The sequence below is a fragment of the Panthera pardus genome, unplaced genomic scaffold, assembly GCF_024362965.1.
Source record: "Panthera pardus isolate Hobbes unplaced genomic scaffold, ASM2436296v1 HiC_scaffold_15, whole genome shotgun sequence".
NCBI classification, from domain to species: Eukaryota; Metazoa; Chordata; class Mammalia; order Carnivora; family Felidae; genus Panthera; species Panthera pardus.
In genome coordinates this window covers 29,811,623-30,099,980 of record NW_026526710.1, presented here as the reverse complement: position 1 = coordinate 30,099,980, position 288,358 = coordinate 29,811,623, and the positions used below count along the sequence as shown (strand labels likewise).

At 38.9% G+C, this 288,358-nt stretch overlaps 2 protein-coding genes, 1 long non-coding RNA gene, 1 other non-coding gene and 1 pseudogene across 17 annotated transcripts in view; 2 read left to right on the top strand and 3 right to left on the bottom strand.

Annotated features, from left to right (window-relative positions):
- The window catches only part of LOC109248633 (uncharacterized), a 130,892-nt gene extending 13,768 nt beyond the window's left edge, over positions 1 to 117,124 (bottom strand). Inside the window, exons 1-7 of one of the 10 annotated variants that reach the window (XR_008422208.1) lie at positions 117,014 to 117,124; positions 90,264 to 90,937; positions 89,285 to 89,346; positions 28,131 to 28,288; positions 27,784 to 28,018; positions 21,077 to 21,171; positions 19,176 to 19,756 (exon numbers count right to left, since the gene is read on the bottom strand). This is a non-coding gene — a long non-coding RNA (uncharacterized LOC109248633). Of the gene's footprint in view, positions 1 to 19,175; positions 19,912 to 21,076; positions 21,172 to 27,783; positions 28,019 to 28,130; positions 28,289 to 86,776; positions 87,457 to 89,284; positions 89,646 to 89,875; positions 90,938 to 117,013 lie in introns of those variants that run through there. The other 9 variants (XR_008422210.1, XR_008422211.1, XR_008422207.1 and 6 more) reach the window with 9 other exon arrangements.
- On the bottom strand, positions 76,494 to 79,208 carry LOC109248629 (adenosylhomocysteinase-like; annotated as a pseudogene).
- Positions 117,086 to 149,549, top strand: NDUFV2 (NADH:ubiquinone oxidoreductase core subunit V2). Its single transcript, XM_019418459.2, has 8 exons — positions 117,086 to 117,402; positions 132,443 to 132,508; positions 134,341 to 134,403; positions 134,491 to 134,607; positions 137,594 to 137,762; positions 139,765 to 139,874; positions 143,643 to 143,719; positions 148,100 to 149,549. Exons 1-8 carry the CDS (start codon positions 117,349 to 117,351, stop codon positions 148,191 to 148,193), a joined length of 750 nt encoding a protein of 249 aa, XP_019274004.1. The 5' UTR covers positions 117,086 to 117,348; the 3' UTR covers positions 148,194 to 149,549.
- Positions 149,550 to 152,946: 3,397 nt separating this feature from the next.
- On the top strand, positions 152,947 to 278,828 carry ANKRD12 (ankyrin repeat domain 12). 5 transcript variants are annotated; one of them, XM_019418461.2, is made up of 13 exons: positions 152,947 to 153,231; positions 187,505 to 187,642; positions 199,420 to 199,567; positions 206,105 to 206,173; positions 210,136 to 210,282; positions 214,112 to 214,312; positions 217,254 to 217,396; positions 229,063 to 229,210; positions 254,800 to 259,514; positions 267,031 to 267,129; positions 270,530 to 270,673; positions 273,578 to 273,673; positions 274,279 to 278,828. In XM_019418461.2, the coding sequence occupies exons 2-13, from the start codon at positions 187,556 to 187,558 to the stop codon at positions 274,462 to 274,464; spliced, it is 6,183 nt and encodes a 2,060-aa protein (XP_019274006.2). In that variant the 5' UTR covers positions 152,947 to 153,231; positions 187,505 to 187,555; the 3' UTR covers positions 274,465 to 278,828. The 5 variants fall into 5 exon arrangements, with proteins under 5 accessions (XP_019274006.2, XP_019274008.2, XP_019274007.2 ...); XM_019418462.2 differs by lacking the exon at positions 152,947 to 153,231 and adding an exon at positions 153,613 to 153,724; XM_053902394.1 differs by lacking the exon at positions 152,947 to 153,231 and adding an exon at positions 162,725 to 162,831.
- A 5,154-nt stretch (positions 278,829 to 283,982) lies between these two features.
- On the bottom strand, positions 283,983 to 284,098 carry LOC128777174 (U5 spliceosomal RNA). The gene has a single exon (XR_008422360.1). It is a non-coding gene; the product is annotated as a U5 spliceosomal RNA (small nuclear RNA).
- Between the last annotated feature and the right edge of the window lie 4,260 nt (positions 284,099 to 288,358).

Sequence of the window (288,358 nt, the reverse complement as noted above, 5' to 3'; positions counted from 1 at the left end):
AAGTTCTGAAATAGTTGCCAAGGCTATAATGTGTGCACTGGAGATATGAAGAACAGTATCTAGTACACGTAGGCTATTTGGGCCTTTAGAGGAAAGATCAACTTTTGATAGGAATGGCCCTTTTAATGGATTCAGACTTTGGCCTCTTAAAAGGGGCCTTCATTGTCCAAGTTGGTCATCTGAGGACCACTGTGATTACTCCAGCAAATAAAGGAGGTAAACCTATCAGAAGATTTATGTGTTTGTGGTTGCTATTCATGATCATATTTTTAACATTTTTATGGGTTTAAAAATGTATTCATAATATAATGGGTGTTAAAAGAAACACACGTAACTTTTCACACAGATTGCTTATGGGTCAAATACAAGTTCTGCACAAACTCTATTCCCTGAGCAACAGATCCTCCCTTAAGGTTGAGTACAAATCAAGAGTTCACGAATGTGGTTCTTTTCCCATTGGTTTCCATTATAATTTCCTGTCTCATCATCGTTTCTAATAAGAAATATGTCCTGAGCAGTAACTGTGCACTATTCACTGATGCTTCCAGTGAATTTGTGATCTAGTTACCTGGTCATAGCTCAGCACACAAGGAATGGTAATTACAGTTCCAAACAGTAGGTGATCAATGCCAAATGAGAGGTCCATCGTAAGGTCGTAGCGGTGATTGCTAACCCTCTAGTTTTGAATATCTGCCTCATCCCTGCCGAGCCAAGATTTTCTGCCAAGTTGATCTGCAAATAAATTCCTAAATATAATCAGGGTTTTCCTACTCTTAAAGCATTATTTTGATTGTATCACTCCCCTGATCGAAACGTTTCGCTGCCTACTGATAAAAGTGCAGAGTCCTCAGGCTGAAGTTTCAGGTTTTCTAAAATCAGATCCCTTTTAATTCTTCCGGCTTTATGTTCTACTATCCTCTTCCACCACCCAGAATCCTCAGTCAAACTGACCTAGTCACCATTCCCTGCATATCCAACATTTTTCTGCCCTCAGGCCTTTGCTCATTTCTTTCACCATTTCAGGAGCCCAGAAGTTCAGCCAAGGGACAATGTTTAGGAGGAACCAACCGGAAGTGAGGTCATCTTAGGGAAGGGGTGGGATAACTAACATAAAAAGGCATCACACTTGAGACCTCTTTGTCTGTTTGTCTCACCCTTCTACTTTCTTACTCTTTCTGTAAACATCTTTTTTTAACTTTTACTTATTTTATTTTATTTTATTTTATTTATTTCCTTTTGAAGGAGAGAAAGAGACAGAGCATGAGTGGGGGAGGAGCAGACAGAGAGGGAGACACAGAATTCAAAGCAGGCTCCAGGCTCTAAGCTGTCAGCACAGTGCCCGATGCGGGGCTCGAACTCACAAACTTTGAGATCATGACCTGAGCCGAAGTCGAATGGTTAACCAACTGAGCCACCCAGGCGCCCCTACTTTTTTTATTTTAGAGAGAGAGTACGCACACGCACACGAATGGAGGAGAGGAGTAGAGGGAGAGAGAGAGAAAATCTCTTTTTTTTAAGTGCAGTTTGAAAGAGAGAGAGAGAGAGTGTGTGTACGAATGCACACACGTGAGAGAGGGGCAGAGAGAGAGAATCCCAAGCAGGCTCAGTGCTGTCAGCACAGAGCCTGACTTGGGGCTCAAAGTCACGAATATTTATATGATGATTTTAACAGTAATCATTTCTTTCTTTTTTTAAAATTTTTATTTTAATGTTTATTCACTTATTGAGAGAGACAGAGTGAGAGATAGAGAACAAATGGGGGGAGGGGCAGAGAGAGAGGGAGACACAGAATCTGAAACAGGCTCCAGGCTCCGAGCTGTCAGCATAGAGCCCGACGCGGGGCTCGAACTCACAAACCGCGAGATCATGACCTGAGCCGAAGTCGGATACTTAACTGACTGAGCCACCCAGGTGCCCCAACAGTGATCATTTAAACATGCCTTAAAAGCTGTTTAAATGTGCTCAGGGAGAATTGACTGATCCTCACGTTTCCCAACTCCAAACACCGCGTGGTTATGTTTAGTCTGCTCTATCTCTGTCCATCACTAGCTTCCCTCCTTCAGTCCCAGCTCCTCCCCTCTCACCACTGGATTCCGGTGGGCTTTCTTTGTAACCAGTAATAGGGTAATATAGTCCTTCACACACACACACACACACACACACACACACACACACACAGATTCAATAGGTATTCAGGTTCCTTCCTCATCCACTGTTTGAGCGCTGGAATTCTGCCTCCTAGGACTCTGTGCCCACACCTGCTGACAGAGAGCTTTGCCTATAGTCCATCGCATCGTGAATCAGTCAAAGAAAACTGACAAAAGAGCAAACTCCTTTTGCCATTCGAAGGGCACATTTGTAATGAGAAGCGTCATTCACAGTTGTCTCAGTCTCTGTTGAAGCAGAGCCACACGTGTGCCTCATCACCGTGCACTCCTGTCTGCTCACACCCTCCGTTAATTCTTGCCTGAAGTTGGAAGAAGGCAAGCACCCCCTTTGGTCCCATCTCGTCCGGGTTGTCCCATGACAACATTAAATGGTTTATTTGTTTCCTGCACCCGTTTTCGTTACTTTCCAAGTCCCCGGAGAACCAAAGGCAACCTGTCTGCTGCTCTGAAAAATTATTCTGTCTAGAATATTTGATCACATACCGGAACAGGTGCCAAATGGAAAATAATATGCCAGATGTCCACCCAGGCAGCAGGAAGTTAGCCAGAACAGGGCATCTCCTAATTTAAAAGACCCAAAAGTTCACATTAATCCTGAACTGGTCTTCTCAGCACTCCCAGTGTTCACAGATCCTAGAATCCCAAGGGGGCCGAGCCAACTTAGAAACCCTACAGTTCATGACACTCATTTTTCAGGCTGAGATTCAGACTGCCTGAGACTCAGACAGGTTAAATGATACCCACATCAATTAATCGCTAACTAGTGGCAGATCCAGTTCTAGAAGGAACCCAGGTGACCCAGGGTCACCTGCAAATTAACAAGCAAAAGCGATCCTTATTCATTTTAATCCTCTGATCATTTCAGAACCTAGGATGAAGACATTTCATCCCGGAAACCGTGACCCACTCCCAACTGATTTCAACAGATAACATGCCGAAGACTTGGACTAGTGAAATCAATCATACAGAAGGAAAAACACATGAAAGGTGAGGGTTGGAACACTCATCGAGTCAGACTCCAAATTTTTCACCCCAAGAAGTCGGTTAAGGATAGTCATATTTTGACAGTCCTCCATCCCAGAACTATTAAAGTAACACTTTAAGCCTCCTTGGCTGTTTTTAAGGGGATTAATTATATGAGCAGGTCTCCACGATCCGTTGTTTCTTTGTTTTTTCCCTAGTGCATTTGTAAGCAAGCAACTCGGAGCTCGGTGTGCCTTTTGCCAGAGGAGAAGTATCGACTGCAGAAGGGAGATCTCTGAGCTGGTCATCAAGGCCTATTTGACTACAAGATCAGAGAACTCTGGTCCTTCCAGGCCTGACCTGAGCCCTGCCAGACACCAGAAGGTCACCACTGCAGGAGTGAGGGAGAGGTCAGTGACCGGAAGGAAAGTGGCATCAGGGAAAGAGCACGGAGCTTTCAATTCCTCCTCTGGCCCTTTGAACAAATTCCTTCCCATCTTTGAACCTTAGTTGCTTTCCATTAAAGTGGTGATAACAACTAACCCACAGGGCTGTTGGGAGGATAAAATGAGCTGAATGTATGAGAAGCTTCCAGATGTGTGGCCCTGAACAGGTACTCAACAAACTATTCTCCCTAACCTCCCCACCGTCTGACGTACCGTCACCCCCAAAGGTCTGAACACCACGTCTTTCCCTGGATTAGTGTGTTTCTTCCCCCAAGCCCCCATTTTACTGGTGGTGCCCCAAGCCCTTCACCCCAATTAGCCCTGCTACCCCTGACCCTCAGTAAAATCCGTCTCCCCGGGTTCAGCTAGATCTTAGAAAGGAAAAATTATCTGATCGAATGGGTTCACAATCAAAAGCCATCAGCTTCACAATCCTCTGGGCAGTAGGTGTAGTTTTGAAAGCAGCTGCTCAGTAACCAAAGTGAATCTCAAATCCACTGAGTATCAGGCATGATATCAAAATCAAAAGAAGTTCCGAGACAATATTCAGAGGAGCCATCAGGACTGGCAGATACAGCCCTGCCTCAGAGCCTACTATAAATTATCGGTGAGGATATTCATGCTTTTCACATCTTTTTTTTCCCTTTTTTTAAATGTTCATTTATTATTGAGAGACACAGAGCATGAGCGGGGGTAAGTGGGGGGGGGGGGGCGGGGCAGAGGGAGAGGGAGACACAGAATCCAAAGCAGGCTCCAAGCTCTGAGCTGTCAGCACAGAGCCCAACGCGGGACTCGAACTCACAAACGCGAGGTCATGACCTGAGCTGAAGTCGCACGCTTAACCGACTGAGCCACCCAGGTGCCCCCTTTTCACATCTTCTACCGTTCTTGTGAACACGACGTCTTGCTCCCAGTTTTGGTTGCCAGGGCCCAGGAGTACGCTCTGGAAGAGATAGCGAGAAGGTGGTTGGCTACTAAGACCTTATGGTCGGGGTCATTTGTAACTCCTGCATTTGTATGTCAGGTGCTGCCAGAACTGCCCTTCCTCTAGGCGATCCTTCTCCATCTTTTAGGAAAGAGATATTCCAAATGATGCCACCGTTTAAGTGTGGGTGGCCAAAGTCTCAAACCTCACCTTTCCCAGCCTGAGACAAGACGTCTCCTCATTTTGAAGGCAAGCGTACTTAATATGTGCCTACATCCCCCACCAGGGCCTAGCATTGCATTTAGTACAGCCTCATTAGATGAATGAATGAGTGAGTGAATGAGTGAAGGAAATTCTAAAATCTGATAGATATTACTAGTACTCATTTCCAAGTCTCCTCTCCCTCAGGCACATGACAGATCAAACCTCCCTGCTGTCAAATGGGACCGTGTGACTACAAGTACAAGGGATGTATGTCACTTCTGATCTGAACCACACATGTGTGCTCTCCAGGCAGGATCTCTCTCCTATGCCACCAGCCACATTATAGATGGCAAAGGCTCTGTGAGACTGGGTTCCTGGGTCGCCATGTGAAGCAGATCACCCCTCTGCCCCTGCTGACCTGTGTTGGATATATTACACGAACAAGAGATATACCTTTGTTGAAGGATTTTTGTTCTGCAGCATAACCTAGCCTATCCTGACTAATACAGTCAATGACCACTTAAAGGTGAAGGCAAAGAGGCTGCATATGTTGTCAAGTTCATAAATGCTCCTAAGGAGATTTTCTTACCCCAAGTTTGGCTGCTGTTATGACATCAGTCTTATTTGTCAGGCAGGACCTAAAGGTTAAATGCCACTGGAGGAAAGCTACTCAATCTGCAGTTTCACTGGTTTGAGAGCAGAAAGGCGTGATGCCCTTCAGTTACAGTGAATTGGTTCCCCTGCTGCACTGCAGGTCAGAACAAGGCACATTACCAGGGGGATACGCAAGACACAGCGTGAAAACAATTTCACGCGTCAAACTCACATCCTTGGAACCATATTCTCGATTGATCTGTGCATAAATGTTTAAAATGCACTTTTTCATTTTTAGGTTTTGAGATGAGGAGGTGACATTTGTAAGAATGAGCACCATATGTGCCTTGTCAAGCCTGCGGTATGCTCAGTGGGGCAAACCCAGCCCTGCCGCATGGCATCATCTACTTAGCAACCTCCTGGGATACCTTGTTTTTCATCCACGGACAGCATTTGGCCAGAGACGACAGACAGTAGGGACAGGGACAGGACACTTTTTGGCAGTGTCTTCAAATTTACCTCACCAAAAATTCCTATTGTTTCTGGTTCCTGTGCTGGCAGTGAATTTCTCTAGGATGGGTACCATATGTTCTAGCATTTCTAAAACCATCTCTCTTCTGAATATTCTCCTTGTCTTCACAATCCATCAAAATGCCCCAGAAATCCCAATATTTTAGTATACAAACTACATGCATCAGACAACTTCCTGGACTAGGACACAATACAAAAATTAATTTCAAGAGCCTGTGCCTCAGTTTGGGGTTGAAACTAATTCACTTACTTCACCTTCATACACCAACAAACTGTAGGAGGATGAGGTTTATTTCCGCCCGGGGGCAGAAATTTGATATATCTCAAATTGCCTTAATCTGGAATGTTCATTTCAGAACGTGACCTCACTGAGAGAATGGGGATGGGCCAAGGCAGACGGTGTTCTAAGAAGAGTGTAACAGGGGCGCCTGGGTGGCGCAGTCGGTTAAGCGTCCGACTTCAGCCAGGTCACAATCTCGCGGTCCGTGAGTTCGAGCCCCGCGTCAGGCTCTGGGCTGATGGCTCGGAGCCTGGAGCCTGTTTCCGATTCTGTGTCTCCCTCTCTCTCTGCCTCTCCCCCGTTCATGCTCTGTCTCTCTCTGTCCCAAAAATAAATTAAAAAAAAAAAAAAAAAGTTGAGAAAAAAAAAATTAAAAAAAAAAAAGAAGAGTGTAACAGAAGGACAGACTTTGCCTGGTGCAGAGGAAGAACCCAACTGAAGAAGGTGTGGCCATGAAATGCAAAGGATTAATGGGGTTGATTTTTGCTGAGCCTTTGTTCTATGCCAGGCACTATACAAAACGTTCTCTGTGTGTTTGATTCCCTCATTGATCCTGAGCAGTAAAGCATATGCTCAGTTCACAGATGGGGAAAACACCAGTCAAGGTGGTTGATGATTTCCCCAGGATCACACAGCTGGGTTGTGACAAAGCCATGACATGAACCTCAGTCTCCTTCTAAAGGACTTACTGTCCCACTCTCTAAATTGGCCCGGGCCTCAAAACCAATTATTTTAAAATAATAGACATTCGTTTTTTATAGTTCCAGAGGCTAAGAAATCCAGGATTAAAGTGCCAGCTGAGTCAGTGTCTGGTGAGGACCCTCTTCCTCGATGAGAGACAAAAGTCAATTCTTTTCTTTTCTTTAAAAAAATTTTTTTTATTTATTTTTGAGAGAGAGAGACTGAGTGCAAGTGCGGGAGGGTCAGAGAGAGAGAGAGAGAGAGGGAGAGAGACAGAATCCGAAGCAGGCTCCAGGCTCTGAGCTGCCAGCACAGAGCCCGATGCAGTCGAACCCACGAACTGTGAGATCATGACCTGAGCTGAAGTCAAATGCTTAACCTACTGAGTCACCCAGGCGCCCCCCAGAATCAATTCTAAGAGCAACCTAAGAACCCGATGACCAAACCTTGTTGGTCCAGGCTCTGAAATGGTAGACTTCAAAATTAGGAGACAGGAAAACAGTCTGGCAATTTCTCAAAAAAGTAAACATAGCATATCTTATGATCCAGTAAGTCTATTTCTAGATATATACCTAAAAGAATTGAAAGCAAAGACTCAGACAGATGTTTGAGTACACCAATGTTCATATCAGGATTATTCACAATGGCCAAAAGTACAAACAAACCCAAGTGCCCTTTAAAGGATGAACGGAAGGGCGCCTGTGTGGCTTGGTCAGTTGAGCGTCCGGCTCTTGATTTCGGTTCAGGTTGTGATCCTAGGGTCGTGGGATCAAGTCCTGTGTCAAGCTCCTCACTGAGCACGGAGCCTGCTTAAGATTCTCTCTCTCTTTCTCTCTCTCTATCTCTCTCTCTCTCTCTCTCTCCGAAAGAAAGAAAGAAGGAAAGAAAGAAAGAAAGAAAGAAAGAAAGAAAGAAAGAACAAAGAAAATTGCTACATCTGTACAATGGAATATCATTCAGCCTTTAAAAAAGGAAATTCTGACACATGGGTGAACCTCAAGGCTGTTATGCTAAGTGAAATAGCCCAGTCAAAAAAGGACAAAAAGGACAAATACCGTATGATTCCACTTACTTGAGGTACTTTGAGTAGTTAAATGCATAGAGGCAGGAAGTAAAATGGTGGCCACCAGGGGCTGTGGGGAGGAGAGAATGGGGAGTTATTTAACGGTTACCAAGTTTCAGTTTGGGATGGTGACAAAGTTCCGTGGATGGAAGGTGGTGATGGTTGCATGGCATTGTGAATATGCTTAATGCCACTGTGCTTTGCGCTTAAAGATGGTTAAAACGGAACCTTCTATGGTATATATATTCTGCCACAATTTTCGAAAACCTCACAAGGACGGCAACGTAGACTTGTACCTTAAATATCCTCTTTAATTCATGAGCTCAAAGCACTTGCCCTACATTCTGCTATGTGGTCACGAATTCACAATGTCAGCTGGTAAAAGAAGCCAGTCCGAAGAAGTAAATATAGTTTCTGATGGTGGAACCAGGCAGTTTTAGCCATTAGGGAAATCAACTGGTCTTACCAACTAGTTTCGCAGAAGGGGAAACTGAATGCTGAAACAACTTGCCTGAGGCCGCACAACAAGGGAAGTCAGCCTTCGGGTGGCCCAGGGCACCTGAAGCCTTAGCTGTCCCACCGGGCTCTATCCTCTAGAGCAAACTGAAGAAACGGAGAGAAAGAAACAGATGGAATGGCGTGCCCATGTGCACATTCACTGGTCCGAAGGTAAAAGCATGGAAACGGCTGAGACGTGAGATTCTAGTACAACTAAATGCTTTAAACCAGTTTATTTTTCTGAAAGATTCTAGAACCAGACATTTATTTCTTCCCACAATTACTACACATTGACCTTTTTCATCCCTGTGTGTGCACAAGAAATGAGCCCATGTCCTAGCTGTAAAGCGTCAAAACAAATTCCTGCTAAACAAGGGAAACAAAAATTCAATGGAAATAAAACTCACTCTGTTTTTCATGCAGCAAATATTTGCTGGGCACCTAGTTGATGCCAGAGACTATGTTATCCCAGGGAATACAGCTGAGGACAAGCCATGCTGAGTCCCCACCCTCGTGAAGTGCTGCTCTCAAACAAATACATGGGATGTCACACTAAGGAAAGCTTGAATAGTTAAGTGATTGCTTGGGAAATTACACAAAATTACTGCCAAGCGTCGTAAAGGCTATGATCAGAAGTCTGGATAGCTGAGGAGCTGTTAGGATGGTCTGTCAGGGTTCAGAGAGGCAGAGCCGCTAAGAAACAAAGACACGGGTGGTGTTATGGGCTGAATATCCGTGTCCCCTCTAAATTCATACACTGAAACCTAACCCCCGTGTGATGATATCAGGAGATGGGAGCTTTGCGGTCATGAGATGGAGCCTTCATGAACGGGACTAGTGCCCTTATACAAGAGACCCGAGATCACTCCCTCTCCTGTCCGCCCGGTGAGGACACCGTGAGAAGATGGTCATCACTGAGGAACAGGGCTCTCAGCAGACACCAAATCTGCCAGAGCCTTGGTCTTGGACTTCCCAGTCTCCAGAACCATGAGAATAAGTTTCTCTGTCCTCATGCAGCTGGAGAGGGACCTGAAGCGGGGGAGATAAAGAAGGCTCGTTGGTGCCCCTGTCCTCGGTGTAGGAGTCAGGCACAAGCCAACCCCCTTTATCATGGACAAAAACATGCATCTGGCCCAGGAGTGGGAGAAGCTGAGAGGGACTCAGGCCAGCCCCTGCCTCCGGTCGAAGAGGTGGAGCTGGCAGGCGTGAGACCATGTGTGTCGGCCCCAGAAGGGCTGTGGTTTCGTCTCCACCCTCCTCACCTCCTACAAGAGCCTCTTCTGTGGCTCATCATGACTGGACACTTACAGGGAAGGGAGTTCCGGGAGACGCAGTGCCTCTTGTCAAGCTGACAGGTTTGAAAGCCACGACAGATGGCGACCTCCCTCGGACTGGGGGCTGGGGGAGGCTTCCAGGAGGAAATGACATTGAACAATGAGGCCCCGGGGATGGTGCACGGTGGCCACACGGAGTGAGGAGAAAGTTCCACGAAGTGTCAGAACCACAGGAAGAAACAGACACTGTCTGAGAAAGCTTGCATTTTTAAAAGGAAATGGGAACCAAAGGGCACAAGATGTGTTCCCAAAGGATGAACTTGTTCTAAACCAAGAATGTAGCACCTTATCAAGCGTCTGTAATAGTGAATCGAAGTCAATAAAATGGTGGACAAGCGACTTTCCCAACCTGTGGGGTGATTCACAACTTCCTCCTCGTCCCTCCCGGCCATCCTTCCTACTCCCAGTCCTCCTCACTGCCTGGGAAATCGCAGGGTGGGGTCCCAATCACACAGATACCTTCACTTGTCTTTGCAGACCTTACCCAGGAGTGAGGGCAGTCATGGGGTAGAAATCCCACAGACTGGAGTCACAGGTTCCCACATCATGTTGGTACGGGTGACCAAAATGCCAGTGGTGTATAAGAGCCTCTGAATCCTCTCTGTATGCAGTCAGAGCCCAGTGTCCCATCCCAGCAAGGCTACACCATGTGGGAGACCCTGGGTCAGCATCTAACTAACTAACTAACTTTCAAACTATGTGTCCTCCAGATTAGTCCATTTCCTTAAGGGAAACCCAATGTCCTGGGGAAAAAAGCAGGCTTCCTGTCTTTCCAGCCCAGTACAGCATCTTTCGCAAAGATGATCATTCTTAGGAAAACCACCCTAACAGGGCTGATCTCAAGACTTGCTGCTTCCAGCCTGACCTGGGGACGCTGGTGGTGACCTGGGCCTGGGGTGGGGGATGAGGGGGAGGCTGCAAAAAGGATGCACACGGTTCCAAGCAGAAAGGCAGCATCCCAGGTGCCAGGTCTTCCCCCCCCCCCGCCCCGCCCATCATGAGATAGCAGGTCCTTGGTTCCCTACTATGTCAGGGGTCCCCAAGACCACCCCTGAGGGTGATTCAATGGAAGGATTCAAAGAAATCAGAAAAGTTCGTCTACTCATGGTTATGTCTTATTATAGTGAAAGGATACAGGTGACAGTCAGCAAAGGAAAAAGCCTCAGTGGCCCAGGAGAGTTCCAGGAGTAAGGTTCTCACTGTCTGTCCCCAGTAGAGCCCTACAGACAGGATTTTATTCTTCCAGGAACAAGATGTAATAATATATACCAAATACTGTCAATCAGGGACATTTACATGAGCCTTGGGGTCCAGGGATTTTGTTGGGGTTGGTCATATAGGCATGGGGTACCCTCATGACTGACCTTAGCTATTCAGATTCCAGCCTTTCCAAGCTGATGCAGCATGGCCAAGGCCCCCACCATAAATCACACTGTGGGCACAGACAACCCAGGGGAATAAACCCTGACGCTCGTCAGGCAGGATAGTCCATGGGCTTAAAGTTATCCCTCAGGAACCAGTCAAGGGCTAGACCTTTCTCTGGAACATGCAGAGTTTAGACAACCCAAGGCTGCTGGGTCAACCTCGTACTGTTCATCCACGCATTTTGTTCTGAGAGGAAAGTACCATGGTCTGGCGTGGGCAACACTAGTCAGGAGGCTTCATGTCGCTAACTCGTTGGCGACCTCAGGTTAAGACCTATGGAGTCTCAATGCCTTTGTTTCCCCACCTGTGAGGTGATAGTAATGCCCACTCTGAATTTCCTGAAAGGTGCTACCAGCATCAAATGACACAGTGGCTAAGATCGTTACTGAGCCTCAGGTACTTGTTAATGTCAGGGTTAACAAGGTGTAGGAGTCAATTAGTACTCTAGGGATTTCCGCCTATTTAACAGCCATTTTATCTTCCCCTAACAATTACAAAATGCTTACCATGTGCCAGGTACAATATCAAGCGCTTATGTGGATTATCAGATTTAATCCTCAAATAATTCTCTGAGGATCGCACTATTATGGTCCTCATCTGGGAGGACTGAGGTTCAGTAAGGTTACCTAAGGTCGCCTCTCTTCTTAAATAGCAGAGACAGCTTTTAAACTGAACAAAGATAACCAGAGCCAGAAAAACAAAGCTAAGCGCGTTGCCTGCCAGACAGGGGAAAGCTGCTTGGCTCACCCAAAGGTGTGTTCAGTGACTCCCTCTAAGTTAAAAGGGAAAGCCTGGACGAGGGTACAAAGAAAAGGCTTTGGCACTGAGGAGGTGGGATTCTGAAGGGTGTCATTTGATTGTCAGAGGAGAAAATCGTGAAACATTTGGAACTGTTTATCGCTCTGGTTTTGAGAACAAAAGTGCTGTTGTCCAACAGGTCCAAATGGGTTGTGCAATTAAGACTGAGCAGGCTCAGGTCGCGGCCGGTGAGTTTGTAGGCACCTGAGAATTGGGGACATCCTTCTCTACAGAATTGAGGTGTCTGTCTCCAGACATCCCCATATCTGACCACCTTTGTTCAGTATCAGCTGCCTTCCCGTCAGCTCCCAGCCACTCCCAGCTAAACATGTCAGAGAATTTGGACTGCGATTAGAATGCACAATTTGGGGGCGCCCGGGTGGCTCTGTCGGTTGAATGTCCAACTTCGGCTCAGGTTATGATCTCGCGGTCCGTGAGTTCGAGCCCCGTGTCGGGCTCTGTGCTGACAGCTCGGAGCCTGGAGCCTGTTTCGGATTCTGTGTCTCCCTCTCTCTCTGACCCTCCCCCATTCATGCTCTGTCTCTCTCTGTCTCAAAAATAAATAAATGTTAAAAAAAAATTTAAAAAAAAAGAATGCACAATTTGTCAGTTTTTAACAGTATCATTGTTTTTTGTGGGTTCTTTTTTAATGTTTATTTATTTATTTTGAGAGGAGAGACAGAGCGCACGTGAGCAGGGAGGACCAGAGAGGGAGGAGAAAGAGAGAGAATCCCAAGCAGGCTCCAAGCTGTCAGCACAGAGCCTGACGCGGGGCTCGATCGTGACCTGAGCGGAAATAGTCAGACGCTCAATCGACTCAGCCACCCAGGCTCCCTAACAGTATCATCGTTTTTAAGGAAAACCTCATTTTTATTAAAAAAAAAAAACCACATACACACAGAAGTAAGTACACTTGATCTCTTCTTCTACTCATCTGCTGTTTCCTGTCCTCCAAGATAAATCTAGAAGAGGAGACAACTGTTCGGTTGCTACAAATCATAGGAACACCGTGGTGCAAAATAGCTCCATAAAAGACTTCAGACATGATCTATGTCTTAAGGCAGAATTTAGAGGAAAGGAAAAAAACAATCTTGGCAAGAAGCAGCAGAAGGCTTTTACACAGAGGCACATCTGAAACTCTGAAAAGAAAGAGTGAGAGGAAAGGATACCCACCATGGGGAGCAAGGCAGGCATCCAGTGTCGCCCTGTGCTGACACAGACAGGGTCCTGCAGACTGGAAGGTCAGGAGCCAGGCCTCTAAAAGGAGCCACGACCACAGAATCCACACACCCAGGATTATTTGGAAGGCGTCCAGGAGGTGGAGATCGCTATCAGGAAAAGAATCTGCTTTTGAGATGAGAGGGCTTAGAATGGCCCCAAATGTCCAGGGAAAATAAGGATGGTTCAAAACAGTCCATTTGCAATAAGCCACTTTGGGGATTACCTGGAATGTTTAATAGTTGTAGTAGTAGTTTAATTCCAGAAAGAATTAATGTGTCCTCAGAATAAGTAAGGATTGCTTACAAAAAATTGGGATAGGATTCTTTTTTTTTTTTCTTAAGTTTATTTATCTATTTTTGAGAGAGAGAGAGCACAAGCAGGGGAGGGGCAAAGACAAAGGGAGACACAGAATCGAAAGCAGTTTTCAGGTTCTGAGCTGTCAGCACAGAGCCTGACCCGGGGCTCAAACTCATGAACCATGAGATGAACCTGAGCCGAAGTTGGATGCTCTACTGACCGAGACACCCAGGCGCCCCTGGTATAGGATTCTAAATCTATTGTTCCTCACCCCTTCTCTGCCCCCATAGCCCCGCCTCCATTCATGGAAATGTTCACAAAGAGACCCTCTTTCATAGTCCAAAGAAGACGTACGTGCTGAGGAATTTGATTTCTGACTGAACGTAGCCTATTTTTCTTGCCGCCGTGACCTAGAACCTGGCCTTCTGGGAGGCGTTTCATCTTCTGTGACAGACGATGCCTGATCCAAGGGTAACAGCGCGCAGCCCTGCAATTCATTCCTGCCACTAACTGTCCCGAGTTAGCACAGACCCCAAAGGTAAAGGGCACAGTCTCCATCAACGTTGCCCTCACTTCAGACACCAGCTGCTAGTTTGGGGGTCCCAGGCCACTTGCACTTCTGACCAAGTGGCTATGAATTTGGGGTTCCCATGACCTCTAATAATTCACTAGAATGATTCTAGAGCTCAGAAAGTGCTATATTTATGATTATAGTTCTACTGTAAAAGATACAAATCAGGAATGGCCCCATGAAGAGACCCATAGGGGGAGGTTTGGAAGGGTCCTGAACCAGGAGTTCCATGCCCTCTCCCTGGGGAATCAAGACTCATCACCCTCCTAGTATATCACTAATGCTCATCAACCTTGGGACAGCTTTGGGTATCCGGCGTTTGGGGGGGTGGGGGAGGGCGGATTTTATTACATAGGCAGGATTGAATCATTGCCCACGTGAGTGAACTCAAACTTTAGTCCCCCACCCCAGAGGTGGGAAGGTCAGGCTGATACCACAACAGGCCCCATCCTGAGTAAGCTCATTAGCATTAACTCAGGTGTGGTCCTTGGGTCCCACCATGAATAACAAAGATGCTCCTAGCATTCAGAAAATTCCAAGTTCAGAACCTGAGACAAAGAGCAGAAAAATGCTTTATTATACAGCACAATGACAACAACTGACATTAAATGAGGGTTTTCTAGGTGCTAGGCTCTGCGCTGAGTACTTTCTATACATCTCCTTTGATCCTTAAAACAATCGTATGTGCTCGATTTATTACTATCCCCATTTTACAGATGACAAACTAAGGCACGGAGATGGGAAGTAACTTGCTTAACTTTGCATAGCTAGTAAGCGGCAGAGCAGGGGTTTGGACTCATACTTGTCATCTGGGCTACTATGTCCCTCGAGAGCTGATTATAAAAAGGGAGAAGCCAAGAGAGTGGCCATCATCACCAGAGAAGAATTTGGATATAATGCAAAGACCCAAACTGACTTTGGATTCTTGGAGGAAAAATAATCTAGGCTTCGCACTTGAAAGAATTCAGTCTTGGGGTACCTGGGTGGCTCGGTTGAGTGTCCGACTCTTAATTTTGGCTCAGGTCATGCTCTCACAGTTTTCAAGATCAAGGTGATGGCACGGAGCCTGCTTGGGATTCTCTTTCCCTCTCTCTCTGCCCCTCCCCCACTGGCGCGTGTGCACTCTCGCTGTCTCTCAAAATAAATAAATAAACTTAAAAAAAAAAAAGAATGAATTCAGTCTTCAGAGTCAGAAAAGCTGCTTTAAATTCCAGCTCCACCAACTACCAGTTGAGAAAGAAGCATTAAAATCTGATCTGAAACCTTCATCAATTAAATGGAGAGTCTAATAACGTTTACCTTACAAGTTTGGTCCGAGGAATAAAGGAGGCCATTTATTTGAAAGTGAAGACCCGTGGAAGGCTTTCTTTTTTCTTTTCCACTCAGTCTGTTCCTGGTCATTCACCCACAGAATTTATCTTCTCTCCACCCGATCTATTTATTCCTTGTGCCTCACATGATACCCTCCAGCCTCTCTGATTGCCTTGGATTACATTTTTGTTCCCTTAGCTCAATTATTTTTATACTGTTCACATGGACTATTACTTCAGCTGCAGAGAACAGCAGCTTTAAAAACATTTATTAAGCACATAATCATACATGGCGTCGCCCTTGAAACAGTCCAGGCCCGGGTGGCACGGTGGGAAAAGTCAGGGGCACGTAATCAGAAGACTTGGGTCTGGTCCCACTTGCTTCCGAGTAGCTTGTCACCTTAGAAAAAACACTTAGCCTCTCTGAGTGTCAAACTACTCATTTATAAAGTATCACCAATAGTTGTGCCCTTCTTGCCAACCTCACTGGTGGTGGGGGTAGGGGCTTGTATGAGAAAAGGTATGTGGAGTGTTTTGTTTTTGTTTTGTTTTTTTAATTTTTTTAATGTTTATTTATTTTTGACAGAGAGAGAGAGACAGAGCATGAGTGGGGGAGGGGCAGAGAGAGAGGGAGACACAGAATATGAAGCAGGCTCTAGGCTCTGAGCTGTCAGCACAGGGCCCGACGCGGGGCTCGAACCCACAGACTGCGAGATCATGACCTGAGCCAAAGTCTGACGCTCAACCGACTGAGCCACCCAGGCTCCCCAGTGTGGAGTCTTTTGAAACCAACAAACCTTTGTATGAATCAAGAGAATAATTATGTAAGACAGCAACTGGAGCAGACATTGAATCCCACATAAAAGGATGTACAAAAATCCTAGGACAATCCCATATAAGGAGCATACAGAAAAACGGCACAAGACATGCACGCAAATAAACACATGTTCAAACCAAAGTCGGGTTCGTTTTTGGAAGGCAGTTGGCAGGGAGGGCTGGAGAAGAGGTAGATGAAAGCCACATACATGGCTTACTTCACCTCCTTAAAATTTCCAAACACCGTTTCCTCACAGGACATAAAAGAGATGAATTGAGTATCTATACATATATGTATATGTATATGTATATGTATATGTATATGTATATGTATATGTATATGTATTTAGAGATTTTATTTATATTTTTATTTTTTAGAGAGAGAGAGTATAAGTAGAGGAGAGGGGCAGAGGGAGGGAGAGAGAGAATCTTAAGCAATCTTGCTTGCTCAGTCCGGAGCCCGACTCAGGGCTCAATCCCACGATCCAGGGATCATAACCTGCGCTGAAATCAAGAGTCAGATGCTCAACTAACTGAGCCACCGAGGGGTCCCAAGAGTCTATATTAAAAAAAAAAAAAAAAAAAAAAAAAAAAAAAGAGCTTTTGGTGACTCCTAAGTTGGTGCTAAAGTTGGGGTCAAATACCTCATAAGAAACCTTGCTTCGGGGCGCCTGGGTGGCTCAGTCGGTTGAGCGTCCGACTTCGGCTCAGGTCATGATCTCGCAGTTCGTGGGTTCGAGCCCCACGTCGGGCTCTGTGCTGACAGCTCGGAGCCTGGAGCCTGCTTCGGATTCTGTGTCTCCCCCTCTCTGACCCTTCCCCGCTCATGCTCTGTCTCTCAAAGATGAATAAACGTTAAAAAAATTTTTTTTTTAAAGGAAATCTTGCCTTGACTACTTTTGCTCATTCATTTAAACAATGTTTATTCAGTGTCCTTGGGTGGCAGGCACTTTTCTATACCATTAGGATATGCCAGCAAATGTAACTGACAAAACTCCCTGCGTTCGTAGGGCAGGTGCACTTTCACTGGGGGCTGGGGAGAGGCAGGGAGACAGACCATATGCAGTAGACCCAGTGGACAAAGAAGCTGTGGAAAAAATGAGGACTTGGTCAATGCCACAGAGAAAAGGAAAGCACAACTTGAAGGGGATTAGAAGGGCAGGGTGGGGCAGCTGCCACGTCCAATCCTAGGGCCATCTAGAGCATGTGACTTAACCTCAACGGGTCCCCCCTGCCTTTTCCGTGACTTAGAACGAACACCTGCCCCACAAGGTCACAGCCATGGTGGAATGCGGTCGTGCTGTTCACATACTCAGGACACAGGAACACCCACAGAGTTGTCATGGGCACCATTTTTTACTTAAGGTTTGCACACATGGTAAGGAGAAACCCATCTGCACAGGAAGAGAAAGTTAGTAATCAGGTGATTTATGGAGTTTCTGTTGTCTCTCCCACTGGTACCACTGAGCCTAATCTACTTTAAGTGGGAGCAAAGGACATTTTGATCCACGGTAATAGAAAAGGGTTTGAAAGAAGATCCCCTTGAGATGGAAAACATAGAGACTGACTCCCGTTCTTGGACTCCTATGCTATGGAGGAGAGGAAATGAGGAGGGGAAGAGAGCACAGGAGCCCAGAGGGCAAGAGGCAGAGGAGAATACCCATAGCAGATGGAAGGGTGGAAGGCATTGGCCCAGAGTATTAGCTGGCTTCCCGAATTTCTTTCAAATGCTCTGACCAAAGAGATGCTCAGCAATGGTTTGTTCAATGAAATGCCTCACACAGACCAAGTTTACGCCGCAAAATTGAGACTTCCAGTCACAGGGAAGGACTGAGAGAGCCTCGGTGAAGATCGAGGGCCCTGTTCAGTCTCGTGGACATTATGGGGAGGAGGAGAACCCGCTTACGTTGGAGAAATGAGAGGGGGCTACAGCCTGGGAGAAATAACGCAGAATTAATCATTCGTGTTTGGTCTGCGATGATCGAAAACAGAAACAACCTACCGGGCAGGCCAGTGTATACGTCACAACACCCCATCTGCCGTAGGCTACGTTGGTTTTCATTCCACAGCCTTTTAGGCTTAATGCTAACATGCTGGGTTTCTTTTTTTCAATTCTCTGTTTACTTCTCACAGATATCATGGGGAACTCATCAATTGAACATTGGCACAGAAATACATTTCTATTTATTTGTATAACAAATTTTATACGTGCACTTCAATTGCGTCTCTAAAAACTAGGCTTTTATGGCTTCCCTTGGTAACTTCCAGGCCTGCGAGGGGGATCAGATGTATCAGACGCCCTGGGAGGCACCGATTCCGTGGGTCTGCAGCTGCTAAGGAACTACTGGGTGTAAATGCAAGCTCGTCCTAACTGCAGGTTACTGGTGGCGGTGTGGTGGCTTCCCAGACGGCAATCCACTGGCTCAGGGGAGCCTCTCCAACTCGATCTGTAAGGCAACGGCTCCCCATCTTTTCAAGCATGGGACCCAACCCCGCCAGGCCTTCCTGCCTTTTCCAGAAAATGCAAAAGACTTGTCATCACATCAAAAAAACTTTGTGGGTCTCACGAATAGTACTTGCATCATTTATTTTCAAATACCTATGGGCAAGAAGCTATGAGAAATTTGGTAATAGTTTAAAGTTAATACGTGTTTTGTAGATTACAGCAGGAGCCTCTTACACTGTGTATAGTTCAGCCTACAGACAGTGCTTGGTGGGCCTAGTGACCACGTGATAAACTGTACAGATGTTTCAGACACAAGCTTTGTGGAAAACAACATGGGGATTATTTTAAAAGAACTAATGGCGGGGGGAGGTGGGGGTGCCTGGGTGGCTCAGTCAGTTAAGCATCCGACTTCAGCTCAGGTCATGATCTCCCGGTTCGTGGGTTCGAGCCCCGCGTCGGACTCTGTGCTGACAGCTCAGAGCCTGAAGCCTGCTTCGGATTCTGTATCTCTCTCTCTGCCCCTCCCCCGCTTGCTCTCTTGCGCGCTCTCTCTCTCTCTCAAAAATAGATAAACATTAAAAAAAAATTTAAAGAACTAACAGATTTCTGGTTGGGCTCTTTCCTTTGTGCCCCCAACCTGACCTGTCTCTCTACTTGGCCTGCAGAGACATTCATGCTGATGTGTTCACTGCAGAGGACACTCAGTTGCCTTGCATTTCTCAGTGTGCAGTTCTGAAAGTGTAGGTTTGCCATCCAACTTAGCAGAACAAGATGATCTCAACCGTCCTCACTCTGGCTTCCTCTCTGTTCCTGCACATCCAGATCCACAAACCCAGGACTCGCAGGCAACGCCCACGGGGACAGGCCCTGGCGGCAAGAGGGAGAGGTTTATAAACCGCAGGGCTTTAGACTTTGCGCTGCCTGGAAGATTCTCCTCCATCTTCAGTGGCCTCAGGGCTCATTTCCTGTTCTCACTACGAATATGGGCAGCGCGTCGAAGCACCTGTCCCTGCTCATGAGCTTAACCCAGCCACGGAGTCAGAGTTTGGTCACCTCCTGCAGGCCGCCCTCCTTATAGGTAGGTGGCTGGCTCAGCCCTGGGGAGAGAGGGTCATTCTTGAGAAATGCGGCTACCATCATCAGGATCCGGGCCGCTGGCCACGTCTGACCGAGTTTCTGAGACGTCTACCGAGGAAAAAAGGAGAATTCCACTGAGAAGGGACCTACAAAGTCAGGGGAAACCTTTCAGGGCCTAATTGGGAAAGCAGCTGGGTGGCAGCAGCGTGGCCACGAGGACCCTTCCACAGGCTTCGGCATCACACGCTGGACGAAGGAAGGGGCTGCCGGTAGAAGGGAAAGAGGAATATATCAAGGGGTCTCAGGAGCAAGAAGACCGCTTTCCTCCTCCCTCACTTTCTGTGCTGTCAGTCCTGGGATCCACGCCCGAGCATCATCCCAGATCCAGGGATGGGGATGAAGTGGGGGAGCGTTCTTGACTTCTCCGACTAAGTTCATTATTATTATTTGGCCAAACCAGCTTCTGGGAAGTGGTCTAATTAAAAGCAGAAAGAAGTTCAAAGCGGCAGCCAGTACAAATCCCAGCTCCATCACCTACTAGCTGTTTGGCCCCGCAAGCCCCTGGACCTTTTCTCTCTTTTCTCACGAATTTAAGACATAGAGTTTTATGAAGCTATCTCTGTTTTTGTTTTGAAGTATAATTAATATACCATGTTATGTCAGTTTCAGGTTTACAACACAGTGATGCAACAGTTCTATTCAACACTCAGTGCTGCCCGTTGATACGTGTTGCCACCACCGACAGAATGGGACAACCATCCAACGTTATTATAATATTATTGACTGCATTCCTTACGCTGTACTTTTCCTCTCCGTGACTTATTTATTGCATAACTGGAAGTCTGTACCTCTTAACCCCCTGTGTCCGTTTTACCCCTCCCCCCACCCCCCTTCTCTCTGGCAACCACCCCCCCGACCTCTTCATTTCCCAATATCTTCACCTATAAAATGATAATCACAGCAGCACCTCCTTATAGGGTCTTGACGGCAAATAGGTTTACAAGGAACTTGAGGTATAATTTTAGTGTAACTTGGGGCTATGGGTTAATAAATTTGATTCCAAATATAGCACATATTAGGCCCCTCAGTAAATATTATTTCAATGAATTAAGATCAATACCAAATTCTTCAGGAGAGAGAGCTGGAAATGAATGTTCACGACTGATAAATTACGTGCGGGGTGAGGTTTTACAACGGAATGCTGAGTTGAAATGGCACCGTGTCTTAAATAGAGGGAGATCTTCAGAAAAGAAAAAAATACATGATTCTGTGGGAATGACCTTGGCATCAACATACCTGAATTCTATTCCTGATTCTATTAATTGACTCTATTAAGGGTCAATTCTATTAATTGTCAATTCTATTAATTAATTATAAATCAATTAATTCTATTAATTGACTCTGTGGCATTGAAAAAAAAAAACCTACTTCATACGCACGGTGTTTTTGTAAACCGAAGAAGCTGGACCAGATCATGTCTAAGGTTCATGTCTACTCAGCAGATGATTCAGTCTCTGGTACTTCTGCAAGAAAAGAAATTTGCAAAAATAAATAAATAAATAAGTAAATTAATTAATTGAAAAATTAAAAATTTAGAAAGAAAGAAAGAAAGAAAGAGAAAGAAAGAAAGAAAGAAAGAAAGAAAGAAAAGAAAAAAGAAAAGCTAATTTGCTGAAGTGAAGCAAGTCAAACGTGGTTTTAAGGAGCGGGGGGATAGCTGTGTTTTTATGGAGAAATATGCCAAGTTCTCACCAGGATAAAAGTCATCATCATTGTGGGTCATGATTATCATTATCATCATCATTATCGCTATCACGTAATTTACTGCTGGCCAGATGCTGCACTAGGTACAGGTTATACACATCATTTATTCAACCCTCTCAGTATTTCTTAGCATCTCACCAGATCCATTCAAGAAAGAGAAATTTATGTTCCCTAAAAAAAAGAATGGGATAATCTCCAATTATGTGACTAAAACCTATCATTCATTAGTGGTCTCCCACACGCCAGATGCTTCGCATACCTCTTCTCTAATCCCCACAACAACTCTGTAAAGTAGGTGATGCAAGTTCTGGGTTATTGTTCCGCTCCCGGTAACAAGTCACCACAAACTTAGAGGCTTCAATAGACACATTTCCGCAGATAAAGAGTCCAGCGTGGCTTAGCGCGTCCTCTGCCCGGGGCCTCACAAGGCTGCAGTCACGATGTCAGCTGGGCTGTGATCTCATCTCCTCTAAAGTTCCCTCTGGTGGTTACACTAGGTCCCTACCGTTTTGCTGACCTTCCATGAGGGCCGCTCTCTGGTATGCGGTCTGCTCCACAACAAGGCAGTCTGCTTCTTCAAGGCCATGAGGAAAATTCTCCTGACTTCTGTCTCTGACCTCTAGACCCTCTTTTCAAGAGTGTGCCTGATTAAGTCAGGCCCACCCAGGATAATCTCCCTTTTATTAACTCAACATTGACTGACTTGGTACCTTGATTGCTTCAGCAAAATCCCCTCACCTTTGCCATACAATATAAGCTAATCAGGAGCCGGTATCCCACCATACTGAAAGACCCCACCACACTTGGGGGAGGGGATTATCCGGGATGTGCATCCCAGGGACAGGAATTTGGGGGGCCATCCTGGAACCCTGCAGCAAGTTCTGTCTTAGAAGTCATCAGGTGCATATCTAATGATGCATGAGTAATAAGATGCAAAATTGGTCTCATAGTCAAGTGTAAGAGTCCTGAACCCGAGCCCCTTCTTACACATCACACCCCTGTTCTAACAGCAAACTTCACATCCCCAGAATAAACATGTTATTGAGGTCATCCGGGGTAGCTGCAGTTCATAAAAATACTTTATGACATGTAAAATTCACCATGATCAAATCAAGTTCATGATTCTCGCGGGAGCCCCTCTCAGCACACATGTCAATCAATTCCAGGCTAAGCCATCAAACTCAATTACCCGGAAACCAGCTGACACAAACTATTAGGAAAGCCATGTGAAGCAAGAGAACAGACAGCCTCACTTTGAGGCTCTTCTCCCTCTCTGTCTCTTCTCCTCACCGCCTTTGCTCAGGTGTCACATCATTGCTCATGAAGCTTCTGCACTTGGCCAGACTCCCACCTCGTCTTGTCCTGATCTTCCCTTTTTTGACCCCCTGCCCCACACAGATGGAGCCCTCAAGACACGTCCGTTGGACTAAACTCTTCTTCTCGTCTCCTAATAAACATACTTCAGACTCTCTCGATTTTCTCCCCTACAATTTCAAGTGTTTCGGGGCATTGGAATTAACTGATGTTACCTGGGTGTGTCCGTATAGACAAGTGCCTTTCGTGCAATGGCCTTGTCCGCAGCCAAGCACGTGGAATTTGTGGCTCCACGTTGGCTCCACGCTTCCCTCCTTTCCCTTCCTCCTAGAGAGCAGAGGCTGAGGAGCTAACACCTATTGAACACCTACTGAATACCGCATACAGCATTCGTGCAGTTATTTATTACCTTTTAGAGCTGTCGATGCCCAGGCTCAGAGAGGTTGAATAACTTGTCTGAGGTCATGCCGCTGACCATGGTGCAGCTCAGAGCTGAACCCAGGCCGTGTGATGGTGAAGCCATACTCTTTCCATACTTCACTGCTGAGCTGGGGCTTGCCTCCTCAAGCTGAGCATAGTCTCCCAAACTTTGAACGGTGTTTAGACAGGTCTGAATTTTAAAGGGGCCTCCAAGTGTTCAAATAAAACCTCATCTAGGGGCGCCTGGGTGGCTCAGTCGGTTAAGCGTCCGACTTCGGCTCAGGTCATGATCTCACAGTTCGTGGGTTCAAGCCCCACATCGGGCTCTGTGCTGACAGCTCGGAGCCCGGAGCCCGCTTCAGATTCTGTGTCTCCCTCTCTCTTTGCCTCTCCCCTGCTCGCCCTCCGTCTCTCTGTCTCTCAAAAATGAATAAACATGCTTAAAAAATTAAAAACAAAAAACCTCATCTTAACAGATACGCGTTTCTCAAACGCATAGGTGGCAACCTAACCGATTGATGCCGTGTGTGAAGACTCAGTATTTCTATAGAGTTTACCGTACGTTTCTGCTCCTTAGCACCTACGCAGGCCTGAGACCTATTAGTCCATCAGGAAATGTTTGGAGACAAAAGGCAGGAAGGGACGAGGAGATGGGCACTTGGGGTGTTTGGTGGGTGGTGGATGCATGCTGCAGGCGAGCAGAGCTCGGCCCAGGACCAGCCTGTCAGCGGCCCGGCTAACGCGGGACACGAACGTTCTCACTGCTTTTGCGTGCTTCTACCGCCCCCTAGCCGCCGTGGGGAGAAAGACCCGTCAAAGGGGAAACTCCGTCATTCCTCCAGCGCAGCCCTGGTGAATTACTCCCAGTCCCCTGAGTTGACGGTCTTCGCTGCAGTGTACTTCTGTGTGTTTTGCTTTTTCATTAGCAGCTTCCTGTAGTAGCTAATATTTAAAAACGGTATCACCAAGGATTGGCATCGCTTGTCTTCTCCGCCCCGAAGAATGCGATTTGTCAGTTCTTTCAAAGCCCTTTGCACTGTGCCTTGTTTGTCTCTGAGTCCCCAACTCCACCATGAAGGCTCCTGGGCGTATGTCCGTACACGCCTTGGCTTTAGGGCCAGGTCAGATGCTGTCTCCCCCACGAAGCTCACACAGCAACAGCTTCTGCTAATTCCCCATTCACTATGTGCCCGAGGCCTTATGAGCATTATTTCGTGTATTCTCGTGATGGCCCTATGAGGTAGTAGGATTACCCTTGTCTCACAGTCGGGGAAACGGAGGTAGGATGAGGGCACCCAGTTAGTCCTCAGCAGAGCTGAGATTCAAACCCAGGTGGCCTCCTCCCCAGGCCTAGGACGTCCTCTCAACACGTGCCCTTGGAGTCCCCCAGCCAAAGTGGTATCTCCATCCTCTGTCACCACCCCTGCCTGTCTCCTACGTGTCATTTTTACCTCCCCTCCCTGTACGTTGTATTTCTTCTTTCTCTAAACCAGAAACTCAAACCCCACGAGGGACACTGTCCCCCCACCCCATGTCATCGTCATGCACACAGACTCTCATGTGTGATACTCAGGAAAGGCGTGTGTTCATCCACATAACTTATGAAAGTGCAGCTCCTTCAGTTACTACAAGGTTGTTAGTTCTAAACTTTATTTATTTATTTTGAGAGAGAGATAGCACAAGCAGAGGAAGGGGCAGAGAGAGAGAGAGACAGAGAGAGAGAGAATCCCAAGAAGGCCCTGTACTGTCAGCATGGAGCTCGAACCCCTGAACCACAAAATCATGACCTGAGCCAAAACCAAGAGTTGGACGCTTAACCGACAGCCTCTCAGGTGCCCCACAGTTGTTAGTTCTGAGTTCAGGTTTCCCAAGGAGAGACCTGAGAATGTGTGGCTTCAGAATAACTCACAGACCTTTAGTCGGTTATCCGAATGCACATAGGCTCTTGGGAGGGAGTGTGACGAATAAGGTGTTGCAAAGCGGGATTTATAATTGAGAGGCAACAGAGGGGAAGGGAGAGCTGCAGACGGTCAGAAAGCAGGTCCATCTGGGAACAGTGAGGCTTGGTTTACATTTTTTAGTAAACTAATCAGCAGAGGGGAGAACAAAGAGGTCAGGCTGGGAGCCCTATTCTTCTAGAAGCATCCAAGAAAGCAATTCTCAAAACTCTTGGGAGTTGGACTGCAGTAAGTGACAGGCTGGCTGTATGACATGTCCAGAGTCCTCCCCCACCTCCCCCCCTGCTTGCTTCCCTGATCAGATTCCTCTACAGGGAGGTGAGCACTGTCCAATCATCACTTGCCAGGACTGAACCAGATGGAAGGCGGGCCATTCTTCAGCACAGGAAAGCAGCACAGGGTTCTGGAAGAAAGGAGCCTGACCCATAGGTTATTTGAGGGAGTGTAGAATAAGGGGGTTTGGGGGCGCCTGCGTGGCTCAATCAGTTAAGTGTCTGACTTTGGCTCAGGTCATGATCTCACAGTCTGTGGGTTCGAGCCCCTCATCGGACTCTGTGCTGACAGCTCAGAGCCTGGAGCCTGCTTCGGATTCTGTGTCTCCCTCATTCGCTGCCCCTCACCCCCTTCTTTCTCTCTCTCTCTCTCTTTCTCTCTCTCAGAAATAAATAAAACATAAAAAAAAGAGTAAGAGGGTTGGTCAAAAGCAGAATTTGGAGTAATGGGTAGCAAATTAAAAGTCGATGGGAGAAAGAAAAAAAAAACAGGTGCACACAGAGGTTGAGTTCACATTGAACAACCATGTGGGGGTGGATACGGGCCAATCTGCAGATGATGCTGCAGTCTCGAAGGCCATGCCATGCCAGGCACGAGCCCTTCACCCCTCGGACTCTGAGGAGGACCAGGGAGCCCTGGAGAGGTACCCGATGGGAAGTGGGCACTTTGGGGCTCGGGCATTGGCTGCTGACCAGTACAAGGAAATGTAGTCTTTTATCAACCACTGCTCTCATCATCTCATTGAATACCTGCACTGAGAATAGGGAAGAGGAAGAGAATTTGAATATCTGGGATCGTTAACGGACCCAGAAGCCAATGAAAAGGGAAATTGGCAGGTGCCTGGTGGAGCTGCCCTTCAGGTCAGATCAGGCTCCCTGTGGCCCCATCATGGTGGGTCTGGCAGCCCCTGTGGTCTTAGCTGTTGACCCTCCCCACCCCAGGGAGGTGGCCCTGGCAGGAGCCCCGGCCAGCTGGCTGAGTGACAGCCCCATTCGCCAAGGCAGGGAAACCAGCTGGTCAGTTGGGCCAAAGCCCAGAGTGATGCTGATCTTGGCAGTCTCTCGTGCCCTCTCACCGCTGCCCACGGCCCACAGGTGGCTCTTCTCCACGTGCCAGAGTCAAAAACAAAATCCCTGCCAGCTGAGAAGCAACAACAGAGCCATTTGCCTCTGGGCTTCTCAAAATGTGCAATTCATATCATACCCCCCCTCCCTAGAATTTTTGTTTAGAAGATCCGGAATTTCTGACTTTCCAAGAAGGAGCCCAGCACCCACGTCTTTGTGGAAAATAACAGGAATAAACGTCCTCAGAGCCAGTCCCTCAATGTCTACAGGTTCCAAGAAGTTGCAAGACCATCATCACCGCCCTCCACGTTTGGCAACTGTTCCCACAGCATCCTGAGTACATTTTCGTGGCTGTTTCTAATTACTCCCTGCACTTGGGGAGTTCATTTGCATCACAGTTTTGCTTTGGGCCATCGAAAGCTATTTCCGTCTTCCCATATGTGTTTGGCTACCACTAATTGGGGAAAGTTATTTTTAGTATTTCCTTGTCTTTCCATCTTTGCAGATCTGCCCTATTTAGGGGGAAAAAAATCTAGAAAAGAGTAATTTTCCCCCCTAAGGAATACCAGAGATGCTTTTAAAGTTCTACAAGTAACCTTTTCATGTTCAGTGTAGAAGTCAGTAAAGGGGAACAAGAATCCAAAATCCTGGATTTTATCCTCTACTATCTGTGCTGCCATAGAAAGAAAACGAAGGATTCTTTTCCTCCTTCAAGACCCAGGTTGGTGTCACCACCTCTGGTAGGTCCTATAGCTCCCCCATCCCACTCCTGCTTCAGGTCGACCCATGGTCCCCAGAATTCCACAAACCCACTAGAACTATACCTTGCTAGGCTTTTGTGCATTTCAGATACTACTTTGCACCCCCGAAGACTTCTGTCAAATTAACATATCTTTTAAAAAACTAAACATGAAGGATTTAAAACTACTTCTACCTAATCTATACCAAAAGCACCTTCTTTTTACTAACTAGCAATTTGAAAAGCAGCTTCAGAATGATTTTAGCACTTGAATTTAAAACAATCTCAGCACACAAATATTTGTTTATCGATACCAAAATTAAATGGTATTTTCTTATCCTTCGGTTTGGTATTTTGTTTCTAACTGTCATTTATCAAAAATAATAAAAAAAGCAGCTCTTGAAGCAATAGAAACATAAATCTTTGACTTATTTTGGTCAAGGTAGACCTGGTAGTGTTACTCAGAAACCGATTATATTGAAACAGTTTAATTTTTTCTGTTCTTCGTTACTCAGAGACTCATAATTAGGACTTCTTTCAAATTTGTGAGCAGAGAGCTTCATTAAAAAAAAAAAAAAACGAATTTGAAAGTAATTAACTTACCACACACCTATTAGAATGGCTCAAGATCCAGGACACTGACAACGCCAGATGCTGGCAGAGATGTGGAGCAACAGGAACTCTCATTCATTGCTGGTGGGAATGCAAAATGGCACGGCCGCTTTGGAAAACGGTTTGGGATTTCTTACAAAACTAAACAGACTCTTACCATAGGATTCAGCAATAGCACTCCTTGGTGTTTACTCGAGGAGTTGAAAACGTATGTCCACACACAAACCTGCAGATGGATGTTTATAGCAACAGCATTCATAATTATCAAACTTAGTCACTTTTTGCCCATTATCATGTTGCAAATACCTCTCCCAGTTTGCCTGCAAGTATATAGATACCTTTGTGTGGTGGGCATAGAGATGCAGTGCCTGTAACCCTTTCAAGGGAGGGCTTGTACCAGCTGTCAGAAGAGAATCCCCAGCCTCTTCTTGCCTCAGTTGCCAAGAGCTGACTTGCCCAAGAACATGCTCTTCCTGGCGGACCCATATCTGTTGACCTGTTGTGGTAGGAGACAAAGGTCCAGCTATTTCAGCCCGACATGGGACCACTCTGACAGGCCATTTCTGTTCCAGAGCCCTCCAGAGGATTCCCATTGTTGGCCTGCATTGTAAATTGATCTTTCCCTTGAAGAAACCCCTCTTCCTTCACCGCCTTCCTGCAGATCTTAATCTCCGAAAAATACCATGCACGTCAAACTCCATCTTGGCATCTGTTTCTAGAAAACCCAACCTATGACATCTTGGAAGTTAACTGTGTAATTAACAGCTGACAAGGTCACCTGGGTGGCTCATCAGTTAAGCATCTGACTCTTGATCTCAGCTCAGGTCTTAGTTCTCAGGGTCGTGAATTCAAGCCCCATGTTGGGCTCCACGCTGGATGTGAAGCCTACTTTTTAAAATGTTTTAAAAATTAAAAAAATTAAGAGTTGATATAATATACACCTTTACATATAAATACACTATCCTGGAAAATAGTGTGTTTTTTTAATCATAGAAGAAACTGGTTCTTTTATAGAATGATTGTTGGAATGAAAGATTCAAAAGTTGAGCACCATACCTGAAACGAATATAACACAGTATGTTAACTATACTGGAATTTTTTTTTAAAGATCTTAATTAGCTGACATGAGAAAAATAGAGTGATACAGTTAGGACAGTGATTATATTGCTTTTCAAACATTGGTCCTTGTCAAGAAATCAGAATAGCATTTCATTTTTTAGTTTTAATGATCTCAAATAGGATAATAATACATTATAACTTGATTTGTAAGCCTATTTTTGGAAGGATATATAAAGTATCTTTGTGGACTTGTGTAGGACCAAAATGTAATAAATGATGTAAGTCAATCTGGAAAACAAAATAGGTTGAGTACCAAAAACAAAACCAAAAAACACTTGAGTATCAAAAAACACAGCATTTTTCTAACAGACATTATGCAAATCTATTATCAACATTACGTTCCTCCAAATAAAAGCTATCCCTTTATTTGGGGTTATAGTCCTTATTATTCGCTGCCCCCTTTATCTTGCTTTTTTTTTCATTATAGCATTTTATTTGAATATCATTAATATCTATATCTACCTCCCCAGCACCTGGAATGGAACATGACATTCAATAAATATTGGCTGGAAAGGTAATTGGACAGATGAATAAATGAATTAGTGACTTAGGGCCAAAAGCAGATGAAACATATCTAGACCAATAATATATTTGGCCTCCCTCTTTAGGAAAATGAAGCATACAGGGTATTATCTTCCTTTACATAAAATTGCCCCAAATATTCATTGCACATGCGCAGATGTTTCCACTCTGGAAACCATTTTTCTTTGCTCCCTTCTTTCTCCCAGCCTCACCCCTTTGATGCAGGCTGCCCGATTGTATAGCTTCAGGGGAGCTCACAAGAAGATTGTATTCAGGGGATCAGGAATGGTAACAGATGGCTGGATGCCCTCATTTTGCAGATGCCTCTGTATCTGTGCTGCTTAAAAGCATTTTAACTAGCATAGGGTGAGACATGTATTATCTTTGGTTGCAGCCCAAGTTTCTAGAATCCCAGATTAGTGCCCAGTGCCCTAAACCTCATAGCTGCTAATCCTCTGTGACAGCTCTTGTGCACCTGTTGACATCAAGGGCTTTCAGACTTCAGTGAATTCTGCTTCATTATATCTTTTTTTTTTAATTTTTTAATGTTTATTTATTATTGAGACAGAGAGACACAGAGCATGAGCAGGGAAGGGTCAGGGAAAGAGGGAGACACAGAATCCAAAGCAGGCTCCAGGCTCTGAGCTGTCAGCAGAGAGCCCGATGCAGGGCTCAAACTCACAAACCGTGAGATCATGACCTGAGCCAAAGTCGGACGCTTAACCGACTGAGCCACCCAGGCACCCCCCCCAACCATCTGTTTCATTATATCTTGTATGGGATTGGCTTTTCCCCAACATTAGCTCTTTGGCTAATGAGTTGGCTCGTATTTTTGTTAGACTATTTAAAGACAAGTGAATAAACTTGGAGAGGGTAAGGAAAGATGATACAGAAGACCTGAGATTGAGCTAGGACTTTTGCCATCCACCCTAGTCATCAAAAACACTCATTAACCTTCTTATTGTTCTGTGACAGGATGATGGAGACACACAGGTGGATTTAGAGATTCGGTCCAGGGGGAACAGTGGACTCTCCAATTCTTTTGTGGAAAGAACTGACTGAAGAATATAAGAGAAGTGCACAGAACCTTATAAAAGCACAGTCTGTATTCATATTCAAGTTCACCTACAGCATTTTTCTGACTTCTGGCTATGATTAGAAGGACTTTAAGGCCATAATTTTCCGACAGCTTTCCATGAAAGGAATGGATGTTTGTTATGCTAAGTCTGTAAGCAGTAGAATCTTTCTTAGTTTCTGAAAGAACCTTTTCCAGTTTAAGTAATTTTCACAGGAGGAAATGTTGTCTTTTCCTTTTTTTTTTTTCCTCCGAAGGAACTGATCAGAACAAACTGAGGAGACCCCAGATGTTGAAATCAACAGAACATTAGGTTACGTGGAATCAGATTTCTTAAAACATAGTCCTACCTGGGTTGCTAAACATGGGAGCTGGGAAATCCATTAGCTCTTGGCCTTTTTCCTATTTTTGTAATTATTGTTATCTCTTCCTCTATTGTGAAGTGTCTATTATGTAAATCCCATTGGGAGTGGCTTTTCCATCATGATCAGCTCCTGGCTGCTGTCAGTACTGAGTCCCCTGGAGACTTCACTGAGAGTCTACCCAGAAAAGAAAGGAAATGTGAGTTGGAGGTTTGTTAGCATGTGCAGTCTCATTGTAGCTATGCTTTGCCAAAACATTTCGGGATGCTTTTGACCTATGAAATCACCTCAGAGAAAATATGCAAGGTTTGGTGTATATTCCTTCCTTTTTTATGGAAACATGGCGGTCACGTTTTTATGGCCACAGAGGGAAGAAAGACTTTCTTCTGGTGGCAATTATTTTTGTTGGGTTTGTAATTTTAAGGTCATTGATGGGGGCGTGGGGGGGAAATCCATTTGCCCAAAGAAGGCGAGTAGAGCGAAGAACCTGATAGATCTTCTCAAAAAGAAGAATTAGAATGTAAAATTATAATCATGAAAAATGTGACCATTCATCCACTGATAATCTTTTATAAGCTCAGATTTAAAATGTGTCAATTAGGAAACAGGGAAGTAGTACGGTATAAAATAGCGTAAGCTTTGAAATTAAAGGATTGTTACTGGCCATTAAAGGGAACTAGTGAAGAAGGGCCTTCCAGAATTACGATTTTGGTCAATATAATGGACTAAGTGAATGTGGAAGAGATTCACTGACCTCTCCCACCATCTTTCTCTAAAAATATGTAATCTCCTGGAGAATAGACTTAAATGGGTAGCCCACCCTACATGATTTAGGGAACTGGTCCAAAACTGGTCCAATATATAAAGGAAACCAAAGCCAGAGTGGTAATTAAGAGCAGAAGCAGCATGGCCTGGGGGTATCAGACCCACATGAATGTCTTATCAACTGGAAGTTGAGGTTTTAACACATTTACTGGGACAGGAGAGTTTGTTCCAGGACCATGGGGAAAGAACAGTCTTGGATAATGTCAGGAATCTCAAATTTTCATTTCTTTCATGAACTTATGAGTAGAAAAACTCCTCCTACTTGCTTTAAGAAGAAACAAGATTGCCACCTACTCTGGTCCTTGGGCCAAAAGAGCCGCCCACAATGTATGAAAATAGACGTGTGAGGTCTGAATTTATAATCTGGATATGGTAAGACAACCCTCATGCTAAGAAATTAATCTAAAAATTCTGAAGTGGGTGAAACCACTAGAAACACATAGAAGGGCCCTGTAAATCTGTTCTATAGAGACATTTCTTTACCCCTTGTGATGAACTGAAATATGCCCCCCACAATTCACATGCAGAAGCTCTAGCCCCTGGTGCGGTTGAAACTAAAGCCAGGGCCTTTAAAGAGTAATTAAGGTTCATGGGGCGCCTGGGTGGCTCAGTTGGTTAAGCATCTGACTGTTGGCCTTGGCTTAGGTCATGATCTCATGGTTCATGAGTTCGAGCCGTGCATCGGGCTCCATGCCGATGGCACAGACCTTGCTTGGGATTCGCTCTCTCCCTCTCTCTCTGCCCCTCCCCTACTTGCATTCTCTCTCTCTCTCAAAATAAATAAATAAACATTTTTTTAAAAATCTGTAACATTGGATGAAAATAGAAAAGAGAGGCTAAAATACATAAAGGACAAAATGAAAAATCCCAAAATATCTCTGGTAAAAACTACAAAAGAAATCAACAGAAAAAAATAGAGGGGTTGGAGGTATTTGAAAAGTTAAAGGCTGAAAACTCCCTGAATTAAAAAAGGAATCTGTCTTTGGATTAGAGGAACATATCAGGGGTTGCCTATGTGGCTCATTTGGTTGAGCTGCTGACTCTTGATGTCGGCTCAGGTCATGATTGCAGGGTTGTGGAATCAAGCTGCATCGTGGAGCTCCGCACTCAGCATGGAGCCTCCTTAAGATTCTCTCCCTCCCTCTGCCCCTTCCCCTGCTCACACTTTCTCTCTCTCTTTCAAAAAAAAAAATAGTAATAACAATAATAAAAAATAAATAAAAGAACATATCAGGACACAAACAGGAAAAATAAAAACATAATCCCAACTAAACATATTGTAACGAAATAGCAAATCATCAAAAACAAAGAAAAAAAAGTCTTGGGAACCACCAGATTATTCATCAAAGAATGACAATCATACTGGAGAAGACATAACAACAGAAGTCAAATGACGATAGATCAATATTTCAAAGTTCTGAGGGGGGGAAAAAAACCGTCTCCCTAGAATTCTATCCCAGTGACGCCATCACTCGAGATGGAGAGCAAAATAAAAATGTTTTCCGACAAGCAGGTTTACTACTTACAGACTTCCCTGAAATAACTGGTTAAAATGCACTATAGGAAGAATGGATTTTAGTGGTGTGCAAGAAGCATATGGCAAATACATTGGTAATTTTAATCAGCATTTACTGTAAATAATAATGAGGCAATAAGACTGACTAATGAGGTAGAGGTCAAGGGGAGGGGAGAGAGCACAGTAAATGGAAAATACAGACAAAGATGATAGAAAAAAATCCAATGTATCAGTACACTACATAAATGTAAATAGATCACATTCGTCTATTAGACTCTGACTCCATTTACAAAATCCAGCTGGATGTTGCTCTGCTCTTTGTGGCTTGCATTTTTACTAATGAGTAGTTATCCTGCTGTCATTCTCGTCTTTGTCACTGTGTAATGTATCCTTTTTCTATGCCTGCTTATAAGATTTTTTTAATTGTTGGTTTTAAGCAATTTGATTACTAAATTATAGGGCACTGATCCCCAAATTGACCTATAGATTCAACACATCATAACAAACTTTCTTTAGGAATTTTTTTGGGTACAGATTGATAAGCTTATTATAAAATGTATATGAATATGAAAAGGACCTAAAACAGCCAAAATAACTTTTTAAAAAAGGTTGGAAGATTTATAGTACCTGATCTACACTGCTTGATTTCAAAGCTTGTTATAAATCGGTAATAATCAAGACAGTATAATCAAGAGAAATGGATCAGTGGAACAGAACAGAATCCAGAGAGAAAGCCACATATATACAACAGGAGATTGATTTTTTTAATATAATTTATTGTCAAATTGGCTTACATACAACACCAGTGTTCATCCCAACAAGGAAATTGATTTTTGACCAAAGCGCAAAGGCAATTCAGTAGAGAAAAACAAGTCTTTTCAACAAATGGTGCTGAAACACCACAGACATGAATTAAATGGATCAGAGACCCAAATGAAAGAACTAAAACTATAAAACCTCTAGGAGGAAATATAGGAAAAAATCATAGTGGCCTTTAGTTTGGCAAAGATTTCTTAAATAAGACACAGCAGCACAAACCATAAAAGCAACCCCTCCCCCCCCACCCCCCCACTCTACATCCCTCTACCTGTTTCAGACAACCACTGAGCTGCTTTCTGTCTATGGGAGAGTTTGATTGTTTTAGAAATTTCATGTAAGGAGCACCTGGGTGGCTCAGTTAAGCGTCCAACTCTTGGTTTCAGCTTAGGTCATGATCTCACCGTTTGTGAGTACGAGCCCTGCTTCAGGCCCTGTGCTGGCAGCGTGGAGCCCACTTGGGATCCTCTCTCTCCCTCTCTCTCTGACCCTCCCCTGCTTGAGCTCTCTCTCTTTCTCTCAAAATAAATAAACTTAAAAAAAACCCAGAAATTTCATTTAATGGAAACATACACAGTCTTTTGTGTCTAGCGTCTTTCACTTAGTAGAATGTTTCTGAGCTTCATCCTTGTTGCATGTATAGCGATTTTTGTTTAATTGCTAAGGACTAGTCCATTGTCTAGATGTATCCCACATTCTGTTTAACCATTCCTGAGCTGAGGGGCTTCCGGTTTACTTCCACTGTGGGGCCATTATGAATAATGCTACGATGAAGAGTCCCAAAAGGAGTACAAGTCTTTGTAGGGACATAGGTTTGCATTATTCTTGGAGTTTTTCATTTTCCTAGGAGTGGAATCGCCAGATCGTATGGTAAGCGTATCTGTAATCAATTTCCAAAATGATTTCCAGAGTGACTCCTATTAATTTACATTTGACCCGAATATAATAGGGTCTCAGTTCCTCCATGTCCTCATTACACTTGTTATTGTTTGTTTAAGTGATACTATGTACCCATTTCAGTGGGTACATAGTAGTATCTTACTTTTTTCGTAATTTCATTTCCCTAAGGATGTTGAGTATCTTTTCATGTATTTATTAATCATTCATATATCATTTTTGTTGACTAGTCAAATATTTCATTCTTTTTAAAAAATTTGGTTTCTTGTAGTAGTGTTGACATAAAAGTTCTTTATATATTCTGGACACACTTTCTGCCAGACATATAATCCACAAAAACTATCTCCTAGTCTTTGGCTTGTCTTTGTCATTTTGAAGGTGTCTTTTTTATCTTGGTGAATTTTTGTGTACCAATTTTTTTCTTTAATATATCGTATTTTCGGTATCATACGTAATACCTCTCTATCTTTTCTAAGAAGACTCTGCATAATTTCCCCTATATTTCTTTCTAGAAGTTTCCTAGCTTTAGTTCTTTCATTTAGATCTGGGATACATTTTGAAATATTTTTTGTATTTTATAAAGAGAAAGAGAGGAGAGACTCTTTTTATATACAAGGCAGATTGAATAGTCATATATAAACATAATTATCATCTGGAAGATTTTATACTATCTCAGGACCTTTTGTAAGAAAGGAGAACCTTTTTTTTTTTTTTTTTTTTTTTTTTTTTGTTCCCAGCTCACGTTGGTCAAAGGTATGCCCTTCAGGCACTGAATCCTCATGCTGTCAGGTTGCAGCATGACACTGAACATTTCTGAGTTCTACACCAAAGGGTCAACAGGGAAGCCCCAGGACAGTAAGCAAGAGACTATACAGCCTGCGTCTGAGACAAGATGCTTGCAGGCGGCACCCACATGAAACTAGTTGGAGCCATGAGAACTGGTCACAGTGGCTGGAACGAGGGTCAGGTAAACCAAGGGACCTTGCAGTGACGCACAAGAAGTGTCCAGTACAATGTCTTATCTCCGTCTCCAAAAAGAGGATCTGTGGTTGCAGGAATATTTTTCTGGACCACAAAGTGACAACACAAAGACAGTATCATTGAAATCCGATTACACAACAACACTAGCGTGAAGCAAATTCTCTGTGTCACAGCAAGGGAGACAGCTGCGTTAGCTGTGGGAAGTAGGAGATTAACCTCAGCAAGGGAGACTAGGGGGGGATTAGGGGCAAGACCAAAGGGCAGTAGCAGCAGCAGTGACGCTTCTGAGCTCCCTGGCATAATCAATGTCTGACCAAGGCTCCCTGGGGAGTGCTGTGGGAACCAACAACAGTTGTACTGAGTACAGAGCAGGAAGGTCACCGGGAAAGAAGGTGTCAAGATCGCCACTCTCAAGGCCACTGTGGACTAAGGAATGTCTGGGAGCTTCACTACTTAAACACATCAGGCAGGCAGTATCTCTCATCTAAAGTGCTGCAGGGATGAGAATGACCCCCATTTGTAGAAAAGTGCCTTGGGTAGGAGATCACAGTGGAAGCAGGAACAGTGCTTCCTGGCACTGGGAAACTGGGCAGTGTTTCTCTATCAGACCTGGATGAATCAGAGAGATCTGAATTCTCGAAGGGAAGAACCTGAGGTTGTGGGATGATAATGTGTGGGACAATGATCGTCTGATCCAAGCATTATACTCAAAATACTTAACCACAGGGGTGGCATGGGCATTCATTAGTAAGAACTGATGCTAGCTGTAAATAATCAGTGGGTCATACCAGGCACACTGATGAACACTGGCCCTGACCCAGGTCTTGTCTTGCGTCAGCTAATGCGGCTTACAGCAAGGGTAACATTAGGTGACGGATTTCCTGTTGCATGCCAACCTTGATCTATTCATAGCTACCGCCTACAGTGCCCTGTCGAAACAAAGACTAGAGGTTATGTCCCAGGGTAGTGGGAAAGATCATTGTGATCAGTGATCAACTAGTGATGTCTGTTATGGTCACAGAGCTGAGAATGTCAGCTGTGTTACAGACTAACTGACCCTGGGTTAAATGTTTACATTCAATTCGTTTTACAAACATTTATTGGTCTTGTGCTGCGTGTTGGCTCCTTGTTAAATACTAAGTTGATACAAGCATGAAAAGGCACAATTCCTATGCTAAGGAGGATCTCCTTAGTTAGGAAGATAGATATGTAAATAGCTAATTTTAGCACAAATGATAATTACATCAATAGACATATACACAAGGTATAATTATAAAAACATAAAGGAACACAGGGTTAATAGAATTTTCCAGGTATATTAATTTAGACAGGGTCATAAATGATTAAAATCATAGAGTTCATAAAAAGAAAAGAGAAGAATCAGGGCAGAATATAACCACTTTATAAACTTCCCTGCATCAAATACAGAAGGCATGGGCAAATAAGCATCTTTGCGGCACCTGGGTGGCTCAGTCGGTTAAGTGTCCAACTTCAGCTCAGGTCATGATCTCACAGTTCGTAAGTTTGAGCCCCACATTGGGCTCTGTGCCGACAGCCCAGCAGAGCTTGGAGCTTGCTTCGGATTCTGTGTCTCCCTCTCTCTCAGCCCCTCCCCCACTCGCACTCTATCTCTCTCTCAAAAATAAATAAACATTAAAAAAAATTTTTTAAAAAGAAAAGAAACATCTTCTGTCTCTCTTTTTTTTAAGCTTATTTATTTATTTTTTAAGTAGGCTCCATGCCTGATGGGGGGCTTGAACTCATGATCCAGAGATCAAGAGTCACATACTTTACTGGCTGAGCCAGCCAGGCGCCCCTATCACCATCTTCATCATCCAAGCCTGTCTACATTTTTGGGGTATTTGTAAGCTTGGGTCTAGGGCAAACTGGTGGCCAGTTAGTAGGCTTCCAGTTCTCACACAAGTCCATTTTCTGTAAATTGGTGCATACATTTCAAAGGTTTTGTGGATTCTGGGGCAGGTGGTGCTGGCGTCACATTGGTGTGCACACCTCCAGCGTGGGCTGCTTGTCAGGTGGGCAGTGGAGGAGAGAGAGCTGGGGAGCAGAGGAATGGGCTTAAGAGAACTTCTTTAATTCTCGACTCCCTTACAAACAGAAATACAGAGATGGAAAGAAATCGCTAAATCTACTTACGTCTTAAGCGAATGCCTTGAAAAGTGGCACTTTTTTTTTTGTTTAAGCACATGAGCTTAGACCCAAGCACAGTAAATCGCACCACGTGGATGGAGAAACAATGCATGTTCTTCTCTTCAGTAAGACCAAATGTGACTACGTTCAGTTATCCCTGTTTTCCCACTCTGGGTATGGAGAGGAGCCAGGGGTTCTGACTCTGCTTTCCCTGGTACATCCCAGCTGAACAATGGGCCCCATGAACCAACTACACCAACCTTCACCTTGAGCTGAAGGCAGAAGCGCGAAGAAACTGAAGCCCAGAGAGGTCAAATGACTCGCCCCAAACCATTGATTCATTCATTTCACAGACATTTGTTGAGCACCACTCTGTGCTAGGTTCTGTACAAATCCCTGCAGGACCACACTACAGAGGCAAACTCCAGAGAGGAGTCTACAATCTTAGCTGCCAGATTAGGGTTTTTTCTACCACCCTACTCTACCCTGGCAGTCCTCTCTGTGGGCATTGAAGGCACAGGAGGATTTGATTCCAGGAGACCTGGGCTTCCAGGGTGGCAGGGCAGAGATAAGCAGCAGAGTCTAGGTCCCAGATGAGGGAGAGGCTCTGACATCGCTTGGATACTGAAGAGGACAGAAGTGAGCATAGCTTGGAAGAAGATTCTCCTAGTTTTTGGAAGAAGTGAAGAGTGAGCCCAGGAGGAGAGGGATCTCCTGTATTTCAGAATCCCACATGGGGGCAGAACCTGAGGGGAATGGCTTACCTGACATCAGGAGGGGGTGTGTGCCAGGGGTCCCAGGGTCCCAGCGCCAGCAAGGCTGTCCCGGGCTGGCTGGTCACAGAAGTCATGGCTTCACCCAGCCTTTAAGGGCTGTAAGAGCCTAGACCTAAGAACAGCAGGTCCTCCCCAATGCTAGTCTGCGTGAGACTGCAGGACCTTTGAAGGACCCTGACAGGGTCGGGGGAAAGAACCACAATGATGACCAAGATTAAATTTTTAACAGTCTCTAGAGAATGGGAGCTTGGGAGTTTACTTTTAAAAAATGAAATAATCCTGGGCACCTGAGTAGCTCAGTAGGTTAAGCATCTGACTTTTGCTCAGGTCATGATCTCACAGTTCGTGGGTTCGAGCCCTACATCGGGCTCTGTGCTGACAGCTAGGAGCCTGGAGCCTGCTTCCGATTCTGTGTCTCCCTCTCTCTCTGCCCCCCCCCCCCGTTCGCACTCTCTCTCTGTCTCTCAGAAATGAATAAACGTTGAAAAAAAAAAAACCTCCAAAAATGAAATAATCCATTGTCTCTTGTTCCAAGGGCTAAAAACCCACACACACTGTACATTTTTATAGAACCAAGCTATTCGTTTAGATCAGTATTTTTCAAGCTGTATGGTGAGGCCCACTAATAGATCATGAAATCAATTTAGTGAGTCTTGACCAGCCATTTCTCATTAAGTGTAATAGAAAGGAAAAGAAAATATCCAAGTGCTGGGTCAGGACTTTTTTTTCAGTTACAGGTCAGTATACGCATAGAGGGTAGCAGTGTAAATGTATTTTATATTCTGGGTCATGGTTGAAAGGATTGAGAGGCATTAAATTAGACCACATCACTATAAATGATGTCAACCAGCCACTAATATTCTCTCTCCTGTTTCTACAGGAGGAAATATATAGGCTAACACTTCTCAGATCCTTATATACTGGAGACATTACGAGCTATTTGCAGTAATCATAAGCACCACTTATTAAGCATATCCAGGATAAGGAGCATCCACAAAACATCATCTCCATTTTCTAATTAAGGTCACTCATACGTATCTATTAAGTTCAAGAGCTGGATTTTAAATCCACATCCTTCTGACTCCAAAACAATGAATGCCTTTTCCAATATACTACTCTGCACTCCCCACCCTTTGAACATTCATAAAGTTTATTGAAAATAATAGCAGAGCTTACAATAAGGCTGCCCAGCCCAAACAGAACAGGTTTGAGAAAATTTTCTAATGTTGGCTGGTTCGTGTAAAAAGTCAAGTAATAAAGGACATGTGTGAAATACTCTATAAATCATATAGCAAAATAAAAAGAGCAGGTGGTATGGAGGTCAGGCAAGACTGTTCTGGTGTCTTTTCCTGAGATCTCTCAGTCATTCCACCACCACAAAAGGCCGCTTAGGATTGGCCTAATCGTGCCTGATCATGGTGGCTTCTTTCTGGAAATTTCCATGGGCACGGGAGCCTCTGTTTTGCCATTTCCTGCTTCTTCCTGTCCTTGCTGCGGCTCCCTCCACTGGCTTTCTCCTCCTGCATCAAAGCCCCTTCTTTTTCCCCTCTTACTCTAGACCCAGGCTTGTCGATTCATCAGGTTTCTTTCTTCTGGCAGGAAAAGAAGAACCAAGAGTCAAATGTATGGCCCATCAGGGTGCATTTTTAAATTAACCTCAGGCTCTGTTTCACATTTTGCCCTTGTTTTTATTTTTATTTTTGCTCTCCTACTTTAGTGTTACGTCTTCTGGCTGTAGTCTTTGTATCTCTGCAAATCACCTTAAGTCCTTTTGGGAACAAGAGAGGGATAGAAATGAAATTTTAAAACCTACAAGCAGGGGTAGTTTCATGTGCCAGTTTTTCCAAGTCAGTACTGACTTTCTTCCTGTGTTTCATATAGGCTCAGTGAAGCAGGTCTCCAGCATGGAAAATTACTGAGTCACCTCGTCTGTCTACAGATCTGCATAGATCCATTAGGAGTCTGTTCTATTTCAACAGCTTTGCATCTTTTTTCCTCTGGACCCAGAACAGTTATGCCCAGAATTGTCCAAAAATTGACCAGACACTCTCAGCTTGAGAGCTAACGTTCTCACCTGGTTGATTTCAAGAACAATCTCATCCTCAGGTTTGGTTCTTGTTTATTTTTTTAGTAATGTACCTTTGAAAGTATACCAGCGAGATTCACCATAGTATTTTTGTCCTCAGCTTCAAGCCAGAGGATGTTTTTTAAAGGAAGAAGGAAATTTACAGCATGATTAAAAAGGAGGAGGCCCCCAGAGTACATACAGCTCCTTAGAGTCTAGGGACTACAGACTCACACTACACTCAGTGGGGGGTGGGGGGTGGGGGGATGGGGGGGGGGAATCTAGCCTCCTGTACCTGTGTCTTCCACGCAAACTACTCAGAGATACCCCACTGTGTTGCTGTTTTGCTCACACAGCCCTGAGCCATCTAGTAAGAAGCCAATGTTTACTGAGTTCCTGCTACATGCTAGAAAAATGGTATTTACATTTATATTTCTAAGCAGGGGAGTCTTTTTTAAAAATGAAACATTACACTTAATTTCAATATACAAAGTAGAGCTTGTTGGAGTGAAGTGAAGGAGATGATGGGGGTAGATGGTGGGAAAGAGAAAGCATTTCTGGGGGTTATTCCATTCATTCACTCACTCATTCATTCATTGACATTTATTCTCCCACTTGGAGAGTCTCCTTCCAGAATCCTTCAGCAAACCTGTCTTCAGTGTCAACAAATCAATGTTCCCGTGTAATGTGAAAGGACTTTATAAAGCTCTTCCCGTGCCAAACAGCTCTTGACCTGGGCCCATGAGGCCAACTCAAGGCCATGAACAATTACACATGTTGTATACTGCACAAGCACTTTTCATGGTTTTATTTATCATGACAGTCTTCTGGCAGGTGGAAACACAGATCCTTCACTAACAAAATTAAACATATCATGACAATTTTCCCAACAAATAGAAACACAATTGCTTGAGGAAGATGTACATTTTCCCATTAGCATAAAGGTACTGCACCAGTCCCAGCTGGTACACCTCCCCAGATTTGCTTGTCCTGACCCCTGGGTCTCGGCTACTTGCTCTAGGAACAGCCACAGTTGCCTCGCCGTTGCCCAGCATTGCTGTTTGCCTTGCCTCTCCTGGCCAGCGGAGGCTGGGCCCCAGCATGGTCACCATAACATCCACTGTGGGGGAGGCCACAACCCCAGCACTCCAGTGTGAGCCAAACAGACCTCAGAGGCTCTAACTGCCCTGGTGGCTATCCAGAGGGGCTAGGTAACACATACACAAACACAGGGAATCACTGCCCCAGGGGATGCACTTCGGCAATGAGAGTTGGGAGACAGAAGGAACTGACAGATAAATTCCTTGCTCATGTTCCCACCCCAATGGCTGTCCCAAGAGCACTGATTCCATACAGCCTCTACAGAATGTCCTGGGTGCAGCTGCTCTCTTCCTTGTGAGGCTGGGGCTGACTCTGAATTACACCACCTTTTATTTGTCTTCCCTCCTTCCCCGCCTCGGGGTCCTTTCCCTGCACACCCAAGCCCTGGGATTGCCCGCCTGCCACCCATACAGTATGGCGACACTGTTGTCTGGGGAAGCCGGGCGGAGGCTGGCACCACTGGTCTAGTAGCTTCCCTGGGCCAGTCTGCTCTCAAAAATATACATAGGGGGTCTCCTGGGTGGCTCAGTCGGTTAAGCGTCCGACTCTTGATTTCAGCTCAGGTCACGATCTCATGGGTTGTGAGATGGAACCCCACACTGGGCTCTGTGCTGACAACACAGAGAACGCTTGGGATTCTCTAACCCCAACCACCACCCCCACCCCCCCACCCATCTCTGTCCCTCCCCCATTCTCTCTTTCTCAAAAATAAATAAGCAAGTCAAGTCCTGATACAGAACCTTATAAAGGAAGGCTTCTCCTTAGGAGGGTAACAGCAGGCTTTGATTGATAAGAATTATAATCCAGATTTAAATCACTATTACCGCTTTTGTTGTTATTATCCATCCACCCCTTCTTACCCCATTCGACCTTGAGACCAGTGGCATGTGTTGGAAAGAGGGCGGTAAGGTCTAAGGGAGCAGCAGGTGGTGGTGACACAGCGCACACCCAGCTGGCGCGCACAAGGAGCGAATCAAGGCAGACCTAGTGCTCCCGGCCGTCCAGCCCCTGAGCCCAAGGGGACCTGTTCCCTGGATTTAATGTGGATTTAAAATCCTTCTCAGCCCAGGGCTCATCACCTGCACACAGGGATGTCTGGTCTGCCCCACCCCCACCTCCACGGGTCCCCCAAAGCACAGAGAGGAAGGAAGTGACTGGAGCAACACGTGGATGCGACGCCGTGTCCCCGCCCGGATGACACACGCGGCCAGGAAGCGGCCAGCTCCAGTCACGCTGAGCTGGCTGTGACTCAGCCGGAGGCAGCGCGCCCCTTGCTGAAACTCTTTAAGTCGGCACCTTGGCTGATTTGTGACCCAGCAGAGGATGTGCCCTGCTTGTTATCTGCGGAAAACAGGGCAGTCTCCTGCTAGACTGCCCCTTTTAAACAATAAGCAGTCTTCCTCCTCCAAGCGCAGCTTCCTTCTGATGCGAGCAAAGATAGAAGCAAAACAGGCTCTGCTGCCCAGAGGAGGGGGCGCCCAGCTCGGCTCCGTTAAAGGACGAGCCGGGAAGGGAGAAAAAATCTTCCAGCCCACATGCTGCCAGCACAGCAGCGCGGGCCACAAAATGGGCACTCTTGTGTTTTTTCCCAACTGCCTTCTCTCGCAGGTTCCCTCAGAAATGAAACTGAGCCCCTGAGCGGGGCTCACTCCAGCATAGTTTGGACCACGTTGCCTTGGCAGGTGGTCCTCAGTGGAAGTTTCCTCTTCTTGGGTTGATGAGTCAGGGCTGGCTCACGCACAGGCACCAAGCAGTGGCCCCAGGACAGGGGGAGCCACCCCTACTCCTTCCCAGCTCTGTGGGGCCCACAATTCCCGAAACCTGGGCCAGTGCACTTGGTTTCCTAGTGAGAGAGAAGGCTTTAAATGCAAACTGTCTAGAAGAGGTGAGCGCACAAGAAAAGACCAAGAGCTGGCTGCCACTTGTCCTAAAACCCATGAGACAAGAGACAGCCATGCCCACGCAGAATAGGGCCCCAGGCTGGGCCAGAACTATCTCTGTCATCACACTGCCTCTGCCGTATCACTAGAAAGACTTAACCAGAGACACACTTCACCTCTTGCTGTATGTGGAATGTATGGCTCACTGCACGTAAGCAGTGAACTCATACCATGCTGACCTGACAGAGTCCATTCAGCCACTTTAGAAGAATTATGCCGTTATCTCCATAAAGTCCCAGAATTTGCAAACACCTAGGTACCTAGCAGGGGATACCTGAAAATCGGCAGGCCCTACCTTTTAAAGAGTTAATTATTGGGGGGGCTTGGGGGGCTCAGTTGGATAAGCGTCTGATTCTTGATTATGGCTCAGGTCATGATCTCACAGTTCTGCTGTCAACACAGAGCCTGCTTGGGATTCTCTCTCCCTCTTTCTGTCTGACCCTCCCCGACTCGTGCTCGCGCTCTCTCTCTCTCCCCCCCCCCCCAATAAATAAATAATAAACATTTTAAAGAATAGTTATTATTAATTTTATTTTGGACAGATAATACATTCATGTATTCCAATATCAAATTCACACGAAACAATGCACGTTAAGGTTTCTTCCACGCTGTCTGCATTCCTCACTGCGTCCAGGAGTAACCATGTTTATGACTTTCTTATATATCCGTTCAGTGTTTGTTTATGTGAATACAAACAAAAATAAATATATTCACATGGTGGTCGGATTAATGGCTCCCAAAGATGTCTTGGAACCTCTGGAACCTGTTGACCCTGCACTTTTCATGGCAAAAGGGGCTTTGCAGGTGTGATTAAGTGAAGGATCTTCAGACTCAGGATTATCCAGATGGGCCCAATGTCATCTTGCAGGATTGGAGGCAGAAGGGCCAGAGAGGAGAAAAGGCAGCAGAGAGATTGGAAGGTTGGGAAGTCCTGCACTGAGCTGGCTATGGACCTGGGAACCCAGGATGCCAGCAGCCTCCAGAAGCTAGAAGAGGCAAGGAAATGGATTCTTCCCTGGAGCCTCCAGAAAGAATGCAGCCCTGCCGATCCATCTTAGACTTCCGACCTTCAGAACCAACAGAAAATAGATCTGTGTCGTTTTACAACACTAAGTTTGTGGTGATCTGCTACAGAAACAACAGGAAATGGACACACTTATCTTCACCCTTTTTCTTTTTTTTTTTATGTTTATTTATTATTTTTGAGAGAGAGACAGAGTGTGAGCAGGGGAGGGGCAGAGAGAGAGAGGGAGACCAAATCTGAAGCAGGCTCCAGGCTCTGAGCTGTCAGCACAAAGCCCGATGCGGGGCTTGAACTCACAAACTGTGAGATCATGACCTGAGTCAAAGTCAGACGCTTAACTGACTGAGCCAACCAGGCACCCCATCTTCACCCTTTTTCTAAATTTATTTTTGATATAGAGCGAGCACAGCAGGGGAGGGACAGAGAAAGAGGGAGAGAGAATCCCAAGCAGACTCCACACTGACGCAAGGCTTAGGCTCGTGAAACATGAGTTCATGACCTGAGCCAAAATCAAGAGTCAGACGTTCAACTGACAGAGCCACCAGGCACCCCTTCACCCTCTTCTTAAATTTTTTTTAATGTTTATTGATTTTTGAGAGAGAGCACAAACAGGGGAGGGGCAGAGAGAGGGAGACACGGAATCCGAAGCAAGCTCCAGGCTCTGAGCTGTCAGCACAGAGCCCAACGTGGGACTCGAACTCACGGACTGGGAGATCATGACCTGAGGTGAAGTCAGACGCTCAACCAACTGAGCCACCCAGGCGCCCTTCATCCTCTTCATAAACAAAAGTTAGCATACCCTGGATGGGCCATTCCAAAGTCTGAGTAGTTTTAGGCTTTCGTAACCTCAGAAGTACAAATGCTATAAATTTACAAACAACATCATTTGAAAGTTTTTTTATTTGACTCTCTTTTACACTTGTTTAGCTATGTGAATTTTATATAATACATACCATTTAAATTTTGTTTCAGTACCTCTGAAGAAACAAACACTGACTGAAACAAAAGCATTCACGTTAACATTTATTATTCCAAGTTCACAAGACTAAGTGAATTAGAAATGTATACAATTAAGTTTTCAGGTCATATTTTTTTTTTAAGTTTACAGCATTTATACTTCTGACACTATTAAGGTTTAAAACTGCACTAGGATTTTTTGGGACACAGTGTACATTCTTAAGCATTTTGTTTTTGTCACTCAGCAATATATCCTACAGGTCTTTCTGGGTCAAACATAAGAGTTTTCCAATTCCGGGGCACCCGGGGGGCTCCAGTGGTTAAGCGTCCGTCTTTGGCTCAGGTCATGATCTCACGGTTCATGCCCCATGTTGCACTCTGTGCTGATAGTTCAGAGCCTGGAGTCTGCTTTGGATTCTGTGTCTCCCTGTCTCTCTACTGCTCCCCTGCTCACACTCTGTCTCTCTCTATCTCTCAAAAATAAATAAACATTAAAAAATTTTAAAAAAATGAGTTTCCTAATTCCTCTTAGAGCTGCACAGTGTCTTGTCATGTGGTGTACCAGTCCCTTGTTAACAGATAGTTGGGTTGTTTCCAACCACAAAGGGTGCTAGTGTAAATAATCTTGTACATATATCATGTATATGGGTGGCAGATCTGTAGGGCACATTATCAGAAGTGGGAATATGGGGTAAAACCCTACTTTCTCATAAGAGGAAGGGTTGGCAGACTGTTGGCAAAGATGTTTACAGTAATCCCGCCCATCTCTATGTACACACCCTTTTGCAATGTAACTTTGCTGCTCCTGTCATCAAAAAGTAGAGTTTATTTCCCCACCCCTGAAATCTAAGCTGGCTTGGGACTTGCTTTGGCCAACAGAATGTGGAAAAAGTGATATTGTAAGACTTCCAAGCCTAAGCCTGCAGCTACTTCTCTCTCACTCTCTCTCAGAACTGTGAGTCCTGCATGTGAAGAAACCTGGGCTACCCTCCATGAAGCAGAGATATCAGTGGGAAGAGGCACAGCCAACTTCCAGCAAGTGTGAGAAGAGCCCCCAGTGGTGCCAATGGATTATTGCAGACACATGAAGTGACTCCAGGAGAGAAGGAATGCCAAGCTAAGCCAGCCCAATCACCAGCCCAAAGACCTGCTGTTGTATAAAGCTACTCATTTTTAAGGTGATTGGTTATGCAACAAAGGACAACTGATGCCTCAGGAAAGTAGTTTTTCTTAACAAGGCTTATTTTGAAAGGATGTACAATATGTTAGCCACAGAAGCCAATAACCAAATTTTTAGAGCAATCTGCAGACTCTCAGAAGTTTTCTAAGCAAATCTTATTCAGCTAGTCTTGTATTTAGTTGCAGACATTGTAACTATTCAAATACACTCCAACCCTGAGCATGCCAAAAAAAACTGGCTGGCCCACCAAACCATCTCACTTCCAGAGATAATAAAAGGTTTAGTGTATGTCAGAGCAGAGGCTAGATTAAGGGAGCCATTACATTTCACAGTTGGGCAATTTCTATTGTTAAAGGAAAACAACTCTACACCAACATCATCCCTTCTGGCACACACTAAGTCTTTTCTCAGTTCGAGAAAGGAAAATGAAGAGCCTGAGAGTTCCCTAGTTAGCTTAATCTGGCGTGAGGGAAATAGTACATTTGATTTCAGTTTATGAACTAGCATACCGGTGTTTTCCAAGGTCAAGAAAATCAATTTAATGTGTTACAACCAGCATTTTTAAAAATTATATCTGAATACCCATGTTCATAGTAGCGTTATTCATAATAACCAAAATGTTGAAGCAACTCAAATGTCCATCAACAGGTGAATAGATATGAACAGATAAACAAGATTCTATGCATACAATGGAATATTGTTGAGTCTTGAAAAGGAAAGAAATGCTACACATGCCACAATATGGATGAATTTTTAGGACATTCTGCCAAGTGACATAAACCAATCACAAAAGAACAAAAGCTGTATGATTCCATTTATATGAAGTACCTAGAGAAATCAAATTCATAGATACAAAGAAGTAGATATGAAAAGTACTTGCCAAAGGCTGGTGGGAGACAGGGAATGGGAGATTATTGTTTAATGGGCACCAAGTTTCATTTTGGTATAGTGAAAAATGTCTAAAGATGGACGGTGGTGATGGGTATACAACAGTGTGAATGGACTTAATGCCACAGAACTGTATGCTTAAAAATTGTGAAAATGGTAAATTGCATATTATGCATATTTTATTATGATAAAAAATGATTATGTGGCGCCTGGGTAGCTCAGTCTGTTAAGTGACCAACTCTCGATTTCAACTTAAGTCATGATCTCACAGTCATGAGACCGAGCCTCACATGTGGCTCCACTCTGGGCAGGGAGCCTGCTTGGGATTCTCTCTCTCCCTCTCCCTCTGCCCCTCCCCTGCTCACATGTGTGTGCTCTCTATCTCTCTCTAAAAAAAAATTATTATTATTATTATAATAAAATGAAATAGAATAAAAATATAGGTTACTTAGATGTGTTCACCGTGTAAAAATTCATCAAGCTCCTCACTTACCATTATGTACATTTCTATGTATTTGTATTTGTATTGGCTATACAATGAAGGAATTATTAAAAACTAGAATAGAATCAAAAATTCAGAGTACATTGCCCATAATAAGGGTAAGTGTTGTTTTGTGCAACTTTTGTTATAGCTGGGTGTGTGTGTTTACTGAATCATGATGTAAAACGTATTTCTGATTGTGGTTTTTAAAATTTTGGAAAAGCATTGTGCTGGGGGCTATTCTCCATTTCCCATTGTTGAGGTTCCTTCCTTTTTGAACTTGATGTGCTTTTCCCAATAGAAGTGATTTAATTTTATTTACTCAAGCAGAAAAATCCTTTCCCGGGGGTGTTCTCTTCATCATAATCATTTTTCTCCATCTGACTGCTCATGGTAACTAGATTTCATATGCTCGATTAGACCGCAAAGTCATGTAAAGACATTCTATCATCTTGCTCCATGAACTGTTCACAAAAGCATTAGCATACATTGCAGTGGGGGATTTCGACATGGGCTTTATGCTTCAATTCAGAAAAACAAAAGTTTCCTCAAGTCATAGGGTGTTTGAACTTAAAAAGTCATTGGTGGTTATGGCTTCTAAACCCCTTCCACTCATAGGCATCCTTTCTGTAACATCCAAAACAATGAGTTGTTCATCTTATGTCTGAACACTTCCAATTATAGCAAGGCACCTCAGTTCACTGCAGAGTAGCTTCCATTGTAAAAAGTGTGTAAGAGCAGTTTCCAGGCAGAATAGGGTGGCAAATCACTCTGGTGTCTATAGAGACATCTCCAATCGTCTAACAAACAGGTTCTTGGATATATTTAGTACCTACATTTCAAAGGCATCTTTCATGAGGAGGTGTACTGGCTTATGAGTGCACTTTATTACTTTGCTATGGCTGTACAGTTACCCCAATGTCATTTATTGAAGAGACCATCTTTTTCCCCTTATATATTCTTGCCTATCTTTTTATAAGTCAATTTACCACACATGCATGGGTTTGTTTCTGGGCTCTCTATTCTGTTTCATTGATCTCTGTGTCTGTTTTTATGCCAGTTCCAAATTATTTTGATTCACTATAGCTTTGTAATATAATTTGAAATCAGGAAATAGAATGCCTCCAGCCTTGCTCTTCCTTCTCAAGATTCTGCTTCATGCTCCCACTCCTGCCCAAAAATTATGTACAAAGAGCACTAATAATACCCCAACTCTCAAATCTACTGATCATGGTCCAGATATGTAATATCTGACTGCCCAAAATTCTTCTCCTTGAACATTTTTAATCTCTTGATGGGGACCATGTTTTAAGCATATTTCCATATAATTGCCTAGAATAGAGCCCATTATGGTGAATGGATACTACATTGCCAGTTTTGGATGTCTGGGTTAAAATGCCAACTCTAGGGGCGCCTGGGTGGCTCAGTAGGTTAAGTGTCTGACTTTGGCTCAGGTCATGATCTCACAGTCTATGGGTTCGAGCCCCACGTTGGGCTTTGTGCTGACAGCTCAGAGCCTGGAGTCTGCTTCAGATTCTGCGTCTCCCTCTCTCTCTGCCTCTCCCACGTTTGCGCTGTCTCTGTCTCTCAATAATAAACATTAAAAATTAAAAACAAACAAACAACAACAACAACAAAAACGCCAGCTCTCAACAAAAAAGTGATGACTGCTGAACCAGTACCAGATTGCTGTTTTTACGAAGTCAACAAACTTAGGAAATTCTGGGAAATTTTCATTTATTTTTCTAATTCTTCAGGAACCAAGGACTGTTCCTTAAGTACTTAGAACTCTGCTAAAGGAGAACTGTGCTAGATCATGGCCATTTCCCATTCTTTAAAAATTAGTACTTTCTGTTTCCTGGTAACATATTAATTTTTAATGAAGTGATTAATGAAATTATTTCTCATGTGGGGCACATAGTAGTCACAGCTATATTAGGTATAATTAAAGGATGAATTTGTCTTGCATAAATGAAAATCCCCATAACTCCCTGTTATAGACACTAGATTTTTTTGTAAGTAGGCTCCATGCCCAACATGGGGCTTGAACTCACAGTCCTGAGATTAAGAATCACATGCTCTATTGGCTGAGCCAGCCAGGTTCCCCTAAACACTAGATTTTAAAACATATGTCTGCTAATCATTCAGCTGTGTGAGTCCTAAGTGCTCTAAGTACACTGAAATACCTTGGAAAAGTGGAGACTTTGGAGCAGTGGACCTACTGTCTTTGTCCCCCATTTTCAGGATAGCAAAAGAGAGCGTCAACCTATGAAACAGGACACAAAGCAAGAGTAGGTATGGATCCTTTAAAAGAGTGTGAAAAGACAATAGTGGAAGCTTTCCTTTGGCCTTCACAAGGGATCACAGGAAATTAGAACTGAAGGAAGCTGGTCTGGCCAGGAGGAGCAGTAGGGAATGATGGGGACCACTTGGCACTTTGGCAGTTGATTCTAATGTACAGGCTGAGAGGCTGATGGTGAGGCTGGACCTGAGAAATGGGTGGAAACAGAAGATGAAAGTGTCATGTTGTACTCCCCATCACTAGAAGAGTCTCGACAAAGATCGGATTACCCAATATGGGCCCCCAGGTGGCCTGGACATTATTTTGGTGCCCCTTGCCCCTATTTCAGTCATAGACAGTTTTCACTGAATTGGAAACCACGTTGCTTGAGCCTGGAGGTGAGTTTCAATAGTAAAATTGGAGACTTTACAACTTGACACAAACATGGACATCTTTGACTTATCTCTGTAGTTGTATCATGAACTCTGAGGGAGATGAGTCTTCATCAAAAAAAAGGCATGATAGAGAGGCATAAGGAATATTTATGTAATCATAATACAGAAAATGAATAAAGAAACCATGAGACAAAATATTGACCTCCAACATATAAAGACAAAATTGATTTTTAGCGATGCTCTATAATATACTTTAACAAGATTTGTTAGAAGACAATGCACACCAACCATAGATACTGCCATTGGCCAGTATTTCACTAGAGTTTAGGTTTACCAAATTCTGAGAAATTGAAACACTTGAATGTGGATGTACTGAAAGAAATTCAAGACCATTATAAGACAGAAGTTAGGTCAAATTTGGGATTATTCGCCTATCACTGGGAATGTAAAATGTGGACAGGAAGAAAACGTAATGACTGCCATACATCTCAAATGTTCATCCCTATAAGTGAATCCATGGGACTGCTACCACCTGAAATTCCTGTTAGGGAGACAATGTTTAGCATTACTCTTACAGCCCAAATTTCAGTTTGCTGCTCCTACAATTTGCGCAGATAACACACATTTGTTATACATCCAACTTGATGTGCTATTAAGCTGACCTTTGGCAATGTTAATGGCAGAGATACCCTGGCATGGTGTTATCCACCAGAAAGATGACAGCTTCTGCTACAATACTGTGTGTGGTAGCTTTAATTCCATCCTTGTTCTCTACTTCATTGTTTCATAAAGGAAGGAAAATTGAATTGTGAAAAACTTGTTATAGGAAAGATATATGGCCGGGAACAGTCTTTATAGATACAAAGGATTTTACCTCTTCTAACTTAGGCTTCACATCTATGTATCTCAGACACCTGGGGTTAGGAAGTAGACCAAATATTAAAAGTAGAAGAGACAGGTGAAGAGACACAAAGTAGGAAAACACATAGGTCCTAGTGCCTGTTGAAAAAATTTGTCTTCAAATGTACAACATCATTTTAGTTCATCGGTTTACTCACCTCAATTTTGGTCACTGGAATTCTGGGAGTGAACTCTTGTCTTCATGAAGTGCCACAACCATGTACTATACTTTCTACTTTTCAGTAAAAGGATAAGTCACTGGGCAGCTTTGGTGGATGACTTGAATCTCCAGCTAAACTATCACTTTATCACTTCAGAACAAGACTTTTAAGTTCATGAGCTTCCAAGTGAAAATAATTGCTCAGCACATCTGCCCTATTGGCAAAGTTCAGACTCAAGCTCTCATGCTCCTTCTGTTAGATACACAATTTTCTTTCCATCTTATCGACTTTTTTTTCAAGGAATGTGAAGCTGATCCTAAAAGTCTACATGTTATTTATTTTCCATTTTGGAAAATATTATTTCCCTGCATTTTCCTGGGGAAAGCCCTGGGAGACACAAGCCCACCATTATTAGACAGAGGACAAAGCACTTCGCATGGGTCCATTCTTCTGATCTCTGTAACCCAACAGAGACAAACCCCAGAATTCTGCTTTTATGTCTCTGGATTTCTTTTTCTATTTTGTAGTCAGTCTGAAAAGATCCCTAGGTTGGGATACAGGTTTTATTTTACTGAACAAATTTATAAAAATTTACGTTTGTCTTTGGAACACAGAGATTATGATGGTGGTTTGAAGCATAAGCTGCTCTGCCTTGAAAATGTGAGGAAATAATAGTGAAAAACTGAAACGTTTTCCTCCATAAGATTAGGAACAAGGTAGGGATACCTGCTTTTACTACTTCTTTTCAACATTCAACATATATTGGAAATGACAGTCAGTGTAATAAGACAAGAAACAGAGATAAAAGGTGTCCAGATTGGTAAGGAAGAAGCAAGCCTATCATACAACCAAGCCTCTTTGCTCTACACAAATATTTGCTGCCATAGATTATAACACATCTTAGCATATTCTATTCTGCTTCAGGTTGTACTGAGTTATAACTTACTCAACTTTATTTTTTAAAATACAATTGTCTTTTTTTTTTAATGTTTATTTTTGAGAGAGACAGCATAAGTGGGGAGGAGTAGAGAGACTGGGGAACAGAGAATCCAAAGCAGGTCTGTGTTGACAGCAGAGAGCTTGACACGGACTCAAACTTATGAACAGTGAGATCATGACCTGAGCTGAAGTCGGACGCTCCACCAACTGAGCCACCAGGTGCCCCAGAAATTTCTCAGCTTTAAAAACATTATTGCTATAGACATTTAATGCAGAATATTCGAGAGCTAATTCTTCAGTCACCTTACTGTTTTTTTTTTTTTAATTTTTTAATTTTTTAAAAAAAAATTTAAGTAGGCTCTATGCCAAACATGGGGCTCAAACTCATAACTCAAGAGTAAGTGTCATCTAACTGAGCCAGCCAGGCACCCCGTTACAGTCAATTTAAAATTGACCTTACCTTCTCAAACAAGCAACAGAAACTGAACATTTTCAGTCCCATCTGTCATCAAGGAAAACCACTTGGAATCATTTTCCTTTTTTAAAAAATTGATGTTGCTGTCAATATCCTCTGCTCTTTAAGCAAGTGTTCTCACAAAAGTATTATAATCCTAAACAAGTTTCTTTTTTCTGTTCTCATTTTGGCTGCTACAATCAAACATGATTTAATTAACTCACCATCAGTCAATGGCTTTCCTTGCTTGGTTAACAAATGAGTCATTCAGAAACTTACTTCGGTTACAGCCTCATTTCCATTTTTATTTTTGTGAAGAAATACATCTGTGACGAGGTGTCCCATTTAAAGTTTTCTCATTCTTCTGACTGTTGTTTTCCTGTCAGTTGGGACTGTTGTGATGAGTGCTTATTTTGGTGATGTTGCTGCATATTGTATTTTTTGAGCAGAGGCTACAGTCTCATTGTATAATAAACGTGAACCTACCTATCATCAGTTCCATAAATTTTTTAGATTAATATCCTGACTTGCACTACTATAAGCAGTTTGATGACTTAGATGTGGTAAGATTTTATTGCAATTTTTCGAGCTCGGGACTTATACTGATATTTTTCTGAACCAGAAGAACTACTTTCAGCCACTATTATCAAGCAATGAATGGTTTTAGAGATTAGCTTTTGCTGCAGATTTTTCCACATTATGGAAATGTGTCCTCCGTCTTGTTATGTAAGTATCATACAATATACTCAGTTTTTCCTCTTGGCCTGCAACACCTAAAATACTTACTACCTGGCCCTTTACAAAAAATCTCTTGATCCCTGATTTAAGACATTAGAATAAAAAAATTCTGCGCATTTTTACTGAGCATTTATTTCACATTTCACATTTAATTAACAATGTTTTAATGATTTTTTTTTAAAGAGTGCTTCATCTTAAGTAGGAAATCAGTGGAGTTAGTTTATAATCTTGAATTTCACATTTTTTTGGACCAGATCATTTATTTACTGTGGTGATTTGTAAAAATAAATACATCAACTGAAAACCTTAAAGAAGGCATGTGGGCAGCGAGATTATGTATAGTAAAAATGGTAACAAATAGGTACTTTAAAATGTTCAATGTATCACTTTATAGTGTTTTACTTACCCTATTAGAGTTCCAGGAATTTTTCATATTTCTTTTTAGAAATTTTGCAGTATTTTATATGATAGACTGCCCAAAGTAAATGAGAAGATACAGTTGTCATTAAATTGTAATTATAGACAGTTAAGGGATATAATTATCCCTTTAAAAAAATTGCTTATTTATTTATGTTGAGAGAGAGAGAGAGAGCAAAGGAGGGCCAGAGAGAGAGAATCCCAGGCAGGCTCCGCACTGTCAGCACAGAGCCCATTGTGGGGCTGGAACTCACAAACACCCAACCAACTGAGCCACCCAAGCACCCTTCCCTTTTTAATGTTAGGAAGTGACAAAAATTCATTGCTTTGTAATGTGTGGAAGGATTAGCAAATAACTTCATAAATATATTACTGCTTAAAAAGCTAGTCTCCCTGGGGCGCCTGGGTGGCTCAGTCGGTTGAGCGTCCGACTTCAGCTCAGGTCACGATCTCACGGTCCGTGAGTTCGAGCCCCGCGTCGGGCTCTGGGCTGATGGCTCAGAGCCTGGAGCCTGCTTCTGATTCTGTGTCTCCCTCTCTCTCTGACCCTCCCCCGTTCATGCTCTGTCTCTCTCTGTCTCAAAAATAAATAAACGTTAAAAAAAAAAAAAAAAAAAAAAAAAAGCTAGTCTCCCTGAAAACCTGTATAAAAATTTAATTTTATATAAGCCCGGGTGGCTCAGTCGGTTGGGTGTCTGACTCTTGGTTTCAGCTCAGGTCATGATCTTGAGGGTTGTGGGTTCGAGCCCCACATCGGGCTCCGCGCTGTCAGCAAGGAGCCTGCTTGGGATTCGTTCTCTCACCTTCTCTCTCTGCCCCTCCTCCGCTAGCTCTCTCTCAAAATAAATCAACAAACTTAAAAAGATTAATTTGGGGGAGCACCCGGGTGGCTCAGTACGTTAAGCGTCCAGCTTCAGCTCCGGTCATGGTTTCAGGGTTCATGCATTGGGCTGCACTACCAATGCAGAGTCTGTTTTGGATCCTCTGTCTCCTTCTCTCTGCCCCTCCCCCCCCCCCGCCCCCGTCTCTCTCTAGCACACACAGGCACACTCTCTCTCCAAAATAAATAAATATTTTTTAAAAATTTAATTTCTGCACCCCCCCCCCCAAAATACTTTGGGTTTAGGTCTTGCCCATGTGCTTCATTTTGGGTTAATGTATAAAATCACACTCCACTTTAGCTTCTTTATCTTACAGAATGGTCTGTTATTTTGTGCTTTAGAGGCCTAGGGACCAAAGTAACACTTCTCACAGATTCTTTAAAAAAATTTTTTTAATGTTTATTTATTTTTGAGAGAGACAGAGACAGAATGGGAGTGGGGTAGGGGCAGAGAGAGAGGGAGACACAGAATCCAAAATAGGCTTCTGGCTCCGAGCTGTCAGCACAGAGCCCAACATGGGGCTCAAACTCATGAGCTGTGAGATCACGATGGGAGCTGAAGTTGGATGCTCAACCCACTGAGCCACCCAGGCGCCCCCTCACAGATTCTTAAAACTGCAATAGAAAGACTTAATTGTCTTTAACTTAACTCTTTTGATAAGAAGTGTCTCTAACAGTCCTGACCTTTATCTGACAAAAGCAATAAGATCTGTTTAATAACTTTAAAATATTGAAAGAGACATTAGAGATTGTGTAGTTCAAATCTATCATTTCACAAATGAGGACATTTCTTCCTTATCCCATAAGTAAATATCATTTTAAATATTTTTTAAATATTTAAAAAATCCCACCTTTTTAATTTTAAGATTGAAGCCCACTTTCCAGAACAAATAGAATGTAGAAACTTCCAGTACATAGTATATAGTCTAACATATATTGCCATGTTCATGGAACAGATTAGTCACTATTATTAAGATGCCAATTCTCCCCTCAATTAGTCTACATATTCAATATAAGTTCAATCAAAATCCCAGTAGTTATGAAATTGATAAGCTGACTCTAGAATTTGTGAGCTGGGCACCTGGGTGGCTCAGTCGGTTAACCATCCAACTTCAGCTCAGGTCATGATCTCATGGTTTATGAGTTTGAGCCCACATCGGGCTCTGTGCTGACAGCAGCCTGGAGCCTGCTTCAGATTCTGTGTTTCTCTCTCTCTCTGCCCCTCCTCCACTCACGCTCTGTCTCTCTCCCTCTCAAAAATAAACATTAAAAAATGTTTTTAATTAAAAAGAATTTATAAGGAAATGCATATTATCTATAATAACCAGAAGATTTAAAAAATAAAATACAAAGGTAGAGGACTTACTTTCCCTAGTTTCAAAACTTGAAACTATAGTAATTAAGACAGTGTGGTATTATTATCACAGGACAGAAATAGAAATCAATGAACAGACATTGAGATCAATGGAAGAGAATATACAGTCCAGAAATGGATGCACATATATGTGATCAATCGGTTTTTTAAAAAAGGTATCAAGGCGATCCAAAGGGGCAAAAGATAAATTTTCAACAAATTTTGCTAGATATCCACTTAGAGAAAATTTAACCTTGACCCTCACCTCATACCATACATTAAAGTGGACTCAAAATGGATGATAGACTTAAATCTAAAAGTTAAAACTATAAAACCTCTGGAAAAAAAAAAATATCTTGAGTAGGAAGAGATTTCTTAAGACACCAAAAACATAGGCTATTAAAGAAAAAGGTGATAAATTGGCCTTCACCAAAACTGAAAATTTCTGCTCTTCAAAAAACACAAATAAGAAAACACAAGCAACAGACTAAGAGGAAATATTTACAGAATCTGACAAAGGACTCATACTCAGAATATATAAATAATTTTTACAGCTCAATAATAAGGTAAATAATCCAATTTAAAATGGGTAAGGGAGGGGCGCCTGGGTGGCTTGGTCGGTTAAGCGTCTGACTTCGGCTCAGGTCATGATCTCACGGTCTGTGAGTTCAAGCCCCGCGTGGGGCTCTGTGCTGACCGCTCAGAGCCTGGAGCCTGTTTCAGATTCTGTGTCTCCCTCTCTCTCTGCCCCTCCCCTGTTCATGCTCTGTCTCTCTCTGTCTCAAAAATAAATAAACGTTTAAAAAAAAAATTAAAAATAAATAAATAAATAAATAAAATGGGTAAGGGACTTAGGGGCACCTGGGTGGCTCAGTCGGTTGAGCATCTGACTCTTGATTTGGCTCAGGTTATGATCTCAGCTCAGGTCATGATCTCAGAGTTTTGTGAGCCTGAGCCCCACGCAGAGCCTGCTTAGGATTCTCTCTCACCCTCTCTCTCTGCACCTCCCCCGCTCATGCTCTGTCTCTCTCAAAATAAATAAACTTTAATAAAACAAAATAAAATGGGTAAGGGATTTAAATGAACACTTCATCAGAGAAGACACACAGATGTCAAGTGAACACAGGAAGTGGTATTCAACATCTTTAGTCCTCAGGGATGCAAATTGAAACCACGGGGGATATCTCTCCACACCCACAGGTACGTCCTAATTAGAAGCTTGAAAACACTAAGTGTTGGGGAGGGTATGAGGCAGCTAAAACATTGTTGGTGAATATGTAAAATAGTATAATCTTTGGAAAACACCTTGACAGCTCTTTATACAGTCAAACATACCCTTACCATATCACCCGGCTTTTCCACTTCTAAGCATTTTCTCCAAGAGAAATGAAAACTTATGTCCAAAGACCTGTACCGTAATATTCACACCCACTGTACCAATAATAGCCCCAAACAGAATCCAGATCAAATGTTCACCAACAGCTGAATAGACAAACAAATTGTGTCTATCCGTGCAATAGAATATAAATCAGTAACAAAAAGATCCGAATTCCTGATGCACAAATGAATCTTAAAAATATGCTATGCCAAAGATTCCACCAAAAAAGTACATGCTGCATAATTCTTTTCACATAAAACCCTAGAAGAGACAAGTCTATTCTTCAGTGCCAGAAGGCAGATAGGGCAGAAGAGGACTTTTTGGAGTGATGGCAATGTTGTATTATCTTGGTCACGTGACAGTTATGTGGCTACATACAATTTTCAAGACACATTGAACGGTACACTTATAGTGGGTGCAGTGTAGTGTATTTAAAGGAGACTTCCAGGGGTACCTGAGTGTCACAGTCTGTTAAGCAACCAACTCTTGATTTCGACTCAGGTCATGATGTCACAGTTGTGAGATGGAGCCCCCAGAGCTCCAAGATCGAGCTCTCTCTCTCTCACTCCGCCCCTTTCCCCTGCTCGCTCGCTCTGTGTGTGTGTGTGTCTCTCTGTCTCTCAAAAAAATACTTCAATAAAGTTTATTTAAAGAAATTAAAGAGACAGAGAAGTCTCTTCTCAAATCAATTTAGTTTTCTCCCTTACTCCTGTCTCCCCTTATATCCCACTCCTTTTTGAGGAATATTACGTTTGTTCCCTTCCAACATGAATTGATTTTGACAGCCCTCAGCAACACCACCTTTTCCAAGCTCCACCCTTTCTCTGATCTGTGCAACCGAAACGGAAGGGCTGAAAACTAGATATTTATAAGTTGGTATTTTTTGTCAGCTACATTCGAATAAGTTGCCCAATGGCAGGGATAAAGTCAAAACTACAACCCAAATTTCCCATATTTACCCAGATGATGTCCTTCCACTGCACATATGAACTGCCTCAGTCAAGACAAATCACATGGCTGCCAGAGAAGGAATATGGCAGAACAGAGAAATTGCAAGGGTAAAATAGAAGGGCATTTTCTGGTAGAATAAACATGTTTCTTATGCCAGCTGCAGCTTAGCATGCAAAATCCCCTTCATGTGTTCTAGTTGAACTCACAATGTTCCAATAAACATCAGGTAAATCCCATGTTTTCTCCAGCAGTAGAAGATGGGGAGGTTGGAGGATAGTATTTGTAATCATGGAAGATGTCATGTCACCCAGGCACACTGCTTTGCAGAGAAACATAGGTAATTATCACAGACAGAGGGCACACAAATCAAACAGCATTCGAGCTGAAGTTATCTGACTTAGGAATTTGGTAATGTCACTTGTTTGTTTGTTGTTTTGATACATAATTTGTTGTTAGCTGACATACAGTGTTTAGAGTGTGCTCTTGACTTCCGGAGCAGCTTCCCGTGATACATCACTTATATACAACACCCAGTGCTCATCCCAGCAAGTACCCTACTCAATGTCCATCACCCAATTTCCCTGCCACCCCCCCGGTGCCCCTCCACCCCCATCAACCCTCAGTTTGTTCTCTATATTTAAGAGTCTCTTATGGTTTGCCTCCCTCTCTGTTTGTTAACTATTTTCTTCCCTTCCCCCATGGTCTTCTGTTAAGTTTCTCAAATTCCACATCCGAGTGAAAACATGATATCTGTCTTTCTCTGACTGACTTATTTCACTTAGCATAATACGCTCCTGTTCCATCCACACTGTTGCAAATTTCATTCTTTTTCATTGACAAGTAGTATTCCATTGTGTGTGTGTGTGTGTGTGTGTGTGTGTGTACATACATATCTATATACATGTATATATACATATATATATACTACAGCTTTATCCATTCATCAGTTGATGGAAATTTGGGCTCTTTGCATACTTAGGCTATTATTGATGGCACTGCTATAAACTTGGGGGCACATGTGCCCCTATGAATCAGCACTCCTGTATCCTTTGGATAAATTCCTAGTAATGTTACTGCTGGGTCATAGGGTAATTTTATTTTTAATTTTTTGAGGAACCTCCATACTGTTTTCCAGAAGGGCTTCACCAGTTTGCATTCCACCAATAGTGAAAGAGGGTTCCCTTTTCTCCACATCCTCACCAACATCTGTTGTTTCTTGAGTTGTTAATTTTAGCCACTCTGACCGGTGTGAGGTGGTACCTCAGTGTGGTTTTGATCTGTATTTCCCTGATGAGGAGTGACGTTGAGCATCTTTTCATGTGCCTGTTGGCCATCTGGATGTCTTCTTTGCAAAAATGTCTATCCATGTCTTCTGCCCATTGCTTCACTGGATTATTTGTTTTTGGGAGTTGAGTTTGGCAAGTTCTTTATAGGTTTTGGATACTAATCCTTTATCTAATATGTCATTTGTAAATATCTTCTCCAATTCTGTTGGTTGCCTTTTAGTTTTGTTGATTGTTTCCTTCTCTGTGCAGAAGCTTTTTTATCTTGATGAGGTCCCAATGGTTCATTTTTGCTTTTATTTCCCTTGCCTTCAGAGATATGTCAAGTAAGAAGCTACTGTAGCCAAGGCCAAAGAGGTTGTTGCCTGTTTTCTCCTCAAGAATTTTGATCGTTTCCTGTCTCACATTTATGTCTTTCATCCATTTTGAATTTATTTTTGTGTATGGTGTAAGAAAGTATTCCAGTTTCATTCTTCTGCATGTTGCTGTCCAGTTCTCCCAGCACCATTTGCTAAAGAGACTGTCTTTTTTTCCATTGGATACTCTTTCCTGCTTCATCAAAGATTAGTTGGCCATACATTTGCGGGTCCAATTCTGGGTTCTCTATTCTATTCCATTGGTCTATGTGTCTGTTTTTGTGCCAATACCACACTGTCTTGATGATTACAGCTTTGTAATACAGCTTAAAATCCGGGATTGTAATGCCTCCAGCTTTTTCAACATTACCTTGTCTATTCGGGGTCTTTTGTGGCTCCATGCAAATTTAATTTGTTTGTTCTAGCTCTGAGAAGAATGCTGGTGCTATTTTGATTGGGATTGCATTGAATGTGTAAATTGCTTTGGGTGGTATCGACATTTTAACAATATTTGTCCTTCCAATCCATGAGCATGGAATGTTTTCCATTTCTTTGTGTCTTCTTCAATCTCTTTCTTAAGCTTTCTATAGTTTTCGGTGTACAGATCTTTTACCTCTTTGGTTGGGTTTATTCCTAGGTATTTTATGGTTCTTGGTGCAATTGTAAATGAGATCAATTCCTTGATATCTGTTTCTGTTGCTTCATTATTGGTGTATAGAACTGCAACCAATTTCTATACTTTGATTTTGTATCCTGTGACTTTGCTGAATTCATGTATCAGTTCTAGCAGTTTTATGGTGGAGTCTTTTGGGTTTTCCGTGTAGAGTATCATGTCATCTGAGAAAAGTGAAAGTTATACTTCTTCTTTGCCAATTTGGATGCCTTTTATTTCCTTTTGTTGTCTGATCGCTGAGGCTAAGACTTCCAACACTATGTTAAACAAGAGTGGTAAGAGTGGACATCCCTGTTGTGTTTCTGATCTCAGGGGGAAAGCTCTCAATTTTTCCCCATTGAGCATGATATTAGCTGTGGGCCTTTCATATATAGCTTTTATGACGTTAAGGTATGTACCTTCTATCCTGACTTTCATGAGGGTTTTTATTAAGAAAGATGCTGTATTTTGTCAAATGCTTTTGCTGCATCTATTGACAGCATCATATGGTTCTTATCGTTTCTTCTATAAATGTGATGTATCACGTTGATTGATTTACAAATATTGAACCAACCCTGCAGCCCAGGAATGAACCCACTTGTTCATGGTGAACAATTCTTTTAATGTACTGTTGAATTTGATTTCCTAGTATCTTGTTGAGAATTTTCACATCCATGTTCATCAGGGATATTGGCCTGTAATTCTCCTTTTTAGTGGCATCTTTGGCTTGGGAATCAAGGTGATGCTGGCTTTAGACAATGAGTCGGAAGCTTTCCTTCTGTTTCTATTTTTTGGAACAGCTTGAGAAGAATAGGTGTTAACTCTGCTTTAAAGGTCTGGTAGAATTCCCCTGGGAAGCCATCTGGCCCAGGACTTCCATCTTTGTTGGGAGATTTTTTATAACGAATTCAATTTCTTTGCAGGTTATGGGTCTGTTCAAATTTTCTATTTCTTCCCATCTGAGTTTTGGTAGTGTGTGGGTATCTAGGAATTCGTCCATGTCTTCCAGATTGTCCAGTTTGTTGGCATATAATTTTTCATAGTATTCTCTAATAATTGTTTGTATTTCTGTGGTGTTGGTTGTGATCTCTCCTTGTTCATTAGTTATTTATCTAGTTGGGTCCTCTCTTTCTTTTTGAGAAGTCTGGCTGGGGAGTTATCAATTTTGTTTATTCTTTTAAAAAAACCAGCTCTTAGATTCATTGATTGGTTTTACTGGTTTTGGGGCGGGGGGATTCTATATTCTTTATTTCTGCTCTAATCTTTATTATTTCTCTTCTTCTGCTGGCTTTGGGGTTTCTTTGCAGCTCTGTTTCTAGTTCCTTTAGGTGTGAGGTTAGACTCTGTATTTAGGATTTTTCTTGCTTCTTGAGATAAGCCTGGATTGCAAAGTATTTTCCTCTTAGGACTGCCTTTGCTGCATCCCAAAGGGTTTTGACTGTCATATTTTCATTTTCATTTGCTTCCATATGTTTTTTAATTTCTTCTTTAATTTCCTGGTTGACCCATTCATCCTTTAGTAGGATGTTCTTTGACCTCCAAGTATTTGGAGGCTTTCCAAATTTTTTCTTGTGGTTGATTTCAAGTTTCATGATATTGTGATCTGAAAATATACATGGTATGATCTCAATCCTTTTATTTTGGTTGAGGGATGTTTGTGACCCAGTATGTGATCTATTTTGGAGAATGTTCCATGTGCACTAGAGAAGAATGTGTATTTTACTGCTTTTGGATGAAAAATTCTGAATATAGCTGTTAACTCCATCTGGTCCAATGTGTCATTCAGAGCTGTTGTTTCCTTACTGATTTTCTGCTCAGATGATCTGTCCATTGCTATAAGTGGAGTATTAAAATCCCCTATAATCATGGTATTATTACCTATACATTTATTTATGTTAGTGATAAACTGATTGATATATTTCGGTGTTCTATGTTAGGGGCATAAACATTTACACTGTTAGCTCTTTTTGATAGACAAACCCCTTAATTATGATATAATGCCCTTCTTCATCTCTTGTTACGATCTTTGTTTTAAAATCTAGTTTGTCTGATATAAGTATGGCTGCTCTGACTTTCTTTTGACATCCTGTAGCATGACAGATGGTTCTCCATACCCTCACTTTCAATCTACAGGTGTCCTCAGGTCTAAAATGGGTCTCTTGTAAGCAGCATATAGATGGGTCTTATTTTTTTTATACATTCTGATAACCTATGTCTTTTGATTGGGGCATTTAGTTCATTTATATTCCAAGTGATTATTGAAAGATTGTTGAAAGATTGAAAGATTGAAAAGATTGTTGAAAGATTGAAAGATTCTAAGATAATTGAAAGATTATGGATTTAATGCCATTGTGTTATCTGTAGGTTTCATGCTTGTGGTGATGTCTCTGGCCTTTGTAGTCTTTGCTGTTTTCCACTAACAGAGTTCCCCTTAGCATCTCCTGCAGGGCTGGTTTAGTGGTCTTGAACTCCTTCAGTTTTTGTTTGTCTGGGAAAGACTTTATCTCTCCTTCTGTTCCAAATGACAGCCTTGCTGGATAAAGAATTCTTGGCTGCATCTTTTTCCTATTCAGGGATTTGAATATTTCCTGCCCCTCCCTTCTGGCCTGCCAAGTTTCAGCGGACAGGTCTGCTACTACCCTTATGTGTCTACCCTTGTAGGTTAGGACCCATTTGATGCTAGATGTTTTCAGAATTCTTTTTATCTTTGTGTTTTACCAGTTTCACTATGATATATCATGGTGACGGTCTGTTTTTTTTTGTTTTTTTTTGAAGGGAGTTCCCTGTGCCTCTGGAACTTGGATGCCTCTTTCCTTCCCCAGATTAGGGAAGTTCTCAGCTAAAATTTGTTCAAATAAACCTTCTGTAGCTTTCTGTCTCTCTTCCTCTTCTGGAACTCCTATGATACGAATATTATTTCATTTCACTGAATCACTTAGGTCTCTAATTCTCCCCTTGTCATCTAGTAATTTCCTTTCTCTCCTTTTCTCAGCTTCATCATTTTCCATAATTTTATCTTCTATTTCACCTATTCTCTCTTCTGCTTCTCCTCATCCTTGCTGTTACTGCATCTAGTTTATTTTGCATCTCATTTACAACATTTCTTAATTCAACATGACTATTTCTTAGGTCCTTGGTCTCTACAGCAATAGATTCTCTGCTGTCTTTTATGCTTTATTTCAAGCCCACCTATTAGTCTTACGACTATTATTCTAAATTCTTGATCAGATATATTGTTTATATCTGTTTTGAACAATTCTCTGGCTGTCATTTCTTCCTGGAATTTATTCTGAGGAGAATTCTTCCATTTCATCATTTTGGCTAGGTTTCTATCCTTTATGTGACTTAACAGCTTTTTATGTGTCCTGCACCTGCAAGTACCACTATATTAAAAAGGGATCATACACTGTCCAGAACCTGGCACTTCAGGAAGTGTATTTGGAGTGTGTTATGTGCACTCTCTTGTTGTGTCTTGGGCTGCTTTATCTCACTACACGTAGTGCTGGATTGGACTGTCCACCTGGCATGCCTTGATTTGCTCACTGACGTAACCCTGGAAAAGAGGAGAAGAAGGTGGGGGAAAAGAAACCTTATCCCAAACAAAGAGAGAAGTGACAGGGGTGGAAAAAAATACCAGGCAAAGAATCAAAGAAACTGTAGGGCTTAATCCAGAAAGAGAGGAAAATAAAGAAGGAGATACAGAAAATGTGTAAAAAGAATAGAGTAAAAATGCCTGATTAAACAAACAGAATAAAGAAAAGAGGAGAAGAGAAGAGAAGAGAAGAGAAAAGAAAAGAAAAGAAAAGAAAAGAAAAGAAAAGAAAAGAAAAGAAAAAATATATATATAAGCATTGACCAAAAATCAAATCAGAAACTATAGGGCTGATTCCAAAGGGTGAAGAAAAAGAAGAGAGTATAAAGATAAAGGAGGGAAAAGAGAAGAGAAGGCAAGAAAATAAAAATAAAAAAAATAATAGTAATAATAATAATTTAAAAAGAAAAAAGCAGACAAACATACAAAACTGCAGGACAGTTGCCTGTTGGTTCCTTGGAACCGGTGACTGTGCTGGTCTGGAGGAGAGGCCATCTGGTTCAGTCATTGTCAATCACACTCCACTAGATAAGTAGTTACCACGCATGGAGGGATGAGATTTGGTGTAAGTGGGGCCGCCTCCACTGGGGGCTGATGTTGGATTCCCTGAAGCCTCACCATGCTGGTGATGGGGAGGAAAATGGCAACAGCCCAATCTCTCCTCCTTGGTCAGGTGTCTCAAACCACACTGTTCAGGGAGCCCTGAAAGAGCTGCACAGGTGCAGGCCAGCCGGCTTGCCCTACCCCACAGACTCCCTCGCTTCCCAGGTTTTCAAATCAGATTCAAAACCCCATGTCTTAAAGGATCCCACTCTGTGCTGACTAGCTCTGGAATAGCGCCACTCTGCCCAGTCTACAAAGGGCGTTTGGCTGGCTCCTGCAGGGTCTTTTGTCCTTGGGCGGGGGGCAATAAACCCTCTTCCCACAGTACTCCAGGGAGGGGACAGCCTTCTCTCAGTGCACCCCGAGATCCTACCAAGCCTGGGGTTGGCTCTCCTCCCCACCAGGCACACACACCGGCATCGGTTCCAGTCCAGAGATAGGCACACAACCCTGAAATCTCTGATCTTCACTCCTAAGGCTGTTTGCAAAGAAGAAACTGGTTCTCTTCCTATTCTTCGTTTTCTGGACTGTGGTCTGGAGAGGTTTTTCTCTTCTCCAAATACAATCCCATACTTCCACAGCCTCTCTTCCTCTTCATTTTGTTTCTCCACCAAAGGGGTCTCCCCAAGGGGGTCTCCTCCAAGCCTACACTGCCCATTTTATCTCTCCCAATTCGAAGACATGGACCTCTGTCCCACCAAGCTCTGTGATGTTGTTTGTTATCACTGCTGCTTTTTTGTTTTGTTAAAAAAATAGCAACCAAATGCACAAATTTAAGATACTTTAATCACAAGTTTTCTGAGGGGGAGTTTACTTCTAGTCTTTCTAGTATTGCAAGCTACGTTCATTCCTCTCTTACATCCTGTCCCCATGGCAACAGTACTCAGGTGCCATTTTTGCAGTTTTTTACTTAGTAAATTTCAGCATTAATATAATTTTTGCATTGTTGCTATTGTTGTTTATACCAAATTAGAAAGGTTAACAACAAAATGTTATAGACAGAAAACAGAGTAGCATACGCTTCAAAGCACTCAGAAGCAAAATTTATATCCATCCAAGTGTTCTTGGCTTTTTGTTCCAAACTACATGGGAAAAACCCCAGTACCAAATTTTGAGTAGGAAAACATTCAGAATAAAATATGTATAATTCCACTCAGGAGCTAAATCTGATAGGACAGCTACTGGTGAGAGTAATAAAACTGGATAGTGCATTTTCATAAATATTTTTCCAATAGGTATTTTTTTCCCTTTTAATCTTGGCAGAATTGAGGACACATTATCCTAAAATATGACATCTTGGCATATTGAATATCTCAAGCTGAAGGCATTTGAGAAACAGCAGGTACAGGAAGGACTTTCTGATTTTCCCCTGAAAATGGTCTAAGGCTCCTAAAATCACCCTCATGGAGAAGTACCTTTCCTGTTCCTGGAGGAAAGGAGCATTCTTACCTCCAAAGACAGAGGGACTCAGAAGAATATGAAGGAAGACCTTGCTAGGTTTCCCCCAGTTTACTACCTTTAGCTCAGATCCTTTGCCCTATCGTATTTTCCAATGACTTCCCCCACTTCATCAAACCTAGCATAAAGACATTCAAGTGTAAACGGTTTCCTTGAAGTCTTCATTTCCTTATGAAGACTTCTGGGTCACATAAACATATAGTAAATAAATCTGCAGGCTTTTCACTTATTAATCTGTCTTTTGTTACAGAGACCCAGCTGAAAACTTAAGCTGGGAAGAGGAAAGATATCTTTCCTCCTCTATGCCACCAACTACATTAGATTTTGGACTCCGAAGTTTGGATATTGGGTAATTGTTTCACTGTCTGGAGGCTTTGTGTTCAGATATTCTGTTTAATTTAAGAATTACTCTAGGGGTGCCTGGGTGGCTCAGTCGGTTAAGTGGCCAACTTCAGCTCAGGTCATGATCTCCTGGTTCACGAATTCAAGCCCCACATCATGCTCTGTGCTGATAGTTCAAAGCCTGGAAACTGCTTCAGATTCTGTGTCTCCGTCTCTCTCTTCCCCTACCCCGTTCACACTCTGTCTCTCTGTCTCTCTCTAAAATAAATAAATAAATAAATAAGAATTATTCTAAAGATCAGGCTTAATGAACAGATTCTAACAACCTCTCCACAGCCCTTCTGAGTTCTTCCAGGTACAAGTTTCAAGAAGAAAACAACTCAGGCTTAATTGTCTCTGAAAATAGGACTAGAGAACTTTTTTTTGATCAAATGCTACTAATCCACAAGAAAAGAAAAGAAAATCAGTGATAAGCCACCTAGTTTTGTTTTTCTGCCTTTTTAAAAGTAATTTTATTTTTAAGAAAGATATAAAATCTCCTACTTATCTGCTTTGTATGTGAATAACAAGAACTATAAAGCTTACGTATGAGCTAAAATACATTTTGTTTTTCTATTAAGCCAGTTATAGCAGAGAAACAACAGCAGGGGAGAAAAGTAAGACTCACACATCTCTGTCAAGTGACCATGCAGAGAGAAAACAAGACCCAGAACACAACAGGGAGTTTGGATTCTCATGCAGCAATAGTCCTTTTCCCCCCATGGCCGCCCCCATCTGATATTTCCCCCATGATTTCCAAAATCTTTGTTTTAGTACAGACCTCAACATAAATATCAATTTCACCAGGATCCAAACACACTTGGGTGTGAACATGGGTCTGCTCACTGGAGCTATGAAATTTCAATCTATAAAACTGCTCACTCCATCTGCCCAACTATCTTTAAACCTTGCCTTTTGGGATTTGGTAAATCAGGAAATCCAAAAGCAGCCAAGACTCCAGATCAAGTCCTAGGCAACACTGTAGGCGGGACCAAGTAAGTCTTGGGTCCTTTCCTCTGAGCTTTTGACACATGGCTAGGAGCAATGGAGGGCCCAACACTTCTACCGCTAGTTACACAACCAAGAAAAATTAGAATAAATATCTGTTACATGAGTGTTTATGACAGCATTATTCATTATATAACAAGGGCGCCTGGTTGGCTCAGTCAGTGGAGTGTCTGACTCTTGATTTCAGCTCAGGTCATGATCCCAGGGTCATAGGATCAAGCCACACTCAGCGTGGCGCTGGCTTAAAAATTCTCTCTCTTTCTCTCTCTCTCTCCCTCCCTCTGCCTCTTTCCCCTGATCTCACACACACACACACACACACACACACACACTCTCTCTCTCTCTCTAAAAATAAATCTTTCAAAAAAAAAAGATGCAAACAATCCAAAAAAACCTGAAAGCATGGACTAAACAAAGGTGGTATATGCATACTATTTATATAAAATAAATAAAGTTATAAAAAGGAATGAAGCACTGATATGTGTACAACATGGACAAACCTTGAAAACATCATGCTAACTGAAGGAAGCCAGTCAGAAAAGACCACTTACTATATAATTCCATTGACATGGAATGTCCAGGTCAGGCAAATCTATTGAGACACAAAGTAGATTTATGGTTGCTTCCCAGCTGGGGGTCGATGGGTCAAAAGGAAGGTGAGAGCTAAGCGGTATGAGATTTCTTTTTAAGGTGATAAAAATGCTCAACATTGATGGTGGGGATGGCTGCCGCATCAGTGAATATGCTAAAAATCATTCAATTGTACCCTTTAAGTGGACGCATTGTATGGTGTGTGAATAATAGTTCAATAAAACTGTTAAAAAATTTAAAAAGGCATAAAGAGGGCCTTGAAGATTCAGAGCAAGACACCCAGAGCTCCACCTCAAGATTTGGTTGTATCACCAATGCCTCATGCATTGTGGGTGCTGCATAAATGCTGAATCGCATTAACTTCAAATGAGCATCTGGCATACCTATGTTCAAAGAAAAAGCATTAACGTGAATCCTGTGAAACACATTCTTTGTCGTCAAAAATCTGTTGCTTAAAATGTCACACCTCGGTAGGTTACCTCCTCACCAGAGAATCTGAACCAAAACTTGCAGCTTTAATAGCAAAGTAGGTAGGTATTGTATCACATAAACATTTTACATCACCCCAGCAAAGACAGGATATATGCCAGATTTGCATCTATAAAGTGAGGACTTAACACCTATCTCATAAAGTTAACTTGAGAATTAAATAAAATTACATATGAAAGTGCTTAGCAAAGTACGTGAAGCGGAATAAATCTTCAGTAAGCGGCAGTGAGAACTATTATTACCCCCATACAAGAAAACTCTTAAAAACCATCCTTACTTATGAATCTGAGTATCCAAATAAGAACCAGGTATCGAATTGTACTGATTTATAATCATTTCAATTTCTTCCACTTCCTGACTTGAAGTGATTTATTTAAGCAAAGTAGTTAACAAAAAAAGTCACTTACTTAAAACTGGCTCATGATAAAGGGAGACATAAGACATGTACCACTTTAATAAACAAATTACTTTCCTTGAATTGAAGTGCAAAGAGAAATCCAATTCTACAATGTATCTGGACAGCTAAGGAGCTGTTCAGTATTTGTGACATGGTCATGTCCACCTCATTGTGTGGCCACAGCTGCATAAAACCCTCTTTTTAAAATTCAACACAAATCGCAAGTATTAAAGTGTTGGTTTTATATGTGTAGAAAGGATCCAAGAGAGAAAGAGCTTTGCCTTACTGCACACCAAAGGAAGGTCACCAGCCCTGAATATTTTGCTTCAAAAGCATATTTCAAAATATTGGGGGAAAAAGAAAGAATGAAAGTCAGAGGAGTATTTTTCCCGTGGAGTCTGCAGGAGAGGATTACTATTGCTGTCATAGCAACCAGCTCACTAGATGGTTTTGCAAAGGAAGTGTCTCCCCAGACCAGCTGCCTCTGCAACGGATAGCAAGTGCGCCGTTCCTCTGTTCTCTTTGCATCCTCCCCACTAAAGTTTCTAGAACACTGATTTCAATTTCTTGGAGACTGTGTCAGGACCCCCTCCCTGTTCCTCTCTATCCCACAGCCAACTCCCTTCCTCAACAAAATTCAAAACTTAGCTCAGTTCTCCCCCTCCCCCCACCCTGCCCTGTAGAAGGTAGTGATTGATCATGTGATAAACCAACGTCTGCCATTGAACATGGAGCCCTTTCTTTAAATTTTATTTATTTATTTATTTATTTATTTATTTATTTATTTATTTATTAAGTTTATTTATTTATTTTGAGTAAGAGAGAGAGAGAGGCAGAGGGAGAGACAGAGAGAGAATCCCAAGCAGGCTCCACACTGTCAGCCCAAAGCCCAAGATGGGGCTCGAACTCACGAACCACAAGATGATGATTCGAGCCGAAATCAAGAGTCAGGCACCTAACTGACTGAACCACGCAGGAGCCCCAAGTTTATGTATTTATTTTGAGAGAGATAGAGAGGTGGGGACAGAGAGAAGGAGAATCCCAAGCAGGCTTCGCACTGTCAGCGTGGAGCCCACAAACCATGAGATCATGGCGTGAGCCAAAACCAGGAGTTGCCATTTGATCATGACCTGAGCAGAAACCAAGAGTCAGACACTTAACCAACTGAGCCACTCAGGCCAGGAGGCAGACCTTTGTACCTTAAAATACAATCCTGGGCTGAGACCCATTCAAGATTGTAGTTTTGAGGCAGTTTTCCCAATTATTGAAACTAAAGCCTGCTCTTGGAGAATGGAAGTAGTGAAGAATATAGTAGTTAGGGGCTTAGACACTGCCGTTATTTACATTTGATGCCAAAGGTCAAGTGTCTCCTGCCCCACTTCTCATGCCTACCCTCCAATGAAAAACAGGGGAAGAGATTTTTATGCAGGTTTTTACTGGGAAATACCATGTGTAAGAGGACAGGGGAAGCGGGATGGGACAGAGGGAGAAGTTCAATTGCAATTCATTTGCAATAGAGGCCTCGACTGACCCTGCAGGGAACAATGGAGCCGTTATGGCCCTTGAAGGCCCACCTCCCTTTGCCTCTCTTTGCCAGAAATTTGAATTGGCAAGAACAGAGACTTGGAGCTCAAAGGAGGTCATTTGGATTGTAGGACCTCGGAGGTCCCCAGGTTTCCTAGCACCTGTAAAACAAACTCTACCTGGTGGATGCAGGTATTGCTGACTTAGGTGAATGTGCAGTAACACTGAAAATCATCAATCTCAGACACTGTCCAAGTGTTCCGTTTCTCAACAAGGACATCTTCTCTCCCTGAAAGTAGCTCCAGAAGTAATTCCAGACTTCTGTCAAACTCTTCAGAGCTTAATGCTAAAGCTGTAAAAAATGACTTAAAGGTATTCTTCCAGAGAATGAACCCCCATAGCCTGGATCTCCCTGTGCCTACTACATGATTGAGAATTTTAATTAATAATCAATAAAGATGTGATTTTTATGTGCTGCTCACATTGGTCTTTTTAATGCTGCTTCCTTGGGTTGGGATTTTATTTTTGCCAAAACGGGTATAATTTTCCCTAAATACAGGTATGCGAAAAGAAAGGATGTTGCTTGCATGCTGACTCAAATTGTTCTCTATACAAATACTGTTGAAAAATACAGCGAAGTTATCCTAGTCTTTTTATTAAATTTTAAGCCAAATCCTTTATGAAGACCATAGCAGTGAAAAACAGTGCACTTTCTAAAAAATGCTGCATTAGGGGCGCCTGGGTGGCTCAGTCGGTTAAGCGGCCGACTTCAGCTCAGGTCATGATCTCGCGGTCCGTGAGTTCAAGCCCCGCGTCGGGCTCTGTGCTGACAGCTCAGAGCCTGGAGCCTGTTTCGGATTCTGTGTCTCCCTCTCTCTGACCCTCCCCCGTTCATGCTCTGTCTCTCTCTGTCTCAAAAATAAATAAACGTTAAAAAAAAAAAATTAAAAAATTAAATAAAATAAAATAAAATAAAAAATGCTGCATTAAAAAGGTGCTGCATATAAAATGTTTGAGAAATTTAATTTTATTTCACATGTGCAGACACAAAATTTGGATGAATACAATAATCAGAGCTGATTTTTGCAGATAACCATTGTACTTCTTTACTCTGTTTTAATGCCAGTGTGTATTCGACAAAAGAAAATGGTTTCACAAATTAATTAACTTAAAAGTAAGTGCCAATGTTTTTATTTCAAGAATTGATTTTAGATAATGAAATATTTTTTTTTAAGTTGCTGGATAGCTTCTAATGCAGCTAGTTGCTCTGGGGCCCCTTGAGAGATGCTGGTTTTGGGTCCATTTTCCACTGCTGTGAAACAAATTACTACCAACTCAGTGGCTTAAAACAACACCCATTCATTAGCTCACCATTCTGTAGATCAGAAGGTTGGGTGAGCTTGGCTAAGTCCTCTGCTTGGTGTCTCACATGGCTGAATTCAAGAGGACAATCAGGCTAGGCTCTTATCTGGAGTTTGTTCACTTGGAGGACAGAGATCCTCATTTCCTGGCTGTTGGCCAGAAGGTCACTCTCAGTCCTAGGAGCCAATCTTCAACCCTCGTACATTGCCCTCTCCATCTTAAAGGCCAACCAATGGCGTCAAATCTTCCCCTGCCTCTTCTCTTTCTAACTCCCTCTTCTGTTATTAACTGACGAAAACTCAGGGCTTTAAAGGGCTCATGGGAGGTTAGATCCACCCAGATAATCTCCCTAGGCTAAGTTCAAGTGGTTATTAACCTTAATTACATCTGCAAAATCTTTACCAGGTAACATAACATAAGCGTGGGAATAAAACCAGAAGAAGGTCATGGGCCATCTTAGAACTCTGCCTGCCACGGCCATGTAAAGGACCAAACAGACTGTCAAGGTACTGACATGTACTGTCTGCAACACACTGGCCTCCTTTTTTTGGTGAGCAGAACGTTGTTGAGGTTTATCAGACACCCCTGCAGACAGAGGTGTGATAACCCAGAAGTCTGGGTCACTGAGACTGAGACCTCTGACTTGTCACAACAAGATAGCTCTCCTTAGTGAACATCAGAGGGTAGAGGCCCTTGTACTGAATCCTGACTCACTCATTGATGCCAAGTGGCAGGGAATTTTGCCTCACCAGCACTTCTTCCCCAATGGTTCATCCAGATCAAGAGGGCCCCCTACGGCATTTATGAGATAGGGAAGTACAAGTATATAGCACACCAGTTCCTCCTATATATTCAGATGGACATACAAGAACCACGTGCTGACAAGGTGTGCACCAAAGGCCCCACCCACAAGTTCATGTTAGCCTCTTTTTCCTGGTGAGATCCCTCCCCAGATCCCATCAGCTCAACCCGAGCTTCTCCCTGACGATGTGATGGTCACGTGGCTGCCTGTATTCAACAGAGCCATAAGAGTTTAAGGTCCTCTTCACCCCAACACCGAACTTCTCCAAAATACTTAGATGGCTGCGTTCTCCTTGGGCACAGGGAGACCTAGCCCTGCCTGTAGTCCCTTTTTTCCTTAAAGCACCTGAAAGCCAGGGAGAGGAAGATAAAGAGATGAGAGGATTCAAGGGGAGAGAGCTGCTCTGGCTAGTAAGCAAGGCACCTTTCTTTTCATTTTTCAGTGGCTGCCTGCTCAAGTTCACCTAAACAACTCTTGATTTTTGGCCCACCCAAAATTCTATATCCTCATTGCTGACACCATTTATTTTAGTGCTGGGGATCCTTTGACTCAGCAGCCAAGCCACATTGCCTTTCAGCTGGGATTACAGGATATGATACTCTCCATTCCCCAACCTTACACCTGTTAGGGTGGCTATTACCAAAAGAAAAAAGAGACAATAGGTTTTGGTGAGGATGGAGGGAAACAGAGAGCCTTGTGTGCTGTTGGTGGCAACGCTCCTATGGAAAATAATAGGGAGTTCCTCGATGTAGAAGTGTAGAAATGTAGAAGTACCATCTGATCTAGCGATCCTATTTCTGGATATGTGTTTACAGGAATCAACATCAGGATCCTGAAGAGACATTAACACTCCTATGTTCACTGAAGCACTATTCACAACAGTCAAGATGTATAAACAACTTAAATATCCAACCACAGATGACTGGACACAGAAAATGCAGTATATTCATACAATGGAGCATTATTCAGCCTTAAAAAAAAAAAAGAAAGAAATTCTAGGGTGCCTGGGTGGCTCAGTCGGTTAAGCATCTGACTTCGGCTCAGGTCATTATTTCATGGTTCATGGGTTCGAGCCCCACATCGGGCTCTGTGCTGACAGCTCAGAGCCTGGAGACTGTTTCGGATTCTGTGTCTCCCTCTCTCTCTCTGCCCCTCCCCAACTCACACTCTGTCTCTCTTTCTCTCTCTCAAAAATAAATAAACATTTAAAAAAAATTTTTAAATAAAAAAATTCTGTAGTATGTGACAATTCAATGAACCTTGAGGACAGTATGCTAAGTGCAATAAGCCAGTCACAGAAGGACAAATACTGCATGATTCCACTTATATGAGGGACCTAAAATTGTCAAATTCATAGAATCATTCAAAGAGTAAAATGGTGGTTTCCAGGGGCTAGGGGAAAGGAGAAATGGGGAGCTGTTAATCAATGGGCATAAAGGTTTTTTTGTTTGTTTGTTTGTTTATATTGAGGGAGACAGAGACAGCATGAGTGGGGAAAGGGGCAGAGAGAGAGGGAGAGGGAGAATCCCAAGCAGGCTCTGTACTGCCAGTGCAGAACCCAATCCAGGGCTTGAATTCATGAATTGTGAGGTCATGATCTGAGCCAAAACCGAGTTGGCTGCTTAACCGACTGGGCCACCCAGGCACCCCCACAAAGTTTTAATTAACCAAGATGAGTAAGTTCTAGAGATTTGCCATACAACACTGTACTTATCAATATTGTATCATACAATTAAAATTTTGTTAAGAGGGTAGGTCTTGTGTTAAGTGTTCTTGCCACAATAAAATATTTTTTTTTAGGCACAAATTTTTTATTTACCTACCTTCCTGCTCACTTTAACATCATAAACATTAATTACGCATTATAAGCCAAATTAATCTTTTTGATCCAGGATTGTGGTAGGAACCATCAAGTTACAAAGAGGTGACAGATCTAAGCCCCTCTCAACCTCTGGCTGTCACTTCTCTTGTCCTTTTTTGGTTCTCCCTTAATAGTAGATTTGAAGCTCTGTAAAATGGGAACTGAAAGTACTGACCTAACTATTCTGAGAAACCTCTTAAACAACAAAATGCCCAGCACTAAGCCAGGCTCTCAGGAACAAACTCCCAATAGTTCCTCCCTGCCCCTTGATACAGTTCATTCTCATCTGTCACGGCTGAGGAACTAGTGAACCAGTAAACTAAGAACATGGGTATAAAGTCCACAGGCCAAGGGAGGGCCTAGATGGTAAAGTGCATGGGCTTTGTGACCACCATTGCCGACTTCCAGCCTAAGTAAGGACTGACTGAGTGAGCGGTTCCAAACCCCCTGAGCTCATGGCTCCCCATGGGTATTTCCTGTGTACCTCTGTCATGACCAGGGCTTGAGGAAGGGCTTCTCAATTCCCCCTGCCACACTTGGAGCAGCATGAGGGATGTAGCAGAGGCTAAAGACTGAGTGACCAGCCCCAGAGAGTCAATGGGGGACATTAACAAGCCTATCTCAAAGTTGGTGCCATTTGGGGCGCCTGGGTGGCTCAGTCGGTTAAGTGTCTGACTTCGGCTCAGGTCATGATCTCACAGTTGGTGGGTTCGAGCCCCGCATCGGGCTCTGTGCTGACAGCTCAGAGCCTGGAGCCTGCTTCAGATTCTGGGTCTCCCTCTCTCTCTGTTCCTCCCCTGCTCATGCTCTGTCTCTCTCTCTCCTTCAAACATAAATAAAAACATTTTTAAAAAATTAAAAAAAAAAAAGTTGGTGCCATTTGCTCTTGGGGAAGTGAAGTGGGACCCCAGTGAGGCCAGCAGCTATAAGGCAAACAACAGGCCTGGTTCTCAGTGGCAGTAATGATCAGCCTTGAAGGGGCCATCACGGGACAAGCCCCAGTACGGGGCCTGCTTATCAGTCAGCTTGGTCAGCTTCACATTCAGCTTACGCAGATGAGCTTCAGACACTGCTTCATTCCACTTCTTGGGCAGGAAGTGGACCCCAACAGGGTGCTTGTCTGGGTGGCTCCACAACTCTATCTGTGCCAGCACCTGGTTGGGGAGTGAGGTGCTCATCACAAAGCTGGGGTTGCCCATGGTGCAGCCCAGGTTGGCCAGCTGGCCCTCAGTCAACAGGATGTTACAGAGCCCATTTTTCAGTCCATTCTCAGTACACCTGGAGGTGGACATTCGCCTTCTCCACAGCATTTTCATCCAGCCACTTGACATCAATCTCTACGTCGAAGTGTCCAGTGTTACACACAATGGCATCGTCTTTCATCTGCTCAAAGTGCTGGCCGAGGATGATGTCAGTACAGCCCGTGGTGGTGACAAGTATGTTGCCTTCCTGACAGGCCTCCATGGCAGCCTGAGGGGCATTAATGGGGTCGATCTCTGTGATGATGATGCAGGCCCCGAAACCCCGCAGGGCCTGGGCACAACCTTTGCCCACATGGCCACAACCTGCTACCGCTGCCGCCTTACCTGCAATCATCACATCTGTGGCCCACTTGATGCCATCTATAAGAGGCTCCTGGCAGCCACACGGGTTGTAAAACTTGCCCTTGGTGACAAAGTCATTGACGATAATGGCAAGCACCTTCAGCTTCCCATTGGTTGTCATCCCATTGTGGTCTGTTCAGAAATGCCTCGGATGCCTGACAGGAGCTACGGGTACCTTGTGTGAATGAGGTTTGCGAGGTCACTTCCATCGTCCAGAATCATGCTGAGGGGCTCATCCTCGAAGTACAGGGTCTGCTCGGTGCCCCAGAGATACTCCTCAGCCATGTCACCCTTCCAGCCATACACTGGAATGCCAGCCTTGGCAGTGACAGCCGCTGCATGGTCCTGGGTAGAGAAGATGTTGCAGCTGGACCATCGCACCTCAGCACCCACGGCTACGAGGGTCTCAATGAGGACGGCAATCTCCATGGTCATGTGTAGGCAGCCACCGATGAGGGTGCCCTTTAGCAGCTTGGAGGCTGAGTACATCTCCCTCGTGGGCATGAGGCCCAGCATCTCATTCTCTGCAACGTCCAGGGCCTTGTGTCCCCAGGAGGCCAGGCTGATACCGGCGACTTTGTAGGGCAGTTTGTCTGACATGCTGGCAGTGCTTCTGCACAGAGTGATGCACATCGGTGAAGGGGGCTGGCCCTAGGGCTACAGACTTGCACAGGGAGGGTGGCACTGGGCAGGCTAAAATAAAACTTTTCTCAAAGAACAGAAGAAAAGGAGGAGGAGGAGGAGGAGAAAGAGAAAGGAGTAAGAGAAGAGACTCCCTTACAAGACACTTACCCTCTTCTTTTTTATCAGGGTAAATAGAGATGTGGAGTCGCACAGACTCTAGAGACACTTTTTAAATTCTAAGCTTTCCACCTTGTTACCTGCGTGGCCTTGGACGAGTTATTCAACAGCTCTGTAACTCCATTTCTCCAGCTGCAAGATGGGGATGATAGCATCTTGTTGTAGGGGTGCTATGAGTTAAAGGAGTCAATCCATGCAGACATTTAGCAGAGCCCCGGCCCTCAATACACGTTACAACTGAAGGAGTTGCTGAATGAATGATTTAAACAATAATTCCTATGGAATATGGAAATCAATTAAGTATTTGTTCCCAAAGGAACAGAACACTTGCACACGTATAGTTCTGTTATGTATTCTCTTTTACTGACCAAACAACAATAATGGTGGATATAAGTGTATGTTTTCTTAATAGGAAGGAAGAAGGCGTAGGTTAACTGACTACTGGTCAGGAGAGCTATTTCCGCGTATACTGATTGTTTCACCTTATTCTCACAACCGGCCTGCAAACTGGGTATTTTATCATCATTTTTCCTTAGGATGAAACTTGCCCAAAGTTGAGTAACTTATTCCCGATCACAGTGCCGAGCAAGGTCTGGATGTAAATTCAGGTCTGACTACCACACGCAATCTATCGACACAGATGTCCCCAAATCTTTTTTGTATGTAGCCAACTGACTTCATCAATGAATAGGATGAACTGAAATCATTCTTTTTGGAGGCATTCAGCTCCAGTAAGAGTTAAATTACTTACTGACTGTGCCAGACTGTATGGCTTCCTATTTAAGCAGGGTATGGGTCTAGGTATACTACTCTGGATGATCAAATCTTTGGTCTAATTGTTAAGTGACATAACTTACAAGAAAGTAAAGTTATAAAAGAAAAAAAAAATCACTTGGATTCAAAGGATAAATTGATGCCTAAGAAAAGATGGGATGGGGTTAATGGGGCAGTAATTTGGGGAAATATAATAACCAACAAATTGCCGAATTTTATTTTAGTCAGTATTCTCTTGGCACATACAGACATGAACTACCAGCCACCAGTCAAGTATCATGGAGGTTTTCTGGAGGCCGTGTTTTAAATGTTCAGAAATAGAAGCAACCAGAAAAGTGAATCAAGCAAATAAAAGAAAATGTCTTATATTCTTTTTGCCACGGAATTGCCCTTAGCAAATTATCAGTGCTATACTGAAGAGGCTCCAGATATATTTTACTTATTTGCTTATGTAACTTTTACTCACTATTTTCACTTTGTGATGAGTAAAAGAAAATATGGAAGAACAAGATGACCTTTCCATTTTGTCCTACCACAGAAAACAGGAAGAGTGAGCACTGCCATCTTTTGGTTACACAATATAATAATTGAAATCATCACACTTAACAGCCAGAAGAATGCTGTTAGTCATCGCGGAATGAACAGGAACACTTAGTTACCCAGCATGAGTCAGTTCTTTAGACTAGTTCCTCATAACATCTTTCTTCTGGAAAGTAATCACAAAGTTTCCAAAATCTAAATTTTCTTTTAACAGTAGACGCAGAGAGAACATGCTGGTGGGTTGTCTAGATTCCCTGGAAGACAGTGGACAGTGCTAATTATATATGATAGTTCTAAAGCATTCGGAGCGGACAAAGAGAAGTAGAGAACTGTTTTTGCGTAATCGTTAAGGCCAATCTCGCAACTGTCCCAGGGGCCAAGAACTTGAACAAAAGGTTGGACTTCCTTAGATGAGAAAATGCCATGGCAGAGGCCACCAGATACCGCTGCCGGGTCATTGACCCCAAGCAAGAGAAAAGGTATAGGAAGTCTGGACAGGCACGGGCACATTCCAGAAAATTTTTTAAGAGCTCCAGGAACTTTTTACGTTGTAAGGAAACACTGTGTTCCTACCTGAGGAAAGCTCTGAGGAGTTTACCAGAAGGTGCTATCTGAGGCCAGCTTCTCAGTTCGCTGCCTTGGCAACAGAGAATCCACAAGACACGACTGATGGCGTGACATATGTTTTACTAACAGCAGTCCTGGAGAAAAGACTTGGAGCAGACAAAGGGTGTATATTTTGAAGAGGAAACTTCTGAATTTGAAGAAAGAGAGGAATCTAAAAAGGAAATATAACCCCCTCATACCACGTATGGATCCAGGGAGGAAGATATCAAAATAAGTTTTTTAAAAGGTTCATCAGGGTGGGACACCTAAGTGGCTCAGGTCGTAATCTCATGGTTGGTGGCTTCGAGCCACACACCGGGCTCTGCGCTGACTGCGCTGAGTCTGCTTCGAGTCCTCTGTCTTCCTTTCTCTCTCTGTCCCTTCCATGCATGTTCTCTCTCTCTCCCCCCCACCTCAAAAATAAATAAACATTAAAGAAAAAAAAGCCTCATCACGGTGCCAGAATATAGAATATAAAATCCAAACGAGGATTTTAGGACTATCTGGGGTAAAAAGGGAAATATGGAAATGTCATACCCGTTGAATGAAAGGAAGCGAACTGAATTTGACCTTTTTTTTTAAGATAGCCTCAAGTCTATCCTGATATACTCTCCTTTTGCTGTAGAGACATATCACTTTTCCATGTATACTGACACATTTGTGGGAATAATTCACCTCTTCTTATTAACAAAACAAAACAAAACATTTCCATAGGGTACCAGAGAACAGACTGGGTAGGGGAAGCCAGGTTTCCAGTCTTACGTCTCCACTAAGCACCCTGAAGTCACTTAGTCTCCTGAGCCTTACTTTCCTGAAGCTATAACATAAGTTTCTTCGATTCTATCATTGCTTCTCAAGCTGGGGTCTGCAGTTACAGATTACTTCCAAATTTCCCAAGTTTCTTTAGTTTAAGATATATCAGACTAGATCATTTCTAATGGACTTAGCTCTAAAATTCTAAGAGAAAAAAATTCTTTTCCTTCACTAAATTCCGCAGGACCTAAAGGGGGAAGAAAAGTCAACTTGTTTTTTTTTTTTTCCCCTCTGTGTTCCTTCTCCCTTTCTTACAGTTATTCTATTCTTCTGAGTTTCTAGAGCAGTGCCTTCCAAAAGAAATACATGTAACTTCAAATTTTATGGTGGTCACATCTTTAAAAGTAAAAAGAAACAGGTGATGTTAATGTTAATATTATAGTTTATCTAATCCATTATATCCAAAATATTATCACTTTGACATCTCGGCATTGTAAAACTTAATAAGATGGTTCAGTCTTTTTTCACACTATGTCTTCAGAATCTGATGTGTATTTTACATTTATAACACATCTCAATTCAAACTGGCCACATTGAGAGTGCTCAATAGTCACGTGTGGCTGATTTTGGAAGATCCTATGTTTATGTTCTAGGAGTGGACAGCGTGTGAATAGAGCCCTCTTGATGGAAAGCTAATAATCCACTGTCCATGTTTTCTGAAAAATAGCCCTGTTGGCTTACCCAACCCCTGAACCTGGAGAAAGTCTAGAATTCACAGAAAAGGCTCAGCATCTGAAAGAACTCCTTTCTACCCAAAAACGCCCCAGTACAAATGCTTCCTTCCTCAAGGTCATCAGTCCATCCTTCCCAGAACACTTGAAATGCTGTGTCTTTCCTTTCTTACCCTAGTGCTGCTTCTGCACAACAAAACTGAAAGTGTTTTTCTTAACAGACTGTTCCCCCGGGAAGCAAGTAATTATCTCTCTGTCTTTGGATTCAAGCAGATAGTGATTACCCACAAAATCCCTGCTGTAGACACAATAAGCATTTGTATTAGTGTTCCTCGTTTTTTTAAATGATGCGGAAACTTCCATTAATTCACCAATTCTATTGCAGGAGACCTGACTCAGAGACTGTTCGCAATTAATGCATTTTTTTTGTTATATGACATGATGGTAAAAGAGAATGGAAATGACTAGAATCTAATCTGGACATCAGCAATCTGGATTTCAGCGTGAGACATAATGCCTGTCCTTTTATATGAAGACCTGGAATACTGAGTAAAGGAAGTAAACAAGAAATTTTGCAAATTGAGATAAAGTAGACTATTTTGCATGGGAGAAGATAAAGGTTTTTTGTTTTTTGTTTTTTTGTTTTTTTTCCATTTAGCCAACACACTAAGTAAAACAAAAGTACCATATGTGTATAAAAGTCAGAGCTTCCTAGGATGCCTAGGTTGCTCAGTTGGTTAAGTGTCTGACTCTTGATTTTGGCTCAGGTCATGATCTCATGGTTCATGAGTTCAAGCCCTGCGTTGGGCTCCGTGCTGACAGTGCAGAGCCTGCTTGGGATTCTCTCTCTCTCTCTCTCTCTCTCTCTTTCTGCCCTTCTCCTACTCATGCACACATATCATTTCTCTCTCTCTCTCAAAATAAATAAATAAACATTAAAAAAAAGAAGTCAGAACTTCTTACCTCTTATCAAAGTGGTTTCTGACATCTCTAAATTCCATCACTTTCCCACATTCTCATCTATTTGGGTTGGCAGCATAGTTCAGAAGGATAAAGACAAGCAATGGATTCAAGCATTTCTTACTTTTTTAGGGCAAAAAAACGTGAGCTCATTAAAAAAAAATGTTTATTTATGTATCCTTTGTCACAGGGTGCCATTCTAATCCTCTCCTTCAACCCTCTAAGCACAGATTTTGGCCAGCCAGAAGGGCTGGAGTGGCTAAAGGGGAATATAGGATAAACCACTGAGGAAATCACTGGTGGGAAAATGAATTTCACTATACCTCAGTCAAACCTACTGTACAATATCGATTCATCTGTGTGTTCTTTGTGTTGATGGCTCCAGACAAGCCCCATTATTATTTCCCTCCCCTTTCATCACTGATATCAACTCTCAAAAGATGACCCCCAGTAGAAGGAAGAGGGATTACATGGCACACAGTATAAAAGTTAGATTTGCAAAAGTCTACATAAAGTCAATACATTACTAAGTTAGTACTGTATATTTCTGAAAGGCTGACACTTACTGAAATTATGCCTCCCTCTGCTACTCCTTTAGACAGTCAGTGACTCTTCTAGATCTTTGTACCTGCCTCCCACCCCTAACCCTAGCACAGCAAGGGCAGTTCCAACAAGGGAGGGAGGTGGTCTTAAGGGCAATGAATGTGAAGATTCAGCACTCCAGGGGCCTAGGCAGTTTGAGTTTCTTAAAAATAAATGCAAATGGATTCTGTTTGTAAAAATAAAGGTGGTGCATTTTTGTGGCCTGACTACCTATCCATCCTGGGCAAAAGTGGACTGGGATTTCCTTTATTTTCAGCAGCCATGATCTTCTGCCTTTACCCTGAAAATGACCTTTCCACCTGTCTACATCCTTTACTCAAACCTAAGGAATTGTAGGAAGGATTCCCATTTCCTATGTGGTGAGTAAAACAATATAAACAAATTGAAAATTAACCTATGCCCTTCAGCTCCATGTAATCAGTTTTCTTTATTTTTGCCCCATCAAGTAATTTATCCAGAAGCACAGTCCACAAGAGGAAATAGAGTCCTTCTCTGCTGGGCCTGGGACATCTGCCCTGATCCTCTTTCTATTTTACCCAGACTACCTCTCCACCCAGGCATGAGCTTTAGACAACTCCTTTGAGGAAGATGAGACTGGTCAAGAAATGTAAAGGGTCTGAAATTTTACCCCCCTTACACACTAACAAGTTACTGTGTTCCTGTTTTATGGACGCTGGCAGAAGTCACGAGACTCCTGGGTCAGAGACAAAGGACTTGATTACTAACAACAGAGCAAACAACATGAGCACCTTTGCTTCAAAAGTTCCATTGTAACACAGGGATTATGCCATGGTCCCAAATGACACCTGCATACACAGTGGATTGCCATGCAGGAGAGGAACACAGGGTCAAGGCCCCAGCCCTTGAGCAGGCAAGAGACAAGCCATTCTCCCTCTGCTGTGACCTACTTAATGTGACTAACTAGAGAAACTGCTCTGTATCAGGAGATGCACGGACCTAACAATCAGGCGCACTCAGCAAGAGCACACAGGGACATTCAGGGCCCATGGCAGACTGCCTCTCCAAAGAGAGCCCCACACACATTTTAGAATTTCAAACTTCCCTTCAGAATTACCTTAATCCAAAAACCCACAACACTGAGCACTAATAGCCTTGGGCTGGCTATTGAAGAGTGCCTCAAATGTCATATTCCTTGCTGAAGAACCATGGGTTTGTGGGTATAAATCTGTCTCCTTGTAGGCTTTTTTGTTTGTTTTGCTTTGTGTTAAGTAAACTCTATGCCACACATGGGACTTGAACTCACCACTTCAGGATCAAGAGCTGCATGCTCTTCTGACTGGACTAGCCAGGCACCCCTATCTCCTTATGGTTAAACAAAAACACTCAAGCCTTCCCCTCCCCCCGCCATGGTTTCAGTTCCTGCCAGACTGTTACAAAAACTTTCAGTTCCTGATAGACTGTAATACTGAAAAAGAAACACCACTAACTCTCCAATTTGGATGAAGAATTCAACATTAAAAAAAAAAAAAAAAGATGTATCTAATAAGGAACTCAAATTTCATACGTCCAAAACCAAACTCTTGGGCTTCTCTGCACAGGGCACCTGTTCCCCTTATGCACTCGAGAAAGCAACTCCACGCTCCAGTCAGGCAGGCCAAAGGCCTTGGGGTGGTGCTCACCTTCTCTGACTCTCCCATTTCACAACCTGCTCAGTGAATCCAGAGCCTGACCTGCTTACTCCCTCCAAAGTGAAGCCACCACACTTTCTTGCCTGGAGTACTTGCCTGGAGGCACAACAGTGCCGGCTCATTGTCTTTGCTTTCTCATGCTGATTCTCAGTCTGGCAGCCAGAGGGAACCTTTCAACTTGAAAAGCCAGATCATTTATTTCACTCGTCTGCTCAAAATCCCCCACGGACTCCCAACTTCTTACAGTCACTACCAGCTTCTACCCAATCTACAAGCCCTGTTTACCTCTCTGAGGGCTCTTCTGTTCTAACTGTCTCACTCCAATCGTTCTGCACCCCGCCCCCCACTCCCAACCCTCAACCCCCACCCCCACCCCCACCCCCGGCTCCTGGAACATGCCCAACCCTCCCAGGCACTTGTTCTGCTATTCCCTCTGCCCAGTGCTCCTCCCCAAGATTCAAAGGGCTTGCCCCTGCTCCTCCTTCAGATCTGCGCTCTAAGTCAACAAGTATTTATGATCTGCCTTTTCGGTTTGCCATCCAAGGGGGAGAGAAACAAATCAACAGGTGCTTAAAATACAGTGGGTTTCATGCCACATCTGAAGAATCATGGGGCCCTACAGGGTCTTAAAGGAGGACTAGACTGGGGAGAGCCAGATGGAAATCTTTTAAAAATAAGGACCCTGTGGGGTGCCTGGGTGGCTCAGTCGGTTAAGCGGCCAACTTCGGCTCAGGTCATGGTCTCAAGTTCAAGCCCCGCATCAGGCTCTGTGCTGACAGCTGGGAGCCTGGGGCCTGCTTCAGATTCTGTGTCTCCCTCTCCCTCTGCCTCTCCCCTACTTGTACTCTGTCTCTCTCTGTCTCTCAAAAATGAATAAACGTTAAAAAAAATTGTTTAAATAAATAAATAAGGACCCTGTGACGCATGTCCCATGGTGGTATCCCCAGCGCCCTATCCTATCCAAGGAGTTCTCGTGTTTTGGATTTAATAGTGATTATATAGAGATGTGTCTGACACTGTCTTGAAAGGTCACAGCAAAATGAGGGAGCACTTAGTTATCAAAAGTGATAGCCTAGGAATCAACTGAAACAATGCCAAATTAATCAAAACAACGTTAAAGTAATTTTAAATTATCTTATAGTGCTTCGTTAACTTTTCATACTGAATTTAAGTATCTTTAGAGCTTTACCAGACAATATATTCAAATTATGGCAAATTGTCTTCTAATTATTGTCAACGTGAGTATAATGTTTCACAAAATTGTGACTGGGTGTACCTACAAACTTTTTAAAATCTGCCCCTTTTCATGGACTATCCCTTCATGAGCATATCTCTCCATCACATGGGCTGTGTGGGTTTCTCACAAGCCTTTATTCACCCTATTTATTTTTTGTTTTTCTCTGCTGAGTTTTCTTTATTCAAGCAGCATTGGTCCAAATAAGCCATCACATGGAAGCTTTCCCTATAGGCTCAGGGTAGCAAATCAGCATTTCTCATCATATTCCCTGGGTATCTTCCTCCTCCTCCTTCTTTCTTCTCTTGTCTTCCGTTCCTAGAGGTTTGTGTGTTTTTGTTGTTTGCGGGGGTTTTGTAGCCTTTTTTTTTTTTTTTTTTTGACCAGGAATATAAATGACACGAGCAAACTGTAAGTTTCCCAAAGATCGTTGACCTTTGCCTGTGTGCCTCTTGCCCTGGCCTCACTCACTCTTTGATTCACTTCTCTCTCCGGTCAGACCCACAGGAAGCAGGAATCCAAAAACAACCTCCACGCCCCACCCCCACGACCCACTCCCCCCGTCAGATTCATAAAAAACATTAGCTAACAGCGAATACGTATTAAGTCCTGACAATGTGCCAAACATTTTGCATATACTCTGTCACGTGGTCTTCCTAACATCACAGGCACAAGTGGGAAAACACCAGACTCAGGGCGAATAAGCATCATGTGTATGGTGACTTGGGTATTGAGTGGTGGAGCAAATTTTTTTTTCCTTTCAAGGATAAACATTTTATTTTTGAGGAACTTTATAATGCACGTTTTCTTTCTTTCTGTTTTCTTTTTAATGTTTATTTATTTTTGAGAGACAGACAGAGTGTGAGCAGGGGAGGAACAGAGACAGAGGGAGACACAGAATCGGAAGCAGGCTCCAGGTTCTGAGCTGTCAGCACAGAGCCCGATGCGGGGCTCCAACTCACGAACCGTGAGATCGTGACCTGAGCTGAAGTCGGACGCTTACCGACTGAGCCACCCAGGTGCCCCGCTCTTTTTTTTAAGTAGGCCTCATGCCCAGTGTGGAGCCCAATGCGGGGTGGAACTCACAACCCTGAGATCAGGACCCTAACAGAGATCAAGAATCTGAGGCTCGACTGACTGAGCCACCAATATATTGCACGTTTTCAAAGAAAGTCATGTAAGAAAACAAAAATGCTATCCTATTTCATCCTAGAAATAAACAAGAAGGGCATAAAATTTCCTTTTAAATCCTAACACTTGGAAGTTTAACACCAGCATCCAAAATAACAGAAATGGGGGAGAAAAACTTTTATTATACGTTTCAGATTTCTTTAGTTGGGATTCTCCCCATGTGTTATTGATATTTCTTCTTTCAACTCATATTACCCAAACAGTAAAAAAACAAAACACAAAAGCCTCGTGGCTGCTCAGGGAGGCTGCTCTCTTGTCTCTGTACAGTCATTCTCGGGATCTCGACTTGCTGAAAAAAAAACCTCTGCTGACATTTTCCTTCTCTAGTTGTTTGTTTCCTAAGGAATAATAGTAAACATTCAAATGCCCACATCTTGGTTAGTCTTCCACTTTATCACCTGGATGTTTCTTCGGTGCTGGTAAGGCCATTGCCTGCTGTTTACTTTGTTGCATTTTTTGAAGGCTTAATTTTTTAGGTTACCCGTTGATGGTGAAGGTGCCTGGAAGCATGATGTTAGTTACTAAAACCAAATTCCAACACCCCAACCCAAAACCTCTAGGACGGTCATAAGAGGCAGTCATAAGAGGAAAGTATACAGCAATCCAAGCCTTTCTAAAGAAGGAAGAAAGATCTCAGACACACAACCTAACCTTATGCCTTAAAGAGCTGGAAAAAGAACAGCAAATAAAACCCAAAACCAGCAGAAGACAGGAAATAAAACCAAATTCCAACCACCATGCAACGCTGGTCAGGGAAGCTGACAGGGGCGTAACAAAGTGGTGAGCAAAATTGCAGCCATCACACACACACACACACACAAACACACACACACACACACACACACACACACACACACACACACACACACACAATCATTAGGAATGGTTGATTTGCAGAATACTGGCGATATCTGATCCTTGTCTTTGAGGAAGGGAATAGGGTTGCTTTCAGAATGGCTCCTTTTCCAGTTCCCTTGGTTTTGCTATAGGGTGAGCCCCACCCACTCTGGTTTGAGTAGCACGCTGGATGAAGTTCCTTAGAGTTAGGTCTCAGGATGATTCAAGTCACTGATGAGCACTGTAGTGAGATTCTTGGCAACATAAAGGAACTGCCTCCTTCTGCCTGCTCTCTTCCCACCCCCATCATCTCCCTGACTCGGACTGCTTTATTTTGTCTCAGCAGGCACCTGAACATAGCAGATACTACAGGATTCTCCCCTGGTCCTGGGCTTTCTACCTAAGAAAGGCTGTTCTCTATCTGGTCCCAAAAGTTCCTCTCCTCAAAGTCAAGCTAACTTTGTCCTGAATTGCCCGGGATTTATCCTCCTTCCCCTACACCAACCCCACCACTGAAGTTGCTTTGGCTCTGGTTTCTAGAAAACCAGAAGCTGCCCTTGCCTCCTCCTTCTATCCTTTTCAGTTTGTTCAAAATATCCATCACCGAGGCATTCTGGTTGGTTTGCCCTTCATTGAGTCTCAGTGCCTTTTTGCTACATTATGCAGTTGGCATCTGGGTGACCACAATGGCAGGTGCCACTAATGGGGAATCCATCTGTCTCGCATAGGATCTTCCAACAGCAGCTGCTACTTCCTGTTTGAAAGCTCAAACCCCAAGTAGACCCACAAGTAAGTCAGAGTTTCCAGACAGAGGGACTTTTCTAGTGCTCAGCTCATTTGCACAAGGGAGATGACACTAAACCCAGGGGGCACCGGGGCCCCTCCCAGCCCAGGCAACCAGCTCTGCCAATCCCACTCATCTACCCTGGCTTTCTCCGATGATTCAACTGTGGGCTACACTCCTTCCCCGTAAGAGGATTTTCCTCCACTCTAGACTCCACCAGGACATTCTCCTGTATTGAATAGTGTTTTTCACACGTCAGTTGTTCATATACTGTACTCAGAATTTTTGTCATGGTTTAGTATCACCTATACTATTAGTTTTCTTTGATGAACTCAGCTTTTATCTTTAAATTTAATTTACTTCCCTGTTGTCCTAAATAATATTATTTTCACGATTAGCAGTTTGAAGCACCAATTATATATTATCAAATACACATTAACAAAACACGTAATTATGAGAACTGAGTCCATCTGTGTCAACAGAACACAACCATTTGTTCCAAGAAATCCTTGCCCAGGAAAATAAGACTGTACACCAATAAATACCTTTGCTGTTTGCTTCAGGAAATTTCTGCAAATGACTTTATTCAGGAAAACAGTGTGCCCACCTGAGAAAACATCAGATAGCAGTTTACTCCTGCAGATCCTCACCTTGCTGTGTCCTCCCATCCCAAACCCGGCCCCCGTCCATTCTCTGCCTTGAGAGACCGACCTTCAACCACTTGAGCCCAGACCTCAAAACCTGTAAGTTTTCTTCTTTGAGCTCTGCCTCCTGGAACATAACTAAAACTGTCAGAGGAGTGAGTGCTCTCCTCTTTTGGAATAAGTCTAATAAACAGCTTTGCTTGCTCAGGCTTATTCTGATGATCTTCTCATTAGCAAGAATGAAACTTAAAAAAACGTTCACCTGGGGGCACCTGCATGGCTCAGTTGGTTAAGCGGCTGACTTCAGCTCAGGTCATGATCTCGTGGTCCATGAGTTCAAGCCCCGCATCGGGCTCTGTGCTGGCAGCTCAGAGCCTGGAGCCTGTTTTCAGATTCTGTGTCTCCCTCTCTCTCTGACCCTCCCCCGTTCATGCTCTGTCTCTCTCTGTCTCAAAAATAATTAAATGTTTAAAAAAAAAAAAAAAAGTTCACCTGTGTACCACCTAAAATCATCTCATTCACTATGAAGGGTGCACATCATATGAATTGACCAAGATTCCATCTAAAAATGATAATAGGGGGCTCAGTTGGTTAAGCCTCTGACTCTTGAATTTGGCTCGGGTCATGATCTCACAGTTTGTGAGTTCAAGCCTCGCATTGGGCTCTGTGCTGACAGGGTGGAACCTGCTTGGGATTCTCTCTCCCTCTCTCTCTCTCTGCCCCTTTCTGCTCATTCTCTCTGTCTCTCTCTCAAGATAAATAAATAAACTTAAAAAAGAAAAACCACCTTAAAAACGATAGTAAGAGAGTGGTTCCTCTAGCAATTTGTGCTCAGCCACTCCCTTCTCTTCTCTTCCCCTCCTTATTTCCACCCCCTTACCTGATCCTCACTACCAAGGCCCTTTTTGTGCCTCAGCTCCCTGTCTTCTATGTCTCTGAAGGCAGGACACAAACGAGGGGCAAAGGCGATAACCCACAGATGAGCAGATCATATAGTAGTGAGAGATACGAAGTAATAACCAGCCTCTGTGGTTTGAAAAGAGTGTTAACTTAAAACACAATAATCTGCCATTCATGGAGTCAGTTATCACATGGGCCTCTCTATACTGTAGCAAAATTTCAAGTAAATTGCAAAGTCTCCAATACAGAGCAGTATCATGCCCAGGTGGTTGCCCACATGGGATGATTTCAGAGTTTCAGGAAGGCTCCTCTGCCCCAAATGTCTTGCCTTTTCCCCCCATTTTCCCCACAACTCATAGATGTTATGAAACTTTAACTTTTAACTTTTTAACTTTAAGGACTACCTTTCTGGTCCATCAAGGACAAAAATATCTGGGGAGATATGACAATAACAACCACTGATATTTATTGATCATTGTCTTAGTCAGTTCCAGCTGCTATAACAAGAGTACCATAGGCTGGGGGCTTCAACAACATCCATTGGTCCTCACAATTCTGGAGACCAGAAGTCCAAGATCAAGGTTCTACAGATCTGTGTCTGGTGGGGACTCTCTTCTTGATTTGCAGATGGCCGCCTTCTCTGGGTGTCCTCACCTGGTGAGGAGAGAGAGAGGGCGATCTCATGTCTCTTCTCGTAAGGGCACTAACCCCATTCATAAGTGCTCCACCATTATGACTTAATCACCTCCCCAAAGCCCCACCTCCCAATTCCATCACACTGGGGATTAGACTTCAGTGTATGAATTTCAGGGAACATAAACATTCAGTCCATAACAATCATTTACTATGGCTAAGATCTTTTCCCATGTGTCTAAGTGCTCTATATGTTCTGATTCTTAAAGAGCCCTGTGGATGGGAGGGACTGTTTTCCACAATTTAGAGATGAGAAAACTGAGGTTTCAAAAGGTTTGACAACTTGACCAAGGCCACTCAGCTGGCAAATGGCAGACCCAGGCACCCTCTGGGTTAATGCTTCACCAACATTACCAAGAATATCCATTCATTCATCATAATGCAAAAACATCTGATGTTGGTATAACCCTCATTGTTCTTACAGCTTGCATATTCACTTTCTTATTTCCTCACCAGGACACCCACTTGAGGAGGCATGATAGGTTCTATTGTTAGCCACAGTTTGTCAATTCCGTTTCCTCTGGGATAAGGAAACTTGCTACAGCAGGTTAGGGAAGAAAGGAAGGAGCAGAAAGAGACTGGGGAGAGACTGAGCTGAAGGGAAAGGGCACAAAATAGAGCTGAATTCATTATCAACAATAGGCAAACTATGGAGAAAGCCCAAATGTCCATCGACTGATGAACGGATAAAGAAGTGGTACATACATACAATGGAATATTACTCAGCCATCAAAAAGAATGAAATCTTGCCATTTGCAATGACATGGTTGGAGTTAGAATGTATTATGCTAAGTGAAATAAATCTATCAGAGAGAGACAAATGCCATATGAATTCACTCATATGTGGAATCTAAGAAACAAAATAGATGAACATATGGGAGGAGCAAGGAAGAGACGAGAGGGAAACAAACCACAAGAGACTCTTAAGGATAGAGAACAAACTGAGGGTTGATGGAGGGAAGTGGGTGGGAGATGGGCTAGACGGGTGATAGATATTAAGGAGAGCACCTGTTGTGATGAGTCCAGGGTGTTGTATGTAAGTGATGAACCACTGAATTCTACTCCTGAAACCAATATTGCACTATATGTTAACTAAAATTTAAATTAAAAAAAAATTTTTTTTAAATAGAGCTGGACTCATAGATACAGAGAACAGATTGGTGGTTGCCAGGGGCAGGAGGGGTAGACAAAATGAGTGAAGGAGTTCAAAAGGTACAAAATCCCAATTATGAAGTAAGTCAGTAAGTCCTAGTGATGTAATGTACAGCATGGTGACTGTGGCTGACAATACTGGATTGTAGGTTTGAAAGTTGCTAAGAGAATAAATCTTAAAAATTCTCATCACAAGGAAAAAATGTAACTATCTATGGGGATGGATATTGACTAGAATTGTTGTGGTGATCACCTTGCAGTATATACAACTATTGAATCATGTTATACACTGAAACTAATATAATGTTATATGTTGATTTCTCAGTAAAAGGAATGGAGCTGGGTCCTCTCTCTTCCTCCAGCACCTGCTCTGCTCACACAAAACACTGTCGTTATGTTTGGGTAACAAGTCCCCAAGGATGGTGTCCCACTTTGAGAAGGAAATCGGTAAAATAAAAAGCCACTGCAGAAACGAGAAATACACTCCCACTGAGATTCACAATGAATTAAACATAATCGTAAGCAGAATAAGAGAGTATAGTGTTAAGGCTTTCACTGGACCTCCCTGAAGAGGAAGAAAAAACTCTTACTGGAGTTCCAGCTCGATTGTAGGTTTTAAGTTGATTAAGGGATGGGGCATCTGGATGGCTCCACCAGTTAAGCAGTTAAGCAGCGTCCAACTTCGGCTCGGTTCATGATATCACGATTTGTGAGATCAAGCCCCACATTGGGCTCTGCTTCAGATTCTCTGTCTCTGTCTCCATCTCTCTCAAAAATAAATAAACATTTAAAAATAAACAAATACTGGGGCGCCTAGGTGGCTCAGTCAGTTGGGTGTCCAACTTCAGCTCAGGTCGTGATCTCGCAGTCCGTGAATTTGAGCCCCACGTGGGCTCAGAGCCTGTGTTGACAGCTCAGAGCCTGGAGCCTGCTTCGGATTCTGTGTCTCCCTCTCTGCCCCTCCTCTGCTCATGCTCTGTCTCTCTCTCTCTCTCTCTCTCTCTCAAAAATAAAGATTAAAAATAATAAATAGGGGCGCCTGGGTGGCTCAGTCGGTTAAGCATCCGACTTCGGCTCAGGTCATGATCTCACGGTCTGTGAGTTCGAGCCTCGCGTCAGGCTCTGTGCTGACAGCTCAGAGCCTGGAGCCTGTTTCGGATTCTGTGTCTCCCTCTCTCTCTGACCCTCCCCTGTTCATGCTCTGTCTCTCTCTGTCTCAAAAATAAATAAACGTTAAAAAAATTAAAAATAAATAAAAATAATAAATAAATAAATAAATAAATAAATAAATAAAATTGATTTAGAGAAATTTGCAATTCTAAGATATAGAAATCTAGGGCAATAAAGGAAGACAAGAACTATTTCAAATGTTATCAGCAAATTGGTGACTCATTGTCTACATTACCATCAGTTTCTCACAACAGCTTTACGAAGGAAGAACTATCAGCTTCATTTTCAGACCAGGATGCTGACATTCACAAAGTCTAACATATAGCTAGAAGTTTCTGTTATCAGAATTCGACACCAGGTTGTCCTGCTTCAAAGGCTGTGCTCAGTATAATGAAGCTCCCAGATCAGTCCTACCTTATTTTTACATAGAAGAGAAAGCATAGACTGAGTCCACAATTCATGTGTCTCTAAGTTACCCCATGTACTGCCTCAAGGATCTTAAACTGCCTTGTTCAGGGATAGAGAAGCACGTCTACATACAAGGAAACCAAATTCCCTCGAAACACAATATCAGTTTTAGCTTTAGTCTGAATTTTTTTTTTTCTGAGAGTACAACAGTGGCTTTTGAACTTCTTTGAACTCGACCCACAGAATGAAAAGCCCTTTACGTTACACCCTAGTACCCACAAACACACGTGTGTATGTAACAGAAGGTTCACAGAATAATACTTACACACGTGAGAAGCACTCTGACATTTTCGATTCTAGTCTTTCTTTTCTCTCTTACTGTTTTCTTTTGTTCATGGTCTTCCTCATGATTCTTTTTTCCAAACAATGTGGTAAAAAACATTTAACGTGAGATCTACCCTCTAAACCAATTAAGTGCACAATACAGTGTTAACTCTAGACACAGTGCTGTTCAGATGTCTAGAATGCATTAGTCTTGTGTAACTGAAGCTTTCACGAGCCGTGAGATCATGACCTGAGCCGAAGTCGGACGCTCAACCGACTGAGCCACCCAGGCGCCCCGAAACAGACATTTTAAAGTCCAAAGGAAACCAAAACTCAAAGGTTAGTTCATCTTCTGTGTCTCAAATGATATTCATCAGCTCGCTTGCTAAAACTAGGGCAAGTCTACCTCAGAAGCAAACGCACCGAAAGAGCATGGGTATCACTATCCGCTAGATGGCGATATAGAACAGGCGTAGCCCCTACCTTAGCCTTGTTTACGCTGACCTGTGGGTTGATGTATGCTGCAAAAGAATTTAGAAACCCACGGTCGCCCAGCAATTCACTTGAATTCAGCCTGAAAGTTTACTCAGTGCTCCTGTTGTGTTTCTGCCTTTTCTTGCAACCTCCCAGATTTTAGCATCCTTTTTGATGATGACAGGCTAGCATTTACAATTAGCAATATCCAAATTAATTAATTAAATAAAATTAAATTAGTAATATCCGTGGCTACTTCCTTGTGGCTGTACAGATGAACTGCTGCTGTATGAAATCAAAGCCATCATAATGTCTGTACTTATAACGATCTGCAAAGGTAGCATATGCCATTAAGCTTGCATTCCTTGCCTCTTCCATGTGACATTTAAGAAATACCATGGGTCCTCACATCACTTTCCTTGCTGACAATTTCTATATCTCTTAGTTGTTCTACATATGGTAAAGTCATTGGAAATATTTAGTGGATATTTTCGTTCTTACTGTCCAACTGAAAAGGATGGTCTTCTCAAATATACATCGGCAAGCCATTTTCCCTGAAAGAACTAATAGCCAGTAAGTTGAAAAATGTATCATAAACAAAAATGTGTGCTTTTTGCAAGGTAGAAGTAGTCTTTTGAAATAACCCCATGTATGAGAGATTTTTAAAATTCTCATCAAGTGCTGCCTGTGTAAATGACTTGTTTATATTTACTTGGTGGTCTTACTTATTTTTATAGTCTTTTCGATGTAAGTAAAGAGAAGATATTTATAAATGATTTTCTCTTGCTACTTATTATATTTATATATCATTTGCATTTTTATGAATGCATTTTATTTTTACAACTGGGGAAATAAAGATGTTTTTGTCATTAAAATAATAGGCAACTATGAGGAAAAACATAGATTTTAGTACAGCATCACCCAGAAAGCTATTACCAATAGATGGGTTGGATGCTCGCACAATTTAAGCGCTTCATAGGTTAATCCCGACCGTGGATTGCTGATTTAGGAAATGATATTTCTGAATTTAGGTCATGTCCACCATGTTCCCACCTACAATTAAGTATTGAAAGTGGAAAGAATATCAAGTTGTTCATTATTCTAATTGTAAAACATTTAGTAAGAGACTGGTAGCAGAGCAGTCAAAAACAGCAAAATCAGTGTCTCTACTATTTTATTGTCTTTCAAGCTGCAGAGTAAGCCCTATGCTTGTGATAGTCTACAGGCAGAGATGGGAGAAACACTTTCATTTACATTAACCCATTAACTAATAGCTGTATGACATAGGTGGGGCATATCAAGTTTCTAAGATATAAATTCTCCATACAAGGTCCTATATCTAATAAGCGACAGAGCCAGGAACAGCCAACCATGTGCTTCTGAGTTCAAGTTACTTGCCTTTCATTTTTGTGGGCTTGAAGACTATGCCCACAAACGCTTCCCACATGAGGAAGAGGAAGAGGAAGAGGAAGTCTTTTTAGCAGGCACTTAAAGCATTGCTCTTTCTTGCTTTTCCTTTACCCGCATGCAGGGAGTGAGTCAGGAGGCAAGACAGGAATGACTCAGAACAGACTGTGTGTTCCAGTCATCCTCACGCCCTGCGTTGAATGGGTTCTTGGTGACGCCTGTGGGGAGGGCTGCACACATCCTAATGATGCTGAATCCTGATGCCCCGTTGATTTATGCCATTATACACGACTGTTCAAACTGTAACTCTGTGAGGCACACCTGTGTGTTCACTGAACTGATAAGTGGGTGTTGCTCACCTCCCCAGTGCCCAGGACTCATGATAGGGCCGGGGACACAGAGATGAGCACAGCAGACACGGTCCCTGCCTACACAGAGTTTGAAGTCTAGCAGGGGAGACAGACATCAGCAAATAAGTACACACACAAACATATAATCACTAATTCTACTGTGAGACAAAAAGTGAAAGCTTTATGACAGACAACAAGAGAATAAGGCATAATTTAGATGGGGGGGGGGGGGATGTGTCAGGAAGTTTCTCTCAAAGAGCATTATTTCAGCTAAGACCTAAACAATGAGTAGGGATTTACCAGGAAAGATTGTAGGAAACATTCCAAGAAGAGGGAGTGCCCTCTACAAAGGCCATGGGGTAGGAAAATAATCAGCTTACTAGAGGACCCAAAGCTCATGTGACCCCAGTCGACTGAGCCAAGGGGAGGTGATGGGAGACAAGACAGAGAGGCAGGCAGAGGCCCCAACATTGGGACCTTGTTGTCCATATGAGGAATTGTGTATTTTAGCCTAACAGCAGTGGTAAGCCATTAATGAGGTTTTTTAAGTAGAGAAGAGACATAATCAGATTTGTGTTTTTAAGAGATGACATTGGTGGCTTTGATCCAATGAGAATGGAGTGAGGGTCTTGGACCAGCTGGCAGGGCAGATGACGGTCACTGCAGTGGGCAGGGCGGAAGGGGGATGCGCAGGAAGGTCAAGAGAAAGAGAAACACTGTAGCTGAGGATCGAATAGTGTGGAAAGGATGTGCATTTAAAAAAAATTTTTTTTAAATGTTTATTCATTTTTGAGAGAGACAGCATGCAAGCAGGGGAGGGGCAGAGAGAGGGGGAGATACAGAATCCAAAGCAGGCTCCAGGCTCTGAGCTGTCAGCGCAGAGCCCAACATGGGGCCCGAACCCACGAACTGTGAGATCACAGCCTGAGCTGAAGTCGGATGCTTAACCGACTGAGCCACTCAGTCACCCCAAGGGTGTGCATTTTTTAGAGGTGAGTTCATGGGGACATTCAAGTGGAGATATCAAGGAGGCAACTGGCTTTAAGAGTCCCTTGTTGAAAAGAGAAGATTAGTCTGGAGTTACGGCTTTGGTAGATGTCATCTCTGAGAGGGTACCAAAACCCAGAGAGACCCTCTTGGGAGAAAGACTGCAAGGAAAAGAAAGGAAGGCCCAGAACTCACCCCAAAGAAACACCTATGTTAAAAAGTAGTTAAAGGAGCCTGTGAAGGAGCCAGCAGAGAAGTGGGAGAGAAACCAGGAGGGTGTTTTGAGGAGGAAGTGGCCAGTGATGCCAAATGCCGTGGAGAGGCCATCAAGGTAAGGACCATAACCTGTGTCTTGAGAACGCACCCAATGGCAGTTCACAGAGAAGCGCAGTACATAGTAGAAATGCAATTTCAACTACAAGGAGCTGGTATCCTTCTATATTTTCAAGGAGGGCCTTTCCCCCACATAGCTCTAAAACTAGCCTAACCGGAATATTTTATTTCTGAGCATCCATATTTCTGGACTTTTCTGTAGCATCCAAAATTGGTATGAACTGTCAGCTCCACTTTTTTCCCCCTAACATTTAATTATGAAAAATTACAACCACACAGAGAAGTTTAAAGAATTATACAATGAACACTCGTGTATCTATCAGCTAGATTCTACAGTTAACATTGTGTTCTACCTGCTTTACCACATATCTGTCCACTGAATCATCCCTCTATCCACCCACCAATCCATCTTATTTTTTGGATGCATTTCAGAGTGAGTTTTAGACATCAGAACATGTCATGGCCAAACAGTCTAGCCTGTATGTCATTAATAAGAGTTCGATATCTGTTTAGGGCTCTATTTCTTTTGATGTATTAAAAGAATGAAAGGTTTAGGGGCGCCTGGGTGGCGCAGTCGGTTAAGCGTCCGACTTCAGCCAGGTCACGATCTCGCGGTCCGTGAGTTCGAGCCCCGCGTCAGGCTCTGGGTTGATGGCTCGGAGCCTGGAGCCTGTTTCCGATTCTGTGTCTCCCTCTTTCTCTGACCCTCCCCCGTTCATGCTCTGTCTCTCTCTGTCCCAAAAATAAATAAAAAACGTTGAAAAAAAAATTAAAAAAAAAAAAAAAAGAATGAAAGGTTTAAACCTTTTTTTTTAAAGTAGGCTTCATGCCCAGCGCAGGGTTCAGACTCACGACACTGATCAAGGCCCTGAGATCAAGACGTGACCCAAGATCAAGAGTTGGACACTCAACAGACTGAGCCACCTAGGGGCCCTTGAAAGGTTTAAATCTTAAATGTGCCAGTGGATGCCTTTTGACAAACGCATTCCCTTGTGTATCCATGCTGTTAAGTTATAGAATGTTATATCACTCCAGAAAGTTTGTCCCTGCTGCCTTATCTTTCAGAAAAGTGCAGACAATATAGGTAAGGAATCCTAACGCGGGGCTCATGGTAAGAACACAGCAAGAGTGAATGCCCTTCTCCCTCTGCGAGGGGGCTCTGTAGCACTCCTATACACTCACCCACATTTTCACCAAGACAGAAATAGACACTGAACTCTTCCTAAAAGTGCTTTTGTAAACATTTCACAATAAACCTTTTGTAGAAAAGGACAATGGTGTCCAGTGAACCAAGGCCAACCCTGGAAATCATAATTCCTCACTCAGAAGCCTGCTGGGCTGGTGCTGAGCAAGCTTATGTCACAGTCCTCCTATTTGTAAAACAGGAACAATAACCATCCATATCATACAAGTGTGAAAATTACCTTGGTATTTTAATACAGTGGCTAATATAGCCCTGGGAAAACAGGTCAAAAGACTCTAAAGCCAGGTTGTAAATATTATGACTAACCTGCCACATTTTCACAGTTTGCCCCATTGGTGTCCTGTCCTCACTGCATGGCTAGAGTGAGAATAGGCTGAATCAGGGACGTTCTGGGTGCAGGGTTACCTCTGCTTAGAGTTGGGACCAGAATCAGGACTGGAGTTGCGAACCAGGACTGGAGTTGCTAACTTTGTCTTACCAGTTCAAATACCTGTTGTTAACAGCCCCTGAAAGAGACCATGGGGTGACTTTATTTGTTGATCTTCTTTATAACTCTGGGCTTCAGGAAGGTCATGCATGAGACTGATTTGTTGGGATGAGTAGAGGGTTTCTCAATCGCTCACCTTATACTGGTTTTAAGGAACCCAGAGATAGAAGTTGAGGTGGCAACAGTTTTTAAGATTTTTAAAAAATTTTTTTAATGTTTTTGAGAGAGAGACAGAGCATGAACAGGAGAGGGGCAGAGAGAGAGATGGAGACACAGAATCTGAAGTAGGCTCTAGGCTCTGAGCTGTCAGCAAAGAGCCCAATGCAGGGCTCAAGCCACAAGCCGTGAGATCATGACCAACTCAAGTCCAACACTTAACCAACTGAGCCACCCAGGCGCCCCAACAGTTTTTAAGGTTTAACCAAAATTTTCTAGGGACTCCTGGGTGGCTCAGTCGGTCAAGCATCCAACTCTTGATCTCAGCTCGGGTCATGATCTCATGGGTTCATGGGTTTGAACCCGTGCATTGGGGTCTGCGTGCATGGCACAGAGCCTGCTTGGGAATCTATCTCTCCCTCCCTCTCTGCCCCTCCCCCACTCATTCTCTTTCTTCCTCTCTCTCTTTCTCTCTCTCTCTGAAAATAAATAAATAAACTTAAAATTTTTTTGCTTGAGCTTTCCTCCCAAGCTCTATGAAAAGTCTAATGATCACCTCAGATTTATTCATTAATTATTGAGATTGCACAGGCTTGTGTTGACTTCTAGTTCCAAAGTCCTGTTTCAGCTGAACTCACATCTCTCTAGGGGTCCACTTCTTTTTTCCTGCTCTGGGCCAACCCCGACAAGGAATTCAGCCTCTTTTCTTTAATTTCCCCTATGACGACCTTCCTAAGCAAAGCCCTGTGGAGTCCCATCTCTCTTCAATCTCTCCCTTGTACTCTCTCAATTCCCAAATTCCTCTTGATGATTAGATTCAGATTGGTTTAGCTGTGACTTTATTTCCATATATTCTTCTATCTGTAGCCCCAGGGCCTTACTTTCCAACCATAAGTGGATAATCACGGTATTTTTCCAAACAAAGGTGGTTCTCTAAGAGGATCTCAGTGCAAATTCTTTAATGGACATACAGCTGACCCTGGCACAACACAGGGGATAGGTGCGCCCACTCCCTGGCACAGTCAAAAGTCTGTAAAACTTTTGACTCCCCTAGAACTTAACTACCAGTAGTCTACTGCTGACCAGAAGCCTTACCAAATACATAAACAGTTGATTAACACATATTTTGTGTGTTGTATATTGTATGTACTGTATTCATACAATGAAGCAAGCTAGGGAAAAGAAAGTGTTTCTTCTTTTGAAAAATCATAAGCAAGAGAAAATACATTTACAGTACTGTACTGTCTTTATCAGAAAAGATCTGTGTATAAGTGGACTCGTGGTTCACACTGGTGGTGTTCAAGGGGCAACTGTATACATGCACACAAACACACACACATACTTGTCTCATATATGTTTATATGTAAGTCATACACACGTAGATAACATACAACTGATAGAAATACATAATTACATGAATGCGTGAAACTAAAAACATAATACCTATCACATGTACATCCATGCAAACACCTGATTATACCCTATGACATCCATCCACATAGGTCTAAACCACCTTCACTGTGGAATTGTTGAACACTTCAGCTCCTGCCACATGCCCTTGGATTCTCATCTCATTTCTGCCTTGCCACAGATCCTCCTCTAGGACTGAAATGGCTCCTATCCAGTTTGCCCAGTTTAGTTGAGAAAATGAGAGACAGGAAGTATCTGTTCAGTCACTCATTTGTTCAATCACACATTCACTCCACGTATGATGATTGAGCACCTACAATAGAATACCATATGGGATCCTCTAGAAGAGATGAGATGAGCAAAGAAAGGAGGGGTCCATGCCTTCAGAAACTTAAAATCCAGCTGGGTGTGCAACACGTCGCACACATGAAACAAAACATCCTGAAACGCACAATTCTCATCAGAAGAACAGCAAATTAGAGCAGAAAGCTGAAGCCTTGCAATGTACCCCAACGCTGCTGTTTCAGCAGAATGAGCAGGAGGAAAAAAACCACTGTGGTCAAAAGAAACTGCTGGCTTATGGATTTTTTTTTTTTTAATTACAATTTGCATGCTCTTCTAACAGTGTTAGTTCTGCTTAGATGGCAGAGTGGCTTTCATGAAAGTATGAGCTCAGCCTTGTCTTACGCCTGTTGAAAAAAAAGAGGTCAGGTAAAATGACTGTAGTAACAGCACCAAGCTAGCTGAAAACCACAGTGTCTTTCAGATGAGATCAGAAGAAGAAAAAAAGAAAAAAAAAAAAAACCTGCACACTGGAAATTTTTTTGCTTGCTAAAAACCCCTTGAAGTTGTCTCAGAAACACGCACATAGGCAATTTCCTCTTTTCTTCTTAGGAGTGTCCTCAAGGAAAACAGCTTTCGAAATTCAAAGCATTGGAGCAGTAGAGCAGTTTGGCAGCCTGGGATGGAGCAGGAAGCACGTGGGCAGGAAGAACTTGGAGCTGGTCAGTGTCTGGATAAATCACACATGCTTGAAAAGAAGTCGTTCTGATTCACCCAGGTCTGCACACACTCAGAAATCACAAATACCGGGAATCCAGTCCTGGGCTAACACACTAGCTATACTTTGGCTTGTTGCTTTCTTTTCTGACAATTTGGTTTTAGAATGTGGCAAAAGAGAAAGCTGTAGAATGGAGACGAGGTAAAGTTAGAACAGATGTATCTACATGGCTATATTTGGGAAGAGGGACTTAATCCTTATGTAGCTCTTCCAAATCTCTTCATATAGTACTGCAATTTATAACTGAACTCTACACTGCATATTCTTATCACTTAAAACATTTCAAATCCCTTTGGAACAGAAATGAGTAATGTCTGAATACGTTTTCAAAAACCCATGCCATATATACCAGAGGATGCCTACATAAAAACTGAATAACTTCTGGGCGCCTGGGTGGCTCGGTCGGTTAAGTGTCCGACTTCGGCTCGGGTCGTGATCTCGCGGTCTGTGAGTTCGAGCCCCGCGTCGGGCTCTGTGCTGACAGCTCAGAGCCTGGAGCCTGTTTCGGATTCTCTGTCTCCCTCTCTCTCTGCCCCTCCCCTGTTCACGCTCTGTCTCTCTCTGTCTCAAAAATAAATAAACGTTAAAAAAAAATAATAAAAAAAAAACTGAATAACTTCATCAGTGTTCATTAGACATCAATGTGGGCACAAGGTCAAAAAACAGACTCTCATCCTACATGCTGATAGACATGGCCTATACGTGGTTCTGATTATTTTTAATTAAAACATCAAATGTATTTTTAATGTGTGCCTCAAAGAATTTACTTACACATTTTGTGAAGAATAGAAAATATTAAGATACTGAAGGGTGATATTTGTGTATGCAGAGGAAGGATACGGTCGTCTATTTCTTGGTGGTACTGAAATATGATAAATAACTTTTCATTGTCAACCAAAAAAAAAAAAAAAAAGAGGCAGAGCTAAAATAGAACAAAACATTTCTTTGGGGTCTCACAACTGCAATTTGGGGAACACAGATTTGGGCAGCAAGCCAAATAGCATCCTGCCGGAGAACAAAAGTCAAGTGTTTTTAAAGAGGAAAGGGAATGTTTGTATAAGTTGTTTACAAAGAATTTTGATTGGCGTCGGTTGTAGAACATGAATCGAGGCTGAACAGAATTGGTTGCTAAGACTACCACTAAGCAAAAGTCTGTTACTGCAGCAGGTTGTAGGTTTTCCAGCTGGGTCCTCAGAATATTTGCAGTTTGGCCTAGCTCAAAAGTTCATGGCTCCACCGGTGAGGATGAAGACGTGCACAAGGCCCACCTCCTTTATGGCCTCCTGGCTCCATTTCAAACCCTTTGACACAAGGTACTCCATTTCATTTCACCTTTTACACCCTAGAGCTTCCAAGATGGACTGATGCAGATTTTCGCATTCTATCCAAGTTAGACAGTGCTTTTCTAGGAACTGGCTCTGTTTTTCCTTGTCTACTTCTGTGACAACATTTAAGATAAATTATTTATTAGAAGAAGTACTAATGGGGCGCCTGGGTGGCGCAGTCGGTTAAGCGTCCGACTTCAGCCAGGTCACGATCTCACGGTCCGTGAGTTCGAGCCCCGCGTCAGGCTCTGGGCTGATGGCTCAGAGCCTGGAGCCTGTTTCCGATTCTGTGTCTCCCTCTCTCTCTGTCCCTCCCCCGTTCATGCTCTGTCTCTCTCTGTCCCAAAAATAAATAAACGTTGAAAAAAAAATTTAAAAAAAAAAAAAAAAAAAGAAGAAGTACTAATGGTCTTAATTTGAAAATATTTAGCAAGATGAACCTTGCATACTGGGCATGATACTAAGAAAAATTATGCTTTTGCTTCATAAATTTGTAGTCTTTATTCTCATACGTCCTCAAACCATAGAAGAGCTGGTTGTCACTGGAAAATTCTTACTTTTCATGTGCTACTCCTACTTATTCTGTTTACTTATTTACGCTGCTTAATGAAATCAGGCAATCATGTGATATACTCTAACTTGAAAACCCTTTACACGGATACTTCAAATTCTACAAATTATATCCAGATCTAGTGTTAATTCTCTAAGTTTGCCTGAATCTTAGAAAAGACCTCTTTCTGTATGACTGAGGTGGTACCATAAACAAGTGGAGGAGAGGACAGACTGTTGATTAAAGATGTTGAAAATATCAATGATGACTATCTTAGGGCAACAGGCTCTCAGGTGACTTTTAATGTATTTCTTCATATGTCAAATAATTATTTGAATTTTCACAGTGATCATGAGTTGTTTATGTAATCAGAAAGCCATTTCCATTGTAAAAAAAAGACAGTAGTGGAAAAATTGGCTTCTAGATACAAATAAGTAAAATTAGATTTTTATTACCTAACACCCTATGCACAGATAAGTTATAGAAAGAATAAAGATCGAAATATGTGGAGCACAACTTTTATACTATTAGAATGAAATATATAGATAATTGCTATGACCTTGAGTTAAGCAGAATTTCTCTTTTTTTTAATTTAAAGTTTTTTTAATGCTTATTTTTTGATATAGGGAGACAGAGTGTGAGCGGGGGAGGGGCAGAGAGAGAGAGGGAGACACAAAATCTGAAGTAGACTCCAGACTCCGAGCTGTCAGCACAGAGCCCAATGCGGGGCTTGAGCTCACGAACTGCAAGATCACGACCTGCGCGAGCTGAAGTCAGATGCTTAACCCACTGAGCCACCCAGGTGACCCTAAGCAGAATTTCTTAAAACAAGGTAGAAAACACATGAATCATAAAAAAAATTTTTTTTAAATTATAAATTTGCTTGTAATTTTTAAATGATGCCAAAATTAAAGCTTAATTTTTAAAATCTGGTTAAAAACAAGCCATAGACTTGGAGAAGATATTCATACTATGTATTACAAAGTATTTAAGATATACAAGGAATTAAGATTAATAAGAAAACAAAACCCCAATTTTTGAAAATGGGCAAAAAATATGCACAGGAAACAGAAAAGGAAAACAAAACCAGCAAAATTTACAAAAATATGGTCCTCCTCTCTATACTGAGAGAAATACAAATTAATTAGATCCCACTTCATATCCCTCTGATTGTCTACAAATTGTTTGATCTGACGATATGAGATGTTGGAAAGATGAAAAATAGGAACTTACAAAATCTACTAGTGGAAGTGAAAATAAATACAACTATTTTGACATCAGATTAACAACATCCAGTAAAAGGGTGCCTGGCTAGCTCAGTCAGTGGAATGCGCGACTCCTGAGGTACAACTCACAGGGTCGTGAGGTCAATCCCCAAGTTGGGCATAGAGCTTATTTAAAAAATAAAAAATAAACTAAAATGTCATTGTTAAAAACACACACACACACAAATTGAAAAACCTCCAACATACAGCAAAGCTAAAAATTATATTCCTTGTGCCCTAGAAAAGTCCTCCTGTAGAGAAACTTGCAAATATGTGCATAGGAAACAGCTATAAGAAGCTGGGAACAATCTGAAACCCATCAGAGGGGTTTGAAATGAAAAATAAAGTTTGTATTCCCAAGAACATTGGAATAGCAGATTAAAAAGTGAACTAGGTGTCCATGTATTCATGTTGTAAGTAGATCACAAAAATATACCACTGAGAGGGAATAAACCAGGTTGCAAAAATATCTAAACATATGATACAAATTATTTTAAAATTAAAAGGAAAAAAAAACACTGTATAGATTGATGATGGACACACACATACATGCACTGGAGACACTACCAGGGGAGGATCTGGGGAGGAAAATGAAGAAAGGTAATTGAGGAGGGGGGCAAAATGGATCTGAATTTTATCTGAATATCATATTACTTTTACTAAAATATTTATAAAGCATACTGCAAGACATAAAAGCAATGAGCTTAGCCTCTCGCTGCTTGTCACAGACCCTGACCAGATGAGCAGAATCGCAGTGTCTGGGCTGTAGGAAGACAAACTTTAGGGTCCTCGCTATAGCAGTAAGGGCCCTGAGCAGTGTTCAGCCTCAGTTTCTGTTTACAATCATGACTTCTGTTTACATTCAGTAGTGCTCTTACTGAATGCCCAGCATGAATCTAGATGATGCCACTCAAAGAAGACCCACTGTGAAGAGCCATCTCAATCACAGATACCACAAGATACTCATAGAGTTTCTGAAATACACACCAATACCATTGGGGGGGGAGGGCAAAACAGCTCTCAGCCTGAAGATTACATTGAAAGAGGAAATCGAAAGCATTTTGAAGAAAAACTCAGATCAGACATGGGGCTGGTCAAGTCGGTCTGAAAAATCCCCCTCCCCTCCAAAAGACGGTCTCTAAACATGGAAAGCACACGGCTTCTCTCAGCATGAGGAAGAAACACACGTGTTTTGAAGAAAGGGCAGCATTTTCTCAGCAAAATTTCTAAAGGTTTTTCTTCCGTCTCTGATACTCTCTCACGTCTGCTGGCCAGTGGATGCGGACCTTTGTCAGAAGATGTCCGATAACCTCTGTCAGCACCTTTTGATGAACACTTGGGATCTGACTTGGCTCATAAAGTGGAGGTTGTCTGTTAAAGACTGTACTTAACTAGGCTATTTATTCTTGGAGAAGCAGTAACTCGAACACCAAGCGGCAAATGCAAACTCCACAATAGAGGTTCATACGCTAAAATGTGTTTGCTTCCACATATAATGACTGAAACTTCCAATTGTGACTCACTTAAGTAACAGTTATTTGTTAGTTTTCTGTCTGAGACAACTGTCCAATCTGTTTCAGACCTTTCCTCACTGTAGTTGTTGTATTTAACTGTATCCTTTGTGCTGAACTTTTTTTTTGGGGGGGGGGTGCTCTTTGATTCCGTGTTAATCTGTGTGTACAATAAAAAACAGGAAATAGAAAAACACATACATCTTTGCCAAATCCTTCAGAGATTAGTGTGTTTGCGGATGGTTTAAAACCGAACTTTATAAAAGCTTTTGATTAAACCAGAAGAAAAGGAATTTATTTAAAAATAAACATCCGGGGGCGCCTGGGTGGCTCAGTTGGTTAAGTGGCCGACTTCGGCTCAGGTCATGATCTCACGGTCTGTGAGTTCGAGCCCCGCGTCGGGCTCTGTGCTGACAGGTCAGAGCCTGGAGCCTGTTTCAGATTCTGCGTCTCCCTCTCTCTGACCCTCCCCTGTTCATGCTCTGTCTCTCCCTGTCTCAAAAATAAATAAAATGTTAAAAAAAATTTAAAAAATAAAATAAAATAAAATAAAATAAACATCTGTACTTCTCCAGTGCTACTGGGGACCTTCAGGACTTGGTTTGGGTGATTATAACTGGAGCCAGGTGCAGCAATGGAAGTGACCCCATTTTTGGCTTTTGCCATTCAACAGCTGGAAGGGCTTAGGATGTCAAGAGGCCAAAGCAAGAGCATAACCAGTTCTGGGACCTTTCTTGACCTTGCTTGGGGCAGAGCTGGGGCTTGATGAGTTGACTTAGACATTCTCCCAGCTTTGCTGAAAGAAACCAAGCTCTGGGCTGATTGATAGCTATCAGTGACTTTTTTATTTTTTTATTTTTAAGTGGCTTCATGCCCAGCATGGAGTCCAACAAAGGCTTGAACTTGTACAACCCTGAGATCAACACCTGAGCTGAGAGCAAGAGTCAGATGCTTAACCGACTGAGCCACCCAGGCACCCCTCTTAGTGACTATTTCATTTGTCAATATTCTAAAATTTATTGAAAGTCTGTATCATTAAAAAAAAAAATTATCTCTCAACTCAGTCCCCAGTGTTCACTCCAACCCCATGAGCAAGTCAGCTTCCAAGTACTGCCCTCCCCACCCAGGCTTCCCATTGGATCACACTTCACTAAAGTTAGGTCTAGTTCTTTCCTGAGATGTTTGAGCAAGACAGCTTCAGCAGGATTAATTCAACAAGATTCAAACTTAAGCATCCTATTTTAGTTTATCTGTTCATCACGTTTCCTCAGAAACCAACTTTGAGACAAAGATTTGAGTCCGAGCAGTTTATTTTGGAGTGACCCAAGAAAGTGCTATTGAGTAGGTTACCCCTGTGAATGCCTGGGAGTCAGTGCCACTGGGGGGCTATGGGTGACAGCATAGAACACACCTCAGAGTCGTCCCATCAAAACAGGGCAAAGAAGATTGGGGATTTTTCCTCCCATTCAAATGTCAGCAGCTGAAGGTTGCATCTGCACTTCTGGCCGAAGCCTGCAAATGGAAAGTTGCAGGAGGGTGCTCTGGAATACACTGTGATGGCCAGTACCTACGGGTTATAGGCAGAGCACAGGCAGCATCTGCTGTTGTCAATAAAAATAACCTTCAGGGCTCTTGTTTTAGTGATTCTGGAAAGCTTCTGGAGGAAGTATATAGTGTCATGGTGAATATCACCTGTGGAAGTCTTCTAAGGCTTCTTCTGTTTGGCTCATGAACTGTGCATCAGAGCCCTGTATACGACTGCTTTGGCAGCTCCCCACCCCATCCTATTTCCAGTACATGTGCCAGAATTCTCAGGTCTTTCAGGAAATGAATGCATAAGTCTTCCACGTGTTTTTTGGTCTTTTCCTAATTGTGAGAATATAGTTCATCATTCATATTTGGTGAACTCTCCCCTTTTATGAAAGGGCATGTGAAAAAGCACTAAGTATAAAATACTCGTCCTACCCTCAAGGGCTGTGTAGTTCAGTTGGTCAATTACAGTATCATTATTCTTTTCAGGTGGAATACAGGGTAAAAACTAAAGGGACAGAATTGCTCGAGAGCTTTTCCAGCTGGAAAACCTATAAAAACAGAAATCAAGTTAACTTGAGATTAGAACTGAAATGCCAGAATCACAGCATTCAGTCCTTGATTTAAACCTCTGCCAAGTTACTGAAGATGGCACTACTTTAAAAATTGGGCTATAGTGTTTTGTCTGACTTCAGCTATACTGTCAACTCCTCGAGCATGAGGATAATTTCCATGTTAGTTATCTCCTGCTGCATAGCAAATTATCCCTAAACTTAAAACAAGATGGATTTATTATCTTACAGTTTCTGTGATCAAGAATCTGGGCACATTTTACCTGGGTCTTCTTTCTCAGGGTCTTTCAACAAGGGTCATGTCTCATTTGAAGGCCCAAATGGGGAAGGATCTGCTTCCAAGCTCACGTGGTTGTTGGCAGGATTAAGTTCTTCACAGACTGGTAAACTAGGGACCTTGCTTGGAGGCCACCCTCAGTTCCTTCACAGGTAGGCCTCTCCAATCTGGCAGTTTATTTCACCAAAATGTGCAAACCAAGAAAGCAACAGTGACTGAAGTCACAGTCTTTTCTAACCTAATTATAGAAGTGACATCCCATCACTTTTGCCATATTCTGTTGGTGAGAAGCAGGTCATTCAGCCCAGCCCATACTTAACAGAAGGAGATTACATAAGACCATTGAATACAAGGAAGCAGGGACCACTGGGGCCATCTTATGAGTCTGCCTGCCTTACCACTTGGTATAGTAGGTGCTCCATGATGTTTATTATTTTGAATGTTTATTGTTCCTAAAACAACAGGACAAGTTGCAAAACTGCATCACAGCAAAAGCACATTAGATTTCAGAGGGAGCAGAGAGAGTTTGGAGTTGTACATTCTCTTCAGTGGACAAATCCACCTAAGAACTCAATCATGTACTCATATCAAGACTGTGAGCTCCTTGGAGTGGGTCGGACTGTGTCCTTTATCTTGACATCTTCAACACTTACTGCCCTTTCCCTGACCCATGAAAGGAACTTGGCAAACATTGAATGGATCGAGGAATGGTTTAGTAAATGACAAGTTTTGTTCCTCTTAGTATTTTTCCCCCCAGGTTACACATTTAACAAAATGTTATGCCAATTTAGCAAGCAGTCATGGGGCCATGGGGAAGTTTACTATTGCAGAAATACTAAACAAATATTTGATTAAATGAATGTCAACAAGGCATTCCCTATGTTGGCTCTGATTATCTTTTTTTTTAACGATACCTTTCAAAATACTAATCTGGGAAAACCTATAATGTGGACAAATAGAGACTGTCTCCAGTAAAAGCTCCACTTGCTAATATGTCAGACTGAATCTCTGTAGCACAGGCATTGTAAAGGTAGAATTCAGAATTTAGTTTCATTTAGAGGTTGACTAGCAAGGATTTGAGTGCTGGATGTATTCTGGGGAGTAGCGTCTCACAGAGATTTCAAGTTGGAGTTCAGCAGAAGAATGAATCCATGTAAAAATGAGTGCAAACCTTTCTCTACACAAGGTCAGCTACAAATTTTTTGTACGCCCTTAGAAGTCTAGGATTGCAGTGGTTTTTAAGAATGTGTCAGATGAAATGCTGGTTACAAAAGGAAGTGCTTTTATTCAGAGAAATTAATCCTTGGTCTCAGAACTGACGTACATGCTCTCATTCTTTCCTCTCTCTCTCTCACTCTCACTCTGTCTCTCTCTCTCTCTCTGTCTCTCCCCTCTTCCTCTTCTTCCTCCTCCCTGCCACCCCCACCCCTGCCATGTCTATATCTCTATCTCTATCATTTCCTCTATCTCAAGGAAGAGTGATTTCCTGAGTCTATACACATAAGATATTTATGGAAAGTCACAAACACTACTAGCCAATTCAGCCTTCTTATTCTGTTTTGGGTGATTTAAACCATACATATTAATACTAACATTCCTTGGATGTTGATAGATGAGTAAGAATCAGATTGTGTACTTCATAAGAACGACGGGGGGGTTCCCAAGAGCTACAAATTCTGCAAAACAAATCCCTTAAGTAAATAATGGAAAATGATAGTTTATTTTAAGCCCTTTGAAAAGTTGAAAAATGATGTAAAAGGAAAGGGCTCATCTGTTCCTAGTCAGCTTTTGACCTTTGACTATATAAACACAAGACACACTTGAGCTAAAGCTCGGAAAACAGACCATTATTTCTCTGCTATTCAGATGGATGGAATGAGTCTTCCCATTAAGTTTTACAGAGATATACTCCAGCACTATTACACTGAACATTACATTTAATAATTTATTTTTAAAGAAGGCAATTAAGATCTTTGGCAATCTCAGTAACTTTTTAAAAATCTGTACAGTGAGGTGATTGGACCAGATCTTTTCCAGTCTTTCCTGCTCTAAAATGCTAATACAAGGACCCACTGAATCAGGCTATCTCTGAATCCATGCATTAATTCCTGTCCTTCTACCACCTTAATACCACAACCTCTTCTAATTCTATCACCTGCCATCTTCTAATATTTATTTATTTTTGAGAGACAGAGAGAGAGAGAGAGAGAGAGAGAGAGAGAGAGAGAGATTGGGCATGAGCAGGGGAGGTGTAGAGAGAGGGAGACACAGAATCAGAAGCAGACTCCAGACTCTGAGCTGTCAGCACAGAGCCCAATGTGGGGCTCGAACCCATGAGCCGTTGAGATCATGACCTGAGCCGAAGTCAGGTGCTTAACTGGCTGTGCCACCCTGGTGCCCCTATCACATGGCATCTTGACATTAACACGCAACCACTAACACACAGTAGCGTGCAAGTCCCTGCCAAAAGCATCTCGCTTCTAGAAAGGACAATGAAGACCCCAGCACCAACATCAAGTGTCTTTGTTACTATGAACTGAAATTACCTGGTAGGAAGTGGGCTCCCGAAGAAGCAGGGAAATGTCTCCTCTAAGCTTTTTTATTAGCAGGATCAGTTTACAAGTTTAGTTATTTGCCACTTTGATCTTTCAGCTTCTTTCTAACAATACATATCTTTCACTTCCTTCAGGTGAAAACTTATCCCCAAGAAACTCTATTTATGGCAATTCCTATGTAGCCTTCCAGTCTCTGCCTGGCATGAACTGCCCCAGGAAGACTTTGGCACTCCTTCCTCCAAGTTCCCATTTCATCTTGCACACATACTCTGTATTATAATCATTTCCTTGCAGTGTGTTAGGTCTTCCCAAGAAGGGACTACGGTCTTCCATCTATGTATCTTCAGTGCTGAAGATAATTGGGGCTGAAAATATATTTGTACAGCACATGAATGAATGAAAGACTTTTCTAACCAATTTCACCCTGCTCGGATTACTCTTTCATTACACACCTCAGGCTGTTTATACCATACCACACAAGTACATGAAGCAAATGAACTACTTAGCTGCAATATAATATTTCTTAGTCAAGGAATATTTTATATGAGCAAGGAGAATTGGCTATTTAAAGAAATTTTATATGAATCTTTTTGTGACTGGTCAAGGAAGAAATGAGTTCAGATTTGCACAGGAATTTTAAGGAACAGTTTTGTGGGAAAGAGTCCAGAGCTGTTTCTTCTGACTAAAATTAAAACTGCCCAAAGATCCTAAGAACTGGCTCATTTCCCTCTTCCCAGTCCACACTCACTGATGCCCTAAATTAAAACTTGAATTAATAGCAGTATAAGGAATTCTACTCTGAAGAGTAGACCAACTCACTAAAAAGAAGTGAGTATAAAAGAGAGTTATCAATTTTTTCACTTTTATATTTCCTTTATTACCCTGTTTCTAAAAATGAACACGGCTTTATTTTCTTGCAATAAAAATAACACATGTTAATTGAAATAAATTGGTAATACAAAAGATCTAAAAAATTAAAATTACCTTATATTTCAACACCCAGAGAGAACTCTTATTAACATTTTTTTTTGTTTATTTATTTTTGAGAGAAAGGAGAGAGAGAAAGGACAAGTGGGGGGAGGGGCTGAGAAGGGCAGGGGATAGAGGATTCTAAGGAGGCTCAGCAGAAAGCCTGACAGGGGCTCCAACCCTCGAACTGTGAGATCTTGACCTGAGCCAAAGTTGGATGGTCAAGCAACTGAGCCACCTAGGAGCCCCTATTAACTTTTTTTTTTTTTTTTTTTTTTTTAAGCAGGCTTCACGCCCAGTACAGAGCCCAGCACGGGGCTTGAACTCATGACACCAAGATCCAGATCTGAGCTAAGATTAAGAGTTGGACACTTAACTGACTGAGCCACCCAGGTGCCCCCTCTTGTTACCATTTTGATATGTAACTTTCCCATATTTTTTTCTATGCACATACAAAAAGTGTGGTCATGTTACACAAGATGTTTTGTAAAATTTAAAAAATTTAAAAAATTAAACTTAACACATCATGGGCATCTTTCCTTTAAAATAAATACTGATCTTTGTTATTACTTTTAAATTTGTAAAGCGACATCCCATTGTATAGTTGTACTGTAATTTGTTTAATCAATTCTCTGTTGATGATCATTTACATGGCTTCCAAGATTTCAGTATTATGAATAACGCTGTGATGAACATATCTGTTTGTACAACTTTGTAGATTTTCTCAGTTATTTCCTTAGGATAAATTTCCTTAGTAACAAGCGACTTGAATCTGGTAATGGCTTAGGTGACTTTCTGCTTATTATTTTTTTAGACAGTCTATTCTTGAGGTTTGTATAGTTAAGTTAGTGGCTGTTTTGATTTTCATTTTCCCTTTTGGTCCCACATATCCCAGATTAACTTGAGAAGAATTTGGAAAGATCATGAAGAAGTTATTCATTATTCTAACATCCCCCCTCACCTCAGAGTGCAACACCATGAAGCAGGTCTAACACTTCAGTGTACGAATGTGACTATATCACACTTCTTTGCACCCTCAAATGTCCTACTTGAAGGACCTTTATTCCTGTCTCTCTTGAAAACTCTTTCTTATTCATCCAGCAATAGCCTTATCTCTTTTTCCTCCTTCGAGTTTTGACTCAGTCCCTCTTCTTCCCTCAAAACAAGACTGGACCTACGCTTCACGTTATGTTAGAAAACCTGAGGCCAGTCAATATGGTTAGAGTAGGCCATGTGGGAGGCAGAACATATTATAAAGTGCCTGAGGCTGCTTTAATAAGTATGTGACCTAGGAGAATGATTTAATGTTCTAATTATACTTGAAGAAATTGAAGACCAAAGCTTCGCAGAATCTAGTAAGAGATGAAGTCAGAATTGCAATCCTAAGTCCCTCTGACTACAAAGCTCATGGTTTTCATTATACCATGCCCTCACTATAGCCTGTTTATGTTGGTTTAAATGGAGAAGAAATCATAGAAATGGCAGAGCACAAGTTCCCACTTTTGGTCATTCCCCTCAACTTTATCCCAGTTCTCCTAGCTCCCAGTCCCTCATTTCCCCTTACCCACCACCCCTCCACCCCAAACCCACACACATTCTTTACTCAAATGGTTGATCACTATAGTTAGGGCCAACTTCCCTGGGCTTAAGGTAGTAGCACTAACTTAGAATCATGGGATATGTCTAACCAGGCAGCCATAATATTCATTACAGTATGTAATCAAGCCAATTTCAATCAAGCCTATGGGGTTAGGTAACTAACATTTAACATCACTGGCATCCATGTTGGTCTGTGCCTAGAAACGATGCCTTTGAGAGTAGGGATTTTTCAAAGAGCCCCCACAATTCTATCCTAAAGACTCTGGGAAGAATAGTTGTGCATTAGATTACTTTATGAGTGGGGTGGCTCTAGAAATGAACTCACATTACCAGGTGTGAAGAAGATTAATCCTAATGTTTTCACTTGAGAATTATTTGGGTTAAGGATAAGCCAAAATCATGCTGGACATTAACAGACTTTTTGGACGGTTGAACAAAGCGGTATTATACTTACTGGCAGTGGAATGACTGTTGAAAGCATTTACTTTCTGTATCATCTTCAAGGAAGTGTTAACAGGCTAGACTAACTCCTTTAGCTCTGATCCCTAATGTTTTAAACATTACTCTTTGCACTCTTGGCCCATAGGTAACAGAAATCAGGGATATCTGCTAAGTCCTTGCTGGGACTATTAGACACCAATGAGATATGTACCTTCTCTGTGAACTGTGAACTCCACAGATGTTATTCTATTACGGAAGACATCCAAGCTAACATTTACTGAGTGCTTACTCCATGCTCAGTAATTTAAAAAGAATTTTATAGTTATTAACTCATTTTATTCCCATCATAAAGCAATGAGGACGGTACTATTACTAAATAGAACACTAGAGAGACTAACTTGCCCAAAGTCACACAGCTAGAAAGCAGTAGAGATAGGGTCTGAACCAGCAGTCTCATTCTAGAGCCTGTTCTCTTAACTACCATGATGGGTATGCCAATGAGATAAAGAAGTCTGCTGGAGGAACATCTGAGACCCCTGAAAGGAAAGAGTTCTTTTTCTTCCTGGGAAGGTTGTAATCTGCACATGATACTTGGAACTGCTACAGCCACCTTGTGACCATAACAGGAGTCACAGCTCCTGTATGGTTGAGTAGAAAGATGGGAAGCCTCTCAAGTTTTTAAGGACATCCTTGAGTAACTGAATTACCTAATCTTGGAACCGTTCTACCTTTGGAATTATTTTCATGGGACATAATGAACTCATTACTGTTTAATTTCCTTCAGTTAGGTTTCCTGTTACTCGTATCCAAAAGCGCTCTCACAGATACACATGTTTATAAAAGCATAATCCAACCAGAGACATACAACCCCTTCAGAGTCCAAATATTTGTACTATGTGCAACATTTTCATTCAGTTTCCAAGTATTGAATGCCTTCCATATATCAGTGAAAGCTGTCGAATCAAACAAGTTGGGAAGGGCAGGTTTCTACATCTATGGAGGTTATAATCCGGTGGTAAATGTGATAATGAAAATGGAGGCAGGCATTTATAAGGAAGGTATCATGGAGACTTAACCTAGGGTCAGAGAAGGCCCTAATGGAATCAAGAGAAAGCATGTATACCAGATTCAGACTCCATGTCTTACTAGTATCATCCATTTGTAATAAGTTTGTTATGTATTTAATTTGTGATATATTTTGGTTTTAGTTGTATGAGGCCTACAAGAACAGCTTATGTGCATAGTAGTGTTATGTACATATATATAGGTAAATTTATAATACCATAATTTAATTTTTTAAACAAATTTTTTATTTTTAAGTTTATTTTTTAGTAATCCCTACATCTACTATGGGGCCCAAACGCATGATCAAGAGTCACGTGCTCCCCTGATTGAACCAGCAAAGTGTCCCTGTGATACAATAATTTAAATCCACATGGAGATCCAGAATATTTTTCCTTTTGAGAGGTAAATACTGAACCAGTTTAGGAGAAGCAAGCTAATATAAAAGGTAAGCAATGAAATGGGAACCAAAGCACTTCTAGCTCACTGGCTGTCAGCCTTCTGGTGACTTACATTTCAAAATTTGTACAATATGACTCATAAGTGGTTATAATGCAATATTTTATTTAAAAAAATTTTTAATGTTTATTTATTTGGAGAGAGAGAGAGAGACAGAGTGTGAGCAGGAAAGGGGCAGAAAGAGAGGGGGACACAGAATCTGAAGCAGGCTCCAGGCTCTGACCTGTCAGCACAGAGTTCCTCCTGGTGCTCAAACTGGGAACCCAGAGATCTTGACCTGAGTCAAAGTCAGGGCCTTAACCAACTGAGCCACGCAGGCGCCCCTAGAGTTTCCACATGAAGAATAAATATTTAAAATCCTTATACTGCTGTGAAAGTTCCAGAAATCATTCACAAGTTTAGCAGGGAAAATGGGCAAAATGAAGGGGTCTACAGGACATGACACGCAAGAAAAGAAGGCAGTGAAGGGAAAAATCAAGAGGCAGTAAAGTGCCTGGTAAACGTTACACAGCAGGAAATTGCGCTGTGCATATTACGGCTGTTGCTGAATAAAAATACCTGGAATTTCCAAAGATGACCAAACAAACATCAAAAAGGAAGTGGCCTTTTTTTTTTTTTTAAGTTTTATTATTATGGAAGATTTCTAACATGTACAAAAGTACCGAGAATAGCCATGAGAACTACCACAGCTTCAACAGTCATTATTCATGGCCAATACTGTTTCATTTCTATGTCCATTATTCTGAATCTCCTTTGTTCTGAAGCAAATTCCGGATTTATCATTTCACCCTTAAATATGTCGGCACACATCTCTAAATCAAAAGAATGGGAAACAAGGCATTTGGTGTCTAGCTCACTGGGGAGCAGTCTTTTCCATCTTCAATCCTTTAACTTGTAAAATATGATTTATGGGGGGGGTGCAACGGAATTTTTTTTTAAGTAACTACAATAAAAAAAGGAGGTGGTAATTCCCATAAAGCTCTCCAGGAGGTAAGCTCACCCCATAAATCCAGATCGGCGTTTCATTCCCTAGAGGCCCAAGGTACAGCTCACTGACGCTTCCTTTCAAGGTCGGGACCCCACCGCCGGCCTGCAGCACCCAGCCTTTTACGGGCCTGGCTGGTCTTCGCCGGGCCCCGCCGCGAGGAAGTCTCCGCCCACTGGGCCCCAGCAGCCCACGCGCACCTCCGCGCGCCCCCGCCGCCTCCTAGCAGGGAGGGGCGCGCCGCCCTGGACTCGCAAGGCCTCGGCTCGGGAGCGCGCACGCCGTGCGTCCCAGGCTCGCTCGGGATTCTCGCCTGGTGCCGCAGGGAAAGGCCAACTGTTTGGTCCGCCATGTTCTTCTCCGCGGCGCTCCGGGCCAAGGCGGCAGGCCTCATCGCCCAGTGGGTAAGGAGGTTCGGAATGAGCCCCGGCACTGCCGCCACTCTCCCCTATTTTTCGGTGTCTCCTTTTGTGGTGGGCACACGAGAACCCTGGGCTCTGGACGACCTGCAGGCGGCGGCAAGGACACTGCGGCCTTCGTCCTCTCTCAGGGAGGCCGCTGCAGCTCCACCGCCGGCGAGGAGCTCCGAGGGAGGGTCGCAGACGTAGCTGCTGCGGGTGCGTGGCCTCCCCCACAGGACTGGGAAGTTTACGCCTAGTGTGGTCAAGGAGAGGAAGAAGGAGGGGCCGCCGGTGGTCTGTTGCTGTTTCGCCCCAGCGCGGAACGTAGGCCTGGCCTCGTCGGCCAGATGGGTTTCTAAGATCCCCCGCCCACGAAGGAGGCACCTTACCTTGCATATCAAGCCTGGTGACCTTGTTGCCGGCCTGTAGTAGCGCACTGGAAAGGATTCCGAAATTGTAGGCTCTGGCTTGCTGGTTGAAAGCTTAAAGAGCGTTTCCTTAGGGCAAGGTGTTTGATTTACTGCAGTTGTGTTTTGCATATCGGAAAAGTTCGATAAATAATCGTATCACATTAACCCTATGAAAGAACACCATCGGAAAAACTGCACCCAGAAGGATTTAGAACTTGAATGGGCTTCTGAGATCCAAGTACATGCTCTTATTTTAGGCAAGGACGTTGAATCGAAACACGCATTCAAGTTAACTTAATAATGGTGATTCCAGGAATGGCGATTTTTACAGCATTTACTGGAAGGAAGCCTTTTTTTCCCCTAGCAGTAAAATAGAGAGGTTGAGTCAGTTTTTAGCAGAAGAGTGGGAGATAGTGCATAGTAGAATTGAATAGGGCTTTAGAATTGGACCTGAGTTTAGATAGTGGCTTCACCGCCTTTTCTAGCTTTGTGACATTGGGCTGTGATTTCTTGCACTTAGTTTTCTTGGTCGTAAAACGGGAGGAATATTCCAATTTGCAGAGTTTAGTCGTTCAATAAACATTTGAGGTTCGACTTCACTGCTGGGCTGCAGGTAACAACGTGGATAATAGTGATAAGTAACATTTGGTGATTACTTTTCATGTGCCAAGCACTGTTAAACGTTCACATTCTAAATCTCATAGTTGGTACTATTTCGCTATATTACAGATAAACAGACTTAGTCCCTGTTCTTGCGGAGTTGAAACTTCAAGGTAAATATCGTACAGTGTTAAGAGATATGAATAAAGTCAATTTGGTTTGAAGGTGGTATAAGATTTTTTCTAGAGGCAATACTAACATTGGTGAGGAGATATTCTAGATGGAAAGGACAACATGAGAAAAAACTATTGATAGTTGGCAAGAAAAAACTTGGTGCCTATAGGAAGCCTCAAGCAGTGTTGCTGGACTCCATTGTTAGGAAGTAAGGTGAATCCAGAGATGAAATAAAAGAGGTGGATAGGGCCCAGGTGTTGGAGCTCCTTGCATGCCGTGCCATAGAATTTGGCTTTATGTTAGAAGCAGTGTGGAGTCAGTGAAGGATTTTAGAGAAGCAGAGGGTCATGGCCAGGTTTCCCCGTATTGGATAGATGACTGGATGGAGTGAGGGAATACATTTGCCAGGAGCCGAGGCAGGGAGGTGAAATAGATAAACAGGCTCTTGCAGAACCCTAGGTGAGAGGTGATGAAGTAGACCTTGTCTAGCAGTAGAAAGGCTAGAATTAAGAGTACAGATAGATTTTCTTCAGGTTTTGAGGGAAAGGGCTATAGGTAAAAATTGAAGAATATCTTCAGGTAGTGGAAGAAATTTCAATCAAATTTTATGTTTCTGCAACAGTTTTTTACTTGTACAGATATTACCCGACATGTAGTATGTGCACAATAAATATTTGTTGACTTGATGAATCAGTAAGTTTTTCTTTTTTTCCCCAGTTTTACTGAGCAATAATTGACACATCTCTGTGTAAGTTTAAGGTGTATAGCCTGATGATTTGATTTATGTTTGATTTCATTACACAAGTAATACATTGTAGGGAAAACATGATTTTGGGAACAGCAAACAGAATAAGCTCAAAAAATAAAAATTACCCATAGTCTCATCAACCTGGAAATAACCAAAATGTGAACATTTTTGTGTCTAGAATTGAGAGACCTTACAGTAAAAATTGATGGTATTGTTCACATTATTATGTAGCCTGTTTTTTTCCCATAAAAACATTGTTGATCCACTTTCCTTACCAGTAGACATTTCTATACTGTCATTTTTTTTTTTAACATTTGTTTATTTTTGAGAGAGAGAGAGAGAGAGAGAGAGAGCATGAACAGGGGAGGAGCAGAGAGAGAGGGAGACACAGAATCCAAAACAGGCTCCAGGCTCCGAGCTGTCAGCACAGAGCCCGACGCGGGGCTCGAACTCACGGACCGTGAGATCCTGACCTGAGCCGAAGTCGGACGCTTAACCGACCAAGCCACCCAGGCGCCCCTATACTGTCATTTTTAATGCTGCATAGCATCCCATTGTGAGGATGTTCTATAACTTATATAACCAGGTCCTTTTCCAAATAGTGTAATATCAGAATGACCTAGGAAATGTGTGAGTAAAGAGGTGCCTTTTAATAAAGTTTGTTTCTTAAAAAAGAAACCATTAAGGAAACCCTTTACATTTTCAAAGAAATTGCTTATTCTGTTACAATTTCTGCTGCATTAATTTCTTCAGCCACAGACTTGAGTTTATCATTGATTTAAAAATACCCATAACTTAGTACTGTCTAGAAGTGCCTACAAGACCATAGTTGTGTGACCATGAACCATGTTTCTTAATCTCTTGAAGTCTTCTGTAAAAAATACAGTAACACTTTGATTATCAAGAATTGCCTAAAAAGTATGAATTATGGAGTAGTAAATAGTCAGAATAGGCTTATTCTCTTAAGTAATTTTCCATGGCTTTTGAGTTGTTGACACCACTTTGCAGCTCATCGCTGCTTCATTTCCAAGCCACCACTTCAGTAGGAGTGAGTGGCATTTTCAAGGATTGTATTTTCAGTTTTAGAAATTTTTTTCAATTTCAGAATTTTCATTTGGTTCTTTTTTATAGTGTCTATTCGATTTTTTTGTTCATTGAAGTGTTTTTTTTTCAAACATGGGTGTAGCAGTTTTGAAATTGTTGTGTGGTAATCTCCATTTACTGTCTTCTCTTTTAAAAATGGGCTGTTGAGTAATTTTGAATTGTATCCTGGACATTGTGAACAATGAATCATAGAGACTCTCAATTTTTCTAATTTCTCCATAAGTGTTTGTTGTGGCAGGCTGTTAACTCAGTTGAACTTGAACTATAATCCAGCTCCCTTGTAGGCAGCACCTCAAATACCGGTTGAGTTCTTTTAGCTGGGCTGCCTGGAGTTGGCCCCATGTGCATGCAGGCCTTGGGGTCAGCCACGGAATTTGGGGCTTCTCTCTGGCTTACTTTTCTGGGATTTCGCACTTTCCCATGCCTGTTGTCCCATACTGTTCTGTGGTTCTTCAAGCCATTAAGACTGCAGGTTTTCTCTTTTGGTTTTAGTTGCCCAGCACAGGCCTGTGGGCCTGCTTTTAGGCTAAAAGATATAGAGTGTAAAGCAAAAAAACCTTCATTGGCTTCTTCTAAGTATAGACTCCCTTTGGTGTCTTCCTGCATTTGGTTGTTTTCCAATGCCTTCAGAAAGTGTTTTGGTTTTTTAAAAATAATTTGCCCAGTGTTTATAGTTGTTAGTGGTTTGGCCTGATAATATCTACTCAGCCATTCTAGAAGTAGAACCTCCTGTAGTGGCATTTTTCTTTCTAAACTTTAAGTTTTGTAGAATGGACTGTTTTCTCATTTCATTAGAGATCATTTTAAACCTGATTTTGCAGTGTCCCAGGGTATCTCCATTTTGACTCAAGGACTCTAAAGGAGTTCTTTAACAACAACAACGAAAAAGGCATTTGTATTAGTGTTTTTATTGCTACTATTACAAATTACCATAAACTTAGTGACATAACACAGATTTATTGTCTTATGATTGTGTAAATTAAAAGTTTGACATGGATCTCACTGGGCTAAAATCAAGGTGTTGGCAGAGCTATTGGAATACTGTAGGGGACAAGCCATTATTTTGACTTTTCTAGCTCCTAGAAAAAGCTGCCCTTATTTGTTGGCTCATGGCTCCTTTCTTCCATCTTGAAAGCCAGCAAAGGCAGGTTAAGCTGTTGCATCACTGACCCTGCGTCCATCATTTGTGACATATCCTTCTCTAACTTTGTTCCCTCTTTCACATTTAAAGGGCCCTGATAATCCAGAATAGGAATCTCCCTATTTTAAGGTCAACTAATTAGTAATCTTAATTCCATCTGCAACCATATTTCTCTCTTGCTATGCATACTAATACATTCACAGCTTTCCAGCATTAGGAAATGGGTATTTGGGGGGCACTATTACTCTGCCTGCCATGGCCTTAAGCACTTCAGGGGAAAGAGAAAATAGGCAAAATTTTTGTTTATTCAGTGAGGTTTAATAGACTGCTACTGCATACTACAAATTCATATCTTTTATATTGGAGATGTAAACTCAGTCTCCATTTCAAAGATATAAATAGCTGTACTTCCCTTCTCTTTGCATACTGTTTAATAACAGCTCAGTACATTGGGTAATAAATAATAGGTTCGTTGACCATGTCAGTCTGGTTTTCCATTGAGAAACCTTGACTCACCCACTACTTTTTGAGTCAGATCAGGAAACCTGTTATAAATTGGTTGCAGGAGATTTTTTTCATTCAACAAGCACTAAAGATTTAACGTTTAAACACACTTTTTCTTTGCCTTGTTGGTGGAGAGGGAAAATGCCTTATACGTGGGATACTTTTCTGGGTGTTATCCCATTTTGTACATGAGACAGCTGATGATTCCCAGACAAATATGCCCCAGATTACACAGTAGTAGGAGCCTGAACTGGGTTTGTTTGCAAGTCCTATTTTTTGTTTCATTTTTTTAATTTATTTTTCTTAAGTTGCTCAAATTTACCGAGGGAAGTTGGCATGTTTGGTGAAGATTTAAGTTTTATAGATGCTATAATAGTAGAATAGTTTGTCAGTGTGATCAGAAACCAGGGAAGTGATTTCACTGTACTTAAAGGAAGAGAGCAGAGGGGATAAGAAGAAGAGGTTAACTTTGGTCATGATGGGTGCAATTTTGTTCCTAAGGAGATACCATGATAGTTCCTTGTCATCACTGACTAAAATATTCCTTAATATCCCTCAGTACTTCCAGAGATTCTGGGTTGGAAAAGATAGCCTAGCATTTCTTGTTCTTGGCATCCTTAAATTTTGAAGACCATTCAGAAAATCCATCATCTGCATGTTAGGATATAGATGCCATACACTCTAAAGCAGTAAATCCCAAACTTGATTAAAAGAATCGTCTCTATGCTCTGTCTCTCTCTGTCTCAAAAATAAATAAACGTTAAAAAAATTTAAAAAAAAATCGTCTATGATGCTTTAAAAATACACATACTTGTGGCACCTGCATGCTCAGTCAGTTAAGCGTCCAACTTGATTTCGGCTCAGGTCATGATCTCAAGGTTCAAGAATTGGAGCCCCATATTGGGCTCTGTGCTGACAGTGTGCAGCCTGCTTGAGATTCTCTCTCCCTCTCTGTCTCTCTCTGCTCTTCTGCTTGCTCTCAATCTCTTTCTCTAAAATAAATAAATACACCTACTTTGGGGGCACCTGGGTAGCTCAGTTGGTTGAGTATCCGTCATTGGTTCAGGTCAAGATCTCATGGTCATGAGATGGAGCCCTGTGTGGAGTCTGCTTGGGACTCTGTCTGCCTCTCTCTCTGCCCCTCCACTGCTCTCATGCATGCACTTGCTCTCTCAAAATAAATAAATAAAAGTTTAAAAAAAAAAAATACACATACTTGAGCTCCACCCGGTCATAGGTTTACTAAATTTTAAACAATATATGCTTGTCTGAGTATTAGTCCCTAAGACTAGAAAATAAGGCAACTTATATTTACAGAGCATTTGTTCATGTTTATTTGATTTTCAAATTAAACAAAAAAAAATTGTGCTTAGGTTTTACCAATTCTTTTTTTTTAATGTTTATTTATTTATTTGGAGAGAGAGAAGGAGAGAGGGCAGAGAGAGGGGGAGAGAGAGAATCCCAAGCAGGTCTGAGCTGTCCGCACAAAGCTGGACAGGGGCCCCTAACTCGCGAACCATTGAGATCATGACCTGAGCCGAAATCAAGAGTTGTGCGCTTAACCGACTGAGCCACCTAGGCACCCCTTACCAGTTAATTCTTTAGGCCAGAAGCTCTTCAAATCACTTAACCTTTTGAAAATGAATGTTTGCTCCTACAGTCAACTTGTAATTATTTAGGGTCTTACTTGTTTTTGTGATTATTGAGGCCTATAGCTTGGCCATTTTATTTCCTTCATTTTAATGGAGCACACGAAGAAAAGATAACAGGAAATTGGGAGTGTTACTGTTTAATTAAAGTTCCAGTAATAATAATAATGATAATAATGATAGTGGCCAGTACACGAGTACTTATAATGATACTTTGCTAAATATTTCATCTCATTTCATCTTTAACAGTTTAAGATAGGTATTGCTGTGATTTTATAGGTAAGCATACTTAGGTATGGAGAGGTAGAGTGACTTGCCCAAGGTTACCATACTAGAATTGGCAAAGGTGTGACTGAACCTAGGTCTGCTGGCTAAAATGATACTTGGACATTTCATTTCTAGGAAGTATCCCTATCGTTAGAATATTTGAGTGTTGCTTATATCCGCATTGGATTTTACATGTTTAAAGAGTGCTTTGTTTAATTTATGGTCAGGATAGACAGTATTGTTGCTGTTGATATGGTTATCTTAATCTGTAATGCTCCTGTAATACCTGGGCTTTTTGGGTAGCTTTTCTGTTACATAATTTGGCCAAATTTTGCTTGTTAATTCTCTTATACAGTGCTAGAAAAATCCGATTTCTTTAATCTGAATTAACATTTTTAAATTATTGATGGAATTTTATTTGGAAGACATTTGTAAGAGCCCTCCCATGTATAGTTGAAAATATTAACAAAACTTAATTTCTGTAGTCAGGAAAACTTATGTTTGGCTTTTCATTTATTTAGCTGTGTGATCTAGGAAAAGTTTTTTCTTTTGTTCTTTGCACCTTAGTTTCCACATTTGTAAAACTGGGGATGATAATAATACCTATATGGTAGGGGTTGCTGGGAGAAGTAAATGAGTTACAGCATTTGTAAAGTTTGTAGCACGTATTTGATGCAGAGTTAGCACTTGTATTTATTATCACTATCCTTGAAATAGATCTCACAGTTACTATTAGCTCATTCATCATCTACTTTATTAAACCCAAATGGATTGAAAACTTAAAAATGTAGGGAATACCTACTCTGAGTATATTATACATAAAGCTCTTGGGAGCTTTTTGTTTTCTCTGCATGTCTTTGCTCTAGACAGCTGAAAGAAATGGCTTTTGCTTAAGCTGGCAGTGAGGGAGGCTGTAGGTAATAGGTGAGTAGATAATTGGTGAACAATGGGAAGAAAGTACATTGGGAGCCAATATCACTTTCCCTTTACCAGATGTTTCACATGTGAGTTGTGACCCCCCCCCCCCCCGCTGGTGCACACATATATTGTGGATTTAATCTAAATATTCAGGGTAGTGTGAAACGTATATTCCTTGCCTGAATTGGTTGCTAATAAAGGAAAACATTTTTTCTGTTGCCTGACCTTAGTCCTGTCTTTCTAACTAATTAGGTTACTGATTCTGTCAGTTTTGTCTTGCAGCTTCCTTGTCCTTTATTAAGTTCCTCTGGCTGGATGTGGCCTTTTAAAGTGCAAATGTCTGATAGAACTGAAAAGTGAACAGAGTGGATACTGTTAATGTTTGAGCAACAGGAGAAACTAAAAAGACAAATGTAGGGCCCATGAAAGATTCTGTTCTTGGGGAGTGGGTGGAAGAGTGTCAAATTTAAATTATCGTCATTTTGAGCTACCGGTATTGGTAATACAAATAGTGATTAAAAAGGGAAGGGCTAATCAAGCTGAGGACTTAAATCCAAAAGGCTTGGGCTCAGACTCCATCTCTGTCACTAATTGTGTAGTATAAGGCAGGTTACGGTTTCTGAGCCTAAGTTTCTTTAAAAGTAAAATGGAAATAATAATAACTAACCATAGATTTTTGAGGAGTCAGTGAAAAAAGGTGTGTTGAAGTATACTTAACACAAAGCCACTTGAGTTGAATTCAAAGAAAACACTGCCACTATTTGCTGTAAATCCTCTCTGTTCCTTCTTCAGAAGTGTTTCAACACTCTGAAAAAAGAATAAGCTAGAGTCGAAGCCCACTATTAATTCTGAGCTATATGTCAAATTATGTTCTTGTCTATTTTAAAAAAAGTTACTTGAATTTTCAACTGGTGTTCACTGTATTCAAATGGAATCCATTGAAGCATAGATACTTCAGAGTTCAGTGAGAAGCCAGACTCTAGTCTGGTGAAAAGAGTAGACTCTAAGGGGGGAATCTCTGCTTACTCTTCAAATCAGTCCAGCCTAGTCTAGTTTTAAGACCGATAATGGGTCCTGGAATACCTCTTCATTCCAAGGTGAAACTAAAATCAAATGGTTTATTAACTAGTGCAAAGATGTTAATTCAGACTTTTCATATCTTATTTATTCCTTTATTGCAAGTGTCTGATGTGGATGTTATAACGAATATAAAACAGATGAAGCTTTTAAACATCTCAAAAAACAGGTTAGCTTTGAAAATGGCCACTTGCTAACTTGATAAGGGCTAATATTTATCAGTTTACCCTATTTCACTTGGTTTATTTTATAAACAAATTATCTGAGCCTTTTTTCTACTACCTTGAAGTTGGCTTCAGACATCGAAATTAAGTTGCTCAAATGCTATGCTAATACACACACACACACACACACACACACACATATTTAGGTTTTTTATAGGAACAGAAGAGTGGCATTTACTGTTTTTTTTTTCAAAAAAGGCTTTTAAAAAAACAGTAAATAGCTTGTTTTAAATAAAGGACATACATATATCCCTCAGTCTCTAAATGGGAACGTGGTGAGCCAATGGAGGAGGCAGGTCTTTTCATTTCTAATCTGTCTCCCTGTGTATGGATGCATTCCTGGTTTTCTTAAGCTCTTTGATTTCCTAGATTTACTCTGTTCTTCTAGAGCTCTGATTTCATCAAATAGTTCCATTCAAGTGGCTGATAATAAGGCCATAACCTTGTAGGCATTAGACCTAAGATTTAATGCTCATTCTACCAATAATTAGTTATGAGAAGTTTTCATAACTCATTTAAATCTGTATTTTCTTGAAGTAATACCCATCTTGCATGAAAGTTGTAAGAATTAAATGTGTAAAAAAGCTTAGTGCCTGACGTATAGTACTACTATAAAAATAGCTAATGATAGGTAACACTAATATAGTACTTACTATGTGTAGGCAGCATATTAAGCACTTTACATGGATTATCTCTTTTAATCATTACAATAATCCTATGAAGTATGTACTGTTATTCCCTTTTTACAGAAGAGGAAAGTGGCTGTGGAGTTGGGCTTTTAACCAGTTGGCTATTGTCTCTCTGTATGTGGTATATTTATAGAATATTAAGTACCAGTGATGATCCCAATTCCTGAGATGTTAGAATGTGGAAAATGTGGCTTTTGGAAACAATGGAATTGATACTTCCTGTTTGTATTTGTCCTTTTTTCATATCCTGACCACCATAAGGAAGTGGTATTTTAACGATTAGTTTGATGACATTAAGCAGGTTGATTAGGGGAAGAGTCAGCTAGAAAGCTATTAGAGTAATGCACAGACCTGAAATAATGTCTGAAATAGAGTGGTGAAAGTAAGAGAGAAAAAAGGACTAAAGACTTTATTCATTTTTAAAAGTTGAAATGTATATGAAAATATGAAAAATATGAAATATATACATGGCAAAAAATTCAAATGGTATGCAAGGATATATATATTATAGTAAGTATAAAATATATATTAAAGAATAGAGGTACAGGGATATACATTGTGAATGTATAAAATACCTTGTGTATATTAAAGGGTAAATTTCCTTCCCTACTCCACATCCTTGATCCCCCTCTTCAGAGACAGCCACTGTTACTGGTTTCTTTTGTAATACCACTGTATTCATTCTCTCTTTTATAATATTTTCTATATTTTGAAAAATTAGTGGGACATGCAGACTGGCATATTTGTATATTTTGATTTTTCTTGTCAAGAACTGTGAAGGCTCTTGAGATTTTACCGTATTTTCTAGCTAACAAGTTAACCTGCCTCAGTTTAATGGATCTGACTGAGACTCTTGGGTCAGAGACAGAGGACTTTAATACTCGGCATAGCAGCCAGCATAAGCTTCGTGTTAGAATTGGTTTTCCTTCACCCTCACATCCCATGGGAGTGACATGGAGCAGCCTGGGCGAATGCTGTACCTCACAACTGAGGAACCCAACCCCAGTTACAAGAGCACTTGCCCAACCTTTGCCCAAGAGGGAGATATTCTCTACAAAAATCCTTGAAAAGATAGCGTGGAACGAAAGCTGTTAATGGCTAGTGCCTCTGCTCATGTGCAGAGATGTGCAGAAACCCACACCCATGAAAAATTGTCTACCAGTACTACTGCTTCTTCCTCCTTCCACTTAGGAAAAAAAAAAGATTTATATATTAATTTCAGTCATGAGGGAGGAGATAGTATTTTTCAAGCATTTATATTTTCACTAGAAAAATTGGTAGTCTTATGTGGCTATAAATAATAAAAATAATTATGTGGATATTCAGGAAGCTCTCAGTAATCTGTCCTTTTGTGACAGTGCCTCTAGAGTTAGAGTCAGCTAACCAAGTGCAATTTTAAAATCTGTTTAGTTCTTAAAATGCAGTTGTATTTAAATCTTCCATTCTTCACTTATTAAATGTTTTATCCCCATATCAGCTAAGCAGATGTGATAATGCTTTAAGAGGTTATATGGTGCTTTCAGAGAAACTATTATTTGAACCTCAAAACATTCCTGTTTTATATAGGTGCAGAAATGGAGGCTTAAAAATATTAAGCGATTTGTGTAAAGTCACATGTTAGTAAGTGGCAGAGTGGTGATTTAAACCCAAATTTAAAAAAATTTTTTAAAATGTTTTTTAATCTTTATTTTTGAGAGAGAGAGAGAGCGAGAGCGCGAGTGGGAGAGGAACAGAGAGAGAGGGAGACACAGAATCTGAAGCAGGCTCCAGGCTCCGAGCTGTCAGCACAGAGCCCGACACGGGGCTTGAACTCATGAACCATGAGATCATGACCTGAGCCAAAGTCAGACGCTTAACCAACTGAGCCACCCAGGCGCCCCTAAAAAAAATTTCTTTTTAATCTGAAACTCCAGTGGTTTTTTTCTTTAAAGTAGCTCCTTTTTTCCTGACCTCAATCAGTAGTCTGCTTTCAATGATTTGGACTTTAAAACACGTAATTTTGGGTAGAAGTGTCTGTGTGTGTGTGTTTGTGTATAAACTCATGTGCAAATCCAGAATTACAGGTCAGCCAGACAGTGCCTCAAAATAGATTTTCCAATATATAGCTACATAGCCCCAGATTTTCCAGTATGTAGCTACATAGCCCCAGAGACCAGACAGATTTTCAAGATTATCTCTGCATTTTTCTTTTCTTTTTTTTCCCCCTGTATTATTCATTTTAAGTAAAGTTGTGTGGCAGGTCCTGGAATAATGAGGAAGGGATCAAATATTGACCCCAAACTGAAGCTATTTTAACTTAGAGATTGGTGGTGGTTAATTTGGTAATATATAGGGAAGTTGGAAAGATAAATAGGATTAACGGTAGAGGTGTTAAGTTTCATTTTGTACTTGATGAATGTTTTGTTTTTAGTAAGATATTTTGTTTGTCAATCCATACTGAATAGGAAGTATGGAAAATGGAGAAAAATATAAAAAATAGAATATGAAAGTAAGAGTTTCTTATAATCTTGTTATAATAATGACAGATAAGCACTTTAAATTGTTATGGCCTTCCAGTCTTTTAGTGTCTATATTGAATATAATTGGGATGGTAGTTTATGCTTTTTTATTTCATTTAACTCTGATGTTTTCTAGTTATGATTGTGGCACAAATACATCTTTCAGTGTCATTATTTTTAGGAAATATGATTTTTGGTAGCAACATAATATGATTTTGGGGGGGCACCTGGGTGGCTTAGTAGGTTGAGTGTCTTGATTTGGCTCAGGTCATGATACCCCCTCCTCCCCCCGCCACCCAGCGTTGGCCTCTGTGCTGAGCATGGAGCCTGCCTGGGATATTCTCTCTCTGTCTCTGTCTCTGTCTCTCTCTCTGACCCTCTCCCCTGCTCATGCTCACGTGTGCATTCTCTCTCAAATAGGAAACAAATTTTTTTAAATAATATTTTTGTTGGAATTATTAATATTTATTTAAAAGATCTCTATGTTGGCCTTTTTGGCGTTTGTATTTTCCTGTAACAATACAGAGAATGTATTTCTCTATAAACTTTTATCCTCATTTTATACTATTTTTTAGGATAAAATTCTAAAAGTAGAATTACTAAGTTAAAAGATGGAAACTTTCTTTAGTCTGTCCATATACTATGTCAATTTGTTCTCCTAAAAGACTGTTACCAATTTTTACCTAATGTATAAGCATGCCCATTTCTCCATGTGCTCGACAGAGTTGTTATCTTTGAAAAAAAATCATTGCTAATTTGATAGCTGCAAATATTCTCTCATTTAAAAATGCATGTTTTAGATTACTAGTTCATTAAAATTATGTTGACATTTTTGTTCATGTATACTCATTTTTCTCATTGGTTTATGTGTTTATGATCTCTTCAGGCTGTTAATTTTTTGTCGAGAATGATTCAAGAATCATCAGCATGGAGTTCATAGATGAGAATAAATAAGCTCTTCAGGGGCAAAAGATCTATGGAGAACAGAACCTAGGACAGAGCTGAGCCCTGAGGACAACCTACCCTGAGGGAGTGGGTAAAGAGACAGTAAAATAGTTCGGAAGTTAGGAAAAGAGGGGACTGGATGCTTTCCGTTCTCTTAAGCATTTTTTAAATTTTTTTAAATTTATTTATTTTTTTTTTGAGAGAGAACACAAGTGGGGGAAGGACAGGAGGAGAGAGGGAGAGAATCTTAAGCAGGCTGCACACCCAGCTCAGAGCCTGCTCCATTTCAGAACCCTCAGGACTGTGAGATCATGACCTGAGCTGAAATCAAGAGTCAAGAGTTGGTGGCTTAACTAACTGAGCCACCCAGGTGCCCCTCCATTCTCTTAATCCTTCCTTACTTTATTATGAAATCCTTTGTTTTCCCTCCAAATTTAGTTAAGTAATTCACTAATGTTACTCTGTAAAAATTGTTCTTTGATTTAAAAAAAATCTCAGCTAAAGTGACGGCAGGTTCTATTTCCTAAACTTTAGTTTCAGTTAATTTTTTTTTTTTCAACGTTTTTTTTATTTTTATTTTTATTTTTATTTTTTTTTTTATTTTTGGGACAGAGAGAGACAGAGCATGAACGGGGGAGGGGCAGAGAGAGAGGGAGACACAGAATCGGAAACAGGCTCCAGGCTCCGAGCCGTCAGCACAGAGCCTGACGCGGGGCTCGAACTCACGGACCGCGAGATCGTGACCTGGCTGAAGTCGGACGCTTAACCGACTGCGCCACCCAGGCGCCCCTCAGTTAATTTTTTAAAGCCTTATGTTGATGTTGTTTTTAATGGTATTGCTTGGGAATGTGACCTTGGTTTTATGTTTATCTGTCTATCTCACTTTTATGGACAGGCAAATTAGGGATATAAGCATAACCTTGTGTGTAATTCACAGGTTGACCCTGGAGCAGTTGAGGATAATTTGAATAAAAGTATAAGAACCTAAACTATCTCCTTGATTTTTTTTTTTCAAGTTGTATGTGTTTAAGACACAAAAAAGAATAAACACTGTGTATCCATTTACTGCCTAAGAAAGAAAACAAAAACAAGAGTTGAAGCCCCCTTGTGTACCATTTAGCCAATCAAATTCTCCCCTTCTTCTCCCATTACCCTGAAACTGGTATTTACTCCTGTATTTTATACCTATGTCTCACATTCTGTGCTTGGATCTTTTGTTAATTAAACAAGTGTTTACATAAATATTTCTTCAACTTCAATATTTGGACCTAGGATAGTTTAAATACATGATTGTGTTATACATCACTGCTTTTACTTCTTTTGTATTTGCTTTCTTTGAATTGTTCCAACTCTTTGCTAGTTCCATGCTTGATTTAATCCAGTGTTCTACTATCTTTGTGATAAGTAGAACTCAGAAATCAGAGGATTCCTGAATAGTTGTTGAATTGCTTTTGGTGCCTGTGGGGAGGGTAGGGGTGTTGTGGGGAGCAATAGGGCAAAGAGAAATGAAATGCAACAGAAAGTAATCAAATGGATTTCTTCTAAAACAATTGACTATGGTCACTGCATAGCATCATAAGCAGCTCGCTGAAACTTTATGGCTAGAGTTTGTAAACTAATTCAGCAAAGAATCGAAAAAGGGGGACACACTTGACTCATTTGTGCATAGTATATGACTCATTTGTACAGAATGAAAACATGTTTATGAAAGCTCACAGTAAATGAAAGCTGGCACCCAACTTGATTCAGACAAAAGTGAAAGGCTGTAAGTTAATGGAACACTAACTTTCTCAGTGCATGCCAAAAAGAGTCCAGTAGAAAGGATACATGACTCCAAGAGATACGGGTTGTGGACCTAGTTCTTCCATGGACGCATGTGTGACCTTAGGCAAGTTAATAACCTTTCCTTGGATCTCCGTTTCCTTGTACTTCTGAGATAGAGATAGGCAGGGTGTATGTAGCACAGTAGGCCATATCTCCTAAGATCTTTTACTTATATAAGTTGATTCTATTGTTTTTAATTATGGATCTTAAAGTATTTACTCCTGAAAATTTATTAAGGCTTATGACTTACGAAACTTTCTTGAAATTTTAGGGAAGACATATAAGGAATTTACATAAGACAGCTGTGCAAAATGGAGCTGGAGGAGCCTTATTTGTTGTAAGTAATTACTCTTGATTTCTTCAGAATGGAAAGACTTTTGGAAATTTGGGTAAATCTATTGTGATAATCAGAAGGATCTTAAACACCAGTGTCTTTGGTATATGCTGGCCAAGGTGGTGATTTAAATATAGCTAATTGAATTCATTACATCTCAAAAGTTGTGTGATTGCAGTTGAACCTCTCAAGTTTAAATTGACACCAGGGCAACTCTGGGAATAAGAATGTAGATTATTTTTTGGTGAAATTACTATGAGCCCTAACAAGATTTCTAGTCTCACTTTGGGTTCTTAAAAATCAGTCATATTGGCTGAATAAAGATTGTATGGCTGCAACTTGGGGAATCCCAAAGTGGTTCCAGTTTGAAACTCATGGACTTTAGTAATACAGTGAATACATTAGTGGTTGCCTTTATATTTTTGCTTTACAGGGTTTAACTCCAGGTGGAGGCCAGTGAACTCCCCAGCTTAGTTGTACAAGTAAAAGAGAGATGTTTCTCCTTTCTGTGACAAGGCATGGTTTTCAGGGATTAATTTTGTGTTGTTTAAAGGCAATTTGGTGGATTTGTAGGATGATTTTGAGTTAGTGGTACAGTTTTATTAACTGAGTTATTTCCAGGCTGAATCCTAGCAAGTGAGTTAGCCATACCGTTGAGTTGATTCCTGCTTTATATTTTGTTTGTCTAAAAACATAAAATTTGCCACATATTTGAGATAATTGTCCAAAGTTTCCATTTTCTTTCTTCTTTTATATCCTTAAAAAAGCAGAACTTTGAGAGTTAGCATAAGGGATACAGTTCTTTGTTCACTGTACATACTAAACATTAATTGATGTAAGGGTTAATCTCAGTGTGACTCATTTGATTTCCTGTTGACATGCCATTTCTTGTCAGTTTTTGAAGAGGTCCTGCTCTTTTTACGGAGAAGAAATAAAGCTGCTTGCCATTGGCTAGTTTCTGTTATGTGGGGAAGAGATGGTGCTTTTGTACCTTCCCTGAAGTAGTGGGTCCTTTTGATAATCTGATAAATTCTTTTGGAACAATGCAAGTTATGTTCACACTAAGAATTTTGTGTCTTAATTTTATAAGTGTTCCAGCACTTTGTTTGTTTTGGTAATTACATTAGAAGATTCTATTCTCTGGTTGCCTAGGTGGCTCAGTCAGTTGAATGCACAACTCTTGGTTTCAGCTCTGGTCATGATCTCATAGTTCGTGAGTTCAAGCCCCACGTTGGGCTCTGCACTGACAGTGTGGAGCCTGCGTGGGATTCATTCTCTCTCTCTTTCTCAAAATAAATAAGTCAACTTAAAAAGATTCTATTCTCTAATCAAGTTGGATAACACTTGTTTTGTTTTTTTTTTGGTTTTGATTCTAAAGGTAGTTCTCTTAAATTCTGTTAGCATTACTTTTGTTAATCATACTCCTCAAATGTGTATTTAATAATTAGCCATTCTTTTTGATGCAAGGATAGATTGATATATGTTATAGTGGAATTAAAGCAAAGAGATTAAAGGTTTTTTTGTTGTTGTTTTTTTGTTTTGTTTTGGTTTTTTTGTTTTTGTTTTTGAGAGAGTGAGCATCAGGGAGGGGCAGAGAGAGAGAATCCCAAGCAGGCTCTGCACAGTCAGTGCAAAGCCCAATGCGGGGCTTGAACGCATGAGCTGTGAGATCATGACCTGAGCCGAAATCAAGAGTCAGACACTTAACTGACTGACCAACCCAGATGCCACTAAAGTGAAGAGATTAAATGATCAGTAGTAGTATAGTAATAAAGCTGTTAACACTTTTGAGGTAATTTTGGCAATTTTGAAAAACTTTTTTTTCCTTTGTATAGCACAGAGATACTCCTGAGAATAACCCGGATACTCCATTTGATTTCACACCAGAAAACTATAAGGTATGACAAAATTAACATTACGATTAATTTACAAAATATTTAGTATCTTCCAAATGTATGAAAGCAGGTGCTTTTTCTTTGATACAGAGGATAGAGGCAATTGTAGGAAACTATCCAGAAGGACATAAAGCAGCAGCTGTGCTTCCAGTCCTGGATTTAGCCCAAAGACAGAATGGATGGCTGCCCATCTCTGCCATGAACAAGGTACCGAATTCATTTTTGCCTTAGTTTGAAAAGAGAAGAGACTGTGTAAGAATTTCTTCCTTATGTAGAAATTCCTCTGATGATTCTTAGTATCAGAATCTAGGAGTTTGAAGCCTTTTTAATCATTTGTTTCCTCAAATTTGTGGGTTTGTTGGTTCTCTTAATAACATGGAGAGCTTTTTATCCTTGCAAGAAATAGTAGAGGCATTATAGTCACAGTAACTTTCTCTTTTTTCTCTTTTTGAGAGAAATGACCGTAATAAAGATAAAAAGATCCCACATGTGTATAATTTGCTCTCAAGGTATTCTGAAAATTAATGTATTAAACACTAAAATTATAGAGAAAAAGATCTGATCTTTCATACCTAATATGAATCTTTTTATTTTTATCTTTGGCTGTAGGCTTTAATAAAGATTTATATCAGTATTTATGACACTTGATGGCACCCTATGCTTAATAATCAGCAACTTACAAAAATGCTATGGGTGACCCATTTAAAGGAAGTTAATCTGTTCATACATATTTTAAGATTAATTTTTTTCTGATGAGTTGTTTCAACAGTTATCCACATTTTACACTTACATTGTATTAATTAAGTTTTTGTGGTATTATGCTACAGTGTATAGTTTATGAAGTACCATACAAAATCATATATTATTTGATTCTTATGAGAATCTCACAAATAATAAGCCAGTGTAATATAATGGAAAGTATATTTGACTTCGAGCTAAGAGATCTGACTTTTCTGTAGACTTACTTCCTTATGTACAGTGAAGATTTTGAACTAGGGTAGATCTCTTTAAATTATTATGTTATGATTCCTAAGTGATAGAGTTGGGACTGAACATTTCCAGTTCATTGCATTTTCTGCTTGACTGAGTATTGGCAGAGATTCTGCTATACTTCATTCCTCTTTTCACCTTCTAAATTTTATTTGGTCTATTAGAATAGACCATTATCATCTTTCTTAGAGAACAGGAATGTCTTCAGTGATTTGTTGGAATCCCATATACAAATTTTAGATTCAGTTCATATCACTTATTTGCTTTGTACAGTACTCTAACATGGTTATGGACCTTTAGTTTTATATTTTTTTGGTTTTTTTGACTATGAAAAATGTTACAAAGCAAGTTTGGTTGGTACTGTACTTGGTAAAATATAGTCAGGTGGGTTTTTTTCCCCAATAAATCACATGCCTCTTTGGGTATTTTCTAAATTACTTAACACTGTTTTGTATTATAGCCAACATTCTAAATAATGATTTAGGTGTGTTCCTAACCATAGATGATGCTTTTTTTTTTTTTTGCAAAAATTCACATTGTTAAAGATTATGTTTTTTTAAGTAATCTCTACATCACTGTGGGGCTTAAACTTAACCACCCTGAGATCAAGACTTGCATGTTCTACCAACTGAGCCTTCCAGGCACCCCCAAAATTCACATTTTTAATAATAGGAATTGTGTTGGAAGTCTTGCTGAATGGCAAGCTTAGCAGAGTAAAATAAATGAGAACTAATGTGAGAACATCTCACAAATATTGTCCTGTTCTATTTAGAATTGAATGTGTACGTGTGAGAGGCAGGAAAGTGTACAGAGGATAGAAACAAATTCCATTTTACATTTGAGACTTTTAATATTGTTGTTTCTTTACTCTCTTACCCCCTAGCCCCCAAAGAAAAAGCCCAATCTTACAACCAAAACAAAATCCAGAAGCTCACATGTTAGTTCTGTAACCATCACTAGAGTGTAGGGAGATGCACAGCAGTCTTCCCAGGGGAGCTCTTTCAAGTTAGCATCAGTGGTAGGGTTCCAGGAACACTGTGTATTTTCAGGCTCTAGCATGTGTGTTTTGAGAGAGCTCCCAGTTTCAGAGGTACATACCTGGTTTAGTATCCCCAAATTAAATTTAGCACAGCTACTTATCTTTCACTAGTGAGCCATGATTATATGTCTTTTGAGAATACATATCCTTTAGATTTTCTAATATGAGAAAGTTCAACATATTTGTCATCTGAAATGCTATTTAAGAAACTCATCTTTCATGTCAAAACATGGATATATGCATAATTTTTTTAAGAATGCCAGGTAGCAAATCTTAAGACCTGATAGATTAAATGATATTAGATCACCTGGAAAGTTGTAACCAGGATGGTAGTCATGACAGACTGTATGTAGACTATCCCTAGCAAACAACTAAAACAACCTTGTTTTCATTAACAGACTTGCTCTGACCAAGAGAGTTGTGCTTAGACAATGAATCCCTTGGTCCTGAACCTCACTGTGTCAATACATATTTGCTAAATACCTTGATGTGAAGAGTTGGGAAGTACTAGTCCATAAGATTTTTGTAAAGAGTGTCTTGATTAGAAGTAGAAGCTGTGTTTTAGATTTTCTGGAGACTTACGTATGTGTATGTATGTGAGCTTTGTGTGTATATAAGCATGTAGATATATAAATCAAGATAGGCTAATAGGTGAGCTTTGATTCTTGCCCTTTTTTGTGTTGCCATACCATTTGCATGCATTGTACATCACCAGTAACATCAAGACTTTTTGAAAAAATTGGTGAAGGGTTGAAAAAATATAATTAATTTATTGGGATTTGACCAACAAATTTTTTGACATTTAGAAATTTAAAATTATAAAATATGAGGGTTGAAATGATCAAAGTAGAAATTCCTGATAGTGAAAAACTTAGAAACATTTAGAGAAAAGAAGATCCTTTGGCAGAGATGGGGCATGGGGTAAGTGGAGGAGGTGCTGTAACCATTAGCTTCTGGGCTTTGTGTGGTTTAAGTTTAAAGGCTGCAACAACTAAGGGACTTGCACCTCACAAATATCAAATACAAGTGTATTTTCTGCCTCAGAAGAACTTTTGTGTTTTTAGCAAATTGAAGCAATATTGACTTTATGTGCTTTACAACATACCTAAGGTTTAATTCATAAACACTGTAATTATACCATCTTAAAATTTCCTAATATTTTAGGTTGCGGAAGTTTTACAAGTACCTCCAATGAGAGTATATGAAGTAGCAACTTTTTATACCATGTATAATCGAAAGCCAGTTGGAAAGTATCACATTCAGGTCTGCACTACTACACCTTGCATGCTTCGAAACTCTGACAGCATACTGGAGGCCATTCAGAAAAAGCTTGGTATGGGACACATAACTTTAATGAAAAACAGAATTGTCTTTCTAGCTTTGACCCATTTCTACTTAAGTTTTCCAGTGTTTGCCATCGTATTGGATGTGTACTTTTCATCAGTAAATTTTTGTCTTACTGTGGTTGCCCACCTTTATTTATTCTTATTTTATATTTTTCCTTAGTTCTCGGCCTCAAAGTTGAGTTTTCTTCTTTTCCTGTAATCATTAAGCATGTTGGAAGCTTGTGGGGGGTTTAAAGTTTTCATTGTTAAAAATTAAATTTCACTCTTTGTGTAATAATAGCATGTGGTACATAAAAAAGTGACTGCATTGTCCTTGTATTCTTCCAAATGAGTCTTGGAACAAATAAGATAAGAAAATAGTAAGAATGTGTTGGGAAGGGAAATTTGAAGTATTTTCTGCTTGAAGTACTTGAAATATTATTATGATAGCATTTACAAAATTAAAAGGGCATTTTTCCATACAAAACTGCCATTGCTGCATTAATAACTGAAAATCAAAGGAAGTAAAAGGAGGTATACTTTTATCTTGTTACTGAAGATAAAGTAACAGTTTAGTTACTTTAGTTTGGTTGTATTGAAGTATGTAACACAGAAAGCTGAAGTCTGCTCAAAATCCCACCCTCTAATGTACAAATTCTAATGTACAAATTCTTTTTTTTTTAACGTTTATTTATTTTTTTGAGACAGAGAGAGACAGAGCAAGGACTGGGGAGGGGCAGAGAGAGAGGGAGACACAGAATCTGAAACAGGCTCCAGGCTCTGAGCTGTCAGCACAGAGCCCGACGCGGGGCTCGAACTCACAGACCGTGAGATCATGACCTGAGCCGAAGTCGGCCACTTAACCAACTGAGCCACCCAGGCGCCCCTCTAATGTACAAATTCTGATAATAGTTGTGTATATTAGTTTTAGATTCTGTTTTACTTATTTTCATTATTAAAAACATAGATATGTCCTTATTTTTTGTACTTTATTTTGGCTATAACATATGTATGTCTGCCTCATTTCTCTATTATAAGTTATTCTGCAATTACTTTCATGCATACATATCTTTGCATACTTGTCCTATTATATATACTGAGGTTGTTTACAAGAAGTAGAATTGCTGGGTCAGATTTTACTATATTTTGCCAAAATGCCTTCCCTAAAGATATGAGAGTACCTGTTTTCCTTTTAGGTTTTTTTTGTTTTTGTTTTTTGAGACAGAGAGAGACAGAGCATGAGTGGGGAGGGGCAGAGAGAGGGAGACACAGAATCTGAAGCAGGCTCCAGGCTCTGAGCTGTCAGCACAAAGCCCGATGCAGGGCTCGAACTCACGAACTGTGAGATCATGACTTGAGCCGAAGTCGGATGCTCAACCAGCTGAGCCACCCAGGTGCCCCTCCTTTTAGTTTTAATGGTCTTTGACATTAGCAATTTTCTGAGTCTTTGCCAATCTGACTGTGTAACTGATTTTGGTAGGTTAATTATCACAATCAAAATGAAAATAATATGTTCTGATACTCTGCTGTATAACAACAGACACTAGAGATGAGTTCCCTGAAATTTGATTGTTTTTAAAGGAACAGGTCCATTTAAATCCTTGAATGTTCTGGGGCGCCTGCGTGGCCCTGTCAGTTAAGCATCCAATATTCGCTCAGGTCATGATCTCCTGGTTCATGAGTTTGAGCCCTCTTGTATCAGGCTCTGTGGTAACAGCTCACTGGAAGCCTGTAGCCTGCTTCCTGCTTCAGATTCTATGTCTCCCTCTCTTTCTTCACTTCCCCCAGTCATACTCTGTCTGTCTCAAAAATACACATTATAAAAAAGATAAAAAAAAAAAAAAAAGAAATCCTTGCATATTCTAGTATAATTATATAGAGTTGTTTTAAGAAACTTAATGTTCTTAAATACTTTTTGTTTGCCTCTGTAATTTGTTGTTGTTGTTTTATTAAGCTATATTGCTATTAAAGTGTAACCTGGTCCTTAACAGCAATCATTTATATTTTTAGGAATAAAGGTTGGGGAGACGACACCTGATAAACTTTTCACTCTTATAGAGGTGGAATGTTTAGGGGCCTGTGTAAATGCACCAATGGTTCAAATAAATGACAACTACTATGTAAGTATTCCATTTAATATAAATTAACATTGTATGACACCATATTTTAAATTTTAAGTATTTGATTTCCTATCCTGTGGATATTATTTTCTGAATTATCCATTTAGAAGAAACTGGTGGCATAATTATCCAGAAGGGTTTTTTTTTTTTTTCTTTTTTTCCAAGTTTATTAAAAAGCAAAGAATAGAGGAGGTGCCTGGGTGGCTCAGTCAGTTAAGTGTCTAACTCGATTTCGGCTCAGGTAATGAGTCTCACACCAGGCAGAGCTTGGGATTCTCTCTTTCCCTTTCTTTCTGCCCCTCACCCGCTCACACACTCTCTCTCGAAATAAATAAACATGAAAAAAAACACATCTTAAAAAAAAAGCAAAGACTAGAAAAACTTTGCACAAAATATGTCAGTTTTAACTTCCACATTGTTGTCTACTAGAAGGTTCTTAAAAATTATTATTTTTAAACATTTTTGCATTTAGCTCTAGGAGAGAATGCCAAATTTTAAAAAATTATAAATTATGAAAAATAATTTACATAGAAATACAGAAAATAACCACCAAAACATAACATAATATTTTACCACTCTAATATTAGGTACTATTATTTTTATCCTCATCATTATTATTTGTAGAAATAAGTTCCAGATGCAGATAAGCCACTCCTAAGCCCCCCAAATCCTATATTCCCTTTCATTCTGAGGTAACCAGTATCATAAATTGTGTATATTTTTCCTGCACATGTTTTTAAACTGTTTGAGTAATGTATCCAGCCATACTAATGTATAATACTATATTGCTTTTTTTTTTTTTAATTTTTAAAAATGTTTTATTTATTTTTGAAAGAGAAAGAGTGAGCGAGCAAGCAGGTGAGGGGCAGAGAGAGGGAGACACAGAATCCGAAGCAGGCTCCAGGCTCTGAGCTGTCAGCACAAAGCCCAGCGTGGGGCTCAAGCTCACAAACTGTGAGATCATGACCTGTGCCGAAGTTGGACACTTAACCGACTGAGCCACCCAGGCGGCCCAATATTATATTGCTTTTTAAAAATTTTACAGAAATGGTATCAGACCTCTAAGTACTGCTTTAGCTGGATCTCACAAGTTTTGATAAGTAATATTTTTATTATTTAGTTCTAAATATTTTAAAATATATGTTCTGATTTCTTCTTTGGCCTGTGTCTTTTAGAAGTACAGTATTAATCTCCAAGTATGTGGAATTTTCTAGTTACCTTTTTAAAAGATTGCTTGCTATTTAATTATATTTAATGGTTTTCATACATAATATTTTGTTAGTTCCTACTTCTTAGAAACTTGTTAATGGGAATTCTTTTAGTCCTGCACTGAGTATGGATTCTTCAAGAAGGTATTTGCCTTGGTTTTCTCTTGCTCCTAGAAATTCTACTATTGCAAAAGAAAGCTCCTTTGTATACCCTCCACTATTACCCAAAGTGTAAGGTTCTAGACTAGGAGTTCTTCTTGAGAGACAGTTTAATTTCTAGTTTACCCTTGAGGGAATAGCTTTTTAGGGTCTTAACTTTGTGTGGTTGACATGTCTCTTGTGGCTTGGGGCTTTGTCTCTTGCCCCTCTGGACTGTGAAACCCTGAAGCCAAGTTTGCTTGGTGTTCCACTTGGCTGCCTGGGTTTTCACTGAGTTTTTGGCTCTGGGTATTTCTTTCTTGTCAGCATATTCATGACATTTACAATTTTTTGTTTTTTTAATTTTATCTAGCATTTTTAGTTGTTACAGTTGGGGGGGGCGGGTCATTCAGGATAGCTAATCTGCTATAGTCCCTGCAATAGAAATCTACAATTTTATTTTTTAATGGAGATAAAATTTGTTTAGATTTCTAGAGTGGTCTCATTCTCTATCGTGATTTTCTTCATTTTAATGATCAGAGATTCAAATTTCTTACCTTCTTTATTCCCTATACTTAAAAAAAAGTCATAGGAGTGCCTGGCTGGCTCAGTCAGAAGAGTGTGTGACTCTGGCTCTCAAAGTCGTGCGTTTGAGCCCCACATGGGGTGTGGAGATTATTTAAATAAATAAAACTTAAAGTCCTTTAAAAATATGGCAACAGTTTTTCCTTCTCCCACATTTCTGTAATTTACTTATAATAAAGAAGATCTTGATTTGCAGGAATCAGTCAAGGCTTTGTGTGAAGCACTCTAAGTTTAAATATAATAGCCTGTGGGTTTATCCAAAAGATAAAGATTCTTTCACTTAGTAGTGGTATGGTCTTTGGCAAGATAAATTCTTTTTTTTTTTTTTTTTTTTTTTTTTTTCCACATTTTAAGTAGACTGCATACCTGACGTGGGGCTTGAAGTCATGACCCTGAGATCAAGAGCTGCATGCTTTGGGTAGCTATGTTGGTTAAGTGTCTGACTCTTGGTTTCGGCTAAGGTCATGATCTTACCATTGGTGGGTTCAAGCTGATAGCATGGAGACTGCTTGGTATTCTCTCTCTCCCTCTCTTCCTGCCCTTCCCCCACTCTTTCTCTCTTTCTCTCAAAAATAAATAAACAAAATAAAACAAAAAAAGAACTGTAGGCTCTACCAACTGAGCCAGTCAGGTGCCCCCAGGGCAGTTAACTTTTCTGGAACTCATTTGACTGGTGGATAAAATGAAATAGTCACATAAACTTTGATTGGCTCCTGCTTAGGAAAAAAAACAGCTGTGAAGTACATTTTGAGGATAGTTGGGTAGATTTTCAATATGGACTTGACATTTGATTAAAGAATTATTGTCAGTTAGGTGTGGTGACATTGTGTTATTTAGAAGATGTTCTTATTCTTGGATGTCTGCTGAAGTATCAAGAGTGAAATGCCATGATGTGTGCAATTGCTTTCAAAATGGTGCAGCGCAAGGGTGCCTGGGTGGCTCAGTCAGTTAAGCATCAGACTCTTGGTGTTCGCTTAGGTCATTATCTCACAGTTTGTAGGTTCGAGCCCCTCTTCAGGCTCTATGCTGACAGCTTGGAGCCTGGAGTCTGCTTGGGATTCTGTTTTTCCCTCTCTCTCTTTCTCTCTTCTTTCTCTCTCTCTCTCTCTCTCTCTCTCTGCCTCTCCCCCCACTTGCTCACACTTGCAAGCTCTCTCTCAAACATTAAAAAAAAATTTTTTTAATGCCATCTTTAAAAAAAACCAAACACCTCAAAATGGTGCAACTCACAGCAGGCGGGGCGGGGGGGGGGGCAGGTTATGTGCATTAAAATGCAAATATGACAAATTGAAAATTGTTGAATATAGGTGGTAAGAATATGGGTATTCATGTATAGTTTTCAAATTTTCATAATAAATAGTTGGGGGACATAAAATCATTAGATGAGTTAAAGATTCCTTCTGGCTTTGAAGTTTTGAACATTTGTTGAACCCTAAGCAATTTGAAAGCAGTGTTTTATTTTTATAAAAGTTTAATCATTGAACAAATATTAAAGAACTTCGATGTGGCTGGGCACTAGAGATGCAGTACTGAATCATGATTTCTCCAGCACAGTGTCAGAGTCCTATAAAACATTTTCCTAAGTAATTAAACAGTTTTCCGGGGGGGGGGGGTGGGGGGGGTGGGGGTGGGAATGGGAGTATAGTTTAGGCATTTCTCTTTAATCTTTCCCATTCTGTTTTGAGCGTCTTTTGGTTAAACCTAGGGTATAGCTAGGCACATGGGCATATGTGTCTATGTGTTTTAATTGTATTTGTTATTTTATTATTTAAAATTTACACAGATTTCAGTAGTAGGAAATAATTTTAATATGACTTTTATTTATTTATTTTTTTAGGAGGATCTGACACCTAAGGATATTGAAGAAATTATTGATGAGCTCAAAGCTGGCAAAATTCCAAAACCTGGGCCAAGGTATGCTTTTATTTCTATAAAATAAATTTTAATGGCTTAACCTAATGTAAACTTCATTTTAAAATTTTATTCCATGTGTTCATAGGAGTTGTCAGGTGCTTTGGATAGTATCAAAACCAACTTGTCATCTAAAACAAGTCCCCCCCCCCCCAAAACCCTATCAGATAATCCTCTGGTATCTACTTGAATATTTAGAGAGAAGGGAAATTTACTAACAAATAGAAATCTATTCCATTGTATCAGAAAACAAACTTTTCTTTTCCTTCCTCAAGTTAATTTCTTGCATATATAGTATAATGAAAGAGACTGCAGTGATAGTAATAACCAAAATATAGTTATTCTTTAAATTGACCAAAGCTGGCTAGTTCTTTTTTTATTAGTATTTTTATAATAAAGCTCTCTGCTCAGATACATAACACAGGTGCTCATTGTGAGTCATTGAGTAACCAGAACAATTAAACTGGTTCAACAGTACCTGATTTTGGAGTTTTATTACCAGGTCTGCCCTAGCCAAAATCAATAAAAGATTCAGGTCTATAAGTGGTTTGGAACTGCTTTTTTATATTTTTAGTAAATGATCGCTAGAAAGGAAATATTAAACTGATGGTAAGACAATACTTTATTTTGACATTAGTTAAATTTTTGTGCTAAGATTGTTATTTTCATTTTTCTTAAAAATTTTTTTAATGTTTATTCATTTTTGAGAGAAAGAGAGTGTGAGAGTCGGGGAGGGGCAGAGAGAGAGGGAGACATAGGATCTGAAGCAGGCTCCAGGCTCTGAGCTGTCAGCATAGAGCCCAACGCAGGGCTTGCACCCACAGACTGCGAGATCATGACCTGAGATGAGGTCGGATGCCACCCACGCGCTCTGTTATTTTCATTTTTCTTTAAGTACTGAAAATAACTTCTAAACCTGCTCTCAATTATTAATTACTAATTAAGATGGGGTGCCAGGTGGCTCAATTGATTAAGCATTCGACTTCGGTTCAGGTCATGGTCTCACAGTCTATGAGTTCAAGCCCTGCATTGGGCTCTGTGCAGACAGCTCAAGAGACGAACCTGCTCCAGATCCTGTGTCTCCCCCTCTCTCTCTGCCCCTCCTCCACTTGCACTCTGTTTCTCTCTCTATCAAAAATAAATAAAAAATTTTTAAAAATAGAAAAAAAATTACTAATTAAGAGATAGAAGTTGTTTTTTGGTATGGGTTAGCTAAAATTAATTTTAAATCCAGGGCGCCTGGGTGGCTCAGTCGGTTAAGCATCCGACTTCAGTTCAGGTTATGATCTCGCAGTTCGTGAGTTCGAACCCCGCATCGATCGGGCTCTGTGCTGACAGCTTGGAGCCTGGAACCTACTTCAGATTCCGTGTCTCCCTCTTTCTCTGGCCCTTCCCCTCTTGAGCTCTGTCTGTCTGTCTGTCTGTCTCTCTCTCTCAAAAATAAATAAACATTAAAAAGAATTTTTAATAAAACTAATTTTAAGTCCAATTTGAATTCTTTATAGTTTTCTAAAGATATCTTAAAATTTGCAGAATTCTATGGGATGCAGATATTATGAGATGTAAAAATACATAGGTAGGCTACAATGCATATATAAAAAAGCATAGGTCATTGCTGATGGATAACTAGACTGTAAAGTCATTTTTGTCGTTTAAAAAATTTTTTTTAATGTTTTTATTTATTTTTGAGACAGAAAGAGACAGAGCATGAGTGGGGAGGGGCAGAGAGAGAGGGAGACACAGAATCCGAAGCGGGCTCCAGGTTCTGAGCTGTCAGCACAGAGCCTGACATGGGGCCTGAACTCACGGACTGTGAGATCATGACCTGAGCTGAAGTTGGACGCTTAACTGAGCCACCCAGGCGCCCCCATTTTTGTTGTTTTATACCAAAAGTAGTGGGCATTGGTGGAAATATCTCAGCATTATTAAAAAGATAAGCATTAAACTTTCATTAAGTACCTTTTCTTTAAAAAGTACCTTTTTAAAAAAAAATGTTTATTTTTGAGAGAGAGAGCACAAGCTGGGGAGGGGCAGAGAGAAAGGGAGACAGAGGATCCAAAGCAGGTCCCAGGCTGACAGCAGAGCCTGATGTGGGGCTCAAACCCACAACTTGAGGTGAAGTCGGACACTAAAGCAGCTGAGCCATCCAGGAGCCCCTAAAAAGTACTTTTAAGCCATAAACAATGTACAGAAAGGTCAGGTTTTCTAGAAGATAAATGAGTTTAAAATGATGAATTACAAATCGTGTTGGGATGGCTGAAAAACCAGATTTACCTTTTAAGTTGTAATGAGAACAAAGTAATTAATAGATGGCATTTTAAGTATAATGCATAAAGCAAATGTTTTTTATGAAGTGAAAGCCCTAGTGTAAATCGTGAATGGAAGGGCTAGATTGCTGCCTGTCTGGTGTTCTGAGGCATATTTACAGATAAAATGAGGGGAGAGATGAGATTAGTAGATTAAAGACAATTTGTGGGCTTTACCAGAGGCTGTAACAGCCTTTATAGCGTTTTTTTTGTGCATTTTGTGAAGGGTGAGGGAAGGAGAAAGTTGGCAGGTATAACAGACCATTGAAACCTTTTCTCCCCCTTAAGTATGTCATAGGACTGTAATTTATGAAACAACTAGGAAAATGGACCAGATTACTCTTGACATTACTTTCTTATATAAAAATCCATAATTTCTTGAAGAGTTCAGACAGTGTGCATGATTAATTCTCTCATTTATTGTTCTCAAAAACCTCAGTTTTTATAATCTTCCTAATTGGTCCTTTGTGTTGGTAAAGAAGGTAGATGAGCTTAAACCGTAGAGGGGACTTAGCAAAGGGAAGAAAGTTTTCCAGAATAATTATTTCATTGGCAGTTAAAGAGCAGCAGGTATACCTGTGTTACTAGTTAACGTAAAAAATTTACAAAGCCAAATACTGTTTTTTATTAAAGTTTGATCTCATTTTGCCACTTACCCTACATTAGTTTTAGGTTCTGTCAGTTCACAGTGACGTTTTGTTTTTATGTTTATTTATTTATTTTGAGAGAGAGGCACGAGTAGGGGAAGGGCAGAGGGAGAGGGAGAGAGAGAATCCCAAGCTGGTTCTGTGCACTGTCAGCAGAGAGACCAACATGGGGCCCGATCTCATGAACTGTGAGATTATGACCTGAGCCTAAATCAAGAATTGAACACTTAACTGACTGAGCCACTCACACGACCCAATAGTGACTGCTTTTTTATCTCATTTTCACAGTGAACTTGTAATGCAAATAATACCTAATTTCTGACTTTGTAGGCACTCTTCATTACAATATACTACTTAGTTACTTGCATTGTGTAATGTAGTATCTTAAAAGATCATAACATTATTAACGTGGTACCATTGTCCTATCCCCTGAACAAAAAATAATTTCCTGTGGCTGTAAAAAGACCCTTGTAAGATTGATGACAGAATTTAAAGGGCAAAGCAAGGAGTAAAAAGATATAAATTGAACAGTTCTTTAGCTAAAATTATGGCAGGAACAAGGTAAATTAACAAAGCTAGGGAATAGGAAGGGTGAAATAGGAGGAGGTGCTGAGCTGGGCTCTAGCAATGGAGGTCAGACAGGGGCAGAGTTGAGTGATTACTTGGGAAAGTATGTGTGGGGGTGAAAAAAAGACAGGTTCTTCTACCTCTGTGCTGCATTAAGGACCTGTTCTTGTTTTCTTTGTGGCTGTGGTAGCCACCCTAGTCTGGAACCTGTTTTTGAAAAGTTACTACTACTGATAGAGCTTTTAAAAACATGAATAGAAATATACTTTGTTTTCACTGCCCCTAAAGGATACCCTCCTAAATCTTCAGATTCCCATTTCCTTCCAATTCCTCTGTTGACTTCCAAACATATGTATAAATTTGTTTTCCCTTCTGTTCACTATGGTAGATCTCAATTTAAAATAAAATTCAGTTTAAATAAAATTCAAATATAAAAAGAATAAAATGTCCTCTGGGTTTGTTATGTTGCAGTTCTTAGCTCTGATCCTTGGGCAGATGCTGATCTCCTCTAAGCCTTGGTTTCTATATCTGTAAAATAAGGCCAGTATCATTTGACTCATGGCATTGTTGTAAAGATTAAATGAGCTAATAATATATGTACGCTCTTCAATAAATGGGAACTACTAGTAACGTGTTACTTTTATATCTTTCATATTTATGGTGAGTTTTGGATACGTCAATTTTCATACTTAAGTTTAGAAAATCTTGCAGCAGTTGAAATGTTTGAATTAAATAATCCATGCTAATTCTTGGGTGAAAAATAGTTACCTAACTGGGCTTTGTAAGGTAACAGTTATTTTCTTAAGTAAAGATTTATAAATGGTAGTTATTAATAGTCAACTTAATGTTACTTTTCTTTTCAGGAGTGGACGCTTCTCTTGTGAGCCCGCTGGAGGTCTTACCTCTTTGACTGAACCACCCAAAGGACCTGGCTTTGGTGTGCAAGCAGGACTTTAATTTATATTCAACTGTAAATATGTTTCAGGAGGAATAAAACATGAATCTTCTATCTACATAAACTTTTTATATTATTTGTTCATTTCATGGTGTATACCTAGCAACTTGCTGCTATGAGTGTCATGTTAATACTTAGTACCATTTTAAAGTCTTTTGCTATCTATGGCTAACTCTGAAGACAGTATCTCATAATCTAGTTAACAGTCATTCCAGTATTTCCATTTTCAAATGCCTGGTCACTTTTATCAATAATATTAGGTTATTGTGAGTTTCACATATATTTTGCTTTTCCATCTTTAGCTATAGCCAAGTTTTAACATGATTGTTCTACAGAAAACATTTTTATATTTACAGCATACAGTTTTTACTGTATTTCCAACTGGTAAGTGACACCTCAAGCAGACTGTAGGTGTAAGGAGGATAAAGTAGTTGTCTCTAGAAGTACTGTTTATCATTTTTATAAAAGGAAGGTAGAAAATACTTTGATATTATTGTATACTGCACATACAGTCTGAGTTGGAAAGAGCAGTCAATAAACAAAATAGACTCTGGTTGAATGCATATTTCAACGTAGAACAAAGGATAAAACCTTTTGTGTATTATTATATCCAGTTCAAGAAACTAGCTATTGTACATTAGTTGCAAGTTGAAAAAAAATGTTTATAGCTTGTTTCAGAATTGCTCAAAGTCATTGTTTGGCTGCTCTTATGACAGATTAATCAGTCACTAATAGTAATTATGATGCTTAAAAATATTATTTTCAAGAAGATCTTTAAAAATTTGTTTTTATTTTTACCTGAGAGGGTAAACAATAACAGTAGTTACACAAGTGGCATAGAAAGGTAACACAATGAAAATACCTCTCTTCTATCCTCTTGATTTTCTACTGACTTTTGTAAAAATGCCTTCTATGTTGACATTTTTTGTTTTGTTTTGTTTTTACTTGGAAAAAAGTTAGGAGTAGGGAAGCTTCAGATACTGGGTGAAAAAACAAAGGCATATTAAGGATATGCACTGATTATCAATTTTTATGTAATATTTTAGAACTAGAAAATTAACTTTCAGTCATAATTACAGACATAATATACCATTATCAAAACATATTCTGTAGTTCTTACATCATCAGTTACATTGTATTGTATCAGTATATATTAGGATTTTGAGTCTTGCTTAATCTTTTTGCCTATTTCTCTTAAAAATTGTATCAATTTTAATATAAGAATACCCGTTTAAATGATAGTTTCCTGATTAGCTTTTGTAAACACCTGCCAGGTAAAATTTTATTACAGTAATCCAACATGGTTTCAAAATGTATATGAACACACTGATTAAAATTTCCTTGCCAGTTTTCAGAGATGACTGCTATATCCTGGCCTATTTCTCAAACCTGTAGGGAGAGTTAGGCATCATTTGTGTGTTTACTATCACTTGCTCCCTCATTTCCTCTTCTCAGTTCCTAGCTCTGCTTTCTTTAAGAAAGGGTATTTGAGGAGGAAATCTTACTATTGTTTAATAATAAAATCAATGTATCATTCTCCCTAGTGACAAAGGATCTAATACCAGTTTTTTTGTAGCAACTACTGAAAGTTGGTAGTGAAAGCTACTGATTGCTCAGAATTACTTGCTGTAACTGGATGGGGTCACTGCTCCAGAAAATCCTACAGCACATAATAACAGTTATGTAAGAGTTTTCACTGCAAAGGTATTACATATAGACTAAGTCATATGATAAGCTATGATCTGAGATTATACTTTTAATTTATTACATTCATCTTCCTGAAATATGGCAGGAGTTTTTGAATGATCTGATATATCTGGATGTAATGTAGCAAAACATAAAGATAGTTGATTCTAAAGTTGGTGGGAAGGTAAATTTTGCAGAATGGCTTCTGATACAGATACCAAATACAGTTGACTCTTGAAGTGCGAGGGAGTGGAAGGAAGTTGGAGCACCAACCCACCTCTCTCCAAATTGAAAATCCTCATGTAACTTTTGACTCCCCAAAACTTAATAGCCTACTGTTGAGTGGTAACATAGTTGATTAACACATATTTTCTATGTTATATGTATTATATATACTGTATTATAATAAAGTTACAGAAAAGGTTAAAAATAAAATACATTTGGGGCGCCTGGGTGGCGCAGTCGGTTAAGCGTCCGACTTCAGCCAGGTCACGATCTCGCGGTCCGTGAGTTCGAGCCCCGCGTCAGGCTCTGGGCTGATGGCTCGGAGCCTGGAGCCTGTTTCCGATTCTGTGTCTCCCTCTCTCTCTGCCCCTCTCCTGTTCATGCTCTGTCTCTCTCTGTCCCAAAAATAAAAAAAAAAAAAAAAAAAAACGTTGAAAAATAAAATACATTTTAATACGGAACTTCTCAAAAAAAGTTCTATATGAGTAGACCCATGCAGTTCAAACCCATGTTGTTGGAGAGTCAACTGTGGAGAGCCTGGGTGGCTCAGTGGGTTAAGCATCTGACTCTTGGTTCATGATCTCATGATTTGGTTTGGTGAGTTGGGCCCCCAGCAGGCTCCGTGTTGACAGTCCCTCTGCCCCTTCCCCACGCGTGGTGTGTCTCTCTCTCTCTGTCAAATAAACTTAAAAAGAAAAAAGTCAATTGTATGCACACTTTAAGTGCCTGCTTAACTTTGGCTAAGACTGAGGTTTAATGCTTGCAGTCCTTGACTGTTTGGTCCTATTCTGAAAATAGGTATTTTACCCATTTGCTGAAGATGGATTCCAGGACTTGAGCCAAGAAAAGACAGGGATATACAATTAAAAGTCTTAATTAGCAGCTTACTAACCTACTAGCTTGTAGATACGGTTTTCTTCAGACTTTTTTTGAGACCATTATCCGTAATATCTATAATGATTATGTCTTGATTTATATTTCTAGTTTCACATTGAAAAGGAAAATAAGTTATAGCTAATATGTCATTTACCACGTATAAATAGGGGTTTCATTAAGAAATGTTTTTGCAGCTGAATTCTACAATGAGCTCTTCTACAGGTAGTGTCCTATCGAGTGTAGCCAATGCCTTATGAATCTTGCATATATTCAGTGATTTTAATGAGGTTGTACGTGTAGTTGCCACAAATTATGGTTAATTTGCTTGAGCAAATTTAAGATTAGTTAGCTACATTTCAATTCTGAAGTGAGGCACTATAGAAACTGCTATAGAAATAGCAATTGCCATTACCATCAATACTAATGGACTTTCTTTGACAGTAAAATGAGAACTCAATGACTTGAAGAGATGGCAGAGTTGGTGAAATTTTTAGTGGATCTCTATTTCATGCCGTAAATAACGCATATGAAAGGTAACAGTATTCCACCTATAGCCATAAAGTGCTCTTTTACTATTCATATTGAACCTAATGTTTTATAGGTGGGAGAAATCAGGAACCTAGGAAGGGAAAAGTGCAAGTTTATGCTTTATATAATTTGTTGAGATTTAATGTGTCAAGTCTGAAGTGTCAAAACTGTGATTAGTGACATAAACCTGTAAACTCCATTAAGTCACAAATACGTGCTGTAGTTGTAAATGACAGCTTACTATGGCAAGGCCAATATTAACAATGAGGAAGGTGGTTTCCGTCCAATGCGTAAACCCCCTTTAGTGGTTAAAGGCATTCCTAAACTGTCGCAGATTAGCCTCGATGTAAATAAAAAGCGTCCAGAAGTTTAGTCAATAAAATGGTTTCCCTCTGATTATGTAACCCCCTTGGTGGTTAAATAGAGGCATGTACGAACCGTCGCAGACTAACCTCGATGTAAATAAAAAGCATCCGAAGTAAGTTCCCGCTGCTGGTAAGCCAAGACCGTAAATTCTCCTCACGTAGTTCCCTCTCAAATACTATCTCGGCTATGGAGAAAGGTACTTGTTTCTCTAAAATGGTTACTCGAAAGTGTGAATGGGAGAGAGTAGTATATCCTGGGGTTCGCCATATCCCCGCTGCAGGTGCACATTAAGGTGCTTTCAAAACTGGCACTGGGGCCCCAGCTGGCGCAGGTGAGGGCGGGCCCGTCGCTGCCCGGCCGAACTCCGGCTAGCGTCCCCATCCCGCGGGCTCAGACGCAGGTGCTGCCCAGCCGGCGCGCAAGCGCACTGCGGCGTGGACGTGGGCGCCCAGCCGCGCCCCGCGTCTCCGAACACGTTGGGGCTGGCCGTTCGCAGCTAGGAGTTTAGGGGGCTGACTCCCAGCCTCTGCCTTTAGACCTATCTTCCCGGGTTCGACCTCACAAACTCTCCCACCCGATCTGCAAAAATAACAGAGTATGTGAATACTCCATGTCCAGCCTCTTCGCCGCCGCCGCCATTTCCAGAAGTTTCCAGTCACATCCACTGCCATGGTCGCCACAAAAAGCGACCGCAGAACCCGTCGTCCTGGCAGCGTCAGCGGAGCCTATTCTGCTTTCTAGCTCACCCCCAAATTTTCCCCTCTCTTTTCGGGCCAGTGACGGCGGAGGAAGACGGTAACACCTGGGTGAGGTGGAAGGAGGTACGAGCACGTAGAGGAGTTCCGGCCTACACCCCCGCCGCCTCCCACTTGGTACCTTCCGACTGCCCCCGCCCCGCGGCTCGGGAAGCTTCTCCGTAGAACTGAAAGAGCGGCGGGGTAGCGGGGAGGGGCTGGCGGAAGGGGCGGGCGGGCGCCGGGGGCGGGGCGGTCACGCCGCCCGTCCCGTGCCCGTGGAGTCACGTGCCTACGTCGCAGCCAATCGCCGGGCGGCGCTGTCCTGGGAGCGAGGAGGCTGTGGTGAGAGACGGACGGAGACCGGAGATGTTTTCAAGCCCGGCCTCCGCGGCGTTCGTGGCGGTTGCAGCGGCGACGAAGACAACGACAGCGACGGCAACACCGAGGCACTCGTTCAGGGGGTAAACCCTCCTGCGCCGTTAGTGCCTTGGGTCCGTGAGGGTGAGGGGGGCGTGGCGACAGGCGAGGAGGAAGGAGGGGCGCGGTTTCGAGCCCCGTACCCGGCGCCTGGGAGGAGACCCCTCAGTTCTGCGCTGCTCCCGTCTCCCCTCATCAGAGCAAGGTAGGGGACGCGCCCTGCCCACCCTGTCTCGTGCCGCCAGGCCAGGCCAGGCCCAGCCCAAGGCGCCGCCGGCCTGACAGTGACAGGCCGTTAGTGGCCCCGGCGCGGGTCCGCTCCGCCCGCCGCCGCCTCTCCAGGAGTCCTGAGTAGCTGCGGCGCGGCCGGGAGCCGCCAGCAGGGCGGTGGTGCGGGGGGATTCGGCGGGGCACCCACCCCCCCCGCCCCCCCCCCCCCCGCCGCCGCTCCCGGGGCTGGGCTGCCGCCGCCTCCCGGAACATGGCGGGGCCGGGAGGAGCGTGTGCGTGCGAGTGTGCGAGTGTGCGCGGCCCGAGAGGGCGCCGCCGGCGTGCTGCGGCCGGACCCGGCGGGGCGGGGCTGGGCGGGGGTGGGGGCGCGCCCGGCCCGTCGCGCGCGCCCGCCGGCCCGCCGTGAGCCAGGGTGCGGGCGCGGCCGCGGGAGATCGCTGCTGCCCCTCCTGGAGAGAGCATCGGAGGTACCGGGGTCAAGGGGAGAGGAAGATGAAAGGGAGAAGGGAAATTGCCGCTTTGATAGTCTCAAGGGAACGGAGAGCGGCACGCTGCAGTTCTGTCTTAAATGCCAGTGTACTCTGTCCTTGCCGCATTGGGCAATCGGTTCTCTTCATCGTTCTGCAAGTGCCCATTCGAATGGTGTTCGTAGACCCTTGGAGCACGTCAGATTCTTAGATCTCATTTTGAGGGGTAATATGGTGTGACGCATCCTCAGGGATCCCAAAGCGTTGAATAAACGGTTGTACAAAGAGGTTACCGAAGCCCAGCTGACAGCTGTTTTAATAATAACAGTAAGAAACAGTTTGGGATGGGAAGTTAACACTATTGCACCAGTTGAAACCGTAGGAAACATTTCAAGCTGTGTACTCTTTGACATTGTAATTTCCACCGGACACCCGCGGGTGAAATGGGTTGCAGATTCAGTGATGTGTAAAGCCTTGGAATTATCTGTAATCCCGAAGTTGAAATGAACCTGTGTTCTTAGTCATGTGCTCCTTTTTAATTTTAAAATTGGTTTACGTAAATTATGAAGGAAGGTGAACTGGTAAAATAGCTATTCTAAAATAAATTGACTGTTTATTAAAAACATATGCTCAAGTAGGCTGTTCAAAATCTCGGGCACTGATCTGTTTCAGTTTCTTCAATCATTGTACAAAGGCTTTCCTGGAGATTAGCTCAGAACTGGCAGAACATATGCTCTATTGGTGCCAAGTGGCTTAAAAACAAAATGAGATAGTGTTGACTGTATAAGATCAAGTCATTATATTTGAGCTAAACGCAAAAAATAAAGATTCATGTCTCTCCAGGAGATGATAGGCAAGAGGAAAAGGTTTTACTTCTTGAAGATCTTTTATAGTTAACACAAGTACCAATTAAATGTCTTTTAAAGGAAGGTCTGCAGCCACCTTGACTAAAGTCAAGCTATTCAGGGATGTGTTCTATTTTAGGGGCATGCAAGGTGTTAAAGTGAACTAAAATCTGAGTATTAAGGGGTATTCATGGAAGGTAAGGAGTTAAAAAAAAAAAAGAAACAGGGTGCCTTTAATGTTTTTTGTCTCTGTGATTTCCATAGTTGTTTAGTATGGTTTAATGAGCAAGCAGAGCTGGGAAAGTGAAAATCTTGGGGTGTGTATTCCATGAGGAGTATTTGAGATAGAAGAGAGAACTAAAATATTCTGATGAGGAAAGAACTTAGGTAGGTGAAAAAATATGTTCAGTTTCTGGTTTTAGTTCTTGAATATCAAGGGAAGGGGAAAACAGTTGAATTTTGTTTGGAGACAAGTGCCTACTCAGTGGAATGAATTTAAAAGGAAGATGTTTTTATCAAGGTGTTTATATATGTGTGTGTGTGTGTGTGTGTGTGTGTGTGTGTGTGTATAATCCTATAGAAGTTTTTGGAAAGTGTGATATTCTTTTGAGGTAGATTGTAGAAAATGGTAGTCAGTGGGCTATTTGAAAAACACTTTGTTGGAAAAGAGGTTTTTATTCTAAGGAATAAGAAGAATAATAGTAAAAATGTTCAATTTGTTGGTATTGACTGGTAGTTAAATTTTTTCATTCTCCTGTTTTAAGAGCATTATTTCAGTCTAAAAAGAGAATGATTTATGAGATTGCTTCCATCATAGTCCATAAGAGGTTTAGACTGTTTTCTGTATATAAACTTGATACTGAAGCAACATTTATCAGAAAGGCATGAAGAATTTGTTTAATAATTGCAATAGTTTGTTTAAGAGCAGTTCACACACTACTTTGTTACTTGGAGTTTCTAAAATTAACATCAAAATGTATTTGTAAGATGTATTGTGCAAAGGGTAGAGTCATGGTGATTTGTCCTTAGAACTGGAAGGGACTTCAGATTTTCTCATTTTACGGATGAGAAAATAAAGTCCTACTAAAGTGAAGTAACTTACATAAGTCAGTACAACCTAGTTCAAAAAGTCTGTGGTTTGGGCCTAGAGATTCCTTTCTGTGAAAATGCTAATTTGCTCCTTTACGAAGTAGTTTTTTGGAGTACTGGAAAGAATATTGAAATATAAGCAAGAAAGCCTCAGTTAAAATTTTTGATTTAAAAGTAAAAATTCTTGATTTATTACTTCCTAACTGTGGTTTTTGACAAATCGCATTAACTTTCAGGACCTTCTTAATCTACAAAAAGTCATTTTCCTACATAATTTACAGGGATGGAATAAATGTGATTACATATGAAAAGCACATGGTATATTGTAAACTTTTATACATATAAAAAGTGGTGATATTTTAAAATATCTGTGTAACAAGGTGTCTAGATCCCTAGGTTTTTGCTTAGCCTTAGCTTTATTGTTTCCAGCACCTGCTGTTTTACAGATTATAACTCCCTGTAGATACATTTTCTGATCCCCACTTAGATCTAATCTTAGTAAAGCCTCTTATGAACATTTTAAATATTGCAGTTGTTAGAGCCTGACTTCCTCTGGAGAATATGAAGTTTCTCCATATAGCATTTGAAAATATTCTCATTTACACTCATGCATGCATAATCTGTTTCTTTAACAGTGGCTTTTTAAAAGTAATAGTGAAAGTGTCTTAGTTGCAATGTTAATTTGTCTGTTGCTAGTTTCCACATATGGCAATAACAGGAGATAATTTCCTTTGTAAACTCAGCTTTGAATGGTTGGTGTTAAGGTTATCTTGTAGATCTAAATATGTAGAAATGTTAATGTGTGAGTTTTTGTTTGTTGCCTTTTGCTGTTATGTTTAAAGATCTTGCTTCTAGTGCTTTGAATTGATAATACTGGAAACCAATATGGTAATATTGTTTATTGTAGTATTACATATTTTATCTGTAATCTTGAGTTTGAAGATTATGATAAATATTTCTTAAGCACTTAGAATGTTCAAAGTTCTAACTGAAATATTTAAGATAATTTTCAAAATAATCTTGTTAAACAGATACTACTATTATTCTAACATATGGCCAGGAAAATAAGGCTTTGAACTATTATGCGATGTGTATATATTCATAGACCTGAAAAAAGTGACAGACCGTATTGTTCCCATTCTTAATCATTTGTTTGTGCTCTGCCTCTAATTAAGAGTGTTTAACTGATTTTGAAAAGTTTTGAGGCAGAGTTTCTTTAATTTCAGATTTTGTGAAAATATCTGGAAGCCAGCTATTCTACCTTCTACTGTGTTGGTCAAAAAAACAAAAAGAAAGTAAATACCTTATGAGATTCTTGGAAGGTAGGCAGAAAGCCTTTTTGTGAGATGCTGAGGTAACTGTTGGGTTTTTTTTTTTTTATGTTGTCAGAAGCAAATTAATCTCCCCAGCTACAGAAGGACTACAGTTTTTAACGTTACAAGAGGTGATTTTAACAAACTCCACCTTGATATTGATGCCATTTTTCTAAAGAAACATTTTAATCATAGTTACTATAGGAAAAAGATCACCAACCAAACTCATTTAGGACTTTTGTAAAGGAATAGATCCAGCAATAGAAAATTTGTGCAGGTTAGAAAATAGCATCCAATAGGTTTTCCGATTAGTGAGAGCCTCCAAAATTCTAAGAAGTTCAGACTCTCAAGTTCTTAGAAAATTAAGTTAAACACAGAAATGCTTCCAAATTGAGATAAGTAGAAGAGATAAATTATGGAGCTGCAAGTTAGAGAGTGGAAGTAATTTCTTTTTCTTTGGCATTTAAAAAATTGTCTCTTTGGCCGTTGACTTTATGTTTGCTATTGCACTAAAATTGTTTCAAATATGTAATAGTCTACTCTTCTGGTTTTCGGTTTGTATTTGGGCCATAATTGGGGGAAATACCAGAAATGTTAGTGATATCATATTTTCCCCATTTTTAAAGCTTTATTTTTATTTTTGAGTAATATCTGAACCCAGTGTGGGGCTGGAACTTAGAACCCTGAGATCAAGAGTCGCATGCTGTACCAACTGAGCCAGCCAGACTCCCTGAATATCGTATTTTTAAACTACTTTGTTGCTTGAAAGAGGTGTGTGAGAGAATCTTGTAGCTTCTCAGATTTCAAATTGTTCTTCTCCTACATGGGAGTTTTGTCTGCCTCCTGAATTCTAATGGAGAACAGAAACCACGTATGTGTGGTTCTCTCTCCCTAGAAGTATCTATTTTGACTCAGGATACACTAGTACGTAAGAATTACGATGCTTTGTAGTTCATGAAATACTTTTTATGTGAGATCCTTTGAATTTCACAACTACTCTGAGATCAGCAAAACATTAGGTAAGCTGATGATGTTGAACCATGGATAGGATCCAGGTTAAAATTCCCTGGCAAAATGCTAGACTTTTGAAATTCACTCACTAAAGAGAAGCATTAGTACATCTAAAGGAAGGGAGGAGAAACACACCTACTGTACTTTTTATTTTCTTTTCCACCAAAGGCACATCGTATACAGCTTTCTTTCTGTTTTGTTATACCTCTTCTGAAACTTAAGCAGGGTAGAAGTAAATACTAAAACATTCTTTATACCACTTTACTAACTTGTGGTGATAGTTAATGATGTTAAAGACAAATGAGAAAATTAAAATTTTACAAAATGTTTCCTACCTTAATTTTAACAAAAGTATTACAATTAGGAAGAAAGCCTTGTTACATTCTCTTGTTCTAAATGCTAAATTGTTCTAAATACTAAGTCTTGCAACCTCTGAGTTAAAGTCCTTTTTTATCAGAGTTTGAGTATTTGAAAGTTATTTGGTGATGAAGGAAAAGAACTTTCATTGAGCTTCTGTACTTGAGGCACTGTTAGATACTTGCATATGTTATTTTAATCAATGATGAGAGGAGATACTATCTACTTATGAAAATACTTCAAAAAGTGGTCATTAGAGTATCTCTACCTTTAGATATTTAGATATCTTGAGTACTAGACTCAAGAACTAACTTGAAATTTATAAGTGCTGTATAAATGTAAGTTTGTTACTTAGAGAAGAATTTTCTTATGATCAACCTAATTCATAGATTTATAATGAGGCGGATCATCCTGTGGTGGTTATTCAACCTTCAGAAGTTAACCCTGTCTTCCACATTTCATTAAAACATCCCAAGAATGGGGCGCCTGGGTGGCTCAGTCGGTTAAGGGTCCGACTTCAGCTCAGGTCATGATCTCACGGTCCGTGAGTTCGAGCCCCGCATCGGGCTCTGGGCTGATGGCTCAGAGCCTGGAGCCTGCTTCCAATTCTGTGTCTCCCTCTCTCTCTGCCCCTCCCCCGTTCATGCTCTGTCTCTCTCTGTCTCAAAAATAAATAAACATTAAAAAAAAAAAAAATCCCAAGAATAATGATGAGTGTTCTCGTTAAGCTGAATTTGAACAGGACAAAAAATACCTTTTTACTGAGTTTCTGTTTGTCCTCTTATCATTGAAAGTAAACAGGAATGTTTGACAGCAGATTGGCTTACTCATTCTTCCTTTCTTTTGTCCTTTTTCCTCCTTCGTGGCTCCTCCTTCCCCTTCATACACTGATGTTCCCCTGCTTTTGCAAACACCCAGTGAAGAAAACAATACCTATCTATTGTTGATTGACAATTTAAATTTGTGTTAGTTGATTTAAGTATACCACTTCAATTTCAAGGCTTTTGTCTTTAATTATGGTATGAATATTGATTTTAGCTACAGGAATTTGGATCATTAGCTAATACATCATTTGCATTTTCCCTTGTGTGAATTAACACTTCACATCCTTGGCCATTTTTCTCTTTGTTCCTTCTTACTGAAAACTTCGAGAAATGGCAATCAAGAATTTAAACAATTTTTATTTTTTTAATTTATTTTTTATTTTTTTAAACAATTTTTTTTTAATGTTTATTTTTGACAGAGAAAGAGAGACAGAGCATGAGTGGGGGAGGGGCAGAGAGAGAGGGAGACACAGAATCTGAAGCAGGCTCCAAGCTCTGAGCTGTCAGCACAGAGCCCGACGTGGGGCTCGAACTCACAAACCGTGAGATCATGACCTGGGCCAAGGTCGGACGCTCAACCAACTGAGCCATACAGGCACCCCATTTAAACAATTTTTAAAACACTTTCATTAGTGTTTTTAAATTACAGAATTAACATATGCTTATTATTAAAGTAAAAAACCTACAATAAAAGAGTTAACGATTCTCTAATCTCTCTTTATGGATATTTGTATATTAGAGATTATTAATCTATATGTTACAAATATTTTTTCTAATTTATCATTTGAATGAAAACTTGCATTTTACATCCTTTTGGCAAACCCCAGAAGAAACCGACTCTCTCCATACTATTAATTTTAAGTTTGGTATTTGAAAGTTATTCAGATGATAACTTATTGAGATGATAACTCTCTGGGCTCTTTAATTATTTCTGATCCAAGAATTTCTTCTGCCTATAGCTTTTGTGAACTCAGTAGTTAGGGAGGAAGCACCAGAAAACAGTGAGAATTCTTGGAGCATAGGGGAAAACTAGAGTCTCACATTTAAATCCTAATTCATTATGAAGTACCATTTGACTGATACAGGCATAATTACAAGTGTTTTACAGTTGATAATAGGCTCTCCACTTAACTTTTCATTCACTCCTTACAGTAACCTTGTGAAGTTTATCACATTCCGATTTTTATTTAAAAAAAATTTTTTTAATGTTTATTTTTGAGAGAGAGAGCCAGAGCATGAGCGGGGGAGGGACAGAGAAGGAGACACAGTATCTGAAGCAGGTTCCAGGCTATGAGTTGTCAGCACAGAGCCAGATGCAGGGCTCGAACCCACGAGTTGTGATTGTGAGATCATGACCTGAGCCGAGGACGCTCAACTGACTGAGCCACCCAGGTGCCCCTAATTTTTTTATTTTTAAGTAATCTTCACACCCAACATGGGACTCATGCTCTACAGACTAAGCCAGCTAGGTGCCCCATATCTTACTCCTGTTTTAGAGATGAGATTTGATTTAAATCTGTGATTGTGTTGCTTCCTCACAGAACTACACCTTCAAAAAATTTGGTGATGTTAAGAGAAAAAAGGATAAAATAATAAGTAAATTTTTAGCGTTTTGGTAAAAAATAATTATTTTGCATTACAGACTATGGATTTTTACGAGGAATGAAAGGTCTTGAATGATCCAGTCTGAAGTGTGATAGTTTATCTCTGGATATTGAATTTGAAAATAACTGGAATTTTTATCTTTTTACTTCTCAGTTTTCAAGTTGAACAAAGAAGGTTTTAAACTTTTCATAGTTAATACGTTTTATTTTTTTTATTAAAAGTTTTTTTTTTTTTTATGTTTTTATTTATTTTTGAGACAGAACATGAGCAGGGGAGGGGCAGAGACGGGGGAGACACAGAATCCGAAGCGGGCACCAGGCTCTGAGCTGTCAGCATAGAGCCCGACGCGGGGCTCAAACTCACAGAATGTGAGATCCTGATCTGAGCTGAAGTCCGACACTCAACCGACTGAGCCACCCAGGCGCCCCACAGTTAATACATTTTAAATAAATGTTTCTGTGAACAGCATTGCATTTGTCATTGTTGAGGCAGATGTTTGGGAAAATATAAACAAAGACAGTATTATAGTCTTTGTCTTTTTTAAGGGTTTACACTGAATGAGCAGAACATAAATGTGTGAAATAGGAAGACGTTATTCTTAAACATCCAGATTGCTTTCTGGTTGTTATGAAAGGGAATATACCAAACTCTGCAAGGACGTATATCGTGTCTGTCTTGTTCAGTGTTGTACACCCAAATTTCATCACACTGTAGAGTCATCACATATTTATGGAATGACCAAGAATCACCCCAAAGCCAGTGACAGGAGAATGGTCTGATTAGTATAAGAGGACTCAGGGAGAAGGGTAGTGCAGGAGTTTACTAGGATGAGGGGCTTAATAAAAATGAATTTGCGGGACACCTGGGTAGCTCAGTCAGTTAAGCGTCCAGCTCTTGGTTTTGGCTCTGGTCATGGTCTCACGGTTAACGAAATTGAGCACCAAATTGGGCTCTACATTGACAGCAGGAGCCTGCTTGGGATTCTCTCTTTCTTTCTCTTTCTGCCCCTCCCCCATGGGTGTTCTCTTTCTCTAAAAGGAAATAAACTTAGAAAAATGAATTTGCAAGATGGGAAACAATGTAATGCAAATTTTCTTAGAAAACAATTATAGCAAAATTACATGAAATTCAGTAAGAGACAAGAAGATCATTGATAAGGTTGTTAAGTTTTAAGGTTTTAGGTCCTTGTGCTCTAAGCACATACCCGAAGAAGACATTATCTTATCTGCTTGTGTGGAACTTAAAATTTAGCATGAAGAGATAGTTACTTAAAGCAAGGATCCATAATTAGGGAGAGGTCCTGTAAACATTTTGAAATTATATTGTGAATCCTTTTTTTTTTTTAATGTTTCTTTTTGAGAGAGAAAGCGTGAGCGCACATGCACGCGTGCGCGTGCACACACACACACACATATATATGTATATGCAAAGGGGGGAGGGGCAGAGAGAGATGGAGACACAGAATCCAAACAGGCTCCAGGCTTTGAGCTGGCAGCATAGAGTCAGATGCAGGGTGCGAACTCACGAACCATAAGATCATGACCTGAGCTGAAGGCAGACACTTAACTGACTAAGCCACCTGGGTGCCCCTATTTTAAATTCTAGTGAATATGCTTTCAGGGTCTGAAATAGGTCTGTCCAGAAAATACTATGAATACTGTGACTTGGGAATTAAGTTCAGGTTTGAGGTAGAATTATTATATTCTTAAATAGTCCTAAACTTGTATATTTTGGCATTATTTTTATAGTATATTTTTTTTCTGATAAAACTGTTTAATATTGATACAGTCAGTGGAATTTGCCTCTTTTTTTTCCACTTTATAACATTTGTGTGATTATATATCTAGGAGTTTTTATAATGTTTTTTTAAAAATTTTTTAATGTTTATTTTTGAGAGAGACAGAGTGTGAGTGAGGGAGGGGTAGAGAGAGAGACCCAGAATCCGAAGCAGGCTCCAAGCTCTGTGAGCTGTCAGCACAGAACCTGATGCGGGGCCCAAACCCACCAACCATGAGATCGTGACCTGAGATGAAGTTGGAAGCTTAACCGACTGAGACACTGAGGCGCCCCTAATGTTTATTTTTGAGGGAGAGAGAGGGAGACAACAGGAGTGGGGGAGGGGCGGGGAGAGAGTGGGAGACAGATCCTAAGCAGACCTTGCGCTGTCAGTGCAAAGCCCAACGTGGGGCTCGAACCCTTTGAACCCTGAAATCGTAGCCTGAGCTGAAGTCAAACACTCAACCAACTGAGCCACCCAGGTGTCCCTAGTAATGTTTTCTTTTAAAAGTAAAGCAAAATATGCATGTATTCTTTCCCGTTGGGGTTGGAGTTTTCATAGTACCATGCTTTTCTTACTGTCTTACAGTTATTAGAATACATTGAATTTGCTTTGGTCCCCCCATTATCTCTCTCCTTATCATTCTTTTCAGTATACCTTGGTAGAGAACCAGTTTATATTTCTAAGTTTCTCTGGCTAAAAAAGCTACCAGTAATACACACTACTACCCTAAGCAGGTTTAGAGCATATTTTCTTTTAAATGCCCTGAAATATGTAGTTACCTGAATTCTTGTGTGTGGTATAGTAAGTCGGTTAATGTTGGAGAGTGTGCAGGATATAGAAAAAGTGAGGTAGTAGATCAGGACTGAAATAAAGCCCAAACAATTCAACCCTGGTGTGAAATCATATGGAAGCTATAAATTTTGGCTCTAGCCTGAAGCAGTGTTACAACTCACTGTAGTTGGGTCAGGGTGGGAAAAGTGTGATATGCAAATTAGAAATAATTTAATTCTTCCATTAGCGTTGCTCTCATAAAGTACTAATTCTAGCTACCTTTAACTGCATAAAGTGGGCATACATAAAGATTTCAGGATCAATGATTCTCGTAAACTATTCTGGTTTGTTTTTTGTTTTTGTTTTTTTTATTACCATGACCTTTATCCTGAATCTCTCATATACTTATGTACTGCTGTTAAAACTGCACTGAATTATCTAAACAATTAAAAGTCCTACCGTTTAAAGGTAAAGTATGTGCCCTGTCATTTTTAAAGAAAGCAGTAAACGTGAGTTAGGCCATTACTTGGAATTAAACTGTGAGTAGTATTTAGAATGGTACCAGATTTGGGGCACCTGGGTGGCTCAGTCGGTTAAGCATCTGACTTCGGCTCAGGTCATGATCCCACCGCTCATGGGTTTGAGCCCCACATCGGGCTCTGTGCTGACAGCTCAGAGCCTGGAGCCTGTTTTGGATCCTGTGTCTCCCTCTCTCTCTGCCCCTCCCTCTCTCTCTCTCAAAAGTAAAAAAAAAAAAAAAATTAAAATTAAGAAAAAAAACATTTTAAAAAAGAATGGCACCAGATTTATGTTGCAAAGATCAGCTCATGTCTTTTGAGGGGCAGGAGAGGGTGCAAAGTTAAAATACCAAAACTTTTTTCTTTTGAAATACTAGATAATAAAAAAGTACAGAAAACAGCATAATGAACTCCTGGGTACCTATCACCAGCTTAAGAATTAACCATTACAAATTCAGTGGAAGCCCCCTAATACACTTTTCCTGGATCTATTTCCTCACTCCCTCAGGGGAATTCTTATCTCCCTTTTTTGTTCTTGGCACGAATTTCCTAACAGTGACTTTTCCCTTTTTCTAGACCTATGTAATTTTGTTTTTTTCTTCAAAGTTCACTTCAGGGTCCCTTTCCATGTTTATTGCATATTGTATATTGAGAGTGGTCTGACAAGGGGAGATGAAAATAGGATTGTCTATGTGAGGTAAAAATCTGCCTTAAAATCTAGGCAAAGGAAAGTTAGATTTCAACACTGTACTATTTTGCAGAACAAAATTGATAAAGTAGATGTAAGAGTAACCTAACAACAAAATTGTTTTAGGAAGGTTAGTCTGGAAGGAAGTGGTGATTTGCTAACTCCTTTGACTGACTTTTTTTCCTAATTACTGTATGTCAGTGAGATTTTACTTGGCCTCCAACACTTGACCATTTTGACAGAAGAGAAAGGAGCTGGTGACAAAATGTTTAATTACAAAGGTTTCTAGAAAGCTTCCAGGATTTGGGGAATTACTCCTGACCCCTTTTAGAATCTGTTGACAGTGAAGAGAGTACATAGCGCCTATTAGATTCCTGCGTTAGGCATTGGTAATTTTTTCAGTTCCCAGTGCCAGAGATGCAAGGGAGGCTGCCTAACCATTTTCTCTGAGCTGTTGTAGCCCTCTACTGGTCTATGGAAGTTGCACAATTTAGAACCCTATAGGGCTAGAAAGAGGTCGGTAACTCCGCAGCTCATTTTTAGCATCCTTAACCTTTAAAAGTTATTTATGCCAACTCTCTCAAGTGCAGATGAGTGTCTTATATACACATCTTAACAATTTTGGAAATAAATGTATATATAGATATATGCGATACCTAGGGCAAATCGTTGTAAACACAACTGCCTGTATTATTTTCTTTAAAAAGTCTAAATATATTGTTAGAATGTGGTCTGTTACGGTCTCATGGTTGGCAGTGTCAAAAAGCCTCTTTTTATCGCTAATCTGGTTTTGTAATTACTGTCTAATAAAGTAATGAGAATTTTGCTTTTTAAAAATTTGTGATATTGTTTAGTTGCTATTATTAGAGTAAATACAACAGAAAAATGCTAATTGCTTCTTTTAAGTTAAGTTACTTTCAGCAACTTCCTACTGCTAAAGCCAGAAACGTGGGTGTCATTCTAACCTCTTTGTTCTTATTTGCTGTTCTTCCCTACTTCACAGTCTGGTCATTCATTATACTTTAAGTGGTCTCTTTGTTTCTCATCTAATTTCTGTTTAGTCTGTTTTCCATTGTTTCACCAGCAACGCCTTTCTAAATTACTTGAGTTGTCACTGCCTTTTTAAAAATCTTAAATTGCTTTTTGCCATCATTAAGATCAAACAACACAATCACAAGGTACTTTGTGATGTGATTCCTCCCACTTATTTAGCTTCATTTTCTACCCACTGTGCTTCGGTTTTTGCTATCCTTTCAATGTAGCCTGCTTTGTTGGGTGGGAATGGGTGTCCATACCTGTGCACATGCTTATCCTCCCTCTGCAGCCCTGTCCGTATCTACCTGCCTGCTGGTCATCCTCAGGATTCTACCTTAGTGTTACCTCTTCTTGAAATTCCCTATCCATGCCTCTATATACATGCACCTGGGTTGGGTGATCTCTTTGTGCTAGTGCTCTCATATTTTTGTAAGGTATATTCTTCCAAGTGGTAATTAACCTGTCTTTTTGCCACTTAAAAACCATAAATTTCCTTTAGGCTAGAATTGTGTCTTGTTTATGTTCAGTTCCATTACTTAGCATACAGATGCTTAGTAAATGCTAAGTGATTGAAAATTGCATGAGCAAACTGGGGTAGGATAGCTAAAGGAAATAGCCATAGTTTGACATCGCATACTAATTCATTTTTTGAAGTTAGGAGAATCAGTTCTAGACCAATGCTTGTTGGATATACTTTACACCATGTATCTATATTGAGGACAGAGTCGGAGGAGACAAAGAATAGAATTTTAGAGTTGGAATGGACCTCACTTTAAAATGAGAAAACTGGCGTGCCTGGGTGGCTCAGTCCGTTAAGCTTCAACTTGAGCTCAGGTCATGATCTCATGGCCTGTGAGTTCGAGCCCTTGTCAGGCTCTGTGCTGACAGCTCAGAACCTGGAGCCTGCTTTGGATTCTGTGTCTCCCTCTCTGCCACTTCCTCAGCTTATGCTCTGTCTTGCGCTGTCTCTCAAAAATAAGTAAACATTAAAAAAAATTAAATAAATAATAATATGAGAAAACTGATGGGGCATCTGGGTGGCTCCATCTGATAAGTGTCCGACTTCGGCTCAGGTCATGATCTCTCACTTTGTGAGTTCGAGCCCCATGTTGGGCTCTGTGCTGACATCTCGGAGCCTGGAGCCTGCTTCAGATTCTGTGTCTCCCTCTCTGTCTGCACCGCCATGCCCCACTCATGCTCTGTCTTGCTGTCTCTCAAAAAATGAAAAAACGTTAAAAAAAAATTAAAAATATGGGGTACCTGGGTGGCTTAGTTGGTTAAACATCCAACTTCAGCTCAAGTCATCATCTCACAGTTTGCGAGTTTGAGCTCCGTGTCGGGCTCTGTGCGACAGCTCAGAGTCTGAAACCTGCTTCAAGTTCTGTTTCTCCCTCTCTCTGCCCAACCCTTGCTTGCTTGCTCGCTCTCTGTCTCTCTCTAAAATAAATAAATGTTAAAAAAAATTTTTTTAAATGAACATAAAACCTTAAAAAAATTTAAAATGAAATAAAAAATAGAGAAAACTGAAACCCAAAGAGTTTGTTTACAGTTGCAATGAGAACTAAGGTCTTCTAGTACTTTTCTTGTTTTGTTAAATTTCTCCTAGTATGTTTTGCTTGACTTGGCTGGGATTAGTGGATATTGGTTGTTTATATTTCAAGCATTGGGCTCTCTACATACTACTCTGTTTTATACCATAAGTTTACTTTTGTGGGATTTTGAAGGTAATACAAATATATAGCTAAACCATATTGACCATTTATCTTGTATTTATTTTGAATGTTCTTCTGAATTACCTGCCATGCTCAGATTTCTGAAAGATAAAATATTTAGCAGCACCAACCCAAAAGTGCAGCCTATATTTACTGGATTGAGCTTCTGTCCGAATCTTTTGCTTCCTTTCCTATTCTGGTGGGCGGGTTAGAAAATATAGAATACATAAAGGTACCTTTTATTTATTTTCCTCTACTTCTTGTTTGAAGCAGTCTCTCACCCATCATGTCATTATTCTTTCCACCACCACACTGTAGTTCTCCAGGGCAAACCAAGTGGATGTTGACCTACTTTATTATTTTTTTAATTTTCATTTGCAGATTATACAAGTAGTACATGATCACTATAAAAGGTAATATAGATCTGTATAAAATAGACTACAAATTTCCTTAAGGAGTTTTTTTTTTTTTTTTTAAGTTTATTTATTTTGAGAGAGAGAGACAGCACGAGCAGGAGAGGGGCAGAGAGAGGGGGGAGAGAGAGGATCCCAAGCAGGCCCTGCATTTCCAGTACAGAGCCCGATGTGGGGCTCGAGCTCAGGAACCATGAGATCATGACCTGAGCTGAAACCAAGAGTCGGATGCTTAACCGACTGAGCCACTCAGGCACCCGATCCTTAAGGAGTTTTTAAAATTTTTTAGGGATGCCTGGGTAGCTCAGTCGGTTAAGCGTCCAGCTTCAGCTCAGGTCAGGATCTCAAGGTTCTTGAGTTCAAGCCCCAAATGGGGCTCTGTGCTGTCAGCACAGAGGCCACTATGGATTCTCTGTCCTTCCCTCTCTCTGCCCCTTCCCCCGGCATGCATGCATTCTTTCTCTCTGTCAAAAATAAATAAGTAAAAAAATTTTTATATGTTCATTTATTTTTGAGAGTGAGAGAGCACCCAAGCAGGAGGAGCAAATAAGGATGTCATAATGTTTTAATAACTTAATAACTTTAATAACTTAAGCTGTCATTTTTGCATTCATAGAAAAATAGAATTTGGAGTTATTCTATTATTAGAAATTATATTCTATATATTAGAAATTATTCTAATTGTCTTACTCTCTTATACTCTGGAATCAGAATTTTGGAAGGATAGGAGGTCTTTATTGTCACATAGCTTAGTTTTACTTTTAAGAAGAAACAAATATTGAGACATGATGAAGGTCAACTAAAAAGTCAGTGGTAGGTCTCAGAATAGTGTTTTGGATTTTAGGTTTCAAGATGAAATCATAGAGAAATCACTTTTCTAACTGAATGACTCTTAAGGATCATTGCTGTAATTTGGTCCTTTACTAGTTACCTTTTTTTTCCCCCCCTCACAACAATTTTGGAGGAAGCATTTTTACCCCCAGAGCAGTTGCAATCCAGTGAAAGCTGAAACCGGAAAAATGGAATTTTCATTCCATGCTTATGATTCTGCCTTTCTTTAGGTAGAGTGTAAAATTAGTGGTAAGTATAGAGGGCAGTATTTGGATATTTTATATGTACCAAGGACTGTGCTAAGATACTGTTTTATTACTTTTTGTAACTTTATCAATTGAGCTTTATCATTTTATAATATAGATGAAGAATTTAGGTAACTTGGATTTTGTTTTCAGTTCTTTTTAATCTAAAGTGGATGTTCCGAGGACTTCTGGACAAATTGCTAGACTGGAAAAGTTCTCTTCCTTTTAACTATATGGAAATGCTAGTAAAAATAAAACATAAAAAATACACAGCTGAGTTTGAAAGGTAGAAAGGAGAATTTGCAGGTGCCCGATACGGAAAAAGGACTCCAAGTCAAAATAGGAAACAAAGTGAAGACCTTTCCTATAAAGGAAACAGATACTCCTTAGCCTGTGAGTTTTAATGCAGTGGTGGAGTCAACAGGCCCAGGAATGTCACGGAACTGAGCCCAGACCAGGAAAGGTCTGAATTATTCATGAATGGGGTAAACAAAGTTTGACTACTTGCCTCGGTTTATATTTCCTGATATATTTTTTAACTGTCCTTTTATTTTCAATCTTTTTAGTATCTTTTGTGGTTTCTTTTACAAAGCATATTGCTGAATCTTATTTTTATCTAGCTTCAAGAGACTGTATCTTTTAATTAATGAGTTTAATCCATTTTCATTTATTATAATAACGCATTGGAAATTATTTACATTCTGTTCACTAACCTGCTAGTTATTTTCCACAGTTTTTAAATGTCTCTCACACACACATATATGAAGTATATATAACGTATATATAACATATATATCTTCCTCCAAATAAGACGAGCACTTCAGTTGCTTTCTCACTTTCCTCTGGTCTCCTCCACTTCATCTACCACCCTCGGTTTCCCAGTAGCCATGTTGATGTTCTGTTGAATTTTAGTTCTGGATTGTTAGGGGTATTCTTTAAGCATCGAACTGTCCTTTTTCTTACTTTTTATATAAGAGGTACTTTATTAGGTTATTTAGTTACTCTTACTCCCACATATCACATAACCTCCTCATAGATTTATTTCAGTTCTTATTTGAGTGCCTATGTAAAAGTAGTTTCAACAGGGTGTTTGTACGTAAACATTCTAAGGTCTTTTTTTGCCTAAAAATATCTTTAGTTAACTCTCACTTTTAAATGATAGATTAATTTGATTACAGATTTTTGATTCAAAATTCTTTTCCTTTAACATTTTGAAAGTAATACTACATTATTTTTTTTGCCTCTGATGTTGCTTTTTGGAAGACCTGATATCAATCTGATTTCTTCTGCTGTCTACATGACCTGTAGTTCCTCTCTAGAAGATTTTGAAATTTTTTGTGTGTCTTTTCCAGTTTATAATGTGTCTGGGTGTAGTTGCTTTTCTGTCTTATTTGGCACTTGGATTCATATTGATTCATTCATGCAACAAATACTTATTTATTGGAAATCTGTATGCCAGAATGTATTCCAAAATTTTTAATCTGAGGTATTTCATCTTTTCTTCAATTCTGGAAAATTATTGGTCATTTTTTCAAATATTTTCTCCATTTTTTTATTTCTTTTAAATAGGTCAGTCTGATTTTTGTTTTTTTGTTTTTTTGGTTTTTTTTTAGTATTTGTTTTTGTGAGAATGCAAGCAGGGGAGGGGCAGAGAGAGGGGGACAGAGAATCTGAAGCAGGCTCTGCCCTAACAGGCTGACAGCAGCAAGCCCTATGTGGGGCTTGAACTCATGAACTGTGAGGTCATGTCCTGAGCCAAAGTAGGACATTCAACCAACTGAGCCACCCAGGCACCCCTGCATTTTTTTCTTTCAGATAATTTTATTATATGGATTCTGCCACTTCTAACTTCCATATCTCTTAACTTTAATAATTTCCTTTTTTGTTTGTTTTTCAAATGTCTTCTTAATGCTTTCTGCAGCTGTCCTCTACCTGATCTTCTAGCTCTTTAATTCATTCTTTGGTTTATCCATTCTAACATTTATCTAATTTTTATAAATAATACTGTATGAGTGTTTATTTCAACTATTATACTTTTCTACTCTGTACTACTTCTTGGTTATGTTTAGTCTTACCGCATAGTCTTACTCTTCTCTCTTCAAGGATTTTGAATGCTTTAAAAAATTCTTCAAATGTCTGTAATGATTTTCAGCTTCTGTATCCCATTTTAGAAACTAGACCTCCATCTTAAAGATTTTTTTTCTAGTATTTCTGTGGTTTAATTTTTATGTTTATTACCTTGACCCAGATGTCAACATTTTTAATTTATCAAAATTATTCTAAAATTTGTTTGGTGAGAATTGGCAAGATAATTTAGAAAAAAATGATGAGGGACTAAAATTTATTACAAAGCTATACAAAAAAAGTATAGAAAATAAAATCCTCCAAAGCCAAAAACTAAAATAAAACAGTAGTGTATTGCTAGAAGAATGGAAAGACAGAGTATTGAAACAGACTAGAAAGCCCAGAGACAGCCCTGTTCATTGCAGCATTATTTACAACAGCCAAGATATGGAAACAGCTTAAGTGTCCATTGATAAATAAAGATGTGGTATATTACACGTACAATAAAATATTATTCAGCCATAAAAAGAATGAAATCTTGCCATTTGCAACAACATGGATGGCCCTTGAGTGCAGTAGGCTAAGTGAAATAGGTCAGACAAAGACAAATACCATATGATCTCACTTACATATGGAATCTAAAACAAAAACATGAAGCTCATTAGATACAGAGAACAGATTGCTGGTTGTCAGAGGTGGTGAGTGGGGTCTAGGCGAAATGTGAAGGGGGTCAAAGGGTAAGTTGGCTTATAAACAGATGGCTTCACTGGTGAATTTTATCAAACATTCAGAGAAAATTACTACCAGTCCTTCTCAAACTCTTCCACAAAATGGAACAGGAGGAAACGCTTCCAAAATAATTTCATGGGGCCAGCATTTCCTGATTCCAAAACCAGACCATAAGAAAATGGCCAGTATCCCTGATGAATGTAAATGCAAAAATTCTCAACAAATATTAGCAAACCAGATTAGCAGTACATTGAAAGGATCATATATAGGATGATCAGATGGGACTTGTTCCGCGGATATGGGAATGGCTCAACACCCTCTTATCAGTGTGATATAGCACATTGAAAAATGAAGAATAGGGGCGCCTGGGTGGCTCAGTCGGTTAAGCGTCCGACTTCAGCTCAGGTCATGATCTCGCGGTCCGTGAGTTCGAGCCCCGCGTTGGGCTCTGGGCTGATGGCTCAGAGCCTGGAGCCTGCTTCCGATTCTGTGTCTCCCCCTCTCTCTGCCCCTACCCCGTTCATGCTCTGTCTCTCTCTCTGTCTCAAAAATAAATAAACGTTTAAAAAAAAAAAAAGAAAAGAAAAATGAAGAATAAAAATCATATGATCATCTCAATACATGCAGAAAAAACATTTGATAAAGCTTATCCATTTGTTATAAAAATAAATAAATAAAAACACTTAACAAACCAGGTGTAAATGAAACGTACTTCAACATAATAAAGCCATATGTGACAAGGCCACAGCTAACATCAGATTCAAGAGTGTAAAGTTGAAAGCGTTTCCATTACCATCAGAAGCAAGACAAGGATTGCCTGTTTTAACTTCTTTTATTCAACACAGTATTGGTAGTCCTAGCCAGAGCAGTTAGGCAAGAAAAAGAAAAGACATCCAAATTGGGAAGGAGGAAGAAAAGTGGTCATTGTAGATGACATAATATTGTATATTGGAAACTCCACCAAAAAACTGTAAGAACTAGTAAACAAATTCAGTAAAGTAGTGGGATATAAAGTCAATATACAAAATCTGTTGCATTTCTGTAATAAGGAGGTATAAGAGAAATTGGGAAAACAGTCTCATTTACAATTGCATCAAGAAATAATAACCGAAAGGAATTTACCAAAGAAGTGAAGGCCCTGTATATTGAAAACCAGAAGACATTAATGAAAGCAGTTGAAGATAACACAAATGGAGAGAGATTTTGTGCTGATAGATTAGAGGAATCAGTATTGTTAAAATGTCCATATTATCCAAAGCAGGCTACAGATTCAGTGCAATCCTATCAAAATTCCAGTGCCATTTTTCACAGAAATAGAACAAATTATGAAATTTCTATGAAACCACAAAAGACCTTAATAGCCAAAGTAGTCTTCGGGAGGAACAAAGCTGGAGGCATTATGCTCCCTGATTTCAAACTATATTACAAAGCTGTAGTAATTAAAAACAGTATATTGTTGGCATACAAAGAGGCAGAGAGGTTACTGTAGCAGAATAGAGAACCCAGAAATAAACCCATACTTACATGGTCAGTTAATCTACAACAGAGGAAGCAACAATATACATGGAGAAAGGATAGTGTCTTCAATAAATGGTAATGGGAAAACTGGACTATCTCATGCACAAAAATCCAATCAAAATTAGTCATGAAACCATAAAACTAGAAGAAAACATAGGTGTTAAGTTCCTTGACATAGGTCTTGGCAATGATTTTTTTCAATCTGACACCAAAAATGAAAGCAACAAAAGCAAAGAAATAATTGAGACTCCATCAAATTAAAAAGCTTCTGCACAGCAAAGGAAACCATCAACAAAGTGAAGAGGCAACCTACTGAATTGGAGAAAATATTTGTAAATCATTTATCTGATGGGGCTGATACCTAAAAAATCTAAAGAACTCCTACAACTCTAGCAAAAAAGAAAGGCATCCAATTTAAAAATGGTAAGAAGAGGGGCACCTGGGTGGCTCAATCTGTTGAGCAACCAACTCTTGATTTCATCTCAGGTCATGATCCCAGGATTGTGGGATTGAGCCCTGCTTAAGATTCTCTCTTGCCCTCTGCCCCTCACCCTGCTTGCGCATGTGCTCTTTCTCTAAAATAAAAAAATAATGGGAAGAAGATCTTGGGGTGCATGGGTGGCTTAGTTGGTTGAGCATCTGACTTCAGCTCAGGTCATGATCTCATGGTTCATGAGCTTGAGCCCTACATCGAGCACTGCTGTCAGTGCAGAGCCCACTTCAGATCCTCTGTCCCCCTCTCTCTCTGCCCCTCCCCCCACTGACGCTATCTTGAAAATAAATAAACATAAAAAAATTGAAAAATGATAAGATCTGTATACACATTTTTCCAAAGAAGACTTACAGGTTGTCAGCAGTACATGAAAGGATGTTCAACATCATTAATCATTAGGGAAATACAAATGAAATCCATAATGAGATACCTGTTCACACCTGTTAAGATGGCTGTTACCAGAAAGATGAGAAATAAGTATTGGTGCGGATGTGGAGAACAGGGAACCTTTTTCATGCACTGTTGGTGGGACTATAAATTGGTACAATTGCTGTGGAAAATAGTATGAAGGTTCCTCAGGAAATTAAAAGAACTATTACATGATCAAACAGTTCTACTTTATGCAAAGAAAACAAAACACTTAGAAAGATATATGCACCTTCATGTTTGCTGTAGCATTATTTATAATAGCCAATATATGGAATGTTCATTGATGAATGGATAAAGAAATTATGGTATATACTGTAGAAAAGGAAAAATTCTTCCTTTACACCTAAGGTCTTGTAGCTGGAGTAAGAATTAAATTTACGTGAAACAGATTAACAGAAGAAAAAAACTAAAGTTTTATTATGTGCTCATGGGGGCCCCAAAATGAAATGAGATATAAGAAATGACCAAGTCAGGCAGTTTTTATACTTTTTAGACAAAGACAATAAATTTGTGAGGAATTGAGAGGGTGGAGAAAATACATTTGGGAGTTTTAATTAGGAATTCCAAGAGAAATTTGGGCTGAGGTAGGACATTAGTAAAAAGGAACAAGGTTTGTTTCTACAGCTGTCTCAGCATTAAATTCCCTGTCTCTGGTGATAAGGATGCCGTTTTGCTTCTTAGTACAACGGAAGGTGCTTTTTGTGTGAGAGATAAATTTCCTGTGCTCAGGGGGAGAAAAGAGTGTCTAAATGCCCTTGCATTGGCTGTTTTCCAGGTAACTTCAATTCAAAATAATTGATATGCCATTGTGGTAGATTTTGGGTGGCCTTACCTAAGCCCCTACGATACACACACACACGTGTGCACATGTACACACACAGTATCATTCAGCAATAAAAAAGAATGAAATCTTGTCATTTGCGACAACATGGGTACCCCATGAGGGCAGTTGTGTTAAGTGAAATAAGTCAGACAAAAAGTACCATATGATCTCTTTTATTTGAGATCTAAAAAACAACAGCAGCAGCAGCAACAACAAAACCAAGTTCATAGATACAGAGAATAGATTAGTGGTTGCTAGAGGTGGAGGGTAATCAGTGGGAGAGAGAGGTGAAGAGGGTCAAAAGATTAAAAAAAACACCCAGGAAATAAAAGTCAAAAAGATGTAATGTACGGCATAGTTAATACTGTATTGCATATTTGAAAGTCACTAAATAAATCTTAAAAGTTCTCATAAGGGGCGCCTGGATGGCTCAGTCAGTTAAGCATCCGGTTTTGGCTCAGGTCATGATCTCATGGTTCGTGGTTTGAGCCCGGCATCCAGCTCTATGCTGACAGCTCAGAGTCTGAGGCCTGTTTGGATTCTGTGTCTCCCTCTCTGCCTGCCTCTCCCCCACTCGCCCTCTGTCTCTCTCCCCCTCTCTCTCAAAAATAAAAGCATTAAAAAAAATTGTTTTTAAGTTCTCATTATGAGGTAAAAAATTTGTAATGTGCAGTGACAGATGTTAACTAGACTTATTGTGATCATTTCACAATATTTACAAATCTCAAATCATTACATTTTACACTTGAAACTAATGTAGTGTTACATGTCAGTTATACCTCAATAAAAGAATGGTTAAAGTAAGGTAAATTCTATATTAGGTATATTTAACTACAGGCTAAATTTTATATATAATTTAAATTATGTGTAATTATATATACATAATTATAATTATTATAATTAAACTACAGTTTAAATTACATATAATTGAATATATATACATAGGTGTACTTCATTTTATTTGTACTTTGCTTTATTGCGCTTTACAGACACTGATTTTTTTTTTTTTTTTTTTTACAAATTAAATGTTGTGGCAATCCTGCATCAAGCAAGCCTGGCATTGCCATTTTTTCAACAGCATTTGTTCACTTTGTGTCTTTGTGTCACATTCTGGTAATTCTTGCCATATATCAGCCATTTGCATTATTATATTTGTCATAGTGATCTGTGATCACTGATTACAACACAAAGCTCAGAATATGGTTAGCAGTTTTTAGCAATAAAGTATTTTCTAGTTAAGGTATATCCATTTTTTTAAACTTAATAGGCCACAGTATAGTGTAAACATAACTTTCACGTGCACTGGAAAACCAAAAACTCATTTCATTATGATTTTCACTTTATTGCAGTAGTCTGGAACCAAACCCATAACATCTCTGAGATGTGTCTGTGTGTGTGTGTGTGTGTGTGTGTGTGTGCGCGCGCGCGCGCAACAAAAATGACAGCATCATTTTTCTTCTTTTACCAAACAATAGAAAAAATACCACAGTAGAAAAATTGCGAAGGATACTAACAAAATTCTGAAGAGAAAAAAATGGAGAAATAGTGGCTAAAGTGGGGTGAAAAAGTTTTTGATAGTGAGGAGTCCAAGATCTAAGGGATCAGAGTAGGAGATGGGGTATAGACATGAACTTTGAAGAAAACCATGATGGCGGAGGGATATGAGGTAAAGATTAAGGCTGTAAGTGATAAAACTCAATATGAGGTGAAGTGACTGGGAGGTATGTAGGTGCTTGCAGTGAAAAGGGTAGAGAGAATATTGTTTAATGACTCCCACACCGTTAAAATACCTGGGGAACTTTTTTTTTTTTTAAATACTTCAGAATAGTTTTAGATTTACAGTAAAATTACAAAGACAGCACAGGGTTCCTATATAATCTTGTGTATATACCTCACACCATTTTTCTCTATTATTAGTGTTTTACATTACCTACCATGGTAGAGTTGTCATAATTGATACACCAATAATGCTGTTATTGACATTAATAATTATTAACTAAAATCCATACTTTATTCACATTTCTATATATTTTTTTTTACCTCATGTCATTTTTCTGTTCCAAGAATCCCATCCAGGATGCCACATTACATTTAAACATCATGTTGTCTTAAGCTCCTGTTGGCTGTGGTGGTCTCAGACTTCCCTTGTTTTCATGCTCTTGGCCATTTTAAGGAGTACTGGTCAGGCATTTTTGTAGGGTGCCCCACTATTAGAATTTGTCTTATGTTTTTCTTGTGATTAGACTAGGGTTATGTGTTTTTGGAAGGAAGATCACAGAGGTAAAATGCCATTTTCATTCTATCTCATCAAGGATACATACTATCAACATGACTTCTCACTGTTGATGCTAACTTTGATCACTTTGCTGAGATAGTATTTCGTTTTTCAGGTTACTCTTTTTTCCCTCTTTTTGTACCATATTCTTTGGTAGGAAGTCACTCTGTGCAGCCCACACTTGAGAACAGAATATCTGTATAAACTACCTGGAATTCTTTGTGGCAAATTTGTGTGTTCTCTCCCATTTTTTAATTTGTTCAGTCACTTATATCAGGATGGACACAGATGTTTATACCTTGGGTTATAACCCAGGACTACTTTACTTATTTTTTCTGTTGCTGAAAGTGTTCTGACTTTGCCAGTTGGGACCTCTTTCAGTTGACACCTGTATCCTTTTGACACATTCCCATTGTTCAGTTTATGTATTTATGTACACTTTTTGCAATTGTGAGCACTTTTTCATAGCAATGTAAGAGTCTCCAAACTCATCTTGTATATTTACTATCTCAGCCTCAGAGTCAGCTTTTTTTCTAAGCCCTGGTTTCTTTTATTGGAGTAAGGTACTAGTAACCAAGCTCTTAGTGTTAGGTGTTCTCATTGCTACTGGAGTGTTTGTTGTTGCTTCTGGGCTTGCTAGCTGACATGAGAAGGAAATCTGTGTGTGTAAACTAATTCTCCATATGCATATCTATAAATACTACCGTAGGAAACCATCTGTGTCTACATTAAACTAAACATGAGTTCACATTCTCTCAAACAATAATTCATTACCACATTCCATTCTTCTCCTTACTTGCCTTTCTGCAATCTCCCACTCCAGCAGTGAGAACCATGGCTCCTACCATTCACTGTGCATTTACTCAAGTGTTCATTTCCAGAATACATCATCACTTGGCTCTTGAACAACATGCAGAGGCTAAGGGTGCTGACTCCATGCACAGTTGAAAATCCACACATCACTTTTAACTGCTTAAAAATGTAACAACTAATAGAACCGCGAGAGCATTTTTTACTGCAATGTGCAATTCATATATAGATGGTTAGTGTGACACAGCATTTTAAGTGGATACTTGCAGCATGAGCCCACTGTGGTAGCAACAGGATGTGGCTGTGAAATTATTACACTCGTAAAAGATATATGTGCTACAGTTCATTTTATGTAGGTATTAAATACTATATCTTTACATTTGTTTTCATTTTTCTTGACTGCAAATGGTAGTAAATGGTAAAATTTACTAGTATCTGCATATTTTATGCATATAGGAGATATCTAATACTATATATATATAGTGTGTGTATATATACATATATTTTTTTAAATCTGCATATAAGTGGACCTGCACAGTTCAAACCATGCACAGTTACTACCATTTATGGTAGTAAATGGTAAAATATATTAGTATCTACATATTTTATGCATACAGGAGATACCTAATGCTATATGTACTATATATATACTATACATCTATTGAAAACATCTGCATGTAAGTGGACCTGCGCAGTTCAAACCCATGTTGTTCGAGGCTCAACTGTATGGTGGCTTCAACTTATACCACCAGGGACCACATATAATTCACCATGTTAACCATTTTAAAGTGTACAATTCAATAGTTTTAGGTATATTCACAATGTTGTACAACCATCACGATTATCTAACTCTAGAGCATTTTTAATTACCCAAAAATAAACCATATACCAATTAAGCAGTCACTCCCTGTTTCCCTCTTTCCCTAGCCCCTTGCAGCCACTAAAGGAAGCTTTTTATAAAGTGGTATTTATCTCCCCTCTAAGATATTCTGATTCAGTAGTTCTAAAGATAAAGCTAGGCATCTGTATCTTTAAAAAAAAAAAAAAAAAAGCATTCTGGTAGTCAGGCAAGTTTGAATTACCGGGTGGCATGAGCCTAAAAGAACAGCATATTTTGAGTAAATTGAAATGTTCTAGAAGCAGTAATGTGAATCAAAGAGCATCTCATCAAAGCTAAAAACAAATGCCAACACATTTGATTGTCTTTAATTTAAAAGTCATTTTAAGCAGGGTTGAAATGAGGGAAAGAAACCATTTTATAAAATGTCAGCTTGTTGCATCTGTGTTTAGATTTCAGTTAACTTTTAATCTGTGTAGTTTGTGTTCATCCATTACTAAGTTTTGGTTTCAGTACTTTGTTCTGTTTATTTTCTCTTGAGTGTTTTTTTCCCCGACTTTTTTTTTTTCTTTTTAATACTTCTGCTTATCTTACCCCACTTAGAGGAATGCTTCCCTTCTTCCTGCCACCCATACCTTGGTAAAAGTGTACTCTTTAAGGATGAAAACTAATTGCCAAGTAGGTAATGGAGCTGTAGTAGTAAAATTAAGCATATCTGATAATTGGGAAAGATTTGCTGACAGACTTTGATACCCTCTGGTGTTTTATGAAACCCCTATGAAAGATTTTTAAGTCAGACTTCTAGTTGGAAGATACAGTTACTAGCAGAAAAAAAAAAAAAATGTTTAAACCATTGATTTCAAGGGTCCAGTGCTCACTGAATGCTAAAAAACTATGAATTGATCTCAAAGTACAGAATTTTCTTTGATTCTTGAGTTCTTTGGAGGAACACTTCTGGAGATTTTCTTTTTTTTTTTTTTTCTTCTTTTTTTTTTGCATTTTATTTTATTTATTTTTTTAAATATGAAATTTATTGTCACATTGGTTTCCATACAACACCCAGTGCTCATCCCAACTGTTGCCCTCCTCAATACCCATCACCCACCCCCCCCCAACCCTCAGTTTGTTCTCAGTTTTTAAGAGTCTCTTATGTTTTGGCTCCCTCCCTCTCTAACCTTTTTATTTTTTTCCTTCCCCTCCCCCATGGTCTTCTGTTAAGTTTCTCAGGATCCACATAAGAGTGAAACCATATGGTATCTGTCTTTCTCTGTATGACTTATTTCACTTAGCATAACACTCTCCAGTTCCATCCACGTTGCTACAAAAGGCCAGATTTCAGTCTTTCTCATTGCCGAGTAGTATTCCATTATATATATAAACCACAATTTCTTTATCCATTCATCAGTTGATGGACATTTAGGCTCTTTCCATAATTTGGCTATTGTTGAGAGTGCTGCTATAAACACTGGGCTACAAGTTCCCCTATGCATCAGCACTCCTGTATCCTTTGGGTAAATTGCTAGCAGTGCTTTTGCTGGGTCATAGGGTAGATCTATTTTTAATTCTTTGAGGAACCTCCACACTGTTTTCCAGAGCAGCTGCACTCACACTTTATGTAATCTTTATGTCCATAGCATAACAACTTTACAAATTCTGTTATCTACTCCTGTCTCCAAAGTTCTCTTCTAGCCATACTGCCAACTGGAGGTGTTTTTTCCTCTTGTCCCTTTCTTGCATATAGTCTACCAGAGTCTTGTCTTCTTGAATTTTTTCCTTAACCCTCCCTTCTGTTGTCATGTTGAATAGCTTTTCCCTACAGATTGGTCCCAAGGTTTAGTTCCTTCTTGATTACTTTTTCAAAGCATTTTCTCCACAAAGTTTGGCCTCTTCCTATGAGCGATTTTGTATCCTGTGATAGGAAGATAAAGTTTTCTCCAAATTATTAGCCTTAGGATGAAGAGTAAGTCATAAACAACTTACTAATATTTCCTGAAGAATCAGTTTTGTTATACTAAGACATCTGTCCAGCAAGACTTGGCATCACTGCAGTTACCTCCACTTTCAAGAAGGGTGGTTATCCATCTTAAATACAGAGAACAAACTGAAAGTTGCTGGAGGGGTCATTGGGTGGGGGGATAGACTAAATGGGTAATGGGCATTAAGCAGGGCACTTGTTGAGTGTTACATGTAAGTAATGAATCACTATATTCTCCTGAAACCATTATTACACTATATGTTAACTAGCTTGGATTTAAATTAAAAAAAAAAAAAAAAAAAGGAGAATGCTTGTATGTATCACTGTTCTTGTCTGGAGTTAGCTGTGTTGTTTCAATCTGCTGTTCTTGTTATTAAATTATAACTTAGCATTAGTTTACTCACGTTGCTACTTATTAAATTAGTTACAGTTGCTTGGTTAAACTTTACATTTTGGGTAGTGATACTCATTTTTGTCAGCAAGTTTTGAAAATTTCCAATAACTGGATGTTTTAGATATGTATGCATGTGTCCCCCCCAAAATGAATTGTGCATTGTGTCCCCAAAAATGAGTTGGTCAGATTCCTTTTGCTAAAGCAAATGCACATATAATCCAAGAAAGTTTGCTTATAGAATACTTTTTCTACTAGGAAGAAGGATTAGGTAAGGTGGATGGATGGTAGGATCTTTTTTTTATCACCTTACATATGTCAAGAGATTTAAAATACAATAGTTTTCTTCCAGTTATGTGATCCCTACTCCCACCCCAGCATCAAAAGCAGGTTTTAGAGATCCCAGTGAAGGAGGCTTTGAAAAATCCAGTTTGGAAAATACTGTTTAAAGTTCTACTTAAATGTAAAGGATTATGTAAAACTTAGGTCATTTCCTACTTATAATCTAAAAGAATATAAACTGTGGTTTGCAAGCTTCCATTACGACTATTTTAAACTGAAAAATCTAGGGGCACTTGGGTGGCTCAGTCAGTTAAGCTTCTGACTCTTGATTTTGGTTTAGGTCATGATTCCAGGGTTGTGCTTCGTGTGGAACCTACTTAAGGTTCTCCCTCTGCCCCTCTCTCCCATTCATGTGTACACATAGTTGCTCTCTTTAAAAAAAAAAAAAAAAATCTACAGAGGGCAGTAACTGACAAAGCAATAAATTTTCTATCTAGAATGGGAGAGAAAAGTAAACTTCCAGAGAAGCCAGTGTTAAAGATGAGAAGAAACTAATAGTTGCTGCCCATACTTCCCAGAAAAATGGAAACAGATCAAAGAAAAGAAAGCTATGGAGCATTTATGGCATAAGTAATAATCAGTAGAACAAAATACATATGATACCAGTGTTTGAATGCTCTTTAGGATCAATCTTGTAAGTTAAAATACTCTCATGAAGAGTTATCCTGTGAAAAAAGGAAATGACAGTTAAAATTTTGTAATGAGACTCTCAGGCTGCCTGATGTAGTGAATTTTTAAATGAAGATGGTACTTCACACATCTGCATGCATGCATGTCATGTATATATATGGTTTAATATGATTGAGAAATCTCCTGTCTTAAACGGAGCGAATCATTTTCTAATGAGATTTTTTTATAATATCAGTTCAAATACTAATTTAAGTTGGTTTTTTAACTTTCCTAATGATGAAGAACCACTGGGATACTTGTTAAAAGTACAAATTCCTGGCTCCATTTCAAACCTACTAAATCTGTATTTTGATAAGCACTCCAGGAGCTTTTTTGGTTTTTTTTTTAATCATCAAGTAGGACTACATCAAACTAAAAGCCTTTTGCACAGCAAAGGTAGCAATGAAAAGGCAGCCTGTAGAATGGGAGAAAATACATGCAAGCCATACATCTGGTAAGGGAATAATATCCAAAATATATAAGGAACTCCTACAACTCAGTAGCTAACAAACTCAATTTAAAAATGGGCAAAGGACCTGAACATTTTTCCAAAGACGACCTACGAATGGCCAAGTATATGTAAAGGTGCTCAACATCACTAATCATTAGGGAACTGCACATCAAAGCCATGATGAGATCTCACCTCACACCTGTTAGGATGGCTGTTAACAAAAAAGCAAGAGATAGCAAGTGTTGGTGACAGTATGGTGGAAAAGGTCCCTTGTACACTCTTGGGAATGTAAATTGGTGCAGCCACTATGGAAAACAGCATGGAGGTTCCTCAGAAAATTAAAAATAGAACTGCTGTCTGATCCAGCAATCCCACTTTTAGGTATATATCTAAAGGAAATGAAATCAGTGTCTCAAAGTGGTATCTGTAGTCCGATGTGTGTGTTGCAGCATTAGTCACGATAGCCAAGTATAGAATCAACCTTAGTGTCTGTTGATGGATAAATGGGTAAAGAAGATGCAATCTTCATATTTACAATGGAATATTATTCAATCATTAAAAAAAGGAAATCCTCCCATTTGTGTCAACATGGATAAACTTAAAGGACATTATGCTAAGTGACATAAGCCAGACACGGATAGATATTGTATGATCTCACTTATATGTGTAATCTAAAAATGAACTCATGGAAACAGAGAGTAGAATGGTGGTTGCTAGGAGCTGAGGACTGGGGGAAATGGGGAGATGTATAGCATGGTGACTAGTTCATAATAATGTATACTTGAAATTTACCAAGAATACAGATCTTAAGTGTTCTTACAACACACACACAGATAAAATTAGGTGTCATGATAGATGTTTTAATTAGCTTGGTTGTGGTAATCATTTCACAGTATATATATCAAATTACCACATTGTACACCTTAAATATAAATAGTTTTTGTCAGTTATATCTCAGTAAAGCCAGTGGGGGAAAGATAATGAGGTGTGATGAGAGTGCACATTCTTTCCTCCCTGTTGATCTTAGGAGACAAAGCATTCGAGTTCTGTTCTATTACTGGGAGTTGTTTGCCATTGATGAGTATGAAGTTTTATCGAATGCTTTTTCTATCTGTTGAGACTATCAGTTGGCTTTTAGTCTGTTAAAACGGTGAATTGCACAGATTGATTCTCACACATTAAGCTGACTTTGAATTACTAGGATAAATCCCAGTTGGTCATGATGGATTGTCCTTTTTATATATAGTTGGGTTTAATTTGCTAGTATTTTTATTGAGGATTTTTTTTTGGCATATGATCATGAGATATTATATGGATCTGTAGTTTTCTTATAAAAGACTTACTCTGACTTTTGTACCAAGATATTGATGACCTGCCTTATAAAATATGTTCCTGCTTCTTTAATTCTTCAGGAGAGGGTATGTAGAATTAGCATTATTTCTTCTTTACATGTTCTGTGAAATTCACCACTGAAGTCACCTGGGCTTAGAGTCTTCTTTGTTTTTAAATATGAAATCAATTTCTTTAATAAATATTGAGCCACTGAGATTGCTTCCTTCAGTGAGCTGTGGTAGTTTGTGCCTTTCAAGAAGTTTGTTTCACTTAATTTGTTGAATTTATTTGTGTAAAGTTGTTGATAATATTCCCTTATTACCCCTTCATGTGTTTGTAGGATCTGTAGGGATGCTCTCCTTTTATTGCTGATTTTGGTAGGTCTTCTCTCTTATATCTAATTTGTCTTACCAGAGCTGGCAAATTTTTAAAATTTTTTTATGTATTTATTTTTAAAGAACCAGTTTTCAGTCTTGCTGATTCTTCTTTATTTTTAAATTTGGATATATTCCTGTTATCTTTCTATATTTGATTCTGGTTTAATTTCTTCATAATGTGAAAACAACATTTATATGATTTTAATTACTTTAAATTTATTAATGTTTGTTTTTGACTCATGACATGGCCTGTCAGTAAAATTCCGTGTGCCCTTGAAAAGAATGTATATTCATACAAATGTCAGTTAGATCCAGTTGATTTGAATTGATGACGTTTTTCAGTTCTTTTATATATGCTTGTTGATTTTCTGTCTTACTGAGAGTAGTTGAAGCCTACAACTATAATTATGAATTTGTCTATTTCTCCTGTCAGTTTTATCAATTTTTGCTACCTGTAGTTTGAAGGTCTGTTGTAATTGCATATACATTTAGTGAGCTGATCCTTTTATCAGTGTGTAATAAGTAAAGTTCTTTGAGAACTGTTTTGTCTGATATTAATGTAGTTACTCCCAGTGTTCCTTTGATTAGTGTTTGCATGGCATATCTTTTTCCATTCTTTTACTTTTTAACCTACCTATAGAATTACATATGAATGAATTTCTTGTTAACAGCTCATAGTATGGTCATTTTCCCCCTGTTTGATGGTCTGTTTTTTTCTTTTTCAGTTTTCCTATTTGTTTGTTTGTATCTTTATTTCCAGCATAGTTAACGCATGCAGTGTTACAGTAGTTTCAGGTATACAATCTGACAGTTTTTTTAAATTGGTGTGTTTAGTCCATCTGCATTTCATATCATTATTGGTATGTTTGGATTAGGTCTATCATTGTTTTGTTTGTGCCTTCTGTTTTTCATTCTTCAGTTTTTCTTTTACTGGTTCTATTGGGTTATTTTTATATTTTAAAATATTCCATTTTAATTTACCTAGTGTGATTTTGATTATCCTGTGTATAATTGTATTGGTTGATCTGGCTTTACATTATATATTGAGGTCACAGAACCATGTATTAAATGCTTAATATTAGTTGATTGAAGTAATATTTTTAGAATCTAATTTTGGTTTTTATTCTGAAGTTTTCCAAATAAGGTTATTGAAAGATAATGTAAGCTTTTCGTAACATATAGTCTATTAATATATTTTATTGCTGTGTATGGTTTTTTAAAATAGTTGTTTATTTTGAAGAGTGAGAAAGAGCAGGAGATGGGCAGAGAGGGAAAGAGACAATCCCAAGCAGACTCCATGCTGTCAGCGCAGAGCCCGACACAGGGCCCGATCCCATGAACTGTGAGATCATGACTTAAGCCAAAATAAAGAGTCAGATGCTTATTAACCAGCTGAGCCACTCAGGTGCCCTTCTATCTGAAATATTCTTAAAAAAATATTCATGACACTCCTTCATTCACCAATAATGTGCTTTGCTTGACCTACAAAGTGCTTTATCTTTATAAATCTCACCTAGACTAATGCCTGGTGATATTATGTAGATCCATTTTGCTTTTGAGTCAGAATTCTTCTGTTTATATATGACTCCTAATTTTAACTGTAAGCTTTACACAGGGCTAGTTTTGAGGACAGTGCTATGTTTAAGTGATTCTGTTTATATGGTATCAGTTGAAACAGTTGCATGATCCCAAGGTAAACTCTGCCTGGTGTATAGTATCAAAAAAGTTTCCTTATTCAAGTTTATTTCCCCCTCTATAAAAGATTTGAACTATTTGAACTCTGGCAGTTTTTTTCTGTTGGAATGTAGTCTGATTTGGCTATGTTTGGATTAATTTAATCTAATTTTGATAATTTACAAGCTAACTCAGTTCATTTAGGTGACTTTGGGTTTTGTTTCTATTGAAATCAAATATTTTAAATCACCAATAGAACAATTCGAAGAACACAGAAGATCTTACTAATCCTCTGTTTAATAATTCACTTAGATGCTAGAATGTAGCTTTACTTAGACCTATAATATTCATCTGTAGGAAATTTAATAGCATGAAAACTAAAAATTACACTGGTCTGTTCTGTTTATTGTTGTGGTCCAAGTCTTGCTTCTGTTGGCCAGCAACCTCAGTTTAGCTCAGTAGTATACAGTAGAGCTCTCTGTGATAATAGGAATGTATCTGTATTGTACAGTAGTTACTTTAATTTTAGTTAATTTAACTTTCAGCAGCCACATGTAGCTCGTAGGTCATCAGATGGCAGTGCTGGTCTAGTCTCATGACTTCCCTTTTTTTTTTTTTAATTTTTTCTAATCTTTATTTTTGAGAGACAGAGAGAGACAGAGTCAGAGTATGAGCAGGGAGGGGCAGAGAGAGAGGGAGACACAGAATCCAAAGCAGGCTTTAGGCTCTGAGCTGTTAGCACAGAGCCTGATGCGGGGCTCGAACTCATGAACCGTGAGATCGTGACCTGAGCCGGAGTCGAACGCTTAACCAACTGAGCCACTCAGGTGCCATGACTTCCCTTTTTATATTTAAAACTCCCTGCTTGGAATTTTTTTGGAGGGGTCTAAAATGTAAGCTTAGGCTTCTATCAGGGTCCTTGACCTATTGCAGAGCAGGAGACAGAAAACTGAACAAGTTAGAAAGAAAGTGATATATGACATAATTACAGTATGGTAGGAATTCAGTCAATGAATAGATTGATAAAGTGACTGTCTAGAGATGTCTGGGAGTTCCGTGAAGGAAAATAAACATTTCCAAGAATTTTAACTTGGAACGGTTTCATACATTTAAGTTAATCTAAAATGGTAAAATTGCCAACCAGACCTATCCAATTCTTGGTTGGGTCTTCAGAAATAAATTCCAGACCAATACAGAACTACCAGAGAATCTGTTAGAACTTTCTACCTTTAGAGACAGGCTGAAATGACAAACCCTTTGCCACTGCTTTCACTTCTGCTGCTTGTGGTTACCTGGAAAACTGGAGATTAGGTATTAGTCTAGAGAAGGTGGAAAAAAATATAAAAGTAGTTCTCTTTTCTTCTTTTCAGTGACAAATTGAATGGACTTAAACAAGAGAACTTTAGAAGCTCAAATTCTTAAATGAAACCTTACTTTAGGCTAGGACTTACAAAGACAGAGAATAACAAATTACATTAACTGTGGTGTATACCTTTAAGTAGGTTTTTACTGCAGATGTATACAAATAACCCTCCTATGTCCATTCTTTACAGATCCAGGATGAGAAGACTGACAAAAGAAGAAGCTAGCTGAACAGCTATAAGATGCCCAAATCTGGGTTCACAAAACCAGTTCAGAGTGAAAATTCTGACAGTGACAGCAATATGGTAGAAAAACCATATGGAAGAAAGGTATATGATTATCTTAAAGATGGGTTGACTCTTTTGGAACTGGGAAAAACTCCCCATTGGTAATTTTAGTAATTACCCATAAAATAAAAACAGTTGGATGCCAGTTAAATCCAAACCATTTATCTAATTCCTTTAAAATTAAATTGGATTCCTGGGATAAGATTGTTTTTCATTCCCTGAGATAACACATTTACTAATATGGCATAGTTACTTACGAAATAATCATTGAGAGGGGGTGAAAAAAAAATCCAAGACATCACAGTCATTTGGCATTTCTTTCTCCACTTCCTGACCCCCAGTATCAAAACACATACACAGTAGCAGTTCCATTTTCCTTGTCTTTAGCCTTGGATAAATTTATATGACTTTTCTAGCCTCAGTGTATCTCTCTGTATTGGAAGACAAGACTACTTTATAGAATTGCTGTGACAATGAAATGGCATCAGTATGGTGCCTAATGCAATGCTTGTTACATAATATATGCTCAGTAAATGTTAATAGTTTTTGTTGTTTATTGTTAGTGATTGGCAACGACCTGTGATTGTCTTTTAACATCTATCCTTCTTCACTCCTATTTAATTTAGGCTCTCAGAACCTTCATTTAGACTTCTGCAATTGTCTCCTAACTGGTCTCACTGTTCTTAGTCTCTTCTGTAAATTTTACACAGTATCTCTTTTTTTAAGCTTATTTATTAATTTTGAGAGAGAGCACGTGTGCACATGCATCAGTAGGAGAGGAGCAGAGAGAGAATCCCAAGCCGGCTCTGCACTGTATTGCAGAGCCTGATGTGGGGCTTGATCTGACAAACCGTGAGATCATGACCTGAGCTGAAATCAAGAGTCGGACGCTTAACCGACTGAGCTACCCAGGCGCCCCATTACACATTATTTTTTAATTTTTCTTTTTGGTGTTTTGTTTTGTTTTGTTTTTCCTTTTTATGTCTTTTCTTCCCCCTTAGTCTTTTTTTGTTGTTGTTGAAGAACATCTGAAATGGTTCCAGTTTTTGGCAAACAAGAATAGAGCTGTGATGAACATTGTATACAAATACTGTTTTTAATAGCTTTATTGAGGTATAATTTATATACCCTAAATTTCACTCATTTAGTGTATGATCCAGTGATTTTTAGTAAATTTATAGAGTTGTGCAGCCATCATCACAATCCAGTTTACACCATTTACATCATTGCTAAAAGAGCGTCATGCCCATTGCATTCAGTCCCTATTCCCACACCATCCCCAGGCAACCCCAAATCTGCTTTCAAAATCAGGAATTTAAAGTTTCCAGACTTTATTCTTTTCAAAAACCATTTGACTGTTTAAGGTACTTTGCATTTCCATCTAAATTTTATGAAATTTTCTACAAAAAAGCCTGCTGGGATTTTTATGGGGATTTTATTGAGTAGATCCATTTGGATAGTATTGACATCCTAACAGTATGTCTTCCAGTTTATCACTAGAGAATATCTCTCTGTTTATTTAAATCTTCAGTTTCCATCAGCAATACTTTGTAGTTTTTAGTGTACAAATCTTGAGCTCTTCTTGCTAAATTATTAGTGTTTTATTCTTTGGGATGCTATTGTAGTTAATTTCATTTTGGATTTTTCATTGCTAGTATATATAAATATAAATGATTTGTATGTAGGGATTTTCTATTCCATGATCTTACTGAACTCATTTATTGGTTCTAAAAGTTTATGGATTCCTTAAGATTTTCTACATGTGGAATCATGTCAACTCCATATGAAGATAATTGTACTTCTTTTCCAGTATGGGTACTTTGATTTTTTTTTGTCGTACCTGATTGCCCTGGCAATCTTTGCCTTTTGATTAAAGTGATTACTCCATTTACATTTAACATAATTATTTATAGGGTTAGACTTATATCTTCCATTTTGTTCTGTGTTCTTATGTTTCATATTTTTTTTTGTTTTTCTCCCTTCTGTGCTCCCTTTTTAAGTTTTTTTTTAATATTTACTTTTGAGAGAGAAGGAGACAGAACTCAAGTGGGGGAGGGGCAGAGAGCAAGAGAGGGAGACACAGAATCTGAAGCAGGCTTTAGGCTCCGAGCTATCAGCACAGAGCCCGATGTGGGGCTCAAACCCACGAACCATGAGATCATAATATCAGCAGAAGTTGGACACTTAACCAACTGAGCCACCCAGGCACCCCTAATTTTAAATATTTTTTAATATACTATTTAAATTTATTATTTTTTAAACTGCGTTTCTTAAATTGTAATCTTAAGATGCTGATTTGTTGTTTATACTGTGCATCTAAGTATTATAAATTAATAGTGACTTAATTCAGTAAAATATAGCAACTTTGTTTCTGTATAGCTCCATTTCCTCCACTTTTTTCGTGTATCTATGTATCTATACATGGATTCATCAACATGTTACCAATCCAATAACAGACTATTATAATTTTATACAATTTTATCTTTGAAAAAAATAAGAGGAGAAATACATATTCATACAATTCTTTTTTACCTATAAATTTGCCAGTTTTGTCAGTCTTAATTTCTTCTTTTTATAGACTCAAGTTACTGTTTGGTTGTCATGTTCTTAACTAAGAATTTTAGCATTTACTGTAAGATCTTCAGCCATGATTCTTTAAGTCTTCATTGATCGAGGAATATCTTGATTCTCCATATTTTAAAAACAATATTGTTGAAATATAATTCACATACCGTATTTAAAGTGTATATAATTCAGTAGTTTTTAGTATATTTACAGAGTTGTGCAGTCATCTCCACTATTGATTTTAGAACATTTTCATTCAAAAGAGAAACATTATGTACCCATCAGTAGTCATTTCTCATTCTGTCCCCAACTCCCACAGCCCTAGGCAGCCACCAGTCCTTTCTGTCTCTATAGAATTGCCTATTCTGGATGTTTCATACAAATGGAATTATATAATATGTGGTTTTTGTTGACTGTTTGCTTGCTTTATTTTCAAAGGGCAGTGTTGTTGGATATAGATTTCTTGACTTTTTTTTCTTTTAGTAGATTGAATGTCACTCTACTACTTTCTTGCTTTAACTTTCTGATAAGAAGTCAGCTATTAATTGTTTTGTACCTTTGTCACAATGAATTTTTTTCACTGCTTCTCTCTCTTTGTCATGTGCTTAGGATTTTCCCTTGTGTTTATCCTTTTTGGAGTTTGTTGAGTTTCTTGGATCTGTAGATTTAAGGTTTTCATGAAATTTGTAATATTTAATTTACTGATTTTCTATATATATATATATATGTGTGTGTGTGTGTGTGTGTGTGTGTATTTTTGCCATCTCACATCTGCTGTTGAACGTATCTAATATATTTGTAGTTATTTTGCCTTTCATTTTTTTTGTGAGCATGTGAGTGGGGGAGGGGGAGAGAGAGAGAACAAGACAGAGAATCTGAAGCAGGCTCCAGGCTCTGTGCTGTAAGCACAGAGCCCGAAGCAGGGTGTGAACTCCAAACCGAGAGATCATGACCTGAGCTGAAGTCGGGGACACTTAACTGACTGAGCCACCTAGGCGCCCTGTTACTTTGCTTTTCAAATCCATTATTTCCATTTGGCTCTTTCTGTGATTTTTCCTTACTGGTATTATTTGATAAGTCATTATTGTCATACTTAAAATTTTTAAACATTGTTTTATTTCTTTCTTTATAATAACTTTCAAATCTAGTATATGGGCTTACTCAGAGAAATTTCTCTTGAATACTTTTTCCTTGCTTTTTTGTATGTCTTAATTTTTATTGAAAACTGGACAATTTAGGTCATATACTGTAGCAGTTCTACAGTTGTGGGTGCTCATTATTTCCCACCGGAACCTTGTAATTGTTGCTAAGTTGGTTTTTTGTTTGTTTGGTTTGTTTTGTTTTTGGGGGTTTGTTTTTTTTTGTTTGTTTTTGTTTTTTTTTGAGGAAAATGTTAGGAGTTTGCAGTATTTGTCACAACCACTGGTATCCATTTTTTTTCTTTTTATATTTTAGTCTTGCTTCCACAGAGGTACCCCTGTGTCTGTATAAATTAGTCAGCAGCCATTGATTGGTCAGGAGTTGTACTCAAACACCACGAGCCAGTCAGATTTCCACCTTCTACAGGCAGACTTGCCTGTGTTGGGGAGTGCATTCAGTGTTAGGGCATTTTTGAAATCTGTCCTGGCATTTACTTTTTGTTGGGCTCACCTAGGTCTTGCTGTGCTTGTGTGCAGTCAACTAATGATATGTAGAGGATATGAACCCTCTCAGATTTCCTCTGCATGTACACACAATCTCCCTGTCAGTGAGAGATGCATGGAGAGCTTAGCCCTTCTCCGATCTTTCCCATTGATCTTCTCCTCTCAGCCAGGGATGTGTGTCAGTCTTATCTGGCACACCCTGTGGCTCTCTCATTTCTGTAATCTCCCTGTTAAATTTCTTGCTTATTCACCGGCTTGATGCTCTTCTGCAGCAGGATCACAACCTTAGGCTAATAAGATGTATGTTTTTTGCCCCCTCCAATCATTTCCTACCCTCTTTACTATTTTTAGAAACAGTGCATCTGGATAGGCTTTTTACACCTTCTTTGCCAATTCGAGTTGACACACTCTGGCAGCAGAGATGCTGCTTTTCTTGCCAGCCCCACCCTGGTAGCACTTCATGCAAACTAAGCATCAGCCAGGGAATGTGAGAGCATTCCCCAGGCAAAAATGCCAAAGACACTCAACTGTTCTTGTCCATAGTTCAGCAGTTTTTCTTGAGGGGAAAAAAAAATGCTTCTCAATTTGTTGTTTGCTTTTTTTCAGTTTTGGGAGCCTTAAGGTGGTTGTTTTTGACAATTTTGTCTAGATTTATAGTTGTTTCTTGGGGAGGTAAGTTGCTAATACCTTTATTCCTCCATAGACGACTTTCCCCAAATGATATTTTAGTTTGCCAAATGTGACAAATCATAAGCAAAGTATTTTTACTATTCCTTTTATTTAACAAATCTTACATTGGATTCCTATTGTGTTATATATTCTTTTATGATACTTGGAATAAAACAGTGAGTGGTTAAGCCGTGATTTAAGTCTTCATGAAGACTCTAAACTCTAACACTCTTCCTGTTTGTCTGAATGTTTTGCTCTCAGGACCCCTTCAGTGTAACTAAAGATCCCAAAGAGCTTTTTTATATGTGGGTATATCTGTTGATATTTACAATATCAGAAATTGAAACTGAGAAAAACTTTAGATTTTTTTTTAACTGGTTTAAAAAATACATATGTGTATGTTTACCCACATAGTATATTTTTATGGAAAATAACTATATGTTCCAAGACAAAAACTATTAGTGAGAAGAGTGTCATTGGTTTTGCACATATCTTTAGTGTGTGACTTAACAGAAGACCACCAAATTCTCATCTGCATCTACATGCAGTGTATTTGGATATCACTTGTCATGTAGTGTCTAGAGAGCTGCAGTATATATTCTTGAGAGAATGAGAAAGGTGCAGGTGGCACCTTAGTGTTACTGTGAGCATATTTCTGGCCTTGCAGATCTTCTGAGATGGTCTCAGATACCATAATTTAAGAATTTCTTTATCACTGTAAGAAGCACTTTAATGAGAGTATTGAGTGTATAATGATGGGACAAAAAGGAGAGAAACAAACAATTCTAGAGGGGTCAGTAATGGTGTCACAGTAGAAAAGTTACTTAGTCTGGATTCTCAAGGATGACTAAGTATTTGGCCAGCAGGAAAGTAGGAACAGAGGACAGTCCAAGATGTAAAAAAGACCTAAATCTGTTACAGTAATAGATACATATAAAGTTAGGATGTGGCCTGTGGAGGATGGAGGGTGGGAGGTAAGCATTAGACAGCGGCCAGTTCATTATGGCCTGATGTGTTGCTAAGGAACTTGGAATTTATCCTGTAGCCATTGGGCCAAAAGGGTCATAGTAGAGACCAGTTAGAGTGTTTTTTAAAAAATCCAAGCAAAAGGCAGTGTGGGCAGTGGCTATGGGGATGGAAAGAGTTTGGCAGACATAAAAGATGTTGAATGAATTAAACTTGTGTATGTAGGAAAAGTAATCTGGATCCACCCTGAGTTTGATTGAACTATTCCTTGAGAAGGAATTTAGGAAATAGAAGAATTGTTGTTTTCAGAAGAATGTTTGGTTTGTACTTGTTGAGTTGGCCATCAGAACATCCAACAAGAAGTATTGGTAGGCAGTTAGAGATAGATCAAAGTTCAGAACTCAAAACAGCTCATTGGAAATGAGGATTCATTGAAAAGGTTAACCTTATCATTATGGAGATAGAACCCAAAGAGAGTAGAGCAAGAAGGAAGGAGAATATGCCTAGGGAAATTCAAATACTTTCAGAATCATCGAGAGATGGGAAACAAGGACAGAGAGAACCAGGAGAGATTAAACAGAGGAGAGTAGCTAAGGGGGTCTATATGCCAAATGCCACAGAGATGAACAGGAAGAATGAGGCCACTGGATTTTGTCAGCTGGGATACCTTACAATGTCTTTGTGTGGTAAAAGTAATTTCAGTAGAATTGTAGGGACAGAATACAGTGCTAGATTTGAGGAGAGAATTAGAACTTTCATTTCTAAATGTTTGAATATAGTGAAGGTTGCATTTGTGAAATTATATTTGGGCTGCTTGATGTCAGCTTGTTAAAACTTCTTTCTTCCTGGATACTTCGTATGTATCTTTTGAAAGCTGCCAGTAAATATACAGTAGTGGCAGAGCATTGGCCTCATAAAAATGTAGAAACAACAGCAAAAAGCAGACATTTTTACTAACATTTCTATTAAAAACATTGCTTTGGTAAATTAAGAATACTTCTTAATCATTAGATTTATACAGGGGAGTCTGGGTGGTTCATTCGGTTAAGTGTCTGACTCTTGATTTCAGCTCAGGTCATGATCTCACGGTTCATGGGTTCGAGCCCCACATTGGGCTCTGTGCTGATAGCTCCAAGCCTGCTTGGGATTCTCTCTCTCTCCCTCTCTTTCTGCCCCTCGCACTCTCTCTCAAAGCTAGATAAACATTTTTAAAAAATCATTAGATTTATATCATAGGAAGAATAAATACAGAATATTATATATTTCCTTTATGAACTTTTGGCTTACCCAGAGTGATATATTTAACTGTTCTCAGTCTCTGTTCAATCATTCAGTACTTTTTCAAGATCACATACTTATTTTGTTTGGGTAAGGGTCAGAAACTCTTCTGAGGCAATGCACATGGTGCTTACTGCCATGTTTTACAGGATTTCTGAGCAACTTGACATTGAAAGCTGTTGTTAAAAGTAATTTTCTGGGGTGCCTAAGTGCCTCAGTCAGTTAAGCATCCGACTTCAGCTCAGGTCATGATCTCGTGTGGGTTGGATCCCCTCATGGGGTTCTGTGCTGACAGCTCAGAGCCTGGAGCCTGCTTCAGATTCTGTGTCTCCCTCTCTCTCTACCCCTCCCCCTCTCACTCTCTCTCTCTCAAAAATAAATAAACATTAAAAAAATTTTTAAAGTAATGTTATTCAGTTTTAAATAGATATTTGACTGCTTATTTGTACCTTAAGAAGAGGAAGGGCTATAATTTCCTGCTTATAGACCATGTTAACTGCTGCTGCTTACAACAAAATGAGGTTAGAAGGGAGGGTAGGAGAGGAAGCACAATCATATTAGTCAACTGTATATTTGCAAAGCGTATTCTTTTGTTTGTCTTTTCTTTAGTGAGTGAGTGGCCCTAAAGCCAGCCTCAAGCTTCTTCTGAGTTTTTTCTTCCATATAATTTAGAAATGAGTATACAGCTGTTCTAATAGAGACCTTGTTTACAGTTTAATAGGACACAAACTATTGCCATTATGAGATCCTAGATAAAATAACCTGAACCAAAATTTAATTTCTTAAATGTATTAAATAGAGCATAATTTTAAATAATAACATTCTCTAGCAATATACTTTTAATATAAAATGCTTTCATTATCTCATTAAATATATAATAGGGGTTCATCAAAAATGTCTACTCATAATTCTTCATATAGTTTATCCTTTCACTAATATGTGGGATTTTTTCCCATTGATTTTAGTTTTTAGAAATTTTTCTGTTTCAGCTATAAATTAGTATTTACGATTTGTAGATCAAAATCTTTGATAAAATCTTCTATGAAAATCTAAAATCTAGGTTAAATTCATGAAGTGTGTGGGAGTAGGTGTGAATCATTTAACTTTCTAAGTAGCTGTCTTATCCTTTCCATCAATATAATTCAGACTTTCATTATTCCATAGCCTAGTGATATAGAGAAATTTTTATTTTACCATTCAAGTAATGTAATACATGTTGGTTATAGAAAAATTAGAAAATACATAGAAGACTAATGAAAACAAATTGCCTTATAAAAAACCATCAACAATCTGAGATTGTACCCTACCCTACCTGCAAGCTAATCTGTTTCATGGATGCTGGCAGCAGATGTGAAACTCTTGAGTGGAATAGAAAGGAAAGTTTATTTCTCATAGGCAATAGTAGTAGTGATCTGTCAGCATTTGTGCCTGTAACCTGAGCCCTATTTCTCACAAGGGGATACAAAGAGAGCCAGGTGACAGCTACACATAAAAGGGGGTTGCAGTACGGGAGAAGAACCCCAAATATTTTGTAATGGACAGTAAGTCTATCAGAACTTTGCCCCAAAGGGAGAAACTGTTTATTATATGGAATAGTAAACGGATCTGCTCTTTGCTCCAGGAGGAGATCATATCTTCCAATGCCGTTCTCCATATAGATATTCTTGAAAAGATAGTCCCAAAAAAGGGAGTTAGTGCTTCTGCGTGTAAGAGGTGCAGATATGCAAGAGACCCATGGGGAACTGTCTCCCCACACATTAGTAGTGCTGTTACCCACAGATAGCTATCAACATTTTGGGTTATATCCTTCAAGAATTTTCTATGTACATATTTTTTTCTGAGTAAATTTTTACCTTTTCTTTTTTCTATCTTAACTGATTTGGTAAAGGCTACCAGTACATTGTCTAGCAGTAGCAGTGATAGAAAGTCATTCTTGTTTTGCCATTGATGTTTTGCTGTTACTGATTTATTGATGTATAGTAGACCCCAAATGATACATTGATATTTTTATTACTGTGTATGGTAGCTGTTGTAGGTTATTGAAAGAATAACAGTAATATAAATGAAAAAGATTTAAAATATTTTGAAATAATCTAACAGAGTCCTAGACTTTTCTATGTCATGGATATGGGAGAAGAATGTGCCAGTGATTTGTTCCTGGATTGATACTGTATTTATATCATTTGGTAATACAGAAATTTCAGGACAATTGGATATAACTATTTTGAAAGTTACTTTCCCTAGATCTGAAAATAATTTTTAAAGTGTTGAAGAATCTCACAAAAACGCTTTGTTCAGGTAACACTTCCAAGGACAATTTTATTTTACAACGAACAGAACTAGTTGGTAGCAGTTGCAAATGTGCACCCTGATCACCCTGTTGCAGAGGAGAGTATGATCAATATGTTCTAGGGAACATTTTCCACTCAACGTGTTATCAAATTATTTTTTTTAACTTGTTTTATGGCACAGTACAGTATCTTTACTTACACAGGTGCAAGGGAAAAGGGACATCTTCGTGTTTTTCTTAGATTCTTTTATTAATAATAAAGACTTAATATTTCTAAGGCAAGTCTCTAGAATTTTGTTGGTTAACTTTTGTATTAATCATGCCTTTTTATTTCTGATGCTTTGACATTGGGGCCTGCTGATATTGGGGAGACTGCCGTTCCCATGGCTGGCCAATTCCCAGAGATCTTAACTCACTTGTGACCATATATTTCATATGCAAACCAATCCAGAGTCCAAACCCAACCACCAACTGTATCCAACTCTCACATTCTGGGCCACTGTCCCTGCCCTAATAAATTACATGAGAGCCATGTACCAGACAATAAGAGAAACAGTGCCCATACCCCAGAAACTGCTGCAAGCCAGGCCTTGCCTTTTCTTTCCTGAGGAAACCACAATAAAAGCTTTTGCCCACATTTCCCTTCTCTCCCTATGCCTCCTGACCCACCGTGGTGCTACCCTTTGTGGCCCTATGTGGTGTATAGCATGCCCTCCCTTGGGAACTGTGAGTAACAAACTGCCTTTTCAGTGACAGTAGTCACCTGATTTGTTGGCTTCACCATACCTTAATAATAATAAAACTACGTTTTTAAAACAACCTCATAAACAAAATACATGCCTGTGAAGCTTGATTTCATTGGCAGAAGTGGAAAAACAGCTCAAGAGAATTTAACTTTACAACTGAGAAGTAAATAATATAAGGCTGTTATTCTTCAGCAATCTTTATCAGTTAAGATATAAGGAAATCACATTCTCTTCCTGATTTGTTAATATATTTATCAAAAATGACTGTAGACTCTGTTGAGATGTTACTTTTGTCACCTGTTAAGATCATCATATGGTTTTTCTTTAATTTTTTGATATGGTGAGTTGTCTTAAAGAGATTTCTAATAATTATTATTGTTTTCTTTGGGTGAGCCTGCTTGATTCTAAGTTTTAAGACACTAAATTTGATTTGACAGTTTATTTAAGATAAGTTACTTTTGCATTTATTTCATAAGGAATTTAGCTTATAACTTCTATCTTTTGGTATGTTTTAGACTTAAAGATTGATTGGTAGCTTCTAATCATACCTTTATGCTGTAGTATTATTTACATGAAATGGGAAATATCTGTTCCTTGAACTTGTTTTAAATCTCTTGTAAAATCTTCTGGGCTCTAGTACCTTTTTGTAAACTTAAAATCTTTGGGTATGGATTTATTGTCTTCTATGATCATTGGTCTATTCAGGTTTTTTGTTTCTCTCATGAGTCAACTTTTAGTAATGTGTGTTTTCTAAGAAAATAATCTTAAAATTTTAGTGATATAAAAATGAATACAGTATTTTTTGTATTTTTTTTTTTTGTAACATTTCCATAACCCCTTTGGAATTGTATGTAGGTCTCAATCCCAATCTTTATTATTTCTCTTTTTCATTTTCATGATTGGACTCACTGAAGTCTTATTCTATTGCTCATTTAAAATCACCTTTTGATTTTATTGATAAATTCCACTCTAAAAACACTATTTTATTTACTATCTTCTTTCCCCTTTTCCTTCCTTTATTTTCTTTTCTTGGGTTGAAAGCTGGTATCTTCTGCAATCTGAGTCTACTTCTAACTTGCTTCTGAGAATCTCTACAAGTATCATCTCTCATTTATTATCATAGATAGTTTGGGAATTGTTCTTTTAAGGTGATGTGGCTTATTAGTTCTTAGTGTCTGGCATGTTTTTCACAAAGGAGTTCTTATAGCCCAGTTTAGATGGACAGTACCAATTCAGATATTAAAATTATAATAAGTGTGAACTTGATAATGGCTGTAGACCATGAAGGTAGGATATTCACCTGGAGTGGGTACAGGATATTAACAAAACACAATATATTTTATTGTATCCAGAATCACTTTTTCGGATTTATATATTTGTTCATTGATGGTGACACGTGTATTATGCTTACAGAGTTTTATTCAAGATTTTTTGTTTTACTGTTATTTTAAAATTATATTGTTAAGTAAAAGTAGTAGAATATGTGACAAGTTAGAAAAAATGTTACAGTTGTTGAAACTGGCTCTTGAATACATTAAAGATAGTGGTTTGTAATATCTCTCTACTTTTGAATATATTTGAAAATTTTCTTCATAAATTTCTTAAATACTGTCTTGCTTAGCTAATATTGTTATAACTGTATTCATATTTGATTTTTAACAGAGTAAAGACAAGATTGCATCATACAGTAAAACTCCAAAAATTGACCGAAGTGATGTGGGCAAGGAGATGAAAGAGAAATCGTCCATGAAACGTAAACTTCCTTTTACCATTAGCCCATCAAGAAATGAAGAACGAGATTCAGACACAGGTAGAATAATTTGTTCTCTGATAAAATCTTAATCATTCTTTTACTATGATTTGCTTCATATCATTCCTCTTGCACCCCATTTTTATAGAGAAATATTTGTATTTTGGTATTTCAGATATATCATTTTGGGGCAGAAATTCATTGTTTCTCACTCAAACACGATTTCTAATCAGATAAAAACAATTTGCTTCTTTCCTTACTCTAAGGTTTATTACAAATATCTTACCATTTTCAGAACTTAATTTCTTGGATAGCATTTCAATGATGAAAATTTACTCTGATATACAGCATAGGATATGTTACAGTTGAGAAAAATGTGAGTTTTTGTGGACACAGTAGTGAACCCAACAAAGAAAACATTTAGGCATTTTAGATTCAGAAATGAATCAGAAATATGCCCTCCCCCACCCTGAAAAAAAAAAAAGATTGAGGTTTATTGCCTAAGCCCATTCATGGTACTTTTTTTCTTCAAAACTCTTATACGTCAGAAATGGTCCTTGACATCTGTCAGTCCCGGTTGTTCATAATAGATCAGAAGTAACTTGTTACCACAATCTAATAAACTATTAGATTTTGTTAGCTCTGAACTGATCATTTCTTGAAACTAATATAAACTTGACTGTTATGTGTTTATCATAATTATTTTATCCCTTGCATGAAATATTAATAATGAACTGTTCTTAACGTTTCAGCTTCACTCACAGAGTTACTGTCCCATTCTGAGTTTATGTAATATCTTTCTGGCCATCTTAATCATCACTTTAGAAATAATCTTGACTGTGGAATCTGAACATACTTGAAATGCCCTGTGCTAAGATAGCTTTAGAAAGTACTTAAATTTTTTCATATGTTTTTAGTAGGTAGGTCTCGTTTTGTGTATTTATTTTGCTGTCTGTCTTAGCTTGAATTAGAAGTTGTTCTTAAACATGACATTTTTAAGCCTTGAAAATTGTGGGGTGTTTTTTTGCAGTGATGAAGAAATTTTGTGCTTTGTTCATGTTCTTAAATTTTTTAAAAATATTTATTTATTTTGAGAGAGAGAGCAAGTGCATGAGCAGGGGAAGGGCAGAGAGAAAGGGTGAGAGCGAATCCCAAGCAAGCCCCGCACTAATGGAGCCTCTGCCTCTCTCTCCAAATAAATAAACATTAAAAAAATTTTTTAATAAAAAATATCAATAGTAATCAAAGAAATACAATATAGAACAGTTGACAAAATCGTTGGCCTAAATTGTACCAGGTGGTCACTGGCCAGAAATAGGAACTTGCTTTAGTTGGTCTAAATTAAAAGAATATATTGTTGGAGGTAAATATGAAAACATTTATCCAAAACTAAAAGGTTGTTAACATTTGACTTATTCTTTAATTTGGAATTTATATAAGTAATTATTGATGATAGTGAAAATTATCTTAAGGTATGTGTATCTCTACTTAACTTAGAAGAGCAAAAATAACCCCAGGAAAATGTTAAGTTGTAGAGAATTTGTTCAATTTTGGTAAATCCAATGAAGCAATATGATTTTTACTCTTAAAAATAACATTGTGGAAGAATACATGAAGTAAAAAGATGCTCATAGCATTCAAATTTTAAAAATAGGTTATGAAATAATATGTACTGTTTGCATTAAAAGCCACATTGTGTATATTTATATTTGTATGTATGTGCACACAGGGCATATATTAACACACGTTTTGAAAGATAAAATTGTTTAAATATAAAAGACTGTTTAGTTGTAGAACTAAGCCAAACCTAGCTACTGTATTATGGGCCCAGAACAGAAATGTAAATATTTTAACCCTGACTTAGGTTAAATAAAAGAGTGGGGATAATAATAAAAGATTGGGAATAAGGACAGAATGTTAATAATGTTACTTAGCTCATCTCTTAATGCAAAGGAATAACTGATATTGTCTACAACTGAAATACATAGTTTTTAAAAATATTTACTTCAACTTTTTAATCTTTATTTAAAATTCTTTCATATATGTTTACATATAATGTATTTATATTTTAGTGTATGATCTCTCTTGTAGAAAAGAAGCAGTTCCTTGAGTTTTTCCTCTTCTTCTTCTTCTTCTTTTTTTTTTTTTTTTTTTTTCTTTAAGCTCTGAACCCAGTGTGGCGCTTGAACTCATGACCCTGAGGTCAAGAGTAGCCAGCCAGGAACCCTAGTTCCTCTTCTTTTTATGTTGGATTAAAATAAAATCTTTCAGCTTTTTATTTTAAAATAGTAACGTATATGTGATATTTTTGTTTGTATGTAAATTAACACACACACATACACCCCAGTTCCTTTCTCTTTATATATATTTAGAGAGATGCTTGGAATGATGGCTACTAAATGTTAACATTCTGTTTCCAAGATTTTGAATGACTTTTTACTTTCTTTGTTTTTTGTAGGACTTGAATTTTTAAAATAATGAGCATAATTATTTCTGTAAAACAGTTTCTTAAAAATTTTTTTTTAAGTTTATTTATTTTGAGACTTCTGCGCATGCATGTGTATGCACATGCGAGCGAGTGGAAGAAGGGAGAGAGAATTCCAAGCAGGCTCTGCAGGTCAGTGCAGAGCTCAAAGTGGGGCTCGAGCTCATGAACCATGAGATCATGACCTGACCCAAAGTCAGACGCTTAACCAAGTAAGCCACCCAGGCACCCCAATTACTTTTTTAAATAGATATTCATACTTTTCAAGGAAGACTCAGTGATCTGCCAAATCAGAGATACTGCTATCAACTGGATGAATCATTCTTAGTCTTCATTTTGAGATACCCTAGTGTGTCTTAAGCTTTATAACTCTGAATTATTTAATATTTATTAATTTTTTAAAAGATAACACTTTTAAAAAGTAATTGCTTAACTAGACAAAATTTGGGGGAACGTTACAGCGTAATTTGAAGTCATGCTAGTGGGTCCTTACAGATGTGTCATAATACTATTTATTTCAGCAAATTTCCAGTATATCTGCTTATATCATTTCAGTATCCCACATTGTCCTATCCTATTAGAGAATTCCCATAAATTTTGTCTCATGAAATGTTAGGAGATGAATATATAGAGTGACAAGAAGACAAATTATTCCTTATACCTATAGCTTGCTTTGTCACTTATTTTTAGCTTTTATTTTCAGTCTCTCCTTGTCTAGAATCCTGGCAGGATAAGTTAATTGTAGTTACAGTAGAGGTAAATCATAGCATAGTGTTTATTATCAGAGGCTTTGGAGTCTGACAGATCAGTGTTGTGTCCCTACTCAGCTCCCTACTTGTCCTGGCCAAAAAAAATTTGAGGCCTTTATAACTCCCAATTTTCTCATCTGTAAAAAAGTACATGTAATGCCAGCTTCAGAGAATTGTAATCTTTCATTGACATAGTGTGTAAAATCAGTTTATGTATGTTAATTAAAACAAAACCGACAAACACTGGCTTAAAATAGATTGAGATTTTTTTTCATCTACTGTAATAAGTCCAGGAGGTATCAGTAGTCTAGGGTTGTTACAGTAGTTCAGTAACGCCATCAGGGACTGGGATGTTTTCATCATTCTGTGCTCACCCTTAAGTCATACGTGGGCTTTGTCCTTAAGCATTTTGTTGTAAACTCACAGAATATCTTCTGCCTCCTCCTGGCAGAAAGTACGAGAGGGAGGACCCAACGACAAAGTATCTTTTTTCCAGTGAGTCTTTGCCTTTTTATTGATGAAACAATCTCCCTAGAAACTTCTGCCTGCATCTCATTGGTTAGTCTGCCTTAGTTACAAGGGAGTCTGGAAAGTTAACTACTTTCAGTTGGCTGTATTGTCACCCTAATCAAAACTGGTGTCCTTTTGTTAAGAAGGGGAAAATGAATATTGGGTAGGCATCTTTCAACACTGACACTGTATATAGGTTTTAGTATAGTAATTAATAACTAAAAACTGTTATCTCAAATAGTTATTTTTTGTACCTAAGTGAACTTTATTAGTTTATTAGTGACTGCACTATCAGTCAAAAAATCATACTTCTTTGTTTTCCTAGTCTAATGGCATCCAAGGGAAAGCCACAATCCCTTGACATGAAAATACTAATAAACAGCTGTCTTGAGAGTACACATGAGAGGTCTCTTGTTGGCCTTCAAACTAAACATGCAGTTATTTTGTTACGATTAATGTCACCATGAGCATCTTTGCATATTGTATTTTTATTATACCCTGAATTCTTTCTTACACATTCCCAGGAGTAGGGTTACAGGATTAAGGATTAAATACTTCTGTGATGTTTCTCCTAAATAATTATACCTAGTTACAAAGCCACCAGCAGTATATGAATGTTCTTTAACCTCAAATAACATTGGGGTACGTTTTTCTTTAGGTTTGATAGATCTAATGTCCTATAGAAGTAAATCAGTGGTACTACATTATATTTAGTTTGTATGTTTAAATAAGTAGAAAGATACCGTGTCCTTCACTTTTTAAAAATCTTTGTTTTCATTATTTATTTACTAATTTTTTTCTTTTGGCATATGTAGATAATGCAGCATGAGAAAATCCAAAGAGACACAGTATGACCTCTTCCCAAAGTCCATGGTGGCAGTTGTGAAGCATGTTCAGATGTTTTAAACTAAATCTTCTCTGCCAGCCAGCCTTAGAAGTTCTATTTTCCTGATGCCGTTGAAGGATTTACCCTGTTTAATATGACTCAAGCAAATTTGGAGAGAGGAACTTTTTAAAAAAGAAAACAAAAAGAATTTTTCTGGTAACAACGTTAGAGTAGCTGATAAAATCAGTGCTTTGCCTAATAAGGATGATCACCTTTTGATGATTTTCATGGATATTATTTATTACAGATTTTCTTTTGTCCCTCCCCCATCTTTGAAACTTTTACTTTAAAAATTTTCAAACATATAGTGCAAACCTTTTTAGTCATTCTTGGTTTTTTCTCTTATTCTCTTGCAACCCGAAACAGAATATTAACTAAAAAGATGGCTTTTAAAATACAACTATTGTTTGTCTTACCTTGCTTACAGAGAACATATCAGGGAGGGATAATTACTCTGCTTGGCACTCAGTGTTCTACAGAAACCTCCTAGGTAACCCTAGTCTCAGTATAGCACAGAAGTGGGTGAGTCAAGGGACAAGATATGGAAGCTCTTAAAAATTCAGCTCCTGAATTAAATCCTTATAGAATACACATTTAGATGCACCAAATATAAACATACTTATTTGAGTAAAAGCCAAAGGGTGTGTGGAGTCAGGGTGGATTAATTTATTGCCAAAGGTAGATTTCAGTAAACTTCTGCCACTTCCTTATATTAATGAATATAATTGAAATTTTAGTTTATTCACTATGCTTTAATCTGTTGCAAAAATATGATCTGCTTTTAGTAATTCATTTAATTCAACTTGTTGGCACAACTTATCGGTTCCTGCTTTTTCTTTTCTTTGCAGTATATGGAGCCCATTTTTGCTTGTCTTTAAATGGCATGTCAGATATTCTTCATGGAATTTTTCTAGTTGCTAACTTTATATGTTCAGTTTAGAAATATAAGTCTTCATTAAAAACTTGTCATTGAATCCATTTACCCACTTAGTTTAGAATTGGTCTAAATGTTATTTTATCAGTTATTTTCCTTTCAGTTGAGTGAGCCTTCCTCAACACTAAACTTTTTGGCTTATCTTTAAAAGTTTCAAATACTATGTTTTACTTGTTCTCTAAATTGGTTTCTTTTTTTTTTTTTTACCCCAACACTTGCTTCTTTATACCTAACTGAACTCATGAATAATAATAATGATTCTGGAAAGAAAAGTGTATGTCAATAAATTGAGTATATGAAGATCAAAATAATATTGTGAGTTAAAATGGCATGTTGTTTATAAGTAAAAATATCTGCTCTGGCCATATTGCCAAAAGTCAGTTGGTGATATTTCTACTTGTCATGAATTGCTAGGCCGAATTCCATATTCTTATCTTAGCTGATAAACGTTGTTTTGATTTTAGGCTGCTTTCTTTCTAAGACGTCTTATATAGTGGGCAGTGTAGTAATTCATACCATTTGAAATGCGTATAATTTATAGAAAAGTCTGTGGTCTAGAATGATACTGCAGTCCATAGTGTTCCATTGTTTTCTGAGTAGTTTGGCATTCATAGAACAAAAAGGATTATTGAGGTCCTTTATTCAAGTTTTCTAAAGACAAATTCTAAACAGAAAGACAGTGATAGAGGACTGCCTCTTTTATCATTATTCAGAGATTGGAAAAAATAAAGCTTCAAAGGAGATCTCTTTCAATAAATAGCATCAGTAGTATCTATTACTGCAAACTGCATGGTTGTCTTTCTCAGCTTTAAGAGTCCAATTGAAAAAAACTGAAGTCTTGGCCAAATTGAAATCTTCAGCCAAACCTGTGTTTTAAATGTGCTTTTGGCTTTACCTTAAAAATAATCTTTTGGAAAAACAGTGATAGATCATTGACTAAACTAGTGGTCTTTTGAAAAATGTTGGTTTGTTGAATTCTGCATTTCCCTTCGTGTGCTTTTTTTCTTTTCTTCTGTCTCTTCTTATTCTGTAGATTCAGATCCAGGACATACAAGTGAAAATTGGGGGGAGAGACTTATATCTTCTTACAGGACATACTCAGGTAATTAGATTATCAGGGGCACCTGTTTAGCCAGTGGTTTCTGTCACATTTACAAGTAATTGTTGTACTATAAATAACTTCCTTTCAAACCAGTATATAAGTATCGTTGGTTGAAAAGTGAACTACATGAGTGACACTGAATTTTCCAGTTTTTGTTTGAGGTGTCTGGTGCATCATATCCAACATGTGCTATTTATGAACATTTTAAGCAGGACTACTATGTACCACTACTCAGTAGTTGCACAGCACAACATGGGGCTACCGTTCACATAGAAACCAGTATAAAATTCAGCCCCTTGGAGTTGTGCAGTGCAGCAGTTCCTATGGGAAGATGCTCAAGGTCCTTGGTCTCTTTTGCTCTATACTCTTTATAAGATATACACCATATGTACTGGTTTTCATAGTGTCATCTTACTATTTAATCATGCATTGTTTTTTAAAAAAAAATTTTTTTTTAGTTTTTGGTTGAACTGTCTTTAGCCTATTGACTTTGCTGCCCATGTTGAATTTAACAGTGGATTAAAACAACAGCTTTCCTGGAGAAATGCCATTACCATGAACTGTGTTGGAACTGCTTTATTTGGCTATGGCACCAGGTTAGGCTTCATAATTGCTCCAGATAGAAGAATAGAGGAGAATGTATAAGTGCTATCTTATGTGAAAACTAACTAGTTAAGTGTTTTGATTGTCCTTTTTTTTTTTAATGGGCTTATATTTTTATCTCTTAATTTTTTTATAATATAAAATATTGTTTAGTCCCTGGGTGTCCAAGTGTCCAGTTTTCAGCATATGACATTTAGCTAATAAAAGCTGAAATAAACCTTCTGTTTCTGGTATATTTTATATTTTATAAATTTGTGAGGGAGGTGTAGAGCCAAATATTACTCTTAAAATTATCCTGAAGGGTACTAACTGAGCTGATAAGTTAGTACTTGATTATCAAAATTCGGGGGTAAAGGACATGTTTACAATCAGCATTAAATTTAAAAAGCCCACGCTTGCTGTGGAGTTGGGTATACATTTCTAAAACAGGACTCCTCAGGGCCTGGGTATACCTGAAAGAGGTATATGGGATGAAACTATCCATGATCTGAGTAGTATTGCTGGAAATCAAAAGATAATAAGCACCTACATTTTAGAAATTCTTGTAGATGCTTTAGAACCAGAGAGCAATGGCAACATTTTTTTCTCAGACTTGAAGTGCATTCCAAATGTGATTGATTTAGTTATATTCATCTGAATTAATGGAGTTGCAGCTCCATTGCTCCATTCCTTCCCCAGTGACTGCTTTGTGGGGAAGTATCATATTCTTTAGTTTTTGAGAGGCTGGTTGGTTTATGAGCCAGTTCCCCAAGAAAGAAATTTGTTTCTTCTTCTTGATATACCCTACACTTAATTGGGATGTGACTGTATTGAGCTTTTTGTTTATTCTGACAAGTCCTGAAAAGAAAGCATTCATTTTTGAGATTATAAGACTGAGACATCTCTGTATTTCTAAAGATCTTCTGAACCTTGAAATAAAGAATGTTGGATTGTGGGTAATCTATTTCTCTGTTTTTCTTTAGTCTTAAGTAAATCACTTGGATTTTTTTTTAAAAATCTCTAGAGTGGTCGAGTGGAATTTCAGTTCTAGAGGAGACTGTGCTAAATGAGCACGTGTCAGTATTCCTCTGTGTAAATTTTAAAATTCTGACCCATTTTTTGGACAAATAGTTCAGTTGTCAAACTTGAGAAGTACCTAACTTTCTCAAATACACGTGATCATTTTTTACTTATGACCGGTCAGGAAATAAGTTCTTCACAGTATAGATCCCACATAGTCAAAAGTTTTGTTGAATGCTTTACACTTGAGAAAGCACACTTTGGGACATACTAATCTAACACAATTTTGAAGAATGGTATTAATCTAGCTATCTTACACCCAGCATCTGTTTACTTACCTTCTTTTCCTATCTTATGTAAAGCATGAACTCAGACAAATGACTAAGGTAAACTCAATTAAAGAAAAACAGAGTTCAGATTGGATGCTAGTATTTAATTTGAATTTTTGCTTAATGTATCGCTTGAGAGCATATTCTTTTTAAAACATTGCATGAAATGTAATGAGAAGCAGAAAATTCATTGTTTTGTAAATGAGAAAGTACGAAAATTTCCCCAAAATTTAAGAAAATATTTTAAAGAAAGATTCTCTGTACATTTTCTTCATTTTGTTTCCTCCAATTACTAGATGTCACTTCTTTTTAAAAAAAACTTTTCTCCTTTTTATAAAATTTTACAGTATTAAATATTTTAATTTTAGAAAAGTACATTCGTTATATTTAAAGATTTGTTATTTAGGCAGAAAATCATTAAAACAATAATTATGGTTCCTCATTAAATATGAGAGAACAGAAGCATACAGAATATTATTAGAAGAAAGTATATGTTTTGGAAAAAAAATGGGCTTCTCTTAAAAACCTGTAAGGGCTTTATAATAAATTTAGTAAGTTAGATGAGACACTGTGCTGAAACTGGATTTATACTAAAGTGGACCATTAATAATAAAATAAGAAACAGGAAAATAAACAATATTTAGAACTATTAATAAAGGCTGACTTAAGTAAATCTTGAAGTTTTTTGTTTTTGTTATGTAAAATTAAGTATCAACACGATGGACATTTTAGGAGCTATTGAATTTTGAGTGATTTCTGGGCAGCAGAGTTTAAATGTTCTGATCTCTTAATTTTTCTAGGCCATTAGGATGCCAACCATTGTATCCTAATTAAATAAGTGGCTCGCTGCAAGAATTACTACTTTTAAGTTCTTATGCCTTAAATGATTATATATTTAACAATATTTAAATAATATCAAATTATAACTAGTTTCTTGAAACTTGCTAGATTAATAAATGCTTATCACCTGGAATAGTCTATCTGTTGGCCACATCTGCCTAGGGAAAAAAAAATGCAATATTTACTACTAAACCTTCCCTTCTTCCATTTTTGCTGTGTTCTATGTTTATTTTTGAAATTTACTTATTTATCTTTGTTAGTCCACCTTTGCAGGGACCCTCAATCCCCGATCAATAATTCTCAGATAATTTGTATAGGATTTCCCAAGAAATAAGATGCCTAGACACTTAATAAGCAGACATTAACTCACACCTGAATTATCTCCCAGAGAAGTCCTAGAACAGCTATCTGTATCTCTCGGACTTACAGAATCCAGTTCCACCTGAAGTTCCTGGCACTTGATGGGGAATGCTGGCTGCATTGCCAAAGGATTTCCCAAGTAGCTCAACCTGAGAACTGGCTTTATGATGGATCAAATCTCTTTGAAAAAAATGCTTAGACATTTTGGATCTTTGCACAATCTCTGTTAACCACCCCCACATACCCACACACATGCAGAATCTTTAATTTGCTCATTTTTAACTTTGATCAGGATCATTCCATGTTCAGCTATCCTGTGTCTGGGATAAGGTGATCTGATGCTGTTTTTCAGTAATTACTTCGTGTGATGAGACTTGTCTTAAATACTTATCTCATTAGATTATGCAAATCATCAGTGGAATTAGGGAAGTAATTTGAAGGAACATTGCTAATAAGGACAGCAGTAATTAAGAAGAATAAAACTATAATGAATGAAGAGAAGCTTCAAAGATGTGATACTAAGGAATGTTTGAAGTGTTGTTGAGGAAGTTTAATTTTAAAAGAACAAATTGTTAAAATACAAATTATACTAGGAATAAATTTCCAAATCTTAATTTTCAGAAAACAGAATTAATATATATTTTTTCAAAGCATTCAGGAGGAAAATTGCTCATATAATACAATAAAAGTCTAGTGTTCTTTTGTTAGCCTATTACTAGTTTATGTTTCTCAAATACATGTATAGCATCTGTTTTTTAAAAGTTTTCTTATGTTTTGCTTTTCAGTACTTGCATTTGTTTCAGATTCTTACATATTTGTTAATAATTCCAGAGAAAGAAGGTCCAGAAAAGAAGAAAACAAAAAAGGAAGCTGGAAATAAGAAGTCCACGCCAGTTAGCATTCTTTTTGGTTATCCACTCTCTGAGCGGAAGCAGATGGCACTCCTTATGCAGATGACAGCAAGAGACAACAGTCCAGGTGACACCATCATTGAGTACATGTGTATTCTTAGTTTGCCTCAGATTCCACCCGTGTCTTAACAATTACTTTAAATTTTTATTTTTCTTGTATTTAATAAAAATTTCTTATAAGTTTGGGGGCACCTGGGTGGCTCCGTTGGTTAAGCGTCTGACTCCAGCTTGGGTCATGGTCTCCCGGTTTGGGAGTTTGAGCTCTGCGTCGGGCTCCATGCTGACAACTCAGAGCCTGGAGCCTGCTTCAGATTCTGTGTCTCCCTCTCTCTCCGCCCCTCCCCCTCACACATGTGTACACGCTTGCTTTCAAAAATATTTTTAAAATTTAAAAACTTCTTGTAAGTGTAATTTTACGTTTATTTGGGTGATAATTGTTTATTGTCTGTATCCTCCACCAGATGAGAATCTATACAGGAGCGGGGGATCTTTGCACTTAGTGGATATTCAGTAAATATTTGTCAGCTAAATTGGGTAATTTAGAAATGGTCATTCCAAAAAAAAAAAAAAGAGTCCATTGCTGCACTGTGTGCTTTCACCTTACTGAAGCATCTTTACTCTAGTTTCTATAAAGCTGCTTCTAGGTTTATAGTTTACTTTTCAGTTGCAAGCACCCTGCCGATAAACTGGTAATCTTATCACATTAGTACTTTTGTTTATTTATTTATTTTTTTAATATGAAATTTATTGTCAGATTGGTTTCCATACAACACCCAGTGCTCATCCCAACAGGTGCCCTCCTCAGTACCCATCACCAGTACTTTTAGAAGCCATAATGTAATCCATGCTTTATTGTTTGAGATCTAAATTATTTTAAAAGGGAAAATATTTGTGATATGCTATGTAAATTTATTTCGTATTTCATTTCACACTTCTGATTAATGTGTTGTACTGCGTGTATGTGTGTGGGTGGGGAAGAGTTGTTTCTATACTGTGCCCTCCAAAAATAATTAGGATGGGTTACCAACAGAACCAGAACAAGGGAACTACCCAACTCACTAATTTTTTAAAAGCTATAAAAAGCTAGGTAAAATCCAGATAGCTGGGCAGAGATGATAATTACTATTGACCATTGAATGCATTCTGGCAACCAACGACACAAAATTTTAAGTTGTATAGTTCTTATTGACTAATAAAGTAAATCAGTTTTGTCTAGAGAAAAAAAATTTCTTTGGGCTCTGAATTCAAGGCATCTTTATATAAGATTTGGGGTAACTTAACAGACACTGTTGAAATGCATTGAAAAGGATAGTTTTCTCTGGTGATTTCCCGTATTGGCTTTTTAAAAAAACTATGACAACATGGTAAAATTTTTAAGAGCTTCTATGTATTGTAGTTTCCATCAAATCATTGGTATATCTAATCTTAAACTAATGAACACATTAGGGCTTCCTGCTTTTTTAAGTAGAGCGTGTTGTTTTTGGTTATTCTCCTGCCTCCCCCCCCCCCCCCACCCCCCCTCCCCCCCCCCCCCCCCCGCCCCCAGTTTTTGCATGACTGTAGCCAAATTAAAGATCCTATGCATTGTTGGGGCGCCTGGGTGGCTCAGTCGGTTAAGCGTCCGACTTCGGCTCAGGTCATGATCTCATGGTCCGTCGGGTTCGAGCCCCGCGTCGGACTCTGTGCTGACAGCTCAGAGCCTGGAGCCTGTTTCAGATTCTGTGTCTCCCTCTTTCTCTGACCCTCCCCTGTTCATTCTCTCTCTCTCTCCTCTCTCTCCTCTCTCTCTCTCCTCTCTCTCTCTCTCTGTCTCAAAAATAAATAAATGTTAAAAAAAATTTTTTTTTTAAAAAAGATGCTATGCATTGTTAAAACTTCAAATGTTTCTGTAAAATGTTGACCTTGTGTCAGATATAATAGTTAGATGAGAAGACTTTTATTTTTAAGAACTCATTTTGTTATACCATGAATTTCTATCCTTAGAATAAATTAGGAGGCAAAAAGTTAATCTTGCCACGTCTCCAGTGTTCCTTCTAGAAGTTTTCTAGGTATAAACATACAGATACATGTTTCATTGTAGGGTTTTTGTTTTTTTTAAGGCAAATTCTATCCCTGACGTGGGACTTGAATTCACAACCCCGAGATCAAGAGTCACATGCTCCACTGTCTTGAGCCAGCCAGGCTCTCTATGTAATTTGTGTTTTAAAATTTAAATAAGATCATACTATAATGCAGTTGATTCTTTTCATATAAGGATTTTTAGTCAACTTTATTAATATATGTAGAACTAGAGTGGAAAACTTTCAAAATATGAAGCTGTTTGCCAACATATAAGCATACGCGTAGTTTAGGATTCATTACTTTATCCATTATGTAATTAATTTCTCCTGTTTCTGTTATGTTTACCCTGGTTGCCATTATGGATAGTACTATTTTTATTTTATGTATATGAATATTATTTTGAAATGGCTAACAAAATTTTGTATGAATTCCTTGCAAGTTGCTTGGATTAAAAAATATGTCCTTTTGTTTTTAAGAAACTGAACAGCTAATTTTAATAAATAATTTGACTATAAAGATTATAGTAAAATTCATTTATTCATTCAACAAGTATTGCATGAGTACCACCGTGTGCCAAAAAGTCTTCTAAACAGTTGAGATACAGTAACGAATAAGATAGACACTAAGACTGTGTCTGTGCTCTTATGGAGTGTACTTCCAGAAGTCCAGATAAGAAACTGTTACTGACACAATGCACTTTAAAATCCAAAATGTAAATTTTAAGCTTTTTTTATTATTGGGGACAGAATGATGTTACTTGAGTGCCCTAATCATGTCAATTTGCAAGAAAATTTCTATATGATGCTAGAAAATTATTTTCCATAGACTTTCCTCTTAGAACATTTGTTTCTTTTAAATAATTGTAAATTTTCAGAATTAATTATTAGCACTGTACATATGTCTGGAATCCTTAACCGATTAAGAAACCTTTTGTTTTGTTTTGTTTTTGTCCCAGTAGTTCTAAAATGGGGACAAGAGGGAGAACTTTGGGTATTATCTTGTTTAACATTCTTATTTTTGGTATAGAGACTGGAACAAAAATCAAAAGATGGGACTCAAAGCAATTTTTTTTCTGATTAGCCCACTTTTTAAAGGCCTTCCCAGACGTCCTTATTTCTTGTAGATCTTAAGCTTCATTTTAATGCTAAAATCATCCATGACCTCAATTTGAACTTAATATCCGAATAGAACTCTAACACTTTGTCTGAGTTCCAAAGTGTGAACTCTAGCCTTCAGTGTCATTTCATCTAGGTGTTAGAATAAGAGTAACATGCCATGAAAAATACATATTTTTTTTTCAAAAAAATTTTTTAATGTTTATTTATTTTTGAGAGAGAGCATGAGCAGAGGAAGGCAGAGAGAGAGGGAGACACAGAATCCTAAGCAGGATCCAGGCTCTGAGCTGTCAGCACAGAGCCTGACATGGGGCTTGAACTCACAAACTGTGAGATCATGACCTGAGCCAATTTCGGACGCCCAGCCAACTGAGCCACCCCGGTGCCCCGAGAAATACGTATTTTTTGCAGTTTATCAAATTATTCATTTAGCAGACACTTTTACAGTACATACTGGATACTTTGTTACCAATTTAAGGCAATTTTATGAATTGATAAAACATTTTTTCTGTATTTGTTCATGCAATATTTGATAACCCTACAGGAAGATCTACTCAGTGTATTTTGGGTTAAATTATTAATATATCATCCAAGCCAAGTTTTGGATTGTTAGGGTGAGAAGATACTCCCCCATTCCAGGAAATTGCACATTACAAAGCTTTCCATGAACATTCAAAATATTCAGTCTAGAACTTTCGTTAACTTTCTTTTTTCTTACAGATTCCACACCAAATCATCCATCACAAACGACACCAGCCCAGAAGAAAACTCCCAGTTCCTCATCTCGACAAAAAGACAAAGTTAATAAAAGAAATGAACGTGGTGAAACTCCTTTACACATGGCAGCTATTCGAGGAGATGTGAAACAAGTCAAAGAATTAATAAGTTTAGGGGCAAATGTGAATGTGAAAGATTTTGCAGGTAAGACTAGTAATTAAAAACTAATTCTCAGGACCTAAAATTGATCATTGAAACAGATTCTGATTACATTTTAATCTGTATTCTGTCTTCCTCTTGCTAATACAAAAGAGTTCTAAAAGTGTAGTATATTATAAAATTCTTTTGGAGTATGCACATAAACCCTGATCCTCTGCTATAATTCCATGTCAAGAACTACTCAAATTTTTAAATATTAAATGAGTATTTTAGTTGATATATTACCACAAAATTCTTTATCTAATTTAGGTTCTATTGTAGATAAATTAGATTTACATAATGTTTTCCAAGTGTTAATTCTTTCATAAGTCTTTCAAGAATGTTTATTAACTTGAACATGAGAACTTTAAGAGCACTGGTGGTGTTTTCATTTTAATTACTCAAATACCATACCAGTACATTCTCACTGTAAAGAATTCAAACAGTAAAAGCATGCAGGGAACAATACAGAGATTCCCATACTTCACATACTACAATACAGATTCTTTCTTTGCCACAAAACTATTGTTAACAATTTGAAGGTTATCCTTTCTGTACATTTTTATTACCATCTGCATAAAATGAGCCTTTATAGGCTTTTTAAAAAATTAAATCATCCCATCTGTATCTATTGGTCTGTAGTTCTACAAACTGCCTTTTTTACTTAATGTGTTACAGATATTTCTGCCAGTACAGATAGGTGGTTCTATTTTATTCAACAGCTGCATTACTATTGCATAGTATAGATTCCATGGACAATAGTTTGATGAACACTCCTATAGCAATGACTTGGTGTATAGCTATACTAGGATTTCAGAATTTCAGAATGGAAACTGTTAAAGGGGCTACGTATGCAAATGGCCATCCAAAAAAAAAATTTCTCAATTTATACTACCATCAAGAATACATAGAAGAGCCCTTTTTCTCTTCACAAAAGTTAGATATTATCAATTTAATTATTAGCAATCTGACAAATGGAAAAAATTGCCAGATCTAGCCTTTTGCCCATTTGTCTAATGGTTTGGCAGTATTACTAATATGTAAGAGCCTCTTGTCTTTAGTATAGGTTTTAATTCTCTGTCAAATATGTAAAAGTTTTCACTGTGGCTGTGTTTGAATTTTTACTTCAGTGTTGTTTATTGTATTTAAAGTTTTAATTTTTTATGTAATCCTATCAGTTAATCTTTTTATTTATGGGTTCTTTCTGTTGTTTGTTTGTTGTAATAAGGGCTTCTCTGCTCCTACATACCCCTCTGTTTTCTCATTCCCATATTTTGTTTTTGTTTTTGTTTTTGTTCTGCTTTTAAATGTAATGTAGCCCTGTTAGAATACACGTGGAATTTATTTCTCTGGTGTGAGTGGGGAAGAGGGCAATGTACAGGGTCTCCTTTAAAGAATGAGACACAAAATGCACTTTGATCTAACAATTCCACTTCTAAAGACTTAACTTAAATATTTAGATATGGATATGCATGAAAATTTAGTTGTAAGAATATTTGTTACAGTATTGTTTTTAATATCTTAAAAACCAGGAGGCACCGGGGTGGCTCAGTCAGGTAAGTGTCCGACTTTGGTTCAGGTCATAATCTCACGGTTGGTGAGTTCAAGCCCTGTGTTGGACTCTGTGCTGACAGCTCAGAGCCTGGAGCCAGCTTCATATTCTGTGTCTTCTTCTTTGCCCCTCCCCTGCTTGTGTGCGTGCACGCTCTCTTTCTCTCTCTCTCTCAAAAATAAATAAACATTAAAAAATAAAAAAAAAATAAGAATAATCTAAATGCCCAAGAATAGGAGCTTATTTAAATAAGTTACAGTGTACCAACTAGTTCTATACTATTTGTATAAAAGTGTAATGACATGGGAGATTATTTTCACTTCAGTAAATAGAAGAGGGTTAAACAACCTTCCCAGCTTTACTTTAAAATTATATACCTGAGAGAGGTGCCTGGGTGGCCCAGTCAGTTGAGTGTCCAACTCTTGATTTTGGCTCAGCTCATGATCACAGGATCCTGGGGTCAAGCCCCACATTGGGCTGGACGCTAAGCATGGAACCTACTTAAGATTCTCTCTCTCCCTCTGTGCCTTTTCCTGCTCACGCTCTTTCTCTCTAAAATAAAAAATAAACTAAAAAAAAAGAGAGGCACCTGGGTAGCTCAGTTGAGTGCCTGACTCTTGATTTCAGCGCAGGTCATGGGTCTCATGATTCATGGGATTGAGCCCCAAGTCAGCTGTGTGCTAGCACAGAGCCTGCTTAGGATTCTTTCTCCCTCTCTCTGTGCCCCTCCCCACTTGTGCTGCTTGCTCTCTCAAAATGAACTTTAAAAATTAAGTAATAGTAAAAATAGAAAGAAAAAAATTACAGATCAAAGAGAGAAAGAGGTTAGAATTAGCTAGATTATTCAAATTTTTATATCTGAGTGGTGGAATTATGGGTGATGCTTATTTTCTGTGTTGTATTTTTTGTTTTCTGATTTCTTTCATTAACACAACTTTTTTTTTCTATCACCAAAGTTATTGTAGTGATAAATTTATTTTAGTTAAAGTAGGTATTAAGTCTTGGAAAAATGAAAACTCTTAAAACATATAGAGGCTTTTGTTTGCTGAAATCCCCTAACAAGCTTATTAATTTTTTCCTTTTTCTATTCTTTTTCCATAGTTCAGATGATTATTATACATTACAGCAAGTTTGTATTTATTGGATAAGCTTAAAAATTTAATATTTTGGTAAAATATTTAGCCCCAGTGGAAATAATATTAACATAAATAAATCTTCTGTAAAATTGGTGGTATTCTTAGGTGTTTATTTCCAGTAGCTTGTTAATCATTCCTTTTTCCTTCAGTACTATGTGTATTAGAAGCCATATATCTCACTCACGCAGCTATGTATATAAAACATATTTTTTTAATTAGTGTAAATTAACCATATGTTAAATTAATATGCTAACTTTAGGTTGGACACCATTGCATGAAGCTTGCAACGTTGGATATTATGATGTTGCTAAGATACTTATAGCAGCTGGAGCAGATGTTAACACACAAGGATTAGATGATGACACTCCACTCCATGATTCTGCTAGTAGTGGGCACAGAGATGTAAGTATGATAGAAAAATCAATATACATTTTCAAAATATTAACTCAGCCCAGAGTAATTTAGTTCACTTCTTCGTCATACCATCTCATATTTCACCCATTGCTTGGTGAGCTCATCTGTATTTTATTTTCCCTTTTTCCTGCCTTCTAATTGCTAATTCATATTGTAGTCAAATTTAGTGTTTTATCTAAAACATAAGATTTATTCAACTTGATAGTTAATTAAACAGGTTGGCAAAATTTTATTGCAAGGCCATTCTCCTGTCAGATAGCTAGATGCAGCAGTTAAAACAGGTTTTACTTATAGTGAAAATTTTACCGTCTTGCCCTGCCTATCTATATTTTTCAGACTTATTAATATTTAATGGTCTCTCTCTCTACAACCTTCATTCCTGAATGTTAGCTGATATTATTTATTTAATATATTCAGATGGTTTATATGTATAGTAATAAAAACATAATCAAACATGATTATATATGCTTACAAATTAATGGCACCTTTGAACATCATGTTTAATTTGTTTTGATGTAATTTTATGAACCATTGTAGGTTTTAAATCCATTTGCATTTTCAGTCTTTGTCATGCTGATATCCAAGCTTAAGCCCATCTCTATTGTAATGAAGCTCATGTTTTAAGTGTCTTTAATGCTTAATTGCATTGTGGTAGTCTGCTTACAGTGAGAGCAAATCAGTCTGGGGCACTATCAGGAATGGTTCAAAAGCAGGATTTTGTGTTTCAAATAAAAGTAAAAACTATGTAAAGAGAAAACCTATTAAAGAATATTTGGATATAGTTTAGAAAGTTGAAAAGTACTTTATAGCTTCTAAAGATAACTGCAGGCTCCCCCCCCTTCCTCCCCACTTCTCAGTATTTTTAGCCAAAAGCAACTACTGTTTATTTTTTTTAATGTTTATTTATTTACTTTGAGAGTGAGAGAGAGAGAGAGAGAGACAGAGAGGAGGAGAGAGAATCCCAAGCAGGCTCCACGCTGTCAGCACTGAGCCCAACTCAGGGCTCACTCCCACAAACTACGAGATCATAACCTGAGCTGAAATCAAGAGTCGGCCACTTAATCGGCTGAACTACCCAGGCACCCTGCCAAAAACAACTAACATAGGTGTTTCTTCTGTATTTCTAGCAAGATGAAGCTGTCTTGCTTTTTAATTTTTAGTTTTTATTTTTTGACCTCCTGCAGAAGATTTTATTGCTATTCAGATATTCACAGAATCTATATTATGTAGTCTTTACTAGCCTTTATTATAATTGTATTCTCTTTTTTGGATTTTTTTTGTTTGTTTTATTATCTGGGTTAATATATTGCCTTTTCTTCTTTTGTTAATTTAGTTTTCTATGCATCTATATTTGTTCTTCTCTATTCTCTCTGATAAAACTCATTTAGCCTGTAAATAAGGTAAAGCACATTGATCAGTTTATTATTTTTGAGAAATACCTGTGGGATTTTTCATATCCCTGTATATAAGATATCTTGTATCCTGATCTCTTTGGGACTAGTTGCTCTCTAGATCTGAGGCATAGATGCCGTCCTGGAATATCACTTAACCATTAATCCCATGTGGGATTTTCAGTCTTTCCACGAGATTTCTAGTTTCCTGGTGCCCATCTTAACTTTCATTAATTAAATGGTTTGTTCTATTTCCTGCATGGTCATGGATTTCCCCAAGATCCTCATTGCTCTGATGTGGTGTATTTCTCACATTAGAGATCTTCCGTTAACTTCTGTTCATTCATATTTGACTGAAGCTCAAAAAAGCCTGACTGACAAGATGTGTAATGTACGGAGTCTGTTGGCTGGTGAGCTTTTCTGTAGTGTGTCTGGTGGAACAAGATGGCTGTTTTGTCAAAGTCTCCTAAATGTCAGTATTTATAGGTTCTTCTCTTGGTATAGATAGTTTCTCCAGAAAGCAATATTCTACTTTCCTGTCTGGATGACATAAGAATGTTTTTCTAGCTTCCTAGAAGCCAAGCAGAGGAGGAGTTTTGTTCGACAGTGGTAAGAGGAGACTCTGAACTCATTCTGTCTTAGAGAAACTTACATTTAATTCTCCTGACTTACAGTAAGATACCATTAAACTGTCTTCCACTGCGCTATCTAAACCCAGAATCTTACTTTCATTTTGAGAAAAACTTCTCTTCTTCAGGGATGGAAAAGGTGCATTCATCTGACTGTGAAGGCTTGAGAATAGAAGCACCATCATTAAAATTAGTACTTCCCTGGTACATCTCAAAGGCCTGAAAGTTTGAACAATGACCACCATATGCCAGGATCTCATGGCAGCCAACGTGTAATTCAGTTCAAAAATCCTGTTTTAGAGTTTTTAGAGTTTGCTTCATAGGACCACTCTATGTACCATAGGTTGGGTGCTGGGATTCTGAGACAGAAATTTGCAGGTGCTTGCAGAGATAGGAGGAAAGAGGGATGTGATCTCAGGACCAACACCTGTTAGGATATGACAGCAGCAGGATAGAACAAAGGAAGAAGCTGATAGAACAAAGGAAGAAGTTGTGCAGCTGCAACAAAAGCTTCAGCCAGTGTCACAGGGAGTCATTGATACGAAGATGCACTTCGGAGTTCGCTCTGATTTGAGGTAGGGGCTAGGTCTATGTGCGTGCACGTGGATCAGTCAGTGAATGCAAGCTGCTGATGGCAAGGAGGCATACCCCTTAAGTGGTGCCACTCCCAGCAGTTGGGGGTATAAGCATCTTGGTCCATTTAGAAGGTATCTGAGCAGTGCACACCATCCACTAGAACCTTCAGACGGAAGCTTCTGCCTGGCACTGCTGCCTGGCTCTGTGGATCCATTTGCAGCTGCCTCTCCACTTCAATGCACAGTACAGGTGGGACTCAGGGAAACATACCATTCCCTACCACTAGTGAGCCTGCAGATCTGTTTCCATGACTGCCTTCCCTCCCTGCTTATCAGCAGCAAATCCGGTCACCCATTCATTCTCAGGTTTCTCCAGGCAAGAGTCAAACACTGTGTGAACCCCAGACTCCGGACACTTGGGTAAAACTTTCTTTTCATGGTGACCTAATCCCAAGTGAACCTATAAAGTCAGGAAATTCCCTTTTAAAAAATGTCCTCACACATTGTTTTCCTATTGAGTAGACCAATGGTGGTGATTGAAGAAGAGAAGGAAAGGATTTGGTTATCTTTAGCAAGTCTGGGATTATAGTGAGCATTTCTTTTCAAGCTGGATGAACACTTAGTCTTCACTACCATCACGTTTAATACCTTGTTGTACTTTGAATTTCATGAAGTCAGCAGTTTCTTCTGCTTGAAACAGTGCCATGAGTAACATTTACTTTGAGGAATACTTGAACAGTGTGCATAGAAGTGGCACCGTTTCATTACAAATGAAGATGTAATTGCTTATTGATCTGAAAAACATTTGTAACTACTGAAATTTTTCATATTAAGGGAGACTTGGTAATGGAGTGTCACATAAATTATTTATCTGAGGTTCTTGTAACTGCATTTTTAGGTAGTTGCATTTATTTGTCTTCTTTGAGTCAATAGGCTTCAGTGAATATTTCCCAAAGTCAAATAATAGGAAAAATCAACTTGGTGACAAAAATGGAAATCAGATTTTACTAATTCCTCAGTAAGAAAAATCCTCGGTATTCACATGATAAAATGACTGGGGTATGAAGCTAAATATGAATAACTGGTCTGTTTTGATCTCTTATTTTGTGGTATTTTGTGAACTACATTACATTAATGTCTCATGGTAGTATTTGTATTTTCACTATGGGACAAGAAATGTTCTAAATGCTTTATACGTATTGGTTCTTTCAATCTTCACAATAAGCAAGCAAGCTTCTGATGTGTCTTAAGACTGTGTAGCCTGTTCCATTTCAATACCCTCAGCCTCTCCATGAGCGTGGCAGGGCATTGACATAAGAACTCCTGCTCTTCCCAAGTTTATTAAATTGATGTGACTCCAAATTAAGGGACCAAAAGAGAGGAATCTCCATGTCTTTTTAAGACAAAAACGATATGATGATTCAGTGATCTAGGAGAGTTGCTACTTAATGAGTCTCCACTCTAATAAGAAAGATAGGACATGCTTTATAATGTCCTAGATTGCATTTTGATATCCTCTCATACCTTTCTGCTAGAAAATCCCCTTTTGTTCTCTTAAGCAGCAAACATTCTCTGCCCTATTTTCTTTTTTGACATGCAGTAAAAATTTCAGTGTCAAGCTGCCTGTCTTAAAAGGCACATTTTACTCTATTTGACCAAAAAAGTGGAATTTGGAGTGAAGATAGATACGAATTCACTTGTGGCCTGGCCAATTTACTATCTGTGTGATTTTGAACAAGTGGCTTTTCTCCTCTGAATCTCCCATTTCCTCGTCTTTAAATTATATAACAAATAATACCTATCTAAAGGGGATATTTTGAAGGAAAAAAGACACTATGCATGTAAACACACCTTGAAATCTAAAATGGTATAGAAATGTCAGAGGTAGAAGATTAAAAGGCTACCTTTATGTTACTATTTTTCAAAAATACTCAAATATTTTAGAAACTAGAATTTGGAAACTAAAAATGCTATTTTTCACATTAACTTTTTTCTCTAAGGTATTTTTTATGATTCTCAGAGAAGTTCTAATTTTAAAGAAAAAATGCAGTGTATAAACATTGTTTTTCCTGAACTGGTTTTTGTTTACCATTGGACTAGTCTTTTCTGCTCCCTTGGCAATTGTATACACCTGTATATACCTATATAGCAATTCCAGCTTTTTTTTTTTTTTTTTTTTTTTTTTTTTTTTTTTTTACTGATGTACTTGTGTGTTTCCTGTACCGCACTGTGAGTAGCATGCATACAGCCTTTTAAAAAAAATTTTTTTTTTAAATGTTTGTTTATTTTTGAGACAGAGACAGAGCATGAACAGGGGAGGGTCAGAGAGAGAGGGAGACACAGAATCTGAAACAGGCTCCGGGCTCCGAGCTGTCAGCACAGAGCCCGATGCGGGGTTCGAACCCACGGACTGCGAGATCATGACCTGGGCCGAAGTCGGAAGCTCAACCGACTGAGCCACCCAGGCGCCCCTGCATACAGCCTTTTTGTATGGATTTGTGTTAGTGGCCCCTGGAGCTTCTTGTTACATAAGACTTAACACATTACACTTACTGAGTTCTGCATGCATGCATGTGTGGTACATGGATGGATGAATACATAACTGAGGATAAAGCAGAAAGAAAAAGACTTAAATTTATAAGACCTGACAATATATAGGGTACATTTCTTTCTCACTGCATTTATCAGAAAGTGACTTATTTTCTGGCTCTGCTATTTAAATATTGTACTTTTTGCTCTTTTTTTTAAACGATATTCTTCTTGATAGCTTATCAAGGATGAATTGTTTTTCTTTAAAGTGATAAGATTTCCTAATTTCTAACTATAATGTTAAAGAATTATGCCTTGTTAGACATGTTTCTGTGAATACAAGTTTCTAAATGTGCACATAGCTGCAAATATTTCCAGAGGCTGACCTTTGAGCTCCTATACTTACAGGGACTCAAACACTATTTCCAGTCTCTTTCCAGAGGGAGACTGGCATGCTACTTTCAAGAGACCTTTGCTTTTCCTCCTACCAACATGCCTAGGATAGTAGGAGTCACAATTCAGAGCTATTGAGAGCTATTTTCTCCTTGTTCTTTTACTTGTGCCTAAGAAGGAAGAGGGAAATGAGAGTCACCAAACTCTCATTTGTGTATATTTGTACCATTTATTATGAATCTCTACCTAAGAATTAAATTTCTTTCACTCAGTAATACCTCTGACAACTGTAGCCATCCATAAAACATTTCCAGGGTGGGAGAAGCTGAAAGATAGCAGTTTTCTGTCCTGTTGTAAATTATTTAGACTAACATAGCTTACTAAGAATCTAATCTTTAGCTTACCTTTTGCAAGTGTATATAGTATTTCATGATACATACTTTTGTGATTGCCTTATTTCTAGTTCTATTTTAGATACCTGTCCACTCTTCATTTTTACTTATTTCAAATTTGTTGGCTCTTGTGCTTTAAGCAGCTTTGTTTTATTTTTGTGAGAGAGCATGAATGGGGGAGGGATAGAAAGAGAGGGAGACACAGAATCCAAAGAAGACTCCAGTTTCTGAGCTGTCAGCACAGAGCCCGACGCAGGGCTCAAACCCATGAACTGTGAGATCATGACCTAAGCTGAAGTCGGAGGCCTAACCAACTGAGTCACCCTGGGACCCTCTTTAAATCCTTCTGGAATAAATAATGATTTGTATATGCGGAAGTTCTGTAGAAGATTATTTGGGTTGGGGTTTTGTAACATGTTTAAATTAACCACCTGTCCCTGATTCATCATAGTCTTGCAATATGTATTTGCTGGTTATTTCCTAATGGGTGTAGAAAGTTTTCAGCAGTATCAAAATCCTACATTCTATTTTTTTTTTTTTTATCCTGTGGCTCTAGCCTAAGGAAATAAGCTTAAAAATGGAAATTTTTCAACTTATAAAGATGTACAGTACAGTATTATTCATATTAACTACAAGTTTTTACTTCAGTTACCTTCTCAAACCCCTAAAATGACAGTAAGAGGAGATTCTAGATGACAGATGTACAAGGACAAAAAAAGAAGAAACAAGAAAACCAACATTTTGGGAGAAGAGAATTAGAAGAATGAGTGGTTACTGATCTAGAACAGGATTTGGCAGACTTTTCTCTAAAGGGCCAGATAGTAAATATTTTAGATTTTGCTGGCCATGTGCTGCCTCCACCATCCTTTCTCTGTCTACCCTCTTTTTGCCCTCTCTTTTCCTCTGAACTAATTCTCCTATATAAATCCTTTTTAAAGTATTTTAAAAAAATATAAAAAACTACTTTTCATTGGCTAACTTCTGATTTATAGAAATCAAAGAAAATTGAAACCAAAGTCATTCAAATGCAGAATCCCAGAAAGACTAGACCTCAGGAATTGGTGGCGCTTGGTACTTCTGGAAGTGCCTATTAAGATAGGACTGAAAACAAGATAATTGTATCAAAGTCTTTTTGACCCTTCTATCCCCTTCCTAACCCTACATGGCCATATGATTACACCTCTCCCACCCCAGCAGATGATGGGAGGTTGATTTCCTGGCAAGTATAAACCATATATTCTGGACTGACATACCACAAGAATAGTTGAGAGTAAGGATTAAGTGTAAGTTAACTAAGTGAAACATACCGAGTGTTAAGAACCCAGCCTCCTTTCAACAACCAAAATGTTGACAGTAAGGCTTAGAGTTTTAGGCATGAGTTGAAAGATTTCTCCACAGGAAATTGAACTAGCTGAGAGAGGAGTCTGATGAAATGGTCCTGTTACATCACACTAACATGAAGTCCATCTGTCAACAAGTCCTAACCATGCCAACAAAACTTTCAGTAAGTCTTTTTAGTGGCTTACTCTTAAGTGTGGACAGCCAGTGATCCACCTGCATTTGAGAAAAGTCTCTAATATAGATGATAAAGATCAAAACAAGCAAACAAAAATGTAGGAACTTGGAGGAGGAAATAATGCCATGAGGAAGTTCCCCCAAAGCCATCAACTTCCCCAAAGAGTTAAGAATTTATTGTAGCTATGAGGTAAGAGCTGAATGCATTAAACAAGGAACATTGAGTGAAGGAAAAAACCTCCTAGAAATTAATAATATGGTAAAAAATGAAAAATGGAGCACAGTTGCCCCTTGACCAATACAGGTTTCAACTGCATGGGTCCCCTTGCAGATTTTTTTCGATAAATATGGTATAGTATTATACATGTATTTTCTTTTCCTTGTGGGTTTTTTTTTTTTTTTAATGTTTAGTTATTTATTTTGACGGGGAGGGAGGGCACAGAGAGAGAGAATCCCAAACAGGCTCCACACCATCAGCACAGAGCCTTGACACGGGGCTTGATCTCACTAACTGTGAGCCAAAATCAAGAGTCAGATGCTCAACCAACTGAGCCACCCAGGCAATGTTTCTTAATGACATTGACTTTTCTCTAGCTTACTTTATTGTAAGAATAAAGCATATGATACATAAAAACCCACAAAATATGTGTTAATTGACAGTCTATGTAATTGCTAAGGCTTCCAGTCAGTAGTAGGCTATTATTAATTAAGCTCTTGGGAGTCAAAAATTAATATGTGGATTCTCAACTACACAGGAATCTGTACCCCTAACCCCCATGTTGCTCAAGGGTCAGTTGTTTGAGGATTAAAGATAAAGTTGAAGAAATCTCCCAGAAACTAGGAAGCAAAAAAACAAAAGTGAAGACACAGAAGTGAGAAAAAAGATTACTTTAAGAAACCTAGTATCTTAACAAGAGTTCTTCGAAAGCAGAACATTGAAAACAGAAAGGGTATTAAAACCAGAAATTTTCCTAGAACTGAAGGAACATGGGTCTTCAAATTATAAGCATTCAGTTGAATGCTCAGCACAATGGATGTAAAAAGACCAAGATCAAGATATATTATCCTTCGGACGCCGGGTGACTCCGTTGGTTTCGCATCCAATTCTTGGTTTCAGCTTGGGTCGTGATCTTGCGGTTCATGAGTTCAGGTCCCATATCGGGTCCTCTGACAGTGCGAAGCCTGCTTCAGATTCTCTCTCCCTCTCTCTCTCTGTTCCTACCCCCTTGTGTGCTCGCTCTCTCAAAATAAATAAACTTAAAAAAAAAAAAGATACATTATCCTGGAATTTTGGAACAACAGGGGCAAAGAATGTCCTGAAATTTACAGAGAGAAGAAACAAATCATTATATAATATAAGGTAAAAAAAAAAAAAATCAGAATGGCATCAGACTTTTCATTAACAACCCTAGAAGCTAGAAGATAATGGAGTGATACCTTCAGAATTGGAGGGAAAATTGTTTTTTAATGCAGATAAAGGTATTTTCTGACATGTAAAAAAATCTCAAAATATTTACTTCTTCAGGAATTTTCTGGAGTTGGTGATTCAACAAAATAAAGGGAGTAAATCAAAAAAGAAGATAGGATTGGGGCACCTGGGTGGCTCAGTTAGTCAGGTGTCCGACTTGATTTCAGTTTGGGTCATGATCTCATGGTCATGAGATTGAGCCCAGAGTCAGGCTTCTCGATGAGCATGGAGCCTGCTTGAGATTCTCTCCCTCTCTCTGCCCCTCCCCCACTCACGCTTGTGTGTGCATGCGCGCTCTCTCTCTCTCTCTCTCTCTCTCTCTAAAAATAAACATTAAAAAAAAGAGTCTGTAAAGAACGCAACACAAAATTGAGGAAAGGGTATTTCTGGGGTTATAGGATGAAGGGAGCTGACAGCTGGGAAGCAAATCTTAGCAACCAGTCCATTTTAGAGCACATTAGAAGGCTTGGAGAAAGGAGTCTGTAACAAAAAATGACAATATACTGAATCGAAGAGGACTGTATTTGTAGCAGAATGGGGGATGAATTAAAGATGGTTATGTAGAAAACTAAGCAAATGAAAAATCAAGGCAGTTAACTCCACAGGGGAAAAATAAAGTTGTTTAAGAACAGAAATTTAGTCATAGAGCACTACTTGGCTCAACATTTTTATTAGGCCTAATGATGCACAAGAAATACATATGTAATTATGTTAGAATGCTAGGAGGAAGGGAAATGTATGTGTATGGCAGGGGAGAGGATGAGAGTTGGTGACAGACGGCTGAATCCACATCTTACATTGTAAGACGATAGGCAGTGCCTAAAACTGAAAAATATGGAAGAAGCAAAGTTTGTGGTCTAGAATAAGGGTAGAGAAATGTGTAAATTAATTATAGTATAGATTTGTATATATAGAACACACAATGGAAATAGAAGGTGAAAACAAGAAGAGACTGTAAGCAAGCAGGATTAATAATATTTGATGTAGACTACAGTGAAAAACAAGGGTCAGTGCTGACTCCCAGCTTTCTGGCTGCAGTGACTGGGTATATATATAGGTGCTAGTCACTAAGAATAGAAATAGATAAAAGATAAAGTAGATGTTTTAATGAGCTTTATTTGGGATCTGTTGGTTTCAACTATTGCATTGTAGTTGCATTATATTTATTACATACAATACATAGTTATTGTATTTGCATTGAAATACAAATATATTCATCGATATATCCAGGATATTTGTGTTTGGAGCTCAAGAGAGAGGGCTAAGAAAGAGCAAACAAGAGAATGAAAATAAATGAATGGATTACAAATTGTCAATCACATTCGAACAGAGTGGGTGAGATCTCCAAATAGATGGTGTAGACCAGAGCATGGGACTGTGAATCAAGGACAGAGCCCTAGGGAAACAATCATTGGCTTAGATCTTTACAGATCCCATTTCATGGGACTGATGAACATGGGAATGATGGGACATTGCAGGTAGAAGAATGAAGAGCCATAAAATTCAAGGTCATAAGGGTGAACATCTTTTCAGAAGCTTGACTATGAAGGAAAAAAGATTTGACCAGAGGAGGGGAATATAGGTTTAAACAATTTCTTGTTTCATCCGTGTTTCATTTCTTTATTGCCATTTTTTTTTTTTAAGATGAAAGAGACTGACTTCTAAGAAAGCCAACAAAAAGCGGTTTAAAAACATGGAAGAAGATAAGCAACAAACAAAAGAAATGAAATAACTAGCCAGGCACATCCTGGTTTTGTGGAGCCCAAAGTTTACTGTATGTGGTAGGAGACAAGAGAGCTTAAGAACTGTGTCAAAGTAATGAATACAAAATTAGATACAGGACACTGTAATGGGACCATGAAAGTGAGGGCCTTAAAGTCTAAGATTCATTAGAACTAGGGCACCTGGGTGGCTCAGTTGGTTAAGCATCTTAGCTCAGGTCTTCATCTCATGGTCGTGAGTTACAAGCCCCATATTAGGCTCTGCGTTTAGGCATGAAGCCTATTTTATTATTTTTTTTAATTAAGTTTATTTATTTTGAGAAAGACCAAGACCATGTGAGTGGGGCAGGGGCAGAGAGAAGGAGAGAGGATCCCAAGCAGGCTCCGCCCTGCCAGTACAGAGCCCAACATGGGGCTTGAACTCACAAAACCTTAAGATCGTGACCTGAGCTGAAACCAAGAGTCAGACAAATAACCGAGTGAGCCACCCAGGCACCCTGAAGCCTACTTTAAAAAAAAAGATTCATTAGTTCTGAATAAATCCATGTCTGTTCCTAACAGTTTAAATTCCTAGAAGTTGGGAAAAAAGATGATTAAGAGCATTAGTAGTGATATTAGCCTTAAACAAAAGGATAATACTTCTTTTGAGACTCCCTTTTGAATATACATTCTAAGAGGCCAAGAAGCTTGTTATTCTTCTTCGTGGATTTATCTACAAAAGTTGGAGCAGTGCTCATTAATAGATACTCAGTAAATATTTGTTGAATAGATGATGGAACAGGAAGAAAAATGATCTGATTTAGTGCTCAAATAACCCAGCTTAAATTTTGAGGAGGAAACATCTTTGTAGTAGATAAGATCAGATTGAGGGTAGATGGCAATGAAAATGGAACTTGAAGAAAGTAATCATGATTTAGAATAGACAGACACTGAGGAACAGAGGCAGAGTAGATGAGGCAGAAGGATATGTGTTTTCAAGAGAATGATTGAAATGACACGGACACTGAAGAGACTAAATCTTCCTACTGTTTAATATTGCAGATAGTCAAACTGTTACTTCGTCATGGTGGAAATCCATTTCAAGCTAATAAGCACGGGGAGCGCCCAGTGGATGTAGCAGAGACAGAGGAGTTGGAATTGCTGCTAAAAAGAGAGGTGCCTTTGTCTGATGATGATGAAAGTTATACAGGTTCGTTTCAGATAATCTACATTCAACTGTTTGTTTGACGTGGTGTTTAGTAAAACATTCTGATTCTGCTTTACAATACAGAAAATGTTTGAGTTCCTTAGAATAATGTTAGCCAGCTATTAAGAATGATGAATTTAGTAACCTAGGTATTTACTACATGTCTTCTGTGTAAGTGGAGACATAATGGCATTGCCCTATTTTCATGATTCCCTCCCCACCCCACCCCCACAAACTGCTATCACATTCAAGTCTACTGCAGAACCTTTCCCCATTAACAGCTGTTAGCACGCTACTCTGACTTCTTTCATTCTGTTATAAATTAGAGAGCTACTAACCAAACCCTTCCTGTTTTTCCTGGCATTAGTGAGTCATCTTTGCATTTTGACTTCTGTGATTTAGGTGGTTGAACTCTGCTCATTGTTGTAAGGTAGGGGCACAGTTTATAAACATCGTATTAAAAAGGAAAGATCTAAAAGAATATTTCAGAAAAATTTTGATGTACCTGGTTTCCTTTTAAACATAAACAATTAAAGATGTAACAGAAGAAAACTTTACTGCATTAAAGAAAGTCTTTTACCTATAGTTTGAAAGGATTCATGTTTCAGGCAAAAATCCTCATTGAATTTATTCTTCAAGAATTTATTAAGAATCATAATGGCCATTTCCTCACAAAATTTTAAAGAATTTCTACAAGAAATTAGGTAATGCTGCTTCTTATAAATAAGGGAATAAAAATCAAACCATACTCATTTAATCTCAGCCATTTCCAGAAAGCAATAAAGCAACATTTATACTTTTGAAGCAGAAAGGTCTACCCTGTACTTTTTTTTTTTTTTTTTTTTTTTTTGAGGTAGAAGTGACCTATAACGTTATGTTCCAAGTGTTCAACGTAATGATTTGGTGTTTGTATATATTGCAAAATGATCACTACAGTAAGGCTAGTTAACATCCATCATCCTACATAGTTAAAATATTTTTTCTTTTTTTTCTCGTGATAAGGAATTTTAAGATCTGTCTTAGCAACTTTCAAATACATAGTACAGTATTATCACCATGCTGTACCTTCCGTCCCCACGACTTACTTATTTTATACTAAAAGTTTGTACATTTTGACCCCTTTCATCCATTTCATCTAGTGCCCACCTCTGGCAGCCTATAATCTATTCTCTGTATCAGTGAGCTTGGGGTTTTTTGTTTTGTTTTTAGATTACACATATAAGTGAGATCATACAGTATTTGTCTTTCTCTGACTTACTTCACTTGGCATGATGACCTCAGGGTCCTTTGTAGCTGGCAAGATTTCATTCTTTCTTATGGTTGGGTAATTTATTAAGGCATATGCCACATCTTTTTTAACTATTCATCCATAGATGGACACTTGGGTTGCCTCCATATCTTGGCTATTGTAAATAATGCTGCAGTGAACATGGGGTGCATATATCTTTTTGAGTTAGTATTTTTGTTTCTTCAGATAAATACCCAGAAGTGGAATTGCTGGGAATTGTAATTCCATCTTTAATTTTTTGAGGAGCTTCCATACTATTTTCCATAGTGGCTGCACTAATTTACATTCCCACCAGCAGTGCAAAAGTCTGTTTTCTCCACGTCTTTGCTAACACTTTTTATTTCTTGTCTTTTTGGAACTAGCCATTCTCACAAGTGTGAGGAGATATCTCACTGCGGTTTGCAATTCCCTGATAATTAGTGATGTTGAGCATCTTTTCATATATTGTTGGCCATCTTTACATCTTTGGAAAAATGTCTATTCAGATCCTCTCCCCATTTTTAAATTGGATTGTTTGCTTTTGAGATGTATGAGTTCTCTATATATTTTAGATATTTTCAGATATTTTCTCCCATTCACTAGGTTGCCTTTTCATGTTGTTGATGATTTCCTTTGCTGTGCAGAAGTTAGAATCCCAGTGTTTTATTATGAACATGTTCAGCGGTGCCTGAGTGGCTCAGTTGCTTAAGTGTCCGACTCAGCTCAGGTCATGAACTCATGGTTCATGAGTTCGAGCCCCGTGCAGGGCTCTGTGTTGACAGCTCAGAGCCTGGAGCCTGCTTTGGATTCATATTCATTCATTCTTTCCCTCTCTCTCTTTCTCTCTTCCTCGTCTGCATTGCACACTTTCTCTCTCGAACATAAAGGTTTTAAAAAGTTAAAAAAAAATATTCAAACATACAGCAAAGCTCAAAGAATTATGTAGTGTACACTCTGTACCCACCAAGTACAATTTCTTAGCTATTAACTTTTTACTAGATTTTTTTTATTACATTATCACATATCCAATCTTCTTATTTTTTTGATGCCTTTCAAAATAAATTGCAGACATTTCTAAATCCTTTAGCAGGCGTTTCATTAACTAGAGTTCTGTTTTCACGTATGATTATTTAAGATAATATTTACATTTGTGAAATTAATCTTCATTGAAGCAGTCTGAATTTTGAGAACTGCATAGACCTGTATAATCTAATCTTCTCAAGATACAGACTGTCTCTGTCATTCCAGAAAGTTCTTTACACCCTTTCCTAGTCAGTTCCCACCCCTACCTGATCATTTATATCTTTTATGGTAAAAATGATTAGGCAAGAATCACTAATGGCTGATAATCTACAGGGGACTTTTTGATGATGAGCAGAATATTTACATGGCCTTTTCACCAATACCACAACAGAGGAGAAGGAAAACAGTAATGATAGAGAAGAGAAATTTAGCAGCACTGAACTTTGTGGTCAAAATTAACATCATCAAGGGAGGGATGGATGCACATCATGTGCCTTCAGATGTGATACCGTGAGAAGGATATAATGTTACTTTTCTAGCATTCTGGCTGTGAATGCATAATCATGAGGAATGTTCTGGTTTTTTTCTTTTTAAGAGCCAGCACCATGAAAGATTAAGAAATGTCAATGTCATAAAGTGATAGAAATGTTCCATATTATGTAAAGAGATAACAGTTAAGGGCTATACCTGTTCCTTGTCTGGATCCTATCCTGGAGGGGGAGAATGACTATATAAAGAACATTATACCATACAAGGAATATGGACAGAAGATTAGCGTTTTATCAATGTAAATTTATGAAGTTGATAACTATACTGTGGTGATAGATAATATCCTTATGTTTTAGGAAATATTCACTGAAGTATGTAGAGGTAAAGAGCCATGATGTATATAATTTACCTTCATGCAGTTCAAAGGAAAAAATGTATATATACACACATGTATATATAGAGAGAATACAAGTTATAAAGCAAGAGAGTATAACAATAACAGGCATATCTGGATAAAGGATATATAGTATTTAGTATTTTTTCTAGATTTTTGTGAGTCTGAAATTATTTCCAAATGAAATTTGAAATAAATACTGGGGTACCGCGTGGCTCAGTTGGTTAAGCATCTGACTTCGGGTCAGGTCATATCTTGCAGTTCATGAGTTCGAGCCCTGCATTGGGCTCCACGCTGCCAGTGCGGAGCCTGCTTAGGATTCTGTCTTTCTCCTTCTCTCTTTCTACCCTTCCCTTATTTGCTGTCTCTCTCAAAATAAATAAACTTAAAAAAAAAAAAGTATATATATATATATATATATATATATATATATATATATGTAAACATATCAGTATATAAGCTTTCCTTGCTTTATGTGTTGAAAAGATATAAAAGCAGTGACATTAAGACAGTATGCAATAATCAGTCATTCCTAGTGCCCAGATTATAATCTTGAAATATATTCTACTAAAAGTAAAAGAAAAGCAGGATGGGCCACCTGGGTGGCTTAGTCAGTTGAGCATCCAACTTCAGCTCCGGTCATGATCTCATGGTTCGTGAATTCAAGCCCTGTATTGGGTTCACTGATGTTAGCCTGGATCCCACTTCAGATCTTCTGACCCCTTCTCTCTTGGCTCCTCCCCCACTCACACTCTCTCAAATTAAAAAAGAAAAAAAAAAATGAAAAGAAAACTGGGAAAAAATAGGTGATTCTTTGAGGAAATCTAGACGGTAAACTTGGGACATTTTGTCATTACAGATTCTAAGGAAACTATCAAAGCCTTGTCAAAAAGCCTTAGGAAACAAGTTGGAGGAATACCCACTGGCCAAAGATGGGATAGTTTGTGCTTCAGTAACAGTATTAGTTGCATCTATGTTTAAATCCATGATTCCATAGTGATAAATTTTTAAATTAATTCATCATCAGAGAACTAATTTGTTATCTTAAAAATTAGGCAAAAATGGAAAGTAATCATTTATTTTGCCTTTCCTATATGAACTTTATCACTGGGTAACTTTATAGGTGAGAAGTATTTACTTTTAAGATTAATTCAGCCAAAAGAATGGGGGAAAAGGATTAACTGTTTTGCAACTCCCAGTTAATATATCTAAGCATTGCTAACATTAAATTAAAAAAAAAAAAAAAAAAAACTGCAATGCCCTCAGTGAAAGAATACAATTCTCAGTCCTCAGGTTCCAGCTGCAACTTGGAGGAAATATCAGGGTTTGAGGGATATGCTGAACTTCATTAACCAAAATCTAGACTGTGGGAGACCCAGACAGCTTTGGTTCTTCAACATAGATTGCATGAAAATGAGAAAGGATAACCTGTAGGAAAAAGTTAAAATGTTTAAAAAGGAGAAAGACTAAAAAAACAAAGCATGTGTTTAATAGGTGAGTTATACTTTTCTGGGGTATTTTTGCATAAAACTCAGTCGAGATAGATGACACTTGTAAGTTCCAGGATATTAGGGTTTGTTTGTTTGTTTAAGTTTATTTATTTTGAGAGAGCAAGCACAATTTGGGGAGGGACGGGGAGAAAGAGAGAATCCCAAACAGGCTCCATGCTTTCAGCACAGAACCTAATGCAGGGCTTGAACTCACAAAACCTCAAGAACGTGACGTGAGCCAAAACCAAGAGTTGGACGTTTAACCGACTGAGCCACCCAGGAATCCCTGGGATATTAGATTTTTTTTTAATACTAAGAAATTCTTGGGGTGCCTGGGTGGCTCAGTTGGTTGAGCATCTGACTCTTGATTTCAGCTCAGGTCATGATCTCATGGTTTGTGGGAATGAGCTCCACATCGGGCTCTGTGCTGAGAGCATGGAGCCTGCTGGGGATTCTCTGTCTGCCTCTCCCTCCCCCTCTCCCTCCCTTACTCTCCCTTATCCTCCCTCCCTCTCTCTCTGTCTACATTTAAAGACGCTAAGAAATTCTTACCTCTCTCTCTCTCTCTCTCTCTCTCTCTCTCTCTCTCTCCCTCCATTTAAAAGATACTAAAAAATTATTAAGATGATATGTTGGGGAAAGCCTGATAAGCTTTCAGTAGTTTTGAGGGGGACCAGCAATAGTAATAGTTCCTTTATTTCACTAAGGAAATGATCGGCATTTTTACTTCACTTAGGAAGTGATCAGCACTATCACCTATCCAAAAGTAGGATTAATTATAAGAAGAGGAGACCGAGGGTGGGGGCTGTAAAGAAGGAAAGAAAAATACAATATTGGGTAAAGTGTTGATAGCAGTATTTGGTGTAGTAGTGGTAATGTTAATGAATGAAACTAAAACTATAGGCACAATTGTAAAGGGGGCAACATTCTTTCCAGCATCTGTTTTCACCTCTTAACCATCCAGTAGATCTCAGTTCCTTAAGTGGTACATAGACACTGCTTGGTAAATATTTGTTGAATTGCTGGGGAGGGTTTACTGGCCCTGAGGGATTATTCAGGACTTTTCAGCCTCCACAAATCCCAAGAATAGCTAAATCTGTAGGCTGAGTTCGTCCATTACAGAGACTAGAAAAGTTTGAGGAGATCTAGAATCAAACAACAGAGAGCCTTCTCCTGGTACTTTAGCTGCTAACTGGCAGGCACAGGGGTGAAGGCCACTTTACCTTCCACCACTACCTCGGTCTACTCCCACCATTGGGTTACAGTGTGCTAACAAAGAAAGGCAACCCTTCAAGGTTGTCTAGAAATCTGAGAGAATGATCATTTTAAACAAACAAAATGTTAACCCAGCTAAATAAAACTACTAGAGGAAGCAGATTAACTTGGACAACAAAAATGAGCACTGAAGAAAATTCAAGTACAGCACAAAATGACTTTTTGGAACTAATAAAAAACATGATTATACAAGCAGAACTCCACTGAGGAATGATCATTGTTAGGGCTTTAAGTTGTCAGACTGGAAAATCATGTAAAATAAATCCTTACAACACAGCAAAAATACAAAGAGAAAGAATCGTAAAAGAAAAAAGACTTAGAGAATAGATCTAGGATATGTAAAAGCTCAAACATGTGAGTAATATCTACAGGAATTTGAAAGGGAAAAAAAGAAGCAGGTGAAAGATAGTCCATAATTAAACAAATAGAAAAAAATTGTCCTGAGCTGAAAAATTTTCTGATAGCCTGAGTCTATCAGTTATAAAGGTGAGTGAGTTCCAGATGGTTTAAGATTTTTTTTTAACATTTATTTGTTTTTGAAGGAGAGAGAGAGTGTGAGTGGCGAGGGGTAGAGAGAGAGGGAGACACAGAATCCGAAGCAGGCTCCAGGCTCTCAGCTGTCAACACGGAGCGGGGCTTGAACTCACAAGCCATGAGATCATGACCTGAACCGAAGTCAGACGCTCAACCAACTGAGCCACCCAGGCGCCCCCAGATGGTTTAATGAAAACGTGTGCTCACACACACACACACACATATCCCCCCACATCCACCAGACATGTATTTGTCAGTTTCCTTAGTTCTGAATGTAACAAGTTATCTACCAGGAAATACTGTCACATTGGCATTGGACTTACAACTTTTTTTTTTAATGTTTATTTTTGAGAGTGAGAGAGCATGTTATATGTGGAGGAGGGGCAGAGAGCAAGGGAGACAGAGGATCTGGAGCAGGCTCTGTGCTAACCGTGGCAGCAGAAAGCCCCATGCAGGGCTCAAACTCATGAACAGTGAGATGATGACCTGAGCAGAAGTCGGATGCTTAACTGACTGAGCCACCCAGGCTCTCCTGGATGTAGAACTTGGAAGATAAACTGTTGAGAGAAAACTGCACTATAAAAATTCTGTACCTGACCAAGGTATTATTCATATGTCAGGGTAAAAGAAAGATAATAGCAGACATTTAAACATTTAAAAGATGTACTAATAAGTATATTTTCTTATATTTAAAAAAAGAAATTTTGGAAAAATAAACCAACAACTTACAAAAGTGGTTATTTAGTAGAGGAAGGGATATAAAAGGAAGTACATGAATTGTTACAACAGTCTTTGAAAAACAGTCTGGCAACATCTAACAGTACAAGAGCTCTTATCTTGTAGAGATATATACTAAAATATTTCTAGATGAAATGATATGAACAGGATGTGCCTCAAAGTGATATAGGGATAGGATAAATGGAGGTATGAATTGGCCAAGGATTGATGGCTATTGGAGCTGAGTGATGAGTACATGATGGGCTAGTGGTTTCCTGGTGGTATAGTATAACATTGCCTACTTTTGTGTAAGTTCAAAATTTATCATTGTAAACATTTTTTTTTAAATAGGTATGCTCCTTGATCTAGCAATTAAACTTCTGATAATATCTCATGTTTTTTATAGCGCTGTTTTTAGTGGCAAAAGAAAAACTGTATGGTGATACAAGGGATTGGTTGCATAAATTGTGGTAGATAGTCACACAATGAACTATTTATTGTACAGCCGTGAGAAAGTAGGTCCTAATGCTATTACTTGGAGAGATTTTCATTAAGATATTTTTGAGTTCGAAAAATCAAGATAATCATAATATCTCAGTTTTAAAATGAATAATATTTGTTAAACCTCTAAGTTTGTAAATGTACATACATTTGTGTAAAATCTTACAAGTATGGAACAGAATTTGAAAGGATATATACCTAGCGAAATGTACTTTGTTGAATCTGTTTACTAACATCACACATGATCTCACTGCCAGATCCCTTAGCTATCTTTTTACTCTAACTGCCCTTAGCTATCTTTTTACTCTTCTGGCAGAATTTGACAATGTTGACGTTCTTTCTAAAATTTTCCTGTGTTGGTTGTTGGAATGTGATTCTCTCCCAGCTTTCATCTAGCTTCCTGGACTGTTTCTACTCAGTTTCCTTCTAGAATCTCATCTTCATTTCTTCCTCATTCCCTTCCCATACATTCCTGTGTTGGTTTTTCCAAAGATTTTACTTTCTGGACTGTCTTCTCATGACACATATTCTCATAGATAAATTTCACCCACACTCAGTTTTAACTACCATCAATATGGTGAGGTCTTCCAGATATGTATTCCATACTTTTCTCTTAAACCTCAAACCTGTATATTTAATTGCTCTCTGGATATTACCACTTAAAATTCCCACAGAAATCAGTAGACCTGAATAGAAGTTCTTTCTCTTCCATTTAGACTCCTTTTCTGTTTTTCCTGTCTCGATTGATGATAGCATCATTTATCTGTATATATGTCACTTGGTGGTCATCCTAATAAACTCCTCTGTCTCCTTTTCCTTCAGTTTTTCAGCACCTGTTCTTGAACATTGATTATGTGTCAGGTATTATTTAAGTACTAGGGATACAGCTGATTAAGAAAATGAAGACGCTAACGTAATCATCCACTAACCTCTGTCAGTTTCTACTTCTAAAATATTTGTAAATCCATCTACCAGTTATAAGCTGCAAGTCATTTGTGCTGTGTGAGACCAGGGCTATAACAGTTAAAATTACATTGACTTTCATAAGAAAGTAAGAAAATAAGATTTGAAAAAGAGAAAATTTGTATATGGTATGTTAATTTTCCTATTTATTATGGCTATGAACTCTGTAACTCTGGTCTCTTCAGAAAACAGTGGCTGTGAAGAGCAGCTTTTATTATAAAACTTGCCATTAGAAAACAGATTGCCTGTGGAAGAGGGGAGGGATCATATCTGAACTTAAATGTTTAATTAGAGTGAAACACATCTTCAAGAGCCTTTTTTGATTTTCACTGATATTGATTGTTTCATGTGTTCATCAACTATGTATTGATTTTTCAGAATATTTATTTTCCACATGGTGAATGTGCCAGAATTATTGCTTGATCAAAGTCCCTCAAGGAATGATGCAAAAATCATCAGTAAGTATCATACAGAAATTTTGGAGTTGCTGAAAAAGACTGATGAAAATACCCACTTTGTTTATTTTACATGAGGTCCTTGTTAGACTTAACTTTATCAAACTTCATCCAATCTAAATTTAGAATGTATTACTATCTAATCAAGAATAACTGCCCATAGATGTTTGTATGTATATAGCCTGATAGCATCATTACCCATCTGGTATATCACATCATCCATGTGACAGATACACTTTAAGAGTTGCAAAGTTAGATAATATAACCAAGACGCTGAATTTTAGAACTTAATAAATTTGGAGGAAATAGTGTTAAATATGTAACATTTAAAATATGGCTTATTCCATTAGGCATTGTGCTTTATGCCAGTGCTACTCAAGTCAAGGTTGCTGTTCCACAAACTGTTACTGGCCCTCAAGATAAGGAGCTTGTGCCAGAATGTAAATCAACACATTGCTTCCCGTTATCAGGAAGGATGAAAGGCTATGAGTAAATATCAGCTGAACTAAACAGTGTGCTAGTGACATAAAATTGATTTCCAGTTTTGGTGCAGGCTCCTTATTTCTCCACACATTAGTAATAATTTGCAGACTAGCTTCAGTCCAGAGACTACACTGAGTAGCTCTCCTAAGTCATGCATATCAGACATTTATAATATTGCAGGAATACATGTCTTGGTTAGTATAGCTTATTTGTATACAAATGTGTGGCACTTTTAAATTTGCATAATTCTTTAGTCTTTTTCCCCCCTAATTTCTGCCCTTTCCCCACAGTCTTATTCCACATTACCTTCCTGCACAGAAATTCTATCTAATAATGGTGTTTGCTACAAGTAATTGCTTCTTGCTGCTCTGCTGAGGACTCAGTCATATTATTCAGAGTCATGTCACACTCATGAAACATAATTATGGTAATGGAGAAGTGGGTAACTCTGTGTCACACAGTGCCCCCCCCCCATACTTTCTGGCATTCATTAATTGCCAAAGTAGAAATTCTGTTACAGATTTACAGATACTAATTTTATTACTTAAACAGTGACCAGTGAACAAAGTTGCAAATGCCAGTCATTGTCAAAAAAGGCATTCACCTTTTTCTTATGTTACTTCAACCACCAGAAATCTGGCCTTGTTTATCGAGCAGCTGCTATAAACTTTCCTCACTTGCGTACTTCACCTTAAGCAAGGAGATACTCCATCATAATAAATAGATGAGCTACTCTTAGCATCTGCTGTAAAAACAGATCAGGAAACGTTTAAAAAGACAGTGATATATTGTTACCCACTGGTGTTTACTGAGTACATTTCTGTGTCATAAAATACACAAAATGACCAGTATTTTTAAAGAGCCTTATTTTCTTAATGTTAAAATATTAAATTGTAACTATTCTAAATATATTGTCATAATTTGTGAAACTCATTTCCTCAGTTTTATATTTCAGGAGCTATGAAAATATGACTGGTTGATACATGCACATACGGAATTATAACAGTTAACAAATCAATAGATCAAAAAAACAATTATCTAAGTCCAGATATACCAGAAATTTTTATTAAATGGATCATGTGATGTTAACAGTTTAACCATAAGTAGGAAGAAGCATCACCTTAGGAAGTTTTAAAGCAAACCTTTTAACCTTAGAAGTATGAAGATATCTATAGGAAGAAATTACATAAGATGTTTTTAGAGTGTTAAAATATATTATCAGCATACTTGATCATTATAGGAGTTTAGACTTGATCAAGCATTTTGTAGGATAAAGGAATTTGCATGTTATATACCTAAAATTAAAGATTCTCCCGTTTAAGATGTAAAGAATATTGTATCTTCTTGCTTTCCAAATGGCATTTTTAAATCACTTCCAGAATATATGTTAGGAAGTGAGTTAGGCCAGGTGTGGAAAATTATAATCCATTTATAACCCAAGAACCTTATTTCGTTTAATTAGGACCGTTAGCAAACTCTCACATTAAATCCACTTCTGAACTGGTGGAGTGGCAGCAAGCACAGTGGTGGGTGTTCAGCGGTGGGTGTTCAGCACCCTTTCTGTCTCACCTATCCCTGTAGTACCAGTGCTGGGCAGAAATGAAAAGTCCAGTTAGGTAACCGTTATGTACAGAGGATTGAGAATACAGCATGATAGGCAGTGAGATATTCTTTGATTTCATGACCAACCAGACGAAATTCCATAGTGTTTTGCATAGTGTTTTTGCATGCTCTGCTTTTTCTCCTCTGCTTTGTGACATATATGGTACACTTGACACACAGAATTCTGAATTGTAATTTTTCAGACCTTCTTCTAAATATCACCAGCTGCTTCTATCTGAATCTCAAACAAAACCACTACAGTTCTCTTAGTTGAAAATCAATACAGATTTTACCATGTGTTTTTTTATGGATTAATTATATCAACCTAATACCAAAGCTTAAGAATATTTAATTCTACATGGAGTGTTTTTTAAAGAAAAATATGTATGTTAAAGTTTGTTAAGTGGAGAAAAAGGAAACAAAATTACTAAATTACCATTTACTATAGGTGTTCATTTTTAGCAGTGTTTATACAAATTACACACTTCTATATTTTTTGCTTGTTCATATATCAGAAAAATAAATGGAAAATTGTGGTTGCAGTTGAGACGTTCTTTGGATGTCTGCAAATGAATACATTATAAGTCTTTAAATTTTATGTTACATAAAATAGCCTATTAAATATCTCTCTTTGAAGTTTATATAACCAAGAAATTTTAATTGTATATGCCCAAAATATGTAAGATTATTTTTTATAAATACCAAAATAGTAGGTTTCTTTGTTAATAATGTTAGTTTAATGGTTTTTATCACAAACTGAATTTCTACCAGTACCTAGCAACTTAAAGTGAGTCTGTCACATAACTATAATAGTTGAGATATTGCTGAATATGCAAGACTAAAACTCTCTGAAGGGTACATTTGGGCAGAACCCTTAAAGACCTTTGACTTTTAAAAATTATTATATATAAAAAATTATTATATATGCATACATTGAATGAGTTCAGCCTTAGCTATATCATTCTGTCTGCAGAAAAATGTTTTATCTAGTCATGATTAAAAGGACCTCCATGTAATATATATATATGTATATATATATATTTGTTATGGAATTAGTGGAGACTGGGTGATTTTGTCAGTTTCCTTTAGTGACATCAAAATTTTTGTAGTGATACTAGTCCTATTTTCAGAGGGGAAATTTTTTTATTTATTTATACTTTATAGAATTAGTTTATCTGTTTTACTGACATTTTAGTAGAAAGACAATGTGTAACTATGACTAATTGAGGGAGTATACAGAATATTGTGGTACTTGATTTTACTTCCTATGTAGATTTTGCTTTTAGACTTAGTATTTTCAACTGTTGATTATATTCTCTTCCTTCCCCAGCTCACCCCTAAACTCTTGACTATAGTTCTCTTACCTACATCTAATATTATAGAAATACAGTGAAAATATGTCCTCGTATGGCATACTTACTTCCAAATAGATGTATGACTGCTTTTCTTCCAGAAAGCAGAATTTAAATACCTAAACTTAGGAGAACTGTGGCTTAGAAGTGGAGATTTAGAAGAGTCTATATAAAATTACCTGATGGGTTTTTTTTCCCCCCTGTCTCTGAGCTACATTTCTCAGTCAATTTAAGGATATGAAAGCTGTAATGATTTGTTTCCTAAAATGCAAGTAAATTTTTTTAGTGTTACTTCTTTGGCTAGGTAATATAAGCAAGTTCTATAATTAGTCCTTAAATATATTAGTTGTGAGTAGTGAACTATTACAGAGCAAAGGAACAACTCAGAATATACATAAGAGAGGCCTGCAGCATTTGTGAAGTACTCCTCCTCTCAAGCCCCAGAGAGTCTCTGAAACTACAATTAGTTTATTCAGGAAACAGTCTCAGCGGAAGACTGAGATTAGAGAGAGCCACAGATCAATGCAAAGGCCTCTCAGAGGAGAGGCCTGTTGTAGTGATTTACCACAAAACTGCTGAAGAAATGAGTTTTTCCTTTTATCAGTACAAAAAGAAATCCAGAGATTTAAGGAAAAGGAAAATCAAGTGAATGAAAGACAAGAAGGGCCAAGATGAACAAGCAGGACTATTGACCTTGGAGAATATAAATAATATAGAAAACAGAAGGATAAGTTGTTCTCAGTATTCTTGGAGATCCTTGGAAGGCAGTCTACTAAAAGACTGCTGTGAAAAAGTAGACCTGGAAAGTCCTCGGAATTCAAAATATTTATCATAACTGAAAGTAAATATTCTATACACTCTAAAAAACAGACTGGACCTTGCTGAAGATCTTGAGATCAAAGAGAAGAGCAACATATAAAACATAAGACATTGGAAATACGCGAAAAATGGCAAAAACAGACAAACAAAAAACATACCCAGGATAATACAGTAGTCATCTTACAAAAAAGAGCAAATGTTGAGAAGAAAATAACTTCAAGGATAAAATTCTTTTTAATTCTATAAGCTCCCAGTATCACAGGGAAACATGTTACCTACAAAGGAGAGACTGGCATCAGACTTCTCAAATATGTTTTAGAAGACAGGTGGAGCTGTCGTTACAGCATTCTGTGAAATATTATTTTGAACCTAGAATTCCATTCCCAACCAACTATCAACTCAAGTGTCAGGGCTTGCTTTCTCTGGAAAAGTTGCTCACATAATATATATTACTCTTCAGTGACACAAAACACAAGTCTAAAAGGAAGATATAAAAACTAACTCAGGATTTTGGTGAAAAATTCCAGAGTGACAACAATGAGCAGTTGGCATATGTTTTAACAAAATGTCAGCTTTATGAGGAATGTTATTAAGAAAAGAGAAAGAGTAGGTAACAATACGCATAATGTCTAAATTAGATGGAGAGCTTGCTGTGTCTGGTATTGATGTGAAGGCATATTGTCTGAACTGATGAATAAGAAAAAAGGTGAAAACTCCAGGAAAAATAAAACATATGAATAATTCATGGCCTAATTAAAAAGCAAGCTAAAATGTGACATGATTTTTGGGTTGCCCATGGAGCAAATGCATGCTTTCTGAAATGACAGTAGAAGGTCTCTCTTGGTCAGATAATTTAGAAGAGCCAAGAGAAAAGACCCGAAGTTCAGAAATTCTGTCACTTTATTATTTCTAAGTTAGTTAAATTCAGATAAGTCATATGTAATACTTTAAAGAAGTTATGAAGAATGATTCTCTTGGGTGGTGGGATTATTTTATTGGTAGTTTTTCTTTACCCAACTCTGTATTTCTCTGGCTTTCTGTCATGAACTGTTTTACTTTTATAATAAAAGAACAATAAAATGCTACTTGAAAATAAATGAAAACAATTTTTGTAAAAAAGATTACCAAAGTAGTATAGCTTAGGGGGCGTGCCTGGGTGACTCCGTCCGTTAAGCCTCTAACTCTTGATTTCAGCTCCGATCATGATCTCATGGTTTGTGGGATCAAGTCCTGCATTGGACTCCGTGCTGATGGCGCTGAGCCTATTTGGGATATTCTCTCTCTGTCTCTCTCAAACTAAATAACCTTAAAAAAAAAAAAAAAAAAAAAAAAAAGTACAGCTTAGGACTTTTCTGCACTAACCCATCTCTGAATAAAAAATAACGTGTATAAGCAAACACCATTCTAAATGTAAAGGGTTTTTTGTTTGTTTTTGTTGGTTTTTTTTTTTTTAAAGAAAGTATTCCTATGTCTAAAGAATACTTAGTTCTAGTTAAATATATTACACACATGCAGCTTTCAACATTGTAGAGATTTTGGTAATGGAAATCAAGTCATAAAACATTTTTTTCCACTCTTTTTGAAATGGCTGCTCAATAATAAAAGCTCAAATTTACTACTCCATACTATCTAGGTTTCATCCTTGAATCTCTAATTGTCAGCAAGTTTAGTTAACCTGGATGTACTGTTTTACATCTGTAAAATAAAGACTACAGCACAAAGGGTATGAAGATATGGTAAATAAAAGTTAAATAAATGAATATATGAGTGTGCATAGAATATCAACTGGCACAGAGTTAAGCACTTGATAAATACTAGCTTTGAAACTAGTGAAAATCTAAAATAAGGTTATCACATTACACGTGTCCAATTGTTTAAAATTAAGTATTGAGAACCATATTTATATAATATTGCAGCCTTGTAATCTTCAAATTGAAAATGTCATTTGTGAGGTGCCCAGTTGGTTCAGTCAGTAGAGCATGCAACTCTTGATCTCGGGGTTGTAAGTTCGAGCCCCATGTTTGATGTAGAGATCACTTAAAAATAAAATCTTCAGGAAAAATACAAAAGAACATTTAAAAAAATAAAATGTCATTTGTATTTACCATTCTAAAGATGGGAAATCTAATCAAGTTCACAGATTTTGTCATTTAAGGTAGTCACAGCATGGCTGCTTTTCCTTTATTTTTTATGTCTAGCTTTGTTGAGATGAAATAGATGTATAACATTGTGTAAGTTTACGGTGTACCACGTAGTGATTTGATATATATGTATATTGCAGAATAATTACCACAGTAAGGTTAGATGGCACATCCGTGGCCTCACCTAGTTACAATTTTGTGTGTGTGGTGAGAACTTCTAAAATCTACTTTCAGCAACTTTCAAATACACAATACAGTATTCACTGTATTCACCATGCTATGAATTATATCCTCAGAACTTACTCATCTGATAACTGAAGTTTGTACCCTTTGACTATCTTCACCCATTTTCCCTATTCTCTGACTTTTTTTCCTTTATAAATTGGATTAATAGTCATGAATGAGGTATTTTTAATCTCTTATTTCATGTATTTATGGAATATATAAATCCAGATATTGCATATCTAAGATGTGAATATTTCAAACTCAGGCAAAGAATAGATAGCAAGTTCATGTATGAAATTCAACTTTAACCTCAGGTGGGTATGTTTAACAGCATTATGTTTTAATTCAAATCATTTTCCATATAAATTAACAATAAATCTCATTTAATATAATGTTTTATTGTAGAGCCTAGGGTTTTGTAGCAGAGTTGTTTTCTTGGTATACTTAATCGTGAAATCTAGAAGTAGAAGGTATTCATATGAATTCTTAGAGATTATGGCATGATTATACTGGGTTGTTTGTATAGTTCATCTTGACTATATTTAAAGTTTTTTATATACTCAGAAGTGACAGCATGGTGGTTGTGAGTACCAGTATTAAAGTCAGAGAAACTTGGGTTTGAAGACCTAGCACTGCCACTTATTAGCTGTAGGGTCATGGATAAATTTGTTATCAACATTATTATGTAGTATCCTAGACCCATAAGGTGGATACAGAAATGAGACATTTTATAGACTTGCATAAATATGGTATTCATTTTAAACTTTCTCCATGGATTATTTTCAACAAAAAGTTCTCATCTACTTATTAAGTTGTAGAAGAAACTTTTTTTTTAATCAACCTGTAAGGGCATTAAATTGGATTAGCAAATGAAACAGTTTATATAATTGTGTCCACCCCTCCATCCCTGTTCCATTTTCCCCTTCTTTGGGGAATACCAAAAAATATTTTACATAAGGGGTTGTCAATTATGACTAGTACTTTTATGTTTAAAAATATGAATACCACCAGACGCTAATACAAGAAAGTTGTTTCTTGGTACCCTCTGTTTTTCTTCTTTCCCCTCACTGCCTCCACCTGCCCCTCCTCTTTTCCCCAGAAGTCTGTGTCTGCATATGTCCATTTTTTACCTGAAAAACTGGTGGTTTCCATTGCCCTCATTCTAACGGACCACATACCTCTGCTGTAACCCTGTAATAAGTGCAGTAAGTGCCTGGAGTCAGCTTGAATCTTTCTGTCTTCAGTTTTCTGATACTAAGTTAAACAAATATGAAAAGCTATGGGATTTAATTTTGGCTTTTCAAGTTAACGTGCAGTTTATTGAAGTTGGCATGTTAAGTGTACATTATTACTTAATTGCTTTTTAATTTAATGATACATTTTTCTCTCTTTAAGCAGTGACTTAATATTTATCACATGTATGGTGTGTGCCAGGATATACCAGGCACATATGTAAATTTAATACAGTAGCCCTGTGAGTTAATCCCTGATAATAGATTACTGACCCATTAGGTGGCAGAGCAAAGGTCCAAACCTAGAGCTAAACACAGACCTCATGTACTTTTCCATTCTGTCATGCCGGTTGTCATTGGGTGTGAAAACTTCAGAGTCTGATGATCCTAATGTATTATATGCTGTAGCATAAAATCACAATATGAATTTAGTGTATGTTTATTTGACTTAATGGTAAGTGTTACAGAATGTGCTGTGGCCAGACTCAACGTTCGTTATGTTTGAGTGTGGCACCTTCTCTTGCCAAAAAGGGTTCTGAAAATGAAAATAGCTGGTGTTTTTTGGGTCTTGCTATAGAGTCTCCCATTCACTAATTAAAAATCTTTAATGAAAGTTTACATTTTCATATGTAACATTTTCCTGAAAATTTGCTTATGTGTTAACCTGATTTTGTACTCAAAAAAGTAAGAAAATTATTTTTTTTAATTCTTTAGTATATGTGTTTAGAGTTTTTTTGTCCTATATATTGCATAACATTTTTGTTTTAAAAAACATTTTTAAATAGATTGTAATATAATTATAAACAAATTAGTGATTTTACCTTTATCATCAAGCTTTTCATATATATGCAAGAGTAGAAAGAATACTATTATGAGCCCATAGATATTTATTACCCAGTTTTACTAATTACCACCTTCAGGCTAATCTTGTTTTTCTCTCTCCATTCTTCCATACTCCATCATTTTGAAGTCAATTCACTGGCAAGTGTTTTAGTAGGTATCTATAAAAGGGTAGGAATTTTTTTTTTTTTTTTTTTACTTTATACATAACCATAATATCATTGTCGTACCTAAGCTAACTAAATGTTTTTACTAGTAAATATACAGCTACTGTCCTAAGTTGTGATTGCCTCATAAAATCAAAAGATTTTTTCTTTAATTTTTTCAGTCAGAATCCAAACAGAGTCTATATATATTGCAAACAGAGTCCACATATTGCTAATTGGGTGATATGTCCAAGTATCTTTTAATTTTATAAATATCTTTTTTTTTTAATGTTTGTTTATTTTTGAGAGAGAGACCGCCAGTGGTGGAGGGGCAGAGAAGGGAGACACAGAATCTGAAACAGGCTCCAGGCTCTGAGCTGTCAGCACAGAGCCTGATGCAGGGCTGGAATCTACGAACTACGAGATCATGACCTGAGCTCAAGTGGGATGCTTACCTGACTGAGCCACCCAGGCGCCCCTCTCTTTCATTCTTATGTTCTTACAATTTTTGGTTGAAATAACCTGATGATTTGCTGGTAAATTTTCCCATAGTCTGGATTTTGCTCATTGTATCTCCATGATCTCACTTAAGGAATTATTTTTCCAAGTTGTCATCTTCAAATTTTCTTAGTTTACCTTCAGTGAGTATAATGGTAAACTGACTTTAATGTTGAGAAGGAAAAGTTGCTTGTGGGTATTACAAAGAAATTTTGCTGAAGGTTGAGCAGATTATTTTAATGTTTCTGGTCAATTTTCTTAATTTTTGTCAAAACTGAAGTGAACATTCGGTTTCTTTTGAAACTAATTTCTAGAAGTATTGGCATAAACTCTTTAAGTAATTATTAAAATATTTTACATGCTGATTTTGCCCGTAATTTTAAAATCTTATTTTCATCATTACTTTTCAAGATTTCAATACACTGTACGTATATGTAGTATTTCATATGGGTTCTCTAATGTTATTTTTCTTCACAGTTGAACAGTCTTCATTTCATTGAGCTTCTGAAGGAGGCTAAAGATTTTCTACTTTATTACATCTGTTCAGTTTCCATCTTAACTGTGTTATTACCAGTATCAGCAATTTTTCAGTTTGCATAAAATACAAACAATATGTAACTATATAAATTCTATATAAAAATGGTGCCATTGCTTAAAAATAAATTTCTGGCTGACTAAAAAAGTTCAGCAACTGATGTACAAGAACATGAGCTCAATATACGAAGATAGGCATGTTAGCACATAATGTGTGAAAGTGCAGGCTTTGTCAAAGTTCAAGGTGACTTGAAGCAAATTAAATAACAGAGCTGTGCTCCACATGGCAGGTGATGTGGGAACTAAATGGCATGTGGATGAGATATTTGCCACCTCTTCAAATAGCTGAATTTAAAGGGGACATCAGCAGTGAATTACCCACATAGTAGTCAGTGGCAACATCATTTGCCACCTGGATACCGTACAAACTTGTAGAGTGGATAAATTTGCAATGCATGTTTACATCCCTTTCTACAGTCTTCCTGTTCTACCATACGCACCCCCACTTGATTTATTGATGTCTTAATATGGTTCTAAAACATCCTATTTGTATTTATTCTACATTAACTAAGCGCCTACTATCTGCTAGTTATTACATAAGTCCCTGAGTATAAGTCATGGACTTATATTTGAAGTATCTGTTGAATAATCTGGAAAACCAGCAGAAAATTACAGCTCCCTCGCTTAAGGTTACCTTCCCACAGATGACTCTCAAATCCCATAAATTGGCCTTTTTTTTTTTTTCTTCAGTAAGCACACTACCTTCCCTACGGTACTCCATCCCACAAATTTAAAATACAAAAATTTTTCATTCTCTGGGTGCTATAGATTTAGGCAGGTGCTGTTAATAAAATCATATATTTTGAAGGTTTACAGGAAGCTGAATCGTATGTGTGCATGCATGCATGTATTTAAGCACTTACTCATCTAGAATAGTTGGACTGCATTGAAGATATTGTGGGAAACAGAGATTAAAAATCACACCTTTGGAAGTGAGTTCTCAAAGGATACATGAGAAGTTAAATTTATCTGCTTCCAAACCCCTTCAAGTAAAACATGTAATCTCCATAAATACCAACTCAAACAGTCTCAAAACAAGTCCCCTACCCAATACCCTCCCAGTAACAGATGACTACCCCAATCCCTTCCTATTTATAAATTCTCAAAGTGCTCCTCCCCCTGACTACTAATCTAAAATATCTTCTAGTTAAGTAGCTGGGAAATAATAAAGAGCAGCTGATTAGAATCCACGTAAATATGCATGTAAATTTGGGGAAGAGTGAATAGTATACTGATGTGGCTAATGTGAATAGCAAGAAGAAATGAGAGATGGGAGACAATGTAGAAATATGGTGAAGTCAGACAAAAGTATCCTGGGCTATATTCCTAAGAGTAAGATAACCTTGGACAAGCTACTTCCTGGCTCATGCTCTGTTCACACGTCTCTGAAATAGGAATAGTAAATACTGTTAGAGATAAATAGTAGTGTTTTAGATTTTGAAAAGTTTCATACCATCATCTCTGGAATTTTTGTTTTATCCTAGAGTAGAGAACCCTCAGATGATCCGAGACCTAGTATGTTCTATAATGTTGGCCACATTGTGGTTTAAGGTGAGAAATGATCTAGGCAAAAAATGATGAGAATCTAAGCTGGGATGGTGGTAGTGGGAATAGAAGATAGATTTAAGAGATGTCTAGAGATAGAAACTTTAAACAGTTATTTTGAAAGTTGAGGAATTGAGAGTGTTAAAAAAAAAACCTCTGAGGTTTCCAGTTGGAGTAAGTGGGTTGATTGGTATGCTCCAGAAGTGGGAAATAGTGGCTTAAAGCAGCAAGAGGAAACAGCTGTAAAAGAGAAGGTAATGAGTTGAATATCTTCAATTTTGAGTTAGGATGATTGAAAGGTGTCCAAGAAGGTCCAAGTTAGGCAGCTGAAGCTCAAGAAAAGTAGAGATCTGGACTTGACTATAAGTTCAAGTTTAGGCTCATGGTGCATTTAGCTTCATGTCATCATCATCCACTCCCAGAATATATGTGACATTAGAATAGTTATATTTCCTAAAAGTTAATATAATCATAATTAAAACCATTTTAAAAGCCCAGCCTCTACTGAATGCCCTTTTAGGCTTGTGAGCTGTAATTGGTTTGTGAAATGCACACGGGTGGTTTTGCAACAATTTTGAAAGAGGGGTTTACTTGGTAATATTATCATCTCCCTGCATTGGTCACATGTGCTCTGTTTGCTGCCCCTTTTGGATAGCATACAAGAAGAAATGGAAATAATATGGTAGTCTCAGTAGGGAAAAAGTCAAGCCTAAGGATAATAGTGACCTCAAATAACATTCAGCTATTTCTGTAAATGTCACTAGTATTTGTTACAAATATCTAAAAGTACCTTGAGAAGTATAAGAGCAAATTTCAAATGTATTTAAGTGTTTTTAATCAATTAAACTTCATTTAGCCTTTTTTTATGAATAAGAAAAATGCTATAGTGAAAAGCTTAATGTTTGAATAATTGCTTAACCTTTGTATTTCTCATTTGCCTTCCTAGTTTCCCCAATAAGATTGTTTGAGTTGATAAACATTACTTTTTTTTTTTTTTTTTTTTTTTTTTTTTTTGGGACAGAGAGAGACAGAGCATGAACGGGGGAGGGGCAGAGAGAGAGGGAGACACAGAATCGGAAACAGGCTCCAGGCTCCGAGCCATCAGCCCAGAGCCTGACGCGGGGCTCGAACTCACAGACCGGGAGATCGTGACCTGGCTGAAGTCGGACGCTTAACCGACTGCGCCACCCAGGCGCCCCAACATTACATTTTTTTAAAGGAACTTTTGTCAGAAATAATTTGGTAAATGTTTTAAATACAAATCAAATTACTGATTAAATAGATAATTGAAGACTGAAAGATTGGAACAAAATGGAAAATAACAGTATAATGATAGCCATGGCCATTTTGACTACAAGAATTTGAAGATTTGGAGTCCAGATGATTATCTTCACTGTAAGCGTTCATCTCCTAAGAAAGGCAAAAAAAAAAAAATTTTTTTTTAAGGTTACTACCGCACTATAATCACAAGACCAGCTTGCTCTATGTAAAGCAGAAGGTTTAGGGTTGCTTAGGGAAGAGAAGAGATTTCAGCCTAGTCTGCAAGTGAAATGATGTCATGGAGGTACAGTACCTTTGCTGAGATCAGACTCACCAGCTTCATGAGAGCGACACAGCGTTACTGCCACCGGCTGCTGAGAACCAACCACCATATAGTGGAGCAAGCCCAATGGCCACATGCAACTCAGCAACCAGAGCCAGGTTACGATCCTTCACTGGAGTAATTCCACTCTCTCATCATGGGCATTAATTAGTGTTAAGACAACTGACTCACTTTAAAGTTTACATCATTTCCTTTTTTAAAAAAGTAGTCATCTTTGAAAAAGAACCATAGGAGAAAAGTAGCTGCATTGAGGAATGTTGCTTAATTACCTTTAGTTGATGAATCAGAAGCACAAATGATAAACCCAAGGTACACATGTATGTGTAATTCCCTTAAAGAATTTGCATTTAACCTTGGTAAAATGCAAATGGTAAGCACTATGAGATTATTATGTATAGTGCAATTTAAGTCCGGTATTAATATGCATAAAAAAAATCGGGAAAAAATAGGCTGAAGAAATTATAAAGTGACATTGCACAGGAGGAAATGCAAACACATGGCAAAATGAGCCACATCAGTAATTTTAAAAATAGTGATACTATTTTATATGTTAGTGAACTTCTAAAAAAATTTTTTTCCAAAGAGAAAAGTAATACCTGTAATGCTAGGAATTGGGAAAACAAAAGCTTGAAGAAGAAAATAAAAATCATAATTCTTCTAGCACAAGTTTAGTAGAGATACTTTTTTGATGGATTTCTCTTGTTTTTTCATACACACAAAAATTGATACATTGCTGTTTTCAAGTAACAACGTATACAAAAAAAATTTTTCTATGTTATTAGGTATCTGTAATATCAAATAATTGGAAACAACTCAAATGTCCCCTCAGAAGAATCAGTTTAAATGGTTACAAATTAATTCAGTGCAATATGCAGTCTTTAAAAATAGTAATGAAGAAAATTAAGTTTCAGAAGAAAATGTGATCTGTTCAGTGGAAAAAAGCCATATATAAAATGGTATATATGCTGTGATTGGATCTGCTTGTTTATGTTGTTTATGTCATAGTACTTTCCATGCCCTGAAATCCTACCTAAAATCCCTGTACATCTTTCATGCCTCAGCTTCGGGGCCACTTGTTTGAGAATCCTGCTTTCTTCCTTCTCTAGTTCTTCCAAGTACACCCTTTCACTCTAGTATCCATTGCCTTTTTAGCAGTTATCAAGTTGTGTAACTGTTAAAGAGGTAGGACTATCTTTTCATCTTGTCACCCCCTGGCACCTTGAACACTATGTGCCTGGTGGAACAGAATAAACATTTATTAGAGACTGATTCTTGGTGTGAAACTGAGGGTTTGTGGGATTTACAAAGGAAAAAATCCTAATTTCCAATTGATGAGAAATATAAATAGGATAGTTATATATACCCGACACGGGGCCGGAACTCACTAAACTGTGGGATTGAGACCTGGGCTGAAATCAAGATGCTTGGCTAACTGAGCCACCCAGGCGCCCCCAATATTAGTTCTTAGATATATTTGAAATAATTCTGTAGTTAATAGATTATTTTATGTTCTGATTTTTCTCACATAAAAATAATGTTTTTATGTTGGTTTAAAAAAAGGATAGTTACATACAAACCATAACGAATTAAATCCATGAAAACTACACAGACTTAAGCCCTCAAGAACAAATTATAAAGCATTAACAATAGAAAATAACACCTGTTGTATAAGTACATATTCTTATAGTACCTTAAGACTAAAATAAACACTGCTCCCAAAATAGATGTTCCTTTTTGAAACAAAGTTCTGTAGTTTGGTACTATGTATTGCAATATTGGTGGCTGGAAATGGAAAGCATTTTCAACATCTATACAGCTAGTTAGAATTCTAAAAATGTTCTTTTTTATACCATGTGTCAGTATAACCGTTTCATTTAGAATATTCTCACCTCATCTCCAAAACTAAGATTATGATCTCTCCAGAGCTCCTATACAGTGCTTCTGGAATTTGAATTTTTATGAGAAGGACATTTGGGAACTAGATCACTTTTTATAGGAAGCTTAATGTATTAAATTCACAATTTTAATAAATATTTAGCAAAGGAAGTGTTTACAATTTTTAATCTTTTTTTTTTTTTTAAGTTTATTTTGAGGGAATGCATGTGAGTGAGAGAGGGGCAGAGAGAGGGAGAGAAAATAGCAAGCAGGCTCATATGAACTGTGAGATCATGACCTGAGCTGAAATGAAGAGTCATCTGACTCTTAAACTGACTGAGTCAGCCAGGTGCCTAAGTATTATCTGTCATTTTTTAGTAAGTTTGGTTTTCCCCCTTGGTTAGAGGCCACAGTTTTCTTTACTTTTAGTTAGGAGCCTGGGTTTTCTTTTCAGATAAAGGCCTATTGTATACAACATAACATTTCAGCTAAGAAAAGATGCCCACCTAGGAAGAAGAAAAAATCTTTTTCTTAAAAATGATACAATGAAATAGAATTTGGCAATGTTTTGGCTCTATTTATACAGCTTAGATTCAACTAAACTTTCATGTACTTAAAAATAATTGTAACGTTAAAAATAACATAGAAATTGGGGCGCCTGGGTGGCTCAGTCAGTTCAGCACGCATCCACCTGTTGATCTCAGCTCAGGTCTTGATCTCAGGGTTGTGCATTTGGGCTCTGCTGGCCGTGAGGCCTACTTAAAAAATATGTAGAAATTGAGCCCGTTATTACCCCCGTTGTACTAGAGTATATATTAGTAGTAAGTCTAAGTTACAGATAAGAAAACTAAGGGACATGGTATCTTTTTTCAAATTACATATGTATTCAATGTGTTATAATATTGATTATGTAATTGTGGAATATGTTTCCTTTTAAGATTTTCTTTAAACCAGATAGTCATGTATCCTGTATAGACAAAACCATTCATCTTTAGGTTACTATACTTTATGAAAATTACTTGATCCCTTATGACTTTACTCATAAAAATTCTGAAACATAAAACAGGTGTGATATTTACTTAACTAAACCCTTTAAGTTAGTGGTTCTTAATCTTTTTTGCATCAGATAATCTTACTTATTCTTTCTCTGAAAAAAAAAAAAAAGTACACATATTAAAATTTTACATAACATTAGTAGCCAATGTTTCCTCTGAATTCAGTCCCCTGGATTATAAATCTCTGTACTACACATTTTTATATTCTGTACCTTTGATATATGAATTGTGAGTTAATTGTATTGTTTGCTTTTAAAAGAATCAGGAGATCTCATTATGAAGCATATTATCTATAAAGGTTTTCCACAGTACTGTAGCAGAGTTCTTACATATTTTTATTGCATCATTCTCATATAATTCTGAAATTTTCTTTCTGAATTGAAATAGTTACTATATATGCTATATTTTTCTCACAGCTTTATTTTTCTGACAATTGTCTCTTGACCAACAATAGATTCTCTTTTCTTATTCTAGATTCTGAAGAGGCTCGGTCTGTAAATCCTTCCAGTGTTGATGAAAACATTGACTCTGAGACAGAGAAAGACTCTCTCATCTGTGAAAGTAAACAGATAATTCCCAGCAAAGCACCTCTTCCATCTGCTCTTGATGAATATGAGTTCAAAGATGATGATGATGAAGAAATAAATAAAATGATTGATGACAGGCATATTCTTAGAAAAGAGCTACGGAAAGAGAATGAAGGTGAAGTAGAAAAGAATAGCTTATTTGCAAAACAGGAGAAAGCTTTCTATCCTAAATCATTTAAAAGTAAAAAACAAAAGCCATCTAGAGTTTTGTATTCAAGTTCTGAAAGTTCAGATGAAGAAATTCTTCAGAATAAAAAGGTTTCTGCTCCATCTTCTGTCCCTGAAACATCAAATTCTGATACACAAACCAAAAAGGAATATGGAGTTTCAAATGAACACAAACAGAAAGGCAAAGTTAAAAGAAAATTAAAGAATCAGAACAAAAATAAAGAGAACCAAGAGCTGAAGCAAGAAAAAGAGGGAAAAGAAAATACCAGAGTAACAAACTTGACAGTTAATACTGCACTCGATTGTTCAGAAAAGACCAGAGAAGAGGGGAATTTTAGGAAATCTTTTAGCCCAAAAGATGATACTTCGTTACATTTATTTCATATTTCCACTGGTAAATCTCCTAAACATTCTTGTGGACTAAGTGAAAAGCAGTCAACACCACTAAAACAAGAACATACTAAAACATGTTTATCACCAGGAAGTTCTGAAATGTCATTACAGCCTGATCTTATCCGGTATGATAACACAGAATCTGAATTCTTGCCAGAAAGTTCAAGTGTAAAATCTTGTAAGCATAAGGAAAAAAATAAACATCAGAAAGATTTCCACTTAGAATTTGGTGAAAAGTCAAATGCCAAGGTAAAAGATGAAGATCATAGTCCAACATTTGAAAATTCAGACTGCACACTGAAAAAAATGGATAAAGAGGGTAAAACATTAAAAAAGCATAAATTGAAACACAAAGAAAGGGAAAAAGAAAAGCATAAAAAAGAAATTGAAAGTGAAAAGGAAAAATACAAAAATAGAGATAGTGCTAAAGAGCTGCAGCGGAGTGTAGAATTTGATAGAGAATTTTGGAAAGAGAATTTTTTTAAAAGTGATGAAACTGAAGATCTGTTTTTAAATATGGAACATGAGTCCCTAACATTGGAAAAAAAATCAAAGTTGGAAAAAAGCATAAAAGATGATAAATCAACCAAGGAAAAGCATGTTTCAAAAGAGAGGAATTTTAAAGAAGAACGAGAGAAGATTAAAAAGGAAAATGAAAAATCTTTTAGGGAGGAAAAAATAAAAGACTTAAAGGAAGAAAGAGAGACTGTACCCATAGATAAAGAAACAGAATTCAGTTCTTTAGGAACAAATGCCGTTGAAGAATCTATAGGGTTACATTCAATGGAAAAGGAAATAGAGATTGAAAAACAAGAAAAGCATGTAAAAGAAAGGGAAAAATCAGAAAAGCGGTTTCAAACTAAAGAAAAGGATGTTGAAAGAAAAAATTCTGAAAAAGAGAAGAAGATCAAGCATGAGCATAAGTCAGAGAAAGATAAATTAGATCTTAGTGACTGTGTTGACAGAATAAAAGAAAAAGACAAGCTGTATTCACATCACATAGAGAAATGCCATAAAGAAGGTGAAAAGATAAAAAATATTACCACTATTAAAAAAGCTGACGATAGAGAGAAAAGTAGAGAAAAGATGGACAGAAAACATGACAAAGAAAAACCTGAAAAAGAGAGGCATCTAGCAGAAAGCAAAGAAAAGCACTTGATGGAAAAAAAAAACAAACAATCAGACAACAGTGACTATACTAAATCAGAAAAAAGCAAAATTAAAGAAAAAGACAGGGAGGTAGATAAAAAGGAAAAATCTAGAGATAAAGAAAGTGTAAATACAACTAACTCCAAACACTTCCAGGAAGAGAAGAAGTCAAGTATGGCAGACAGCAGTAAAGCACAACATGAGAAAACTTTATCCCTTAAAGAAAAAACAAAAGATGAGCCTTTGAAAACCCCTGATGGAAAAGAAAAAGATAAAAAAGATAAAGATATAGACAGATACAAAGAACGAGACAAGCACAAAGATAAAATTCAACTAAATAGTTTATTCAAACTAAAATCTGAAGCAGATAAACCTAAACTTAAGTCATCACCAGCATCAAAAGATACTCGACCTAAAGAAAAGAGGTTAGTGAATGATGATTTAATGCAGACAAGTTTTGAACGAATGCTAAGCCTTAAAGACCTAGAAATAGAGCAGTGGCACAAAAAACATAAGGAAAAAATTAAGCAGAAAGAAAAGGAGCGGTTGAGAAATCGGAATTGTTTAGAACTTAAAGTAAAAGATAAAGAAAAAACAAAGCATGTACTAGCTGAGTCTAAAAATAAAGAACTTACTAGGTCAAAGAGTTCAGAGTTGACTGATGCTTATACCAAGGAGAAACAGTCTAAAGATGCTGTAAGTAACAGATCACAATCTGTTGATGCCAAAAATATCATGAATTTAGGGAAGTCATCTTTTGTTTCAGATAATATCTTAAACAGATCTCCTAGATCAGAAAGTGAAAAACCAGGTCTCAGCTCTAGATCTGTATCCATGATTTCGGTTGCTAGCTCAGAAGATTCCTGCCATACTACAGTGACAACCCCCAGGCCTCCAATTGAGTATGACTCTGACTTTATGTTGGAGGGTTCCGATTCCCAAATGTCCTTTTCCCAGTCACCTTTTTTGCCAATTGCCAAATCTCCTGCCCTTCATGAAAGAGAATTAGATAGCTTGGCTGAACTGCCAGAGCGGATTAAGCCACCATTTACAAGCAGACTTCCGACATCCCATCTCCGATCATCTTCTGTAGAAGATGTCAAACTAGTGATAAATGAGGGGAGACCAGCTGTAGAAGTTCGAAGGTGTAGCATGCCATCAGTCATTTGTGAACATACAAAACAATTCCAAACAGTATCAGAAGAAAACAATCAAGGTGGCTTAGCTGTGCCAAGAGATATTTGTCCTTCTCCCAAACCTGAGGTGTCCTTAAATGTGCCTGAAAGAGAACTTTCAAATATGTCTAACATACATTCCAGTTTTGCAGCGTCTCCAACTAGATCTGTAAACAGCAAATATATTTCAGCTGATATAAATGTTATCAAGAGTACTGTTCCAGTGGGCACTTTAATGGACAGTCCTGTGCATTTAGAGCCATCTAATCAGGTTGGTGTGATCCAAAATAAATCATGGGAGGTACCTGTTGATAGTAGACTGGAATCCTTAAGCACCAGTGACTTTATCTGCCCAAATTCTGGTACACCTGATCAAGATTCTTCTGTTCAAGGCTTTTGTAATTCTGAAAACAAAATATTGAAAGAACAGAACACTGATTTTTTATCCCTGCACCAGACTGAACTGCCAGGAAACTCTTGTGCTCAGGATCCAGTGTCCTTTCTGCCTTCACAACAACCTTGCTCTTTCCACAGCCAATCACTTTCAGATGCTGAATCTATTTCTAAACATATGTCTATGTCATATGTTGCCAATCAAGAGCCGAGTATTTTGCAACAGAAAAACGCAGTTCAAATTATCAATTCTGTTTTAGATACTGACAATGAATCTACAAAAGAGGTGGAGAATACTTTTGTCTTAACAGATGTTCAAAAGACAGATGCCTTTGTCCCATTATACTCTGAAAGCAGTGTTCAAGAAGCAGCACCAAATTTTGAAAAGGCTAATACTTTACCTGTATTACCATCAGAAAAAGACTTTAGTGGAAACGATGCCTCTTCCCAGCTAAATACACATTATGCGTTTGGCAAATTAATGTATAAGTCTTCCAGTGGCCATGAGGTTGAGAGTAGCACTTCTGATATTCAGGTTATTTCACATGAGAAAGAAAACAAACTGGAGAGTTTGGTCTTAACTCATTTGAATGATAAGTGTGATTCTGATTTATGTGAAATGAGTGCCGCGATCCCAAAAGGGAACCTAAATGAACAAGATAATCCAAAACATTGTCCTGAAGGTGAAAAGTGTTTGCTTTCCATTGAAGATGAAGAATCACAACAAAGCACTTTATCAAGTCTGGAAAACCATTTGCAACAGTCCGCTCAACCAGAGATGCATAAATATGGTCAATTAGGTAAAGTAGAATTAGAAGAAAATGCTGAAGATGATAAGACCGAAAACCAAATCCCTCAAAGGATAACTAGAAACAAAGCAAATACAGTGGCAAATCAAAGCAAACAGATTCTTGCTAGCTGTACACTACTATCAGAAAAAGACAGTGACTCTTCATCTCCTAGAGGAAGAATAAGATTAACTGAAGAAGATGATCCTCAAATTCACCACCCACGGAAAAGGAAAGTATCCCGTGTACCTCAGCCTGTGCAAGTGAGTCCCTCTTTACTACAAGCGAAAGAGAAAACTCAGCAGTCTCTGGCAGCCATCGTAGATTCTCTGAAACTAGATGAGATTCAGCCATACAGTTCAGAGCGAGCAAATCCATATTTCGAATACTTGCATATAAGGAAAAAAATTGAAGAAAAGCGCAAATTGTTGTGTAGTGTTATTCCTCAAGCACCTCAGTATTATGATGAATATGTGACATTTAATGGCTCATACCTCCTGGATGGAAACCCCTTAAGCAAGATTTGCATTCCCACAGTAAGTAACATCACTAAATATGCATCTTCAGTGCTGTCAATAGAAATATAATGCAAGTCACTTCTGTAGTTTTAATTTTTCTAGTAGCCACATTTTAGAAGGGAAAAAGAAACAGGTAAAATTAATTTTAACATTTTATTTAACCTAGTATATTCAGAATACTATTTCAAAATATATCAGCATCTGGCTGGCTCACCTGGTGGAGCCAGATGAGTTTGAGCCCCACGTTGGGTATAGAGATTACTTAAATAAATCCTTAAACAAAAATATATAATGTAGAAAAAGTATTAATGAACAAGACATTCTGTATTTTTTTTGTACTAGGTATTTGAAATCTGCTGTACTTTAGTACATCTCAGTTCAACCTAAATGGGGCTAACATTTCAGTAAGTGTTCAATAGCCATGTGTAGCTGTTGACTACCTTCATGATCAGCACTGGTCTACGGTATTTTCTTTTTCCTTACCTGCTTTTTCTTTGGTCCCAAAGGAGGTATGCTTCTCTGTCTTTGAAGGGTAATTCATTTCCATGTGCTCTTGATCCCATTCTCTCCAGGCCTCTCTGGAACTTTCCTCTATTGAGACACTATTTACTGGTGTGATTTTAATTACCTCTCTCCACTGGCCTTTATCCGCCCACTCCAAACATATTTGGGTCTCCTTCATGTTGGAGAAAAGAAAGTTATCCCATAACTATGCCAGTTTGTCAAGCTGTCCCTCTCTCTTTCACCACCTGATATTTTCTCTGTATCACTTCCTGTTCATCTCTTAAACCTTCTGTACTGTCACAGATCACCAGTGAGCTTATAATGCCAGATTTGTTGGCCTGTTTTTCTTTCTACTTGATCTTCGTCACATTTGACATTGTGACCATCTTGTTCATGAGATTTTCCTCTGCTTGTTTTTATGACGGTGCTCTCTTCTGGTTCCCTTGCTTCAGTCTTTCATGCTCTCCTTTAATGACTTTTCTACCCATCCTTAAGCATCAGAGTTCTCTAGGAATCAATTCTTCAGTCAACTTTCTGTCATTATGGTCTTACCTATTCCTGTTGTTTTCAGCAGTCTTCCATGTGCCAGTTAGCCCCCAAATTCTTACCTAGTCATGTCCTCTCTGTTGACCTCCAGAATCAGATGTAGGTGCCTCCAGGCAGCATACCTGTCATAGGTTCAATTCCACAGGAAGGAGACCCTAAACTATGCACAAGAGGCTTATTGGTGAGTGCTGCCAGGAAAAATGTGAGTACATGTGTGAAGGAACCAGAATTCGGCAGAGTGAGAAGTTGAACTGAAATGTAGCTGCAGCGCTCATTTCAGCTGAGCCCACAGAAGGTCTGGAATGGGGTGGCCCTTCTGACAGGTAGCTTGCACCCAGCGAGGGCACGAGGCCTAGCGCATGCCAACTGTCTTCCCTTCCAATGTTCCTGCTGCCAGTTCCTAGAGAGGAACTCCAGTGAGAGCTGCCAGCCTCCTACATTTCTAGGACTTGGAGGCTGAGTGCCTCATTCCTGAAAGAGGAGTCTAACTGTGTGCCAAGGATCTGTTCCAAACTCAGACTCCCCCAGACCAAAAGAAATGATTTCTCTCTCACGCTCAGAAACCACTTTTTTTTTTTTATTAGTGATGACACCAGAGTAGTATCCTATCAGTTACCAAATTCTAACCATTCTACTTTAGAACTCTCTCTAGAATCTGTCTCCTCTACCACTGCCTTGTTTTAGGGCCCTCATCATTATCTCTCACTTAGAACATTACAGCCACTCTTTCACTTCTTTTTTTCCCCTACTCTCTTTCTGCAGAAGCATTCTCTTTTGTTGTTAAACTTGTATCCTTTTAAAAACAATAAGGGGGTGCCTGGCTGGCCCAGTTGGAAGAGCATGCGACTCTTGATATCAGGGTCCTGAGTTTGAGCCCTACGTTGGGTGTAAAGATTACCTAAATAAGTAAAACTTAAAAACAGCAACAACAGCAATAAAAAACTGTTTCCCTACTTAAATATCTTAGCTGTGATTAGCTGGCTTCCCATTGCCTACAGCTTAAAATCCACATATAGTCATGGCATAACCTTATTCATTTTGTAATCTGACCCCAGTCTACCCCTCCAGCTTCATTTTCTCACTGCTTCCAAACTCACCCAATAATTCAGCCATATTTAATTCACTCTTGAATGGAAATCTCTTGTTCATTACTTCTGCTTAGTACTGTTCCTTCTACCTGAAATAATTGTTCTCGCCAGGCCTCCTTTTCTATCCTCTTCCATGCCTTTGTTCCGGCCGTGTTGTCACCTCTGTGCAAAATCTTGTCAAAGCAGAATTGTTTCTATCTTTCTCATACCTCCCACATGATACCATAGTTAACTGTTTACATGTCTGACTGTAATCTGATTAAGGGCTAGGACACTATTTATCTTGTAGAATGAATCCCAAATTTATCTTCAGCTGTGAATACATAGTGATGTCCATAACTGTGTTTCTAGCTGCTTGTGAGCATCACCTGACTGTACCACAATATCCATAAAATCATTAGGTTCCACACTAAGCCCATTTATCTTACCGCAGAAGTGCTCTTTGTGTCCTCTCTGATTTACTTATTATCGTTACCTGCTCTCTCATTTCCCAGACTGGAAACCCAAAATTCAACCTCCACGTCAATCACTAAGTCACGTTGATTCATCTTACTTCCTTTCCCCTTCTGTTTCTTACTACTGCTGTGTAAGGACCACATTAGCTCCGTACACTGTTCACTCACATACGTGAATATTGCATAATTAAATACTCAGAATATTACATAATCAAGTAATTCATAACCAAATGCTAAGCATTGTGCTAACTAGGTCTCAGAAATCAAAATGGGCACCTGGGTGGCTCAGTCGGTTGAGCATCTGACTTGATTTCGGCTCAGGTCATGATCCCTGAGTTGTGGGATCAGGCCCCACATTGGGCTCCATCATGGAGCCTGCTTACTTTTCTGTCTCCCATTTGATCCTCTCCCCCACTCACGGTCGCCGCGCAGCGCTCGCTCTCTCTCTCTCTCTCTCTCTCTCTCAAAATAAAAAACATAAGGGCGCCTGGGTGGCTCGGTCAGTTGAACATCCAACTTCAGCTCAGGTCACAATCTCACCATTCATGGGTTCGAGCCCTGCATTGGGCTCTGTGCTGACAGCTGGAGCCTGGAGCCTGCTTCGGATTCTGTGTCTCCCTAATGGTCTGTAAACCAAAGTCCCCATCATTGTCTACAGGTCTTCCCATACCTTTCTAGGCTTTTCTAGGTAGTTATACCCTACTATACATGATGCTTCCCCAGGCTATTTTATACTGTTTCACATCATGCCTTTGCATGCCTTTGCATGGCTTTTCAAAGCCCAGTTCAGAGAAGAACAAAAAGTTAGAGACAAGGTGTTCTTTAGTCCCACATCCATAGAATTTACCTGATGCTAGTGCTCTTTAAATCTTGAAAGACAAGAGATTTTTATATTACTCTACTACTAATAAGCAGTAATAGTAGATTTAAAAAAATAGAATTGTAAATTTGTCATTCTTTCAAATATTCTCAGTAAAATAATTTGTTAATAACTCAATATAAAGCTAATCATTTTGTTTCCTTTGTTTCCCCTTAAAGAGTAAAAAATTTTAACTGAAGTATGTTGTATCATAGGCTTGAAATACAGGTAAAAACATAAAGAACCTATTTAAATTAAACTTTGTACAAACTGTTTCACGAAAAACAGTTCTAATCCATGTCAGGGTGCCTTTTCAGTGCTGCCTGTTGAGAGATATATATGTATATTTGTATATATATTATGTGTGCATTTGATTATGATCACCTTTTCTTACTCCTTCAAAGATGATGTAATACAAGTTTCTCTTGTAGCAGTACTGGGGATACAGCTTTGATTAAATCAAAATTTAGTTATAGCAAATGTTTCAAAAAGTACTAATAAATAGAGCTGAAAATTTTTTCTGAGTGTAGTAGGTAATTTTTGTTTGTTTTTAATGAGAGTTATTAAAGAAACAGCACGGTATAGTAGAAAGAGCAGGAGATTTCTAAGTACTGTACATAAGTTTGTCTGGGTTTTGCTACAAACCAGCTGTGTAATCTTGAATAATTCCTTCACTTCTCTGATTCTTAGTTTTCACATCTGTAAAACAATAATACCTACCCTACCTCAAAGCAGGTTGAAATAGTATATGCCATAACCCATTAAAAATTTTAAAACAGTATACAGATTTAAGAGGTTACCATTATTTTATCCATCTCAAAATAACTTTAAGGTTCATATTTACTAGAGTTAATATGCAAACCCCCCACCTCTTGTTCATAAAAAGCTACTTTTGAGTTTATTGGACTGAAACTCATTTGTTCAAAACTTAGTCCTAAAAAGTAAATACCAGAATAACAAAGATCACTTTTACATACATTATTTTTAGTAATTTCCAATATGATTTTATCCATTTGTTTCCTCTGTCAGCTAATTGCCATCTTATTGAATTAATCTCTACATTTATGTGATCTTTTTATAGAACCTGTTAGAAATGTAGTGAAACATCTCCAAAGTCAATTTAAGTGTTTGTTCTTCTATCAGGTATTTTTCTCATAATCTAACCGGAATGCTGCTGTTTCTCCAGAGGAAATAAAACGAAGAAAAGTGAAACCTTAGGTCAGGTTCCCAAAAGGCAAATGAACAGGGCGAGAATAAAAGAAAAAGACTTGTCACATCATGGTATCCACTGTGGTCACTAGTACCGACACAGAGTCCCTACAGCAGGGGCACAAAGAGCATCCCTGGGAAGCTGTCAAGAGATTTTTTTATTCTAGAGACTCCTGGGACTCACAGATCTTAAAAGACAAAATCCCCAAGCATGATTTACTTAAAGATAGATGAGGGAAACAGCAAAGGGAAAGTTTCCTCAGAAAGTCTCCATATATTCCTTTGGTGATTTTACCATTTCTCTATATGTTGCTAGATGTTGGAAATTTCCAAATTTATGTGTTCTGCCCAAACCTCTCTCCTCAGCTGCTTTTTTGCTAACTGGCTAGCTCCACTTGGATGTCCGTGAGCTCCACAAACTTAACATGTCAGCACTGAATTTATCCAAAACCCTTATTTCTCTTTCCTCTTTTCTCCTCCTGGGGTATCTCCTACAAGCTATCTGGCCCCCTCATGCTGGAGGACCCACAAGTGGTCATTAGCTGCTCCCTGTTATCCTTAATCGTTATTTTTAGACCCCCATCCCTTCCACTCCCTCCTTCTCACACCAGTGTCACAGTGATTTGCTTTCTTAATTTCTTGTCCTCCTAATATCTATTCTGCAGACACAGCAGTGAGCTGTAAGATCTTTCAATGATTCCCCACCACATACAAAATTTACACTGTGTTATACATACTGTCTGTTCCACAGCATGTTAATTAAAGACATGGCGGGGGTGGGGGGGGGCAGGCTGGGGCAAGGTAGGGAGAGCTCATGGTCAAATAAGTTTGGGAAATGGGGCACCTGGGTTGCTCAGTCGATTGAGTGCCCGACTTCAGCTCAGGTCATGATCTCACGGTTCGTGGGTTCCAGCCCCGCATCACGCTCTGTGCTGACAGTTCAGAGCCTGGAGCCTGCTTCAGATTCTGGGTCTTCCTCTCTCTCTGCCCCTCCCCTGCTCACACTCTGTCAACCTCTCTCTCAAAAAATAAACATCAAAAAAAAATTTTTAATAAAAAAAATTAAAAAAATAAGTTTGGGAAATGAAGCACCATTAATCTAAAAATAAATAGGTTTCTTCATTTCTGAACTTCTCAGAACCATTAAATTTAACTTGATTGTGAGACACCTGAGTGAGTACATATGTACAATGTTTCTCAAACCCACTTGTTCTTAGAACCATTTCTCGCAAGTCATGTATGTGGGCTCCGTGTTCTGTGGAACACACTTTAAGAATAGCTGGTTAAAAAGAAAAAAAAACAAAGCTGGTTTACAAAATGCTAATGACTTTGCCCCTGCTGATCCTCATGTCCTACCATTCCTTCCCTCAAAGTTGATATCCCAGGAATTCAACTTGTAGTTGGCTCCTGACACCCTACTATCTCTTTGTTTCATGAACTTGATTATGCTATCTTTTCTTCTGGGAATTACCCTCCCCTCTTCTTTCTCTTCTTTTTTCCCCCACAACTCCTTTCTCTTAACTCTTGATTCTGGCTCTTCCTTTAAGATGCAGCCTCAGGCATTAAGCTTCTCCAAGAAGCTTTCTCTGACACCCCAGGCTCAAAGGAGTAGATACTCTTCCTCTGGGTGATATAAAGGAGGCCTTTATGGTTTTGGAAAACTTTAAAACCATAGCACTAAACTTTACTGTTACTCTTGTTAAATTTAAAGATGGTTAGAAGACACAGAAGTCAAACAGATGTATTATTGCAGTTAGAGGCATGAAAAATAATCCACCGCAATAAGTTATCTGTCCTATAGAATTTTCCACTACATTGATTCAACTGAGTGAATCCTTGTGATAGGATTTAACATTTTTTTGGTCCCCCATAATTCCTGTAAATTGTTCACTGAGATAGAGTCCCAGTTAGATACAAGTTTGATTCTTTGTCTAGAGCTTTCTGTATATGGTGTTATATAATTCCTTAAGCACCACATCAGGAAGCACATAGAATCTGTTTGTCCCACCTTCTGAAGAGTCAGAAGAGTCAACTAGGTTCCCACATGCTACCAAAACATACTGAGATACCTTACTTTGCCCCAATATGCTGACAGTAGTTAGAAGCTAGTCAGGGGTGGGAGGAGGAATATAGATATTCCAAAGGGTAGAGGGAGAATATTAAAAGGATCACAGATGTCTCATAACAGTAGAGCACATGCATAGATGGAGTTGGCTTCCTTAACTGCCAGCTTCTACCAGAAAGTGGTCCACTTTAATAGTCAAATTAGAGATGAACCAACCGGAGGATTTTTGAGTATGGATGGACAAAGTGGGTTTATCACATGCAAATGAAGAAGTTTGAAAACCACAAATCTATTAGAAGATAATTCCTTCTTTTTTTAAAAGTCTTAATTCAGTAAATGTAAAGCGCAGAACTTTAGCATTTGATTTTTACATGTCAACAAAGAGACTTACCATACTGAGACTCAGACTGCTGTAATGTTTACGACTATTTGCTTGGTGTTTTTCTGTTTTTGTGACCATCCGCGTGCGCCCCCCCCCCCCCCCCCCCATATGTGAGCTGTCACTTATTAATGCTCTAAAATGTGTCTCTGTAGTCAGGAACTTCCTTAGTCCTTCTAATTTGCTCTTTGAAATTTGCTATTGCCTCTGAATTAAAACATCTGAATTTACCACTATGTTCTGCTGTGTTTCAGACCATTGATTGGGAAGTAACAACCAGTTGGATAATCGTTACTGTATTATCTAATTCAGAGAACATCAAAACTTATGTTTTTATTAAGTGATACACTAAGAAGTTAATTTTATAAGAATAGCCCATTGTTGTAAACAAAACCTAATATTTTTAACTATATATTTTTTAAAAATTAGATTACACCACCACCTTCACTGTCAGATCCACTTAAAGAGCTTTTTCGGCAACAGGAAGTTGTAAGGATGAAACTACGTTTGCAACACAGTATTGAAAGGGTAAGAAATGTTTACATTTATGCTAAAAATAACATTTATATTAAAAATATTTTAACAATAGACTATAACGACCTATATTATATATATACATACATACACATACGCAAAACACACACACACACAATTTTCTTAGGAGATTTTCCTTATTTAGAACCATTTTGGGAAATGGTTTGATTTTGATGTCTTGTTCCTGTGCAGTTAGATGGAGAATTTTTAAACCTGTTTTAGGGTAGCTGCCCCTATGTTATGGTTCATGTTGAGTGTATTTTTGATGTATAAAAATCTCTTAATAATTTCTTGTTATCATTTGTTGAATTAAAGCAGTGAATTCCTAGTTAGTTGGATTTCCAAGTTTTGGAATTGTTGCTTGATACCAGCTCCTTTAGTGCAGAATACTTACAAAAGCTGTGTTTAGTGTTCCTTATACGTCTCCTTTCATATTCTAGTTTCTGGTGGTTAGTCTGGGCATGGAATGACATGAAAAAAGCTGCTTATTTAGAGAAATCATGAAAGTCATTTCACTTAGATTGACAAAAATATAATACCTTCTTAATCTTTTGGGAGGGTCAAGGATTCTGGAACTTAATATGAGCTGCGATCCTTCAAAGAGGTAAATACATACTCATCCAAACAAAAGTATGCAATTTCTTTAATTCATACATTGATTCCCTAGGGCTCAGGTTTTTAACTTTTTGTGTCCTGGGACCTCTGTAACAATCTGGTAAATATAAACCTTTTCTCAGAATTCTGTTTTTAAATTAATAAACTTACAGCATTACAAACAGAACAGTAAATGAAAGAAGCACTGATACAGATCTTACAACATTGTGCATGTCAATGAGTGGTTTGTTCTCAATAAGAAGTTAGGTCGTATAACATGTCAATAGCTATTTCAACCACCAGGCATGTTTCAAGCCAGTTGATAACATATTTTTATTTGTGCATCTATCCATGCTACAAAAGCCATGCTGCCTTACAGACAGTTAAGAATTCTCATTTGAACAGTGCAATTTTCCAAACTTTAACAAAGAGTAAAAATGACTCCCATCCGTTCATATGTTGACCAACAAACAGTTTAGAATTGCAGAGTACTAGAAAGCAATTTAAGATGCCTGACCAACGTGACAGCAAACAGTGATACCATTTGGGGGCAATACCTGCAACAATTAAGAATTGAAAATCCTTGTGATTTCTGTGGATGGCAAAGTTGCAGATACTTCTGATATTACTGTGGTTTGTGGCCCATGTTCATAATTGAAAGAAATGCCAGTTGGCAGTTGGTAAAAACAAAGATCTGATTTTTCCCGTTCCATGTTCACTTTGAGACATACATAACCCATGCTCCGAAGACATTGAGAAGCTGTGTTCCAGAAGTTCAAGGACACAACATTAAGTGGACTATTTAGGCTGTCATTCACACAGTATATCTCTGTGAAGTATTTTAGCAGAAGGAGTCTGACTTCAAATAATCTATTTCTTGGGGCACCTGGATGACTCAGTCGGTTAAGCATCTGACTTCGAGGCTCAGGTCATGATCTCATGGTTTGTGAGTTCAAGCCCCACATTGGGCTTTCTGTATCAGCACAGAGCCAACTTCGAATCCTCTGTCCCCTTTTCTCTCTGCCCACCCCCCCCCCACTCATTCTCTTTCAAAATAAATAAACTTAAAAAAAATAATAATACATTTCCAGACAGTGTTAAGGGATTTTTGGTTATTGCTCTTAATCTCTATACAACTGCAACCAGTTTTTTAGAAAACTTTTCTTCTAGCTATTTTTTCTTAGTATCTGGTTTTTTTTTTTTTTTTTTTTTTTTGGATATTTTATCACTTAAAGTCCCACCTTAAACTTGTAGTTAAATTAATCCTAAGTGTTAGACTTACTTCTTCTCTTTTGTGTATCATTTGTCACATCAGAATTTAAAAGAGATTAAATAGGACTGTGTTTCTTTGTCTTTTCACTAAATTATAAATACAGCAAAACTGGACAGCAATACATATGTGGATATAAGGCCTGCATGCTCCAGTAGGGGAAGGATAAAGTTCTTGTCAAGTTGAGGGAGAATGGGGAACATGGTGGGGAGCAAGACCAGCCACACCCTGAATATTCTCTTAGCCCAGCCTGCCAGACAAAACCCACAAAATGATAGACATCTTCTAACTGGAGAATTCCTGGACTCATTACCTCTGTCTTTGAAGTTCCAGCCGTCCACAGTTCCCAGAGTTGTCCTCGTTGATGTTTAAGCCAAAAAAGACCGTTACCACCAGATGGCACAACTCTATAAACCAGTATCATGATGGGTTGAGATCTGTAGCTACACCCTAGGAATTCCCAGTCTGCTAAATGCAGAAGATCGCCCACATCATTTCATTAACTTTATGATAGGGTGACTCTGCATATTACATAATTGGAGGTTTTGCACCCCACTTAACACATTTGAAGGCAGGATTGCACTGTCATTGCTAGAGGTTTAAAATTAGCATCAAAGTACAGTGTTTGTTTCTGTGAAAATATTCATTATAAAACAAGCTGCTACCACAACGGCACACCACTTCACACCCATCAGAAAGGCTATAATTAAAAGATAATAACGAGTGTTGGCAAGGATGTGAAAAATTGGAACCCTCACACACTGCTGGTGGAAATGTAAAATGATACAGCTGCTGTAAGAACAATTCGGCAGTTTCTGTCCAGGTTAAACATAGAACTGCCATAGGACCTAGTAGCTCCACTTGTTAATTACCTAAAGAAACAGAAACTATGCATCCAAACAAAAACTTGGAGGATGAATGTTCATGGCAGCGTTATTCATGACAGCACGAAGGTAGGAACAACCCAAAAGACCATCAGCTGATAAATAAAACGTGGTGTGTTTGTGTATGGGAATATTATTCGGCCATAAGAAGGGATGAAGTGCTGATGCTGCACACAGATGAACCTTGGAAACATGTGACACGAAAGAAGCCATTCATAAAATACCACATATTATATGGATCCGTTTGTAAGAAATGTTCAGAGTAGGTAAGTCCACAGCAACAACAACTAGCGTAGCGGTTGCCAGGGGAAGAGGAGGAATGGGCCACGACTAGTGATGGGTATGAAGTTTCTTTTGGGTATCATGAAAATGTTTTGAAACTAGTGGTAATGGTCAAACATCTTGGTGAATATACAAAAAGCCACCATTGTACATCTTAAAAGATAATTTTTAAGAAGAGACTGCCACTTTTGGAAAGAGCATTTACTTAATACTTTTAGAACACTTGGAATTCTCAAATCTCAAGCTTTCTGTAAGAAAAAACTACTCTGAGATTCAGGTTCTGTGGTACGTTTTAAGTGATTTTATCTTATTTGAAAAGCAAGCAATTGAAGAATTGTTTTTTTTCCATTCTTGGTTCAACTAGGAAAAACTTATCGTATCCAATGAACAGGAAGTTCTGCGAGTTCATTACAGAGCTGCAAGAACATTGGCAAATCAAACACTGCCATTTAGCGCGTGCACTGTTTTACTGGATGCAGAAGTATACAGTGTCCCACTGGACGCTCAGGTAAAGTGCCAATGATACAGCTAAAATTTTCCTAAGTACAGTGTGTTTTTGTCATCTATTTCCATAAAAGAAACTTGAATTCAGCAATCAATAAAACTCAAAGGAGAAAAGCACCTCTTAGAGAATAAAGCACTTCCAGATCACCTGATCCTCTATTTTCCACAATCCTCTAAACATCAGTGTTATCTTATAAAAGCAGATATTTATAAAACCGATACATGTTTGGAATAGTCCCTTGAACATAACTTATAATTTGTTTCTAAAAAGCCTTTTTTTTTTTTTTTTAACGTTTATTCATTTTTGAGACAGAGAGAGACAGAGCATGAATGGGGGAAGGTCAGAAAGAGAGGGAGACACAGAATCGGAAAACAGGCCCCAGGCTCCGAGCTGTCAGCACAGAGCCCGACACGGGGCTCAAACTCACGGACCGCGAGATCATGACCTGAGCCGAAGTCAGACGCCCAACCAACTGAGCCACTCAGGCGCCCCTGTAATTTGTTTCTAAAGTGGATGTTTACACCTTCAAGCAACTGGAAAACTACTACAGGCATATTAAATTTCTAGATGGCTAAAATAGGGCCAGGCTTTTTGTCTTGATCTTGGATATTGCTGGAATAAATATAGTTGTGAAGAAAACTGTAGCTATGTCTTGGATAAAGTTTAATGCCACATATAAATTATACGAATTTAGAACCAGACATTTCAGTGGTCAGAATTTTTGTGCCTCGCAAACCAGAATGAAATTCATAGGTCATAAGAGAGAATATAATGATGAAAATAGAGAGTGTAAGCACAGTCAGTGAAAGATTATCATAAAAAAATACTAGGAAATGCTGTTTTAGGTCAGACAGTCTAGAAATACAAATGATACAGGGTATATTCCAGAGAAAATTACCTAGTTCTCTCTGGGCTTTTTCTCATCTGTTTAAAAAAAAAAAAAAAAAGATTAAACTAGATCAGTAGATTTCAGACTTTCTTAAAATCACCAACCATTTTTATCCAAATGAAAGTATTCAGATATTTGAAAAAGCTATTAAGAATTAATTGGATCTTGGGGCACCTGGGTGGCTCATTCGGTTGGGTATCTTGACTTCGGCTCAGGTCATGATCTCGCCCTCCGTGAGTTCTGGCCCTGCGTCGGGCTGTGTGCGGACAGCTCAGGGACTGGAGCCTGTTTCAGATTCTGTCCCCCTCTCTCTGCCCCTCCCCCGCTCACACTCTGTCTCTGAAAAATAAATAAACCTTAAAAAAAATTTAAGAAAAAAAAAAAGAATAATTGGATCTTAAGAAAGAACTATTTGACTCTGAGGAAATAAACACTGGAAATGCCACTGAGGGACTTTACATAATACAGCTTTAAAGAATTTAAACAGAAGAATGAGTGATTTTTAATAACTGAAATGAACAGTTTAATTGTGTTACTAAAGGCTGGACTAGACCATGTAATATTTTGAGGTCTTTTTTTTTTTTTAACCTTTATTTATTTTTGAGAGAGACAGAGACAGAATGCAAGCGGGTTAGGGGTAGAGAGAGAGGGAGACACAGAATCCGAAGCAGGTCTTGAGGTCTTTTAAAGTTGCGTGCAATTACAGAGTAATGAAATTAATTTTAGGACAATGTAAATCAAGCTACAAGGAAAGTCTTTAAGATTTCTAGTTCAGAATGGTTAGTAAACATACCTGTTTATTTTTTATTTCTCCCAAAATTTATTGAAATAAAAGACATGTCAAAATAAAAACTAATCCATAGCACAACTGGAAATTGAGATGGAAGGCCACAGGATCAGAACACGATGACATTCCTTTTTGTTTTTTTTAATTTTTTTTTAACGTTTATTTATTTTTGAGACAGAGAGAGACAGAGCATGAACAGGGGAGGGGCAGAGAGAGAGGGAGACACAGAATCTGAAACAGGCTCCAGGCTCTGAGCTGTCAGCACAGAGCCCGATGCGGGGCTCGAACTCACAGACTGCGAGATCGAGACCTGAGCCGAAGTGGGATGCTTAACTGACCGAGCCACCCAGGCGCCCCAAGAACACGATGACATTTCTGATAAAATGACAGATGAGAGGGGCACCTGGTTGGCTCAGTCAGTTAAGCATCCAACTCTTGATTTCAGCTCAGGTCCTAATCTCGAGGTTCATGGAATTGAGCCCCATGTCAGGGCTCTGTGCTGACAGTGCAGAACCTGCCTGGGTTTCTCCCTCCCTCCCTCCCCCCCCCCCCCCACACACACTCTCTCTCTCTCTCTCTCTCTCTCTCTCTGCCCCTCCCCCACTCATGTACACTTTCAAAATGAGTAAACATTTTTTAAAATGTTTAAAAAAAGGTACTCCTTCCCGTTTTACAGAATAGAAAATTAAGAGTACGTAAATAGTTCAAGATCACACAGTAAGACACAAAGCTGACATTTGAATACAGCCTCTCTTAATTCCAAAACTAGTATTCTTAAGAGTTGATCCAGAATTTCTTTATGGTCGCTCCAAAATATTGGTCCTGGAAAAAATGTTGGCCTCAAAGTCCTGTCTCCCACCTTAACACTCTTTCTCCCTACATATGGTAAACATTAACATTAAAAGAAGATACGAAATCAAGTATACTTGAATAAGAATGTCATAGGTGTGGTACTTAATATAAGATGCCTTTTTTGAGAATCGTCTTTGACTCACAAGGCAATAGGATTCTATTTAACAACTAAGCTCAGCTTCCTAGAAATTCTGGTAATAATCTGTCTATTCAATATGGAACTAAAGGCTTTATCAAACTTTTTAAATATCCAAATTATATTATCCTTTTTCAAAATCTGTTTCGAAACATCATTCCATCACACCATAGAATGATAGGATGGCATATAGGTTTTAAAGTGGGTTATTGGGTAGTATTAACTACTTACATTCTTTTTCAGTCTGATGACAGTAAAACTTCTGTGAGGGATCGCTTTAACGCAAGACAGTTCATGTCTTGGTTGCAAGATGTGGATGATAAATTTGACAAATTAAAGGTACGTATGTTTAGAAATTCAGTTTAAATGGATGCTTCCCCCTTAAATAGAAATTGCAGCTCTGTTAGAGAGGAGTGACTAGGAAAGGAGATAGCAATTAGGCATCCTCATGCCAGCTACAGTCAGAAGGTAAAGGAAAATAAAGACCACAAGTCCCCTTTTCAGGACCAGTGTAGTAAAAAACGAAACTGTCACAGAAGCAGTTTCTAAGGGGCATCTTCATGCTTACTGTCCAAAATACAAGTCTGGTTGTAGTTGTGACGTGAAAGAATGGGAGAGCGATAATGGGATACGTCCTGCAAAGTAAATTCATAAAGAAAATTATTTGGTTTGAGATTTTGAATCCTTTCAAAAATCACGTCCTGGGTGTTCATGATTCTTTGATAATTTGAAATCTCGTTCATTGAAAGAGCAGTTTCAAGTTAAAGTCTGAGATTAGACACTTGGAAAGTTGCAGACCCAGAAATATCATATAGATACAGACCAGGTAGAGCAGAAATGGATGTGTAATTCAGACGCTTACTCCTCAGAGAGTCTGTGGATGAGATTAATTTTTAAACAAAGCAAATTTAATAGAGCAATCTCTTAACTCTTCTTTTCAATAGACCTGTCTTTTAATGAGGCAACAACATGAAGCTGCAGCTTTAAATGCCGTCCAGAGATTAGAATGGCAGCTCAAACTCCAGGAACTTGATCCTGCCACCTATAAATCTCTCAGCATTTATGAGATCCAGGAGTTTTATGTTCCCCTCGTTGATGTTAATGATGATTTTGAATTGACTCCTATATAGCAACCGTCACTTCCGGGGGTATCGTCTTAAACTGATGCGGCTCAAGAGTCTTAAACTGTGGAACACTGCCTTTGAGAAAAATACTGATATTCTGCCTTTACGGTTGTTGAGTAAAGTTTGACTGAAGTTGGTTATGTAGTAAACACTGTCATTTTGTAAACAACGAAAAGAGAATTATTTTGGATCCAAGATCCAAACAGTTTCTAACTGAAATCTATTATTTATATTGGTGAGAGGTAACTATTGCCTTAGAGCATGTTGGCCGACTGAGGGAGATACTTTAAAAGTTGAGAATCTGCTAACAGCACCGAAAGTTGTTAGCACTCCTAAGTAACAAGGTAACCACTAGTCTTCAAATCTCTTTCAAGTTTTATTAAAATCTGTCCGTAAACTAAAAGGTTCGGTTCCTACCAAATGGTTTCTAATGTGGAAGAAAAACGTGGCACAAAATTTCTTCAGTTTATTATATCTGTAAATTAACTGTACAGTTTTCTTTTCAAAAGTTTTAATATTGTCTTCCTTTTTAATAACTTATTTTATACATATTGTGCAGATGTAAATCTTGTAATTAATGGTCAGAATGTATACAAAGGGATTGGTAGTCAAAACATGTACAAAGAAATAATTGTAAAACTGTATTGTCTGATGTTTTATTGGACCAAAGTTGTAGTTTGTATGGAGTGTAGTGGTAGTGTGTTCACGTAGCAAAACTCTTAAATAAGGCATGCATGTGTTTGAGTTAGCTTGTTTTCATCACCATAACTGTAAAGGTTGTGACTTAGTTGTATTGCATGCTTCCTATAATTTAACTCTCTCCATAAGCGATGCCTAAAGTAGTGTAGGGTGTTTTCATGCCAGTCTCCTGGGATAGTACCTATGACTCACTATGTTGGACATATTATTTAGAATTAGTCATACAAAGAAACAGCTCTTTTTTCATCTCATGGTAGAACCTGTTCCCCTCTCCCAAAATGCCTTTGAATGAAAATTCTGAAATTGTAAATGTCTATTTTAATACTCAAGTATGAAAGAATCTGTGAATATATGTAAATATGTTTAATAAATTTTATTGGTCATGTTAAATCATTGTAAAACTTTTTTACATTGCTTAAATATAATGTTTTAAGCTTAATAACCTTTGCACTTTTAAAATAAAAACAGTACTCAAATCAAAAAAAAGAGCTACTTGGTAGTCCAAATAAATACAAGAAACAGGCATATTCCAATCAATCTCTGCAGTGTTTATGAAAAATTGATTAATATGTTGTATTTTTTCCTTGTATCAAGATGCAAAACGTAATTTTCAGAATTTTATAATTAAAATAAGATTTGGTATGCTGTTTTTAATAAAATAATTAGCAATATACTTAGAAAAAAGTCCAGTTTCTCCTATACAGTGAGATAGATTAAATATTCAGGAATATTTCAGATCTGAAATCTAAACTACTTAAACATTTTTGAAAGGAAAAGTAGGTTATATGTAAAAGTGAACATAAGTATATGGGATAAAATCTACAGAACTTCCCACAGTACTTTCTTGAATTATAAACTAATACTGGATGTTTTTTATTCTGATAGAGAAAAGTAAAAAGCATATATATGAGGAATAAAGTGACTTAAACTCAGCATGCAAGTTGGAAATCCCAGCTAATGGGAGAGAATGTAAAAATTGAAGTTTTTGAGTGCAAAGGTATATATTAAGCTTAGGGGTTTTTGAATTTTTACGTCAATTTATATTTTAATTCATACTGTACTTGGCATGCGCAATAAAGCAGCACGTGTAAAAAGTACACAGTGCAAGGACTTTATTATAAAGGTTGGATGTAGTGTTCTTTAGAAATTTAGATGAAAGATTTGGGCCTTTTTTTATTGGACAAATGGGGCCAAGAAAGGCAGGGTAGATTTTGAAGCACTGGTTTTGTTGAAGTTAAGTTTATTAAGGCTGGGAACATGAAAAGCTAATTTATAAAAGCAATACTTTTTAATATGAAAAAATTAATGCAAATTTTGTTTATACTTTTGCCGAAAAATAAAAAACCAGATTATTGAGCATTGAAGTCATAGAAAATATGAGAGGGATAAATGTATACAGCATTTTGTTCTGACGGTCCAACTGGAAAAGGGGGAGAAAAATCACTGCTTGGCCAAACAGAACAAGCTGCAGAAGAGAAAAAGCAAGAAAGCAGGAATCTGGCATATTTTAGTTGTCCCAGCTTTTTAAGTACTAACTCCAGTTCTCGCCCTCTTCAGTGGTGCCTCAAGTTGCTGGAGCCTCTCTGCCATGATTCTGCTTCTGCAGATTTCCTTTGTAAAGTGACTCAAAGCTAATCGGATGGCTTAAAAGAAAAGCGAATGTCTTCTTGGTGGGAATCTATACTTAAGTAGTTAAGAGCTTTGATATTAAAGATTTTCTGAAGCTCTGAAATGCTAGGAAAAAACTTGGAATGGGGTATATATACCTAAAAAGATTTAGGATTCTGAAAGAGAAATAAAGGATGGTTAGTTTAATCAGTGATTTTTTTTTTTTAACTATTCAAATATCATGAACAAGATACTAAATTGTACCTAAGGATTTGTATTTCTTTAAATCTTGTTCTAAATCATATCTGTTTAATAAATGACTAGTTGATATTTGTGCATGTTATTTAATAAAGAGTTATATTTTTATAGAAAAAATAAGAGTGAAATGTGTGCTAAATGTTTTTTTACTTTCCACTTCCATGTGACTCGAAGCCAAACAGCAGTGGTGACCTGGGCAGTAGCAAAATTGCAGAAATACTCATCTTGGGGAAACAGCCTTGGAAGAATAGTTCGTGCCTATTCAGTAGTAATGTCTCAAAAATGAATTTTAAATGTTAGGTATGCTGCAAACTTCATAACCACAAAAATTTCAAGCAAAGCCCCAGGAGGCTCATTTTAATTGATTTAAGAAGTATCCATTTATTCTAGAAATTGAGTGCAGTGCTAAATTTGTATTCTTAGTTATCCACAAAGTTAGCAATATTTTTTATTCTATCTCTGACACAAAACTCCAAAGTTTTTTATATAGGGGAAATTGACTTCAAAACTCATGAGGCAGTCTTATCTTTTAGTATTTTTAAAGAGAATATTTTCATGATTTTTTTTAAAGTCCTCAAATATTTAAAGCAAATAGATTTTAAAAGTGATAGTCATCTTTGGAAATGCTTGTATGAAGTTTAACTGATTAAATATCTTGTAACTCATTTCCATGGTTGCTCCTTGACACTATAGTCTCCATTGTACCTGGAATGGAGTTGCAACACCTCCACAGTAGTACTTACCCAAAATATTTAGAGTCAGTAAAACCAAAGTTCATAGGACAAACTGAGGCAAATACAGTTTAAATAATTCCCTTAAAATAGCGAGGAAAAAAAGTACCTAGAATTGTAAGTATTAGCATAAAAACTGAAAAGTACATCTAGAGAGACTTTTTCCAGTGTTTAAATGTTAAATGCTACACGGTATCTGCATATAATGTAAATTTTTTATACACGTGCATATCTCCGGAAGAGAAAATAACATACAAGATTATTTACCTAAAGGTAAACACAGTCTTCGTTGCAAGAGGACTCAGTTTTATTAGATGGATTAGTTGCACAGAATGTAAGATTATTTATGAAACACATTTAACTCTATTGATGACTTTTTCAATGCCTTTAGAAAAAAACTATATGCCATATCAAAATCTCTGAGTAGACCTAGAAAAAAGGCTTTTAGGTGGCTACCTTTTCCTCCACTTGTGAAGAAAATTCTCTTGTTAATACACAGAGTTAGGCATGTATAGCGTATGTTTACAGATTAAAGATCATCCCTGTGTGCGCCCATCACTTAGTTTAAGAGATCATTATCAGTACGTTTCTTCTCAGTTTTTGTTTTTAAACTGACCTAAATCCAGGTTACAAAACAAAACTAAAACCCAGATCTTAAACAGGCAGTGTGTTGGGATAAGTCCTGACAAATGTATACATATATTAACTTTACCCAAATTGCGATTATTTCCAGCTTCTTAACCATCACCGCAGAAAGTTCCCCTGTGCCCCTTTTCAGTCAGTGGCTCCCTACCCCAGAAGCAATCACTGTACTTCCCATCACCATATATTACTTATACCTGCTCTTGAACTTTTTATAAATGGAATCAAACAGTATATAGTACTTTCTTGTGTCTGCCTTCTTTCAACATAAGGTTTTGAAATTCATCCATGTTGGATATGCCAGTAATCTGTTCCATTTTCTTAATGAGTAGTAGTATATTGTACAAACTTGTTTATTCATTCTCTTGTTGGTAGACATTTGGATTGTTTCCAATATGGGGACTGTTGTGAATAAAACTGTGAACATGCAAATCTCTTTGTAGACATATTCTTTCATTCTTGGCTACATACCTTGGATTACTGGGTCATAGAGAATAGTTGTATGTTTAATTTTATTAGAAACAGTTCTCAAAAGTGGTTGTACTACTTTATACCCCTACCTATGAGAGACCCAGTTGTTCTGAATCTTCATCAATATTTGGCTGTCAGTCTTCAGTTTTAGCAATTTCAGTGGATGTGTAGTGGTACCTTGTGTCTTTAATTTGCATTTCAATGATGACCCATTGGTCATCATTACTTTTCACATGCCTTTTGACCTATACATATTTTGTGAAATGTCCTCAAGTGTTTTGCTCATTTTTTATTGGGTTGTCTTTATTACTAATTTATAGGAATTCTTTATATATTCTGCATATTAAGTCCTTTGGTCAGATACATTTGTCCTGTGGGGCACCTGGGTGGCTCAGTCCGTTGATTGACTCAATTTCATCTCAGGTCATGATCCCAGGGTCATGGGATTGAGCTCCCCATTGGGCTCTGTGCTGAGCATGGAGCCTGCTTGGGATTCTTTCCCTTTCTTTCCATCCCTCCCCCCATTTGTGTATGTGCTTTCTGTCTCAAAACTTTTTAAAAAAATAATAAAATCTTAAAATCAGACTGATTCCAGGTAACTCAATTGCATGACTGAACCTAATCTATCACTAAAGGAATACAACAAAATCCAGTAGCCAACAATGGAAAAATTACAATGTCTAGCATCCAACAAAAAATGATCAGTCATGTAAAGAAGCAGAAAATTATGACCCTTCACTAGAAAAAAAAAAAAAATAGAAACTGAACTAGAAATAAAAGCAATGATGGAACTAGTAGACAAGTTTGTTAATAAAACTATTATAGTCTATGTACAGAAAAGTAGAGGAAAACATAACCATAATAAGGAAAGAATGGGAGATAAAGTTTTAAAACCCCAAATCAAGATTCTCGAGAAATGAAAAATATACTAGGTGCAATAAACTGATGAGACACTGCAGAAGTAAAGACTAGTAAATTTTAGAACATAGCAGTAAGAAATGACCCCAAATGAAAGATGGAAGAAATGAACAGAGCCTCTGTAAGCTGGGAGACCATATCAAGTGACCTAACAACATGTAATTGGAGACCCAGAGGGAGAGGAGAGGGAGGGGTAACAGAGAAAGAATTTTAAGAAATAATGGCTGGAACAAAAACCTATCAACCTAGAATTTGTATTTGCCAAAAATATCTTTGAAGAACAAGAGCAAAATAATTCTTTTACCAAAGCTGACAGAAATTTTGATACACCCAGAGGAATTAAAATATCCAAAATGGTAAAAATGTATTGTGGGGATTACAGCCTCTATAAAAGTAAAATGCATGACAATGGTACAAAATTGGTAGAGGGAATGAAGGTATGCTGTTGTAAGTCCTCATAAAATGCATGAAATGGTGTGATGTTAGTTGAAGGTAGATTGTGATACATTTTAAGAAGTACACTCTAGGGGCACCTGGGTGGCTCAGTCAGTTAAGTGTCTGACTTCGGCTCAGTTCACGATCTCATAGTTCTTGGGTTCAAGCCCTGCGTCAGGCTCTGCACTGACAGTGCAGAGCTTGCTTGGGATTCTCTCTCACTCCTCTCTCTCTCTCCTCCTTCCTGACTTGCACTTTCTCTCTCAAAATAAATTAAAAAAAAAAAAAATGAAAGATGTACACTGTAAACACTAAAGCAGCCACTAAAGGGAAAAAAGATCTACAACAAATAAGATAATAATTAAGATTAAAGGGAGTCATGAAAAGTATTTCATCAAAAAGAAGAGAAGGAGGAAAATGAAAAACAGGAGAAAATAGAAAAGAAATAGCAAGACTGTAGATTTAAACTCAACCCTATGGATGATCACATTGAATGTGAATTTATACTTTAAAACTGAGATTGTCGGAGTAAATAAAAAAGCAAGTCCCAACTGTATGTTGTGTATCAGAAACTCACTTTAAGTGTAATGACAGACAAGTTAAAAGGATGAAAATGAGATGTTACTACCCACCTATTAGAATGGTGAAAATCCAAAACATTGACGACAACAAATGCTGGTGACGATGTGGAAAAATAACTCCCATTCATTGCTGGTGGGGATTCAAAAGGGTACAGCCACTTTGAAAGATGGTTAGTGGTTTCTTACAAAACTAAGCATATTCTTCCCATATCCAACAATCATTCTCCTTGGCATTTACCAAATGAGTTGAAAACTTAGGTCCACATAAAAACCTACATGTGATGTTTAGAGTAGCTTTATTCATGATTGCCAAAACTTAGAAGCAACCAAGACGTCCTTCAGTAGGTGAGTGAATAAGTAAGCTGTGTTACATTTAGACAATGGGACATTATTCAGAACGACAACAAAAAAGCTATCAACCATGGAGGAATCAACCATGGAGGAATCTATCAAGACATGGAGGAATCTTAAATGCATATTACCGAGAAGGAAGCCAGCCTGGAAAGCTATGGATTGCATGATTCTAATTATATGACATTCTGGAAAAGGCAAACTATAGAGACAGTAGATGAGTGGTTTCCAGGGACTTAGGGAAAGAGGGGGGAAGAATCGGGGAGCACAGAGAATTTTTAAGGCGGTGAAACTATTGTGTATGATACTATAATGGTGGACATATGTCATTATACATTTGTCAAAACCCATACAACACCCAGGGTAAACCCTGAGGTAAATAATGGCCTTTGGGTGATCTTGTCATGCGTCAATCAATGTGTTGATGTTGGTTCATGGATCGTAACAAATGTACCACTCTGGAGCAGGATGATGATGATGGGGAAGTCTAGGTGGGGGTGGCGGCACTGTATACAGAAGGATACAGAAGACGTGAACAAGGTCAACCAACTTTTCCTAATGACAGTGATAGAACATACCCAACAATAAAAGAATACACTTTTTTTTTTTAAGTATGCACAGAACACCTGATAAATTTGACCATATTCTGGGTCATAGAATAAGTCTCAGTAAATTTAAAAGGATGGAAACCATACAATGTATATTCTATGAGCATGAGAGAATTTAAATAGAAATCAATAACGAGAGCCTCAAACCCTAACAGTTGAAAATTAAACAACACACTTCTAAATGATCCCTGTGTCAAAGAAGATATCATGAAGGGAAATTAGAAAGTATTATGAACTGAATGAAAATGAAAACACAACATATCAAAATTTGTGGGCAGTTAAATATTTAAGGAAAATGTATATCATTAAACATTCTATTACAAAGGAAGGAAAAAAATAGAAAGGAAAGTACTCAAACCAATTATCTAGATTTCCACTGTAAGAAACTAGAAAAACAGAAGAGGGGAACCTGGGTGGCTCAGTGAGTAAAGCATCTGACTCTTGATTTCAGCTCAGGTCATGATCTCATGGTTCAGTTCGTGAGTTTGAGCTCAGTCTCTGCTTGGGATCTCTCTCTCTCTCTCTCTCCCTCAATAAATAAGTATTTTTTTAAAAAAAGGAAACCAGAAAAACAGAAGAAAAGAAATAATGATAAAAGCCCAAATCAGTGAAAGTAGAAATCTGGAAAATAATAGAAAGAAAATCAATAAAATAAAAAACCTGATTTTTTCAAAAAGATTAATGAAATTGAGAAGCCTCTAGCCAGTGATCAGGAAAATAAGAAAAGATACAAATTAATCAATATTACAAATGAATGACCAGACATGACTACAGAATCCGCTGACATTGAAAGGCTAATAATGGACTATTATGAATTCTATGCCAATAATTCTACAATTTAAATGAAACGAACAAATTCTTTGAAAGACACAATCTGCAAAACCTCACTTAGGAAGAAATAGATAACCTGAAAAATCCTAGATCTATGTTTACGATTTATGATTGCATTCTAGCTAGCAAATCCAGAGCAGACAAGTCCAAAGGTAAGTTTTAAGTTGCCTCTGAGCTGAGTTAAACCAAAACAAATACAAAAGAAACTGTTAAAAGAATCTTGGGTTTGTGGGATCTGGTGGACCGTATTCTCCAAAAATGGCAACGACATCATCTCCCATCTTACGTGCCGTTCTTACGATGACATACCTTTCATCTAGGAGTGCTTGGGACACAGCACAGCTCTGTGACTTCCAAGGTCAGGTCATAAAAGGGGATGCAACTCCCATCTGGTTCTCCTGAAACACTCGTTTGGAAGCTTGAGCTGCCGTGTAAAGAAAGCAGTGCAACTGCCCTGAGGCCACCATGTTGTGAGGTAACTGGAACTAACTCACATTAGCCACCACCTGAGAGGATCTGCGACTCCGGGAAGCAAGAATAATGTCCAGCCCACGTCCAGAGGCCCCAGCTCCCCAGCTCCCCTCCCTTCTCCTGACCGCAGCCTCCATCTGTGGTACCAGCATGAGGGACTCCGAGATGGGAACCACCCAGCAGAGGCCTTCCTGAATTCCTGCCCCGTAAGACATATGACATAATAGAATGATTGTTGCTGAGCTTTGAGATGATGTGTTACGCAGCAATGGTAACCGAAACATGGGACATACGAGCAAGGAAATCTGAGATGCTTCTGAAAACCACAGCAAGATGGGGCTAGATTGTCCTTGACCAGAGATTGATTTACTAACTAAAATTAAAGCGCTAAAAGTTCTGTACTGGTACCAAGGTTTTTGTGTGTGTGTTTTCAGACTTTGTTCACAGGCTTAAATTATTTTCCAGATTTGGGCAGGGTTCCTGTGTGTATTTGTAGAGATATTAGTTCATTAAAATCGTTACTTGAGTAACCATCTTGTATTAGGCTCTGTGCTATGTTATCGCTGAATAGTAATGTTCTCAGTATAGGATGTAACATTTCCACATTTTTGTACCTATATTCTGGTTTTTTCAGCTTAAAGATATAAAGAAACCAAAAAGGTAGTCAATGTAGTTTGAAGGACAGGAACTACCATGAGGCTCGGCCCAGGGGAATGATTGTAATGTGATATTTTCAGTTTGAAGTCAAAAAGTCCAAGTACCAATATGGCTCTGAGATTTGTTTTAAAGATTTTATTTTTAAGCAATCTGTACACCCAATGTGGGGCTCAAACCCACAACCCCATGATCGAGAGTTGCATGCTCCACTGACTTAGCCAGCCAGGGACACCTCAGAAGCCTTATCTTGAAATGATATATGTGGCCCTGTTAAAAGAAGGCCTCGAAAAGTTGGCTTAAGACTCAGAGTTGTTCCTCTCCACGGAAATCTTTAGTAAGAGGTGAAAGATGCATACGATTTGAAGAGAAACCAGAGTATATTCTGAGACTTTGAAATGAAATTGGAGCCTGAAACCTCTTGGTTCCCACAGCATAGCATTCACACTTTTGTCCAGACCTTGGTCACATTCTCTCCTTTTGTTTTGTTTTGTTTTCTAATTTAAATCCGAGTTAGTTAACATATAGTGTAACAATGATTTCAGGAATAGAATTTAGTGATTCATCGTTTTCATATAACACCCAGTGTTCATCCCAACAAGTGTCCTCCTTAATGCCCCTTGCCTATTTAGCCCATCCCCCCACCCGACACCTCTCCAGCAACCCTCAATTTGTTCCGATGTACCCTTGGCTCTTTCCATACTTTGGCTATTGTTGATAGTGCTGCTATAAACATGGCGGTGCATGTGTCCCTTTGAAACAGCACACCTGTATCCCTTGGATAAATGCCTAGTAGTGCAATTGCTGAGTCATAGGGTACTTCTATTTTTAACTCATTGAGGAACCTCCATACTGTTTTCCAGAGTGGCTGCACCAGCTTGCATTCCCACCAGCAATGCAAAAGAGATCCTCTTTCGCCGCATCCTCGCCAACATCTCTTTTGCCTGAGTTGTTAATGTGAGCCATTCTGACAGGTGTGAGGTGGTATCTCATTGTGGTTTTGGTTTGTATTTCCCTGATGATGAGTGAAGTGGAGCATTTTTTCATGTGTCGGTTGGCCATCTGGATGTCTTCTTTGCAGAAGTGCCTATTCGTGTCTTTTGCCCATTTCTTCACTGGATTATTTGTTTTTTGGGTGTTGAGTTTGATAAGTTCTTTATAGATTTTGGATACTAACCCTTTATCTGATATGTCATTTGCAAATACCTCCTATTCTGTCGGTTGCCTTTTAGTTTTGCTGATTGTTTCCTTCGCCTGTGCTGAAGCTTTTGATCTTGATGAGATCCCAATAGTTCATTTTTGCTTTTGTTTCCCTTGCCTCTACGTCTCATAAGAAGTTGCTGTGGCCGAGGTCAAAGAGGTTGTTACCTGTTTTCTCCTCCAGGATTTTGATGGCTTCCTGTCTTACATTTAGGTCTTTCATCCATTTTGAGCTTATTTTTGGGTATGGTGGAAGAAAGTGGTCCAGGTTCATTCTTCTGCATATCGCTGTCCAGTTTTCCCAACACCATTTGCTGAAGAGACTGTCTTTTTTCCACTGGATATTCTTTCCTGCTTTGTCAAAGATCAGTTTGCTATATGTTTGTGCGTCCATCTCGGGGTTCTCTATTCTGTTCCATTGGTCTACGTGTCTGTTTTTGTGCCAGTACCATACTGTCTTGACGATTATAGCTTTGTAATACAGCTTGGAGTCCAGAAATGTGATGCATCCAGCTTTGGTTTTCTTTTTCAGGATTGCTTTGGCTATTCGGGGTCTTTTCTTGTTCCATACAAATTTTAGCATTGTTTGTTCTAGCTCTATGAAGAATGCCTGTGTGGCTTTGATAGGAATTGTATTGAATATGTAGATTGCTTTGGGTAGTATCGACATTTTCACAATATTTGTTCTTCCAATCCATGAGCATGGAATATTTTTCCTTTTTTTTGCGACTTCTTCCATTTCTTTCATAAACTTTCTATAGTTTTCAGTGTATGGATTTTTCACCTTTGTGGTTAGGTTTAGTCCTAGGTGTTTTTGGTTTTTGGTGCAACTGTAAATGGGATCAATTCCTTGATTTCTCTTTCTGCTGTTTCATTATTGGTGTATAGAAATGCAACCAATTTCTGTACATTGATTTTTATGTCCTGTGACATTGCTGAATTCATGTTATTGGTTCGAACAGTTTGGCGGGGGGAGTCCTTTGGGTTTTCCACATAGAGTATCATGTCATCTGCAAAGAGTGAAAGTTTGACTTCCTCCTTGCCAACTTGGATGCCTTTTGGATGTCTGATTGCTGAGGCTAGGACCTCCAACACTATGTTGAATAATAATGGTGACAGAGGACATCCTTGTCATGTTCCTGACCTTAGGGGGAAAGCTCTCAGTTTTTCCCCATTAAGGATGATATTAGTGGTGGGTCTTTCATACATGGCCTTTATGCTCTTGAGGTATGATCCTTCTATGCCTACTTTCTTGAAGGTTTTTATCAAGAAACGATGCCATATTTTGTCAAATGCTTTTTCAACATCTATTGAGAGGATCATTGGTTCTTATCATTTCTTTTATTAATGTGATGTATCACATTGATTGATTTGTGGATATTGAACCAGCCCTGCATCCGAGGAATAAATCCCACTTGATCATGTGAATAATTCTGATAAAGATCCAGCGGGCTAGTATCTTGTTGAGAATTTTTGTGTCCATGTTCATCAGGGAAATTGGTCTGTAATTCTCCTTTGCAGTGGCGTCTCTGTCTGGTTTTGGAATCCATGTAATGCTGGCCTCATAGAATGAGTTTGGAAGTTTTCCTTTCATATCTATTTTTGGGAACAGCTTCAAAAGAATAGGTGTTAACTCTTCTTTAAATGTCTGGTAGAATTCGCCCGGAAAGCCATCCAGTCCTGGACTCTTGTTGTTTGGGAGATTTTTGATCACTGTTTTAAGGAATGCTCAGAGAGCTGGTAAAACTTCATTTCTGGGTGTGTGTCAGGTTTCCGAATGAGATTAGCATTTGATTGAGCTGCTGGAGTTGACCTAATCTTATCCATGTGGGCAGACTCCTCACCCCTGGGGGTCCAGAGAGAACAAACAGGTAAAGGAAGTGCAAATTCTCTCTCTTCTTGAGCTGGGAACTCCATCTAGTCCTGCCTCAGACACTGGGGCTACTGCTTCTCGGGCCTTCAGATTTAGGGACTGAAGCCAATAGCCACCTCCTCTTCCTGGATGTCTGGTCTTCAGACTTGAATTATTCCACCAGCTTTCCTGGCTCTTCAGACTGCAGACAACAGACTGTGGGACTCCAAGTGTCCCTAACCATGGGAGCCAGTTCCTGCAATACATTATTTTCTTCCTTCCTTCCTTCCTTCCTTCCTTCCTTCCTTCCTTCCTTCCTTTTTTTCATGTTTATTTTTTGAGAAGAGAAGGTAGGGGCAGAGAGAGGGGGAAACAGAAGATCTGAAGCAGGCTCTGTGCTGACAGCAGAGAGCCCAATGCGGGGCTCGAACTCATGAGCTGCAAGATCATGACCTCCGCCAAAGTTGGATGCTTAACCAACTGAGCCACCCAGGCGCCCCAATAAATTCTTTTCTTATTGAAACTTGAACAACACAGGTTTGAGTTGCGTGGGCCCACTTATGTGGGAATTTTTTTCAGTAAATATAGTAAAGTTCTGGAAATGTGTTTTCTTTTCCTTAGGTTTTCCAACTTCAGCTCAAGTCATAATCTCACAGTTCCTGAGCCCCACATCAGGCTCAGCACTGTCAATGCAGATCCTCTATCCCCCTCTCTCTGCTCCTTCCCAGCTTGCTCTCTCTCAAAAATAAATAAAACATTAAAAAAATCTTTTTCTTTTCTCCAACTTACTTTATTGTAAGAATACAGTAGATAATACGCACAGCATACAAAATATGCGTTCATCGACAGTTTATGTTATCAGTACGGCTTCTAGTCACCAGTAGGCCATTAGTAAAGTTTTTGGGAAGTGTGAGAAATAAGCCCACTGCCCCACTCAAAGGAGGGACGAAGAGACTCTGAGCACAGTGAAGCAAGGCTTTAATCAACATTCTGGGAAGAGCGAGAGTCTGACGGACAGGCACACTCGGGGCAGTTACAGCAGGCAATTTACCTCCTACCGTGCAAGTCCGTCCCCTGATTCCTCATTGGCTGAGTACTACAGACGGTACAGCCTTACCCGGAAGTCGCCTATGCCCATGTAAGGCCAAAAAGTAGTCTAATTGGAACAACTATATATCCCCTGAGGTGCCACAGAGACTTCAGTTCTTTGGGTGCATGCTCACTGCAAAGCCCACAGAAAATAAGCCCGCAAGATGGAGAGGGGAAGAAGAACCAGGAAGTGAAGTGTGAAAGGGTTTCGTCCTCCATTGTGGGCGGAGGGTGGGGGGCGGTTTGTACGTATTTCCAATAGGTTGTAAACCTATTGCTAACTAGACAGCACAGCTTTTATTTGGTATTTCTGAAAATGAATCGTTTCACTTACTTCTCACAGAGAATCAACAGTGTTTGTGCTGGAGTCAGCACCTCTAACCCCCACGTTGTTCAAGGGTCAGCCATATGCCCTCTATGTCTCCTATTGGTTCTATTTCTCTGGAGAAGCCTGACTAATGTACCCCTCTAGTTAGAAATGCTTTCACATTTTAGGCACGG

What these genes read in the sequence shown, in the direction of transcription:
- NDUFV2 (XM_019418459.2), top strand. Translation starts at nt 117,349, where the DNA reads ATGTTCTTCTCCGCGGCGCTCCGGGCCAAGGCGGCAGGCCTCATCGCC. An exon ending in TCACACCAGAAAACTATAAG is followed by an intron (nt 134,404 to 134,490) that starts GTATGACAAAAT and finishes TCTTTGATACAG; the next exon opens with AGGATAGAGGCAATTGTAGG. An exon ending in GGCCATTCAGAAAAAGCTTG is followed by an intron (nt 137,763 to 139,764) that starts GTATGGGACACA and finishes TTATATTTTTAG; the next exon opens with GAATAAAGGTTGGGGAGACG.
- ANKRD12 (XM_019418461.2), top strand. Translation starts at nt 187,556, where the DNA reads ATGCCCAAATCTGGGTTCACAAAACCAGTTCAGAGTGAAAATTCTGAC. An exon ending in AGCAAGAGACAACAGTCCAG is followed by an intron (nt 210,283 to 214,111) that starts GTGACACCATCA and finishes TTTTTCTTACAG; the next exon opens with ATTCCACACCAAATCATCCA. An exon ending in GCAAGATTTGCATTCCCACA is followed by an intron (nt 259,515 to 267,030) that starts GTAAGTAACATC and finishes TTTAAAAATTAG; the next exon opens with ATTACACCACCACCTTCACT.